At 39.1% G+C, this 219,817-nt stretch overlaps 1 protein-coding gene across 1 annotated transcript; it reads left to right on the plus strand.

Moving 5' to 3' along the window:
* The first annotated feature begins 92,423 nt into the window (after window positions 1–92,423).
* FREM2 (FRAS1 related extracellular matrix 2) lies at window positions 92,424–211,794 on the plus strand. The gene is made up of 24 exons (XM_032099647.1): window positions 92,424–97,697; window positions 101,354–101,443; window positions 154,119–154,265; window positions 156,434–156,664; window positions 159,361–159,486; window positions 160,355–160,606; window positions 174,452–174,601; window positions 176,516–176,725; window positions 176,916–177,113; window positions 179,091–179,255; window positions 179,337–179,519; window positions 183,272–183,402; window positions 184,315–184,473; window positions 185,379–185,682; window positions 188,235–188,366; window positions 188,987–189,318; window positions 198,811–199,003; window positions 201,286–201,390; window positions 202,564–202,691; window positions 202,781–202,915; window positions 207,323–207,449; window positions 207,645–207,832; window positions 208,770–208,916; window positions 210,543–211,794. The coding sequence occupies exons 1-24, from the start codon at window positions 92,549–92,551 to the stop codon at window positions 211,053–211,055; spliced, it is 9,495 nt and encodes a 3,164-aa protein (XP_031955538.1). The 5' UTR covers window positions 92,424–92,548; the 3' UTR covers window positions 211,056–211,794.
* Window positions 211,795–219,817: the final 8,023 nt, after the last annotated feature.

The raw sequence follows: 219,817 nt of genomic DNA on the forward strand, positions 1-219,817 counted from the left end.
GGAAGGCATCTGGTGGATGAGACATTACAAAACCAAAGAGGATTTGCTTTGAAAGTGAGCTAGGCCTGAGTTGCTAAGATAAGACAGTTCAGAACACACTTGCAGCCTCACAGGCACATTAAAGCAGAGCATGGATGCCTCTAGCGTTCAACTGTGACAAATATTTAAGATATAGATAAGGTATTAGTTGGGTCTGAGTATTTAAATTCATCTCCAAGTGCTCTCTGCCCATCTGGTTTTTGTTTATTTTCCTCTATTCAGTGCCAAGAATTTGCAGTGTTGCAGGTGGGTAAAATTTCCCAGGCTTGCCAGCTATAGATCAAGTCAGCTGGAGACAAAGCATTCTTCAAGAGATCTTCAAGCAACTCTGCTGACTCTGTTGCCTTCACTAACTTTGTGTTAACATAATTCATGTTAGTTTGTCTCATCTAGTCTAAGTCACTACAGTTTACAAAGGAAGGTACAGCTGTCTACGTCCAGCAGTGTAGTAATTTAGGCTGCCTGCTTTAAAAAGTATTTCTCTTCACTGCTTTACAGTGATCTTTAGCAAACAGCACACATTAGCAAGATAGGTACATCTTTAAATCTTACTGGCTCTGTTAGAACTGCTTGCAGCTCTGAACGAACACATTATTTTGCATGTGTGGTAGTGATGGTTTTGGCCCATCCTTCATACATGTCATGTAAAACATCACACTTGTAGGCTGGCTTTAGAAGAGTCCAGTGTAGCTACCGGGAATCAGTGTGTATACCCACACAAATTATTAACTGAATTTTGTTCAGGGGAGTGAGTACTTTCAATCAGAAAGTATTCTGAAGTACAATTCAGGATGCACTGGTATCCTGGATACAACAGGGGCTTAATTATGCCAATCACAGTTCGTATTGAATCCCTCCATATAAAACCCACACAAATACGAAATAAAAATCCTATATTTCCAGGCCCATTTATGACAGAAAATAGTGATATAATCGCACTCTGATAACATGTTCCAGAAAAAACAGCCAAAGGCATAATTTTTCAAATTAGTGGCATTCAACTTTGTTGCTTGTGGGGAGCTTTAGATTTTACTCTTAGATAAGTCATGGTACTAAAATTTCAGGTCATTGAGAAACGATTGCTTTTATATCTATTAGCTGCAGTCCCACACATGAACCCCATCAGTCTTAGTTTTTTGTTAGGTATAATTAATTTTGAAAATGTACCGTGCTGAACAAACCATGTGACGCATTTCGCACTTCACAGTTATTTGTATCCATCTTCCATTTACTCCTCTTTTTGAATAACAACGTGTTAATCCATACTGAGGAAAGAAGAAAAGGTCAAAAAACCCCCATGAGTGACTGCAAAATAAAATTACTTTATTGAAATATAAGTGAGCCACAAGCTTCTGGCAGTAATCTGAGATATTTGATAGTGGAGCCTGAAAGGCAGAGGTCCAGGCATTTGGGAATAGGCCAACAAACAGAGACGGAGTGAACAAAGGGAGTCTCGAGGGAGCAAGCTATTACTGATTGTATGCTGAGAGAGGTTGTGCCTAAGAATTCAGTATCCTGCTTTTATTAAAGATAGGATGAACTTGCTGAACAGTCCCTGTTTAATTTAAAAACAGTTTTAAGTATTTTTAAGCTTACCACCTTAAAATCCTTTGACAAATTTCTCATGTCAATGACCCAAATGGCATCAAATCCAGATCCTCACAAAAATCGAAAGGTCCACACAGTTGACATTCCAACTCACATTCAGACCAAATTTCTCTTCAACCAATAAAAATAGCTTTTGGGCATTTCTCTCAAATGAACGCCATATGAAAAGCTGCACTTCCATATCATTCTGGGTCAAGAAACAAATTATTTGCAATAACCCACACTGGTTTACCAGGTCAGCAAGCTATGAAAAGCATGTGACAGATCTGTAACGATCCAGCTGCTCTTCCGTTACATGACCAAACCCTGCAGTACGTGTTGTTAGCGAGGTAAGGGAAATAAAACCCCTGTATATCCCAAAGATAATTGAACCTGACTCTACATCCATAGTGGTAGTAATACTTCTACCTGTCCTTTACAGCTTCTCCTCCATATAGTCACACAAAACTATCCCTTCTTCTAAAAAGAGCTTCAAAAAATTTGTAACTCATAGCAATTATCTGTTTTACAGTCTTCTCACAAAGCTGAAATTTAAACAAGCCTCAAGAATGCAGATTTATGTGTATCTTTACACCACCACTGTGCATTCCACTGAAACTGAGATTAAATGCTGTGTGCATAGTTAAGCACATGTATAAAGTCATTTTTTATGCCAAAATCTTGTTTATTTTTTCAGAATACTCTCTTTTTAAAGAAGTACAAGGTGGAGATTTAAACAGGGGTTTTAAATGGGTTTGAAAGAGTTGTACATGATGCTGAGTTTTACTTTGAAATTTTGAAGGTTGTAAGATTCCTGTATACATATCCATACAGCTGGAAATATAAGGAAGTTTTCTTCTAAATCTATCCTGTGCATAGAAACTGCAGAGCTTTGTGGATCTTGGATGAGGTTTCTATTCCCTATTTTAAGTAGGGTAAAGTCGATCCTTTCACTATTTGTGTATAAAAGGATTAAAGAAGTGGTATCTATTTAGCTGGGGACAAGGATTGATAGACATTATAGGAAACACCGGTAAGAGAACCCTTAAAACCTCTCATAATCATAAGTGGCTTACAAAGAGTCCTGGAGACACAGACTGGATGAGGAAGAGAGGAATTTTGGAGGGAAGATCCCAGGTCATGCATGAAGGAAACTGCTATCATTCTAGATTACATAAATACAGGTTGTCTGACCATCTGTCAGACTTCACATTCTTCCTTAAAATTTCATATCCTCACAGGCAAAGGTCTCTAGCTGGCCTATAAATCCATTGAAATGTTTGACTTCCAGCCTCTAGGCAGCAATCACTGCAGCAGTAGAATTAGCTCCATGCAGTGTTGCTCTTAGCCTGGCTTTTCACCAATAGTCAGGACTGGAGCTGGTTTTCCCACTTCCTTTATCCCACGTTTCTCAGTGCAGAGCTTCGGACAAAGCCAAGCAGCCAGTGCCTACCAGTTGCACTCCTCTCCTCAGGTCCTCCTGAGCTTCCTGCCATGCTTGTGCTGGATGAGAATTCCTGCAAATAGCACAGCTTCACAGTGGTGAATCACTGCTCAGCCAGAACATTACAGGCTATTTACTGTCTGGGATTTTTCCCTTTCTGTGATTCTGTGTTCTTACAGTGTGTGATATGTATTTGCACAAAATTAACCCCTCTTTGTCTCCTCACAATGTTTATTTCTTTGTATTTAAACCCTCCGCTTCTGCAGAAGAGATCTGCTGACAGAAGAGGGCAGAGAACTGCTAATACCAAAAAATCTTCCTGCACTTGGAAGGGGACTTATTCAGAGTAAAAATGTCTGGATGCTAGTAGAAAAATGTGAAGCTTAATTGATTAATGTAGAATTGGTGTGGATGGATCTATACAGGACACTACCACTAGCTAAACAGAATGAGAAAGAAGCAGGATTGAGGGTCAAAGACTGCCTTGGGACATTTAGCAGCTGAGGTTTAATAGGATGTGACTTAGAAGCTACATTGGCCCCCCTCCACAGTGGCCCTTTTCTACATGTCAAAATGTGGCTCATATTCCAAGGCCTCTACTCTAACATGTTTTGATATCTGTGTGTTTTTTCCATTTATTTCCTTCTTTTAAAGTTCAGTTATTTGATTTCACTTCTAGAGGAAGAGATGAATGGCTGAACAAAACAGGTAAGAACATAGAACTGAAATTACTTTCCTTTACGATAATATTTTAAAACATCCAAAAAGACCTACTCTAGAAAATGGACAACTTTCCTCACATAAATGTTGGAATCATTTAATACATTTTCAGGATCATGATGCACTTTGTTAACGCCCCTATTGAATGTGAGAATATCTGCAAAGCAAGCTATACATAAGAACTGACCATACAGGGTCTAAAATGCATTGAAAAATAATAAAATTATTTAGGTTGCTGCTACTGGAGTTACAGCTACTAGTTTGGGCAGTGGTTTTGGGGGTGATTCTATTTTCACAACAAGCAATTTAAATTATCTGAAGAAGGTTTTGTGTTCCCACATAAGGATACGACATCAAAGGCAGAGGAAGAAGAATGGGCAGCACCTTCAAAGTATATTCTGGATGCAGGAGTAACAGAGAGGAAAAGAACTGGTTTGGGGAGATTTCTGTTGTCAGTAAAATGCTGCACAGATAAAAAATTCAAAAATTTGACAGCTGTGTTGAGGCAGTATCTCTGCTTGCATAGAAGTTTTCTCAAGGAAAAAAAAGCAAGCATTTGCTCATCTTATTAATCTGAATTAAATTCTTATGTTTAGAGGGAAATATGCAGTCTCTTCAGCCATTGCTGGTGTGAGTCAGTCACTGTCTCTAGAGATTCTTTCTGCCACATAATCCCACTGCAGCCCTGCTCAGGAACAGAGATCTTTTCATAAGAGCTGCAGCACAGTTATTCTTTTATACTTTTTGATCACTTCTGGAAAAGAAATGAAATATGGCCTTTATAGTTCCTATATGATCCATTCTGTTTCACCTCAACACAAAATCATATCTGATTTCCTTACATTTAAGGGTACTTTTTCTCAGAAGTAGGTATGGATACCTGACCTAAAATGGAATTATGGACTGATCTGTTACTATACTTCTGGTGTTCATAACATAAAGCTGAATGCATGTGTATGAAATAAGTGGATAGATTTTAATAAAAAATGATAATTTTCTCTTAAAGGGAAAAGTATGGCATCATGTTCCTGGCATTGCATAGACAAATCATGGAAGTTCCACAAATATGAGCTTAAAGGTAGTTTGTTCCTTTGTATTATAAAGATGATTTTTTGCAAGTGATCCTCAAAATATGACTTCTCTGTAAGGAGCCCATGTTCCCTATTTTTGTTTGTTTGTTTGTTTTTGTTATTCATACAGCTCTTAAGCATTTTCACATATCCCCCATTCAACATTCTGTACTCAGCTATGGCCTATGCTGGACAGTTGACTGGCCTGTCCCTGTCATATCATCTACCTACCAGGAAATTAGGTTTCCATAAGTGTTACCAGCCCTAACTCTTTGGGCACTACACAAAGTCCACTATTAGCTCTCCCATCTTCATCTCCCAAAGTATGATCCATTCATCTGATTGCGTCATTTGTCCCTCAACTTGGAAGACGTTCAACTGTCTTTCTTCTTTTGTCACAAATGCGTAGGTCACAGACTCATACTTCATCAGATTCAGGCCCAGACTTCATTTAGACACTGAACTCTGAGGTGTGGTGGGCGTCTGCAGAACAAAAGGCAATTCAGCATTGCTGAGGGCACTCACGATCATCAAGCACATTTGTTGCTTTTTTGGTCTCAGTGAAAGCACACAATAGCCAAGTGCAGTGCTGAATCAGAGCCACAGATTGTGATTCAACTAAATGAAAACTTAAATGCTTTATAACAAAGTATTTAATTCACATATTGCCCAAGGCATGTACGTCTTTGTCAGTCCACTCTTTCTTCTCACTATTTGCCTGCTGTCCTATTTTAAGTTCACTATTCTATCAGCTGGAGCTAGGGAAAGTATCAGGAAAACCTAACTCAAAGCAGTAGCCACAACCTGCCCTCTTTCTCAATAGCTGTTTCCCACATGCTATATGAAACAGTAACTCTAATTCTGGTATTGTTTTCTGAGATATTTCAAGTTTCTCTTGCTCTTTTCCTGGAAACAAGAATGCCATGGAGAGAGACATGACTTTGAAAGATTAAGAGTACTTCTGAGGTTTGAAAAAAATAAATTATTCTGAACATTTGATTTTTTTTCCCCTGGAAAATAAGTGGTTTGAAATTTTGATTTGTCAAAAAGATTTTTTATCTAGAACAGAAAATTCACTAATCCTCTACGTACTAATAAATCCTAACAATTCCATCAGCTAAAGATTCAGAATAACCATGCATCTTCTCAGCCTTTTTCAGAACTTGTATTTCCTTCAAACAACCCATACTCCATTGATCTGTGACTGTCATATTGCCCATGATGCTTCTTTCAGTTCACCTTTAGCTCTGACATGTCTGCTTTTCACTCTGCATCTTTGGTTTCTTGAGCAGTGTTGGTGGGGCCCATGACCATGCCCAGGGCTGTAGTTCCCCTGTACCTTGTACAGAGCAAACAGCAAAGTAACAGGTGATGGAAGTGTAAATTAGGGGCTCTATGGGAATTAACAACAGAAGAAGCACCAAATTTAAAACAATTGGAGAACTGATGTTGAGAAAGGAGTAAGAGCCATGAGGAATAATTTGGAAAGGGGATAAGACAAGGAAGCAGTTGAGCTGGCAGCTGAGCTGGGACTTGGAGGCTGGAGTCACACACCTTTTTATTCAGCTGCAAATCCAAATATTGATCCAAAGTCAAATGTCCATATCCACCGTGTTCACCAATGTGTAAAGGCTTTAGACACTACATCAACAGACTTCCAAGAAATCCTTAATAGAGAATGATATATAGGCTGGCTCAATTCTGTTCTCACTTTTGCACAAGACTGATCATGTATCCAGAGAGAAAATGTAATACCTATTTTGACATTATCTCTTCCCATGAAGTACATAACATACACTTAAGCACCAGGACAAAATGCTCTAAAGTATAGAAGCTATAGACACATAAAAAAGCTGGATTGCACTGTAGTTTAATTTAAAATGACCATGTTTTTATTGGATATGTATGGAGTACTCAAAAATGAAGTATCCCAAACCAGTGACATATTACTTTATTTCTTAGTTGCTATCTTCTCCCCCACTAATTCAAAAAATCATTCAAAAAGAGATATTTATCTTGAAATGTCAAATTTAAATGTTAAGGACGAATTTATGTCTACAGTACATGAAATATATTTGGGAATTCAGCTGAAATGCTCTTACAGTGCCATCTGCTGAAAAACAGCTGAGACTACAAAGTACTTGCAATTAATCCTTGCTAGGATATCTGCATACTCTTGGTACGTCCTGGGTACTTTTCAGCTGTTTATGCCCTGCAATATCACAGCAGAAAATCTGTAAACCCAGTACAGGGGAAACTATGAACACTGCATTTGCCCATATTGGTAAGTGTATGGTGCCACTGGAAGGTAAGATTCAACTGTCTCAAACAAGAGGATGCAAGCATGCTTAGGGTTTAAATTCGTTTATGTATACACACAGCTCAAGGGCTGCATGTCAGCATCAATTTTTTTACCCTCTGTCAGGCTGCCTCTCACAAAGCAGCCTAAATTTAGTAAGCTCTAACATGTTCAAGAAAAAAATATCTGGTATGCATAGGTTAATAAATTTTTAAACTGGCTTCAATTCTCATCCAGAAATGCTTGTCAAGCATGTGACTAATTCTTTTAAAATGAGGAAGACAGACTGCATGGATTAAGGTAAGCTTTTGTCACAGCCTAACTTGGGCCATGTGATAACAGCCCACTTGTCTGAACTCAAAGATTATTTTTCTTTTCTATTTTAATCAGCAACTGATCTGAGCTTAAAACTGGTTCTTAATTAGAGATGAATATTTTTGTCCTGCTTTCTGTGTTAAGCATACTCATCCTTCATTATTTTTATATCACTTTATAAATTCTTCTGGCTTCTCAGTCCACAGTGAGTCAAATTTTCAACAGGTCTCACGTTAGATCTGCTCAATAAGCTCAAGCTGTGTACATGTATCTCCACGGGAAATGCGGGGATTTTTTGGTGTACATACAGATGCAAGGCATCGTGTCAGTGAAAATCAAATTATTTCTTCCCTCCCATAGACTAAACTTCAAAAATACAGTTTGAAATGTAGGTTATTTGGCATTAGCCCCCTGCTTGAAAAGTTCTCAGTGGTCATTTCAAGAAGTAACAAAAGGTATTTCAGCAATTAATCACGAGCTGTGCCCTGTCAGAGGGGACATTTCATAAATGATCAAGTGTTGTGGTGGCTAAGTCCACTTTACACCCCTCAAGTTGCCCTAAAAGTGCTCTCTCCCTACAACACTGTGCTAGAAAGTTCTCCCTTTGTCTAGATTCTGCTGGTCACTGGCCCTCTCCCCCCTCCCATCCCTTCTCCCATTGGCCCCTGTTATGTCACTCAACCTTGCCTCTGCCCTCCAGCCCTCAGACTATTGGTTTTGGATGATATGCCCAGCTTTGGGAGTTTTCAGGATAAAACAGGCGCAGGCTTTTGTTCTTGGTTCTTTTGCCTCTGTTTCCCTTCAGGTGTGTTGGTTCCATTAAGCACCTCAGAACTGCATGCAGAGAGCCCCTCTCGCCTCTTCGTCTCTGGTTCATGCTTAGGCTGTGTGTGTGAGTGGCTACTCACGGCTACCTGCGAGGTGAGATTGTGTGCACGTGTGGGTGCTGGCAGAGTGCCGCCTGAGCATCTCCACGAGGGACCCTGTGGAAAAAACACAGCATCAATCCACTGAAGCCCTCATTCTATAACCAAGAGGCTGGAGTTCTTTTTCATACATTCTGTCATGAATAATTTAGACTTGTCAGAGCAAAGTCAATCAGTAACTCACTGAAAGAGAAAAAGACTGAATTTCAATTAACTCTTGTCAACCAGCATGACTAATTCTACCCACAGTTCAATGGATGTAGGACAGGCACAAGGTTGCTCATAAGTACTGAGCAGCATGTCAGTGTCTGTTAGGTGACAATGTTCAAAGGTGTTCGTATGATTTATTGCTGTTAAGTGATATTGGTGTGAATTGTCCAAGCTAAGCAAAAATGTGTTTAAGCTTGTGTCTTCCCTCTTTGGGGTTTAAATTTGTTTGTAACTGATTGAGAGACCTGAGCTAGTTTCCCTAAATTCCTCCTATGATTACTGCAGTAGGGTGTTCTTACTCCAGAGGGTAAATCTTAACAACGGTATTTCAACTCAGTTTCTGACCTGTGTTCTGGCAAGCCCCTTTCCCTCTTATCTCTTCTCTGTTTCTTCACTTTTGAAGAATTATAGGTAGATTAGCTTCTGGAGTCACTTTAAATGCACATTCAAGCTCCTCCTTTTTTTCCCTTTACCTTTCTTTGTTAAAAGCTCTTGTAAACAACATAATGATAAACCAGTACTTAATAAAGTGCAAAGAAGGTCTGGCGTAAATGATTCTGATTTATCTCATTACAGACTGTTTCTGTAGATAAGAATTTCCATATTGAAAAAAATTCTCAAAAAACCCCAAACCTTGGGGCAAAATATTCAAAATACATGCACAAGTATCTGAAAGGTTTTGTAAAATTTCATGGATGCCTGTGTCTGTAGATGCCCTCTTAGTCAGAAATTTTCATTCAATTTTCATAAAATTGTGTTTCAGTCAAGACAAAATACTGTGCAATTTCCTAAACACAAAACTTCCTTGGGTGACATGCATCTGTTTACTGGCAATGGTAGGTATACCAAGGGTTCTAGTTGTTAAAGTTTTTTAATCAGTCCACTCTGTTTATTAGCCATACCCTAAAAGAAGATTGACTTCTGTGAAAGAAGTCAATTGATAACTGCTGCATACTCTTGGAGCATTCTAAGGACTGTGAATTGTTTTCATGGTTGCAGCCAGCCTGATCCTGTTACCTTTTTCTGCTTGCAAAAATGGATTATTTCCAATGGACTTTGTTTTGAAAAATGCCCTAATTTTTGTATTGTTGTTACAATAATAGTAACAAGAATATTCTTAGCTGCTTATTTTGGCTCACAGAAACAACAGAATCATAAATGCAACTGATAGAGGAAATTGTGAAATCACCCAGCACATTGTGGTATTTAAAGAAAAGAATAAATAACAAATGCAAATACTTCCCAAGGGTAACCATTGCTCAGCACAGTGTCAGTGCCTCACCATTTGTTTTCATTTAGATTCAGTAACTTTCACACAATTTTAGGGCAAGATCTAATGACCACTAAAATTCATGGACCAGGTAATCAATACTGTACAATGATTAAAGAGATCAGTACTTGGCTGTGGCCTAGAAATCAATTGGAAGTTTTTATTTTGATACCACTTAAGGTTCTCTAAGGTCACAATGAGATCTCCTTGGAGCTTTCTCTTCTCCGTGCTGCAAAACCCCAACTCTCTCAGCCTGTCTTCACAGCAGAGGTGCTCCAGCCCTCTGACCACCTTTGTGTTCCTCCTCTGAACTTGCTTTATCAGGTCTTTCTCTTTCTTATGCTGGGGCCTCCAAGTTGGATGCAGCACTGCAGGTGGGATCTCAGAGTGGAGAGGAGGAGCAGAATCCCATCACTCGCCCTGCTGCCCACGCTGCTTGGGATGCAGCCCAGGATATGGTTGGCTTTCTGGGCTGTGAGCACACATTGCAGGGTCATGTTAAGCTCTTCATCCATCAGCAACCCCAAGTCCTTCTTGGCAGGGCTGCTCTCAATCCTGTTATTCCCCACTCTGTGCTGATACTAGGGCTTGCCCCAACCCAGGTGCAGGACCTTATACTTGGCAACATATACATGGGTTCCCATATGTGTGGAAACCTCATGAGGATCCCATTGGGCCCACTTAGGGCATAATTTGGCATCATTGGGACCCCCAGGCATCACTGGCCTCAAATGTTCTTAAACAGATAACAACTGTACTTCTACATATTGACACAACCTAATTTGCAAGTAGGTAGCAAAAAAGCCTTTCATTTTAAGTCACATTAGAATTTACTGCTTAATAAATAAATCATTATAGAGGCATTCTTTTAAAATGTGCCATGGAAATACTCTCTGTGCATTTTACAGGCCCTGACAGGTTTGCTTCTGGAGGGTTTAGGTTTCCTGAATAAAAAAGTGATTGCTTCATCATCTTTGCAGGTTTATGCCATGCTGCTGTGCATTGCACCAGAGCCAAAGCATTGTTTATGCACACTCTGCCAGCTATCTTCGAGATGCCTAATGTTCTTACACTCTTCTGCCAGCTCCTGTCCTAAATTACATATTTACAACACTAATGGCTTCAGGGAAATGAAAACTCAGGGTTGAAACCTCCCTGACACTTTTCAAGGAGGCTGCTTTAATCCCCACCTTGGAATTTCAGACACTTGCACTCCACCCAGCAGTTTTAGTAAAAACACTCAGCACATGTTTAACAAAACATCGTCTTCCTCTCAGCATTTTGGACTACAGGTTACAGAAGTTAGGGGAACAAATTGCTTAAAAAGAAAAAATCACTTGATCATTCCCCAGATTACGCTCCTCATTATATACTGAAGAAATTAGAACTCCACTACTCTTCTAAATATCACAGCCACTGAGATTTCCTAGGGCTGTGTAGAAGAATCAGAGCTAAAAGAAAGTGGGAGATAGTCCTCTGTATTGGGGTTTGTCAAGACATTGCCTGCTGGGCGACAGGCTATGCAGCAGTCCAGAGAGAGAAGAGAAGCAGAGACAAAATGCACTTGTAGTTTCTACTTGATATGGTGTATCCTCTTCTGAATAAGAAAAATATCCTGTTTTGAGTAAAACATATTCGGAAAACTACTAGCAGAAGCAAGGACATTGAGTACACATATAAGAAATGAACACCTGTAATCTGTAAGCATCCTTGCAAAGCGTTGTTGCACCATCCTTTCCTTTCCCATTCCTTGCCTTTGCTAATATTTGCCCTGGGTAAGGTGTAGCAGGAGCTGCAATCTCTTTTTAAAACTTAACGCAAAAGGAAGAAAAGACAAGCTCTCAGGCATGCAGGCCCTTCCTTGACTATGTTCCCCAAAATCTGTTTCTTCCTGCTGGTTGGAGGGGTTTGTTTAAAGATGTGTTTCTCCAGCTTGTTACAGAAAAGATTTGAATGCAGAAGCAGATGAAATGGAGATTTTTTTCAACCTGGTTTAGGGCTCATTTGCATTCTTTTTTATTAATGTGTATCATACTTGTTAAAATGCTTAGTCAATAGGGATTTATATCAAGCTGCTAAACAGGAGGCATCTGAGAACCTCAGGCCTTCATTCTGGCATTTTTTCTGGGGGTATTAATGACCTGTAATTCAGCTGAGCTTTGGGAAGTTCATGGCTCCTCATCACACCACGTGTGACTTTACTACGGATCCATGACTGGAAAGGCTAAGAGGAACACTAAGTCTATGGTTTTGTTTGTGAATTTTCATAAACCTAAATCCCTCCACTTACTGACATGTCCCAAGTCCTCTTGTTACAGTAAAATTTAATGGTATTCCATTGCTAACCAAACACTTAAATATTCTGCAGAAGCAAGATCTTGACTTCTATTGCTGAATCAGCATTTAGTGACAGCAGAGGCAGAATCCATCCCAAGTTACAGGATATCTAGGCTCAATTTAGCAACCAGTAAAATGTTTTAGCAGTAAAAAAGAAAGGGGGTTTGGGAGTGGAAGGGAACGTGTTTGTTAAAATAGCACAGATACAGTCTAATTCCAGTCCCTAAACAGGGAATATGTGTTTGACTGACAAATTTGAAGGTAGAACATGTTTAGCAGGAATGGTGCTCCCCATCCTTCGTGGGCATATAAGACAACTTCTGCATTTTACACTGTGCTTTACTCTGTATTGACCTGAAGAGATGGATATTGATAAGAGGGAAAAGGTCATTATTAGCCTGTGAGATTGAGTTGGAACGATGGGTCTATATAGCAAGCTTTAAGAACTTGTTGCCAAACATCTGTTTTGCTGAAATTCATAGGAAAAAACCCGTAATGTATATGTTTCTAAATCTTTTGAAAATGGTGAATTTTCCAGTTTGTTTTTCAGAATTCTATTTCAGTTTCTTGTCCAGATCCTCATACGTTTTCAAAATAGCAATACTTAGCACTGCCATAACAGCTTAGATGTTCCTGGCTGCATGCAAACAATTACTGATGTGCATCCACATTGGCACAAATTAAGCCCACATGTAGCTTTGTCACGCACATACAATTTCTCTGTCATTTAATCTCAGTTATAAATGACAACTTTGGAATTCTCTGCCTCTCTAAATCTGCATCTGTCATTGAATCTAAATGGGTCTCCAATATATAAATAACTGCACCAACCCTGATTATCGCCTTCAATTACTTTGAGTTTTCTGCTGCTCACAGGGTATTCATGCTGGTTTTTCATGCTTGTTTGCATTAGGAAACCTCTTCTTTCTAAAACAACCTCCTGCATTCAGAATTAACAACTCAATCCAAGGCTGAATTTTTTAAGCTTCTTCTCTGACTTTTTAAAAATGTACAACTGGTGGCCTGTGGAAAAATTCACCTATTGTTCTTTTAAACAAGACTTCATTTGGAGTGACAAAGGTTAGAACTGGTTTTGAACAAAAGTAGTGGGTCTGTTTCACAGAATGAAAACTGAAATTCAGTGCAGAATTAGAGTGGCAATAATAACATCTCATTAAAAACAGACCATGCATTTTGGAGGTGCCCAGTAAGAAAGGGTCAGGCCATGGAAGGATCATTTCAGACAGCTGCTGCACCTCAGGGGTAGCAAAACCAGATTCACTGATTTTGCCTACAATGCTATCATGGAGTGGCCCTGTCCAGGGACCAGGGATGAATTTTCTGTTTTATTTTATTTCTGGCTGTAGGTAGCAACAGCTTTAGGGCTGACGCTGGGGAAACTGCAAGGAAACCTCCAGTGCTGATTGTGCCCCAATACACAGGGAAAGGGGCATCTCATCACCGTGGGCTACATGCTACACCCTGCTGCTGGGCAAGGAGCCTCTGTCTAGACCCTCTGGGCTAAAAAAGTGTTCTGGAGAATTAACAGCCGTGATTATGGGAGCAGAGTGCTGCCTAACAGCTCCTCACTGTTAATTGATGTCTCAGTTGATGGGGTTTAGGCTTGCAGTAAGTTCAGCCTGCTCATGGGGCAGGGTAAATGGCCAGACCCTAATCTTCCCTGTGGCCTGCATTTCAGGCCTTTAGGGACAGCCTGAGCATCCTTCTTGGGCAAAAAATGAAGTGCACATTAATACTGATATTAAATTCACAATTCAGATCTTAATAGGTAATGGAGGAAGATAAGAGCAAGATCAGACAAACTCAGAAGCCAATGTCAGTTTACATGAGCACAGACAGTTCTAAGGAACATAGACATGCTGGAAAGGACTATGAAGACCTGTCTAGATGTCTAGATATCTGTCTATTATCTGATAAAGGCCTACAAAGTTCATTTAGAGCTGACCAACTCTATGGAACAAGAGCCTCTGTACAATATAGGAATTAATAACAAGTGGCTTGCCCAGACACTCAACATATTGCAACAGCTACCTGCAAAAAAAATGGGCATTTTACTTCAAAACCAGGGAATTATTTCAAAATCATAACAAAATGACAAAGAATGAGATTCTTGCACTCACTGGAAGGCATTACAGAAAGCAAAGCTGCAGCTAGAGTGAAACACAGAGACTTCAAAAGGTTCTCCAAGGTTTATTTGCTTTATTGTTTTGCTCACTCATGCCTCATTTGTGCACAGATTTCCTTCTTGCTAGAGGTGTACGTGTCCATGGTGATCCATGGTGGTTAAGGAAAACAAAGACAGTTCTACTTTAGAGTAGAAAAATAATAAATAAAACCCTCTTTTGACTGAAAGACAGTGCTAAAGAGACCTTTGAGCTCTGTTCACTTTTCACTTCCTGGTTTGTCTGGGTAAGGATTTCACAGTTGCTGCTAAAAGGCATACCTCGGCTTATCAATGGGGAGAGATATGCACAGATCCATGTAGTAACCATGTTCCACTTCAGGCATTTTCCACCAGCATCAGTGAGTCCCAGACCTGCCACTGGCTCTCCTTCATTTCAGCAAAATTCTGTGCAAAGATGGGCAAGCAATACCCAACCTAAAAAATTTCCTTTTACTCTAAACTGAAAACAAAAACAAATAAATGTACTATGAGGAGAATGTTTCTCAAGGTGCCGTTCCTATAATAATTGATAAACAACCATCCAATTTAAGCCAAGTGTGCTATGTGTCTACTAAAAATATTTAAAAGATACCCTTGCTGTTATGATAATTAAACAAGCATGAGATGGAAAGTAACAAACACACAAAAATAGCCCAAGATGACTTATAAGTACAATAACAGAAAAGCTAAATTTAATAAATAAAGCAGAATAGTGTGGTGACAGTGAGGCAAGAACATAAAATCCACAGAAAATAATGTACTGCACTAAGGAGTAAAAAAAGCCTTGTCTGAAGGGCAGAAAATTATGATGAATGATATACTGAAGGAGAAAATAAAATATTGGTGAGCAAGAGACTTGAAATGCTCAAGGCTGCATGAACAGCGTGATTACTCACAGTGATTACTGAATGTTCCTATGAGTCTTCTCAATGCCAGCAGCATTTCATTTCTTCCTAAGACCAGCAGAGCATTGTGCAGGAAGTGAAATCAGCCAACTCTTCAGCTAGACTAAAGGGAAGCAAGGTTCTGTACCACTTTCAGACACTTTCCCTGCAGGAATTACATCATACACATAATTAAGCTGAATGGGAATTTGTCTCCACTACTACCTTTAAGAAATAATAGGAAGGAACCTTAAAAGACTCTAAAAAATGTCTTTCCCTCAATATCAGATTTTTTTTTAAACATAGTTTTCTTTATTTATATTTGAAGTGCTTTTTCTTTTCCTGCTAAATGTGACTTTTTCACTAGAGAGAAAAAAACACTCTTTATTCCTAAGTACAGTGTAATTCTTCCCTTCCTCCAAGGTTTTAACTTTCATATATTTCAAATCCTGTACTGTTTAGTGTGTAACTCTGAAGTTTCTTGTAGCTGTTTACTTCTGCTCTCTTGTGCTGGGTAGACATAACAGAGCCTCTCCAGGCCTGCTCTCCAAGGACACTCAGACCATCCTAGGCCCAAAAGTATAAACCAAAAGCCTCTGAGAGGGGGGCAGGCTGAGGGGAATTACATCATTAACTGAAGCTTTAATTGGAGAATTAACCCTGCTATGCCAATGAACCAAACCTATAAAAGTGTGAAGAACTCGTGACCTGTCGTCCATCTTGGGGTCCATCTTGGCAATAGCCTCTGGCTCCCCAGGGGGTATCTTTGAAGGCCTTTCAAATAAATATCTACTTTTATTGCCTTATTCCCGTCTACTCTCTGTGTCTAGGTGGCCACTTCAGGCATCACAAGCAGCACTAAAAAATGGGGAAGTTTTTAAATGCAGATTACTTTGGTGTGATGCCTGGATCAGCCGGCCAGACTTTTAATGGCCAATATATTCTTAGATACTGAGTAAAAGTAAACTTGATAAGGTCTCATAGAGTTTTCCATTTATACTATGTAAATATTGTAAATGTAATTACAATTACATTTACAATATTTACATAGCATAAATATTACATACAATATGTAATATTGTAAATATTACTACATATTCTTCTTATACTGATAGCAGAGTTCCGACCTGCCCATTCAAAATCTTTAAAATTATCTGGGCAAGGGTCATTTACACCTCGCAATGATTTCCAGGTGCTTTGTTTTCCTTTTGTAGCTTTCCCTTTAACAAATATATGTAAGAACTTTTAGTTCAGAGATTTAGCATCAGAGGAGAGCCAAACAGGTGGTTCTCATATGGTCTTACCTTCCCACCTTGAACTTTGTGAGTGTTTCCACTGACACACTATTTAATTGCTATTGTTGTGGGGAAAGATCTACCTAGGTTGAATGTAAGCTGTTGTAACATTCTGGATATGACCAGACAATATTCTTTTACATCATGTGAGAACTTGTTTTCCCATATTTAAAGCCTTCGGTTCCTTAATTTCACCAATTCTTGTCCGAATAGATTAATTAGGACCAGGATCCATTCAGCTTTCAAGTCGGAAGCATGAAAAAATTCTGAATTTTCTTGGCTTCCAGACTTGTAATAACCTTTTATTTTTGCCTTTGTGTGTGTGTGATTAATAGTAGTACTATGTTTTGGGTTAGCAAAAGTGAATACCTGTCCTGACACCCTTTTAAAAAATACATGGTAAAAATTTTATGAAAAAGCCTGTTGAAGATGTGGAGGCTTTGGTTCTTCAGAGATTGATGCCATGGATTGTCTGGAATCAGATGTGTCAGATCTGTATTTCACTGTCAATTAAAACGAACCCAGAATTAAACGGAGTTCAGTCCTCTCATCTTCCTCCAGACATCACCCCAGACAGTTTTGAAATTTGCTTGCACTTCAAATAGAGATAAGAAATACTTTTGATGTGCTGCTGGTTAGAGCACTGCTTTCTAACATGTGGGCCACACTCTGCTAAGGAGTCACACTAAGCCTGAGTTTGTAACCGGTGTTTCAAAGAGGGAAAAACAGGAATCAAAGGGAGATTCCACTCTACTTCTCAAAATATGAAAGACAAATACTGAGCTGGAAAAAGAAAACAAATCCCTTTATAAACCTGGAAGGGGAAAAGGAGGGCCATATTAGAGGTCACTGTATCTCAGCACTCACAAACTACATCTGGTCTGCAATACAAAGGCTGTAGTGTAAACCCTCTTATCCTTGAGAAAACAGTAATAGATGCAAGTATTACTTTTGCAAAGTCTTGCATTTTATGTGATGTCAGCAAAGGTCCGACATAGGGAACTTTACAGGCTCCTTTTCAAAGGTGAGAGAAATTATGTCACTTTGGCTCAAGACTTCTCTACGGACATCTATTCCATTTATGCTGAGACATTTTAGCTCCAGTCCTGTATCTGGTATTTACCTACAGTTCAGGCTGTGAGCTCATCTGAGTAATTCACTTTTTCTGCCCATATGATTACTGCTGGTGATTTAAACAAAACTAGTATATCACAAGAATAATTTCTACAATACATGTAATAGTTCTAATATCTACTTGTCCTGAGCTCTGTTCTCCCTGTTAAGGGATGATTCTGAAAAAAGAATGTGTCTTTTCTCATTTCTTGGATAATATAAAATCTTTTTTTCTTTCTCTCTTCACTTGGATTTTATACTCATTGGTACCTACTGGATTAGGCATGGTATAAAATGTAGAATATTTCAGAGGTCTCACTGAAAAAAACTCAGAAAACTATGAACTCCATAAAGTATTTTTTCAATGTTTTTAAATTTTAAAACTATACAGAGTAAATATTACAAAAAGAAGGAAAATTTGTACATTTATATCAAGTTCAGTACTTCTGACTAACTACAGATGTCAATCAAATGTAGTAAAAAAATTGTCTCTGACAGAGGAGTCCTTCAAAGCAGCTTTGGCTGAGGATGAAACAAGTCTCAAATTTGCACATAAAGTGTTCAGAGCCTCACACAAGAGGCTTCAATAAATTCTTTTATTCTCAGTATTGTAATTTTCCCCTGCTTTATAGCAGGTTAGATTCTCATTCTTGTTGCATTGCTCATCTGGCTTCAGCCCAACTTGATATTTTGCTGCCCTTATCATCTTTTCTCTGCAGCTTCTGATTCACTGCAATTTTTTTCTTCTTTCTCTGTCATGCTTGTGTCATCCTTTCCTCTTTCCACTATAGGGCATTTATTGTTGCCCTTTCTCTCAGGAGCAATCACTGCTGAATACGTATTAGAGGTTTTTTGATCCTCGCATTTTCTTTTTCCTGAAAGATGGCTGTCTCTTCTGTCACTTGCCATTGTCAGACAGATCCCTAGCAACATAAATCTGCAGAACTCCACTGCCTTCACTGGAATAACTCTGCTTTGTATTAGCAGAGGAGCTGGCTTAAAATTCGAAGATGCTTTTTTTGCTACACCTCAAGAACAGCATCATTACTTTCTCTCTTCTCTCAGTTTAAAGTCTTGTATTTAAAGAGAAGGACACATCACCCTCTTGTAGTAGTATAATATCTTTTAATAAGGTTTATTTACTTTTAAATGTAAAGTAGATTTTATAAAATCTTTTTGGTTCCACTCATTTAGGTGGTCACATTTATTTGGGGGAAGATCTGTAGAGACTTTTGGTAGGAGATAATACGATATTGGCACTGAAACAATCCTTAGGGCTGTGAAATCAACAAATTGAAACATCTGTCAGATCACAGGACTAGAGCTCAGAAGACAGACATTTCTGCTGCTCTGTACCTTGTTACTGTTTAAATTACTGTAGGGGCACAAAACTCAGCCCAGAACCAGCAGCAAAGGCTCATCACGAGTGAGGTGGAACATACTTTTGAACCTTGATGAAAGGGTGACATTTGCGACTATTCCTGTAATTCAGGCCGGGGTTTCAATGACTGCACTAGCACTTCCTAACTTATCTTTGGGGTGGAAAACCAACTATCAAACAGCATTCATTGTTATCCCAACAAAAATGCCCCTTTAGTGAACGTCATAACTCTCCAAAGCACAAAGAGATCTGTGTAGCTTTGTACCATGGCATTACTGGACTAAGGTTCCCATTTGCCATTGTTCAGGGGACATAAGCATTAATTGGATAAAAAAAATCTGTGAAAACCTGTCTAACCTTTCCCAATTAAAAGAGAGAGGAAGGAAAATGTTAGATGAGTTCTGAACTAGACTGCCAGAGAAACTGCAGTTTTCTGCTGATCAAGGAGGAGACACATGTCATCCCTGCTGAGGAAGGTGCCTGTGCCTGGCCTTCTCTAAGATGAGGTGAACCTTTGCCATCTCATGTTTCTGTGCCCCAAGAGAGAACCAGGGCTATGTTCCTTTTTGGACCTTGACCCAGTAATACTCCCACTGATCAAAGTAGCTTTAGGTAAGCCCTTAGCCACTATTGTTGGAAGTCATACCCCCCAAGGTACTCCCCTGTATATCACTGCTTGTGTTTCTAGAGGACTGGACAATGGAGTGCCAATTTCCCTGGCAAGTCAGGTAACATTCCTATGGAAACCACAGAGGATTCCCTCACTCTTCATCATGCCATCAAGTTTTAAATAATTCATACTTATACATTTCTTCTGATGAGGGAATATTATGTAATTCCAAACTAATTATTTTTCTGCAAATCTGATTTTTTTCCCCTTTTGTCCTAGAGCCAATAAAATGCTAGTAAATAATACAGGACCCTTCCTATTTTGCACAAAGCTGAAATAAGGGGTATTATTGCTCCCCTTGTCTATTTTGAGTATATTATCTGTCACCTGTGCAAACTGTGTTTGCCTGTGTTCTTCTATCAGCACAGCATAACTGCAAAAGCCACCTCAAAAGTTCTGGTTTTATCAGCACACAAGGTCTTTACTTTTAGTTTTTGCCTGTACTGCTAAGAAGCCTACTCTTTGGCCCTTCAGGAGAGTCATGGGACACACTATAACCATAAGAAGAAACTCTATTTTCTGAAAAGTTGGCTAGTTGTTACATTTGCACTGAATAGCATTTTTACATTGTAGCATCTACGACGCTAGTAACAGATTTTAATACCCTTCTGAGTTAGGTGAACTTCTAGTAATCAGATTTTCTGTTGCTCTTACTAAGTTCTACTGGGAGTGATTTGCAATTGTCTTCATCTTAACAACCTCAATTTTTTTTTTTTTTTTGACATTTATTAGTAGTACTTCTTTTAATAATAGGTTGATACCTTGTGCTGGTGGTATAGCAGTGCTCTTGGAAAGCATGTGAGGCACACTTCTTATGCCGCAGAGCAGAGGATGGATGAGATACTCAGGTCAGCAGTATCACCTCAGATAACAGTAAAAAGGTGGGTGAATGCTGCAATACAGATAGAATTTATCCCGGATGGGCTGTGAACAAAGGAGGACTTTCAGTTCCATCTGTTTGGCATTCTCTGTGGTTTCCATAAAGGTTTAAAAACCCTTTTATTACTTAAGTCAAACAACTATAGGCTTTTGCCCAAACTGAAATACATCATGACTGGTCTGTGGACATATGTTTGGGCATATATTATGCATTACATAATCTTACACCAATGAAATTTCTTTCATGCTAAAGTGCTTTAATAACTGCTAGCCATAATTGGTTTTGGCCTATCTGGGTGGTATTTGCTGTGAATGAGCTCTTCACAGATTTTGCAGCTGTACTCCTCTGGTGCCAGATTGGAGACTGGCTGGGTAGTAATCAGAAAAGTGCTTTGTCAGCTAAAGGGCCATGGCCAGATAAATTCAAGAAAGGCAAAGCCTTACCTGCCGTCGCCTCATGCAGTCAGTGTCAAGTCTGATGCTTGCTTTTTCATTTTGGAAGCAAAAGTATTACACTATCCTTCCATCCTGCATAGGCAAATTTGTCTGTATCTTGGCCCTTCCTTCCTTCCTTCCTTCCTTCCTTCCTTCCTTCCTTCCGAATTCCTTCCTTCCTTCCTTCCTTCCTTCCTTCCTTCCTTCCTTCCTTCCTTCCTCCCTCCCTCCCTCCCTCCCTTCCGAATTCCTTCCTCCCTTCCGAATTCCTCCCTTCCGAATTCCTTCCTTCCTTCCGAATTCCTTCCTTCCTTCCTTCCTTCCTTCCTCCCTCCCTCCCTCCCTCCCTTCCTTCCTTCCTTCCGAATTCCTTCCTTCCGAATTCCTTCCTCCTTTCCTTCCTCCCTTCCTTCCTTCCTCCCTCCCTCCCTCCCTCCCTTCCTCCCTTCCTCCCTTCCTCCCTTCCTCCCTTCCTCCCTTCCTTCCTTCCTTCCTTCCTTCCTTCCTTCCTTCCTTCCTTCCTTCCTTCCTTCCTTCCTTCCTTCCTTCCTTCCTCCCTCCCAGGACAAATCAAACAAAGGAATAAATTAGGGTGTGCTTCACAGACTCCTGGTCTCCGTGAGCAACATAAATATTCAGTGTTTTCTCTGCTGTTCTGTTTAGCTGGGAGGACTACAGCAAATAAACCTACCCTAACCTGCTCCGTCTTCTGAGGAAAACCAGCAAAATTTACTATGGCATAGAGTCCATGAAAGCAGAAGCTAAAATTTGGGGCTTTATCTTTTTGGGGAGAAGATAAGAGCCCATAGGCTCAAGGATAATGCTGGGAAAAGATGCCTATTCTCAGAACCTTCCCTAGCATGCAAGAAAGATACGAGGTAGTGTCTATCCATCTTCTGTCACCCATGCCTTGGGGAAACCCCACTGACCTTTCTCTCACCATTTACAGTGCTGAGGTGGTTGCACCCCAGCACAACCACAACCCCATCACCAGGTGGCTGCCTGACACTGAGACAGCTTGACACAAAAGCAAAATACTCTGGAATTCAAGAAACAGTCTGAGCTTTATCACAGTGTTATGCCAGTACTATCCATAAACCTAGTGGGTTTTTTCAGTTTCTCCTCCATATATGTGGAGAGCCAAAGAAACCATATATGGAATATGTATCTATATGCATTTGATAAAGCCAATCACATTTAGTTGAAATCTGTTTTAAGGTAAGTCCTAAGTATTGGCCCATATAGGCTGAATCACCTAGAAATACATCTGCTAAACTACACTAATGAACCTTTCGTAAAAAAAGGTGTTACAAGCATGTGTATGTGTTTACATGTAAAAGGACATTAAAATAAAATATGAGGTTTCAATCAGGACAGTTTTCATGGATACAAAGGGATTTAGACATTTGTCTATATCATGCTAAAAGGTTTCAGAAGCAGGTTTTCTTTCTAACAGCTCTGCAGATGAGTGTTTCAAACATTACGGATATGGGGTGCATTCTTGTCCTTGGGAGGTGGTTTGCTCTTGACGTCAAAGGAGATGGAACGTCCTTCACACACTCAGGAAGGACAAAGAATCTCTAAAGTCAAAAAATGTGCCTTATAGTCCCAATACTTTCTTAAAATACACTTTCTAATATCACTGTTTATCAAACTATATTCAAAACCATGAGGTGAAAAGATAGGTATTGACTGTGTTCCATATTCTTCAAGATCTGGCAGGTTATTTTCCCTACTTTTTTTTTTAACTGTATTTTCTGACTTTTTCTTTTTGCTCTTTGTTCCAGCACTGTGTGAAGAAGATACTTCCTTTCCATGACTGCACTTCAAATATTTATCCTGTAGTTACTGTTTATCCTAGCTACCTGTACCTGGTACTTCATTTTCCCCTTCACTGTCTGAAATCCCAGTACCTTGTCAATGCTAAGAATGAAAAAGCTGTGCAGAACATCAGCTGACATTAATTAACCTTGATTGCAGGGAAACTGCTTTTTTATGCTGGTGAATCATAAGGCCTCCGGTTTCACAAAAGATCAAAATCACATCCTAATAGGGATGTGATAAATTAGGGGCAAAATCTGCCAATTTTCACTTAAAATTACATTGAGGAATAGGGAATTTTTCAAAGTAAAACCTTATACGGAAATTCAAAATGTTAACTGACAAAATATTTGGAAATATCTATAATTTGTGATTATATTACATGTTAAGTCATGCCTGGTCTGCTGGGCCTCCTGATCCTTTTTCTAATTGCAGATAATTACAATATGTTTTGTGGTTTTTGTTTCAATAAAATGATGTCTTGTTTAATTTAAAACTGTAGGATTATAATATTGAATAGCAACTACAGTAGGATTGTACTATTTTATTTACAAAATACTGCACATTTAGAAAATCAGTTACCCAGTCTCTCTTGGCAAATATTTAATATCTTCTGATTAGACATTTCATTCTGAAATTAGACATTACGTATGATTCCAGTGAAAATCACCATGGGAATGTTTCATTATTTAAGTCTGTGAGAGGAAGGGGCTTAGCCATCAAAGTTTAACAATGTTTTACTAAATTTAAGCACTGTAAATTTCTCTTTAATTATGTTAGAATATAAAGGTCAAATCTGACTTTAAAATAAATGGTAAATTTAATCTCTCTTATAACTCTATGGAACTTCTGAGAGAAAGAAGAAATGTGGTATGGGGAAGACAAGAGAAAGAAAATTGAACCAAATTGAGGCAAAGAAAAGTACTTCTAATGTGTAAAAACTACTGGAGCATATTTTATAGAAGTTCCACACATGGATTAAATTTTTATTATCCTCTTTAAATTGCTAGACTCCTTTTCTGGCAACATGCTGAAAATCTGTAACATCTAAAGATATGAAATACAATCTAATATTTATACATTCAGTATATATAGTCTGTTAAATTATTGTATACAGCAAGTGATAATATTGCAAGCTGTTATGATGATACCAAAAGTAAATACATTATTTCTGCCAGACACCTTCTTATAGATGTACCATCTATCACACATATGGAGACAATTTCTACTTTAAAAGATATAAAAAGGCCCCATGGCTACAGTGAAGTTACAGGAATGTAACAGTCAATCTGACTCTTGAGATATTTTATTTATAAAACAGAATTTCGGCCTGTTCCTTTTTACCTTGCAGCTTGAGTACTCATTTATATGTGTTTGAAGTGGCTGTAAAATATTAAAATTGAGATCATTATTTCCAGTTCCTCACATTGGAGTGAATGGTTTACATGTAGGTAAGAGACAGCCTGTGTTACTAGACAGTGATGAAGCTGGCATACCTACGAACAGCTGCCTTCTAGCAGGTATTGTTTCCTAATGCCATCAAGAATCTTTAAACAGACTGGTTCAGCATTACATTTCCTGGGTCTCTGAAAATACTTTTTTTTAACTGCATTTTTTATGTAACCATGGCTGGAAGCATTTAGAAAAATGTCTTTACCGTATTCATGTTCTGAATGGATGGTAACAGATTATATCTGAAAATCAGTTGCTGACTACAGTTCACACTTGCATCACTCCGTGTTATCTATCTGTCCTTGTATCTGTCTAACTGCTAAGAATTTGTTCATGGCAAAGATACGTAACTGTCACCTCATTATATAAAATATTTATATATTCTTCCTACAAACATTACAGTGAAAACTCTAAGGTTTCCAAAACATGTCAGAAATTTGTTTCTTTTTCCTGTCTATTGTAGCACTCCAGTGCAACCCATTCTGGTTCTTCATTACAATTCCTGTTAGTTAAACATAAATGTTCTTGGAGATTTTCATCTGCAGAGAATGCAGTCCTGGCAGACTGCCGTGTACCCATAGAATCCCTGCATCCCAGAAGAGCTTGGGCAGGAAAGATCATCTACTACAACCACCCCTGCAATACACAGGGACATCTTCAACTAGATCATGTTGCTCAGAGCCCCATCCAGCCTGACCTGGAATATTTCCAGGGATGGGGCATCTGCCACTGCTCTGGGCAATCTGTCCATGTTTCATCACCTCATTGTGAAACATGGCTTCATTAAATCTAGTCTAAATCAAACCTCTGTTAGTTTGCAACAGACCCTACTGAAATTTTTTTCTCTATCTTTCTTAGAAGTCCCTGTTAAGTACTGAAAGGCCACAATAACCTCTGCCCAGACCCTTCTCTTCTCCAGGCAGCACAGCCCCAGCTCTCTCAGTTTTTCATCACAGGAGAGGTGTTCCATCCCTCTGATCATTTTCATGGTCCCACCATAGCAGAATCAACTCCCTTGACCTTCTGGCCAAACTTTTGATGCAGCCCAGGACATGATTGGCTTTCTGACATGTGAGAGAACCCTGCTGGCTCACACTGAGCTTTTCATCCACCAGTACCCCCAAGTCCATCTCAGCAAGGCTGCTCTCAGTCCATTCATCCCCCAGCCTGTGTAGATGCTGGAGGTTGCCCCAACCCAGGTGCAGCATCTTGCACTTGGCCTTGTTGAACATCATGAGGTTCCCATGGGGCCACTTTTTGAGCTTGTCCAGATCCCTCTGGACGGCATCCTGTCCTTCAGTGTGTCAGCTTTACCAGTCAGCTTGGTGTCACCTGCAAATGTGTGAGGGTGCACTTGATTCCACTATGTTATTGTCTAAGACATTAAACAATACTGGTCCCAATATGGACCCTGAGGGACTGGTGTATTCTAATTCCTCAAAAATCACTGAATTTAAGACTCCCACATTGTGCATCCTTCTGTAGGATGGCAAAGAGCCTGATTCTGAGTGAGAACTTCAGGAGTCAGAATAACACCAAGACAATGTTGCACAAAGTGCAGTTTTACTATTTTTTTAATGTAATTGGTTGGTTGTTTGGTTAGTTCCTTATTGAATTTTTAATATAATTACTTTTTTTCCCTCATTTCTCTGAAATAATTGGTTTTAAATTAGGCTTATATTACCCCATTTATTTTGATATTCACCACCAAAATACTCACCCAATATACCATGCATATAGGAACATGTTCCTCCCATAAGTTAATTGGTTTCTCTGGTCTTGTGTTATGTTATTCTAAATGCTTTACAACATGAACCAGCCTTGGTCTTGACCACCTATATTTCATCTGTCCTCTGTGTCAGTAATGATTCACAGTCTCAGGAAACAGGACTCTCTGCCTACTTAAGGAAAAAAAGGCTCTCTTTTTTTCTCATGAAAGCATAGTGTTAGTGTAAAATGTATATTCTTTAAAGACATAAGGTTTGAGCACAGTAAAGGCCTTTTTATGGATTGAAAAAACCAGTGGGCTCTATTATCTAATAGTGTTAAATGGTTGGAGTGCTCATCTGCTGCCTGTTAGACCCATCAGTTTTCCAGAGTGTCCAGCTGTGCATATAAATGGTCTTTGATGTTGTTATTGATGAGACTGTGGGCAGAGCATTGCTGCTAAACAAAAGGAAAGCCTTGAATGCAGTGTTGATGTGCAGAGTTTCTTTTCAAAGAGCAGCAGGATTTAATGTGATTAGAGGCTTGTGGTTGGCATTGAGCCTGAACACAAAACCAGAGGCATTTGCTCTGCCCCAGCAAACACTGGTTCAGAGGTCAGAAACCATTAGCACCTGGGAGGGTAGAAAATAGATACCAGGACCTGGGCTGCAGAACCAGATAAAGGCAGAACAAACAACACAGCTGTTTTGGACTGTTGCTTGTGCACTGCTCAGGCAGAGCTCATTAGTGACCAGATGAAGAATTGTGCCTGTCTACCAAACACAGAGCACAGCTCCTAAGAAATACTTAAATCTGAATTGTTCTATTTTTCCTTGTCTGGCATAGTGCAGCTTGGGCTTTGTATATCCATCTCACATGTTTCCTCCTGCTGCAGGGAGGGAGGCTCTTGCAGGCCCTGGAAATGAAAGAGCACCTGCAAGTTTACTTCCTCTTGTCAAACACTTACAGGGGCCGGAGACAAGGATCTCAGGGTGTCTGATGTGGCTTATCCACATGTGTTTGGGAGGCAAAGACACTCAGTCACTTCTTACTCTGGACCAAACCAGGCATCATGGCCAACGGGACCGTGGAACATATATCAGACTGGGGCAGGGCACTCAGAATCCAGGGGTATCTAGGTTGTGTTATCTCACAGGACTTCTTGGTTGTTTTCCTGCTGCTAAAATATATTTATACTGTTGAAATTGTTGCTATGCTGTTGGCCAGGCTGTTTTCGCTTATGGTCTTCAGAGGGACCTGCTGGCTGTACTGACAGGTTCATAGGTCTCAGTGGGGTTTTATACTTTTCCGTAGCATTCAGAGGCCCTTACCAGCCAAGGGTGGGAGACAAGGTCTTACCCAAGGTACAGCAGAGCCATATGACTGTGACTGAAAGGCTGGCATCTATCCAAGGCTCTAATGTTAATATTTTTCAAGGTCTGGCTATGAAGAAAGAATCCATATCTGGTGTGGGCAGTGATGATACATACATTTTTGTATGTATCATCACAAATAAATACATGTCTGAGTAACCCTGCTGGATCTTGCAACTCTGACAGAAAGTTTGGTCCAGGACTCTGGCAAGACTGGTTCTTAGCTACCTCCTCAAATACTTAACTTTACAGTCAGAGATACTAATGAGGACAGCAGCAGCAGCTTGTGGTATTTATGAATTCTGAGCCCTAGATATCGAAAAAGTGTGAAATAAGAGGCTATTTTTCTACTTCGTCTCTCTTCTATTTATATGGGCCTACATGTGCATAATTCAGTCACGGGGAAAATATGAGCAACTACACTGGGAAAGACTGTCATACATATGCTCTTCTAAGGTGTTTACCCATTCTGAACATGTGGGATCTTCTGCACCTTAGAGAATTAACTTTCCCCACCCTGCCTCCCACAGAAATAGGAAAGATTTAAAACTAGATGAGGAAACAGCTGGCACAAAGATCCTTTCCATAGAAGGTGAAAGAGTCTGGAACAAATTGCCCACCAACGACTGAGCAATGGTGAGAAGAGCTTTTTGGCAACCAGCCTTTGCAAGAGGAAATTGAAATTAAAAACGTTTTCAGTTTATGCCATTTTAAGTAGAAATTATCTGTGCAACTTGTGCCAATTGAGAACACTTCCGCAGTGCTCACACAATGGCATCTAATATTTTTTAGTATAATTAGATAAAAGAAGATACTGTTTTATGTTTTCCAAAGTCTTACTGATTAGTAAGACTGATATTCTTAATCAATAATTACAAGTTCAGACTGTCCATCCCTCTCAGGGAGTCACTGTTGCCCTGTGATATATTTTGCATCATATTACAGGCACAAAGTTGCCAATCTCTCTGCAGACCTCATTTCTCTTAGTTCTGTTCAGTTTTATTTGATGTTCAGTGAGAGTATAAGTCCCTCTGGCATTTTTCTATATCCTGTGTCTTTGAAAAACCCATTCCTTTTAGCTCTAATGTCTTGTAATAATTTTCAGCTTCATGTCATATATTTCTTTAGGTTTGCCTGAAAATGAATTCTAAAATTCTTTTTGGCAGTAATAGTTTTGGAACATTGTAATGAAATCGAATTTTCTCACAATTTAAACTAAGAATATCAGAAATACTCCCAGTATTGAATTAAATATTGAAGAATGAGCTGATTTTAGACAAACAAGTGCTATTTTGAGTCTCTTAATTTTGGAAACAATTGCCCCAGATGTCTAAATATGAGCTGTCATTTGTGAGACCAATGAAAGCAAATTATCTCTCTTTTCCTCACATCATTATCATTTCTGGTGAGAAGCTGGAGAGTTTCATAATTCACTGTGGGTCTAAAGGGCATAATCTACTTTTTGTCTCACAGGTGTGGCCAGACTAATGTGTCTGACAGGATCTTCTCCTGAAGATAGCAGCTGCTTCATAAATCAGGCAGGTTTGTAGTCTGCATTACAAATTGATCCTTAAGACATAACCTGTTGCAGCAGAAACTGTTCAGCTATTATTTGGTACCAGTGACAGCAATGCTAACACCTCAACTCTCTCGCTGTCTGGTTATAGAAGTAAAGATGCTTCCATGTACAAAGAGCTTATGACTCACTGATTGTTACTGTTACACAGTCGTTTTTCCTGTTTGTTCAATCTGCACAAGCTTAAATGCAGAAGTCATAAAGGAGAAAAAGGACAACTGGGGAAATGAAACACCAGACTGCATGAATGTGACATTTTGCTGGCTCCTGTTTTTAGGGAAGCCAGACAGCAATATTGGCTAATTATGTGAACCCAAGAAATTTGTGCTTCATGGGATTTGCTTCTTTTTGTTTCATCCCTAAATATGTGCGTAGGTACAGGAGACTGGTAATTCTGCTATCAAATCAACTCCCATACACTTTTGAAACCTTAGTTCAAAATATGAATTTCCTTATCACAGAGAATGAGACTCAAATGAAATTCAACACTGAAAAAAACTACATCCTCACACATCATGGGCCTCTTGCAATGTATTTTCATTTTTTGAGGTGTTTTTCCTATGGGAGGCAATAGGCAGTTTCTAGGTAGCCTGCTTTTTGAAAACATCTTAAACTAGGCAAAAACCAAGACATATAAAATCACTGTTCATTTTAAGAATATAAGCTGAATTGGAAGCTGTGCTGAAAAAGAATTGAAGACTAATAAACTCAGTAATGTATCTTATCCACTACATTCTTATAATCATACTAATGGAAATGATGGGGGATTTTCAAATAAAGCTTGATGAAATCTTTCCATTGTTCACAGACTTTGGGGTTGGCTTTTTTCAAATATACTGATACCAGTACTGTACCAGACATGTCTTCTCTGATTTATAGCAAGGAATTTCTAAAAGTATATGATTATAATTGATGCATAGTGGCAACATTTTTAGCAGGAATATGTTCTTAATGCTGATGGATTCAAAAATTAACCACGTCAGGTAGTAAGATATTACCAAGTCTCTAGTTCTTGCACTAGAAGGCCTTTCTAAACTCTTGAGTATCAAGCTCTCTGTTTTACCAAATTGAAATGCAGCAAAGTGGCCTAAAGCCTAGAGCAAGGAAGAAAGACTCTGACTGTGGAAAAGAAGAGAAAGGCAAGGCAGGCTAATCTTCAGAGTTGAGTTTTACACGGTATGTGGATGAGAGAGGTCCCAGAACGCTGCAAGCATTTTTCCAAAGAGAAGGACCTCACCTGTAGAGAGGTGTCCCAGTGTAATTATGTTGCAAGGGAACATCAGTGGGAGCTTGGCACACAGAATGCTTCTGCAAGAACACATAGACTTAGGTGTCTGGGAATTCCTCAAGTGAAACAGAGTGTGTCTGTCTATGTGTTATGTGGAATCATGCAGCTGCAGCTGTGGAGATTTTGGGATTACCTTTTCAGATCACGTTATCCACTTTCTCTAAAATGCAATTTTATTAAACAGTAGTGCGGTGGCACTATGAAGGAGATAGCAATAATCTATATAACTAGGTATCGTTGCAACATTAATGATGGCAATGAAATGACTGCTAATTTTAATCAGTAATGAACTTTATCTTTTGATGACCTTCAGAGCAACAACAGTATTCTTATTTGAGTCTGGGTTTTGAGGCACAGAATAAATTACTTCCCTGAGGGAGTAACTGTGCAGCAGCCCTTCACGAAATCAGCTCTCTCAGCTGTTTCATGCACTTCAGATTTCTCTAAGCCTCTTGAATTTGCTGTGGGCTAAGGCATCAGACTATGAAAATGTACATTAACTTCCCATCCAGTGGTAACCTGTTTGTTGGTCTGAGCTATTTCACAGCTGATAATTGACAATTGAGGTAGCAAACGAAGTCCAAATTTTGTGACTTTAACAGTACAGCATCCTCTTCCCTGCTGTGTAGCACTGCCTTTCAAATGGCCATGTCTGCCTTTTTCAAAATATTCAGCCCTCGTGGATCCAGATGTGTGCTGGATCGCATCAAACATACCCTATTCCTTCCCATATTGAGCAGATCTTGATTTTATTATTTTTATTCAGAGAACAGATTTCAGTATCAAGTGTTTGAAGTGTTTCTATAAACAGATTGGGAAAGAACTCCAACTTTGTCAGAAGATTGATTATGAGGAAGGTTATGCATTTGCACCTAGTTCTTGTGCTGTCTCCAATGCTGAATACTAGCTGTGGTCTTTGGGGATCCATCCTACACAAATAGAGTTTTTATTGGTAAAAAATTATTTGAGCTGCAACAACTTCTGCATATCTTAACATCACAACATTTATCCAGCAGAACCTTCTGCAAGCATCCCCCAGCAGAAGAACCCATTTCAGCTCTGCCATTCCCCAAGACTCCACTCTCAGTTCCTCCAGCCTCACGGCAGATCACCTCTCTAAAAGTGCACTGCCGTGCTCAGTCTGGCCATGGGATTAATCATCAGGGCACAGCTCAATACTTTACCCTGTTCTATTGCTGTTAAATACTGACTTTCTGTAAAAAAGCGTTACTCCCACTGTTCTCATCTAGAATTCCCTCTCTTCCTCCATTTAATTATGTAAGACGATGCTTGTTTCTTCTGGAGATGTTATATGTCATTGAAAAACTTGACAGGGAATGCAGCTTTTGCAGTTAATTTTTTTTAAGGAGGAAGAACAGGAGATAGAAAAACCATCTTTTAACTATAAGCAGCTTCAGCTCTCACAGTACGTGAGCACACTCTGTTGGATTGCTCTGATAATGACTGTGAAGAGGAAATGGTCATTTTGTTTGAAAGACTTGAAACTTCTGTTCACAAAAAGAATAAAGTAGTTTTCTTCATACCAGTCTAATACTCAAATTAAATATATTCCAACTATAAGTTTCTGAATCCAAATCCCTAAAATATTAAATGCAGAGATTATATGTTGATTATTTGTAGCAAATAAATAAGAAAGGAACATTTTCAAGTCTAGTCTAAAGTCATATTGTCATAAATTGAAAAAAAAAAAACCAACAAAACCAAAAAATGGAGTATGGATGAGTTGTTCCATTTCATATTCTCTATTCGTTTCTATATAATGACAAAGGTTTTCACAAACAGATGCTCTAAACTGATCTAATTCATCCTAGTCCCTTCTGTATCTCCCCCAACAGAGGGAACTGGAAACAGGGAATATTCAGATACAAAAAGGCAGATTATGAAATTGTCCTGCTAAAGTTATATGTGGTGCCAGTGAGATCATGCCCAGCTATCAGGTTTTACACAAATCATAGAATCATAAAAAGGCTTGAGTTGGAAGGGGCTTTAAAGATCATCTGGTTCCAAACCCCATGCCATGGGCAAGGATGTGGGTCCATTCCTTTGAATGAAATTCAAAATTACTTCTGGGGAACCATTCAGGCATCAGAGAACTGCCCCTCTCAGTTAGAGAACACTGCACAGGCAGATGTTTTGCTGATTATGATAAGGTTAATGTTTGTCGTGAGCTTACATGCTTTCGGGGCCTTGAGATAGTGAAATGGCAGAACTGTACTCAATTAGACATTGTTATTCCAATACATGTAGTTTGAATGTGCTTTGCATGCTCTAATTGCAGTGTCTTTGATGATCACTATGATTACTTGAATCAAGTGTAACCCAGTTTGGGAAAGATTGCTAACATGCATTTTTCTTAAGCACTTTAGCCCCAGTAATGAAGTCAGAAAAAAGTGAGAGACCCACAGTTTTAATTTTTTTATCATTAAATATTTAATATTTATCATTAAATATTTAGGACTACTTAATCAATTTAAAGTCAAATCCAATTTATCCCCTCAAACTTGAATGCTCCATTGCATATGATATATTACTGTCACAGCCAGGACTGTAACCAATGTAACCCAGCATAACCTTGCTGAGATACAGCTATGCTCATTTGGATCTCTGCTGTGATAATTCATAAATATTCTCTGTATTAGTGCTTAGCTTATATATTTTTGTGGACCTGGAGTGAGAGAATCACATCCAGTCTGTGTGGGCCAGACAGGACCTGAGTATCACCCAGCTACTTCCTGATCTTATTACATCTGGTAAGAATAAATGTTTACTGGCAGTTCTTTTCAAACTTTGTTTATTGCCTTCTGTTCAATTTGAACTCTTAAATAATATTTTATTTCATGCAGTTGGCTGGTCTACTCCCTATCATAAAGGAAGGGTTTCACCAGCTTCAAGTACCCTGACCTTGTCCAGCCTACAGAGGATAAACAGTTAATGGAGTACACAAAGACAAAGCGCGCTGTGAGATTTGACCCGTAATGAGGGATGGCGTGAGACCCGGCATCTCAGGCGAGTGCATACTTGTGCTCAGGTCAGGGCGCTAGGGAGGAGCCAGGCCCCCTTCAGGCATCCAAACCTCTTTGTTTTCCAGGAAAGGCAAAAACCTCAGCTCAGACTCCTGAGGGGAAGTACAGAAACCAAACTCTCAAAGGGGCATTTTTATCTTTTAATGCCATAGATATTGAGGTCAACATACTTCTCAGCAGAGGTGGCACATAGCAGGGGAACTCTCCCTTTTCTCCCCAAGGTTTAGGCACGACTGCCTTTGCAGAAGACAGCTTGTAGCTTCAAAACTGTTTAAAACAAGAAACATAAAAAGGTGGGGCAAACAGTGCAATATGATGACTGATTGGAGTGTTACACACTTCTGGGTTGGAGAACAATTGAAGATAAACCGGAGGAACCAGTGCTCAGTAACATTTATTTTGGTTTAGTCTAGAGGTTCTTACTCCTTTTGTGTAAGATGTTTAATGGGATCATTACTATGGTCACCACAGCACATTTAAGAGCATAAGGCTTCTTACATGTTTGACACCAGTACAAAATGTAATTTAAAACTAGCTTATCGTCTGTCACATATGAAGCCCCAACTCTTTTACAATCCTCTCCCTCAGACAGAGAGACTAAAGCTGTCTCTGTGAACTATAGCTGTGCCTTGACAGAGACTAACTATCCCATTTCTACAAACAGGGATTTTTACAAGTGGGAAATTAGTCTTGCATTAGATTCTCCCTGCTTTTTCTGAGATTGAGACTCTTGTTACACAGACAGGCTGGTCAAGTTTTGTAATAGGCTCCCTCCATTTTTAAATGTTTGCGGAGTCTGGCTCCCTGTGGTGTTGAGTCAAACTCAAAAAGATGGCGTGTGCTGATCTCTGTCTCCTGCCATGGACAAGTCTTAATCTATAAATCAAATAGTTTTTCCTGAAAATAAGCAGTTCTGGGGAGAAAACACAGCCTGCTCTGCATACCTGTGGTGATTGATGTTCTCTAATCTCCCCAGGAAGTTCACAAAGTGCTTCACTATGGTGTTCTTTTTGATGGCCTAACCTGAGCCTTTCTTACAGTGCCTGAAGGTCATGGCTCTGTTTTATCCACCACAGGTGAAGCAAACCTTATTTTCATCTGTTTCAAAGCGTGTCTGATCATTAAATTCAAAACTGATAAATGTTCCCCTTCCTCATCTCATTAGTCATTACTCAATAAGAGTAGCTCAAAAAGCTATAGCCTGATCCAAACCAGTCTTGTACCTGGGCACTTCGAAGCTAAGAGGTGAAATGAGCAGCTCATAACTACCTCTCATTTATAAGCAATTTTTGAGTTTTCTGTATTCATTCATTCAATCTTTCAAGACTAAAAATTGTGTTTTTATTGAATCACAATAAGAAAAAGCCTACTAAACTTGCATTTCTCAGAAATTATGCAGCCTCATATATACATAGTGATTTCTTATTTGCATATTGACTTACACTGTTGTATATCTCCATGAAAAGACATCAAATTGGTAAAACGATCAGAGAGCCTTACAGAGTTTAAAGGGCATTAATTTCTCTCCAGTGGCAGGATTCTCACTTTAAGCTTTGTAAAAATTATTTAATGCTGAAGTAAAATAAAATTAATCTAAGACATCAACTTGTTCTGGTGATCTGGAGTAAGATGGTAAAAGACCATCAAACAAAGACATGGTACAGAAAGAGATGGTTGAAAGGTGACATAACTTACAGCAGTGTTCTAAAAAAAGGTCTAATATTCAGCTGTAGCACAATCCAGAGTTTCAGTATTTTGTGGATGAGAAGATTTAAGCCTTGTAGGGGAAGGGGCTGTAGGGATATATGCAGAGAGCAAACAATAATATAGGTCTTGAGTAGAAGAATAAACAGAATGATTCTGGGAGACATTTTAAAAGTCAGAGTAAAACTGGGTTGCAGAAGAGGCTGAGTATGCCTGAGTATTAATGAAACTGATAGAAATAGAAAGCACAGCTGGGACCCACAAAAGATAATGTGAGAAAATATGTGCAGCAGTCAATAATGCTGAAAATCCTGAACTCTGTGGGACTAGTGTTTAAAGGTATATTGTTAATCTGGAAAGTACACAGATTTGTCAATGGTCCCTTTTCATGCTTTTACCTTTCAGGATTTCTCAAACTATGTTTAAATGAAAATGAATTTTTTTATTATTATTTGTAGAAAGCTGTTTTTAAAACATGTTCATACAGCAATATACATCTAATAGTAAACACATTATTCTGTTAATATTTAGACTCATTTTCGTGTGATTCTGTTTTAAATTTACTGTGCCAGGAGAAGCAGTTGTAAGGATGAATGAAGGTATTGACTGCTGATAGACTTCTGTGTGAAGATTTAACATCTTTCCTTTTACTTCTCATGTTTACAAGTCTTTCTTCAGGGACTTCTTTCAAGAGGACTTAGTCAGTCTTCCTTGTTCCCCTTTGAAAATCAAGACCCTTTGTATAAACCTTCTATAAAGCATCTAAAAAGTAGACCATAAAACTATGGTTCATGCACAAAAATCTTGGCCCTTATACTTATTTCCTTAATGAAACTGTTCCCATACCTTACTATGGCAAAATGTCATCACTCAGCCTATATCCACAGATTAGGATTCTGCATCTGCAAATAACAAAAAATTGAACTTCAAGCACAAATTTTAATATGAGAAAAGATGCTACTGGAATGAAAACATGGCTGCTATCATTGCCCAAAGCATTATTGCTCGTTTATAGGCCATGGGAGCACACAGGCTCAACCAGTAAAGCTGTGAAATTGCCACTGCATGGGGAATATCTATGCCCAGATACAATTAGCAGGGTCTGCAAACAGAATGAAGCCTCAGAAGATCAAACATTTCAATTCTGAAAGATACTGCCTATAGATAACAAAGGTTTAGGGATTCATGCTTGCCTTTATTAATGTTTGAAAAATTATGTTGATACTCAACAAGAAGATATTTCCTGAAATCAAATGATATTAAATCAGTGGAAGATAGAGATTACCCTCCAAATGCTATTACAATTTCATACTAATTTTCTATGAACTCATACACTGGAAGGTGAATCCACAAATCCAGCATTGCAACACCTACTTCTGATAGAGCAGCTACAGATGAATGCAGACACCTCTCCCCCAGCCTTTGATGCTGAACATCTTCTGCCTGCGCTGGTGCCAAGTCACATACAATTCAGCCACCACAGGCAAATTTATTGCCCTTATATTCTATATTTTACTCTTTTCTCAGGAGAGCTGATCATAGGGGAAATAAAATTGTTTCAAAGCTGTCATCATTCACCCACAAATATTACTCAGTAGTATTTAAGAAGACTTAAATTCCAAGTTAATATAGACATGCTTTAATAATTTATATATTCAATACCCATTCAATTACTGTCAAGAGCTTAAACCAGAAGAAAGACAAGTAAGATTTGGTTTTTATTTGGACTAGTTTAAACCTCTACTTCGACCTCTATGATATTTTCATAGCTCAAATGTTTCTGTAACAAAAGAGAATCCATGTGGAAATGTGCAAATGCTAATCAGTTCTAACATGAAGAGATGATAATTAAATCTGATCTCCACTTTCTTTTTATATTCTTCCCAAGACATAAAAAGAACACAGGCAGAGAGTGGTCTTGATATGCTTTAGTGAAGTGTCATAGAATGTGCTAATTACCTTGCAAATTCAGTTTCCAGAGTTGTTCTTGTCATGTACAACCTTTATTTGAATACTGCCTTGACTTGTTCTGTGATGCCTTTTTGTTTTCACTAACCAAAAAAGATCCTGAAACTTAAATTTTAGTATATTTTTTTAAAATATGAATCTACAAATCTCCATACTGTGTTTTTAAAAGAAATACAAGTAAAGGTACATTCTAGCAAATTTAAGACTTGGACCCTTACCCAAAAGATTACAAACAACATGTAAAGCAGGAACCTGAACCTCAACACTAAAATTTTATGTGTGTTAGGAATTGACATAACCTTTAATAGCAGGTAGTGAATTACTTCCATATGCATTCTGCTGACAAACACTTCTACTGAGAGCAAATCAGTCTTCTCAGGTGGAATCAAGTATTATTTTTAAAAATTGAACAATTATTCAGTGTGTAAAAGCAATCAATAGATATCTGTCTGCTGGAGTATTTCATTTGTTTTCAGGCAAAGATATTTTTCTTTTCCTGTGTCAGAGTTGGAGGTTTCTTCAGCACAACAAAATACCTCAGAATGATTGACTCAGTAGTAATAGGAAAGAATCAAGATCATTTAGCCACAAGCTTGCTGAATCTGGCAACTACACTGGTAAATGTCCAAATCTCCACAGTTAATACTGACAGAGTTGCAATAATTTCAGTTGTGACACCACAGGACTTCCTTTAGGTTTATGTTCTTGGGTTTCTACATCAGTCAATAAGATGACTCCACATCACACAGTTCCATAAATCTCAGCCTTTTAAAAGAGCTCTAAAGTATTTTGAGACTTAAAAGTCCCTCCAGAGCACACCACAAAGCAGAGAGCTCAGCTTTGAAGTGACGATGACACCTGATGGTCCATCTTCGGTACGCCTGGCACGAGGAGGAGTATGTGTCTGTGTGGATGCACTTGTGGTTTGCAGGGGATCTGCAGTCTCTCCCAAATCCTGCAGACTGCTGTCAACAGTAACAGGAGGTTGAACAGGAAAGTGTGGAAAGTTCTCCATGTTTGCTGTCATGTTTGCAAAATGGTCTAATCACATCAAGGTGTGATAGGCAGGGTTTGGCTGCGTGCAGTGGGTTAGGTCAGCTCTTTGGTGCTATCCTGAGCCTGTGTAGACTGGGTCAACAATCTTCAAGTTCAGAGCTAGGGCTTTTCATCAGGAAACAAAATTTCATTGGGTATTAAGGTGTTTAAACCAACAATCTTTCCTACTTTTTCCCATCTGGGACTTCATTACTTGGAAATCTCTCATTTATATCTTTATTTATATTTAAAATAACTTTCCTTTTCTTAAATACTGACAGGTTTGTTTAAATAGTCTAGTGCTGTTATTCATTAGACAGTAAAAATTAGTCTGGCTGAGCTGAGCTAATGTTGCTGAACAAGCAACAAATCTGAACAAGCCTCCCTATCTGCATTGCAACCATGTATTTTTAACTGCATACATGCATCTTTTAAATATATTATTTCAAGTACTGTTTCAGTGCCTTTCTGGCTAATTAATTCAGATGGAATTTATGATGTGATTTTTTTAAAGTCCCTGCTCCTGTTTAACATGTTTACCACTGTGAAACTGGTTTGTACCTTTGGAGAGGACCAGCATGTACATTGTATGTTGGCATGAGACATACAAGAAAACCCTGTGAAGGAACTGAAATCTGCTTAATGCAGCTCTCCACATTGCAAGGTAGGGTGCTGGCACCTAAATTCTAATCTAATCTTGTGTAATTACATACTCAAGGAATGCAACCAAAACTTTGCTTTCCTAGGAAAGATCTGCCAGACACAGAAGGAGTTAATCAGTGAAATAAAACACAGGAATTTTATCATGCTACCAATAAATTAATCTGAAAAAATTCACAGATATGACTTTCTACAAGCCTTGGAATTTTTTTTACAGAGTTCTAAAGCATTGATTTAATTCATTATTTGTGTAAAATATTTTCAACTTATCTTTTCTCTATTAAGGTCTTGATATGTTCTCTATAGAATGACATAGAATATACCTGAACTCTCAAGACTAACTCAGGTAATTCTTTTCACTGCTTTGTATTTATTCCTGGGTACTTATGTTGTACTTTACCTAAATAATTGTGCTTTTAAATAGTTTAGAAATTGAAGGTATGCAGTTTATCTAATTTGCTAAACTTGTCAGAGCAGAGAGAAATTACTGCTATTTGGCAAGAGAGGGAATCTGCCTCTTTTGCAGTGTGTGATGGTAGGTAATTTCTGATCTGTATTTGCTGCAGTTTGGAACTACTGCTGAAATGAAAAGTACAATACTTTGGGGTACCTTTCAGTAATGCTTCATGCTTCGTTTTTTTATCTTTTATAGGCTGCTCAGTCTCAATTCAGCATACTAAGAGAGAATATCTTTAAAAAGTTTATGATGAGATTCTATTAAGTTCAAGGATATTGGGAAGAAGAGGAGGATTTAAAAGAGATGCTTTCCTGTGTTTGTTTCCAGAATGCTGAGAAGAGTGTATTCAGAATCAAATGCCCCCACTGGGACTCACTTGAGAACAGTGAAAGCTGAAAAGTGGAAGACTGAAACTAAGTGAAAGTACCTTAAAAGCACAAGGCAAACTGTTTATAATTAATGCAAAATCCAATGTTTCTTGCTAATAAAAGTCAAAGGATGTGTTAGAGTATTGAAAATAACAAGTCAAGCATTAGCAGGTGGAGCTTATTTTACTCTGGTGTTCATTTGTATATAGTGCTGTAGTCTTGCAGCCAGGTACCCCATGACAGAGGTGACAGGAACAAAATTCTTAGCTGGAGGAGTGGGGATTCCTAAGAGATTGGTTGGTTACAAAGTGAGAGAGAATTAATAGCAACTTGTACTTAAAATTCCTTATCTGCAGCACTTCTTCTTCTAAAGCTAAAATTACCCCATGAGCACCTTTCACTTGCTGTGAAAATATTTTGTGACAATCAGTCTCCTGTTCTGTACAATCATGTGCTCCACAGATACCCTTGTCTCCAATAGTTAAGGTGACATAGATCCTAACTCTTCTGATATTCACAGAGCTTATGTCAAGACCACACAAGAGCTACTGGGCAAGCCAACCTGACTGTGTACATCATTACTCACTCTGCTTAAGTGGCGTTTCTAGTTGCTATCTGATGTTATCATACAATTACATGAGTAAATAAAAATTCCTAATTGTCTATAAATTGAGATAAATTTATAAATTTGTCTCAATTTCACTGTGATTATAGAAAGTCAAAGATGGGAAATACTACAGCTGTCAATAAACAGACACAAAAGGACCAGATCCATGTATTAGCGTCTAAGATAAAGAGGGAACCTGATTTTTGATGTGATTACATTAAATAATTGTGGCTTGTGGACTGAAGCAATCTGTGGGGAAGGAAACCAACAACAATATAGAAGAACTGCAGTTCAATATTTTTAGGAAAATGAGAACTTGTGGGTGATACTGAAATGACAAATAGCTTCCTGAAACCAGTGGGGGTAATGTTTTTTCTGGGTATAGCATAATGAAACAAAGCCTGAACTGCAAGTGCAGCTCAATAAAACAGAAGAACTCTTTTCCTTGTCAGATGATATTGCAATAAAGGCAAAATGAATAGAGGTGGTAAAAATTTATGCTATTTTAGGGTATTGCTTTAATTTGTGAAGCAATGATCATAAATTAATCAATCTGGATTGCAGAATGTTGTTGGAACATAGGACTAGCTGAACAATCAACATAAAATGAAGAGTCAGATTCATTTCTATTGCCTGCATATTTCTTCAATCTGTGGACCATAATATAAATTGCTGAAGCATACTCAACTTCTCTACAAAATGTTCAGCAATAAAATTTCTTGAGCACTCATAAAAATGTAAATCCTTTTACTATATCAAAATCCCTAGTCAGTCTGGAAAATATGACCTTTACAGAATAAACTGAAAACATGAAAAAAAAAAAAAATTTCATTGAGTATGGAGAAATGCAGTGAATCCCAGCTGCTTAACAGCTCTGTCATCTAAACTCTTCTTACATGAACAGCAATGTGAATTATTCTACTGAAAAAACATGCCAAAATTATACAGTGGTCTGAAAAACCTTTCAGTCTTTAACCAGTTGTTTGCTTGCAAACACTTTTTGACTCTCTTAACTGTTTTTCTTCAGCACAAGAATAACTGCCATTCCAGAAAATATCCATACCTAACATCTGACTAATATTCTGAACTACCCCATCCTAATATACATATGAATCAATTGCCTACTAAATAAACTGGAGGTCCAGAGAGAACAGTTTGCTAGTTTCCCAACAGTGATTTGTAAATAGTCCAAAATCCAGCCTTGTAGCACTTCTTTCTCACAGCCTGTGACATGTCCTACAAACCATGGCCCAGCTTTCCAGCGTTCCCCTCAATATAGTAACCTTGAGCACAGAACTCTATGTTTCTGAGACAAACTCAGTGTCCACCCTGGTTTTGCAAATAATCATGTAAACCAGTAAAATTTTTCAGTGATTTTTGTATGGGCTTGGAATTTCTGATGATGCTGACCTCCAGCTGAAGTATTTGGGAGCAATAGGATGGTGCTTGCTACCTACATGAGGTGTCCAACTAGAGTAGATTATGTTAGTGAGCTTGATTCCTTATCCAGCCAATGGAGAAAGGCAGGTACCTCTAGAGGCATGTGCACAAAGCTAAACGCTGAGATTATTTATCTGGACCTTCCAGGGTCAAACACAGAAGGAGACCACTCGTTTATTTTTTTTTATTCTGCACCGGTGTATAAACATGCCCAGCAGAGGGAAGCATCTCTCTGTATTTTGAGCTCCTGACTGAGTAGGGGCAGCCTGAGCTGATACCCCTGAGCTGACATCCGGAGCAGGAGTAGCCCTTGAGCTGATGAAAAGAGGTATTGCACCACTGAAGTGAAATTATTATAAGAAAACAAGCTGAAAGAGCTTCCATAGTGTTTCCCCATGCTCTGCAACGGGGCACTATAGAGACAAGACATCAGCTATGTTATTTGAGGTTCACATGTGCCATATTCAAAATGTCACAAAATAGCACAATGAAAACACTTTATAGAGGGGAAAAAAAAAAAAAGATTATAGGTTGAATAATAAATATGATGGCTACATCATGTTTTGAGATTATAAAGTCAAATAATAAATCTGATGGTTACACCATGTTTTAAGCAGCTAACCTAAAGAGCTGCATGAGAGGATGAGAAACAAAACTAAAATGCATCTGGCTTGTTGCCCAAGACAGCTTTCTGTCTTGGGTATAAGAGGGAGACAGCTCCTTGATGGGGATCTACAAATCAGTGCTGATGACAGGAGGTGAGAGAGGCAATCCCTCAGCCTGCTCTCCACATTTCCAGGAGGATCAGAGAAATGACAAATTTCAGCAACTGAGATAAAGGAGGGCATTGAAGTAGTACTGCAGATACGAGGAGCACATCACACTGCACGTTTGTCAGGCCAGCATTTGTAGGGCCTTAAGAAAGAGGTATGTTGGTTTCAATTGAAGATTTTTTCTACCTCTTCTCCTAGCACCCCCCCCCAAAAAAAACCACCCAACATTTAAAAAAAAAAAAAAAAAAACCAACAGCAAACACACCAAAAAATCCACGAAAAAACTCTCCTCGTTTAGATTTATTAGGAACTCAGAAGGGAAAGTACTGCTTATTGGACAGTCAAGTTTTGTTTCAGCTGCAGCTTAGCAGGAAACCTGCTGTGAAGGTTGAACTATGCTTTCTCTGGCTTAGTTCCAGCATTGTACGTGATTTTAGACTAGAAAAAAAGTTGAATGGCTGGAGTTTACAGGGGAATACTCCTTGTTTCCACACATACAGCAATATCCTATGATTGGAAATCAGCTGCCCAAAGCAGTTCCTAAACACTGTGAGTGAATGGCAGAGAATTACAGATTCTTCCTGCAGTTTGACTGGTCATAAATGAATCCTTTTTCTGGTCTTGGGGGGAAAAAAAGGGCAATAATATACTGCCACATTTGCTACCCATAGTCTACCTTTTATTCAAGATCAAAATGTTTATTTTTTTGTAAGAATTCCTACACATTATATGGATTCTGCACTGGTGACCTTTTCTTATTGCCATGTAAGAGCAACACTATCTTTCTCTATTAGTGTATTAGTGACACACTTCCTTGCATCAAAGCAATGGAGACTTTTTTGCACTTAACTTGAAGGGGGGGGTGTGGTATTTTAAAATCCCATGCCTATATGAACAATTATTTAACAGCTCTTAGGATATGGTCAAGTTATGAATTATGTTTTTGGAGCCTCAGCTCTTCAAAAGAGAGCAGCGGCAAACTGAGGCTTAAATTGTCACTCATCAAATAGATAATGACACTTTTTAAAGACTCTGTCATTTGATCACTGGTCCCTGTATTAGTTCTGTTAAGTACTTCTTTGGCCAAGTGTCAGGTTTAGCAAACACTGTGTAATTTGAATCTTCCAAGTAGATTGTACAGGAATGCACACCAACTTATCAGTGCTGGGAGAAACAAGGAGGGAAAAACCTTGACAGTGTTGGATTTCAGGCACATATTGCTATCACTAACACTGTCTCTTTTCTGTGGATGAAGGGTATTTACACAGACTGTGTCTGAAAACTGGGTTTTGATGGCTTATCAACAGCTAAATCTCACTGTTCCATTTCTTTTGATTGAATGGGTGCTTTTCCATCTGAAGAGCTGGATTCCATAAATTTCAAATGTTTTGCTGCAGTTCTATTTATGGAGACTTTTACTAGGTCTCAAAGGAGGTCATGTCTCAGGGAAAAGGACCATCAGAGAAGATGAGATCCATAGATAGGAGATTAATAGAGAAGAGCTTCCAAAATGGTCCTATTTGTGTTTCAGACAGAAATCAGAGTATCTACCTTGGAGTAACTCAGCTCTTCTGTTTGTGATTTAAACAAACCCTTTTCACAAAGCTACACCTAAGGTGGCATAAACAGACCAGACCTACAGGATGTGGCAAAATTAGTGTGTGTATCTGCATAAGAGGAATACATTAAACAGCCACAATTCAGGATACCACAGGAAAACACAGACCATTTAATAGTTAGGAATAATTTGCAGCAAGGGTCACTGATACTTATTTGCCTCTGTAGAGTCATGATCCAAAATTTTACTGCCAGTGCAAACCAGAACATTACACAAAATGATCTCTCCCTGCTGTGTTCCTGCACAGCATAACCTTTGTCACAGACAATTATTTTAATTATCTTACCAGAGACTTGGAAGAGCCTGCAGGTGTTCTTGCCCTAAAGAAATCTCCCTCCTAGGAAGAGAGAGCCATCACCTCTGGGTACTTTGATTATTTTTCCCTACCAAATTCCTATAGCAATATAGAGCAGATTTCTCCAATATTTGTAACAAAAAAAAATATTTTGCAACTGAAAAATTTTATTTTTAAATTTGCCTAAAGCTCTAATGGCAGATGCAAATCTTCCATTCATATTTGAGACTCTACTCAACATACTCTCTTTTCTGGAGTATTTTCAGTAAAGCAAAATACAGAGTGTGGACCATAGCTTTTGGGTTTTTTCAATCCATGCCAAACATGAAGCCATAAGTCTGAAACTGGCTGCTACAGTGGTGAAATGTCAGAAATTTTCTTCTTGAGAAGCCATGTGACAGAATGCAGCTGGTGTGTGCGACCACCAGGAAGCTTAACTTCATACAAGTGCCCTTATCAGAACACAAAAGAAACAGCTTTCACCTGAAGCAAATTTTTTTCTTGGAAAAAGATTATTGATTCTGAAGACACAGTATCAAACACAGTATTATTTTCTCTTGAATTCTTCTTTAAAAATTTCCTTGCTCACAAACTCTATGATTAAATATATCCCCAAAAGATTGTTCATCTCTATTTTAAGTGCTATTACTGTTCCTGAGAGTCATACTTGTCTTTCAGTGAGCTAGTTTGGAGAAGCATATTGTCCCAAAGTTGCATTTCAGCTTGAATTGGAAGTAGTGAAGCTGCCCTTCTGGGGGAGAAGTGAGTCATTTGTGTGCAGGAAGAAATAGGAGGCTTAGTTGGTCTGCAGCCCTAGGCACTGTGTTACCCAGGACACAGATTGCCACAGCAGCCTAATCAGGTCCTGGAAGCCGAATATGGCACCAGTATCACCAGGGGAAAGCACTGTGTCACCCTCCCCACTGCAGTAGTTAGATACTGCTGCAAGGTGGGATGGCTTGGTGTTTTCTGCATCTTACACATTCTGGGCAGAAAAAGTTTAACAGGAGAGTGCGAGAAGCCATATTTCAGAGGTCTTCCAAGGTCTGGGAATAAGTCCAGGTACATAAGCCTTGAAATCTTTCTAGACTTTCATTCAGTAATCCAGAAGTTTTCAACTGTGTGTATCTGTGCTGTAAATAATTGCTCATCTATGAAACAAAAGATAAACTCAGCGCTTTGCTTTTGTTACAAGGTGTCTCCATGTAACTTCCTTTCATCTACACTTGCATCAGAAGGGGACAAAGGCTTTTGCAGACCTCTATTTAGTTCTACCTTTGCAAACAGTGTACTGGAGATGAAATCATATGGTTTGGCTAGGCCACTGGAAGCAGATACAGTATTTTTCTGTCTCAGTTACCCCGGAACACTTGTGTCAGTGACAGGCATTGACAGCCAGCAGTGTGGAGGAAGTTCATACTAAATTGGAGTTTATGCCATTTCTCTGACATGCAACACTCCTCTCTTTTGTACGCACATATTCATTGCTACCCGTTTCCCCTGTTCTTTTCTAATCCTAGACCTTAAGAATAAAGCCCTCCCAAGTTTGAAAATGTCAGACTGCATCAGTTCCTTTTTATGTCTGAAGGTGGAAACCATGTAGTTGCTGCAAGAAGGTGTCCTGCCCTAGACCACACAACCCTGTTGACTCCTTTCTGTTAAAATTAATGATGCTGCTGCCGTGCAGTGAACTGGACCGCATCACTGATCTGGTTAAAAAAGACCTGGAGAGGAAAGCAACACTAAGACACCCAGTAATCCAAATGTGACATGGCGTTAGAAGTAAGGTCACAATTTTATCACCAAGATTATCAAGTTATTGCTGAATACCTGGGTGCAACAACGCTCCTTAATCATGTGTATGCTCCCGATACTCATTTGCCTTCAGGACGTGTAGCAAACCATGGTCTTTTTCAAAAGCACCTTGTTTAAATAAGGATGGCAATACCAGCTTCTCTGAAAGTGTTGAGGTGAGACCTTGAATCTGTTCAGCATAATAACATGTATTGAATTGCTACAAAAAGCCACTTTCAGAATTTAATGCTTTTCCTTTAATCTAAATTCACTTTTTTTTTAAAGGTAGAATTTTATAAATATAGGCATGGCAAAGATTTCATTGTAAAATGAACTAAACTGTAAAATAAATGCTTTGCAGAACTTTATGTCTCACTTATATTAATGTCTTGCCGAGGTGCCAAGTTTGTATTTTGGTTTCAGCCTACATATATTTCAAGATATGTGTCATATTACACTAGATATGTGACTTTGGAGTAATTATTCATACTTTACATACACAGTAGTGTCCAAGTTATTTATTGTTTTAGAGGTATTGTCAAAATGAGTTACTTTTTGATTATTGATGTTTCTAGTGGAATTATTCAGTCACCACATTAAATTGACAAGAATGTTCATTATTTGACAGAAAATAGGTGAGATCCCGTATCACTGCTGTAGTTATCTAGCACTGCCATAACCTTTCATGTAACCCATTCTATTTTTGGTCAAAACCTACTAGGAGAGAAGGATGCTAGTTGCAAGTTTTCCCAGTTTTTTATAATCAATTTTCCATATGTTTAAATTCCTTTTTCTGTCAAAGCACATACCATTTTTTTTACTTATTGCTTCCCTCAAAAGAAGGCTATAATTTATGCAACATCATCCTGTGTTCCTCAGATTTATTGGATGCAGAGGAATAGGGAAAGGCGTATTTCCTTTATGACCATGGGATTTGCAGACTGAAACAGGCCTCAGCATGACTCATTGTTTCTCTCCTAATGCCATATTCGAGTGCAATGTAAAGCCAGTTTGATCCCTGGTTAAACCCAGCTTTGAAAGGTTTGTTCCTCTGGATCAAGACTTGTTTCATTCGTTGTTACCTTCCACTTGATGTTTTATGTTTTGGAAATGTGAGAGCACTTTAGATTGGGATCTGAGGCTGGGTTTAGGCTTTTGTGATGGAAGTGACCTGTTCCATCTGACTTGTATAACTAACAATTGCTCTTGAGATGCTGCCCTACCCTATGCTACCAATATCCACCCTTAGGTGTTTTTTCCTCACTAGTCCATAAGTATAATTAACATTTTTTCATGGGTTTCAAGGCATGCTCTCATCCATTTGCAAAGCCGTAATATCTAGAGATGTGTTAAATCAGCTTGCAAACCTTGGATTATAGCAAAATAGCACATTAAACGCATAAGATCAGAGGCAGAGATATTTAGGTACCTAAATTGAACTCATGGGAATTCAGGTGTATAAAGCCTAAATATGTTAGATAATTAGGTTAAAAAAATTCTAAATTGATCATGGTACACTGAAATATGACCCTTTTTCTAGGCTATATGAGAAGCAACACTCTCCCAGTTCTCTTTCCACAAGAGATTTTTCTCCCAGTCTTCTTGTATGTCCTCTTTCTTCTATTCCCTTGTTCCTTCTTCAACAGTGCCTGCCTTAGATGCAACTCAAATTTCAAATGTCTATTATCTTTGAGATCCGATTTTGTCTTTAAATCTCTGAAAAGATATCTCCTGATTTCTCCTATGTCTTATTTCTTCTTCTATCTCTTCCAAAATAATTCCTCATCTGGCCTCATTGAACTCCTTCACCTTTCTTTCTTCCCTTCTACCTCCACCTTACCCTTCATTTGAGTATCTCTTTCCATCAGAGGGGTAGAATTTGGGGTTGTCTACAAAGTTGAGCAGAGACAGAAGCCTGTTCTGCCCACGCTCTCAGCTGACTGAATAAAACGCAGCTCCTGAAAGCTGTACATCATGTTCGTTCATCACTGAGCCTGCACTAGTAATCTCAGCAGCTCTATGAGGTTCACTGGCTGAGAACAGCTGAGGCCATCTCAAAGCTTCCAGTAGGAGAGGGAAAATCAAATTTTGCTTCCTCAAGTATAAAAGGCGGGGGCCATCAATGGAAAGGAAGAATTATGGAAAAGAGGAAAGAGGACTTTCAGAAAGATGCAAGATAGACTAGAGAAAGTTGAGTTTTCTGCTTCCTGGAAGGGTAAAAAATGTGGTAACAGCAGTAGCTGAGAGATACCATTCCTCACTGAACAGTATCTGTTGCACATGTACCAAGTCACCTGTGTGACACGCTATAGCTTACACTCTTAGCAGCATCCAGCCCCAATCCCCAGGGCTCTGACAATTCAGATTAGTCTGTAAAGATGGCAAAACATTACAATCCATTGTCTCAAATGGCTTGCTTACCATGCTTTGCTTGGATACTTCACAAACACAAGGCAAACTGCAGTTTATGTGCTACAGTGACAGGAGAGCAATTAGACCATGCTCAAGCTGTGTTTTTGCCATAATCTGGTACAAACCCTGTGCTGAGACATGATTCTGCAGCAGAGCAGAGGTAGCTACAGCAGACAAATAAACCAATGCTGGCAGCAGCATATTCCCTCTTTTGGCATTGCTGCTTCTTTAACAAACCTAACATATTGCCCTGCCTGACTAGAGGAAAGGTGCCCAGTTATTGCTGGTCTAAGTTGGCCCAACTCTTCTAGTTCCAGGGTTATTTCTGACCCTTCAACAACACAGAAATTGTTCAAATTTTGGCTCATAGATTTTTGTCACATTATTATCTCTCCCACTAAATCCTAAAGGAAGTTGGTAGAGGTAGTGAAGGTGTTTTTATAGTAAAGCGATATGAAATAAATCAATTAAAAGACAGACAGCTTTTGCAGCAGTTTCACTGAAGGAAGGTATACATTTCATGGTATCCCTGATTTAAAAAATCAGAAAAAAATATAAACAATACATTTCAGCTAATGACATTGCTGTGAGATAAAATATAATAACTTCTTTTCATGAGTTAATGTTTTTTTGAAGTAATATGTTAACTCCCTCTGTTAACGGTTAGATTTTTTAATCTCAAATTAATTTGGCTGAATAAAAGTATACTATCTTTTATCTCTAGATTTTAAATCCCTTAAACTTTGTTGGTGAAAAGCAATGAAAAACTCATACTAATACTAACAAATTACATTTCTGTTATCCCAGTCTGATCTCTCTTCAGCCACATTCAGCCAAGAATTCAGCCTCCTGGAAGTACTCCCACAGCATGCCTGGGGAAATCAAAGGAACTGAGAGCCACTAAGTGAAACATTTGGCAATTTGATGTGTAACTGGTGACTCCCACAACACCACAACTTCTTTCATACTTTGTTATTAAGCAGGTGTTTCTGAAGAAGGACTTCGGACCAACAGTTTATCTTTCTTACAGTTCATTCCGCTTCTGTGTCCGATGCTCACGAATGCCAGAAAATATTTTCTCAGGCACCTTTGTGCAATGTCACAGGATTCAAAAGCAGAAAAAGCCTCACAGGAAAACAACATTTCCTATTAGTCTGCACACTTCCGTATGATATATAACACTAAATGCTTTGCACATTTCATTTTGTGCAAAGAAGTGCACTCTGTGTGTCTGGTTTTTAGGAAAATCTTTCCAGAAGTCACTTCTCTGGCCACCCAGTTCTTCTATTTTTTTTCTAAAAGACTATCTGAATCTGAGTAGCCTTTTATACTCACTCTGCAGGGATGGCTTCACAAGGTGAAAAACCCACTAGAATTATACCTTTAAGGATATATATTTTCCAAAAAGCATGTGGCATTGCTTTGTTCCTTTTGAACAAGTTAGAAAGTGATGCATTTAGGGATGTTATGGAGGGATGGATAAGCAATTAGTTTAAATTGGGGTAATTACTTGATTATAAAGTTGGAGCCAAAGTTATGGTTAAAAGTTTTCTTTTCAAATAGGGAAATGTTTTTACAGCTTTCACTTCAACTTTATAATCCTCAAATAATGGTTATATGCATGCCTTGCAAACAAAATTTTAATATTAGCAAATAATTTCAATGTTTTTAGGCCACATTCCACTGCTGGTGTGGCAAGATTGCAAAAGCTCAATGCACCCTTCCTTTCCTTCAACCATAAGCATCTTCACTTACCTCCCTCTGTCCAAAAGACTGACATGGAGGCTTATCTGGCCCCCAAAGGAGAAGTTAAAAAATCTGTGGTAGAGACACTGTTCTGCAACCAAACCAGATTTTCAGCCTCTGTCTGTATTAATGAAACTGCTCCAGCTGTGGAAATTCTCCAGCTGGAATTTACTCTTGGTGGGTTTCACTTGTGTCCCAAGAACATGACTGAATAGTGGATATGGCTAGTGAAATAATGAGCCATCTTTCTCCTACCTACCAAGCCTATTTCTGACCTGCTTTTCTTTCCTTATTCGTGTCTTGACCCCAGAACTAGTTTTTTATACACTCTCCCTGTAGGTAGAGAGGCTCATATGGGCATTCATGGCCACTCACAACGAATTCCTTCCAGCTCAGTGTGTTCAGACATTAAGTTCCCAGACAAGAATTTCCTGAGACGCTGCTGTCTGGATTTTCATCTCTTGTTTCTCATGAGGGTATCGGCATCATCGTTCGTAACCTCAGTCATCTAACAATAGCACATACATAATGTATTATACTGCAAGATGGCTCTGTGGGGCTGTTTTTTGACCCATGTTTTTAGGAAAAAAAGCAGGCTGTAATAGAGAAAGGTCAGCGTAAGCCCTAGACAGCTCTCAAAGCCCTCTCCTCTCAAGGGTTAGGCTGTGGTGTACAAAAAAAAGGGAAACTCAGTTTGACAGTTCTGGAAGAAGTATGCAGAAACAAACACAAGGAGGCCTATGTTACCCAAAGCTTCTTTGTAACATAAGAGGTACTCTTAACATGACATGACTCAACATAAGGACAGGCAATTTAAACACATTTACTTTACGTATTTCCCTGAGAGTTTTGGAAAGTTACAAAGTGCTTTTTTTGCTGAAACTGAAATATCTCCTTAGCTGCAGAGAGTGAATCAAATTAACTACAGCTTACCAACATTTAAGTTTTAGAAAGCCATAGAGTAAAAGCAACTTACACATCATCTGCAGCAGTAGTATTTTATAACTCTTTCATTCTTCTGTCTAGTCCTGCATTCTAATGAATACTACAAACCAAGTGGTATTTTTAGGACTCAGCACACGGCTTCTCCAGTGGCACTTTTTCTCCCCCATTTAGACGGTATTTCAGGACATTTTCTTAACCTTCCTGTCATTCAGGTCAAATTGCTCAGTCAGTCAGCTTGAGGTTCTGGACACATCTGCCATTCACACTCACGTCAGCTCCATTAGGATTGTGTGGTGGGAGCTAAACTTTCTGGAAGCAACACAGGAACGCTCTGCCCACAGTGAGAATCAGCTGAGATAAACCCAAGGGTGTTATGAAGATCCTTCAACCAATAGCCTGGCAAATGTAACTTAACACATCCCAACAACATCAACATTGCAGGTGCTGCTTGTACAGGCCATAGGAAAGCACAGTGACATTTGGGAGATGGGGGATATTGGATAGAAATATGGGAATATCAGTAATGAAGGAAGGGAATAAAACCTTCCTATAGGCCTGGAGTAAAAAAAGCAGAGTTCCCCATACTACTTTATAGTAATACTTCTTGGCAGTGAAGCTGTGGATGTGTTCTTACATTTTCTGTGACTGCCTCTCTCCATACTTGTGACTGATGAGCTGTATCTGAGCACAGCTTCTAAAATGAAAGTAATAGAGGAAATGAATGCCCTTAATTTTCATTTCTCAACTATGAATGCAAATTTCTATATGGAAACAGAACAGTATAAAATGTCTGATCTAATTCTCATGGTATTAGGAAGGAAGCTGTCTACCTTCACATGGAAGTCTCTGTACAAAGAGACTAAGGCACAGCTCAGTGAAAGCACCAAGGCCAAAGCAGAGGAAGACAAACATCTGATGGGTCTTAGGACTATGGCTTTATTCTGAATCTACACACATACATTCTCCTACCACATACGAGGAAACTTAAAGTGCAAAAAATTACACTAACCTGTAGCCACGTTACATAGAACCCTGACATAGAATGTGACATGCATTCTCCATTAAAAAAAAACCAAACCAAGTCTTTGTACAGTTTAAGGGCCCAAAGCAATCTTTATTTTTAAAGTAACATCAGTCCTTAAATGAAAAATTCAATAATTGTCAGTATAAGTCCGATATCCTCTTCCTCTATCCATATGAAATCTAGGTGCCTGTTGAAGGTTTGCTGTACAGGCTTTTGCACTATATTGTTGACATAAACAGGTGGGATATGTTGTTCTCTAGACATATATTTTAGGATGAAGTAAACTGCCCTCTGGAGATCTTTAGTTCAGCCACAAAGAACTAAAGAAGAGGTATTCAACTTTGACCAGATACCTAACTTCAAGATGTTTGGGGTTAGATGAGATAAACTCCTTTCTAAGTGTACACAAACTCTAACAAAGTACAATAATTTTTAAACTCTTATCTACCTTTGTTTATAGTTCTGTGCTTTGTACTGTGTTCCTTGAATCCCACACTCTTATCTCTAAGAAATCATTTCTTTTTGTTCATACTTATTGAGACATGGAGAATTCATTTGCTGTGCATAAGAGGTAATCCCCTAAAACCAGAAAAAATTAAACCATTTTTAACATAATATACTGCAGCATTAAAGCACTGAAGATTCCACATCACTTCTAAAAATTGAAAATATTAGCTGCATTTCTTGGAGAAGGCCCAGGTGGACAAGAGGAGCAACTTTGTTACCTGAATGGTGAATTCTATAGTAACTCTTGTCCAGACTGTGTAAGCACTCTAGTGAGTAGCTGGCAGAAGAGTAATAATCAACAGCAATGCACCATTGGGTGAATCAAGCTTGGGCCGTGTGGGGAGCTGAATCATGACTGTACTAAGTTTTCTCTTCAGTAGAAAAACAGGTTAGCAACTGATAGATTTGGCATAACTCCACGTCCACATGGAGCAGGGCAGGAAGTGGCACTCTGCTTCCAGTCCTCCAGATGCACAGCATAAGGTAGAGCATCAGGATCAGGAGTCCAGTGTTCAAGTGCTTTGGGTATGTACTGCTGCTCAGATCAGAGCCTTCATACAACAGGAAGAGGTGATTGCTTCTGGCAGTTACATTTGATTAAATACAATGTTTTTAGCTTATCTCCTTAAATATTGTCTTCAAAATAAACTCCATATTAAGAAAATCTTCTTTACATACAGACATGCAAAAATAGCATCATTATTTGCTTCTAGTACATGTAAATGCTTGTCTGGAAGAACAACTACAGATTTTTGTCACACAGGTGCATTTCAGAGCTTAGTTATTAAAGTTTAAACTCTTCATATATTCTGTTTTGAGTTGACAGATAAGATTTTAAGTAATGGATTTTTTCTCTCTGGTTGTCTGTGTTTGCTTTGTGAAAAGGACACTTTCTATCCTGGGGACAAGGGATGATTAAAGCAAAACCTACTGCTGCATTATATGTATGACAAACATGGAGATTTGATAAGATTTGGTAAGATGTCGACCTGACAGCTACAGTAGCTGGCTCAGCTGTTGTGGAGCTATACATATTTACTAAAACCAGAAGGTGGCAACAAAGGCCTGAAAACACATGATAGAAAACCTGTATTTTTGCTAACAGTTATTAAAATAATGTAAGCTTGGGGAGTCACTTTCCCTTTATTAGTCTTAGGAACTTGGGGTAGGCAGATTTTTGGTAATCTCTGCAGATAGCATCTAAAGTATTATTACTCCCTCAGCCCAGATAAATGATTTTTTAAGAATCATTATGAATAAATCAATTTGTCTGTGATTAGTAAATATATAATACTGTCCTAATATCAATAAATGCATTTATTATCCATAAGACTTTAGTTAGTCATCTTGACAAATACAACAACATATACATTATCTATGTGCATGGTTTAACTGGTGCTGTCCATCTTGGCTATCAGTCACCTAATCTAGGTTTTATCCCTCCTCACTTGGACTTTCTTCTCTCTCTGACTCCTGAACAGACCAGAAAGGCAAAGTGCCTTCTCTGTAGTAGTACCTAGTCAAACTAAGCCTAATCATGACAGGCTTCACTAGAAGTAAACTGAAAGGGTTGACAACCTAATTCATCTATGATAATCCTGAAGCACCATTCATCACATTATACCTTCTCTGAAAATCAAATCTTTGATTCTGCCCTACATTCAGTCTCATATCTCCATGCTATGTTCATCTGCTGCCTCATTTGCTATCTCTAATTTTTCAAATTTTACTTACATCACTTCATAAACTTAGAAAGCTGTGTGGGGTATAAGGTGTATGATACATATTTTTTTACAATTTCCAAATTAATTTTATTTTTCTTTTTAGGAAATTTTAGTAACTAAAGAATTTACAAACTAAATAAAATTTTTAAATGGTGCTTTTCCCTCTATTTTTGTGGCTTTTGAAGACTGAGGAAAGCCAGATCAAAACTTATTGACAAGAGTTCTGAAGCTGGCTGCCCACATGCTTCTTTACATAAATTCATCCTTTTACTTTCAGTTATCCTCTATTAACACTATACTAATCCTTCTACCTATAATATTAGTAACATTTAGATATTTTGAGTCACTTCACTTATCATGTCTTACTCCTAGTGATTCCTTAGCCAAACTATTCAAATTTCTCCTGGTGTTCCACCATAAACTGATTCTCTCTTTTCATAATTTTTATATTACTCTTCTGACCCACGTTCCGCTGCTCAATATCTTTCCAGCAATGTGGTGTTTAGAAACTGAGCCTCCCAATTCTAGGATTTTATGGTATTAACTGCATAGTTACTTAGGGCAGTGTACTTTGCCTGCTCTGTCTTGTGTGAATCCATGTAAAGAGCTGAAATGTAAGGATTAGAGAGCTGCAGACTGTCGAGGAGGAAGCAAAGAACCATCTACATTCCATTCTTTAGCAAGCACACAGAGAAATCTCATTTGGGCAAGTACCTGCTTACCCTGCATTAGGCACCGCACTTGCATGTCTGTTATTAAGTATATCATCAGATAATCTATATGGTAAAGTGTGCTTTTTGCAATTATTTCAGAACAAGCATGAAATGATGAGGTAGTGAAACATAATATTGGTTATGAAGTAATTACCTGGAAACTTTTCAAGAAAAAGTGAAGGAGTGGTATTGTCAATTTTAGTCCTAAAAGTCTGAGTTTGGTGACACGATCTAAACAAACATTCAGTTCAGCCAGTTCAGCTCTTGTATAACAGGTCTTCTTTGGGTTAACAACTTTCTCCAACTGTACTGTAGTTTTCTGAAATGACTTGACAGCAAAAATGCAACCCACTGACCTTACTGGGCACTTTTTGAATTCTCCTTAGATTTCACTAAGAAGTTAGAGATGGCCCACTAAAAGCATAGGAGCAGCATCAGCAAAAGAAAATAATTTCCCTCATCTTCAGAACTAAACTAGAAAATCTGAAAGAATATTTATTCTCTGCATACATCTGTGAGAGCAGATACCAGTGTGTGTGACTACCAGAGATTAATGCTGGCTTTAATGCTGGTTCACTTATGATGGCCACTATCAGAGGAAAAATATCAACTGAGTCAATGTGGAGTGTTGACCTTGGCTGGCTGCCAGGTGCCCACCAAGGTGCTCTATCAGTTCCTCTCCATCAATAGAATGGAATAGAAAATAAGATTAAAAACTTGTAGGCTGAGATAAGTACAGGAAGATTAGAGAGCAATTACTGTCACAGGCAAAACAGACTCAATTCAGGGAAAATAACTCAGTTTAATGACAATTAATGACAAGTTGATAGTGAGAAATATGAACAAACTTAAAACACACCTTTCCCCACCCCTCCATTCTTCCAGGCTCAGTTTCACTCCCAACTTGTCTACCTCTCCACCACAGCAGTACAGAGGGACAGGGAATGGGAGCTGCAGTCAGTTCATCACTTGTCTCTGGTGCTCCTTCCTCCTCACACTGTTCCCTGTTCCAGCAAGCAGTCCCACAGACTGGAAATAGTCCTTCATGAACTCCAGTGTGTGTCCCTCCCATGGGCTACAGTTCTTCCCAATCTGTTCCAGTATGGGTCCCTTCCACAGAGTGGAAGAGTCCTTCGGGAGCAGGCTGTTCCAGCTTGGGCTCTTCATGGGGTCACAAGTCTTGCCAGCAAATGTGCTCCAGCACAGGCTCCACTCTCCACAGAACCACAGGTTCTGCCAGGATCCTGCTCCAGCACAGCCTTCCCACTGGGTTACAGCCTCCTTTGGGGCATCCACCTGCTCGGAGTGGGGTCCTCCATGGGCTGCAGGTGGATCTCTGCTCCACCATGGACTCCCGTGGGCTGCAGGGGCACAGCTGCCTCACCATGGTCTGTACCACAGGCTGCTCCAGCACTGGGCACACCTCCTTCTCCTCTTTCTCACTGACCTTGGTGTCTGCAGGGCTGTTTCTCTCCCATTTTCTCACTCCTCTCTACTGCTGCTGTTTCGCAGCAGTTCTTTTCCCTTCATGGAAGCACTGCCCCTGTCACTGATGGGCTGGGCCTTGGCCAGTGGTGGGTCTGTCCTGGAGCTGGTTGGAGCTGGCTCTGTCTGACATGGGGGAGCTGCTGGTATCTTCTTACTGCAGCCATGCCTTCAGCACCCCTTCCCACTGCCAAAACCTTGCCATGTAAACCCAATACAGTCTCTAGAACTTTTTCTCTGAAAATGCCATAATGGATTTGAGTAAAGCCATCAAGTGTGCGAGAGGCAGGAGACAAAGAGACACAGAGGTAGATATTCTGTTATTTCTCTGAACTTCATCAACTGAAATAGCCATCTAGTCTAAACTGCTTGGTAAGTTAACCTCTGCAGTTAGAAGAGACTTAAATATCTATAGAGCCGTTTATCCTCTCTCAAGGTAAACATTGTAGATCAGTAGGACAACTCTTTTCAGCTGGTCTATCTCTCTGTTGGCTTTTGGAAAATCATTTTAGACTAAGAACTTGACCTCTAGACAAACAAACTTAAGTCATTTGAATACCACCTGTACGTATTTGAATATTTTTATTTTTAATGGAATACAGGTAGGAAATGTCCTTATTTCTAGCATAAAGAACAGAAAGAGAGCAAAGACAGTGGCTCTCAAATTATTGACAAGGGAATAACAGGACCACTTACATAATTTTTCAGACAGGTAGAATTACCTTTTTGGGCTTGATTAACCCATTTAAGTAGATTAACTTCATTAGTATTATTAAAACAAGTAGGAAGTACGGTTGTGTACTAGCAATTTGTACTGCTGGGACCTGTGCAACAAAAATCTGAGATCAATGCAAACAAACAGAGAGCTATAGGAAATAAGGAAAGGAAGGGAAAATCATCAGGGCAAGAAAGAAAGAAAGACAAGAAGATGACTAAAAAATGAATGTCGCCTTCTGAGTATGACATGTTATAAACCATTGTATATCAGATGCAGAAATATATCCACCTTTTGTTTTCAGTGGTTATGCTTTGAAACAGCCACTTCAGACAATACAGGAACCTTTTAGATGGTTCATTTCTGTCTGTTGTTTGTTGATGTGATCATTACCTCTACAAAGTAAAATGATGGCACCCCATTACAAGAAGAACTGAGACAAGAACCATGGACAGATGAGAAAGTTTGAAACATGGATCATACAGCACATTAATTACTAGCGGTGAAAGAATCTGATTTGCCTGATGTGCAAATAATTGATTATAACAAAGCTATTAACACACATCCACTTGCTTTTTTCCCCAAGGCCTTGGAATTCCTCTCCCTCAAATTTGAGCAGTCTGAGGGAAAAAGACATTCTTATGTTTTCAGAGATTTCAGGGATGCTGAGATGAACCTTCTTTGCATCTGCAAAGCATGTTGGTATTTTCCTGGGTTGTATATAAATGTTGTTGTCTAATTCTGTCTGACTGAGCAGTGATGAATGGCTGATACCATCTGGCAGTTTTAGGGCTGTTATGTCAGCAACTTTCCCTGCTGAGATGTACGAAATAATCCCTTATTTTTGGAAAGTCCTTTAAATAAAGTCCCAAAATCTAGAGTAACATCCAATTAACCTTTGCACTGGGTTGACAAATTCACTGGAATTTGGTGTGATTATGGCCATTATCCTGCACAATTTAATACTACAACAAATATTACAATTCTGCCTTCATCTGCCTTTCATGAAAGCAGGATTGATCAGAGTCATCCATGTGCCAGTCACCTGGCAAACATGCAGGACATTACTACAGAGTACAGAGTACAGAGCCCAGACAAATTATAGCACTGACGATTTTAGGAAAGATGCTTTTAAACAGGACTTTATAGTTGTTAGAAAGATTTAAGTTGGTATGATTTTTTCCCCTCTGGCAATCTACCACGACAAGCATTATTTTGGTTAAATAATGTCGTTCACATATCACCTTAGTGACTCAATACTTTGGTTAGCAAACATTCAGTAATTCCTTTAAGTTCACGTTACGGGAAACTGCACATACTTGCACACTCTGAGATTGCTTATCTGGAGTTCAGGTAAGGTCAAAATGTAAGCAGGTTCCATGGGATATTTTCCCCTGACCAAAAGAAAGGAGGTATCCCATTTGACACCTCTTGGCTCCAGAGATTAACTTTGTGATTGAAACCCATCATTTTTTTGAGTTAAGTAAGCAAAAAACCAACAAACATTTCTAAGTGTTTGTAAAAGATTTTACAGCCTGATCAGAGGCTACATAAGTCTCCTATTTTTTCATATACAAGGTTGAAGAAAATGATTCTTTGGAAGCTGTGGCATCCTTTTGCCTGATCGCATCCCAGAGGTGTTTTGGGATTTGAAAGAAGCATGGCAAACCTTTGTGGGGTCTTCATTTGTGTGTGAGCTGAAGAGAGTTCAGCTGTGCATTATCACAGTCCTGGTCTAGATCAGAGACCTGGACAAAACACATTGTCATTGGCCCAGTTTTGTTAGGATTTCTTCTGGGTTTTGTGTTTATGCATAGATTTACTCATATCTTTATTTGACCGAGTTACACGGTCAAACAAATAAATAAAAACAAAAGCCTTACAGAATTTACATAGTCAATTCTAGTATTTAAAAATAATTTTTTCTGTAGTGTTTACAAAATGGAGAAAAATTGTAAACAATCTGGAAAAATCCTAAACCACCATGAGTTAAATCTAGTTTCCCCTAAAAAGTTGCCAAGGTATAAAAAAAATTACAAAATTATGATAACATTACATTCCAGAAATTATTATTAAAGTGTAAATTGAACAATTTTTGACTGGAAAATAAAATCAATTATATGAAGTTTTGAACTGGTACATTGGTGTAATAAATGCACATTTTGTTGCACACTAATAATTTTAATTCCTTCTCAGCAGCTTCCTTCTTCCGACATCCCAGAAAATGTTAGCTGATGCTGTGTTTTACATGCATTATTTACATTTATGCTATGGCATAAAAATCTCTGCCCATGAAGCTCATCTGTCACCCATCTTTTTAGTGGCCACAGGCTTTGCCACAGGGCAATGGAGTTCTCTATTGCTTGGCTGTTTGAGACACTGAGACAGAGGAGACACAGTTCCTTCCTAGCTGTATGCATGGGAAAAAGGGAGAGCAATATGGATACACTTGGGCCTATGCTTTCTTACAAGACTGAACTTTTGGTACCTGATGAAAGAGACCATGTGAATTTTATTCTGTTACCTTATTCTGTTGCTCTACCAGAATTAAAAACTGCAGATTGAGTGTAGACAAAATGGAGTATATCAGGAAGGAAATTCTATATAATTCTGGTTTTCTCCTTTCCACTGTGTGTTAACTGTAATTAGCTCAGAACATGGTTCTTAGTTTGAAAGAATAATCCTGTTGTACCTTCATGTTCCATTAATTTTTGCTTTAGCTTCCACTATTACAAGGTGGTAGTTGTCACTGAGTGGCACCAGAAGGCTTGGATGAGTCTTTAAGCCAAAGGTGGCAGAACCTTTCATGTCGCATGAAATGTCCTCTTCTGGCATGTATACCAGATCTGACAAATGTGCCACCAGTTTGCCTTCCCTTTGCTCTCCGTGCTCTAAAACTGTGACAGGTTTAAATTAACTAGAAGAACAGAAAAAGGAAAGCTGAATTAGCTGATGAATGGAGGCAAGGCTTGTGTGTCAACTAGGAATATTTTACATGCATTCATACAGATTGGTTCCTGCTTCTCTGAATTTCTCCAATTATATAACACAAGCCAATGATTTTATTGTTTTAGAACCTTTCATTTTACAATCCAACAGCCAAGTAAAAAAAAAAAAGGTGATAAATTTCAACAGTGTGAGAGAGAATACCCTAAAGGCCTCATAAACAGTAAAAAGATAATACAAATTTTAAATGTTTTAATAAAAAGCTGTTGAGTATTACCTTTACTTTTCATTTGAGGGTCTCCTTGAAGCCTTTTTTACTGCTCAGAGTTGCCAGTACAGGGTAGGGTTACGCTCAGCCTGCTAATTAATTGCACAGCCACTACAAAATGGTGGAGGTCAGAATCTAGTTTGGTGTTGCAAAAGTGTCTGGATTGGCACAAGTTCCACTATCATCATATCCAAGTATCCACATATCATCTACCTTATGAATTTGTCTCTCTGTGTCTGATTCATAGGTAATTTAGGCAACCTAAGGCATTGTTGCGCTTTGGTTTCTAGAACTTCCATGTACATAGGAGGCTGAGCCCTGGGTTCTATGCTCTGCTGAAAACCATGGCGTTAGGGAACAGACTATGGGGAGTATCAGCACATGGAAACAGATAATATTTTTAGCCTTAAAGCATGGACACTCTTGGTCATGTCTCAAATGGAAAGGTGAAAGGGAAGAAAAGGGAAGGGAGAACAAATGTTGAATAGCTAAAGAATACAGCCACATTGACCCAATTGTCAGCTTTGAGAGAAAGCAGTGCCTTTGTCCTACCCTCAAATCCTGCCTAGGGAAGTCTGGCATACAAATGAAATGTTCTCTCTCTCTTCACACCCCATCATCAATGAGGCTTTAAGCCAAGGTCCATAAACCTACAATTGCCTTAAGCCAACAGGTTTTCCATAAATTCCCAGGAATCTGTATTTTTCTCTCTGTCTCAATTTCTGTTTCCTACTGTGTCTGCTTGAGGGAGGTAGAAGAGGATGCGGGCAGGACCTGTGTGAAAATACAGTGGTTTTCTGGGAGTTTTTTACCTTTTATGTAAAAGTATTACATTTAGTTTCCTCAAGTTCCACCAGTAATGACCAGCCAGTATGTAAGACACGTAGTTAGTACCTTATATATACAGTTCCTTACTGCTGTCCCTACAAGCATGGTCCCATATGCCATTCCACATCCCAGAGCTCAGTGCACATCCTATGTAGTTAAGAGCTTCTTTTCTTTTTTTTTTCAAATAGTATTTAACACAGTTCAGAGAGCTCTGTTCAAAACATATTCTAATAAATAGAAGTTTGGGGAGCAGAAAACCCATTTCTCTAAAATTTAATCTTTACATAAAGTGTCTGAAATAGACCTAATCAAGAGTGATTGTCACCTTCCTCACCTCTGTTTCTGTGTGAAGTCATAAACAAATATAAAATTTTACCAAAAGTAGCACTTGGTTGGACAAAGGAAAAGTTGTGCAAATGGTTTTCTGGAGCCAGGGAGATTTTTCTTGCTTTCTCTGTGGGCGCTGGAAAAGTAACATTTCTTAACTGTCCTTTTTCCCTGAAACACTTCCTTTTATGAAACACTTTCTGAAATATTTTATTTGAGGAAAAATCATGTAAAAAATGTAGCAATAAAGAAATTAATGAGAAAGCCTGCTTCAACACATGTCTTCTCATTTATTCTCTCCACTTTAAACATGCTCTTTCCTTGCAGAAGAATTTTTTCAGGAGATTTATCTGTAAAGCCCAGCTACACGAATTATGTGATTAAAACTACTGATAGGTTTTGTTTGTGACTTGTCTGTGATTCTGTGGAATGTAGGTATTTTACTGAATAATGATAATTATTACATTTACGTGCCAGCTCTCTGTAATGAATGCAAAGCAAAGCTTTTCAATGGCAAACTGTAACTGAGTTGTCAGATGATAATAAAAACATTAAAGTATATTGAAAAACGGGGAGGAAAAGTCTCCTCTTTCTCACTTGACAAGTTCTGAAGTGCAGTTGTGGAAGTCATTCAGGTCTGAGCATTCATGCATGCACACTGAGCTCGAGATTCACAATTAATTCCCGTTTCCACCTCCCCCACAGCCTGGCCATCCCTTCTGTTTGTGCATTAGCTGAAAGCCCCCACACTGCCTGGTGCCCCAGGCTGCAGCAGCGGCTCTGTGGCAAGTCACCTGGCTTACCCACAGCCCTGCCTGACAGGGTGCGTACGGAGAAGGGGAACGGCTGTTCCGTGCTGTCCTGGAGCCAGCAGCTCTGAGGCATTGCTTAGCCCCGTGTCCAAAGGATCCCACCAGTTAAGGGCCTCCTGCTTTTCAAAACAGCACCCAGCCACAGCCCCTAAGGGCGACCACGTGTGCAGAATGAGTCTGACTGGAAGGCCTTTGTGAGAGATTTGTGTCTTCCTCTGGTCACATCTTGTTTCACAGCAACTCTCCAACTGACCTATTTTATCTTTATTTGCTGCTATATCTATTCAAATGAAGAAATGTGCCCTGTGTTTTCTGACCCACAACCGTGCTTGCCTACTCCTCAGGAAGAAGGAGCTCTGTGTCTCATTCACATGATCTGACTGCTCAGATCTTCGGGAACCCATAAATGTATGGAAACACATTAATACAATCAATACAATCCTAAAGAAAATCCAATTTTGCCAAACATCCTAAACCAGTTTAGAGACATAAAATACACATTTATTTTATCTCTTAGCAATTTTAGGGAGTTTACATTGACTTCAAATGATAACTTTTTTCCCAGTAAGAACATATCTTCTCCTGCGATAGTAGAATTTTTCTTGGGAAACAAACCAGGAAACAGAGAAGTGTGTGATTTGCAAAGAAGACATAACACAATTTTTTTCCACTCTGAGCTGAGGAAGGTGTTGGGAATTATGCTACACAGGCTGAGAGTCAAATGCCCGAAGACAGAGCTGAAAATAATGTAGTTACAGCCATACCCGACACTGCTGAGTTTTTCCTTCAAACTATTCACAAAAATGCCCCCACAGATAAACCCTGAGCTTTGTGGAAGATTGGAAACTGGCTAATCATGATAATTACAGACCACACACCTTGTCTTAGCTCCCATTCAAAGGAGAGATTTATTAACAAAGCCATCACGTTTCAATAAAGACAGAAAGAAATCCATTTCATGTTTAATGTCCTTCTTGTTGTTTTATGGCCAAAGGTCCTGTGGGTCAGGAATTTTTCATCCGGAAAAGTAAAGCTGATGCAAGATAATTTGTCCTTCAGACAGACATACTCCTTTGGCCCTCTCTTAGAAACTTATCTGAGTTGCTGAGGCAACAAACACTTTGGTTTGCCATAGGTCACACACACAAACTGGGAATCTCATCCACAGTTGTTTGAAGCTAATAGGATTTCTTTTCTGCTGGATGTTTACTTAGGCCGTGTTATAGAAGACACTGAGTCGCCATGAGGGAAATTTATTAGAGGCTGGGGGAACTTGACTGGCCTTGCCATTTCTCATTCTGAGAAGTAAGGACACCATCCGGTGACCAGACAAGCGTCCCTCACTCCCAAACACACAGTGACAGCACAACTTAAAAATTCATGGGTTCCACTCGAGTGAATCAGAGTAGCCTCACCCAAGTCAATGAACTCGCATGAGGAGATAGAGACTTGGTGCTTTTCTTCATATGTTTTTATTAGTGCCATACAAGTGTCTGAGATGGGATTCACGTGGATGACTTTGACCATCTGAAAGTGACAGCCTCTGTCATAGGATATGGAGGAGGAATCTGGAATAGGATATGTTAAGTGTCTGCAGAGGTTAATGTTTCCACACTCCTCTTATAGGTACAGGAGACATAGTGGTTATCATCAGTACAGCCTGGACAGAGATTCAGCTGAGCAGTCACTACTCCAGGGTGAATTTATATGTTCTCCTTGGCTTTTCATCTAGTAAATAGGTAAGTTCCTCTTGAGATTAATTCATTTTTTTCTTAATAGCAGGTCATTTAAAAACCAAACTAAACCAAACCAAACCAGGTGTACTCCATACACTGTACTTATAATCAGTAAAACTAGTGATTTAAAAGGAAACACAAGCATGCTTTAGCCTAGACAACAGATTTCTTAAAAGCAACAGTTGGTTGAACTGACTCCTAACCCCAAATATTTGTGGAACTACTTAAACTACATGCTGAGAAGCATGTAGAACTAAGAAAATGATGTCTTAATGACAACAACCCAGTAACTCAATGGGGCTGTTCTGTTACCAGCATGATTTCCACTGTCAGCTGTCACCTTGCCAGCTCATGTGAAGCCAAGTTTACTATGGCTCTGTCCCCTACAGTCAGTGAAGGCACAGGGCCATACAAAATGCTCTGGCATGAACCCAGCTGTTACGCAGGACAGCTGCTGAATTGACCCACCCAAAGCCCAGCATGGCACTTCTAATATTTTCTCACTTCGAAAGAGCCTGGTGTCCACTGCCTCCCTCTTGTACCCTGCCAGGCTTCTTCTTCCACACAGCTTTCAGAAGCAGCTGAGATTAGTGCTGTCAGCCAAGTACAGCACACACAAGCAGGGATCACCCAGGAAAAGCTGGCAGCCCTTGGGCATCCAGAAAACCAGTTACTGGCACACATTTTTTGTCACTGATTTATCTCTGGTATTTATCTGGACTCTTTATCATGTAAAAGAGAAAAAAAAATCCATGTTCTATAATAGTGGAGCTTTCTTCTCCTCTGCTGCATACTGTAAAATAATACAACTGATTCACTACATTGTTAATGCTATGATATTTCTGCCACTTCATACCAGTTTTGGAGATGTGATCTACAAGAAATAAAGGCAAGAAATATCTTTTGGGTTATATTTGACTTCATCAATAAATAATGTAACAAAGAGTTTATGGGACATATAAACCACACGGTAATATTTCTGATAGCAAAGAATTGCCTGGATGTAACTCACTGCCAGCAGTACAGAAATATCCAGCAGGTGAATCTTAGGCATGAGTGTTATGCTTGCTCTCAAGGTCTTCTTGAGGATTTTTAAAAACAGCAAGTGACTTTTAAAGCAAGTACAAAAGCCAGTCCTTATATTCATCTGCTCGATATCCCTCTCATTCCAACGCTGCTAAAAACATGGTGCTCTAACTCTCTCCATCAGAGTGGTGAAGCTAATGTTGCAAAAGCAAACACGACTTTGGCTTGCTAAATTTTACGCATATTGGAGAGGTTCTCAGTCTCTCTTATGTTAATACAAAAATCTATTGATTTCCTTTTATGACTAATATAAAATATGATATAATATATATATGATTTCTGACAAAAAACCTCAAAGAAATATACTTTCATAGCATAATGGGACCTTAGTAAACTTTCTTTTCATAGCTGCCTGTGAAAAGGCTGACGTTACACAAGTGACAATGAAAAATAAGGGCAAAGGAATTAAGACATTCGAATGTCTTAAAATTACTTGAGGAAGGGTTCATCTGTTTAAGTCAGTCCTTTTCATGAAATGTACAAATATTTCTTTTTGTCTTCTGAGCCATCCACAGGATTTAAGTTATCCATAGTTCTTTTGTATGGGTCTTGTTAGAGACAGCTTCGCTAAACATTAATAATAGGACAACTTAAACCAAGCAGCCAAAATCATCACATTCCTATTCTATACAGCCAGGTTTCATTTGGATACCTCTGTCTGTTTTGCACTTTTGCTTTCATGCCTTTCCCACCACAGCTGATAATAATAGTAGGAGAACAACCATAGGCTTGGCACAAGGGGGTCCTGCTGCTTTATATGTGGAAATTATTTTACAGTTGCTGCCATCTATGGAGTATGAAATGTTCTCTTGGGGCATCAGTCCCTATACCAAAACACAGAGTTAGCTGAACATGGAAGACTGGGTGGTTGGCAGGAGTGAGGATGGTTACCACACATTGCAGTGAATGTTGCCCTCCAACACACCAATACATACCAACGCACACAGAAGAACAGACAGATTATACACTGAACTGCTTTAGAAATGGTGGTTTGCAGGAGTCCAGCTGTCTAGTAAACTGAGTTTGTCCCTTTCCCCAGAACAGGCTTAGTGTTACACTTCCACACTCTCTGCCTCTCTGGGCAGAGGATGGGTGTCCAAATTTACCAGTATTTCTTCTGCCCTTCCTGTGATTTCCCATTTCTGCTTCTGTCTCAGTAATAGGAATAAAAAGTCCCACGACATCTTTCGCGATGTATGGCCAGGTCACGTTCTGTGGGTGAGCCCAAGGGCCCCCACCCTTCCTAGCCTGAATACACCCTTTCTCTCCTGCTACTTCCAAGAACACAAGTATGATCTAGCCCATTCTACCCTGAGTATAGAAAAGCCTGTGAAATACTACTTGGTGTTGTATTCCGGTTGGATACACTTCAGATGTGAATGAATGCCATCTCTCTGTGGTGTGAAAAGTATTCTTCACGGGCTTGACGGGAATTGGCCTTTTACTGCCAAGTTTTCATTTACACTTTTCAGGGGCAATGTGCATAAATGCTACTACCCTTCACTAGGCAACTTGCAGCTGTAAGAAGGAAGAAAACTTCAGCAAAAGCTTGTATTTTTATTCAGCTGTTTTAAGGGGCTTGAAGTCCTTGGAGCACAGGGAAAAGCAGTTTCCTATTGCAGATGGTAATGATAAGCCATTATTGCTGATGAGCTCAGTATGGAGCTGGAGCAAAAGGGTCTGGCTGCTCATCAGACTGAAGGTGCAAGGCATTAAAGGGGATTAAACCAGCACAGCCTCTGCCAGCCTAATCCACTTGGTACCAATGAACTGAAGGGAGGCCTGGAAGCTTTGTGCTTATGGCATGTACAAGGAGGCTTAAAAAGAAAAGACATAGTAAGTTTAGTTGCCATGGAGGCTTTTGCTGGTAATTGACTTTTCTGATCCTTCCTTTTCTCCCTTCCCTTTTTTGTAATTGTTGATTAGAAACTATGCAGCACTCCACTTTAATGCCCATGAAATAAAGGAAGTTGTTATTTCACAGTAAAAAATCAGAACTTAAGGGCAGTCCAAGGGCTTGTGAATATGTCACCTATGGTTAGAGCACTGCTGCAGCACTACCTTTGCTCTGACTCTGCTAAGGCAGGTCCAACTTCTTTTGAGGCAATGGAAACACTCTATGAAGTAATCAGAGAATGAGATTGGATCTCTATACCTTTTTTAAGTGTCCAGAACACAGTATACCATAAACCCAGGAAGGCAGCTTTCAGTGGTGGTACATGTCCTGTAAGAAGGTGGGAGCAGCAAGGGAAAATCAGATCTTCTGTAGTGAATTTGATACTTATGGAGGCAATTTCTGTTCTGAATGTGACTGATCCCCTTCAGATGGCTTCTGATCCCAGAAACACATTGGTGACAATAATGAAAGGCTGTTTATGTCTGCAAAGAAAAAGAAAACATTATCCTTTATATTCTCGGGACAGAGATAATCTCATCTCAGAAAAGGTCAGAGGAGGAGCATAATGCCAGGTATTTGCACTTACTCAGTAAAGAACTATCCCTGTCCTTTGACTCTGAAACAAGTGTGGAGAGTTTGTTTCAGCCACCAGTAAAGATTAATCTAGCAGCATCTCCAAAGAGAAATCAAAAAGCAGACTTTTTCATCTGCAGTCAGCAGTGAGGAATACATAATGTTGTAGCTATCTGCAAAGAAAAAGGATTTTTTCTTTTTTGAGCACTAGGTGTTTGGTTGTCATTTTGTTCTCTCTTTATTACTTCAATGCATAAATTCAAAGGGTAACATAGTTCAGAGTGACTCCAGCAGGTACAACATGTGTGTTATTCCTTTAATTAAGCTGTTGGAAAGAACTGAAATTGCAGTGTAGGGACAGGTCTGGAGTAGTGCAGTATTTGCTAAAAGGTAATTTTTAGGGATTAATGTAACAATGGTTCTGAAGATCTTTCCTCTTTTCACTTTTACTTCTGACCTTTTCTGTCTAACAGAGTTTTCTGATTAAGTTTTTGAAGGATGTAATATAAAACCAGTGAATTACTCCTTTGGAACAAGAAACCTGTTAAAATAAAGCACTGGGTATATTTATTTGTAAGATGAAGAGAAAGACAACACAAAAAAATCCACTAAACACACAAAAAAAACAGAGGCAGAAGTTTTTAGAGGAAAAGCTATTTGAAAGACTTTCATTTTCTTTGCTTTTGGAGTAACCACCATGGATGTGAAGATAAGAGATCATTAGACCTACATCAGTATGTGGCATAAGGGCTGCTCTTCTGTAGCCCATCAAGCATGCAATAACCCAACTGAAATTCCCACAGAGGTTAAACAATAGCCTCCTGTTTGTAGCTGCCTCTGGTTCATTTAGTAGAAAATGTATAACCCAAGTTTTATCAGATTCAGCTATAAAGACAAGGTGCTCAATATTTCCTGTGCTAAGTAGAGTTCTTTGATCCATTGTCCTGCTAATTACCAATGGGGTTGACCTCTTCCTGGATTTAACTGCTCTTGCCCATTTTTTTTGCTCCCTGTATTTGCTTAATTAGACACAGCCATGAATGCTCCCACAGTTCAAGCCATCTTGAAGCACTTTGACTTGTCTGTGTGGATCTGGCATGTTATGAGTTAAGAGTCAGTCTTGCTCAAGGACTTGATGCAAAGTCCAGGGAAGTCAAGGGGAGATTCTGAGTCAAACAGCCAGACTCTGGTACAGTAAATAAAACCCAGTATGAGTCCATGAGTGTAACTGGAACCAGGCCAATTTGTACAAGCAGAGGATTTGGTCCACAAGTTTACTTTCTAATTTTAAATTCACAGTAACATTGTTTACACGTTGGACATAAGACTGAATTAGGTGCTGTGGGAACTCTCTATGCACACCTCACCAAGAAAAATTTTTCACTGTCTTTAAAAATGTTCCATTGTCTTTGCGTGATTCAGATGTGAAATGTGGTAAGGGAGCTTATTTTCCAGACTATTTATTGCTTATTTTTAGTTATTTGTAGACTTGTAGAAAGCTGATTTGGAAGACATGCTGAAATGTGTTGCAGTCCCAGCCCCAAGGAACGTGCCTGTGTCATTTCTGACATAAATTTATCTACTGTACTTTTAAAGCCATGATAGGAACTCCCTCCTTTAGTAATCTATTTTTGTGCTTCCAATATTGTGATAGCATTTTGATTTTTTCCCCTTTATATCTATTTCTCCACAGCTGCAATATAGGCCCATTTGCTGTTCTCCCATTGGATAGGAAACATTATTTACTCCTTTATTTTTGGTGATAGCCTGTTATATATTTGAAAATGGTTCCTATAGTCTTCTCTTCACAGACTAAACAAACTTCTCTAAGTCATCTTTGTTTCTATCTATCCTCGCAGTGCGGAGGACAAATTTGTAGGATCTTAGTTGAGCAGAGCTTGGGTTAGACCTTAATTTAATGTGAAGGCCCCATCATCTGTGGGAAGCACGCTCCTCTTCCTAAGTGTTGAATGTCGGCTAAAACCTATAGCCAGCCTCAAGAGAATGCCTGGACAGATGATTAGTTTGTGGAGGAGCCATACGTCTTTCTCCCACTATTTTCATTAGGAGCCTGGGCATCCTGAGGGGTGTAGGAATGCAGAATCCCTTGTAAAAATGTTATCAGTTTGCACACTCTATCACAAGATGCATTAATGGGGATAAGCCATATAGACAGTGACTATTTCAGTAATAATCCATGCTAATGGAGCAGACAGAGTTAGAATCAGGGTCTTTCTTCCATGAGGGATGAACCCACGCAGGTCACTCCTGTGAACAGGAATTGGATGCATTGGGTCATGTTTCACTTTCAAGATAGATCATGAGAAATTATTCTCAAATTACATTCTGGAAACAAAGATCTGATATAGACCTGGTTTGGCTGAATCTAAATTTTACAGGTATAGAGGAGGGAAGCAGAAGGGAGTGGAAAAGGAGAGTAGAAAAAGTTTTATTTTCTGTGTAGTTGTGTGCTAGATATGTTTAAATAAGTTTGAATATTTTCCTTTGAGAATGAGGCACAGATTACATATCATAGAATAGGTGGTCTTCCTTTAATTAAAGATGTTATTTTTTTCATTATCAGATTTTTTGGTGCCTGCAAAATTAGGTGTGAACATTCAGTTCATCTATAGTTTTGTGTGTGAGTTTATGCTAGAGAAGGACTTTTCTCAAAACTTAGGATATATCAAAGGCATTGCTTGAGATAGCCACATTGATGAAGGCTAAAAATGAAGTGTTTTAACAGCTTCAAAGTACTCCACTGGTTAATGCTGTCTCAGCAATATCTCAAACCAGAAGCACAGAAAGTTAATAGCTGGTCTCAGTTAGGATCTGGGGGTTTTTTCTCTGACTACAGTGCACAGATGATTTCAAATATGTATTATTCAATTTGTTTACATTTTAGGGAATCCGTGTGGTTTCTCATATAGAGAAAACTACATGTCCTTTTGTAAGCCTTCCAAAATCTGTAAAGAATTCTTGGAAAACAAAAAGCATGTGTATGATTTCTTGGTGTGACAATCAAATGCCTCAAAAGTCTCATTAAGATGTGGGATTCAGAGGATGACTCACTTCTACAAGCAGTTCCTACACATATCATACAGGTTTCCTACACATATACATATAGGTTTCATCCCTAGATCCCAGTGCTTAAGATATTCCTTATAGTTCTTCCTGTTAATTTTTTTCCTTGATTTCCACTTCAGAAATGGAGTGTGTGTCATCATCCATGTGATACCAACAGACAGTCAAATACTAGGCAAATTCCAAAGCTACACAGCACAAATGTAGGCATGACCTCTGTGTTCTCCTGTCTCCAGAAATATTCCAGTTCTAGGGAATTGTGAATCTCAGACACTGACAACCTTCAGAAGATTTCAGAGAGTGTAGCATATGCTTATCATCAAACTCCTAATTAAAGTGTGCTATGGCTCACAGAACAGCTACAGACATCCTCTGCGGGTCACAGGCACCCCATGAAAACACTGAGCCAGACAACATTTTCCTCTGCTACTCATGAGTTGTTGAAAACTAGTTGCCTTTACTTCTTTTTCTTTTTTTTTTTCCTTCCTTTAAAAAAAAGCTATTTTGCACTTTCAAAGCACAGTTCAACTGAGTGTATCATTAATGCTACAGCCAGCTTGGGGAAGAGGTGAGTTTCTTACATTTTCATGGTTAAGGAAATCAATATGGAGAATTGAAAGGGATGATAACTGGATTGTTTACTATTACTGTGGACAATCTATACATAAAACATGCTGCAATTAAATTCTGCTCCTCCTAGGAGCATTATGAAGGTGTTAAAGCACACCAAATTCTAGAGCAACAGTTTCCAGTGAGAGAAAAACATCTTTTGACTGTAAAATTTATTTTCCATGTCTTCTGTCTGGCACACTTGTTTAAATGATGTCTAAATGTTTCAATGTTTACCTGCTGAGCCTTTCTTTGGCAGAGCACCTGTACAGTCAGCACATTAAGTGCTCACACTCTCAGCAGCAGAATGGCAGGAGGAACAGCATAACCCTTCCCTTCCCGATCCTGTGTGCTTTGCAGAGAGCCATACTGTTCCTAATCAGGGAAAATCAAAAATTTCAACTGACCATTCTTGAAGTGTTCATCCTCACAGATTAAGCTTTGCATTAGTTTTGGCTGAAGGATCTTAACATCTCTAAAACAAAATTAATGTTAGCAACTGGTAAACATCTGAATGGGATTTTTTCCCAGTTGATAGAAATTTCTTTTGAAAATGGTAAATTATAGTTTTACTGCTACTGAGCTTCACAGAGATTGATAACAATACTGACAGACCTTAGGGACACATCTCATCAGGACTGACATTCCTGGCAGCACTGTCACACTTCTTGTATTTATCTTTTCATTTACTCTAGATTGTAATTCTCAAAATAGCATATGACAAAAACCACTCATCAGCTTCTCTATTTAGCTGAGACCATTTGGGCAGCTGGCTCACTATTCCTTTCCCAAACAGCATCTTCACTCTTCTGCAGAGTTCAGTGGGGGCATAACATGAAAACATATCCAAGGTAAGAGCTGGCATGCAGAGGGAGAATTTAAATTTAGGCCTAACTATTCTTGCCCTAAGCAAGCAAATGCCTAGAAACTAGCTATATTCAGATGCTAGAGAGCGCTGTACTTACACAGAGAACCCCATTGCTTCAATAAAGGTATACAAGCAAAAAGGTGGTTAAGTGTTCTGACAGGTCTCACTGGCGAAGGGGTGGCATAGGCAGATGTCATTGTGCTGTTGTGACAGCAGAGCCCACAGAACCTTGCCAAGATTCAGAAGGCAACTATTTTTTTTCCTCAGAAGATATACTGATAGTTTCTAATACTGGAAGAATTATTAAGATAAAACAACAATAAATTTAAAAAGTAATAATTAAAAAAAAAAAGGATTCCCGTTTCCTGCTTGCTGGGGAATCTTGATGATGAAAAAGAAAAATTGAAGCAGCCAAGTTTTTTTTAAAAAATAATCTTTTTAGTAATACTAGAACATGATGAGCCTTTCTGTTAAATAGAAGGTTACATTCAGTGTCCAAGATCTGTTTAGGAAAAGATCCAGTGATTAAAATGTGGGAACAGAGGTAGCACATCCTGAAAAAAAGTAGAACCACCTTTCCTGAGGTAAAGATAACTGAGAACAAAGATATACCACATCTTTACAGACCACAGCTCTAACAAATGTGCAAATGTCTGTAGTCCCATCATGTGCATGCAAGTCAGACAGAACAATCCAACCAAATTTTTTGTTGTTTGTTTCTTGTGTGTTGTGGTTTTTTGCTCTCTTATTTTGTTGGGTGGTTTTAGCATCTATCTATCATGGCACTGTGAGGGACCTCAAACAGCAAGGAAACATTTGAAGGTCCTTATGCTGCTAATATTAAATCAGCCTTGGAATTTTCAAACTGTTGAGACAACACTCTCCTAATTCTAAAGTCCTATACCTGAGAAGGGCAAACACTGAATGAGAGCTCTTCACAAATGATAAGAGGTCACTGAGTTAACAGTCAGACAGCGAGAGTGAGCACTGCTGGGTTATTTTCAGCTCTGAAAACAAGAAAGTCACAATGATTAATTACTACTCACAAAGCTAAGAATGATTGTGAAGTGAATGAATGAGGGGCGCAGGCATGGGAAAAATACTACTTGATAAAAAAAGGCTTACCTTTTACTATTTATTTGGTATTCTTAAAATAAGATTTGGAAAAACAAAAAAACCACAATCCTGTTCTAAAGATTAAAAAGCCCTCACACAACAAACAGCCCCCCTGCACAACTGCCCTCCTCATGGAGAAAATGGAACACAGCTAAGAAAAAAAAAAGCAAATATAAAAGGAGGGGGAAAGAAAGTTGATAGGCATGACCATAAATTAGAATCTAGTCATTGTGGGACTGCACCAATAGAAGCATAAACAGGTGAGTATAGAGAGTTAGTCAGTGTACCTTTGAACAACAAGAAGGCTTGGAATTATTTCTAATTTTTTCTAGAATAAAAGGAACCCCAGGGAGGGGAGGTTCCTGCATTGAAAAGGGTGAATTTATCAGTAAGAAAGAAACAGCAGTTGTGCTCGGAATGCATGTTTATGTCATCTAAATAGATGTATTCCTGGACAGGATTTCTTAGATCTTTCCTTGGCCCTGAGATGAAAGAGTATTAATACTGATAGACTCTAATTCATCTAGCTAGTATGAATTGCATTAGTTTTTAAATTTTTAAATCTGAAAAGTGGTTTTTAGGACAGATAAATTACTCTACAAGACAAGCCAGCTTATCTACGTTTGCATTGTCAAACTATTTAAGGATGTCAACATTATTCCCAGATCAAATAGAGGTCTACAGTTAATACAAAAATAGTTTAAACAAAATAAAGCCTGAAAATGAGATAAGGGGGTTTTTTATTTCTTTACCAAAATTAGAATTTTCCATTTCATTTTAAGACTTGCATAAAGCAGTGTCATTTTTCTTGATTTGTACAGTCAATTGAAAAGACCTTTCTAGCTTTGAAGACTAACAACTGAGCATTTAGGAGGGAGGAAATAAAAGCAGTAATGTAATGATACAAGTTTACATCAAAAAAATTGAAGGAAAATATTTGTGCTCTAAATTCCTTCTGCAGGACTGCAGAACTACTTTATTCATTCTATTACACAAAAATAAGAAGGGAAAGCCCTGGGATCCCACTGCTTTTGCAGACAATGATTTAAGTGCAATCAATTTAATCGATTATTGGTACCTCTATGTGACATATTTAAGTTTCTAACACAATCAGTGAACCTCTAACCATTGAAATGAGGTTCATTTCACCAAATGTAGGCTTCTGCTTTAAGACAAGATAAACCTCATGCTCAGCTTCACAAACTGGTTTAATGTGTGGCCACCAAAGGAACTCGCATAACTGGTTTGGATGTGCCTATTTGAGTCGCAGAAATCCACATTTGAACAGGACAAATCAAACCCTTCATGTGTTAATGCATTCTCTTTTGCTACTTATAAGAATGTATGCAATTGAGAACAGCATTTGCTATATCATAAAAACATGTCATTTCTAACTACTGATTAGCTTTTTTTCAGATTTCCAGGTAATTTAATAATTTGTTGGTGAGAACGAGGAAAAAACGTCTGGGAGCAGATGGTCTCATTTTGGGATTAAAATAAGGAAATCCACAAAAGTAGTCAGTAAAAATAATTTATATCTTTATAGAAAAATAAAGATCCCTCAAAATGTTAATTCCCACTTCTAAGGAGCTCATCACTTCCCACTCTCTTCAGTGAGGACTGCACGTGCTGAATGTTTCCCAGAAGACATTTAGCTTAAAAGCTTGTAGTCTGGACTGAAAGCATGAAGCTGCCCACACAGCAGTTATACCAAACTGCTAAATCAAATATGCTTCAATGATTTGGAAACTTTAGATAGGAGCAATGTCCTTCTGCCCAGGTAACAGGGCCCCACAATTTATGTCTTTGTGACTAAATATTTAGTCATGAATTAACAACACATAGTGCTACACTAAAACATTCCATTTGAGATCAGAGACCAGAAAGTTTATTTGAGCCTGCAGTCCCGCTTGACAAGATTTGTAGCACACACTTATAAAGCCAGTTGGTATATTCACAAAGGTACAAAAATGTTCCCCCTCACACATAGCTATGGATGCCATCCATCTTACGATGCATTTTAATTCTGATCTTTTCAGAAATACATAACCAGATGCCAAAACATGCTTAACATAATCTACTAGAAATCAGACATAAAGAAATTAAAAGAGAAGGGGTTTTGTTTGCCATCACTTTCAGAAAGTGACTTGGGAGGGTTTGACCAGTATATTTTAAGTATTGAAACACATCTCTCAAAGAGCATAGCAGTACCCTTTGGAGTTACTGGATTCATCCACGGATAATTCTGAGGTAAATGGAAAGAAAGAAGAAAAGGAGCTGAAGCTGAGAGATCACTGGAGCTGTAAATATTTTATTTATTTGCCCTTGTTTTCTTGAATGAATTGATGGATTACACAAGGATGTCATCTGGGAGTAAGGGCAGATGTTCGACAAGGATCACACAGGGCTGGCCACAAGTCTTTTGCAATGATTAGGGGGAAAAAACAACCTATCTGCCTTTGAGTACATGGGCAGGTGGCAACACCAGCAGAGGTTTCTTCTCCTGAAAAAGTAACATTCATCTTGGCATTTACATATTTGTGAATGTTTGACTTTGCAGATTTATTCATCTATTAATCTAGCAGGAGAAGGAGTAAAGGGAGGAGAGAGGGAATGTTAATGGAAAATCTTGGGATTTTTAAAAAAAGAAACTCACCCCCTCAGAAAATCCATTATGTAGCATTACAGTGACCCATGAGGTTCATCATCAGAATTTTGCTCTTTGGATCCTTTTTATTTAATAGTTGTACATTTGTCAACTTCTGCATAAATCAAGGAGAAGAGACACATTTTGCCAGCAGTGTTTAAAGCTGACAATAAAGGAGGCTCAGGAATCCTGAATCACTTCCAGGCTCCATTTACTAGAGATGCTTCTGACCATATCCAAATTTTGCTGCATTTCCTCCCTTGTTCAAACAGGAGTAATTCCCTTCTCTTTCCGCATTACCATTTTATTTTATCACCTTCAGGCAATACTCACTCACCTCTCAGTCCCTGCTGCTTTCTGCTTTAGTCACTTCAATGCTTCCTTTTCAACTAAGAACAAAACAGAAACAATCTCTTCATGTGTCTGGTGCCACAGGGGCCATTAGCAGCCAGATGATGATTTGTAGAGCAAGCCTGGCTCACCTGATGGCCTTCCAGACAAATTCCTCCACCTCTTACCATCATGCCTCACATTGGACAATACAAGTTCAATGCTTTTTCAGGCAAACTTTAGAAAAGTTCTCTGTCAGCTTCTGTCAGGGGCTTGAGGGCACCAAAAGGTCTGACTCTCTGTCCAGCCTCATGTGGGACCTGCATCCCTGAACCTGCTGCTGTAGGAGCTCCACAGCAGTGTTGTTGGTGTGCCTGTCTCGTGCCTTCTCCCATGGATGTACCTTGTACTTGTCTCCTGAATGGACCCATCACAAGTATGTCTCACGTTAAATGAATGCGTGTAAATCACACTGCTCCAGGGTTAATACTTCTGAGTCTTATAATATAACTGACATGCAAAGAAGTTACAAACACATTACCAACATGAAAAGATGTGGAAGTTACAAAAGATTAATATATTTATCTAAAATAACAAGCTTCTCAAGTACTGAAGCTGTATTTCCTGAGATTATTAACTGAAGTATTTTAGAGTTTACAAAAAGGCTTGTAATGTCTACCCGGATCACAATTAGATGGCTTTCTGAAGGTCATCCCCTCTCCACATGGAAAAACTCTGAAAGTCTATCTTGGTTCACTGCTGTTACCGTCACTGGATACTTATGTGCATGCACATGAAAACATCAATATATTTATGGCTGGCTGATGGGTGTGTGCATATGAGAAAGAACAGAGCTCCACTCTACTATAAGGGCACTGCCAAGGTTATCAGGCCTTCCACTTGTTCTTGTACCTATAAATAGACCATAAATTTTAGTTACTGTAGATTCCTGACAATTTAAGAATTTCTGAGAAGAAAAGTCAGGAATAGCTGTGGGCAGGAACAGCAAAACCCTTTTGCTGAATTAGTATAAAGCACTAAACCATGCTACTAATGCTCACTCTGTCAAATTGCCTGTCAAAGTTAAGCTCTGTTATCTTTGCTTGGCCTGCACATAATAAAAGCAAGCACAAGCTTTCAGTTTTAATGACAAACTGTTTAATGACAGCTGTAGTCATCCTTGCATTTAAAACCACAAACAAAAGATCCCACTCAAAACAGGCACAATGTAATTTTTCATTGCAACTGCTACTTTTGAGACCTCTGCTAGCAAAATAGACGTTTTTAATTTAACACCAGAAAGTATGGTAGAAACAACAAGAGTATACAAATGGTCAATAATGATTCAAATTGTTATCTCATGCTGCCTTATCTTCTATAAGCTTCCTTGCTCATTCTTAGCCACTTTTGGGGTTTTTTTCCCCACCTCTCTCTCCTTTCCAGCCCAATTCAAAGAACTTCCAATATTTCACAAACAAGAATAAGAGTACCGTGAGTTGTAAACATCTGCAGTGCCCAGCCCTGACTTTCCTTCATCCACCTGTCCTGCTGTTTATCCCTCGCCCTCCTTCCATCAGCTCTGCTCATGCAGACCTGAGGCCCTTGTTCCTTGAGAGCAGCAGCAGGAGGTAGGACATGCTCATCCCTACTGTGTAGCTTCTCCTCGCCTCACACTTGCCTTGCTGCAGCTCTGAAGAGATTACTTTGTTCAGACAATGCTCAGATCCATGTTTTACAGTCCTTGTTTGGCAGCCTACATAATCCCCATACATCTCCACTGATCATGCAACTGTGTGATTTATCAAGAGATCATGATCCAGTCAAATCTAAACGAGTTTTTTCAACTCTCTCCAGCTGCTTCTAATAAAGTGTCAGGCATATTTAGTCTTTCCTGGTATTACTAAATCATAGATTCTACTGAAAATACCTACAATGCTTTTGTACTATTTCTCTGATTTTCATCAGGCTCAAGCTGTCTTGTCCTGAAAATGCAGAATGAACTCCACATGATACCCTCAGGACTGCTTCCCATGAGGGGAGGACTCCTTTGTGTCCTCCTGGCATGAGCTCAGGTGTCTAATCCCAAGGAACATGCTCAACTGGACCAAGGGTGGGAATGCTGTGCTGCTCCCTTCTCTGCTTCTCTCAGCTGACAATGCCTGCAGCTCTCATTTCGCACAGCAGAGTAGCTGCAGCCCATCATGGTGTTAGAGTGAAGGACAGGTTAAGACTGTGTGAGCAGCAAGTACTTGTCGCAAGTCAGGGAAAGAAGAAGGAGCTGCAGGGTGAGGTGACAACTGAGCTGTGTTTTTGCTTTAACAGCGAAGAGGGGAGTCCATAGAGTGTTTCTTGGGTGTTTTTTAACAAACTGAGGCAGGAGGGATCAGGTAAACAGCAGGTGATGTTGCTGACTCCTGAATCTGACAGTAGCGAAGAAGCAGAGTTGAGTCCCTGGCCTGAGCTTTGCTAATGACTGTTCCCCACCTGAGAATTCTGACCTGTGTGTGTTTAGGAGGGAGCTGCTAACAGGTAACTTGACACAGGAAATGAGGATCTGAGTCATATGAAGGGTGGGATTCAGGTCCCTAATCACACCTAGCAGCATTTTTTTTAGATGCCTTTGTGGTTTTTTTCTTTCCTCTGTACTTCATAAGACTGTAGCTGCTCTTCCATAGGTCCTATAACATATTTACTAGCCCAGTTTGATGTCTCAGGTACCATGTGGCACCTAAGAGAGCACTAGACACCTATGCTTAGGCATTTGAATACCTCTCAAGGCATCTAACCAAGAAATCTGGAGGAGAGTGGACATGGAGTGAAGACATGAAGACCTAAGAAGTCAAATTTCCCAGCATTATTACTTTATTGTTATTATTTTTTAAAGTAAACTAGATTTTATATCAACATTTATAGAGAGATCATATACTATCAGCATGGCTACACAAGTACTGCAAACATCTAACAGATAGACTACTCCCTGAGAGATTTCTGAGGGTGGACTGATCAGCCTTGGGTATCAGCAATTTTGTCTGTCTGACTGCTTGTTAGGGCAGTTTTAATTGTTTTAAATAAAAGTAGATCAAATTGATGGAGCAGGGGATGTTTCTATGTGGGTGCTTTTAGGTGGAAGGGAGTTCAATCCATTCTCTCCTGAGCCCTGTAGTCTCTTGATCATGCTGGCTCTGGCTTATGAGAATCTTCTAGGAACATATATGGCATTTTGGACACATACTGGGCACATTTCAGATGCTTTAAAGGAAACTCAAGCATTACAGCCCTGGAAGGACTACAGGACAAGTCTATGACTCCTCCAGCCAGAAAATGGGATGACATTGTTTAGGTGGCCTTTAGTTTAGCATGAGTGCTAAGATATGCATCTAAGAGCCTTAGACAGCACTTCTGGAACACACCTTGAATCACATACTTGCACTGAATCTTAGCAAGATTAGGAAATCTTTGTTTACTCTTCCATCTCTAGGGTTGTTTTTTTAGTGGGAGACACTGATGCAGATAAATGTATTTAAAATCTGAAGGAAAAAATACAAAAACTCTGCTTGCCGATGAATCCAACTCCATATGTGTAGTGGGTCCTGTACCTCTACTGCTTAAAAAAGTAATGTTTCATCTAAAGCAGGCTTCATTTCTTGTGCATTATATTCCTTTTTCATTTTAGATTCGATATTTTACTACTGGTTTGGTTTTTTTTCCTGTGAAAAAGCCCTTTTCTAATACAAAAGACCTGCTTAGAACCATGCCAGGAGTACACTTCTCAACAGCAACACAGATTCCTGTTAGTCCTGTTTGGAAAGCAGTGGGAGTAGGTATGAAATGTAGCAACTGGGAAACTGTACCAATAACTAGAAGCAGCAATTAAATAAAGACAGCAAAAAAGTTGAGCTACTGGTGACACAGAGATATTCTCATTATTCCAATTAGAGACCCTTGAGCACTGGTGCCAAAATACTTAAAAGAGAGGCAAAGTAAGACACCTTCGAGCAGAGTGTCGTCATTTCTGCAAAATACAGTAATAAAATTGCATTCTCTTTAAACAAGTCATAACAGAGCTACTAACACAAAGTGTTAGAGAGCAACATTGATCCCTCATGGATGCATACAAAGCCAGAACATTACAGAAGAAGCCACTCCCAAAGCAGCACATGTTCCATTAACACTCTTATTTTCAGATGGATTGACTATTTTAAAAGTGAGTGATGGAAAAGCACATTATTTTTGGTCTTTGTTTTGTTTCTTTTATGTAAATAAATGTTCTTTAAGACTATGTTTAAATGTTCTTTAGGACATGTATTAACTATTAATACATGTTTTGGCACAGGCAACCTTCTGAATTGCTGCAGCCTCTCCTATGCCATGGCAGGTGGATCTGTTCCCATCAAAGAGTTTAACTGACATCTCAGCCTTTAGACTGTATCATTAAAGATCTTCTGGGATTTAGCTTGTCCTTCCTTGAGTGCACCATGTGTGCATGGTTGCTCCAAGGCAGAGCAAGAGGTTTTGATCTGCACTGTCTCTATTTATGATTGACTAGCAGAGATTGCATGGCCTCCCCGGGCAATCTGCTTTGTTGGATTAGACAAATAGGTATTTGGTCTAGGTTGAGTTAATCCCACCCTAGGGGAGGAAGGTAGACTACTTGACCACCTGACATCCTATTTAGTCCTACTTTTTCCTACAAATTTCTGATTCTTTCCTGATAAGTAGGCTGCTGGGCTCTTCACAAGGTCAGACACTGGAAAAATATGGGGACAAAAGGCTGAATCCATGAATGTATATACAAGCTTAAACTTCATTTATTTCTATGGGAACTGAGATCCTAAAGACTGCTGTAGATCACAGACCAAAACTATCACTGCATCCTGAATAAAAAAATAATAAATTATAAAAAAAGAGGTGTCATAACTTGCAAATGGATGCAGAAAACTCAATTATCTGAGGTAAGGCTGATCCATAAATTGTGCAGAGATAGACAAGCTTTCCTGAACAGAACCTGCAGTCTTTGACCTCTGAATACTACAGCTTCATTTTCAGGTGTACATGATAATCTACCCAGCAGAGTTATGTCTGACAGCAAGCTCCCTGTATGATGATATTCTTACAGAATACTATCAAAGGAGTTACAACCCACTGGGTTTCCTTAGCTGTTGATTAATAAATAGGGAAAGTTCCCTGAAGGACTGATGTCAGATTGAACACCATTATAACAATGAACTAAGCATACTTTGGACTGCTGCCAGACCTTGAACTGGGTGTTCCCAAGGTCACCTCACATCCACAGTCACCTTCCATGGGAAGAGACATACATCATAGGTTCTAAGCTTCAATGCTTTGTAAATAAAATCCTTACCAAATAAACTATAATATTGAAAAAAAAAAAAGGGATTTTTTTTTTTAATATTAAGATTTGACCCTTTAGAGAGATTCATGTAAATGTTCTACATAATATTTAAACTATTGAAATTCTCTAAGTTAGAAGCTGTATTTCAAGTATTCAGAAAAGGTACAGTGCAATTTTATTGCATATTTACAAATAAATAAAACATTTTAAATGTCCATAGCTGTCCAATGTTGACAACTTTGAGCATATTATTCATGCAGAATATAACAAGGCTTCCACTTAATTAAAAGTGTATATACACACAATATCCATATGTATAAATGTCTTGGAAAAGTATTTATTACAAGATCTGTGTTGGTGCAGTAGACTACCCCATTCCATACTGAACATAGTTTATAGGTGGCTGTGCTGTTGTGGTGCGTAATGGGCAAAAATTCAGATACGGTGGAGCACCTAATCATGAGTGCTGCAAGATACCCCAAAATTAGGAACAACATGAAATGCATTTTCACTGTATTTCATCAGTTACTGAAAAAAAAAATTTGCTTCTCTTTAGAAATATACACTACCGTAATTTCAGGGCATTTCAGAATTTCTAACATATTGTCCTCTTCAAATATTAAGTGCTATTATTGCCACTTTGTAGCATATAGGAGAAAATATTAATAACCACAGACATGTAAACATTAAGCCTCTGATATAAGTGATGTTTTCAGGTTCCCTGTTGTATATTGCTCAGTACTGACAAAGGGCAATTCAGCCTCATGTCTCCAATGTTCCCGTTTTCAGGATAGAAAGGATGCTCTTTTAGAAGTGTCTATTTTCATCCCTGTACTGCACCCGACCTATTCACCCAGGCTTTTCTTGTAGCAAATGGAGACAGAGATGCTTTCAGAGCATTATTCATCTTATTCTAAAGTAGATACCCAAGGTAGGTCAGATGAATTGCAAATTAAAGCAGCTTTTCTTTCCACTGATAACAAAAGGAGCCTGGAGTGATGAGTACAGAAGTACCTTCACTGTAGGCATCTGCAGGCAGGTATAATGAGATGTTTCCATTCATCTGAATTCCCAGCTATCCTGGGGGAGTGCACTCACTTCAAGGGGATTGATGGTTTTTGTGAAGTACACAGTAAGAAAAGCTCCAAAGAATATTTCTTCTTTCTTTCCTGTGTCTTGTCTAATTTTCAGGGCTGAGCTGAAGTGAGTGGAGTCTTCAGTCATTAGATTGGACAGTAACCAGCCCTTCCTTTCTTTCCTCTGCTAGTCTAGCTTTACTGGGAAGGACAGAAGGCATCTCAAAACTGTTCTGTAGTGGGCAGTTCGGGTAAGTAGGAGGAACATTTTAAGTTCTCTTTGATAGTCAAAACTCTAAAATTGGCCTCCAGTACTTCCTGAGAAGGTGCTCTAATCACTAGTTTATTTGTACATACCCACTGGTTTACCTCTTCCTTAAAACAAACAGACAATAAAAACTCAAAATCTTCATGGCAAATCACTCACTATCTTATTCAGACATTTTACCTAAACCCAGTAACAACAATGAAATCTATCATCACTACCACTTTATTTTGTAAAGAGATCTGTAGGGATTCAGTTGTTTGTGTATACGTTTTGGATGATTTTTTTTTTAGTAGATATCATACACATATGCTTTTTCTTTATTTGCTTTCAGACCATTCATTAGAGTTATTGCTTTACAATATTCTCGGCTGCCTGGTTTCAGATCAAAGAAAGAAACATTTGCTTCTCATCAAAGTTTCTGAAAACTTCATCACTGAGAAGTCCTGTTGTAGTTACAGAAAAACAGATATATAAGAAAATTCTCAGTTACAGACTTGAGAAACTTAAGTGAAAGTGACAGAAGAAATTTAACTTCCACAAGTCCAAATTATTTTATTAAACAAAACAATGTAAACTTTCTGGGGCATTTAAATGGGTTCTCAACTAGGAATGACTTCTCAGGGCAACATTGTATTGTATTCATTACCGACCTCTTACCAGTCTACAGTAAGGGGAAGAAAAGCAAATCTAAATCTAGACATACTATGAAGGGTGTAACATTACAGTTATAAAGTTTTTTATATAAATGAATAGCCTGGACTATTGCACAGAGAAGTGGGGACTTGCTCTGTGAGAATTTTGGTTAATTCAAATGCTTTCATAGATGAGAAACCCCAGGGAGGGAGAATTCTCCTATGGACACATATGATGTGCTTAGTGCTGATTTGGACCTTCAGTGTGGGATTTAATCCATAATGGGCACAGAACAGACAGGAAAAAAAAGTAGTTTCTTAAAGCCTATGTGCATAACACTAAAGACCTGGGCATTAAACAGTAATGGGGAAAACTTCCATGTCTGGAAATGGTGCAAAGATCCAAAGGTGCTTGTTTGGGTGCAGGACAATCACAGGCTGTATGTCAAGCACAAATCTCCCATAAAGTCCCAGCACTGTTTATAAAGATATAGTGAGCATAGAAGGCCTGATGGTGATGCAGCTCAAAAAATTCTGTGAACACTGGATCTAGAATGTACACCAACCACATACATCTCATCTTCTGGCTGAGAATTTTTCAAATAAAGTTGCCAATTTTACTTCCCTGAAAATAGTTGGAAATAGTCCAAACACTGCAAATACTAAGGTTATCTGACTGAAAATACTTATTTAGCTAAGGCAATTGGCAATGCTGTGGCGTAGCACCCGATGGAGATCTTGGTTCACCTGCTTAGCTGCAGGTTTACATGCTACAGCAAGAGTAAAGTTTATGGTGGGTCAGATGCTGCTGGCCTCTGACCCTCATTATTTGGTGAGTGTATATTTGGTAACTGAGCTTTTTTTAAAGAAAAGAAGTTTTATAACTAACTGCTTTTAAAACTAGTGAAGGTAGCTGCACATGTTGTATGCTCAGTCATTAAGCACATCCAGAAACTCTAACTGCAAAATACTACTTGTTCTCCCTATTTTGTGCCATTTGGCTAAATATGTTCCCATTGAACTTGTCAGGGATTAATTTGGTTTACCAAGTTCTGTTATACAGAGACATCAGAATGGTGGGCAATGTTTTGAAACTGTTAACTATTTTTGCTTTCTTGTAAACAAACCACTAAGAAATCTCAAAGGTCAGAGCATTAGCCTTTGAACATGCTAAAACACCTGGGCTTTGGATTCCGTTCCATATCAGAGCACTAAAGAGAGCTGCATCACAGGCAAGCCTGTGGATACTTCAGATTTGGCTTGTCCAGGAATATGAGTACATGTGAAGTGGCAGAACTTCTGGAAGTGCATCCAAAAAAAATTTTTTTTTAAATAATTTTAAAATAGAAGTCCTGGAGGCAACAGGCTTTGAGCTTTTGAATTTCTCATAATGTGGAGTGGCATTTATCACATTTAATTTTGCAAGTTTAGGATTTAAGCACCTAGTCTAAGCCAGAAATATAAGCTTTTCCACAGAAGGGATGGAAAGATATGAACGCTTTTCAAGTGTCTTTCACAGGATGAGATGCCTCTAACCCTGACCTCCCTTCACTTATGATAGGAGGAGCAGTGTCTGTCTGACAGCTGTCAAAATTTCTTAATTTCTAATATCAAGGCAGCAATATGTGATTCAAATCTCTTCCTATCAGGGCTGATAGATCCTGGTTTAACACACTATCAGTGGAGGAAGTAAGGTGCAAGGTCTAAGTCAGACACCAAAAATGGCCTGAATGTGGTCTTTCTATGTCCAAAGGGGTGAGGAATGGCACATCTCATATACGCTTATTGAATGTATATTTGAAAGACTGTCTTACTAAAATGCTATAAACTCATTTAACTATAAAATTTAAGTTTAAAAAGGGGAATGGACCAAAGGATCATTCAGTTTAGGCAGCCATATTCTGCCTCTCACACTCAACACATACGTAATTGAGATGGGAAATTTGAAACTGCCATGCCCAAGTTTTTGGGCTTTTAGGGTTCTGTTTAAGGGCAGCCAGCTGCATGTTCCCAGCTCTGTGGTGTGCACTTTCACTGAGAGATCTGTACTTCGGTGCTGCTGCAAATATCTTTCTCCATACACAAATCCCAGCTGTTCTTTGGCTTCCAGTTAATGTCTATGTTGCTTGAAAGATGAAGTTAGGCATTAAGTACTTATTGATGCCTACAAAAATCTTTCATCTAAAATGCAATGTAAGCTAAAATTAGGATTCTCACTTGCTAACCACAGTCTTTTGTCTGTGATGAACACCTGCAATCCTAGCAAGGCAAAATCAGTTTGATCTAATGGTTCAATAGCTGTTGCTCCAGAATAGTTCCTATTTTATAGTATATATTGACACTAATTGATGGTTCATTTGAAAGTTCTGGAGAACTGGTTTGAAACTATTTTACAGAAAAGTCTGGAAATCGACTTGCAACATTACAAAAATGCCTAATTTTAATAGGTATCCAGGCGAACAGACACCTACATCCATATGACTTGCACATTAATAAAATTATCATCTATCATATTTTAAACTGATTGTGATTCTTACCTTGGAAAAACTCACTGAAGACAATATGAGGTTTATCTGAATGGAAGTCACAGTATCAGACCCAAAAGGTTAAGATGTCTTTGTGTTTATTCCAGTTGTGTGTAAAATGGGAGTAAAGTTAACATCGGCTAACTTAGGGGAATCTCTATGGAGAAAGGAAGCATAGTAAGGGGTTGATATCACTACCTGGATATGAAGAGGGAGGGGGGAATGCTGGTTCTTGTCCCCTTCACAATCTTAAGGCTTAGTTCTCATTTACTTTCCAGCCTGTGGCTGTCTAACATAAAGGGCAGTAGTTTATAGTCACAGGAAAATGTATGTATGGCAGTAATACTGTTTGAATTTTAATACAACGAAACTGCCTGTGTGGGGTGGTTTTGTTATGACAACCAAAGCTACAAAGATTAGGTAAAATTTCTGTTATAAAGCGGGACAGAAAAAATTACAGTGAAGGGAATCTTAAGTGATTAAACTGCAATTTCTTCAGCCTTTGATATACTATTTTAATAGTTATCCACGGTCAATGCAGAGATGGCAGGATCATTCTTCAAAAGAGAGTTTTGTTACATTTTATAACAAATACCACAGCATCCTGAATTATTAAAAGCATTCAGTTTGGGGATACCTGACAGTTTGTTTGACTGAAGTTCTGGTCCTAGTTTAACAGTCTTTGTGGTGGAACATGACTGCATACTATATAAAATGTGCAGTATGTCATGTTTATAGTATAGGTGTGCATAAAAAATATTTAGTTGATTGAAAAGAGTTCTATTAATAGGCAAAAATCAACATCTTGGCTTAGATAAATTAAAATAATTCTAAATATTTTTACTAAATATAATCCTCTGTCAGCTGCAGAATTACTGCACTATTTTCATCAATTAACTCGCTCACAGACAAATATACCTCCGTCCATAAAAACAGCAGACATCCAAAATATATGTGAAAGATAATAACATTCATCTAGATATTGCTGCAATTGTTTTGATAACATATCATGCTTATGTTATAAAAGCCTCACAACCACTGAGATCACTCCTCTAAAGAAAAAGACTGACTCTTCGAATGAACCACCTTAACATGATGTGAATACTTAGTACAATACAGTCTCTCCTCACCACTGATCTTTCAGCTAAACATGAAACATACAGAAAATTAACCACAGTAACCCATGACGGAGGAAGATCATCTCCTGAGTTAAATTTCAGCATGCACAGCTTCATTCTACAGGAACTGCCAAACTTCTCTCTCAAGCTACCTCATAGACTTATCGCAAGAAAGTTAATTTGGGGCAAATATTCTTAATGCTCTAAGGCAGGCCAGAAGATAAGTCAGGCTTGTGTGGACAAAGGCTTTTCTATTTCTTGCACAGCAACTTCTACTAAATCTATTAAAAGGTATTACTTTTTGTACAAGTCCTCCATTGCTTATTATAAGGGGGTAACCCTAAAATAATAAACTGAACACTAAACTGAATACTGCTATTAGATAGATATTGCCACAACAAAGACATTAAACTGTAGTCAGTTTGTACTCTAAAAAGTTTCACCTCAACTTCCTTTAACACCTGTGCTAGAGTGAAATGTTTTGCCAATAATTCCTTGTTGATACACAATTTCAGTTATAATTATAATTTATATAAATATATGTAACACCATACATAACCACAAAAAAGTACCTATTCTGGATTGTACATTGAGACTAAATTATCATTGTCACTCGTGACAGTACTTGGCCACTTCCTGTCAACAAAATTTCCAATCCCTCACCAATTTTATCCAAGAGCAACTTGAGAGAGACTCTAGGTCTTAAGGTCTTTAAATATTTTTTGGAAACAGCTATGCTGCTTATAGTGTTTTTTTTTGTTGCCTTCATTACACATCGAAGAATGTGCATATGTGTGTCAGTATACATTTAAAAATAATGTTATAAATTCCATAATCACAGTAAAGAAACTTCAGAGTCCAAACAGAAGACATAAACCACAGGTAAAAAAGCTTGATGGAACAACTTGTTTAGTCTAGTAAATTACCAAGTCTTTTCCCTGTGTTAATAGATCAAGAAGCTGTATTTTGGCTTTGAAACAAAAAGAGTGAGAGCGATCAAAAGGCAGAGGAAAAAAAAAACCATAAAGGAAATCACATTGCTTCTGATGAGATCTAAAGTTGGAAAGAGCTTGAAGAAAGCTGATTTGAAAAGAAGGTTTTCAAAAAGGCAAGGTTGAAGTAAAACTAGGAATATGGAGGGTGGGCAGAGTACCAGTGCCAGACAGGTGAAAACAATTACTGGGACAGCAGCAGAATAAACCTCATAAGCTAATACGACAAAAATCTCAGAATAACTTTAGAAAGATGGAGGGTGACTTTGGATTGAGTTTTGGAGTGAATGTTGGTTAGGACATGTAGTCACAGTTACTGTAGGTACATGCAATGTACAAACCAGCACTATATTCATCCCAGCAGCAACCCAAAACAATTTTGAGAACAGACTGTGTAAGTTTCACCAATCAAGGAATGCAACTTTATTCTAACAGAAACCAGTTACATTTCTTCACACTACAAAACAATGGGAAATAAACTATGGATGCCAGATTTAATGGTGTTGGACTTTTCACAAACATCTCTGCCTGCATGGCAACAGATATTTGGACTGAAACAGAAGTCATGAAAGAAATGGAGGACAGGTTCCAGACAATGACCCATTTACAGAGTGTGATGGTAAAGAAGACATTTCAGGGACAACTCGTGAGGCAGCTATCTGCCTCTAGAGATACCTGGCAGAAAAGGATGACTGAAAGTTACAGCTCAGCAATACTCTTGCATATACCCAGGCAAAAACCTATGCCTAAGTTAATAAACCTATGATAATTTATAAATAGCCACTTGTGTAATAATTCATTAATGAAATAATGAACAAAAAGAGCATGGAAGCAACAGAAAGGTTGTTGGTTAAGTACAGCAACACACAGGCAACGGAAACACTCTCAGCTGGCTGACCTAAAATTTTCAAATTCTAACTTTGTTTCAGCAGACTATTTCTACAGGATTGTTCTTTGGTTTTTGAACACCAAATGACTTGACATACTGTGAATGATGGACATTCACTCTGAGGCACAGGAGATACTGTAGAGCTTGCTTCTACATGGCCTTCAAAGTTGAACTGTAATAGCAAAATTACCTACACAACCAATTAAGTATCCAAGTACTCCCATGAATCCCACTTGCCATTTCCATCCTCTTCCCCTGCTCTCCTAATTTCCTGGGCAAGATAGTAAATACACATTAGCAAGAGATGGCAAATCTTTTTGCCCTTGCAAGTTATGAAATACACTGTTGGAAAAGGTTAAAAACCCTCGACATTTGTATGTCATATTTAGCCCCCTTTACCGGATTTAAACAACCAAAATTATTTCATTTTTACTAACTTGTTTGAAGAGCATATCTGGAATTATTTACATAATTTAGTATAAAACAGCAACGAAATGTAATAGCAAAAATCAGACATTGCTACTATTTAGAAGTTAAGATTATGCCATATCAACAGAGGGCAGTCTTTGATAACTATACATTTGAATGAAGACTTGGAGAGCAGTAAACTTCTGTTTGTTTTATACAGGACTGTGAGTTGTGTAGGTTTCAATAAGGAAAATACATCTGTGATTCATCATCAAAAGCAGAAGCCAAATGTCTCCAGGAAGAGTTGCATTTAAAACAAGAATATATTTGCACTCTTTTTTAAGTAAACCAATGCCTTAAAATATAGATTTACCCTGCTGAACCTCACAGGTAATTTATTTCAGAGGAAATATTCATCACTAGATTTCCAGACACATTTATTTATTAATGTTCTGTTAAATGAGGAGGTCTTCTGTGTCCTAAATCTTTCTGTTTCTATTTAGACTTGGAAATAAAGTTTAGTAGTATAGCAAAACCGCAAGCTTTCATGCAAAGATATGTATGTTTTTTTCCCTCGTCAAATATTAGTTCCTTTATTCACTAAAAAACTTATTTTAAAAGATCAATGGATTTGTTATTGGGCCTAGTTCTGATCTGTCACACTAACTCGAAGGACAATTGGTAGAAAAACAGTTTCGATTTACATCTATGTCATTAGATCAGAACTTAGCCAAGATGAATTTTCTTCAAGTGCAATTTGAACACAAGTGTTGGCACAAGCCAAGGAAAGTACTTTCAAAATCCTCATCAATTCTATAATCTGGAGCATTTTTGTTTATGTTGTCCTGTGAAAAGAAGAAGAAATAAAGCAAGTCATGCACTTTGTACTTGGACTGTGGCACAAGAGCTGACTGACTTGTTTGACAAGACAGCAACTCTTAAAAATAAAGAGGACTTCTGCTGTTTGTACATTGAGATTTACTACTTGGTGAGGGAGATAACAGAGGTCAAAGAACCAGACCCTGCATCCACTGAAAATAAGAAATTTCCATATGAGACATAGGGCAGCTCTATCCCTTTACTAATTTTTTATTTCTTTTTTCTCCAAAGCAGTGTAATATCTCAAAAAATTTAATAGTTTGTATGCCTTTATCATTGATGCCTGGGACTCAACAGAAGCATCTTCCTTTGAATCTTACAAATAAGACATTCACTGTTGAAATCCCAGGTGAATGTCTCATAAGGCTAGACAAATGGTAACAGTGTTGCTTAACTTGCTAGATATCTAACTACTAGAATTACTACCCCCTGCAGCAGCATCCACGTCCATAAGTCTATTACATAGGCTTATTTAATTAAATAGCTTTCAGCAGTATTCCACAGGTATGTCAGTAACAGAATATAAAAATATCTCACAAATTACGGTGATAATATCTCACAAAATCCAGTGTCGTAGAACTGGATGTAGATGTCTACTGACGTCCCCCCCACCCCAAACCAAGCTGAATTATTCGTTAGAAAGAGTACTTAAATGTGAGTGTAGCTGACTGTGCCCACACTTGCAAAATTCAAATTCCAAACTCGAGTTTTGCCATACAGAAACAAGATCACGTGCCATAATGCTGCTCCACCACGGAAGGATAGGGTAAAAGATCATTTTAAAAAAAAAGGAATAAAAAAATTACACAAATGTCAAAACAGCCTCCCGCTGTCTTTGAATCTTTCGCTTTGTCGCATTTTTCGCTTTCGCTAAGAAAGCTTTCTTAAACCAGAGTGTGGATCACATTTCATAAACAACAAAGAATGTTAGCAACGGTGAGACACGCCGACTCAAAACTCAAGAGCCTGCTATCAGGAGCTTGAAAAGGCAAGGAACCCCAAGTTCGGGCTCTCATTGATGTGCTTTTAACTGCAGGCACAAGGTGGCAGAAACACCGTGAGGCTTTCATCCACCCGCTGCTGTGACTCGCCGCCTCCGAGGAGCGACACGGGACACTAACTGGTACCGACCGATGTGTTTTGCGCCAGAGATATTTATACAATATTCTTTGTGGCGCACAGAACCGCGGTGCCGGCAGACAGCTCCGCCGCAGCCCCGGGCCGCTTCCCATCGTGTGACCCATCCCGTTCCTCCTTGGGCACTTTTGTCGCCGCCCCCTTCCCAGACTCGGCTCTCGGGCAGCTCCGCTCCTGCCGCCGCCCCGCGCTCACCTGGCGCCCCGCACCCCGAGGGGGGCGGAAACCCCGAGCACTGCCCGGCGGCGAGCCGGGAACAGCCCAGCTTTAGTTCTGCTCCCGGGAGCCAGGCGGGAGCGGAGAAGCTCAGTGCAGGGGCGGAGGTGCGCTCCCGTTGCTCCCGCAGCTGGCGGAGGTGCGCTCTTGCGCTGCGGGAAAGCAGCGCCGCCCTCCCCCCGATACAAGGGCTCCCTTCCCGCGGCGGCTGTCGCCAGCAGAGCGATCCGTGCCCACCAGCCCCCCGCTCTCGCACCGCTAAGGCTCATCCCACCGCTCTCCCAACACCTTCTCCATCGCAACCTGTTGGGCAGCCGCGGGAAGGAGGCACGGACGGAGGGAGAAAGGGGGAGCTCCGCCCCTCCCCGTCGCTTGCAGGATTGGCATGCAGTTCTGCCCAATCGCGTGTGGCGGCTTCTCCCCCCGCGGGTGCCCATTGGCCGCTCGGGGGCGCGGGGCGGGGCTTGCCGGGTGCGGGGCTCCCCTCCGGAGCGGAGCGCGGCGCGCTCAGAGCGCAGCGTGTGCGCGGGGTGAGCGGCGCCGCGCCGGCGGCACAAGTGGGGCCGCGATTCGGCCGCTGCCGGGGGCTCTCAACGCTTTGCTCCGCCAGCAAGGACGATGCAGCCTCTCCACGCCAGACCGCGACGGCTGCTGGTCGGCTTGCTGCTGCTGCTGGTCGGCTGCGCCTGGGTTGGGGCGGCAGAGCCGCCGCCAGGCAGCAGCGCCGCGGTCTCCTCGCCGTGGTCGCCGGAGGCGGCCCCCGTGGTGGTGGCCAACCGCGGGCTGCGGGTGCCCCTGGGCCGCTCCGCCTGGCTGGACCCCGCGCGGGACCTGGTGCTGCAGGTGCAGCCGGGTGACCGGTGCCACCTCACCGTGCTGGACGAGGACCCGCTGTGGCAGCGCCCGGGCCGCCTGAGCCCCCGGCGCTTCCCCTGTGACTTTGGAGCCCGCGAAGTGCAGTACTCGCACCTGGGCGGCCGCAGCCCCGCCCGGGACCGCGTCCGCCTGCAGCTGCGCTACGACTCGCCGAGCCGTGCCCTGGTGCTGCCCCTGGTGCTGGAGGTGGAGGTGCTCTTCACCCAGCTGGAGATCGTCATCCGCAACCTGCCCCTCACCGTGGAGCGCCTGCGGGGCACCAGCAACCCGCTGGACGCTCGCAGCCTGGAGTTCGCCTTCGAGCCGGGCCGGCAGCGCTGCCGGGTGGGGCTGCTGCCGCTGCTGGCCGGGCTGCCCCGCTACGGAGAGATCCTCAACTACCCGCCGGCGGCGGCGGGCGGGGGCGGGGAAGCGGCGGGGGGCGGCCCCATGCCTTCCTCGATGTGGGACTGCGAGGAGTTCCTGCGCCTGGGGCTGCGCTACCGGCACACGGCCGCCGGCGGCTCCCCGAACCGCGACCTGGTGCCGCTGGTGGCCGAGCTGCGGGAGGCGGCGGGCGGCGGGGCACTGCTGAAGCGCGAGTACTTCCAGGTGCTGGTGCGGATCCGCGCCGGGACTGAGAACGTGGCCCCCAAACCCAGCTTCTTGGCCATGCTGATGATGGAGGTGGACCAGTTTGTGCTCACCGCTCTCACGCCTGACATGCTGTCAGCTGAGGATGCAGAGTCACCGCCCGATCTGCTGCTCTTCAACATCACCTCTCCCTTTGGCCCTGGCCAAGGCCACATGGTCAGCACAGACGACCGGAGCTTGCCTGTCACCTCTTTCAGCCAGCGGGATGTGCGGGAGCTGCGCATTGCCTATCAGCCACCCATGGAGGACTCTGATCGGGAGCGGCTCTTTGAGCTTGAACTGGAGGTGTTGGACCCAGAAGGTGCTGCCTCAGAGCCCTTCGCCTTCGTGATTGTGGTGAAGCCCATGAACACCCTTGCACCTGTGGTGACCCGCAACACTGGTCTCGTGCTCTATGAGGGGCAGTCAAGGCCTCTCTCGGGCCCGGGTCCCAGCCCCAACCTGGTGGTCAGTGATGAGGATGACCTTGAGCAGGTGCGGGTGAGTGTGGTGGCAGGGCTGAAGCATGGCCACCTCACTCTCCTGGAGGACACCCCAGGATCTGGTGCCCCTCGTAAACACTTCACAGTGGCTGAGCTGGCAGCCGGCCGGGTCATTTACCAGCACGATGGCAGCGAGTCTCCACTCAGTGACAACCTGGTGCTGCGGCTGGAAGATGGTGGCTCTCGCCACCGCGTTGAGTTCCTTTTCCCCATTACCCTGGTGCCCACTGATGACCAGCCACCCCTACTTAATGCTAACACAGGGCTTGCCATGGCTGAGGGTGAAACAGTGCCCATCACCACCCGTGCTCTTAGTGCCACTGACATTGACTCGCAGGATGCCGTCCTACTCTTCACAGTGGAGTCTGGCCCCACAGCTGGGCAGCTCCTGATCCGTCAAGCACAACCACCTCCTGGCTGGGAAGAGGAGGAAGAAGAGGAGGGCTTTTCTTGGAGGAGGGTGCCAGGTGTAGCAGGGAGCTCCATCATCTATGAAAAGCCAGTGAGAGAGTGGCTGCAACAGGACATTGTGGAAGGGCGTCTCTTTTACCACCACTTTGGGGCTCATAGCCCTGGCCCTGGGGTTGTGTTGGACCAGTTCATCTTTAGAGTCCAGGATGACAATGACCCACCCAACCGCTCTGGACCACAGACTTTTGTGATCAGGGTACATCCTGTAGACAGATTAGCCCCAGAGCTCCATAGTAGCAGCAGCCTGCACTTAATAGTTGCAGAGCAGCAGGTGACCCCCCTGCGGCGGAAGCACTTGTGTTACACAGATCAGGACTCAGGAGACCGTGAACTTCGCTACACAGTAATTCAGCCCCCCATTGACACCGACTCCAACCACCCTCCCGAGGCATATGGAGCGCGCCTTGGATCCCTTGTGCTGACTGAGGATCACTCTGTGGAAGTTACACATTTCACCCAAGCCCAGATCAATCATCACAAGATCTCGTACCGCCCCCCACAGGAAGAGCTGGGGGTGGCTCCTCATTTGATTCAGTTTCAGTATCAAGTGCAAGATGCGGCTGGCAATGCAGCCAAAGGGACTTTCACCATCTACCTGCAGCCTGTGGATAACCAGCCTCCCGAAATCACTAATACTGGCTTCACTTTGCCTGAGGGAGGCAGCCATGTCCTTAGTCCAACTGAGCTGGATGCCAGTGACACGGACACTGAACTTGCCCATCTCAGATTTATCCTGACCCAGGCTCCTCGATATGGCCAGTTGCAGCTTTCTGGGTACAGTCTGGTTCCAGGAGGTATCTTTGGCCTAGAGGATATCCGGCAAGGGAGGGTGGTGTATGTGCACAGTGGAGCTGAGAGCAGCAGTGATACCTGCAGGCTTGATGTAAGTGATGGGGTTCATTTTGTGCCCATCACACTGAAAATGAATGTGCACCCAGTTGATGATGAGGTTCCTACACTACGATTGCCCCCAGGCACTCTTGGTTCCTACCTAGATGTGCTGGAGAATGGTGCTGCTGAAATCACTGCTAATGTCATTCAGGGCACAGATGAGGATACAGATGACTTAATGTTGACCTTTATTGTAGAGGATCCTCCTCAGCATGGGAGCATCCTGGTTCAAGGGGTGCCTGCAGAGAGATTTTCCCAGAGAGATCTGCTTGATGGTGCTGTGGTATATGCTCACACTGGTGGTGAAATAGGCCTTCTGCCCAAGGAGGATGCCTTCAACCTTACCTTGTCTGACCTCTCTGAGAAGTGGCGTGTCAGGGGCAGTGTTATCCAAGGAGTTTCAGTTTTGGTGACCATTCTTCCTGTTGACAGTCAAGCTCCAGAGATTTTTGTGGGGGAGCAGTTCGTGGTGACAGAAGGTGACAAACGAGTCATTACTCTTGCTCACCTCAGGGCTGAAGATGTGGATACTCCTAGTGATGATATACTATGTACAATTGTTGCTCAGCCCACATCTGGGTATGTAGAGAACATCTCTCCTGCCCCAGGATCTGAAAAATCCAGGGCAGGTGTAGCTATAAGTGCTTTTACCTTGAAGGACCTCCGTCAAGGGCATATTTTTTATGTCCAAAGTATACATAAGGGTGTAGAGCCTGTTGAAGACAGGTTTGCTTTGCGCTGTTCTGATGGCATTAACTTTTCCCAGAGGCACTTCTTCCCCATTGTTATTGTGCCGATCAATGACGAAGAGCCTGAAATCTTCATGCGAGAGTTTGTTGTGATGGAAGGCATGAGCCTGGTTATTGATACCCCTATCCTCAATGCAGTTGATGCGGATGTCCCTGCTGATGACTTAGTGTTCACAATCACCAGGCTTCCCAGGCACGGCCACATTGTAAACCAGCTGGTCAATGGAACTGTCCTAGTGGAGAGCTTCACCTTGGATCAGATAACAGAGAGCTCCAACATTCTCTATGAACACGATGACTCTGAGACAAGGGCAGACAGTTTTGAGGTGCAACTCACAGATGGTAAACACACCATTAGGAAAACGGTACCCATCATGGTTATTCCTGTAGATGATGAGACACCCAGAATGGCCATCAATGATGGTTTGGAGATTGAAATAGGGGAAACTAGAACTATTAATAACAGGATATTGAAGGCTACTGATCTCGACTCTGAAGACAAAACCTTGACATACATTATAAATTACGGGCCAGGACAAGGCCTCTTGCAGAGAATAAAGGCTTCAGGTGGAGTTGAAAATATCACCCTGGGAATGAACTTTACCCAAGATGAAGTGGATAGAAATTTGATTCGATATGTGCATTTTGGCCAACAAGGAGTTCGTGATCTTATCAAGTTTGATGTGACAGATGGAATAAATCCTTTAATTGACCGCTACTTTTATGTGACAATAGGCAGCATTGATATTGTCTTCCCAGATGTCATCAGCAAAGGAGTTTCTCTGAAGGAAGGAGGGAAGGTAACCCTTACTACTGATTTGCTTAGTACCAGTGACCTGAATAGTCCAGATGAGAACTTAGTTTTCACTATTACCAGACCACCCGTTCGTGGTCATCTTGAATGCACAGATCAGCCTGGGGTACCCATCTCCACTTTCACTCAACTCCTGTTAGCAGGCAATAAAGTCTATTATATTCATACTTCAGAAGACGAGGTGAAAATGGACAGCTTTGAGTTTGAGGTGACTGATGGCTATAACCCTGTGTTTCGTACTTTCAGAATTTCCATCAGTGATGTGGACAATAAGAAACCTGTTGTCACAATCCATAACCTCGTGGTGAGTGAAAATGAATACAAACTGATAACCCCATTTGAACTGACTGCAGAAGACAGAGATACACCTGATGCACTGCTAAAATTTATCATCACTCAAATACCAGTTCATGGCCAGATCATGTTCAATAACTCCAAACCAGTCACTACCTTCACTAAACAAGATCTGAATGAAAATCTAATCAGCTACAAACATGATGGCACAGAATCAGTTGAGGATAGTTTCTCTTTCACTGTTACAGATGGCACTCATACTGATTTCTATGTCTTCCCCAACACTGTGTTTGAAACAAGGAAACCTCAGACTATGAAGATTCGAATAATGGCTGTGGACAACAGTGTACCTCAAGTGGTAATAAATAAAGGTGCTCAGACTCTCCGTGTTCTGGCCACAGGTCACATCGGGTTCCTGATTACCAACAAAGTCCTCAAAGTGGAAGACAGGGACAGTTTACATGTTACTCTTAAGATCAGAATCACAGAGGGTCCACGCCATGGCTTCCTGATTCACCTGGGGAAAGGCAACCATAGCATCAGCCAGTTCACCCAAGGTACTACAATACTTCATATGCTTTCTTTAGATCACTGGAGACATTATTTTTCATGCTAAACTCGATAATAATTGATGGGAGAAACTTTCCAACTATGAGCTTATTTATAATGGCTTCATAATTTTTTACATCTGTTTATTTTTTATTGCATCCATGACCACTTTAAACAGGAAATGTGGTCTGCTGGATAAACAGCGAATAAAGGAGCTTTTTTTCTTTGGAGAGCTTAGTCCAAATAAGTGATGTGATTTGCACTTTCTATCAGTCATAGTGATAAAAGTTCGGATAACAGAATTGGGCTGTACATCTTAAGAGACAGTGCTTTCTTTAACCAGTTTTATTTAGAAAATGGTATGGGAGTGGCCAAGCTATTGTTAGCTACTGGTCATACCATGGCTAGGGTATCAGTTGCTGTACAGTCTGAGCACACCTAACTGTAAAAGCAAAATCATTTCCCCACCAGTGGGAAATAATATATTATGAGTGCATTTGTTGCCTTAATTACACAAATCTTTACCACAAAGCGTTTGTGGTAAATTAAAAGGTAATGTAAACATTTTAAAATTATGTCAGTGGTACTTACTTTTTACGTGGAACTAAAATATTTGGTAGTATAAATAGGGCAAAAACCACATGGGTCATATATTCTGAAAGAAAGCCTCAACCCAAGGCTGTGAAGTAACTTCAATCGAAATGGGAGCATTAGCTATCTGGAGAATTTTCCATGTTACTTTGCAATTACTTAATGGCTAGTTAATTAACAATGAAATCAGGGTTTTTTTTTGCAGCCTTCTGCAGCTGTGGAATGAGCAGACATCACCAACAGTATGGAGACTCAAAGTTAAAGGGGACCAGCCAGGCTGGGCTGTGTAGGTGGAAAGGCTTGAGGTGAACACTTGCAGTTGGCTGTGTTTATTTCACAAAGCCCACACTGGTACATACCTATGTTACAATATCTTGGCTGTAGCAATGTTCTTGTCAGATATACCAAATCTTTCAAACAGGCCTGATGGACTTTCCAATGGTTGGAGTGTCTTAAGTTTTGCAGCACTAGTGCAAAAAAGAGGATGAGAAGAGACCAAACTGTGTCCAAGCTTTGGGAACCACCACAGCTCCTTAAATGTAAGGCTTCAGTAGTGAACTGCGAGTAATATGGAGAGTGTTGTCAGAATAAGTGAGAAACAAAAGAGAAAGGGAGTGAGCAAATAAACAGATTATCACTTATTTTAGTGGGTTTTCTCATACACTGAAGAATGTAGAATTATTGAACAGGTGTTCCTCGAAAGCCGACCACTGCATAGCACAGTGATACCTCATTTGTTCTGAGGATGGGGAGCCCTTGGGAGAGGAATGTATTTCATTCTCTCTTGTGCTGTGTGGCCAGGCATACATTTGTCTGATGACCAAAATGAAGTTGTTGCTTAGCTTTGAATTGGCAGTCCAACCATGTGGCATGAAGGCTATCTTAATATCCTGGGGTTGCCCAATCTGGGTAAGAAGCATGCAATGCTTAGGAAAGATTGGTTTTAAAGCTAGTGAGGATCCCCAGAAAGTCGTGTAACTTCACAAGTTTTCTGACAGTACTAGCACAAGCACTCTTAATTTGTGTTGGATTGAAGAGTGTTTTTAAGAAAAACACATTTCTTCAATAGTATTGGCCTTTGAGAAGGTGATGCTTATGCTATACTGAGACAAATAATTTTCTAATGTTCAGGGCAGTAATAAACAAGGCCCTTTTTTGTCATACTCATTATGACCCCAGTGTAAGTGCAGATTTTGCAATGGACTTTGGGAAGCCTCTGTATTGACTATGGGACCTGCTGTTACACACTTTCTTTTTATGTTTTGATCTTCCCCTCCTTTTAGGTCTCTTATCCTGCCATGTGCCACCTCTTTCAAAATGCTGAATAGTTCCAGTTTCATCAACATGTATGGATTCTTACAGGGCTTGTAAAACTTGGTTAGAGTCTTCCAGTTTATGTTGGAAAGGACCCCTTGCGGTCATTTGGTCCTATCCCTACTCAAAACTGGGACAACTTTGAAGTCAAATGAGACTCTTTAGGGTGGCATGCAAAAATGTTTTGTAAGCTGCTTTCTAGTTAGTGAAGTCCATCCTCAAACTCCCATTTCTTGGATTTGTGCCTGTGGTTGTAGAACAGGGAGCCGGACCACTTTGAGTAGGGTAACAGGATTTATTGTGTGCAAGCAGCGTGAGCAGTCTGGTTTTTCAGATTGCCTGTAACTGAAAGAGAGGGTGGAGCAATTGTTTAGAACACAGCTTTCTGCCTTATGCTAGTGGAGATAATTATATTTTTTTAAGTAGAAAATTATATTGGATGTATTTCAAAATTATGTTGGAGAATTCCAACATAAAATTAATTTTAGCAGGCACTGTAGTTACATGGTTATGAATTGTGCTTACAACTAGGCAAGTTTTGATATAACTAGCACAACCTAATCAGCTGTGTAAGGAAAGCATAAACTTGCTCAAGTGACTCTGAACATGTTCTTAAGGAGCAGAAAAGAGGTCATTCTTTGCAGTTATTTTTACAAAATTAAGGTCTTTGGATGACAAGTGCCCTTTTTTCTTATAAGGTGGTCCTGGTCCTGCAAATACTGGTTCAAGTGCTTATCTCTGTGTATGCTGGAACCATGGATTTTGATAAGGCTACCCACACGAGAAGAGCTGGGTACTTGTGTGTTTGCAGGATGAAAGATTTATTTGCTGCACTGGGATGAAAAAGTATTTGTTTGCATCCTCTTTACAGCCCCATGAATTTTTGATCTTTAACTTTCAAACATTTATGGAAGTGATTCTGCACTAGTTATTTGCTAATGATGCTCTTATCTTGTTTGCGCTCAAAGATGTCTGGTTACTTTTGGAACTGAAGATTTTGTGAAGCTCTAACAGAAGTGCTTTTGACTTCTTTTTACTCATGCATCCACCCTAACATCAGAGGAGAACCTGAGTGATACTTGAGCCCCACTTTAATGCTATTAATGTCTAACACTTTTTTGGAAAAAGATATCAGACCTGGTCCTTCAAAGAAAGTGACAAAAATTAGTTTTTATGTATTACATGTTTCTCATCACTACTCAAGGAAACCAGAAAAAAAATATTAAATTTTTTTTTAATCTTTTACATACTTTATGGCAACTGATGGTTCAAAATTTTACATCAGGGTTTTTTTTTTTTCTACTGAAGTCTTGTCTGTTTACTTTGGTTGCATCTATTTGGGTTCTTAAAATAGTCAATCACTGTAACTGTCCTCTACAGTACTTTGCAGGTTAAAGAATGACAGAATCAATATCACAATCCTTGTGGAGATTCTCCTCTGTTTAAGAAAATGGACCACTAAAAATATGAAATAGTTCTGACTGTCAAGCCCATGTTTTTAAATTTCATTTCAGTTCTTTTGGTAAATACAGCTTAAAAGAAAAAGAGCTCTGGGGAGGGGGAAGTAAAGGGAGGGAGAATGAATGATATCTGTAAAACTTCAACACTGTTAATACTGAAATTCCTCAGTTTTGCTGTAGAACCTTGACCTCTCTCTTGTTGAAGTTAAGCTATTTAATGTATGCCAAGTTTTTCTGTAAAAATAGTTTCCTACCTTCATCATTTAAAATAAAATCTGTTTTTCCTGAACTCTTTCCAGCTGATATTGATGATATGAAGATATGCTATGTTTTACGAGGGGGTGACAATGCCACCAGTGACATTTTTCATTTTTTGGTTGAAGACGGTGGTGAGTACTCCTAAAATCTCAGTTTTTCTTGTTATTTAAAGACAAAGAATTTAAGTATGCTTTGGGAGTTGAAGAACATTGAATTTAATTGAGGGAAGGAAGTCTGTGTGATCTCCTGGAATGTGATTTTTTTATGGCTTTCCTATAGTGTGAGATATTTCTGATGATTACAAAGAGAGGTGTCAATGAAATGGTAATAGCATCTAATGAAAAAACCTCAACCTAATCTAGCAAGAAAGTGAAATTCTGTAAACCTACTCAGATACCTGGACTTTCTGTAGTTTTACCTTTGTACTCCCTGTGCAGGCTCTTTACACATAAATTCTCTTAAGTCTTTCTCTTGAGAAAATTTTCATTTATGGTTATTCTTGTCTACCTTTTTAAAGCTTCCAGTTCTAAGGCTGTTCATATCAAAACATTATCTCTGATGTACCTGTTATGTAGAGTTTAAGTTTTGATTCTACCTACTTAACAGAATCCTCAATGTCTTGTCAAAGATCTTTGTCAGGTGACTGGTGTGAATTCTCCTGGCTAATATTATTTTCTGGGATTGTGGTGGACGCAGAAGAAAATTATAAAAACAGATTGAGAATACTGGCATGTACTCATTTGAGGAAAAAATATGTAGGGGTTTTCTGTTTGTTTTAAAAGCACAAAGAAAGAACAGTTGAAAGGGTAAACAAAATGCATCAACAGGCTTTTTTTTTCCATCCAAAGTCTGACTTGATATGGATATTCCTAAATCTGGGTATTCCTCTGTGTGGTAACAGGTGGCTAGATTATGTTACTTTAATGCCTTTTTAAATATGTGATACATAGTTCCATGAGTAATTGGCAATGAATTTTATTAGTTGATTTAATAATATACTTCTTAGAAAGAATGCTTCAAGTTAGCTGATTGTCAGCTCATGTACTCAGCTTGTGTTACAAGAAGCATAGCCAATTAAGGGTATTAAGATCAGTGGACAGGGATTTGTCCTGTCTGTCACAGACTGGACAGTTTTGTCATCATCTACCATTGCTGGAGTGGGATATTAAAGCATGTTGTACTGTTTATTGTGCTGGAAAAGCACAGAGGAAGCACTACCTTTCGAGACTTTTGGAAATGTCTTTGCGAATCTTTGTGACATTAGAAACCAGGTAGTGAGATAAGAGTTTGCAACACTTGACTTACTTTCCATAAATGTGTTTTTTCACTGAGCTATAGGTTAGAGATGCTTAAAGGTATCTAGAATGGAACATGGGATGCTGTCTTTTCATAGTAATACTTTTTTATGACAGGTGTCACCATAAGGTGACATCATTATGATTTTTGAGTTATTCTTTTAGTAGGTGAACAAATATTGAGTCTTGAGATAGTTTCAAGGTTTTGTGTGATGGGAGTAATTAAAGCTGATGAAAGTTTCCTCTCAGTGAGCTGTTTTAACATCAGTTCTTAAAACTGAGTTGCCCCTTGAGAGCCCAACATTTGTGGGACTTGTCTCCATGCTATTTAACACTTCATAGTGGCAAATATGTAGTTAAAGCGAATTGCACTTAATATATTCCAACTCTATACCAAGAATTTTTCTTTCATTGGAAAGCTTACCTGCCACATCTGCTTCTATTTGGCAGAGTTGTAACAGCCTGTCAATTGTAACAGCATGCAATTTTCATAATACAAAGAATCATGATGATAACAAGGTGCTTGTTGATTTTTAGAGCCTTTGGAAGTTGTGGAATTATTGTCTTAGAGATTACTTAGCTAGATGGTAAGACGGTCTTTGCTTTCCTGAGGCTATTTGTTGACAGAAAAATGAGCTGTGTTGCATTTCTGAGTATTTCTGATTTTGAAGATGGTAAAGATGCATTTAAAATTGATGAAGTTGTGATCAAAAAATTAGTAGTTGTCTGTCTCAAATATCTCAAATTTATTGGCAATGTCTTTAGAATCTGTAATGGATGAAAAATCCAGCAATTTAACCTACTTCTATTTACACCCTCCTCAGAAAGACTTCAAAGCCAGTGTTTTGCAACTCAGATGTATTTTGGCAGACTTTCAGTGGTGGCAAGGCTATTGTTTAGGTTTTTTTTGATTTTAAGCCAAATCATATTAAGAGACTCCACGCAAGAGCTGAGTGAAAGATGGAGCACAGGTGATCAACATCCTTTGTAGAAAGGCACACTTCAGAGTTCCATCTTCTGTATCAGGATTTTTGCAGTAGTAACAGGTTCGTGCTACCCTACAGTGCCCAATGCTATAAATTAAATAAGTGGGACTTCACTTAAACTGAATTGTGTGGTAGTCCATAAGTGATCTGGTTCAAATCAAGAAGCATTTCAAAACATGATTCAATGAATGAATATGCGTTCATATAATTCAGCTAATGTTATTTCAAATAACTTAAAAACCCTAAAATAAGTCACATCTTGCAACCCAAGTATTTTATGTCTTCTAGGCTTTCATGCCTCAGCAATGGGAACATGCAACAGCAGTTCCTGCTCTTTTCATGTGATGTGAATTAGAAAGTTATTTTTGCCCCAGACCTGTAAAATACTTTTCTGCGTGTCCTGTGATATTTGTTCATAGTCTCTGAACTGCAAATAGGAGAAGAGCATGACTTCCTCTAGGTCTGTTTTTTGGTGGCTGATCTGCCATACTCATTATACCATGTCTTAGGAGAATAAATGCAGAAGCTCTTTTGTTGGCCTCTTAAATGACAGTAGTCTGACTGGGGCCTGAGGCTGTTATTTCATGCAATTGCCTGGAGGCCAAGTACAACGAGTCATCAAACTGCTCTGGTGTGAACTTTTTTTGTGAATTTGGAATTTTGTTTATCTTCTCACATGTAGTAGTATTTATGGTAAGCAAGTTAGGGCAACAGCAAACTAGGTGGGTAGGTGAGGGGAAGAGAGCCAAGTCAGCCCTCTGCCAGCTCTTGGCCCCTTGCCTGCTCCATTTCTCGCAGTGGGAGTAAGGTGAGTGCCATGCTGCATACCAAATCATGACCTGGGATCTGAAAGCATGAAATATGGTACTGGAACAAGGTTGTTTGCCTTGTGGCCAGGGGAGAAAACTGGAGTACAGAGAAATGAAGAGTAGCTTGGGGATTATGGCTATCTCATAATAAACTTTGCGATTATAACTAAAGAGAAGAGAAATGAGCTCAATATGAAGAGAAAGGAGGGCCATTTAAAAGGAAAGCAAGCCCTTAGGACTATAATTAACAAGCAAGAGCATAGGCCTGCTTTATTCAAACCAAAATTAGAGGTTACATCAGGAAGAACTAGTTTAAAGCTCTGAAAGAGTCTTATTGTCAGCACCAATTACCTACAAATGTATGGCTCTAGAGATCTTCTGGCTTTAAATGGAATTTTTAATAAGAGTAATTAAAAAGTAAAATATATTGAACACAATTCACCTATTTATCAACACTAGTGTTTTTTAAAGGTAGAAAGTGGTTTTATTCTTCCTATATAGGGATTTAGCCTCAAGATGATCTGTTACTAGGTGGGTGAGCCCATGCATTTCTGTTGTACTTACACTACAGAGTCTTCTTTTCTATCAGATGCTGCTGAGTTAGCATTTGAAAGAGTTGACATTTTGAAAGAAACTACAGTGGTTCATATTGAGAATTTACTTTCCATTTTGTTTTGAATTCTAATCTTAAAATAATCATGTGGAGATCTTTTGAAACTGAAAAAGTGTTATGAGTCCATTTTCGCAAAACCTTGAAGAAAGTGTGGAATTTTCTTTTTCGTAAAGGTTGCAAAATAGTCTCAGTTGAATCACATTCCTCTAGAGTGGCCTCTACATTCCATTAATAAGGTGGAGACAAAACTCTTCTTAGCAAGTGCAAGCATGTGACAGTGGTGAATCCTGATGTTTACATTATTAAGTTCTTAATTCAGTGATTAATAAAGGAATGAATGCTACCAGAAGGCAGGGAAAGCAGGATTTTTTTCTCATGGGGAGGTAAAATGCAAATATAGACTGATAGTTGAACTCTTGGATGTATTTCTGGTATGTAAGTTTGAACACTATTGAAAGACTCACTAGATGAAAAAAAAAGATCCAGTTGAAAATGCTTGAGCCTTTTAATAAGTGAAAAACACACTTGCAGGCTAACTTGTATCTGATAATTTTAATGAGAAGCAGCAGTTTCTGCAGCAAGTTCATATTACTGCAAGCTTGAGAAAATTATGTATGTACAGCACTGCATAGAGTAGGTGCTTCAGCTGTGCCAAATGGCACTAATCTGCATGGAATGAAAGTTGACAGAGAAATTAGCTCCAGTGTGTTGAGCTCTTGTGCCTGTTTCGGAAAACTGCACACTACAATTTTACGCTGCATCCCTTATGAGTTGTCTGAGGCATTTTTGCTCCTTACGTGAACTGGGCACGGAAAATGCAGTTAAAACTGAAGTCTGTTTACCTTCTCTTTATTCTTTGCTTGTCTGAGATTCCTTAATGTCACTGCAGTAAATCATAATAATTGACTAAGAATATGGATTTAATGCCCACCTATCCATTCTGTAGAATAGAAGATATTTTCTCCTGAAATGTGCTGTTTCAAATAATCTGAAACTGGTTGAACTGGTTTAAGGCAATTTTTTTTGCCAGATTCTGCTGATTGTGTAGAGTAAAACAAACATACCCCAAAACTGGAACTAAACTCAAACCCCAGCACAACCTCCATGCCTCCAGAGGCAGTATCAAAGTGAAATACATTCCCCTGCCCAGCAATGGGTGTCTGGGCTAGCAGTACTACTGCAGCAGTGTGCAGGTGCCTGTTAGAGAGCAGCTATTGTATTCTTTTTTGATTCACATAAGAAAAATTCTTTATTCTCTTTAGGTTTTGTAGATAAATCTGAAATGTTCAGGATCAGGTCATGTAAAGTCAACGAAGGAATGTTCATCTCTTTTAAACAGTAGTCTGCTCCCAGATATTTTTAAAAGAAGACCTTGTTCTTGGTCTGCTTGTTACTTGACTAGTGCTCTCAATCATAGTAGTTTGCCATGTTTGTTCTCCCTCCTCCCCTGTCTGTTTTCTGGAGCTTGGGAAACTGTCAACCAGGATTGCAGCACCCATGGAAGAAATTCCTGTGTTGAGCCTCTAGTATTTTTTGTTGCAAGAGGCTAGAGCCACAGTAATAATATTTTGCATTACAGTCAGTCCCGTTACATTTTCCTGTTTTGAGTAACAAAATGAGATAACCCTGATTTGGGCCTTTTAGGTCTGGAGCATTGTGAAGAAAAACCCCAGATCGTGTGAGGGGAAAACCCATTTCCTATTCAGCTTTAATCTGAACCATAATCTGCTTGTCCCTTACCTAACTTCTTTCTCTGCTCAATGCTTAAGTGGAGTCCTCCGAAGTGCTTCTTTATGACTGCTGTGATATCTTGCAACACCTTGCCTCAAGGGTAGAATGGTTTCAAAGGGGAAGTAATGACAGATTCTCATAGCTGTTTTAGGAATGTGAGGATCACTGGGGAAACAAGAATTGTTTTATTTCAGGCTCTTTGGGCAGCTATTCTGACTTAAAGCCAAAGCATTGCAAAGCCAAGGCTCACTAAAACTGGTGATTTACATCATTAGCTAAATCTTACTTAAACTTTTCATTACAGATGCTTAAATGCCTTAACACAGCACTGCATTTTGCTGTACTAACATTTGGCTAAATCCCCACTGAAGCAAGAATCTTTCAAAAACAATTCCCTGAAGTTAGCCTTTAAGCCCAGTTTATGGGAAAACTTCATAGACTTTTCCCAAATACGTTTATGCAAGAAATTCAGCTGAAGAATCACTGTTCCACTGCCTAGAGAAAGCTGTCCATTAAGTTTGTGAAATACAATTATTTCATCTGTCATCCTTTGTATTGATAAACAAACAGTATTTTTTTAGGAACTTCACCATTCTGGTATGCTTTATTAATTTGTGAGAGAATAATACTACACCCTTGACTTTAATTATTAAGCTATAACAGTTGTCAGTGCTGTTCTTCAAAGCCAAAATGCTGATGTGTTTTGCTGGGCGAGCTGTAATAATAATGTTGGATCAGACCTTTTGGATTGAATATCTGATAGTTCTTAAAGTGGCAAACTGGTAAAATATGATTGGGAATTATTTGCAGCATCCTTGCTTGACCTTACTTGTAACATTTGGGCACACCAGTCTTGGCAAGACACATCAACTACATTTATCTTTGGCTTAAAAATGAGTGCATCACATGTTGGTGGTTTGCTTGCCATCATTTGTCAAGTACTGTATTGGATTCTGGTCCATTGCCAGGTTTGTTGCTGCTGTTTTAATATACTCTAGGATGGTGCCCAAACAATTTTCCACGTCACACTTCTTACTGTAAGTATTACCAGGGGATTTAAATAGTTAGTTTGACACTACAGTTTATATTAAAAAAATATGATCAAAATAAACTTTACTGTAAATAAAAAATGAGTTCATGGGGTCGTTATTGTGAATGTGGCAGCAAGGTCTCAGCAAAATGAAGTATCTGTGAAAATATACAGGAGTAAGAGATGCTTACATGGGGCATATAGAAAGACTGGCACAAACCTTACTAACCTCAGTGGAAAGACTTTCATTGTCTTCTATACTAGTTGTTATATTGGTCTTCTTGTCCTGGCATTTTAGATGGAATCATGGAACTTATTAAATTTTCCATTTCTAACTTGAATATCGCCTTATCCTCCCAATAGATACATAGAAAAAGTCAGCTTTGTCTAGTTGAAAAAAGATTTTTTTGAGAGGAATAAAGGTAGCTCTGTGATTTGGCAAGAGAATTTTTGTTTGTCTTTAATTATTTGGGTTCAATGGTGATTTTGTCCAAAAACAAAGCTTTCCCTCTGCTCCCCATCCTGGAGTTTTAATCATTTTTTTTAAAAAAGCAAAGCAGTGTAATGGAAGGAGTGGGTTTAGATATTGCCTTGTATTAGTAAAGGAGAGTCAATTGTGGTTTTAATTGTCTTTTATACAGAACTTAGGGGCACTTTGTCCAAACATGGAAGTCTCAGATGCAATTCCTTCCTTCATTTGAGCAGCTTTTTAACCCGTACTCCCACTAATGTGCCTTCACTTACATTCTGAGCTGTTTTGTATTAATTTTCTGTTTGCTGCCCAAGTATATGATCTCTGAATTACTCTTTGGAACATTGCCTGCACTTGGATGTTCCACTTTCAACTAAGTATTGTTACAATGGGGCCAAAAAATTCTGTCTCATTTTTTTGCATTTGTTCCTCCTCTCTTTCCTCCCTGTATTTCTACTTTGCTGCTAATACCTCCTGTGTTCCACAGAATAAAATGGCTTAAACAGGCCAGTTAGGAGCAGTGCCTCTCCGAATAACCCTAAGTCTGGTTGTTTAGATCAGGGTTTAGAGCAGACAGATACTGAATCTGTTCCAGTTCTCCTTGAATCAGGGCCAATGGTCTTGTCTTCCATATAGAATGAGCACCTGGACTGTTGGGCTGGTTGAATAGAAAGGAAATGTCTCAAACACCAATACCTGTTGACAGTATTTTTCTAGTTTCCAGCTGAGATCACTTGCTGAGTAGTCACACTTTCAAAGAAGATATAGTTGCAACAAAGTACCAGTTTAGCACTTGGATGGAGCTCAATCACCCTTGTTTTGCTGAGCTGAATAGTGCCATTGATTTCATTTGACCTGGTCAGATGAGAGACAAGGAAGGTATAAGGTAGCTGTATAAGTACCTAACAGGCTTTTTACTTAAAAATAATCCACAATTTAGCTTTTATATTCTTGTGATATAGAATAAGGCCTAGATAGCAGCAAAAGAAGCATGACAATGAGCAGTAAAATTAGGTCAAAATGCAAGAATTAAAGGGATTAAGGAGACACACTAGGCTTAAGTAGAAGAATTGAGAACTCTCAGCAGTAACACTGATTGCCAGTGACATGAGAACCTGCAGAAAGACGCTAATTCCTAAAGTGAACTATAATAAGCTTGTAAAATTATCTTGGTAGTCAGTTGGAAATATTTTTGATTTGGATGTTCTGAAGAGCTCTAGAGAAGGGACACTGGCTGCTGTCAAGAAACCCTGCTCACAGCAGCACAGCTTGTTTAATTTCCCAACTCGTTTTAATCAAGGGACTCTAAACAGCCCTCAGGATAAGTTAGCTTTTATCACTTCACTGGCCACTTAACTGTGTAGAGTCCCCTAGAGTTCCTGTAAAGGTTCATTTGAGTAGTAAAAAAAAAGTATGCAGGAAGTTTCTGGATTTCTTTAAAAATTACGTTGATATTTATACAGAGAGTGATAAATATCTCTGAAACAAACAACAGATGCATGAAAAACAGTATTCCAACAAGAAAAGTTAGTATTAATCTATGGAAATATGCTAAGACTCAAGTTAAATTAAAAATTGAGAAAATATAATGATGGCATACGTTGTTATCAAAGTTTTGCAATTTGTGCATCTTAATTTACAGCGTTCTTACTGTTGCAAGTCTCTGTTTGCCTTGCTAGATATTTAGGAACAATTCTTGCCTCAACCACCTCTGTGCTTTTTCTGGAAAAATGAAGACAATTATTTTTGTTTCATAAGCCCAAATTTTGCTTGGATACGGTTCAAATTTTCCCTGAAATTACATTACCTGTTCCTTATAATTGGCATTGAAGTATGTTAGGGAGCGTTTTGGTTGACTAGAGCTTAATGGTGGTGGCAGTAAGGTGGAGTGTTTAGGGGTGAGAATCAAGGCCAACAAGATAGATATGCTGGTGAGAGTCTGTTACAGAGCGCCCAGCCAGGATGAAAAGGCAGATGAAATATTCTATAAGCAGCTGCGAGAAGTCTCACCCTCACCAGCACTTGTTCTCCTGGGGGACTTCAGCTTGCAGCATGTCTGCTGTAGATCCAGTACAGCACAGAGGAGGAAGTCGAAGGAGGTTCCTGGAAGGTATGGAAGACAACTTCCTGACACAGCTGGTCAGTGAGTCAGCCAGGGGAGGTGCCCAGCTGGACCTGCTGTTTGTGAACAGGGAGGAACTGATGGGAGATGTGGTGGTTGGAGGCTGTTTTGGGCACAGCTATCACAAAATTAATGAGTTTTAGATTCTCAGAGGGACAAGAAACAGAATCAGCAGAACTGCCACCTTGGACTTCTGAAGGGCCAGCCTTGGCCTGTTTAGGAGCTTGGTTGACAGTCTCTTGGGAGACAGTGCACAGAGGCGGAGGGGGCCAGGAAAGCCTCACATTCTACAAGAAGGAAATCTTAAAAGTGCAGAATCAGGATGTCCCCATGTGCCAAAAGATGAGTTGGCAGGGAAGAAGACCAGCCTGCCTGAACAGAGAGCTTTGGCTGGAACTTGGGGAACAAAAGAGTTTATCAGCTTTGGAAGAAGGGGCAGGCAACTCAGGAGGACTACAAGGATAGCATGAAGTTATGCAGGGAGAAAATTAGAAGGGCCAAAGCCCAAGTAGAGCTTAATCTAACTACTGCCGTGAAAGACAATAGGAAAAGTTTCTATAAATACATTAGCAAGAAAAAAAGGACTAAGGAGAATCTCTATCCTGCATTGGATGTGGGGAGAAAAATAATGACAAAGGATGAGGGAGCAAGTTCACCCTCAGTAAATTTGCTGATGACATCAAGTTGGGTGGGAGTATTGATCTTCTTGAGTGCAGGTAGGCTCTGTGGATGGATCTGGACAGGCTGGATCGATGGGCCAAGGCTAACTGGAAGAAGTTGAACAAGGCAAAGTGCTGGCTCCCATTCTTGGGTCAAAACAATCCCATGCAGCACTACAGGCTAACAGAAAAGGACCTGGGGGTTGACAGCAGCTGGACATGAGCCAGCAGTGTGCCCAGGTGGCCAAGAAGGCCAATGGCATCCTGGCCTGTATCACCAATAGTGTGGCCAACAGGACCAGGGCAGTGACTGTCCCTCTGTACTTGGCACTGGTGAGGCCACACCTCAAATCCTGTGGTCAGTTTTTGGGCCCTTCATTACAAGAAGGACATGGAGGTGTTGGAGCGTGTCCAGAGAAGGGCAGCGGAGCTGGGGAAGTGTCTGGAGCACAAGTCCTATATGAGGAGCCTCTGAGGGAGTTGGGGGTTTTTATCCTGGAGAAAGGAGGCTCAGGGGAGACTCCGCTGCTCTCCACAACTGCCTGAAAGGAGCATGTAGTGAGGTGGGGGTCAGCCTCTTCTCCCAGGTGACAAGTGACAGGACAAGGGGAAATGGACTCAAGTTGCACTAGGGAGGATTTAGATCAGATATTAGAAAAAGTTTCTTCGTGGAAAATCTCATCAGGCATTGGAACAGGCTGCCTGGGAAAGTGGCTGAATACCCATCCCTGGAGGTATTTAAAAGACATGTGGATGTCATGATATAGTGGTGATTTGGCAGTGCTGGGTTAGTGGTTGGGCTCAATGATCTTAAAGGTCTTTCCCAACCTAGATGATTATATGATTCTATGAAATTAAAAGCCAGGAGTGATACAAGCAGAGTGAAAATCCTGTTAGAGTAAATTAATTAATTTGATGAGTGTTGATTATTGTTTGGGTTTGGTCTAGATCAGGATATATTAGATTGGTATAGTGTGGTTCTCTAGGGTTCCCTTCAGTTAATTTTTCTTTTAACAGATTTAACTAAATAGATTTTGGTTTTATTACTAGAAAGGATTTCATTTAGCAGTAGGCCTTTAGGAAGCTCTTTGAAAAGACAAAAAAAAATTTTCCCCTCCCTGAAGAAGGATTTTGGCTTGTTAAAGTTCAAGTCATTAGTAAAACATTAATTCAGTCAGCTTGATACACCATTGCCCTGAATGTTTGCCAGGATTCCAATCTCAGTAACTCTTAAGTACCAGCATAGCACTTCTGTCACTGCTGTGTAATGCACATTTTCTTCAAGACTGTAGGAATGCTGTTACCACACACCTTGTTGCCTCTCTAAAGCTTTGTAGTTAGGGACTAACATAATAATTAGAGAGGGAATTGTAAGGACACCTTTAAAGAAATATTTGAGGCCTAATTCAAAGCCCAGTGCCTCCAGTGAGGCTCTTTGTGCCTCGAGGTTTGTGATTTGATCCTCCATTACTGAAATCTGTGAGAATACTTTTTTCACTCACTACTGTGGTGTTCAAGAGCAGGTTGTGCAAGATAAGATTCTCATAACTAAAAGTGTGCTGTTATTCAGTGTCCCTAAAACTATTTTGCCCTAGAAGTTTTTTTTTAGGGCCTTGGAAATATTTTATTTCTTATTCTGATGTCTGCTTTTTTAGGCAGAACTTTTGAGCTCAGGAGCCTGAGACATGTAGCCAGTTAAAAAAACCCACGGAAGTACTCTGTATATTATTTCAAGACTTTCCTGGGCTTTGTGCTGAATTCAGTCAATGTCTACACTGTTTAATCTCAGTAATGCCCTTCAAACTGGCTCATCGTGACCTTGGAGGATTTGTAGTAGTGTGTGCTCAAATACATTCCTCCTGAGAGAATTGCACTGAGAGTGTTTTGCACAGAGATATAAGATCCTGGTGAAAAGGAAGCTAGTCAATACCTTTTTTTTTTTTCTGACAGATGCAAAGTGCATCACACTCAGCTTCTTCTTTAGGAATAGATGATGCAGTGTTCTACATTTAAGATCCAAATTACAGAACTTCTCTAGTGGGCATTTTGGGTGGGATTTTGTCCTGGATTCATCCTAATCAAGTGGAACATTAAAGTGCTGGATTAATAGCCATAATAAATTTAGGTTTTGTTCATAACCTTGAGGATGAGCAGATTTAGATGTGGCATACTAACAATTGCCCTGAATTCTAATCCAATTTTGCCCGTAGTTTCCTTTTCATGTGTACTTAAAATTACATAAATCATGTTAAGTATTAAACAGAGCAGTGTTCTGCACTGGCAAGGTGTGCATTTTAGTTGTGAAGCGGACATTTTCAAGCTTGTTGGCTGATTTGGGCATTACACTAAACGTAGGAAAGGACATGAGATTGCCAGTGTCTCTCTTTTGCTTATTAGATCGTTGTGTATTGGATTTGTTGCAGATACTTGAGACCTGGGCTCAATTTTCTGTGCTGCCTGAGGAATCTTAGATAGATATTTCCTACAAAACTGCTGTTACCTTTAGGCTGTAGGAAATGTGAGTTAGCCTGTGCTCCTGCAGAATCCTGTTGTTTGTACACCAGTGGCAAGTGGGAATGAGACAAAGTAAAGCATTGCTTTTGTTACTGTTTTGCCACCACTGAATAAACACAGGCAAAAAGAGGAAAGAGTAGCTGGAATAGGCAGACTTTATGCATTAAACTGAAGCTTTATGACTGCAGTGGTTGAAGGAACCTAAAAATGAGGGATTGCATTGGGATTGATCAGCCAGTCCATGAACTCAAATATTTTCATATAGCTCTCCTTTCCCCTCCCCCCGCCCCCCCCCTTAAAGATAGGCAGAAGGTAATTTAGTAGTATGTCCTGCAGGTATGGTAGCAATAGCATAGCAGAGTCCTGTGTGTCATTTTAAGCTGCACAGTTACTATGTGCTTGGTTCTTATTTTAAAATGTACTACTTCATATACCTGCTGAAGGATCACAACTGAGGTAGATTCAAATAAGCAGGACAATTTTCACCAGCGTTGTTCTGCCCTGAATCATATAATGTATAATTCTTGGGTTTCAGATTATGAAGGATGGAGGAACGGATCACAACAGAGAAATGTTTTATTCAGTCATTTGTTTGTTTAAGGGAAAATAACTCTTAAAAAAAAAAAATTACTAATGCCCTTTCAACATGTAAAGTATCTTATTTTATGTGTACCTGTTCCCCATGCAGCACACACATCTCTACACCAAGGTAGTGAGCTTGCAGTGACTCCTGTGTCATGTCTCCACCACCCTGAATTATGCTGCTATTTGAACTCTTTTTCTGAGTTGTTAGGTTCATAGCACAAGTAAATTCGAGATGATATGATTTATTTTGATCAGCTCATGAAAATATGTTTGCACCATGTTCCACTTAATGACCTGCAAATGTTTACTAAAGCTTTAGGAAAGAGGATGAGAAAGGAAGGAGAAATATTTTTTTATGAGGTCAGTTTTTTTTCTTTTTATTGAGTCTCCGCACTATAACCCCCAAAATAACCTGGATTTAACTAATTCCCTTCTTCTGTCATCCAAGAGAGCTGTTTCTGAGAAAATGCTCTTCGATACTCTTAGTGTGCTTGAAAATTGAAAGAAGCCTCAAAAGAATCTACAGTTGAGAAATAAAAACATATTGATCCAAATGTTAGTCTTAAAGTTGTAGTAACTTCAACATATTGAGTAATAAGCAAATGTAGTTTTAGACTTATAGTCTCTATGTAGTTACTGCTATTATTTAAAGTAGTTTGATAATCATCAGTCAGAGGAATTCTGCTTGACATCATATGATAAAATTATTTCCTTCCCTTGATTGCTACTCTTCCCACCTATTAAAGCAAATAACTCTGAAGGTTTGCAGCTTCTAATTTTTCATGGTTCTTTACACTTCCCTTAATTACATATGTAAACCAGGCCTTATTCATTGTTCTGAGGTCCCAGATTCATCTAAACCTGTGAGGAGGAGCCAGCCCTGTATCAATATCTGGTTACTGAATTATTGAGATGTCAAGTGACTGCCTTTCCATCTGAAGCTGTCTGCTTCTGGGGAAACTTCACTCAACTGGGGACCCTCAGAGATCGCTCTTGTGTGTGATGAATTTTCTCATTGTTGAACAGCCTTCCCTTGGCTTCCACAATTGAAAGAGAATAAATCTAGATCCTCTGTGGAGTTGACTTGCATTTTTAGTAAGACTGTCTGCAAAGTCTTTAGGATGAAGCTGCTTTTCCTAGCCAGGACATACTTTTACAAATGCAGATGTACCTTGATTTGACCACTCATGGTTTTGCTTGATTAGCCACTCATCAATAGGCAATGTATTATTTAGGTAAAAAAATAGTGTCTATACTGTTTTATCCCACAGTTCTTCAGTTTTGTTCTTGGCATGGAATATATGCACATTGGTGCAAAAATATGTTGTAAAACATCTATATACTGTTTGTTTAAATCTCATATTTTCATACCTTTTGAGTACTTTTGAAACATAATAATTTTAGTGTACTTTTTCCTTCAAAGTATTAATTTTGACTTGTGATGATTTTACATGATGTTGTCCATGTGGCTTAGTTCATCAGATTCATTCAGTGATATAAGTTGCAAATACTTCCATTTTAATTCCACCTCTCCTTTTCTTTTTTTTTTTTTTTTTTTTTTTTTGTCCTGTTTGATGACTCCAGAAAGAGTATAGATATGGTAGGATTGAGTATTAGGTATGAAGATAACTATAAAGAGTTCATATAGGCTCTTTTTCCACAGCATTTGAAATAGCAATGCATTACAAAATTATCTTGAACATTTAGCAAACTCTGAGTTTCATAAAATTGACAGTTTGGACAGTTAATAATGTTTTGTTTGAAGGATTGTGGAACTTGACAAGTTTGCAAATGCTGGGAAGTGTAATTTCCTGAGAGGCCTTGTTTCAATGAAACTTAACAGTAATGGTGATTTTTGCTAAACAAAGACTCTAAGATGCTTCTGATCTGCTGGCAATTTTTGGATGCTTAGTTTCTATGTTTCACCCATGTTAGGAAGTGGCGTGACAAGGATCAGTGGTTGGAATTTGAATGCAGAACAACTCACCTTGGAGATGGGAATGTAGTTTTTAAGAGAGGGTGGTCTTAACTGGTAACAGATTTTCAAGGCAAGTGGTGAATTCTGATGTCTTCAAGAACAGATATTTTACTAACCCCCTCCCCCCCAGTGAAACTACATCCAACACAAAGTTACTGAATGGAATCCTATGCTCTCTTAATACAGAAGATAAAGCTAAATCATTACAAATGCCTCTTTTGGCTTTGAAATCTATAGAGCAGGAATTTGTAGAAACTCTTAACTATTACTTACTTTGCATACAACTAGAGACAGCAGCAAAGCTCTCCTGGAAACTTAGTAAGAAAAAACTGAAAAGAGAATGTATCATTTGCAGAAAATTCTTATTAGTGCTGTTCTTCCAAATTGTATATTTAAGAAACAATCCTTACTCCTCCCTGACCCTCCTCCAAGATCCTTAAGGAAATTAAGAAGTGCTATTGTGAAAGTCATAGAAGGACCTTTAAATCACATAGCTGAGTAGCCAAGAATTCAAAGAAGACAAAATGAAACCTGAATGGTACAGAACTCAAAACCTGTGGATTGTTATAGCTTTTCATATAGTCACTAGTTATTATTTGTTTAGTATTTCAACATACAATCTTATCCCTCTCCCCCCTATGCACAATCTTGTAAAGTATATCTTTCTAATCTTAATGTTATCTTAACATTTTTCACCTCAGGGAAGTTTTTACAAAGAATTCTATAAGTAAGCAGCACTTGGAAAAAAACAACCAAAAAGAACACAGAAACCTAACAAATTTGACAAATTGATTTTTAAAACCTTTTGTATTTAACAGTTTAAAAACCCTTAAATTTGCCAAATTTTATTTATTTTTTATTATCAAAACCTCGTAATACACCAAATACTCTTTAAAATAATATGTCACCTACCTAAATGTAGGTGACAATATTTTTATAGAATTCCATTGTTTATCCTGTTGTTCTTAGCTAGATCAGGGTTATTCTGACATAATCAAGTGAAATAACTCCATCCTTATGTAAGTGAAAGTAGAACCAGACTAGCCAGATTTCTACCCCCTTCTCAACAAAGTTATTCCCACAGAGGTTATCCAACATGTCCTGCCTGATTAGTGTCTTGCTTGGAAAAGTTCAGCAGATCAGAGAGAGATGTCATGTTCATCACACTGCTGGCTTCTCTCAGGATGTGCTGTCACATGATACCAAATGTGGGGATATGGGTGACTTTCTGCTCCGATTATGGGTTGTCTTTCTTTCCTGCCTCACTCCTGGCTTTTTTCCCATATAATGCTGAGGTTGCTTTGGTGAGTAGCACGGCTCACGGTTAAGTTTTGACTTTTGGATTCTTGACATGCCTGAACTGGCTTTCCACCTGAAAAAAAGCAGGTATTCCTCCTTCAGTGCTTAGCTTTGCATAAATAGTTCTTTACTCTGACCATTGCTTATAGACACTGTTATCCTGTCAGCTACACTGAGGGGAGACAGGGCATACTGTTTCAAGCAGCAGTCAGTTTTAAAATATATAAAAAAGACATATTTCTTCTGCATCAGAAAGACTCCAATGTTTGATGAAAAATAATCATTTGGAAGGGAAAGATGATGAGATATTTTCACACTTCTACAGAACGTTTTTTATGTCAACTTTTAGTTCTCACTGGTCACAGCATCTGAAACTGCAGCTCTCGGGCCCAACCCACCTTTCCAGTGTAGAACTGATAAGAGATTGTCAAGAAGGTGATAAACACAACATTAAGGATTAAGTGTAAAATAAAGTATGTGGGGTGGGCTTTCAGTGCAAAGTGGTATCCATGAGTAAATGCAGATTTCCCTCCCTTTTTTTTTTTTTAAAGTATCTCTTTCTCTGGGCTTCTTTTAAAATCATTCACTTGCTTACACAGTTGAGTAGTCCTTGCCTTATTTCTTCCTAAGATAAGAAAAAAAAATTTCTTTTCCCCTCCATAAATACATTACCTCCGAGAATTTCCCTTTGGGCAGTGTTGTTCAGCTTCATTCCAAAATACAAGGTCGTGTGCTAAGTGGCATAGAATAGGATACACAGGAGGAACAAAGGCATGATTAATTGCCTGTGCTAGCATATTTGTTTTACTTCAAGCTAGCTGCATATCTTAGAGTAGCAGAAGACACGGCATGAATTCTAACATATGTTCATCCAGGAACAAACTTTCTGTGCATGCTGGCTATACATGCTAAATAAATAACAAGCACTGCTAAAACCCACATTTCAATCCCTTAATTGCTAATGTTTGGGTGCTAGCTAGATCAAACTAGTACAGATACACTGTCCTGTACTCTTACGAGTTTCTGAATTTTTCTCAAGATTTAACCAAATTTGGAGGGAACTTACAGCATACTTCCCGGGGCACTTTTAGGTTTTGGGGTTTTAGATGCAAGAGCTAAAGAGCCGTATGTTTTTGTCGTCTGCTTATTTGTTACGTTTTAACAAAAAAAAAAAATTCTCAACGTACATACAAATGTTGCTCTTACAAATTCAGAAGGAAAATAAAAAGGACAGGAGTCATATGTTTTAACAAAGATGTCCAAATGTGTGGTTGCAAATCTAATGGTAATTTTGGGATCCCTTTATAGTTAATGGAGTTGTTAAGCTGGTTAAGTAAGGGTGATTCATCTCAATATAAGAAACAAGCTAATAGATTAGTTGATTTGTTCTCCTAAGGTGCTTGTTTCTCCATTTATGTCATGGTACATCGTGGCTATTAGTGGAAATTGGAAAAAAATATTGCATCTACGTACATAGTTCTGTAACTCCCACATATAGTTTTTATTTGCTGAAATTAATGTTGTGGAAAAATGTAATTGTGAATCATATTAAAAAATGTTTATGCAGTAATGTCAGTGCATTTGTTTAATGTTTACCTATGTATTGCTCAGGAAATCTAAATTCAAGTTCTGTATTTCACCTTTACTGGAGCCTGGAGATGGTTCACGGTTTTACTTTATTTCTTTACAAACTTAATTACTGCAAAATATGCAGTAGATACTGAGAACAGTTTTAATGAGTTGAGGAAATTAATAAAAGTAAGATTGTGTTATCTTTTTCTTCACTGTAAATTTGGCAAGGCCGTTTCATTTTGCAGTGGCCATTCCTTTTATCTAAATAGTTGGGAAAGAATACAGAGATAATTTTTGATGAAATGAAATACCAAGAAGTTGTGATTCAGATAAAAAAAATGCTTAGAAGTGCAAGGAAAATTTTTATCTTACATATATATATAATCCTTTAATGCATGAAATTATGAGAGCAAATAGGGAGTTGAGACTACAAAATCGAAAGCAAAATACTGCAAATGCTTCTTTATGAATGTTTATCTACATTTTTCTAAATACTTATGTGAGTATAGAGTGTCCTGATCATGTATGTTTATATGCATATGCATAAAAAAATGCAATGAATATATAAGCTGTGAAGTTAAAGAAAGATATATTTTAATAGAAAAGAATCTGGTACTTTCCAGTTCTGTTTATGTCTCTAAGTGGAGAAAGGATGGCTTTGAAATGAATTTGCTGAAATAGATTTTATTCCTAATTTTTCACACTTGGTGTGTGACTTCATGCAAGCCATAGAATCATGGGATAACAAAGATTTGGACCCATCTCTGGATATCGTTTAGTCTGATATCCCTGTGCAGAGCAGAATCAATTAGAGCAGATTGTCCAGGAATGAGTCCAGTCAGGTTGCAAGTATCTCCAGGGCTGGAGACTTCCACACCCTCTCTGATCAATGTGATACAAAGCTTGGACACCCTTACAATAAAGAAGTGGTGGTGTCATGTTTGAATGCATCTTGGAATTCGATTTGTCCCCATTGTTTCTTGTCCTGTCTCTGGGCACCTTCAAGAAGAGCCCAACTCCCTCTCATCACACCCTCCCGTCAGGTACTTACATGCATTGTTAAGTTTCCCACCTGAGCCTTCTCTTCCCCAGGCTGAACAGTAACAATTCTCTCAATCTCTCCTTTCAAGTTAGGTGCTCCAGGTCCTTAATCACCCTTGTGGCCTTTCTTGCTCTCATATATTGGTCTCAATACTGGGCCAAACACTGCATGTGTGTCTCTTCATGAGTAGAAAGGAAGGATCACATACTTCAACCTGCTGGAAAGTCACCCTAATGCAGCCCAGAATGCTGATTACATTCATACTATCATGTATCACACTAGATAAGTCCAGGGCTTGTATTGTGGCAGTAAGAAAAAAAATCTATTCCCTGTTACTTCATTCATCTGTGGGGAAGCAAAATTCTAGTGTTCAAGTGTACAAACTACAACAAATGTGAGTGGCTTACAAATTTTATATGCAAGGAGCATTCTCAGTTTGAATCACTGATAGCTGAGATAGGTCTAGAGACCATTTGCCATGTTCCACGTGAAAATGAAGCATAGTTAGAAACAACCAGCTGTAAGTAGAATTGTAAGTCCATCTCACAGTAGGATTCTGGGGAAATCACATAAAAGGCTGTGTCAGCAGCTCACAAGATCTATTACTGTTTATTACCTTGGCTCATGGCAAAACAGCTGCAAGCTGTTGTTTTCTCTCATCCTTCTCTGCGTGAGTATTATAGGCTGGAGTATAGACATTCACATCCACAATGGCTGGCAAAATTAGAAGAGTCAGAGTTGGGAAGCAAACTCAAAAGTGTTAATTTTTCTTTCAATTTAACTATCTAAAATTGGGGGACTTTAAAAAAATCGTGTAAGAAGGAGGTCTGAAAGGATATTCTGAAAGTGCCTGAACTATGATAAAAGTGTACTGCTTTATAGCTGGAATTAATTCCATCCCTAATTTTTAATTTAGATTAATGAATGAGATGCTGTTTGGGTGAGAGGAGTAGGAGGGGAGAGGGAATCCAAAATCCTTGCCACCTGCTTCTTAACATTAAACGTGATGCCTCCAGAGCTTTCTTGAGGAAATGTAGGTGCCTCTAGAGGACATTTTAGGTCTTATGCAGGCCAAGTAGCCCTCTGGAGTTACTTAATTCTCTCCATCTGTTTACACAGTTTACAGTGGTTGGGTTCCTCCCTTAAAATGTTCAATGGTACAGTCAAATTTGACTTGATGACTTGCTGCTGCCAAGCAGCAAGATCCCCTTCTCCCTCCCTCATCCTTTGCTATCTCATCTTACACCAGTTTATAGCATGCTAGGTTGATTCAGCTAACTGTTCTGGCAGGAAGCCAGTGGGGTTTTAGACTAAGTGAGTGGTATGGTGCTGAATTGGTTTACCAGGCAGGCAGGGATGAGCAGCAGGGAGAGCGCACATCTAGGAATGCAGGGACTGGAGGAGGCGAGAGAGAAATGGAGTCTCCCCAGTTGGGGGCTTGAGGTGCTGTATTGGTTCAGCTCAGTTGTCCAGCTATGCTGCTTCCCAGTCAGTTCAGATGGGGCTTCTCAGGCTGCTTGAGGCAACAGGAAACTGTGCTGCCTACCACAGGGGAAGTCCCACCTCCTCGTTTCATCTGGCTGTACCTGTTCTCTCTGTGCAAGCAGAATTGATGGTGCAGCCACATGCAAAAGCATGGATTCCCCCTATCTACAGCATCCCATAATTAATCACCCTAAAACCATTTTAGAATCACCTTCTTGGGCTCCTCAGGCTAAGAAGATTTAATCAATGAATGAACAAGCCACTATTTTAAAACTATTAACACATATTTTGCTGACTAGTGGCATAACAATAGAGAAAAGACAGTTTATAAAAGGAGTCCATTTAATTTGTACAATGACATTCCAGCATGACATCTCCATTGGGAGCTTAGGCAAATTCTTCTTGGAGGCTTGAATATGCTGAAAGAGACTGTATATTTTGTAATAATAATCTAAACATTAAAAATAAGAAAATAATAAAAAAATAAGGTGAAACATGCATACATATCTGTGCTATTTAGGAGAAAAAATCTAAATCTGTACATGAGAAACAGGTATAGCATTACACACATAAAATAGAGAAAGTTTTATGTCTTCTAATCAACAATATTCTAATAATTTTTGTTAAATGTTTAAATAATTTTAATTGTTCAATAAGGGAAGCTCTCCTATTTCATTTAGAATGTTGCACCAATGTTGGTGATGGATTTTGCTTGAAATTGAGGTAACAAGTGATGAAAACATATCTTAATTGCTCTTATGGAAGGCACATTGTGCTGCAAGTTGATTATCTCTAGATCAAAAGTGTGTTAAACATTTTAAGTAAATTACACAAAATGGTGGTTTGCGTGTTGTAGGAGATGTGCAGTTAGGTCATTGAAATCATGGGTTGTGCACCTATATATATTGGGATTATAATTCTATAAAATTTGTGCAGTAGAAAAATCCAGCTGGCTGCGTTCCATTTTCTACCATAATGAGTGGCATCCTTTCCATCAAATATTTGATTAACGAGCTAAATGTGGCATTCATACTATGAGTACATCATCAAAACAATCTTCTTTTAAGATGGCAAAGCATGCAAGGAATGGTGAACAAAGTCATTAGGCAAGTGCTTTACAGTGTTTCACAGAATCATAGAACCATCAAGGTTGGAAGAGAATTTTAAGATCATTAAGTATGTCCATCAACCCAGCAGTACCACTGAAACCCCTAAACCACTAAAACCTGTCACCCAGAATTGAGTAAAGGCTAATGGAGAACCACAGCATCACAGGATTTTTCAAAAGTAGGTTGGATTTGTTTCTTTTTAAAAAAGAAATTTTAATTTTAAGGGAAAAGGCCATGTGATTTCCAGAATTCCTACATGTTCTCTATTGCTTTGTGTCAGTAGTTATTGGTGGTTTGCACGTCAAGACAAGGTAATCTCCCACTTTGTACTGAGTCAGTGGCTTTGCAGTGCTGGGGATGAAGGCAGGAGCCCTTGCTTGCAGGCCTGTAGCCAGGAGAGAAGGGCTTCTTCAGAAATCAGCTGAGAGTACTCAGCTTCTGCCTTGAGTTTGCACTGAAGAGGCCTTTCTCTCCTTGCAAGGGTTTCAGGGGGAGTTAGGGAGGCAGGTCCAGACAATAGCCAGAGATATTGCTATAATAAAACAAGAAATTGTGGCGTGTTTGTTCAGACATGCAGTGTCTGTAGAGATGCCAGCTATCGCCTTTGCGTAACAAAGGCAGTGTTGCCTCCGGAGATCTCTTTCTGGAGACGTCTCTGTTTAGAGACAGTGCGTGCACGTGCATGCCAAATTTCGTTTTTGCGTTTGTGCTTGGTGTTGCACTTTTTTAAATCTAACATAATGTCATACTGAATCAAAAATCACTGTACTTTATATTTTCCTATGCAACTGTGATGAGGTGTTTCAAATTTTCCATGTCCTGTAATAATAAGCTATTTTATGGCTTAATAGAGATTATTTTGTTGAACAGAGTATCTGAAAATATTCAGTCAGTGTTGCAGATAACCAGGCTTGTTTTGCATGAAAATAAAATGTAATCTTTTTGTACTTCTAGAGAAGGTGATCTGGTAAGCTGACTTCTAAAACTATTTTGAATATTCGTAATGATTCTGGTCTGCATCAAAGCACATCAAAATCCTCTATTCTTGATGGATGCTGTGTGTCAATCACAGCAGACTAATTCTATGACAGAATAATGGCTGTAGAGAGGTACCTGAGCTGACTTTACCTTTTGGACAAGGTACCAATAACACTGTAGCCGCAACAGCTTGGGATTCAGCTTGATCTGCAAAACCACTCTACAGATGTTCGTACTGAGTTCTGTATTGCCACTGCCAGACAAGTTTTTTTAACTAACTAGTTTAAAGCTAGGTGCCTTGTATCTGTATGTGCTGCAATTGATTATTTGGGTGCACAGTGCCAATGTGCGGTACCAAAAATTGGGAACTGTTGATGGTTAGAGCTACCCTCACTTTCTCTGTGCTGAGGGTAAGGTATAATGTAGAAACTGCTATTCCTCCACAGCATGGGAGCATTCTGCTCCAGTGTAGTGACTGGGACATTGGCAAGGCAAAGGAGCCTGTGTGAGGACAAGGATCTGAACATACCCTCTTTTCTGGTGAGAAAGCATGACATTTTTTTCTTTAAACAAACGTATCTGAGCTTGCTGACTCTGCTTGTCACAAGTTTTGTCCCTAAGCTCTTCTTGTAGATAGTAGTAATGTAGTAATGACCACATTTTAAAAAACAAGTTCTGACTGTCATTTACTGAGGAAACAGGTGTGGTGGTTTAATATGTTACTAAATCCCCTTTTGCCAGAGGTAGCTGCCTTTTTACAGAGTCAGCAGAGTGGTATGCATATGTTAGTAGCTCCAGAGTTAGTCCAGCTCTGTAGCAGCGCAAGATTAAGCTGCTGAACTATGAGTGTTTTGGGGCAGGGATACACACTGTGCTTCATTAATGCTACTAGATATCTGCCAGTAATATAGGAGGGGGTGAACAGTTGTGGAGGGTAATGTCTTAGAGGTGCTATGGCAAAATTTGCCAGGGCTTTCCTGTCCAATATGGTCACGAGATCAAGATTTGCATCAGAATGTACAGTATCATGCAGTTCATTAATAGCTTTTATTTACCACACATTTGAAGTATATGTTGGTTTGTCTGGCCTGTCCAAGTTAGTAGAAGCTGCCTAGAAACCTTTCCTGACTGCGCACAGATTTAAAACACCACAGTCGAGTTATCACTGAATCCACCACCCTCTTAATTATACTGTTCTGCATTTTTCATTGCAGTTATGGACATTTGCATGTTGGTATGATACAGGACATAAAAAACATGCTATGAAAAGCAGTCCTGTCTTTTAATGATCATAGACAACTTCAATTTTTAAATTTGATTTAATAATATGTAGTTTTAGCAATGTAAAATAAGCTCAGGTTCACCTATGAAGGGATAGTTTTCAAGTCAGCTTTCTTTGGTCTCTGGGCTTAACATAGATGCAGTCAGGTCAGATTTTCACATTTTAAAGAAATATTGATTATAAATAGTGCTTAATATTTAAAGAAATAGGATAATATTGTGAGCATTACAGTGCCAGCAGTTCTTTTTACTACAGAAATATTTGTATTACCTGTATCTGTCATATCAAATGAAGGCTATATTAAAATGTATTTATGTTTCATATGCTAACATGTACTTAATGGTAGAATGCTTTGTTGAGAGGGAATTGAAGTTTGGACATAGTGGCTGCCAAGTGGAATTGTGAATATGAAGGGCAAGTAAAATAGGGGAGTAACATGATGCATAAAACAAGAATAAAAGTAAAAAAACTGTGGTTTGGAGGAGATGGGCAGATGTGTTGGTGTAGATGCAACTACATGAGAAAATGTTTGACTTTGAGATTTAAAAAGCTGTTGAAAAAGAACAAAGACAAGGATATTAACAGAGAAATACAGAGCGTCTGAAAACAAGTGCTATACATCCAGAAAGAATGTAGGAAAAAATGGAGGTTTAATTTGTTACAAAATTAATTTAAGTAATAGAAGGAATTTTCCCTTGAGTAATATGAAATTGCAGTGCTTTCTGTGGTACTGCAGGAGAAAAAGGTAATGATTTATGGAGCCTACAGAATTACAGTAATCAAAATGTGATTTCTATGTAATTTTTCTTTTTGTGCTGCCCATTCTTTGCCAGCTGGAGCTTTAAGCTATGCATACACATATCTCTTCCATAACTTAAAATGTAAGCTAAACTGGGCATCTCTTTTTTTAAAAAATAGGCGCTTAGTTTGGAATATCAAGGTTAAATGTCACTCTTTACGATTTGGTTACTTTTTATATGTCTTTTTATTTCTCCTTTATATGTTTTAATGAGAGACCTATCATCCCAGGCAGTGTGTTCTTCACCCACCCATGTGTTCTTGACAGTTTTACTTTAAAAGGAAGAAGGTCTTTCTTTGGGATCTTTGAAGCAGATCTATCTAATGAGTGACTGAGAATATTCTTTGCCTTCTACTTTCGTCATCAGAAATATTTCACACTTTGTAAGACATATTACAAGAATCTAGGATTATGTGTGTGTTTGATTGTCAAGTCCTTTATTAGATGAAACTGGTGGGGTTTCCATGAAGTAGATTGGAAGATTTACCTGAGTGCAGACTGGCCATTAGAACTCCCTGAAGATGTGTTTCTCTGCACTGTGACCTGGGTCCTAGAGGAGATCTTGGCCTGCAAGTGATCCAGCTCCACTTGTGAGTGTTCATGTTGCAGGGCTGGAGTCAACTCACAGCATGTAGCCATGCTTGCCAAGACTTCCAGTGCTGAGCTTGCTGAAGCACAAGAATGGGTTCTTACGGCCTCACTGAACTGAGCTGCTCTGGCATGGTTTTTTTTCCTAAGTTCTGAGAGTCTCTGAACAAACTGGTGTTGAAGTGGTGCTCTTGGCTTACACAGAAGTGTATTACTCTGTCTGTCCATTCCTTCTATACCAGTATCCAGTGCACTCCAATGACTGCTTTAGCCAGAAAGACCTAGAAATTCAGTGGTACAGGAGCCTCAGACGGTGGGATAAGTTTTATCAAGATGATCGCATAGTTTGGGTGCAGATGCGGCAAAGGGGAGACAGACACTGGATGAAGCAATGGCTGCAGGTTCTCTACATGGGGAGCTGAGCTTCTAATGCAAATTGCAATATTAGTGTTCTGACCAATCTCACACTGCATCTGTTCATGACTATTCTTGTTCAGTCACATGCCTCTTTCTGAAGAGATTTAACCTTTATAAATAATCAGATGGATGACTACTTAACCAGAGCAGTTCCCCCAGACTGTCCTTTTGTTTGTGTTCTACCAAGTGATTACAGTTTTAGGCATCCCAGGAACAAATGAAGCGTGATAATTAGAAATTGTACATATGAATGTAAAGCTCACTGAAGCTTTTTGAGAATCTGATGAATGGTAGTTTGTATTAGGCTGCCAAGAGCTGTGTCTGAGGCTGATCAGATTGTTATCATCAAGTAAAACAGAGATGTTCTGTGTGGAGTTGGAGGCTTGGAAGGTGTTTTCTCTTTTGGCTGCCATGTTCTTTGGCATATGCTGCAGGCACTGAGCATGAGGCCTAGAGCTTTTGTTAGGCAATTGCAAGGCGATTTCATACTGTTTTCTATGGCCATTACAGAGGGTTAGGAAAGTACTGTTATCATCACAGAGACTGCTTCCAAGCAAGCAACCAAAATAAGGCATGGTTTGTGCTTTCACATGCCTGCATGGCAGGAGGAAGGGAAGCCATTGCAGTGGAAATTTGTGATGCTGTTAAACACTTGGTCATTTAGGTGCTTTTGGTTTTATGAGAAAAAATATGATAATTCATGAAAATGTAGAATTAAATCTTCCTGTTTCCTTTCCCATGTTCATATGGAGAACAATTCAAGGAAAAAAGTCACTCAACAAGTTTTGCTAGCAAATAAAGTGTTAAAATTAGAAATTATTAAATCAAGCAGGGGGAAAGTTAAATGAAAAAAAAAAAAAAAAAACACCTGAAAGCAGACCTAAAGCCTGAGAATAGTGCAACCCCTTGCAAGACATGTAGAGTTCTTCATTATCCTAGAAAGATAAATTATTTTATTGTCTTCATGCCACTTTAATTCTGCAACTGAAGCAGTCAAATATGCTGGGCTTTTCACCTCTGAGCCTCATGAAGTGGAATTGACACCTTACTATACAACTGGAGATCTTGGTGCTGTTTTACTAGTCCCTTTGTACTGGAGATGAATGTGAAGTTTCACCAAAAGTTCGTGGCTCCTGAGTTACTCAGATGTTTTTGAAAATTTTATCTGGTAGTGTAGGACTTCAGAGAGGAATTCAGGATTAATTATATAAGCAAACTCACAGTTATTTGTGAGCTCAACTAATTGCTTCCACCCTGGGCTAAACTTGACCTGATGCCCTACAGAGTTGCTTGTCTATCTGCACATCATCCTCCCCAGCATGTCTCATAATTCCCTTGTTATTATTTTTTCCATTTTCTGGGTTTTCCCAGGCCCCTTAACCTTAACCTTGAATAATACAGAGTTAAGTGTAATTCTGTATTACTGGAACAGCAATTGAAAATTTACAAGAAAGAATAGAATGTTGGTTATACCCAGTTCTAAGTCTTAAAACTTTACACCATCTGATTTTTCTTGTGGTGAGAGAAATATCAGCAGACTGGTCTTTTGTCACAAGAGCGTATACAGTTACATGTGTCCTTTGTGTGATAGGATTTTTTCAGTGACCTGATTAAGGAGGCTTTTAAAAATGCATTTTTCATTTTAATAGAAAACTTACCTACTTTAAATAATTGAAACAAAAATAACTCAAACTGAGTCCCTTCAATGTGATCACAGAGACACATATACAAATATTTTTTTCTACACCTACCTTCCCATCTCCCTCTGTCTTCACTTCAGATGATCTTTATCTGTTGTGTTTGAGGAGAAAATTAGGGGTTGGAGAAAGACACCAGACCTGAGTTTCAGGCTGAGACTGAAATCTCTGTTCAGTTTTTCAGTCGTGTGTTACCTGGCTGGTAACGTTGCATAGAACCCTTAGTCCCTCTGTTGCAGTTCCCATTGGTAGGAAATCTCCTTTTCATTGTCCTTGTTTAGCCTACAACATCTTTAAACTGTTTGTTGATGAGGGGATTTATTTCATCTAACAGATTTAGTTTAGATATATGTTCTGAGATGAGATGATTCCCTCCTTTTCTCTCTGTTGACACCTTGAAGGAACTGAAGTGTGATGTTTGTACTGACTGAACTGCTGTACTATATCTTCAGTGTCATGGAATTTTGTTAAAAATTTGTATACATAAAAGCCATGGAGTTGCAAATACGGATATGGGCTATAGAAATAAAAACAGATGAGATCTGTTATGATGGGCTGCAGGCTGCAAAGCCTCAATTCGTTAGCTAGCAGGAGAAACAGCAGTGGCCACTGCAAAGAGATGAGCTACACAGAGGGGTGCAGAGAAGATAGCCTGAATGGGGTGAGCAGTGGGCAGGAAATCTGCAGAACAGTGGTTTTACTAGAGTACACATGGTAGAGAGCCAGGGAAACCTCACCTTTGTACTCCTGCACAGGACTGTCCCAAGGAATTGTGTCGGAAATACGCTTTTGATGTGTTTAGTGGAACTCTTGAGAGCTGTGATGAACACGTTTGTGCTGTTTATTATTGGCAGGGCTTGCTAAGGAATTCCCATTTTATTTGGAATCCAGGAGTGGTTTGGGGAACTGGCAGAGGGTTAGTATCTGCAAAGCTCCAAGGTATGTGAAGTGCTCAAGGTGCCTGCTCACAGGCTAATACACTGTTTGCAAATGGCTGTGTCATGTCACTTGATGGGATATGCCCAGCCCTATGATAAAAGCTGGGCTGTGACACTAAGCTGTTGCTGGAGAACATATATTTTAGCAGGACTCTGTTGATCATGGATCACTTGTACATTGTATCCTTGTGGCTATGAAGCATAACAACCTCTCTTTCTCTGACAAAATAAACCAAGTTCTGGAACATGGGTGTTGTGAAGCAGGAAAAGAGCAAGTGTATGGTTCTGCAGGTGTTTAAGGTACAGGCTCAGCCGTGGGCATCGTGGAATGGGATGTATCTGTGTTTTATTTCTTGTTCACTTGATGAGTTCTGTGCTCACAATTAACCAACCCCTCCATAAGTAGCTAAGAAGCTCCTAACAGCCTCCTGAAGTGAGGCTACATTATGAGACATTGCGTTCATTTTGCCCCAGATCTGGCACATTAACAATACACTTTTTTATTTTCTCTCCCTCTCCCCGTATTTTATTTTGTTTGGTGTGTTTATCTATGGCCACTGGAAAACGGAACTTCCAGACAGACTGGGCTCTCTTCAGAATCAAGTATGGGATTATTAGTGTATTTGGGGCAGATTTTTAGGCAACTGTGTAAAATGAAGGAGATAATCACCTGATTTTAAAAAAACTGAGCATTGCCACCGTTTTTATTTCTGAGAGTTAAAAATGTCTAATAAATTTTGTAAAGTATTGAAACAGAAATAGCTTGAAAGCTTTTGCCTTTTTAGAAAAAGTTATGCTTAAATCCTCTTATGAGCTATGTTAACATTAATAGTCTTTTTTTCCTAGGTGGTGGCATTAGCATGCACATCAGAAATATTTGTTAGCAAACTGACGGATATTTTGTGATTACTCCCATCTCATTTCACACACGTAGGTTACACATACAACAAGCAGGGGTTCAATTCACTCTTTTTTTTTTTTTCCCCTGCCCTTTCTAGCATAAAGTACATAAACCTTGGAAGATAATTTTTAACCTAGGAGTTACCCATTCATTAGAAGAGTTGAAAGCAGGATACATTAAGTAGTTGTTTCCTGACCTCGGCGAGAGCTGCCTGTGTGCTCTCAGATCTCTGTCCAATAATTGGTCCTACCTAGGGGGAAGAAAGAAAAAAGAAACTACACAAACCGATTGAATGACCACTGAAGGGTGCTTCCAGAGTAATAGCTGGCTTCTGGCAATGCTCCTGTTCATGTGACATAGTTTGAAATACCTTTCATGTTACCCAGGGGTATCTTCTACCTTAAGCTTTTAAAAGGTCATTCTTGAAAATCAGGAATATTGATTAGTTAGTGGGCTGAATTTTTAATCTTAGTGTTTATGTTGTGATCCAAAAATGTTACAGGACTTTCAATAAATGAAAATGTGTGTGTGTGAGATTTAGTTTTCTGAACTTTATTATCTACAGGTGTACCAGACTGCTAATAGCAAACTTTGCTCTTTACCTAAATTACTTAACTATTTTTTCTGCAAGTCAGGATTATAGATTTGTCTTTAGATTGTGTCATGCCTAAGTACAAAATGTGCTAAATCTGTCAGGTTAATGCTTTTGCCTTGAACTGGCTGCCATGGCCAGGCAGTCCATTTTAACTCTCCTTAGTGTATCTCCTCAAATACTTGCACAATGCCTTTTGTCCTGGAGAATCATTCTGGAGTGCCTTCAGTTTTGCCCATTTTCACTTAGCCTAAACTGACTTTAATAGAATGAATGCAATTATAATGTGAATGCTATGTCAAAGGAGAAAATAATCTTACAACTGTAAGGAATTAAGCTTTTTGGAAGGTTTAGTATATATTTTAGAAAGGAAGTTTGAGTCTTTGACATTTTTCTTCTGCTCTTCTGAAGTTAATAAACTCTAGGATAAGTAGAAATGAGAGCATTTGAAAAATCTTACTTTTTTCTTTTAGTTAATTTGTTTGCATTTGCACATACCTTTGCTCGTTGTACTGGTTTTGGCTGGAGTGGGGGTAATTTTCTTCACCGTGGCTGGTATGGGACCATGCTGAACACAGGGTTGATAATATGGAGTTGTTTTTGTTACTGCTGAGCAGGGCTTACAGAGAGCCAAGGCCTTTTCTGCCTTTTGGCTGCCACACTGGCAAGGAAATTGAGGGCTGGGAGGAGACATAGCCAGGACAGGTGACCCAAATTGATCACAGGGATATTCTATGTGAAGTCATACTCAATATATGAAGAGGGAGAAGAAAGAGGAAGGGGGTATTTGTCTTCCCAAATCACTGTTACGTGATGGGGTCCTGCTCTCCTGGAGATGGCTGAGCACCTGCCTGCCCATGAGAAGCAGTCAATTAATTCCTTGTTTTCCTTGTGTGCATGGCTTTTCCTTTCCCTATTAAACAGTCTTTATCTCAACGCATGAATTCTCCAGATTTTACCTTTCTGATTTTCTCTCTGATCCCACTGGTGGGGGAGTGAGGGAGCAGCTGTGAGGGGCTTGGCTGCTGGAGTTAAACCACAACAGTCCTTTTTGCACCTAAAAAAGGGTCAAACCACAGAAACTTCAGGAAGTTCATGCTTACAGAAGGGAAAGAGGTAGGGCTTAAAAAAAGCAAAGCTGAAAAACTGCTACAGTAAGGGAAAATTTGTATGTACAAGACATTCCAAATGCATATCATTACATGTCTATTTTGCATTTCTCTTCTATGGGAGCAGGTAAGATATGCAGTCACGATAGGGATCAACAGCAGAGTTAGAGTTTCTCAATGGGCCCTTATTTTCCTTTCAGTTTTAACCTGCCCTTTCTGAGGTTAGGTCATTTATCTAAAATGTTCAGGAATGGAAAATGTTGGAATGAGCTTCCCTACAGGTGGGTTAGTGCCTTTGAGGTTAGCCAGTAGATGTCATCACAAGACTGAGCATCTTTGTCCGGGAGCTGTGCAGCACCCTTCCCTAATCCTGGACACACTTGCCAGCTCATGACTGGCAGAAACCTCATTGCAGCACTTGAGTGCATATTTTCTGGCTGGCAGCACATGTTGGCTAACAAAGTGGTTCAAAGTATAAGTCATCTACAGAGGAAATGCCCCTTGCTGAGATGCCTTTCCAACAAACTGATTCTCCTTGAGCTCTGCTGCTGATTTGTGAAAAGTATAAAAGACATTTTTCAGCAGAGGCAGGTAACAGTGATGCCTGTGGGAATTAGGAAATAGCACTGATGGTAAACTCACTAACATAAGGGCTCACTGGTGTCTTACAGATAAGACCGTGATATATTTACACCTACAGCTGCAGAATCTCGCCTGTATACTGTGTTCCAGAATGGAAGGGTATGATCTGAAAAAGTGTCCAACATTAATCTTATTCTGTCCTTGCTGAATAATAATAGGAAATTTACCATTGATTTTGTGGGAGAAAAAGAAGGGTATTAAAAAAAAATCCTTTCCTGAATTTTAATTTTAAAAATGCGTTCCCAGTCCTTATAATCAAGCAAATTGTTTTAAGAATGAATTGCCTAAATATACATGTCTTGCAATAACCCAATTAGAGTAGAACCAAGAGGTAGCTTTCTGGTCTCTAGATGTCCCTTCACAACAAGCCAGGTTTTCCATAGGTCCCAAAGCCAGCCTGCAGTTTGGTTTCCATAACCATATTAAATTGCACTAGTTGTCAGCACTTTGGCATCTAAATCACATCAATACAGTATTCTTTTTCTTCTGAAATCTGTAAGCGTGCTGTAGCATTTAGCATATATATGACCTGCCCTGTGTATGCATGTCAGTAAGTTAACTCTGAGGCCCTCAGACAATCATCACAGAAGCAGCTGTGGTGGTTTAAGATGTCCTTGTCCTTCAGCTGTTCAGTACTAAACCTCTGCTGAAGGCTGCATCCTTACACAGGATGAGAGAAGACAACAACTCTGTCTTTCTCCATTTCAGCATAATGCAGTCAATTAATTCCTTTTAACTGTTAATGCAGTCAATTAATTCCAATTAATTGTTAAATGGAAACGTGTGACACAGTAAAGCATCCATCTAATGCTACCTGAGTTACCTTAACTTGTTGGTGAAGGGGCTTTAAGTTAAGCTGGTTAATTTGCTCTGGAGTAGATGAGAGAGGTTCACAAAATCTGTTTATTTATATTGCTAGAGGAAGCCTTCAGCAAAGGAGCAGAAACAAGTAGCCAAGGTATATCAGCTTCTAATACCATCTCATTCATTTCTTTAATGAATGTCTGGCTGCAGCCTAAAACTAAATATAACAATTTAAACAGCTGCAGTGATATAGCTAATCTTCTTCATATGCTCACTCACTGCAGTGTTTTACAGTATTGCCCCTATCCAAGACTAACTGGACACCAAAATCTCTGGCTTTCCATTTGCTCATCTCTCAGGATTCCCAGCTGCCCCTGTCCAATAAATACATGTATACTGAAGTGTGACTTTAGTGCCCTGAAACCAGAAATGAAGACGCAACATTAAATGCTCTGCATTTTGCATCATAGCCTTACAAAACAGGAATTGTATTGATTCTCACGAGAGTTTACTTGAATCAAGAATCCTTTTTGACTTTGCGTAGCTGCATCCACTGTGGAATTTCCACCTGTCTGTAGTCATTCATGGTCTGCCTATAGCATCTAAGTTCAGTTTTCCTTGGAGTGTGCAGCATTTTGTTTACCGCAATTTCTCCATGACAAGTCTCACAGAAAGCAGCAGAGCCCATGGAGAGCTTCCAGGGAGATTCTGGCTCAGAGAAAGAGAGAAGCCCCTCTGAGGTTTTTCTGGCATGAATGCCTGTCTGGCCAGCTTTGCCGGTACTGGGGAGGACAGGTGGGAAGCACCTTCTCCCCATCTTCATTTTGTATTCCTCTATTCCGTAGTGCCAGTCCTTCCCTTCATGAGAAGACAAGGTCTTTAAGGGTATCCAGTCCACAATAGTGAGATCACTTGTGTGATCTTGTGTACTGTATTTGTGTGAGCTTGTGTACTGCTTTTGTTATCTGAGGCAATCTGAGAACAGGCTAATGCTAGTGTTGCACTAAGGATGACTTAGCAAAAAGAAGCAAAGTATCCTGGTGGGAGGAAAGCTCCAAAGGGGAACTCATTATAGTAGTAGAGAGTACTGCTTGTACAAATGCTGCAATAAAACAAACTTACTGGTTACTTGCCATAAATTGCTTTCATGGTACTCCTTCTTTCAAGTCTTTTTGCCTGATAATAACCGTCTCATGATAATTCTTGTATAAAATGAAATATCTTGTGTTATGGTGTCTCTGTTATTTTTTGCAGGAACTTCATTTTTATTACTAGAGACCAATTTTGACATTTTTAAGTTTTGCAAATTTCACATTTATTTCAGTGCCTGAATTGATTATTTGGTGAAGACTTTAGTCCCAAATGGACAAATAACACCAACAAATCTCTTTAAAATGCAGGTTATTGCTATTGAAACTGTCACTTCAAGAATTATGATAAGATTACAAGGTCAATCATGACAGAGGCTTTGTTAAATGAAAACATGTGTGACACAATAAAGCATCCAGCACAAAGTTTTATTGTCGGTTTGTTCAATTTGTAAAACTGCTTCATGACCATTTTGCAAGATACACTCTATTTGCATGCTGTCTTTAGTTTCACTTACCAATCAAATAAAGTCAACTGGTCTCTTTCCTTCCCCTGTGTTATGCCTGCAGTTGGATAAGGAGTACACAGATGTTGCTTGTGGTAAAATCATGCAACTGTCAGCACAAGGCAAGTTGGAATGGATAATGGATTCTGCATTTTAGCAGAAGCTTTCTGGCAGAGGATTAATAATCTACTATTAAACAGAAATGGGTATCTGAAAGTTTTACAAATTACATGGTTTTGAAAACCCATCAAAAGGGCATTAAAAGGATTTACATATGAACAGATGTCCAATATGATATTCAGCTGTCTTGAAATAAGATTGGATAAACTAAAAAACTTCAGAAATGTTTTGGGAACTGGGAAATAGAGCTTGAAAACCATATTGGCTTAATAGCATATGCAGAAATTTATGGAACTTCCTGTTAGTGACTGAGTTTATTGATAGCTCTCTGTGCTGTCAGTATTACTTTATATTCCACTTTTTTGTTTGTTGATAATCACAGTTAACATTTACAGGATTCACTGTAATGTTTTTAGGTTTAGTAATCTGGCTTGATGGATAAACTGTCAGTTTCATTTAAGAGTTGAGCCAAAGAGAATTTGTTCCTGAAAAAGCACCGAGCATTGCACTGGGGCAGGGAAGCAGCCCTACAGAACACGTCGGGACATGACCGATGGTGTGGCTGTTCTCTTCTGTGTTGGTTCTTACTGCACTCTCCCCACCCCCTTCCCACAGTACCCAAACACCTTCAGTAGTACATGAGCAAACAGGATTAGCATCTGTCACAAAATGTTCTTTCTTTCATCCTTTCCTTGGGGCAGAAATGTGTGTGCAGTGTAACCTAGCACTTTTTTTTTTTTTTTTAATGTATTTGTTACATTATTTGTTACATTATGTTTGTTAAAGAGAAGTCAAAGGTGTATACTCTGAGTCAAATTAGAAGATTTGTGATGGTTCTTTATTCCTGGGGGAGTTCATTTCACAAACTCAGACCAGCTCCCAAGTAAGCTGCATTTCCTGCACAGACAGGCTTTACCTTCAGGAGAAAAAAAAGAATACATAATATGCCTGAAGAGTATTGACTAGCCAGTTGAACTGGAGCTTTAAGCAGTGTTTTAAATATGCTCAGCCCAGAATAATGAACCCCTTGAAAGAATGTTTTTTTTTGTTTATACATAAGTCAAAGTTCACTGTGAAATCATCAAAAACTGTTTAACAAGAAGACTGGACACACCCTTTAAAGTCTCTGTTGGTCAGATAAATGGGAGTGTTTGGTTATCATTTAGCATTCTCTGTTGACTGAAGGACACATGTTAAAGATATATCACATCACTGTGACCATGAGAAGAGTGATAAAAACAAGTATAGTCCTTTTTTTCTGTAATTAATAATAAAAGCAAAGCCTTGCCCTGTGACATAATTCTTCTTTTTGCCTTCAAACATAGAACAATCTGAGTCATTTCTGAAGAAACCTATTCTTGATACATTATTACAACAACATTAAGCCTAAGTTACCATCATCAAAATCATAAATAGGCCAAATACACATTAATTTTTCAAAGTTAGTATCTTGGACACGATGAAATTTAATTTCAGTCCTTGCCTACCACAAGACCTGATTTAAAGCTTTCAGGCACAATACAGCTCTATGGTAAAAACACTTGCCCTCAAATGTTCAATCCAGTACGTGCTTCCTCACACTTTCTTTAGAGATACCACCTCCCATGCAATGATATCTACAAACAGCGCTTCCTTCCATCGGCTTGCTTGTAAGTTTGCTCTCTTCCATTCCTTCAGCATAATAAACTATCACCCAATTAAGAGGAAGGTTCAAGACTGGTATGTTGTATCATAAACTAGATACACCTGTCTCCAAAGGGAAGTTGGTTAGTGTGGAGATTTTTTAACTCTGAATCAGGTGAGGAGAGTCCTATTTATGGTTTCACAGTTATAATATCAACTTTCATTTATTATTGCAAAGGGCCAAATTTTCAGGCTTGACTGATGTTGAAGAAGAAGACATGAGATTTCCTTCTACTCATTGATCATGGCTTTGAACGAGATACTAAATTCTTTTCATACTCTCCATGATCATTGTGCTAGAGAATATGGTGATTCTCTTGCATGCACTCTCAGGTACTGTTAAAACATCTCTGCATTTAAGACTAACTTGAACAAACATGAAATTATGAGAGAGTTTAATTGGTGCCAGAGGTTAATGTGAAATTTATTTTGTGTGTGTGTGTCTTAGTTACCTTTACTGTAACACGATCAAGAAGAACAAAGAAAACTAAAGAACACATTGTTCAGGTTCATCTTACTCTCAGTGCATTTTCTTTCCTGCATTTGCCCTAGTGTCTGTCACAGTCAGGAAGATCTGTTTATTCTCTGATATAAAAGTAAATAATGAAAAAAGGATTTAACAGCAAATATCTGTTTCGGGGTCAATCATTCACATAACTTGTCTATATGAATACTTCAATATGCATAGGAGTACTGTACTGAAAAAGCTCCCTTGTGTGTTTGCAGGGGTGGTGTCATAGAATCACAGAGTTGTAGAATGGTTTGGGTTGGAAGGGACCTTAAAGATCACCTAGTTCCAACCCCCCTGCCACGGGCAGGGACACCTTCCACTAGACTAGGTTGTTTAGAGCTCCATGCAACCTGGCCTTGAAAACTTCCAGGGATGGGGCATCCACAGCTTCTCTGGGAAACCTGTGCCAGTCTCACCACCCTCACAGTAGAGAATTTCTTCCTGATTTTTTATATTTTAAAGCCATTCCCCCTTGTCTATCACTACATGCCCTTGTGAAAACTCCCTCTCCAGTTTTCATGTACGTATAGTAGGTATGGAAGGGGCACTCAACCGAAGCATTGCAGAAAGGAGAAATAATACACAGATCTTGATTTTCAGATGAGACCCATATTCTTTGTCCTTTATTCTTTTGTGAGTTCAAGATGTTAAATGGTTTAGTTAATATTGGATTAATTAATTAATTAATAATTATGGATACATTCAGAAGTGACTCCCTTAACACATCTCTCAAGACAAGGAAGTCTGTGAAAACAAAGTATGTTTTTAATTTCCTAATACTTATCTAGATTTTCATGTTTAACATATTGATACAAGTGAAATCAAACAAAGCAGGCTTCTGTCCATTTAGTTCCTTTTTTAAAATTATACATTCACTCTAGAATTCATTCTTCTGGGTGCTTTATAAGCTACGTGTTTGTGTATTTTTAGGTAGGTAGCTGTCAGTGTGTATATAAAGCACAAGTTTAAGAGAATTAATTTTTGTAGAGGGTTAGATTTTTTTATGTGTGCTTTTCCTGTTAGGACATCAAATCTTCATTTTGTGGAGTGACTGCTTACCTTTAAAGAGGGTAGCTGGTGGGCAGTTAGATGCAAGGTTGTGCCTCAAAACTGATCAAAATGAGCAAGTTGCAGTGTTTCAGGAAGCTCTGTCCTTCAGTCACATTAGTGTCCTGGCCTGTGGGCCTGATGGAAATGGGCCTTAACAGAAAGCCTGGTTACATGTAGGAATAACCTTGGGAAGCATTGTAAGGCAGGAACCTTTATGACCTCTTTAAATGGTTGCCACAACAACTCCTGGCTTGTATCAGGAATCATTTTCATTGTTGTTAAAAGGGATGTGATTTGTGTCACCATCAAAGTGTGTGTTTCTTGATTTCACCGTACATTAGGTATCACACATAGGGATGAAGTTGCTTCTTAGTGGAAATAACATGGAAAACTCACTTTTCAGGTTAAGGGCCAGATTTGCATTCTAGCACACTGATTTATGTCAGCATGAGGGCTTGCTTTTAGCATCAAGAGACAGCATTGCTGCCAAGCACAGCAGTCCCACTTTCTCTCCACCCCGGGTATTTATCACTCTGCTGATGCCTCCCTTACACTGGCACAAGCACTGTTACTGCTGTGCCATGAACTCTGGGTCAGGGAAAACACCCAGATTAAAATTAAACTGTTTCTCTCCGCATTTAGTTCTACGAGAGATCGTTTCCCTAGAGCGGTTCCTTAAATGGCCATACAACCACTCATGCCAGCTCCAGGGAGGGGAGACCGAGCAGGAGCTGGGACTGAGAGCCTGTGGGGGAACAGGGAGTCCTTGATTTCTTTGGTAGCACTTCATCTCTATGTGGATGTCCTGGATGCATACAGGAAGCTGTGGCTCAGGGAGGCGTTTTCAGTCAGTTTAATCCAATCTGAGACCAACACTTAAATGAGTACTGCCTCCTTCATAACATGTCCTGCTCTGAGAGGTGTTCCTGTCCCACCCTGTTTGCCTATTGCTTCAGGCTGCCTGTTTGATGCAGGCAAACATCCACACATTCATCTCAAAGATATGGTGCCAAGAGGTAGGGTTTGCAAATTTCCCTTTTAGCAACAGAGTCAGATGCCATGTAACATGTTTGTTTTTCAATCTGCGTACTCCCTTCTCTGAGGAAAGTTTTACATGTAGTTTGTGCTAGATTGAAGACAGGTGAAGTTAGATGACTAAATGCAGGTTTCTGAATGTGTCTAGTTGTCAAAGGTCCCATTGTGGTCCATGAAAAACTAGATGGTACAGTTTGGAATTACAAAACTATTCAGCCAGTGCAAGTGACTTCTTTGTGATGAGTTGAATAGCTCTCCAGACACTGTTGGGCATGTTTCAGTTCCCTCAGCATAGGCCCAAGTGTACTGTGAGGGCTCCAGCCAACCTGCCTGACCTCTGTCCAACCCCGCCGAAGGGCATGGGTTTCCTGTTAATCATGTGTTATACTTGCCAGCTGTCTGCAGATGTCTCAGATACCTTAAAGGATCTCAAATGACCCTGAATACCTATCTTTAGACATTAGGATACAAATCCACTGACTAGTCCTCCCTGGATATAATGGATGCTTAGCATAACTATCTTAGGGTGTAGACATCTACCTCATCCAAAGTTAGGTGAAACAAATCTCAATAAACGCTTTTCAGAAAAACCTGTCTAACATAGCTGGTGTGTAATTTAATGCAGTAATGTCTCCCAACATAAAGAGTTCTGGAGAGAAAGTGGATGAAGGCTTCCAGCTGCTGCTGGCAAGAACAGTGAAGGAACCGAATTTACTAGAACCAGCAGGTCTGCAGCCTGGATCACTCCTAAAACAGCAAGGATTTAGGTTGTGATTATAACTATGAGCTACATATAGCTCAGAGTTATAACCCTACTAAGACAGGGCGATGTAAGTGTTGTTATTCTGGTAAAGGGTAGCACGAGTATCGAAGTTCAGTGGAGAGAATAGATAAATGAATTCCACAGACATCAAAAAGAGTTTTCTGCTCAGGATAGCCATCACTTTTTTTTTGCCAGAACATTGCTCTCCAGTCTCTTTAGTTACTGGAATATTTGTAGTGAGTCAGGCTGTGTGGAACCAGCAGTGCCCACATTCACTGTAGTGTCGAGGCCAAAGGCTTGATGGACTGCTCGATGGTAAAAGTCTGGCTAATGGGAGAGGAAAGGTCAGTGAGTTAAACCAACTTACACTGCAGTATTGAAGGTAGGAGAAAATGCCTGTATTGTTTTCACAGAACATATTTTTCACTCCAGAGCAGGCTGCTTAGTCTTGGTTTACTGACAGAATGTGAAGTTTTAATTATGTGTCCTGGGAAAATGTATGAACTGATTTCTCTTTTCTGTGCTGTGGGAGCCTGCTGCACTCCTGGACAAGGTTCATGAAGAATTGCTCTTGGAATTGCTTCTTACAGGGATTGGAGTGTGATTCAGGTAGAATGGAACCATTAATACATGAAAAATACTCTGGAGATCTGCAGTATATTTCACCTTGATTCATCTAGCAAAATACTATTACTGTCCACAATTGTAATATTATTGTTCATGTTACTGATTTATTTTAAGCAGCCAAAGAGAATTAATCCTGAGCCTGTTACACAGGTTCTTCCAGCCCTGAATGAAGATTGAATTCTCTGTAAGATGAAAAATAAATCCCAATGCATAACTTCAGCATTTAAAAAAAGGTAAATTTGTCTGGGTATGGTGCTGTGAGCACATTAATTCCCATTTATTTTGGTGATATGAAGTGAATATCACTGGTAAGCAGCTACTCCGGATTCTGTGATGGCAGAGAAGCACAAAAACTGTGGACTGGGTCTTTATCTTAATGAGCAGTTGTTGCTTCATTTGCTTTGGGTGAGCTGCAGAATGAGACTGATTTTGCACACAGAGTGAAGGCACTGTACTCAATGAAGTTCAACTGAGCGCTCGGGCTGGGTGCCTTCTTACATAAGTCTATGTGTATGTACCTATAGGGACTTATGTATACATATATAATTCTTTTGCTTGAGATACATACAGAAAGAGAAGGAAAGAGACTTGCAGTGTAGGAACATATTAAAGAGTATTCCGTGAAAGCAGTGTGTGTCAGTTGTCTTTGTTAGTCTGTACAAAGAAAGCTGGCTTAAGTGCCTCAGGTGAAATACACATGGCTTCTTAAAAATATAGGATATATAGCTGCCAGGAAGAAATTCGGATTCTTCCTCAAACTTATATGAAAAATGTAAATCTCCATTGTCAAAAAATGTGGTGTCAATCATTTGAGCATATCAGGTGTAAAATTCTTTAGCTTTAACTATATTCTTCATATTCCACACCAGCTGCCCGTAATACATTGGTGTTAGCTCGTACTGTTAACTCATGTTAACTAAAAATTAATATTCATACTGCATTGTTTGCTGATGATTGCACTTCACACTGGCTATTGGGCAGTTTCAAACCACAGAAATGAATGCTGGCCTTGAGTTCACTGCTGGTGTTTGCAGTATAGTGCTGAAATGCTAGGAATGGAGGGAATTATGGAAATAATATTCTCTAAAACATGCATGTTTATCATTTTTCTTCTCCTGTATTAATAATAATATTCTGGCATAGGTTAGAACATATAAATATTATACTTACTACAGTCAAGAGATTTATACCTTGTTGAGTATGTCTCAGAAGAATTCTAAGCACTCTAAGCTATTTGCTTGACACACTATTTAGTTTTCATAGGAAAATAATGGAAGTTTTCACTGTTCTATTACTGACCCAAATAATGCAGATTTCTTGACTATTAAGTGTCAGAACATTTTGTGTATTGACTCAAATATAGAATTGTACAATCATAGAATCATTAAGATTGGAAAAGACCTCCAAGATTATAGAATCCAACTTTCGACTGAACATCACCATGTCAACTAAGTGCCATATCCAGTCATTTCTTGAACACTTCCAGGGATGGTGACTCCACTAGACTGCAACACACTAGCACCTCAGGCAACCTATACCTGATACCCTTTCACTGAAAAAAATTTTCTGATGTCATACCTGAACCTCCCTTGGTACAGTTTTAGGTGATTTCCCCTTGTCCTGTCACTACTGCTTGAAAGAGGAGGCCAACCCTCACCTTGCTACAACCTCCTTTCAGGCAGTTGTAGAGAGTGATAAGGTCACCCCCAAGCCTCTTCCTCTTCAGACTAAGCACCCCCAGCTCTCTCAACCACTCCTTAGATGATTTACTCTCTAGACCCTTCACCAGCTCTGTTGCCCTTCTCTGGACTCGTTCCAACACCTCAACGTCCTTCCTGCAGCAAGTGGCCCAGAACTGCACATGGGATTTGAGGTGTGGCCTTTCCAGTGCTGAGTACAGGTGGACAGTCTGTCCCTGGTCCTGCTGGCCACACTATTCCTGATACAGGCCAGGATGCCATTGCCCTTCTCGGCCACCTGGGCACACTCTGGCTCACGTTCAGCTGCTGTTGACCAGCACCCCCAGGTCCTTTTCTGCTGGGTCACTTTGCAGCCACTCTTACCCCAGCCTGTAGCACTGCAGGGGTTGTTGTGACCCAAGTGCAAAACCTGTAACTTGACCTTGTTGAAGCTCACAAAGTTGGCCTCAGCCCATCAATTCAGCCGATCCAAATCCCTCTGCAGAGCCTTCCTGTCTCAAGAAGATCTGCAGCAATCTGCTGCATCATATCAGACTTTATCAGTTCTCTTTCCATCATGCTACATTATGATTCTTTGAAACATTTTACAAAATTCCACAGAATACTTGGTTACTGCTGACTTTATATATATTTATAGGGGTTCACTTGTGCGTCAACCATAGACAAAAAAATTGTACAAAATATTAAATAGTAGATTGCAGAGAATGTTCAGGAATTCACAGGAATAATTTGCAATAAGTTTTGCACTATTTGTATTAATATGGATTTGTGGGGATTTTTGGTTTTTTTATTTTGCAACCAGTGGGTGTGCAAGAACACTAAGTGACAAGGGCATATTTTATCATCAAATTTGATTTGGTGTAAGGAGAATTTTAGATGTTGTAAAGCCAGCTTCACTCAGCACTGTACGATACAAGAAGAGACCGCATGTTTACTTTAAAGTTGAAATATACTATAGCTATAATGGGATATGGTCAAATTTCAGCTGTTAATCTGGAATGTTTTCATCATTATATATATATGTGAGTAAGTATACTTACATGTAGTACAAATCAATATACTTTTATGTCGAACTTCCGTGTGCTTCTGCATAACATTTGTTTTATTCAGATCTTGTTGCATACTTGGTAAGGGAGCAAAGAGTTAACCTAAAAGGTTATAGCTTTCCCATAGAGTGTACTGTCCAAATCTCATTCTCAAGATCTCTTAGGAAGAAAAAGTTTAACCATAGTCAGAATGAAAATCCAGGCCCACTTTCGTGCTATGAGTTTTGCCAGCCTGTTCTCTGGTAGATTTAAGTAACTCTTCTGCTTATCAAAATGTGACTCAGAGAAAGCAGTGCCCTTTAAGGACACTGGTGTGAAAACTGGCTATGAAATTTGTCTGATACACATGGCTGGCACGTCTCTAGTTGTTGAATAATGTTAAAGGAAACCTCAAAAAAAAAAAGGTTGGAAGACTTGGCCTCTATTGTATGTCTGTGTAAGCAGCTACTGTATTTACGTCGAAAAGGGCATGTGTTGACAGACTGGGGAGAAAATGGTTTCTGTGGCCACACATGAGTAGGAAAGAGAGAGACAAGTGTGTCCAACAACCTGTAGAGTGCACTGTCAAAAAACACTGAGAGAATCCGAGATCAAATGTACCCTTGTTTATTTCCCTATAGCCAAAACTAAACCTTTTCTGTCTATAGAGCAACATAGGCCCTTACTGAGCTACTTGAGACAGAGCTTAATCTCAGAAATCAGCAGGGTTGAGGAGGCTCAGCAGAGCATCAAGCTGGTAAAGCTTTGCCTCTGGCAGGGCTGAGTCATGTGGCATTATCCTTTGTGCCATGAAGAGGTACCGGCTCAACTGGAGCTTGTTTGTGTGGCTCTAACAGGATGCACATACTGTGTCTTTCCCCCCTGTTCATGTGCAAAAGCACATTAAGATATCTTGGTGATTGTAGATTGAAATACCTGTTCAATAAAAGAACTACAATGTAGGCCTCTTAATGTAAGCACATACTAGAGCAAATGTGTCTGCATTGAACAGGTAGCTTTTGAGACAGTACACACACATTTCATTTCACTTTTCATTCCAATGTTCTTTAACATAAGGACCTTTATCAAACTTCTCCTTAAAGTTGCTCATTAACTAGGAAGTGAAAAGAAAGTGCTTTCCCATGGTTATGTTAGACTGTATTAGCCTCATTATCCTCCCAAGAACTTCTCAGTCGGTATGTGAAGAGGTGAAGAACAGAGGTATTGCTTATATCTCAGCAGCTAAGAAATCGAAAAGATATATTAATTTATTAACATGAGGTAAGAATCATGTCCCAAGGATTAGAAATATGTTTGGACAAAGACATTTCAAGGTCACAATATGTTCTCTTGAGATATTTGAGATAAAGTGTGTAAAAAAACAACTTGTTGTGAGACCTCCTCTGGACTACAGCACCCAGCTTTAAAATCATAGAATGGTTTTGGGTGTGAAAGGACCTTAAAGTTCATCTAGTTTCAAACAGTTTGTTCCACTTAGTCAAAAACCATCTGGTTTCATCTGTTCAACAATTTTTGGAGTGTTCCACTGTAGGAGGTGGAGACAAGGGCAAGAAGGCTCTGCTTTTGTAGGTGAAGATTAGTGAGAATATCCCTTTGGTCACTTTGGATTAGCTGTCCTATTTGTGTCCCCTGCCAAGATCTTGCCACCCACAGCCTACTGAAGGACGGCAGAATGTTGGAGAGACAGTGCTGATGCTGAGCCAGCGCTGCTCAGCAGGAGCCAAAACACTGGTGTGTTATCAGCAGCAGTGCAAACCCAGCGCTGTGAGGGCTGCTGTAGGGCAAATGAACTCCATCTCAGCCACAACCTTACAAATAACATTAGTAGTATTTTCCCTTCTTGAAAAGTCAGGAGACAGTGTCCTACTGTGTGATTTTTTTTAAATAGGCTGTGTAGTAGTCACTTCTTTGGAAAGCTTAAGTCTAGAGTCCACCCTTCCAAGTGACAAGATAGGACTGATCAGTAAAGTTAAAGCAGGAAAGTTTCTCTAGCACAGAGAAACCTACAGCAGGTGGGAAGTCAAGGATCTGATTTAGCAAGAGCATGGACCCCTGTATGAGTAAAGTTACATGTGCATATGTTAGAATGATTGAAACTTTATTATGTATCACGTAACTTTTCAGATCTATGTCTAAATAAGGAGTCACTGCCATATTTTTCTTTAGAATGTGTACATCTTTCCAGAGGTGTCTAACAGAGGTCCAGCAATCAGTTACATTTTATATATTGTACAGTTGTCTGTATGAAGATTAATACCTTTGCCATCCCATTTTCTGATGTTAACTCCATTCATATCCACACCTGTTTGATCCTATAAAACTGAGAAAGAAATCCTGTGAATGTAATTTATGCATCTCTTATGCACCTCTCATTAATTGATCCTGCTAATTAAGACACTGATTTTCTTCTAGAATTAGGGTAAGAAGAGAAAGAAGTATCCTTAAAAGACATCCAGGGCAGAGGCTTTCACAGGTAGCTCTGTGGCAATCAGGAACTAGAAAGGTTTCTGTAACCATCTATACTTACACAGCCAGAGGGCTGCCCAGGCTGATTCCATCTGAGATGTTCTGTGAATCTCACTGAGCAGCCAGTGAGCTTTGTCATCTTCTCACCTCTGCCCTGTGCTCCAGCCTCTGTCATATCCTCTATTCTTCATGGCCCTATGGTCTGTGGGGCTTCTGTGGCATTCCTGGAATGGGCTTCCTGAGCCCATGGGCCTCAGTCTCCAGCATGTTGTTGCATCCTACAAGAAGCAGAAATCCTAACAGGTAGCAAGGGCACTGTCAGATTTAGTGGGGGAAAGAAAATAAATATTTTGAACAGCCGTGAAATCAGTTTAAAGTAACAAGTTTAACACCTCCAGCCAAAAGGAGGAGGTAGGTGATGACAGCTCGGCACTGTGTCATCAACATCATTCAGATTACTGCAGGCAAGAGTTTTCCCAGTGACTTTGCAAGTGCCCCCCATGGCACTGCAGCCCGGGGAACTGCCCTGGTTTGTGTCTCAGCAACCTCAGAGGCTACAGCAGGTGACATGTGGGAGGCTGAGGTCATGTCCCAACAGGTGAGTGCTATGCAGCTCCCTTTCAAGAAAGGGTGGGAGACAGCTTTCTCTAAAACCTGATAAGCATTTGTGCTGGCTGGCAAGTTCAAACTGCTGTGGTCACACCTCTGCACATTTCTGTATGAACACTAAGGCAAAAAATGTAAACTTGAGACCATAGATACCCAGGCCTTCACCTGCCCGTATTTGATAGCCCGCAGATTTGGTGGGAAATGGACTTGACTTAAAAAAAACATTGCCTCCTTGGCCCTTGGGAAAAAGCTGAATGATTTTAATTTCTCAATACATGTGGGAGAGCAGTGGTGGGAATCTTCATCAGGGATATTTCAGAAGCTTGAGAGATGCCATATCAACTTAAATAGCTAAAACAGTAATCTCTTTTCAAGGTGAGTAAAATGAGAACCATACATAAATAAGTTGTTAAAATCTGTTGTATAATAAAAACAAATTTGATTTTAAAGATGCAATTATTCTACTGCTGATTTTAATTTAATTGCTACTTATCTCAAAGCATAAGTGAAGATCTTATACAGAGAGGAAGAGGGAGAAAGAAATTATGTGTTGGAAGCAACATACTATCAAGATTGAGTTGTCATAATTTCATGGTCACTTCTGTCCCCTGTCACTCTGCTTCATGTCTGTTGAGTCTTTATGTCTCTTGGAAAACTCACAATGTTCATACTATTCTGGACTCTCAACTCTACTCTTCATTTCTGAAGTAATTTTGTGCACTTATTTTTAATATTTACACAGTTTTCTGACATCTTGGCTTGAATCTTTTAAGGAATCTTTGGTTTCTTCTAGGTTTTTTTTTTCCCTCTTGCAACATACATTGTGACTGCAACATGGTAATTTCAGATAAAATAATACAGGAATGTGTTATAATTACTGCCTTAGGAATATACAGTTCTGCTCCTAAGGATAGACCTCAAGTAACACTAAAAAATTGGTCATGATATAAAAAAAAATTAAATATTAATGCAAAAATGTTTCTTTCCTCAGCAGAACTAATATCTTTGACTACTTTACAAGGCTTGTCTTAAGTAAAGTTAGTGACTTCAAAAGGAATCCCTTTCTGTTCTTGTTTATATCAATAATTTTGTATGTTTTCTGTTTTTTAATCTGCCCTTGCTGAGCAGGACTAAATCACCTGCAAAAGGTTGTAGGTTTGACATAGCTTAAAAAGGATGAAAGGCACCACAGAGGAGTTTCTCTGGTCAAATAATATTAAAAGTTAAATATTTGAGATTTCCTGGTACTTCAGAGAATTACTCTGAAGTGAATTAAAAATAAATGTTAAATTAACCTGCCTGACATTTGTTCTGCGTCAGTCAATCGGGCATTTTATTTGTAGTATTGCCAGAACAGAAAAGAAACCAAAATTCAAGTCTCTGGAAGTAAATTCTTATTAACAAAAACCAGTTCAATCACTTTGACACAGAGTTAAAAGAATGCTTTTTTTTTATCAGTGCTTAGTGAGTTATAGCAAGTCGAGATGATAAAATGGAAACACTATTCCAACTTGTTTAGAGTAGGTTTTGCAAATAACAACAACCTCTTTAATCCCTCTCGCATACATTTTCCTCTTAAGTCTGTAAAATTTAAGATTTATGAGTTTGGACTGGGATCTGAAATGGAGAGGAATTTTCTGCAAAGACCGTGTTCAACAGCTAGAGTTGAAAAGTTCAATTACTTCTTCTTCAAAGAAAATTTGCCAATTTGGAACAAAAAACCAGTTTAAAATTCATTGTGAAAAATTAGAGGCCTCAGTTTCAGATGATACCCACTCATGCACCCTGGTTTTAAGCATGAGAATGATTTTGCAAGCACTGAAATATTAGGCTTGTATGTAGGAGTTTGCAGTAGGGGATTCTAAATGAAAATGTAATTTAGTGAAAGGGAAATTGGTCTATTCTTTTCCCAGAATAGAGGAATTTCTTAAAATAGTACAATATGAAGTGAGATAGTATTTTGGTTGTAATTATATTTCTCCTGGCTCCTGTTCTATTGTAATGCCTTTCATTTGTGAGGTTGCAGTACACTTTTCTGTTACTACTCCTAAGTTGACCGGGGCTTAGGATGTGTCATGACCCTCAGATTTAACACTTTGTCTGAGTAGGCTTTAAATGAAAGTAGTTTTCCTATGGGCTGATACATGTGAAGCACTACTGTAAAGGTATAAACCAGAAGAAAAGTCCCCCATGTGACAGTAACGAAGCTGGTTGAGCTAAGCCCGTTATTCTGTGAGCTGAAGAAATGAACCTTGCTTCAATCCAGCCGGAGCCTCTTGGGAGAAGTTGTCTGGCGCCACAAAACAAATTAGTAAGGAGAGACCTGAAAACTATTAATTTTATTTTAAGAATGTGTTGTCAGAGATCTAATAAATTTACTTGTTGCTGCAGGCCATGCATGTATGAAGCCTTAACTAATCCAGGTGGTGTTTGTTTCCTTCAGAGGGAGGTGCAGGGTGTGGATCTTTAGGAAAAAGGTGTTGTGCTTTAGGTAATGTGGGCATTGTTTAATGATAGACGCGACAGCTTGAGTGGTATGTTTGGGTTTTCTCTGTTAATACTCCCAAGGCAATTTAAATTAATTTTCTCATGCAAAGTTAGTTAGTGACTACACAAAGTGCTAATTCATTTAATGACAGCATGGAAATAACTTTATAGTAAAAGAATAGTTCTTCTAAACTGAATAGATTTCTTTCATTGCTATGTTTGAATATTACAAAGATTACTTTTAAAGTGATTAAATTTACAAGTTTACCATATTGCAGTTCAGGACCAGTTGTGTCTTTGAGTTTTCTCAGGAGCCTCCTTTATCAAGAAGACAACTCAACTGGGTTTTAGTTAGCCATACAGACTGGTGGGTTGAACACACTCCCGTTACATTCAATGGAGTGGGTCAGATCATTCCAGAGGGTGATCCAGCTGTTCATATCAGATGTACCTGCAGTTCCTGAAGGTGTAGTTCTTTCCATTCATTATGCCTAGACAGCTAGTTTAAATGAAACATACACTTTTATAGAATAACATTACATTATATGAATCCTGCCTTTAAAGGAGGATCTCTTGGAGGATCTCTATGGCAGATCACTTGTCTTCATCTGTTGTGGAACAGGAGCCAGTTGGTTATGTTCCCGTGCTCTGGGACCCAAGCAAAAACATACTGTGTTTTGCCAGGAGTGGTTATTCACTGGAAATATTGAACTTGTCGACTCAGAGTTCTTTTCTGCTCAGAAGCAGTGGTCATACAGCACAGTATCCAAAACCAGCAAGTGGATCTTTTGGATTCCCTAGAAGTCGGTTACAAACTAAGTACTTAGTAGTACCATAAAGGCTTAGTAGTACCATAAAGGCTTTCAAACATACACAGTGCTCCAGCATCTTTTTTGGTGATTCAGATTGGGTTGCTCTTTATCCACTTTGCTCTTTCCTTTGAAAACTCATAGTCTCTTGGTGCAGCCAATAGAGTAACAGTATCCTGACTCTTGGTGAACTAATTTGTACAGAGCTGATTTCTACTGAAATTATTTTAAGGCTATGAAATGAAGTGGCTGAAGAGCCGGTGCATATTTGCTTCCACAGTTTTTGTTAATGAAAATCAGGTTAATCTCTTAATCAGAATCCGGTTAATCTCCTGCGGGAGAACTGGGCGTGAACTTGAATTGGGAATTCCTTAAATTGACCCAGCATGAATCTGCAGACTGCACTTGGAGGCATCCTTAGGGACGCTTAGTTGAATTTTATGAGGATCCAGATTTAATACACACTAGCTAACCTTGACATTCATGTCTAGTCTCTCACTTCCCCTTCCTTTTTGTAACAAAGCAGCTACATGGTATTCCTCAGATACTTCTTCTGCTACGTGACTTCAGGAATTTGCTTATTCCGAGCCCTGGCAAATGTGGCCCTTCCAACTTGTTTCTTGGGGGTAGACATAAAACAGAAGAAAAAAAGAGTTACAGAAACTACTGAAAGATGGAAATTGTCTGCAGTTCACTGGATACCAGCAATTATACTCCAGGCAAGCTAAGTCCACAATGTTGGGAAATGTGTGTTTTCTCATGAGAAGTCAGAGAAAGCATTGTTTTAGTCCCTAATCACTAGGGGCTAGTTTAGGGGGTTCTTTTTGGCTGTTCTGCAAATATATTGAGTTACAGTGGCAGATAGAGTGCAAGAGGGTGCAGAGTTCAGCAACCTATTTTAGTGATTGGGTCTGTTTTAGTATACTTGAAAGACACTTACAAAGGTGAAGCATTTTAAAGATTTTCTAATGGAGTAAAATCATTAGGTTATCTTATGCATTGTTAAAGTCAATTCAAAACTTTCTAGTGGCATATGTTTTATGCTGGGTTTACTTAGGCATTTCACTTCTGCTATTTTCATATGAAGTTATGGCAGTTTTGCAGGATATTCGCTTTCTGATGGTCAAGCAGTTGACTGACCAGGTCCTCTTCCCCCTCCTCTTTTATTCATGTTGTGTAACCGAAACTGGTTTTCCCAGATGACTTGATCTTTTTAGGAATTTCTTGTTTGATGACCTCTGTAAAAATAATATATCACTGTTTTCTAACAGGCAAACAGTTTCCAGGACTTCTATAAAGACCAGTTCCAGGTTACATCTATCTTTGACTTGTCATATGCAGGCAAACCTTTTCAGAGGGTTTTGTCCTCAAAAGTCTCAGTCAGTCATGAAGTCACTTTGTGATTCACCTTACTCTAGATCCTTACCTTCAGCTCCTTACAAAGTTTTTAAATGTGTCTCACAACTCTTGCCATCTCATTTCTCATTAATATCTCACTGCATCACATCCTTCCTAGCATCTTCTGATTTAGCACTGCTGCACTCAGATCTGTGGCAAGATTCAGGAAACAAGTTTTCATGCCTCACTTTAGCAGCATCTTGCCAACCACATCTCATTGACGCAAAGTTACTTTGGATCTACCTTGTTCTAACACTGCCCTCCTTTTTGTGTAGTTTTAAAAGTAATGGCTTCCCTCTCCGGACTTCTGATGTATTTGTATTGCCAGTACTTATTTGGGAGAGGAATAAAAGCAAAACTGTCATTGGAGTATAGTAGCTTAATGATTTGCCTAGCAGCTAAATGTCTGACTGTGCCTGAGGGCAGTGCTTGGGAGCAGTGCACAGTCCATCTGCTGATAGAAATATTATTTTAAGGCAGATACTTATTTTAATAGTGAACCAAATTAAAGTGGCGTGTACAATTTTATTTCTGCGATTTTATAATTTCTAAAAGCTATATTTTTAATATTCTTTACAGACATTATGTTGTGTGGTGCTTGGCTCTACTATGTTGTAGCAGTTTCACCCAGATCAGGCATGGGGGAATTCATCTTACCCAGCATTAGATGGCTGTCAAAAATGTGTACAATGTAAAGCATCACAACAGGAGTTTTTAAAAGCTGATGAGGAAAAATGCACATATTTTTGCATATTTTGGGGCAAAGCTAATCTCATTCAAAAATAGATGCCTAAATTAAGTCATAGCCTTACAAAATGCCTCTTTCCTGGGTTTGGCTATAAAGAAAGTTTAGGATTTCTATCCCCAGAATAAATTTCTGAAATTAGGCAAGGTGTATCATATGCCTCCTGCTCTGTTTTCTCAGAGGTCTGTAATAATAATAATAATAATAATAATAATAACAACAATAATAGTAGTAGTAGTGGTAGTAGCTAATAATAAGAAGAACAGCGGTTTTATTCTTTGGGACAGTGGACTGTGAAATGGCTTGTATAAATAAGAAAACATGTCTTCTGAACATGAAAAAAAAGCACAAAGTGAAGACAGATATTCTGAAATACCTGTATTCTTTTCTTAAAATTTTAAATCTGATGGGTTTGGTATTGCGCATTCTAAAAGGTGAACATTATATATTTCAGGGACAGAAGTAATTCTGTAAAAATGGAGGCTTACTGTAACCCCCCTCTAATACTTTTTTGTTTGGTTGTTGGGGTTTTTTTATTCTAAGAAAAAAAAATAGAAAGAAACAGCTGAAAGCAAGAAAAATAGGTGAAATGAAGACAATACAAATCTTTTGTATTGTCTTTCTTGTGCTTTATTTCTTCCTAAATTTCATTCATAAGATACCTGTATGTAAGATGTAGACTGTGTGCCTTTGCCCACAGCACATTTAACTTTTAAGTTCTTTGGATAAAAGAACAAATTATGCCAGATTTTCTTTTGCTTTCTATCCTCTAGTTAGAATACTTTTGTCTAAAAGGATGCAAACTCTGCTAGAAAATTTTCCTTTACCTGGGCAGTTTCAAATATCTGACATTGTCATTTCTTTTAAGCTCATGCAGCAGTATTTCTTCTCACTAGTGGTACCAATAGGTTCTCTCTCGTCTAATAGACAGTAAATTTCCATTCTTTTTATATCTCAGAAACTTTTATCCTTCTGTTAAATTACGGTCAAATTGGGCAGTGTGTTCAAAATGGCACATAAATGACTTTTCTCACTGGATTAGAGAACAAGATGTATTCTGCTATGTTTGTCCCCAGAACTAATGGGAAGACATAACATATGGCTTACCTAATGTGAGTGCTGTTGTAGTTACTGCTGTAACACTATAACTGCTGGCTCTCTGCGGTGCTCATTAGTTTTTGATATGTGTGTTTGTAGCCTTCCCCTTTGTCAGTAACAATAGAGATCAAAAGAGCAGAAAGGAGCAGGGTGAGGAGTGCAGGGAGATACTCCAGTAACCATTTCCCTCCTTTCGTTTACACAGTACCTTTGCCTCCATGTGAGATTGCACAACTACAGTTCCTGGATTTTTCTAGTAGGCAGGTCAATAAAGAAACACAGAGGCTTATCTCTGAAGCAGAGTGAAAGCATATGGAGTGGCTGCCTCATTTTTCAAGAATGGAAGAAACTGGAAGGGATAAACCAGCCTTCATTTGTCTCTTCCTCTAGTAATTAAGCCATGAATTAATTTAAATACTTAGATATGTCTCTCTGCTGTTCAGAGGAATTACTTTATTCACTGACTTGTGTGCAGAAGTGTTGATTTCTAAAGGAAATTTCTTGCACCTTTAAGATAACTGTTACCTGAACAAACCTTGTTCTGTAGCAGCACCTTGTGGGAAGGAAATCAGACTACAGTCTCTCACACAGGCCAGCATTCCCAGAAGACAGTCGCTGACATTGCCATCAATGAGCTGAACAGCTTATTTTATTGTTGCTATAGAACTTAGAGGAGTCCAGAGTAATAAAAAACACCTCCATTAGGATGATACACAGAAGGCATCCCAAATACATTCTTATTAATTCTTGATCTTCTTCTCTTGAGAAATAAGAAAATTAGGGTACTATGTCTGTATGCATCTAAGATAAAATTTGCTCCTATGTACAGCAAATGTATTATGGCTGAGTTCTTCACCTGTTATTTCTTAGTTTTAAATCTTTAAAATCTTTGGATTGTGATGTCCAGATAGATACACATCTTACCCAGGATACAAGATTGTATTAAGCTCAAAAGACAAAGTAATCTTTAACAAAAAAGAAAGGTTATAATTATGTCTTTATAACTTTGTTTTGCAGGAGGCAATAAGCTGAAGAATCAACATTTTCGCCTAAACTGGGCATGGATCTCCTTAGAAAAGGAGTATTACTTAGTAAATGAAGACTCCAAGTATCTTGATGTTGTTCTTAAACGGAGAGGTTTCCTGGGAGAAACCTCTTTTATAAGTAAGTTCACTTCTAACCTTACAGTTGCTTCTATAAATCACTGCCCCACCAGTTGATATAATGTATCAATAGAACGGGATCGTATTATAGTTGTTTCATGCTAAGCAAACTATATTCAAAGGCATATGTTTATTTATTAAAGAGTGTCTCTTTTATTATGCTATGCGTATGATTTCTTCAGTTATATAGAGAAATCTTCCCTTTTGCGGTTCTTTTTTGTCCTCTGCAATTAATTTTTGAACAAGCAACCCAAGACACCGTCCTTCTTTCTTTGATTTGATTGATACCACTGTTTATTTGTTTCACAGAATACAGTTCCTGCCCAGATCTTCTTTTCCCTGAATTGAAAAAATACAGTTGTAGCAACCAGAAGGACAACAATAAACATATATCATTTTCCAGGAAGGCTATTGTGAGCTGGTCTGACCAGCAGCTACAAGCATTAGGCTCGTTTTCTTCACTCAGTGTTGGCAGTCAACTGAGGCTGATACAGGAGGTGTTGAAAACTGTTTGCAGTGTCTGGGGAGTGAAACAGTGAAAAAAAGGTTGTGTTATCACATTCTGCAACCTCACACCTGTTTCTAGCTTCTGGATCTGTTCCCATCTTCTGATGCATTTGCACCAAGGAACATTATCCTTGTGCAATTTCACATTGAAACCCATGGTGAGCTTATACTGCTTAGATGAAACACTCAATTTAAAGCTGTTTTTGCAGAGATATGTAAGCATTTGCCTGTCAAGTTTCTGGTTAGAGCTTTTTCTGATTAAAAGTCTGAGTTTCAGGTAGTGAGATGCAGTTGGGACACCTATTTTGGCATGAGATTTAGGGGATATAGACCTTAACTAACAGGATGTAACTGAAAAGACTGTTTTGAACAGTGAACTAACTTTGATAATATATTCCTTTTAAAGAAAGAAAACTAATGGAAGAGATAAATTAAATACATAGTTAAGGATGTATGGTTTAAATTAATTACTATACTGAATTACAGATACTGATGTGGCTTCTGATGCTTCAGATAGAGTGTTTACAAAATCTTCCACCTATGGATTCAAGGTCAGTTTCAGAATTGAGCTGACTGAAAATTCAGCAAAACCAGATTAACTTGCCTCCGATTACCTTAATCCTGCAAATGGAATTGCAGAATTGGAAAGAGCATAAAAGATACTGGTCAAGATGATTACTGGCCTTTCTGGTCCATATGCAGTGCCAAAGTGGCTGAAGGTTTATAGGTTATATAAAATATTGGCTTTGACTTAGGATGAGGCAGAAAGACAGAAAAGCAAGGTCTGTAGGGAAAGGTGATGTGTTTCAATACATTAAATAGTGCAGCTGGAAGAAACAATCAGAGAAGGGAGAAGTTTTAAGTTTTTTTTCTGAAAACCTGAGAAAAGACTTTAAGACTTCAGTGGTACTGTGGGATTTAAAGAAGGCCAAATGCATGAGTTGGAGACAGTTCTGGAATACTGTCTCATTTCCATGAGGGTTTGTCAGACAGCCTTAAACTGTGAGTGAAATGCCTGTGAAAACCTGTTTTAGAGCAGTCTGAATCTGAGAGTGGAAGGCCTGTGCCACCTCTGTGGATTGAGTTGTTTGAATTTTATCCCATGGACTTGCAGCTTCAACTTCACCTGAACTTAATGATTGTCATTATGCAAACACTGAAATAAGAAGTAATAGCTTTTTAAAATGCTTACAGTGATGGCAATGAGAGCAATGGTTCAGGTTTTGCATCTTCTTTCATTTTTATTCAGTACATTTTCCTTTGTGTCATTGTGTTTTCCTTAGCTTTCTCTTTAAAGACTGAACTTTCCAGGGGTGTTTTTATTTTTTCTAAGAAAAATAAGTATTTTCTAGGGTTTTGAGCAGGAGGTTATTTAGATGTTCTGGAAAAGAAGATAACCCAGAGGGCTAAAAGGAGAGAGAAAAGTCTGTTGTCCCTTTTGGACATCCGTAATTGAATTATCGGGAAATGGAAACTTGATTGTAACTTAGGAGAATGTAGTGTTTTTCCACCTCTGTGTATGATACCCAATATAAAACTGATTTAGCTTGAATGTTCCCAGGCTGTGAAAAGTATATTTTTCTACATGTTTTTTAAAGATAACACAATGAGAGAAATATTACCAGTGATGTTTTTAATGACCTGAATTTCTGATTTTAACAGGTATTAGCACCAAAGATGGAACTGCCAAGAAAGATAAAGACTTCAGAGGAAAAGCCCAGAAGCAAGTGCAGTTTAATCCTGGTCAAACCTTAGCCACATGGCGAGTACGGATTTTGAGTGATGGTGAACATGAACATTCTGAGTCCTTTCAAATTGTTCTTTCTGAGCCAGTCATGGCAATTCTGGAATTTCCTGCTGCATCCACAGTGGAAATTATTGACCCAGGAGATGGTGAGAACCTTTCCAGAACTGTACTGGCAATATATGCTATATCAAAAGATAAACTGAAGGACAAATACTGTGAGTAACACTGGATACTAAAGGTTACCTGTCCTCAGAATATTTCTGAAGACAGATTTTGGCATCAGGTAGCCATTTTTCCTCTATCATTTTAAGTGCTTGATGAATAGCTAACTCAGGTAGCATGTTTTTATGAAATACCTGCATTTTTTTGTGATATGTTATTTCTAGGGGGGTTGTTTGTTTTCATTTTAGGCATAACGTGTTATGTGTTTGCAAACAGGACGTAGCTGCAGAGTTGGCTGGAGGCTGACTTGATTTACTCTGCCATGAAAATTCATGTGGGAGAGGATGGTACAGGAAAATCTAGGCTGCTTGCTCCCAACAAGTTTGGGTCTTGGAGCAAACTATTTGCATCAGTCAGGCCTTAATATCAAGCTGAGAAGCTCAGTAAGTGTAATGGTCATTAGACCAAGTGTAGTTCACGCTGTGTCAAGAGCAAATAAAATTATGGGTGAATATAAACAAAGAAATAAACTGATTTTAAAAAGATTTTAAAAAGAAGAGCTAGAGCATGCTCTGGTTGCTTTGTATCTTTTCAGCTGCATCCAGACACTTGAACCCATGGGCTGTGGTCACACAGAACTGTCCTTAAGAAATCTTTTAAGTCCTGGATGACCGTAACAGCTTGAATTATATAGTCTTCCCTAATGAACTTTTGAAGAGTGTTGAGCATGGAAATTCTCAGAGGTGTCTTAGTTCCTAGTTACAAATACAAGTTAAACCAGAGCTTATCTCACATCCATATTTAGTCACTAAGAAAAATAGTGCTTAACTTTAAAAGCAGCATGTATGAGACACAGAAATAACTTGAAAATGTGTTAATTCCTTTATCTTTTCTATGATCAGTAAGATAGCAGAATTCAAGGTAATTAGCAAAGTCTTCTTTTTGCCAACAACAGTATTTTATATTTCTTACACTAAGATAAAATTTTTACAGTCCCAGAGAATTCATAATAATTATACATAAAGTGACATTGCATAGGAGAAAATCAAATGCACGGCTGCAAATCAAAGGATATCTACAGGAAAACTAGAGAGAGAACTTTGAGGGGGAGGACTGTGTTTCCTAGCAGTGTTTTGAAGCTGAGGGTTTACCAAGCTCACTGAATAGGAACCATCAAAAGTTTTATTCTGCTTCCAGTGAAAAATTCATTGATTTGAATGGTGTCGTTCTAGGATCAAAATAGTGAGCTTGTTCAGAAGGCTGTACCAGCCTCTTGGTGTATGGGACATTAGTTAATGTTTTATTCCAAATATAGATTGCATGGGGATGTGGGTTTTTTATACTAGCTGTGATGGTGTAGCTCATTCTCCTCCAAGCTTTTATGTTGTTCATAAGGTCTGTTAAACTTTTATAGTGCCATTTTACTCGTAGTTGAATAATTATGAGAAAGAAAGAGAGAGAGAGAGGAAACCAAATAAATCAGATTCCTGCATGTTTTGGAACGTTAGAGTTTCTCATTTTGCCAACTAAATTCTAAAGGGAGAAATAGAAGGAAAGAAATGTTGGGGGGTTTTTTTAGGGCTGCCTTTTGCTTTACTTTAAAATGAAAAAGTAGGGATCTGATATTTTTCACATTGAATTTTTGTCTTGCCAGAATAGTGAGTAGTCTAGATCTTATCAAACCTGAATTACAGCATTTTTAAGGCAGGCTTTTGACCTTAAGTCATGCTAGTAGTAGTTGGAGAAATAAAACCTGGAACATGTTTTCAAAGAAGCCACCTGACAGTTTTCAGAACACTGTTTGCCCAAGTACTGTGAAGTGATGAAAAATTTGCTTTGTGCAGTCAGCTGATACCACTTAATTTGATATTACACAGAATTATATTCTGTTTAGGTTGCAGTCACACTAATGAAACTGTAAAGGTGGTTTATAATTATGTGCACAGCCGCCTTTTGTTCTTGAGTTTTTGAGAGAACAAGAACAAAATTGATCCTGAATCCCAGTAACAGCATAAAACCCATCAATCTGATTGTATGAGTATAAAATAATGAAAGAGTTCAGAATATATCTTGGTCAGTTTTTTTCCCAGAAAAATGGTCTGATATTCCTTGGTATGATACATTTTAGTGTGAGATTGCTCCTCAGACTTCACTGGCTGTATTGGCTGGGTCTTCTTTGAGTAAAACAGGAGTGTAACCAACTCAAATCAAATGTTCAAGTCAGAGGAAGATGTCAAGAGCTCAGCCTTGCTCCTCAGTGCCAAATGATTTTCATGGTTATCTTGATGCAGTAAGTTAAAGAATGGCCTTGGTGAACCACAACCTGTGTGTGAGCTATGCTATTGATACTTCTGTAGTTAATAATTAAATACCATGGAAATAATAAAAAGATAGACTTTGTGAACAAATTCTCCAAACACTGTCTTGCACCATTAACCCTAGATAAACAAATCAGTCACGTTAGAGACCACTTAATAAGGACTTCCGAATACAGACCTAATGATCTGATTTTCTTTTCCATTTCTGAAATACTAAGAAACTCTACTTCTCTCACCCTCCAGGTTTTACTTAAAATTTAGTGGCATTGCCAATAAATGCAAGTTACTTGTTGCACTTTAGAATATTCAAAAATGCTCTTAGCTAATGTACAGGTGACTTTATGAGCTTCTTTTCTTTTCAGAATCAACAGTCTTTATTCCTCAGTCCACCTATAGTATTGAAGAAGATGTTGGTGAGTTATTTATACCAGTCAGAAGAAGTGGAGATGTGAGTCAGGAACTGATGGTCATCTGCTACACACAACAAGGTAGTAGAATCTACTATAGAATAAAAAAATAGCAAGAGTAGAAAAGAGACAGAAATTTTAAAATACTTATTCCATCTATTTTATAATAAAATTGTTTATAACTCTGTTAATTACCTTTTCATCTAAATATCTTCAGTCTCAACTGGAAATGTATACATCTCTGCAATCTGTCTAAGAGTATTACTGAACAGTTTAAAAATCATCATGGAGAGGTGAAGAGGATCTGTGTTCTTTATATGCAGCCCCATATATCTGAAAGTGATGAGAACTGAAAGCACTGCAGTGATTGCCCAGGCTATCCTTCACTTGTTTGTATCTTGAAAAAAATTATACAAAATAATATTGCTTAATTGCCATACTTCTCCTTCATCTGCCTTTCAGTCTCTTACTAATTATATGTGTGCAGGGCATGGGGTTTCTACACCTGTGGTTTTATTGTTATTTTTCATCTGGAGGGCTGAAGCAATACTTTATGTAAAGTGATCTGGAATCCAAATAGTTTGTTCTCATGAAATTCCGTCTGTTCTTTCACTGGTATCTTCCATACGGGTAAAATATACTAAGGGAGTTAACTGGTAATCCTCACAGGGGCTATTTTGTCAGTCTGTCTCTTGTGGTAGACAGTATTCCTTCTGACTGAAAAGGTGCAAATTATTTGAAGAACCACACTCTTCCATTGTATCATATACAGAAGTAGCTTGTCCATGGATCTCAGAAGCGTGTCCATGGACCTCTGACCTTGTCCACAGCCCATCTTATCACCAAAAAGTAAATAGAAATTAAAAGACAATGAAAATAAAATCCGCCTCTGTGAGGAGATCCTTGTAACCATGGTATGTATAGTGGCTGTTCTTCTTTTTTGGCACAGGAACAGCATCTGGCACTGCCCCAACCTCTGTACTTTCCTACTCTGACTACATATCCAGGCCAGAGGATCACAACAGCGTTCTACGTTTTGACAAAGACGAACGTGAAAAAATGTGTCGGATCGTCATCATAGATGATTCCTTGTATGAAGAGGCTGAGACCTTTGATGTGTTTCTGAGCATGCCCATGGGTGGAAGAATTGGTGCAGAATTCCCAAGCACTCGCATTACCATTGTGCCTGACAAGGATGATGGTAAGGTATCATATAATTGAAATGATATTCCCAGTTCAGGGCAGAAACTACAAATAACATCACATTCAAACCCACATGTAGAAAATGGGGTTTGTTTTCCTTCCTGGTGGTTAAAACACATGCTACTTCCATCTTGAGATTAGAAAATACTATTGGAAGGCTATGTAGGTTTTTGAAAGTGGTTAGTATTGCTATTTTGTTGTTTGAGGAAATCACATGAGCAGTGATTCAGAGCAAGGAGCTGCAACTTTCCCTTCTGTCACATTAACAGACATAATCCAAGATGTCGCCTTGCATGGGCAGCCTTGTTTCTGTGATTCTGAGGCGGTGTCCACAAAGCCTTTGGGCCCACTCAATCATGCTGCAGAGGGCCCCATTGGAAGCCCTCATGGAACAGCAGCCATCTAGCAGCTCCTAAGAGGCAAGGCCTTGATTTGATGCTGCATTTAAATTTCTGCCTAGATGTGCCCATGTATGCTTCCTATGTCTTTTTAATAAAGTAAATATTCAAATGACTGTAATGTTGCTTTCAAAATAGTCTCAGTAAGGAAACGCTGACAGAATTATGGCATTTGTTCAACTGGTTAATAGCTCTGAGATACTGCTTTGAAAGGGACATGTCTGGTGGTGATTAGAAAAAGATGTGTGACTAAGGCTGAGTAGAATCAGCACACTGTATCACCAACTGCTTTCAAAACTACATGTATTGTTGCTGCCTCAAGCCTCTCCTTTAATGCTTCAAGCATTGGTGTGACAGCTCTTTTTCTAGGAGAAGTAGCATAAAAGCTTCCTGGTACAATTGCCCTCATTTATGCATGGAGTTAGGAACTGACATCTCAACTGTGAATTCTGTGATAGGACTACTGATAAGCTATTTTAGTCTTCTCTGTGAGGCCATAAACCATCTATTGTGACACTGTCATATTTCCGAAAGACTAATGGGAGGAATTACATGGTACAGTATTCTTTGAAAGTCTGATGCCAAAACAGACCATTATTATCAGCACAGTGATTTCTCTCTAGGTAAGGATACAAAAGGCAGCTCTTAAAGGCAGGAAGTCCACACCTATCTAATTGCCTCATAAATACTCAGACTGCCTGAAACTTCTCACCTGTAATCCTGTGACAGAGGTGACTTTGTTTTCTCTGTGGAGCATTTGGGTGATCATATAGTGTTAATGACTACAACAGGTTGAAAAAACATGTCATGTAAGGTAAGAGAACATATATTGAATGCAAGCCAGAATAGAAATCTTTATCTGACTTTGCTATTATAGCAAATACAAATTTATTCATTTAGGGGCTTCTACAACAGTTTGATTTGTATTAATAATTTTGGTGAATTCATGAACTTCAAAGTTTGTACGTAGCAGAGTATAGAATATTTGGAGAGTAGCTATTAAAAATATATATTCACTAAGAAGCTGATTACCCAAATTTTGAAGGTGTTCTGACTGCTTAAAATATATATGAAGAGTTTGGGATGGAGAGAATGATTCTCCAAGACATTATTAGTTAATATCAGAGATGAGCTGAAATTAGACCATCTAACTTCAATGGGGATCTCAGTGACTCTCAGTCACAACACAGTATAAAACTTAGTATTTTATGAAACTTACACAAAATATTAGGGAAGTTAGTGAGAAATCTCCTTTAACACTGCCATTAGAAAGCAGAAGAAGTAATTTCGTTTGTGTACCACTGTTCAGTTTTAAGTTTCTGCATTTATGAGCACAAATTGCCTCAGTGCTATGAACTTTTATACACAAATTATATTTAACGAAGACTAATCTTATGGGATTTAGTAAAAAGCTGGGGAAGTGTTTGGGAAATTAGAACAGAATATTTTCATTATGTAGCAGCTGAAATAATCTATGTTGGTAGGAGTAAACAATATTTGGGATATTGAAAGATAAGAGGTCTTTAAAGGATAGATTTAGAATAATTTTGCAAACATTCACTTGTCTTTCTACATCCAAAATGTTGCATATGGGTATTTGAAATGATGTAACAGAACTCCTTTTTAGCTTTCTGTATCAGTGGAAGAACTCCCACAACGAATTCCAGAACATGCAAAAACTTACCAACAATTCACTTACCAGTAAAATTTCCTACCACATTCTTTTTAGTCTGCGTAAAAATATAAAGCATGGCAACAGAAAAGTCTTACGTGTTTTGTTTCATCTGAGATCTGTTGCACTGTCTGTTCTATAAAAAGCAGAGTACAGACTACCAAGTAGATAAATTGTAAGTTACACCTTGCATGTTTATTTATGCATTCACACACACATACGAATAAATATATACATGCACATGTTTATGTAACGTGTGAACAATTTAGCACCCTGGCAGTCATGATTGAAATTCTGCATAAATAAGCAAAGGATTTTAAGCAGCATTGGTTATTGTTGTTTGCAGTGTACAAAATTAATTTTAATAAGTTCAAACAGTGTGGTATGTGAAAGAAAAAGAATATTCTTTAGCTTTTAACAGTAAAATTTAATTAATAAAATGTTTAAGATAAGAGGTTGGTAGAAGCTTTAGCACAGATAAATAATAGCCTATCAGCTGTAGTAATGCTATAATGCTAAATTCTCTGGTCCACTTTATTCTCTACTTCACATCAACTGATATATTTTTTTCATTGTTTGTTTAAATTCATCTTCTATTTAACAGAGTTTCTTTGGACAAATGTCACAGTATGTCATTAAATGATGTCTCCAAGTACTGTGACTGGATTAACATTATGCTTTGACTTCTTCAGGTCAAACAATAGAAAGAGCAAAGGTCAAAGTTTAATAATACTACGTGAGACCTTTCCTATGGAACTCAAGTCAGCACTAGCAACATCACCTTATCTCCTCTGGCATTCAATGCAAGTTAATTAGGAAACACTCACCTTCTGTACCTACCATCTAACTCTTTTATTTCTAGAGAATGCCCTTAGGGTCTAACTAAAATGTCATAGTTGCTGTATAATCATGACAATAAAAAAAAGTAAGAGGCATGCTCAACTTTCTAGTGAGCTACAGTGTATTCACTAAATTCCAGGCAACTGAAAAGTTTAATTGGGGATTATACAGATTTTGCTGCCAAAGCAAAATCTGGGAAAAAAATTGTAGTGTGCAGAACATGCACTGGTATATATTTATATCTTGTGAATGGTGATTTTCAAATTGGTGCTGCTATTGGGACATTTCCTAATTTGAAAGGTACTTTTCCTGATAGGTACTGAAGTTAGATAGAAAAGAAGAAAAGGATTAGGTTAATGAAGTAAGCAGCAGAATAAGCTTCACATGGAAATCTTGTATTTGAAGTTACACATGCCACTACAGTTAAGGCACTAAAAAGTAAAAACATGATTTGTTTGAGTCAGATGTGATAGTTACTAATGGCAAACCATGGAAGAAAAGCATGCTGGGGAAAGACCTATGCAAATCATCCACTTCTGGGGTGGCACTAATCTCACTTGGTATTAGCCTCTATAACTTTAGACATCTGATTCAAAGAGGCTACACCAGGATTCTTCTATGGTTAATGAAAAGAGAGGTGTACTCCCAGGAAACATCCCATCCTAGGACAAGTATCTAAACTCTTGAGGTCAATCACCAAGGGTACCTGGTGCATCTGAATACACTGATTTATGAAAGTAGATATAAACCCTACTTCGGAAATTTAATTTGCCAGTCAATACAAAGTTGTAAGCACTACTGGGCATGAAGGAAGGACTTTTTTTCCAATTTTGTTTTAAAACCATATATACTATGAAATGCCATAAAACAACAAATGGATATATAGCTATCCTGCTTCATAAAACAATTATGGTTTCTACAGAAAAATCTGAAATAATCTGTTTGAAATCAAAAAAAAAAATGCTGAAGAGTATATGTATTCTAAATAGGTATTTAGAAACTCAAGCATTTTCCATACTGATGTGAACTTAAGCTACCAAATCTAGCCAGAACTGATGGCGTGAACTACTTTATGCATCCTAGGGATTTCGAGGATGAAGAGAAAGGCCTGAAGAATTTGAGGTCAGTTGGTTGGTTCAGGACATATCTGCCCTGCATAGAGAGCACAGAGCTCAGCATAAAGCTCATTTGAAGGCGGCACTGTATATAATAGATAAATATTATTCACCTAGGAAAAGGAAGATGAGGTTAATGTGCACTTTTCATTCCCCTTGGAGAGAGGAATCCTGGAATTTAGTTTAAGACTCATGAAAACACTCAGACCCTAGTCTTCCATGGAAATGCCTTAATCCTCAGGCACTTAGCAACTGAGCTAGATCAGCCTGGAAGTGCCTTCTGTTTTTCCAACTGAAGTGGTGACTCTGAAATCATTTCATAGAGAGAGAGAAAAAATGAGATCTAAGTCTTTTGTTAGTATTCATCTGGGAATGAAGAGCCTGTAATTTGGTTCCATCACTAACAGTGTTGCTGTGTTGTGTGCAACAAGTCTGATACAAAATGCTTTAACAAGGTTTGAGTCAAAGCTCTGCTTTTTCGTAATCCCAATATTTTGACTGCTGCCCTAATTTAGATTCTTTTTTAGTTACTTGGGTTTTTTTGTTGTGGGCAAATTTAAAACTCTTGGTTTGTAATCACATTTGGAAATCTGAAGAGAAGAGGTGTGGTGAATGCAGAGCTGGAAGTTTGCACCTTTGTTTGCTGCACATTTTTTGTAAGAGGCTGTCTCCCCATGTGATTTTAATTCCATGCTACTGTATTTAGTGTTGCCATGAGAGCACACAGCCTTACATCCAGGCTGACAAACAGTCATCCTGCCTTAGTGGAATTGTTGAAGCCTCATGCTGATCACAGCAGGAAGTAAATTAAATACATTTGTTCCACTTCGTTCGCATTAGATGGGCAAGAAGCTGCTCAAACTTCTTCTTGACATTTTTACATCAAGGCTGGGAAAGCAAAGGACTCAGGTTTATCTCAGAGGTTTGCTGACCATTATCTTTACACCTGCTCAACAGAATCACTCATACCAGCCACGTGATAGAGGGTAGCACTATCTGGGAATATTTTACAGACAAGTAAACTGGATGATGGTATCCTAATGCACAAAGGCAATGTTAGAGGTCAAACAAAACAGATTAATTATTTAGTCTTCTGGAGATTTCTTAAAACACTTGCTGTCACTTTTCTTACACTTAATTAAATTTTGAAAATCCTTAGACCGTGTTCTGGAAATTGGTAGCCACTAACACTTGTCCAGCTACCTCGGAGTAGCAAAGTACATATTAATATTTTCTATCAATAGCCTGAAAAATCAATGCTGCAATGTTACATTATAAATACACGCTTTGCATTGGCTCCTAGCAGGCAGACAGTTTGAACTAACTCTCAGTATGTGTACTGAGCCAAATTTACAGCTTATGATAAATAATTATTTTATTAGTAACAGAGTTTATCAGAGGAACATCCTTATCTCACAAGGCTAGTTGGAATCTCCTTATTTCCATTGGTCTCCAAGGCAGACAGTCAGATGTGCCGTTCTCTCTTTGCCAGACCTTAAACTGAATGGGTGGTTGATTGATCTTGGTTGTCAACATCTGCTACTCTATTTGTCCAATTTTAATTACAATCTGAGCACTACAAGCAGAGCATGCGCACTGTTATGTTATGGACTGGAGTCATGGTTTGGCCAACTATCCATCACCACTCTCTGGAGATGGCTAAAATAGCGAACTAGTTCTTTTTTCTCTGTACATCCATCTCTGATTACTTTCTCCCTTTTATGTTTTACATTGCTTGTGAGTCTGATGCCTCTGGCACTTCTGTGTAGCTTCTAACTTCTTTTGTCCTCTCATTAAGTAAAATCTCTCTATATGACCCCTCCCCTTTCCCCAGTCTGTGGCAGGTGGCCAGGTTGGCAACTAATCAAGGGAAAGAGTGGATGACAGCCAGCTTATGATACATATTATACTCCCAGTTTTCTTTACTAATAGCTTCTTATTATCACCAGTTCAACAGAGTGAAAAATGTTCAATTTATGATGATAGCCTTAAAGATATGGGAAAGTGCCTGTTTGCTGCCTATCACAGAAATAAATTAATGTCATACCTTGCAGTAGGACATTCTATAGGGTAACCAGGCACATTTATTACTTGCTCTCTTAGCATTATTTGTTCCTTCCAGTTTATTATGTGTGTGTGTCCCATTTTATAAGTCTGTGTGTATATATATGTGTGTGTGAACTACAGATGTTGGATTAATCTCATCTCTATTTAATAACTAGATATATATAGTCCTACCTTATGATCTAGGCTCCTTTGATAGGTGAGGAGGCCTGAACATGACCTCCAGATCATACTTTGTTGCATCTATTTCAGATGGCTCTGTTACAGTAGGGGATGCAGCTGGTGGAGCACAAAGCTCTTCGGCCTTCACTGCTGCATGTGTTTAAATGGGTTGCTTACACATGCATTATTACACTTGTATGTGAATTGCAGTAATATTTCAAGGAGAGTGTTGAAATAGAGAAAACATTCAGTTTTATACTCAATGCACACAAAATAGCCGACAAGCAGGAGGCACAAGATTACATGAACTGTAGAAAACATTATACCTTCTGTTAAATTTAGAATGAGTTTAATGAAGTGGTGTTCTTATGTGAACTGGTATTGCATCCCAGAGCCTAATGTATTATTGGTTTATGATGGTTCACTAAAGACTACATTGAACTGCTTTCTCTCTCCATACAATAGCATATTGTATTTTTATGGCATTGGTCTTTGCACTGTAGATCTTGCATTTGTTATACACTGCTTAGAAATGTAATGAATGCCTAGCAAACCATTCTAAATTAATCATTTGTTCATTGTTGGATATGGCTGTAGGAGTGACCTAGTGAGTGCTTTGTATGTTTTAAGATTTGGATAATCAAGTTGAGTAGAATGTCTTGGTGCATTCAGTTTTCCCAAGGCTTCTTCAATCCTCTTCCTTCCTCTGAATCTCCTCATACTGAGACTTTGCCATTTTGCTCATAGTCTTTAGAGACCCAAGAGATACTGAACACTGTAACCACTGTAGCCCATTGGGCTTTAATGCCATTGATTCTTCTTTTGAACGTGTAAATGCTCAAAAGACTAACTCAGTTACTATCTCACTTCACTGTCAGGACACTCTTTTCTCTCTCACACAAATGGCATCAAAAGTCCAAGAGACAGAATTCAAGAAGTTTTAATGTACAGCAGAGCATATTTTCTTTTGTTTGAGCTCTGCTTTTGTGGTCTGACAAGTCTGGCTGTTGCTCTGTTTTCACTTCTGCTCTGTCTTCTCTGCCAACTCCTATCCTCAACAGTAGCTCTGGTAAAGGGTCTCTTGCATACTTTTCTTCTACAGCCTTGGTAAGCTAAATATATTCTGATTGTATGTGGGCAGAAAAGCCTGTAAGAAATTGTTTCCATTGGTTAAGCACACTCAACATAACTAGCATTGTCACTGAATAGTAAAAGTGCAAAAATCAAAAGTTGGATCAGCCAGAAATGGCTACATACTGTATCTTTACCTAGCCTGATTTCTGAAATCTTGCTGAACTTCTCATACCATTTCTGTTTGTAGCCCTCATTTTTTATCTGATGTGTGTGAATCACTGACTGTAAGCTCCTTCAAGCTTGGTCTCCTTGTGAAAAACCTTGTGTGTGGTATATTTAAATGCTACTGCCAAGCCTTCCCATTTATCTGTCTGCCTGTGTTTCATCAGTTTGTTGAGAATTTGTTACTGATCCCATTTCCCAGGCCTGTTATATAAAAATAATCTAATTCATTTTAAAAATAGAGCATGTAGAAGATTCTGAGTTGGTTTCATGCTCTGTGGGAGGTATAGGCAGTAGGAAAAAGGTATGTGAAATTCAGATGGTTGCTGCAGGCAATACAATGATGTTTGGGTGTGTCCCCAAATTCCAGTGTTTGTTTCTTCATCTGTTAGTCTTTATATTTTTATTTCCATTGGTAAATGAGGCAATTACTTGATTATGGAATGGTTTAGGCAGATGATTGGAGCTTGATGTACTTACAGCAGAAAAAATATTTTGGCCCTGTCCTCAGACTTCACACAGGAAAAACTCCTCCAACACCCGTAATAGTTCCAGCGATATCAAGGTCTGTAGGTTATATCCTGAGGGTGCGTGGAAGAATCACAAAAATACTACTCTACTAATAAATGTTTTCATGTATGTGTTAGTTCACCAATACATGAATTTGATGTTTTGGAAAGGCAGCAATGTTTCTTAGCAAACCAACAAAGGTAAATTAATTGCTTCAGGGGAAGGCCACTTAGGAGAATCAAACTCATAGATTAGCCTTTTTGCTAACATGCTATTTGTAGCTGGGAAACAATTTAAGACTGCTCATTACTATCTTATACATAATAATTAACTAATTGTTGAAAAATTCACTTTGATTTTAAAGGCACACATCTTCAATGAGTTGAGCTACAGCTTGGCCTCGTACACTCAGATCTCTTTATTCTCCATTGTTCAGGAATACTCTGTAGCTCATCGAACTGCTACAGGACCATTTATGATCGGCAGCCTGACATTAGGCAGAATCAGAATTAGCTCTGTTCTCCAGGCTACAAAGAACACTGCAGGCTGTCAAGAAGGAAAGAACAAGTGACCAGAGATGGGGTGTCACTGTAGCCATCTCACTGCCATCCTCAGTCTTGCAGCTAGAGCTGTAGTCTGCTTCCTTTAGTGTGCTACTTTGCTCACATTTGAGTTTTGCTTACTGATGTAGCAGGGAGTGTAGATATGGACTCCAAGCCTGCCAGGCAGGTGCTGCTTGTGATGGTACTGTGTCTAGAGGAACTGAAGAAAGGGTGAGTTAAAATGTAAAGTGTTATGCTAAATTAGTGTGTATCATAAATTAATTAAACGTGAATCATATATAATGTTGTTCATAGCAGTTGCTGCTTCACACCATACTACACCATACTCTACTGAAATTACTGGGTTAAGTTGCATAAAATGAGAGTAATTAAGTGATGAGCCAGTCTAATCAATGTATGGCACTGCCATTGTGGATTTAAAAAGAAACTGCGATTTCCTTACAAAATCGAATTGTGTTTGGTGAAGATTGCATTAATTTGAATCTGTCCTATTACCTGTTATAGTGTTTGCAGTATTGTTTAAAAAACCTTTTTAAGTCAATAGACAGAAGTGGGCTGTTGAGACAAATGGAAAAGCAGACGTTATTTGCTTAAGATAATGTCTGTGGCAATTTGGCTGAAACTAGCCATTTTGATTCTGAGGGGAATTTCCTTTTTGATTGCAAAAGTTATGACAACACTGCTAAGAAGATGAAAGCTGTTAAGATTGCAACATATGAATTTGTAAAGTAATCTGTTTTGACCACATCAAATAAAAAGCTATTGGCATGTGCACAGTAGGTATCTGCTACAGAACTGAGCTTTGACTGTAATCTTGACCCCTGCTTCTACAGCATTCAGTGAAAATAAATTACTTGGCAAATTAAATTCATTGTGCTAAATGCAAGCTCAGTTGCTTGCAAAGTTTCAAGTGTGTGCAAGTAGCTGCAGGATGGTGCTATCTAGTTTCAGATTTTAAAGTCCTCTTTGATATTGTCTTAATATAAAGTTTTTGTAATGGAAGGTTTCTCTGAGCTTTTCTTTTGCTGCTATTAACATGTATATATGAGAGAGAGATTTCAGAAGTTCACCTTTACTGCTGTTAAACAGTAAATGCTCATGCCTTCTTACATTTAATGGAACTCTCATTCTTAATTGATCTACCTACAACACACACAATTCATGTTTGTAACATTGGAATCTGTTATGTTACAGACTCAGCAGACCAGTCCTTTGACACCAGCTGTGATCCTGAAATGCAAGTAGGCATTGTGTAGGGATGTATATGTTGTCTGAGTATGAGCCAGATCAGGTCCAGCCAAATCTGGCTGTGTTTGTCTGGTTTTATGTCCAAGTTAATGAGCTGTGCCAGCCATCAGGGCTCATTACTTCGGACTCAGCATGGCCCTAGCATGTCCAGACTGTACCAGAACAGGCTTGTAGGCTTGCAAAGAACTGGTTTGCACCCTCTGCATTACCACAACAGACTTCTGCTACTGGCAGCAGTAGCAGTAGCTCTGGCAACTCATAATGTTCACATCATAGCCTTTTTTGTGCTGTTTGTGGAAAGAAGGAAGGCAAAAGCTTTTAGGAATAGACAGTTTAACACTAGAAAAGATGAGCCATAAGTTCATTTGTAAAGACTCCTTCTCCTGCTTCCAGTGTCTGAATTCTTGTTTTCTTCTATTATTTGTTTCCTCCTGAGAATATATATGTGTGTGTGTGCTTCACTGGCAGCATATATCACTGAAATTCACTTAAATTTTAAGCCTTATCAAGGTGCCAGCACGGAAGAGTCTGTTCTTTTGTGTTTGTCCTAAATATTCTGCCAACAGGATTTTTTAAAAACAATCTACTCTTTTGCAATGTCTCCTTAAAGCAGTTTATAAGGATATAATTTTAAAATATAAAGCTTCTTTGGAAATAAACATTTTTGTGCTATCCCACTGATTTGACGATGTACCTTCAAAGTTAGACATGTTCCTAACAACATGAGAAGTGTGTTTGTTTTCCTGATTGATGACTGACTAGTGCTGTAGTTGAGACACGGCTCTGACTCTCTAAGTACAAGGACAAGGCAAAGTTTTCATTTCTGTGCCAAGAAACCTGGGACTAAAGCTCCTAATGTTTCTCCTCTGATTATTGTAACTTCATGCCAGTGAAACCTGTGGGTCTGAACAAAAAAAACCCTTAGAAAACTTCCTCTTATTTCTCTAAGAGGAACCATTAAATTTGCAGTAGTCTCTCTTCAGAGTGATTACTAGATTAAAGGTCTGCTGTAAGTGAGCCTGCAGTCATTGAGCAGTGTTTTCCAGACATGACCTGAAACAGACAATGCTTCCCCTGTTAGGAGCTTGGCTTTGCTACTGCCCCTGGGGAGCTACTAACACAGCTTACAGGAAATGAATTTAGAAAACATTTGTAAGGATTTGTTTCCTAGGATGGGTAACCATGCAGAATGTGTCTTTCATTGAATATACATACCTCAAAAAGTGTGAAAAACTCACTGTGAAGAACAAGACATGCTAGCTGAGGGTTTAGATATTTTTTTGTTTGGCTGTGAAAACAGGAATGAACACTGTGTGAGGATTCTTCTTCAGCAGCAGTAAAGCAAGCATTAGGATAATGCTATAAGAAATAAACAATATTTTATTTTATGCCTTCCATCTAGTTTAAGGCAGATCATCTAAGTTCCCTGTGTAGCCAGTAAGTAGAAGGGAATGCTTCCACACCTCCTCAGATTTTCCTGATTGCAGTGAGTGAGCCATTCCACCTGTCATCCTGTATGCTCATTGTGCTGGGAAACCTGGAATGGCCTATCTTTGTCCTTGAAAACTGAGAGCAGGCAGGGTCCATGTGAGTATCTCTCACTTAAGTGTTTAAAACGAGGTGCAGCCAAGTCCAGATCAAGTTCTGGAACCATTGGGACATATGAACAAGGTTAGATTTGCGAAAGTGTGCTGAACTCTAAGCGTACTTGTTTAAGAAATGACATGTGTTAGAATTGATAATTTTTTTAACTGCCATTATCTAACTATTGGCACATTAGTAACCATTTGGTCTTAGTAGGCATTCTATATTTTTATTGTCTAGAGGCTGGGAAAGTCTTTGTCCATCTTAAGACTTTAGAAGAACATTGTATGTCTGAAATGGTACATTGCTTTGCAGAGCTAATATCCAATGCTTCAGTATCCCTGTAAGTGGAACTCTCATCAAAGTTAATAGTAGTTACACAAAAGGTACAGAGGGTGTATCCTGTTCACCTATTAAAAATCTTTCAGATAAGAGCTCCACAGTCCAAGTATAAAAACAACTACTGACAAGCCAGCCTCTATGGGCAAATAAAGTAACATCCATGTGTGTCTGTCTGTGCACATAAATACACACATGTTTAAATACACATACTCTTGAATTTAAAAAAAAAATTAAATTGGAACTGACAAGGTTTTCATCTACCAAAGTTAGACTTCTTCCAGGTTTGTCTTTCATCCTGCAAAGGCTGATGGCCTTAATAATGCTCAAACAGATCTATGAATCTGCACTATTTTTCAGTTCCATCAATTTTTTGCATGATTTCAGTTTTAGCAGAAAAGTAGAGAGGCAGCTGCAGTTGTTTCACTGATGAGGAATATAAAGGAGTACATTTGGGTTTTTTTATTTTATTAGTTGTGAAATACAGAAAAATCTTCAATGCAGAAGAGAAAATTCTTTTCTCCAAACTTGCAGTTTCACTCTTGAATACAGTTCCAAAATGCTTATTAACCACTGCTTTCTCAGATGAAGTTTTTGCTTAGTAATAACTAAGTAAAAATTTTATATTATTTCTGGTTAGTTTTAATTAAGTTGCTATTTTACATTGTTCAGCAATCTACCAGAGGAGATTGTTGCCATACACTGTGGTGGTTCTTCAATTCCAAAACATTTATTCCATTGTCATAGATGTCATAGCTTTTGCATCAGACATATAATCAATCTTGTAAAAATCTGACCTATGGAAATGATGGTCCCAACTTCCATTTACCATTAAAAAGGATTTAGGTCTCCTCCTTTGGGTAATTTGTACCTTTTCTGTGTGGAAGGCATAGCTCTGTAGAGCCATAAACTTTTCCAGTCATTTCCTTCGAATTTTTTGCTTTTTTCCATGCTTGGTGAAGGGGAGGTACCCATGGTGCTACTCAGAGCACTGAGCAATTGCCATGATCTTTTTCAACTGAATTCAAGTTGACCGTATGCTGCATGGTATTTCAAACACATTTGTGATACTGTAGCCTCATGATTAATAAATTTTCACAAGACAGCATAAGAAAATTGTGAGGAAGCTCAAGGAGAACTTGTGTAGGTCTTTTTACACTTGTGGGAGGTAGCTGTGCTTTGTGCTGTGCACTGGGAAATCTGAGGCACTGGCTGGGCATGATTAATCTTGCGTGTTTGAAACAGGAATGGAAAGGATAGAAAACGGGAGATGATATACATCCAGGATGAAGCTGGGATATGTTTTTAAGGCTGTTTACTTTGTGAAATTACTGTGGATAGGAAAACTGGAAAAGGGAGGAAAAACGAAGGTAAACAATGTGTCTGTTAAGTGGAATAGCTCTTAACCTACTTTGCTTTTTGCTCTTCATTCTTATGAACAGTGGAACTTCAGTATTAAGATAAAGACTGTTCACATTTCAGTTTAGATGAAATAAGATTGATTTTGTTTTAAATGCTAGATGTGAGGGAACTAAAATTAAGTATTCGCTCCTTTAGTTAGCTGGAAAACATTACCAAGAGTAGCTCCAGTTATATGTCATGTTCCAGTCTGGTTTTAGAAACAGGAATCTGTGAGAACATTCAAGTTAAAGTTTCATTATCTGTATTCACCTTTGTATGTTTGCACCAAAGTGAGAAATGCAAAGAATTTTCTGGCTTGTGCACAGGACTCAACTGAAACAAGTTTAATGAGATAACACATTTCATTTTGCACACAGCTTCACACATGCTGACACAAGTAGTTGAAAATGTAGGAGGCAAGAAAAAGAGCACAGTGCTGATATAACAATTGCTATCTAAAACCATACAAACTGATACTTGAAAAAAAGCCAAGTATAGCTAGAAGAATTCTAAATCTTAGGAAAAAAAGCTTTATTTCACTTACTGAGATGAGCAAAGTGCTCTCCATTGCTTAATGGGGATTTTATCGTCTCTTGTTAACTTCAGTGTAAGGTAGAGAAGCATTTATGGACGTTATTCCTCTTTCACCAGAACCAGCATTCTACTTTGGAAATGATGAATACTATGTTGATGAGAGTGCTGGCTACATTGAGGTGCGTGTCTGGAGGACTGGAACCGATCTGTCCAAAGCTGCCTCTGTTACAGTGAGGTCTCGCAAATCTGAGCCAGTAACTGCAGAGGGTGAGTTGCTGTTTTGCTCTAGTTTCAGACTGCTACTACACTGCACATGCTCGTACACATTGCTGGCATGTGCTGCTACTTTCACAAGTGCTAGTTCAGTGGGCCTTGGTACAGTTTCAACCACATAAGATGAAAATTGTATGTCTCTTGCTCTTAGCAGACCTTTTCTTCTGAGAAAACAAGCAGGTGGTTACAGAATTTCAAAGAAACAGGAGTAGGAGCAGCTATGAAGTACAGCACTAAGAGAAATGCCTTTAAATCCTCATACAAAGACTGCTGCAAAGACAGTTGATTGCTGCCTCAAGAGCATACTCTGGGCACAGTTAGGATGACTGGCAGCGTGCTGAGTTTGCTTCTCTCATTTTTACTGTAGGCAATGAGAAATTATTACCTAGTATCCTATTCAGGAACAGGATTGCTTCAGCTGTGTGGTTCTTGGATGCTTTGACAGAACCTTTGTCTGCAGAATCAAGTGTTAGCATACTCTCTTTTTTTTTTCACAAAACATATAATGTTTAAACTAAAATGTTGATATAGAGGCAGCATAAAAATTATCTTCTTTAGATGCTTATCCTGAGTGTAACTTTACTGTTATTTCAGGAATATCTAAACATAATATATATGTATCATATATACATAACATAATACAAATAACATATATGTATTTTTCTCATGAAAAAGAAAATTTTCAAGTCTGAAAAAATACATGATTGCTCCATTTCTGAACTTGCTTTTATGATCTGATGTATTTATCTAACCTTGAATATTTAAGTTATATTATTTCTGGTAAAAAATGTCTATCCTTACAGTAACAATCTTCATTCATTGTGCCAGGACCTCTAGGATTAAGAACAGGGAATGGCTCAGCTCTTGGGCTCTCTAGTCCATTGGTCACAGCATGAAAGCTCTGACATGGCTGGCTGCCTGTTAAACCATAAACCTGGTTCTTGGCCTTACACAGTGCAGCAATGGATCTGCTGCTCTGAGCTGTCAGTCCTGGAATCCTGCCTTAGAGGCTTAGCTCTAGGGGAGTACAGCAGTAGGGCCTTCAGGCAAATGCCCGTCTGATGATGGCCTTTAATCTGGCCAAATTTTGTCAAATTCACAGAATTCCAAACCTGATTTCAATTTCAATTGCAGTGTTTCCCTCAAAACTTTGTTTCAACACCTCTGCAGTTTATTCTCCCCAAAACTTAATGTTAAAACTTGAGTCCTTCCCTAAAGTCCTAGATACCCTTAATGCCTTGGTTCCAAGACGGTGTCATGTTGTAGTCAGTTTCTTGCTTTGTTTGCCTTCTTCTCATTGGCATGTTATGGATTGGTTTGCTTTGCTTAAAAGAAAACTAAACCAGATCAATCTTCCTTTAAGAGTAAGGTGCCAGACCTCACCTCATATGGTCTGAGCAGAATTTTATTTGTTTTCCATTCGTTCTGTCTGTCACCTCCTCTGAATAGCAGTTCTCCCTTATAATCAGCTCACTGGCCTTATCTCCTTTCCTTTTTACATTAATCTCAAAACTTCCATCTTTGTTACAGAATAATACGAAATTTCTTTCTAAAACACTTTGCTTTGTCTCCAGAGTGTCTCTCAAAGCTTTTTGCTTACTTTCATTTCTCATTTCAAGCAAATTTCATTAGTTTTTCTGGAATAGCTGTTGATTTACAACAGAACAGAATCAGCCTCATTTTGTGACTCAAATCATCATTAAACAAAAAATTAATTAATATTGACTTATTTTATTGTATAGTCCAACTTAAATGACCAAAAGATCATTTTGCTTTTCATGAATGCCAGAATTTGGCAAATACTAAATATATAAAGGAAAAATATTTACCTACAATTAACTGCCTAATGATAGATATTTTTATTTTTAATTACACGTAATGGTATTTTTCTCTCTTTTCCATTGGTAGCTGGAGTAGATTATGTAGGCATCAGTCGTAATTTGGATTTTTCCCCTGGAGTCAATATGCAGACATTTCGTGTGATAATTCTGGATGATCTTGGACAGCCAGTGTTAGAAGGAACTGAGAAGTTTGAGCTTGTGCTAAGGATGCCCATGAATGCTGCCCTTGGAGAACCCAGCAAGACCACCATCTTCATTAATGACTCAGTGTCTGATTGTGAGTGATTTTTTTTTTTTTTAAACTTTTTTCATGTTTTGGAGATGATGTGTTAAGTCATTTGCTGTCTGGCTGCTTATGTTCTGCATCTGGTGCAATGTAGCATAAATAAATGTGGAACTAGTGGAGAGAAGATATGATAACTTCTGCAGGTATACTTTACTTGTGCTTTCTATGTTTTTCTGCCCAGTGCCAAAGATGCAGTTTAAAGAACCTGTGTATGTAGCCAATGAAAATGATGGGCAGATTTCTGCCATGATATTCAGGAGCGGGGATATCCGATACACATCCACCGTGCGATGCTATACAAGGCAAGGTTCAGCTCAGGTAATGATGGACTTCGAAGAACGTCCTAATACTGACAGTTCCATCATCACATTCCTTCCTGGTAAGTTCTTGATCTTATTTTAGAAGCCTTTACTATACCATGTTTTCTTTTGTTTTGCTTTGCTTTCCTTTGCTTTGTTTTTTTTTGTTGTGTTTTAATTGTGTCTTCTCATAAAGTCATGCCAAAAAGATCCCTCTGGAAAATAAAGCTTTTGAGTGTTTTTTCATACACAAGGGGATGATGTTGCCTCTATTTTCTTCACTTCCTACTTAGAGGGATAATCAATAAGAACCAAAGGAGTATATCTTCATTTAGGTTCAGCCTGAGTGCCGGGATCTTTTTGATAGCAGAAACAAGTTCAGCATAACACAGTAGAAGCACAGATCTCCTGTACGAAAGGAAACTTCAGAAGTTCTGCTCTTTGATAAGCAGATTTCTGGTAAATACATTTGGCTTGCACTGAAATGAGTAATAGGTCTTTCAACAGGTATATAGCTCTCTAATTCCTGTTTGAATTTTTTCTCCCACCAAGGCTTTCCTAAGACCGCCCACCAATATCAGGTACTTAATTTCTCACATCAGAGATGAAATGCAAATAAATCAAATGTTACTATGTAGAAAGAATATTGCCTAATTATTTCTACTTGTGCAGAAGGCAGTTTGGTGTTCCAGTCTTTGAAGATTAAACACGTGGTATTTTTTACAAGCCTTAAACAAGTTCTGTCATCAGCATGAAATCCTTGGTATGCCCATATCACAGAAATTACAATCTTCGTATTTCTGTAGACACGTATCACAGTTCTCTTGAAAAAGTGAGTTGTTCACTCTTTCTTTATTTAGGGCTGGCCTCAGCTTTTAGTACTGTCATGTACACTACACCTTTGCTATTGCTTTTGTGCAATCAGGAAAGAGTCCAACTAGTAAGAATTAAGGGATCTGGGCCACTTAGGAAGTGACTTTTCTCTTATTTTGAGTGTTGCCCTACCATTTCTCTGCAAAGATAAGTAGCAAAGAAGTCTGCTAGAATTATATTTTGTCTCCATAAGCTTCTTAGGCATGTTTAATATGCAGCAGTTTCATTTCAGTTTTCACATTTCCCATGTAACAATAAGCAGGATGAGTGTTTTCTGTTTTTTTCTCCTCATAAGGGATAATTTATTTTCTATAGCGGGGGGAAAAGGCAACCTCAGAAAATGAATACAGCATTCTGGTCTGGTTCTTCATCTTGAAGAGTCTTGATCATATTTGCTTGTGTAATGATGAAATAATACAGTAAATTGACCTCATATCTCTGCTGCTGTGCTGTTCCTTCCATCTGGGGTGTAGGAGTCAGTCTCATGATGAAGGTCACGCTGGGTGCCAGACACTGCACACAACTCATAGGTCTTGCAGCTTGTGTAGAAGGCCTAAGACAAGGTGTTCAAGTTTCTGAACATCTAGTAAGTCAGGGCACATTCATTTGTGAGTGCAAAAATTGAGTTAGGTTTGCTACTCCAAAGTGGTTTTAAGGCAATATTCATTGCCAGTTGGAATCGGTGGGAGTTCAAAAGGCTTTAAAGTCAAATGGAATAATATAAGTGAAGGTCCACACAGTTGGACACTGTCCAATCAAAAGAGACTTGAAATGTAAAACTTCAGGACAAAATTACCATTAGTATTAGTGAAAGGTTTTATTGCTCTGCTTCCTTGTGCAAGTATTTATTTTTTAAGTGCGCTCTGTAGAAGAGGTCACTGAGAAGGAGCATTTTCTTCTTAGGTAAAACAAAAGGAATGTACATGTAAAGTGGATATACCAAATAGAAACTTGTCTTACAGAAGTCCCAAAATTGGGGATTCCACTTTAACGAGTTTCCATAGAAAGGTAATGATTGCTAATTCTGCTTTCACTACTGTCGTTGCTCATTAACTTGTGTGGTGTCAAGGTGGATGTCTTGGCCCACAGGAGCAGCCTGTGGTGCCTTGGGCTTGGAGAGAAGTGCTGTATTAGAGCAAAGCACACCTAAGTTCTGCCTGATACTACCTTCAGAATGATTGCAGGTGAAACTGAGAAGCCTTGCACACTGGTGCTTATGGATGATACTTTCCATGAGGAGGAGGAAGAACTACGCCTGGTTCTTGGCACTCCAAGAAGTGATTCTTCCTTTGGTGCCTCTATTGGCGAGCAAAACGAGACGCTGATAAAGATTCGGGATGATGCAGACAGTAAGAGAGTATTTTGTTGTTACTGGCTTTTGGAAGCCCATTTGCATGCTCTAAAACCTTTTTTTTTTCTTCGATTTACAGAGGCTATTATTAAGTTTGGTGAGACCAAATTTAGTGTGAGTGAACCGAAGGACACAAGGCAAGTAGCAGTTGTGAAAATCCCAGTGCTTCGTCTGGGAGACACTTCCAAAGTTTCTGTTGTGAGAGTTCATACAAAGGATGGATCTGCTACTTCTGGAGAGGACTATCACCCTATATCAGAAGGTAGGATCATACTTATCACATCCAACTATTTATTTTCATTCATGACTGTAACATAATATTTGAAAAATGAAATAACTTTGTGATTAGAATACTTTGCAACCACATCCCAAAATGCATTTTGTAATTCAAATTCAATGTGGACAAATTCCCTGTGGTATACAACAGTCAATTGCTCCTGGAATACTAGTTATCAGTGAAGATATTTACAAAAGAATTGTGACTCCTTTGAAAACATCTTTAGCTCAAGTAATTGTGGAAGATGTGTGAGTTAAACCTTAGTTCTACTTGCAGAGTGTAATAATATTTCTCTGAAGAAACATCTACTTATAGGATATGATTGTGTGGTTGTTTCTTGAGCAGTTCATTAAGATAATGGCTTTTTCTCTATGTAAGAATTAATGTATATTTCTTTTTATTTTTCTATGTTCATAATAATAAAACTTTCCTTCTGTATTTCTGAATTCACTACTAATGAATGAGAAGTTGTGCAATAGAATGAGAAATTTCTTAGCCGATAAACTTCTTTCCATTAATAGCCCACCTACATGGCTTAGGCAATGACTAATGGAGTTTGTAGCATTAAATTTTTTTTTTTCCTTTAAAGTTTATGATAATACATGATACTACTCTGTGTTTTAAGATTAATCATTCATTGCTGGAGTGTTTTGGATAAACTATTTTAGCATACAGTCCAGCTGGAAGATATGACTTACTTTTGAACATCCAGCAACAACATTGGGTTATCTTCAAATTCCATAGGAGTGGTATTTGCTGCTAGTAATGTCTGAGGCAATTTGTTAGTCACAAGAAAATCACCAACCCAGAGCTTGCTAATTTCAGTCACTTTGCTCCTGCATTTTAGAGTTTCACTCTTTCCCCACAGGAACTTCAAGTGTCAGCTGGTACTTAGCCTATGCACATTACCTGTAGGCATTGTCGTGCTTACATTCTCCCTGCTGTGCACCAACAGCACATGGGAGCAAAGTTTTCAAGGGAAACATGCTACTACAGAACAAGAGGCTCTCAGCTTCTGCCCAGAAGCCTTTGAGAAAGGTCTGTGATGTGCAGAATTTCCCCACAGGTTTCAGAATACCTGTGAGTTTAGGGAACCTGCCTATTCAGCCATGGGTACAAAACTCGCATCCTTAATTGAGTTTTCTGAAGGAAGTGTGACAAACTGAAAATCAATAAAATTCTTAGCTATCACACAACTAAGAGTTTATATGTTTATTACCACAAAGAGTACTTCCCTGGCTTAATAACACTTAGGATTGGAAGGATCATTAGATCACTTAATCAGACTCACTGTGGATTGCAAGATTCTCCCAGTTTTCCCAAATTACTTCTGTATTGATCCAAAAAGGTTTGGTTAGAGAAAATATATCTTTAGAAAGAACATCCAGTCCTGGTTTGAAGGCATTGGAGACAAAGAGTGTTTCTTAGCATGTTGCTTCGCTGATCAGTGTCTATCACGTAACTGTGCCTTATTTCCCATATACACTTCAGCTTTAATGCACTACTGCTTTTTGTGTCTGTCCCTTTGGAGTGCATAGCTCTTTATCACCTGGTATGTATTGATTATGGTGGTGTTTCAATATACCAATGAGAACATCACTCTCTGCAAGTTCTTCCAGTCCTAAGTTTCTGTTGGTTATTTCTGTACCATCTTCAAAGTGAATTTGATGTTCTTTAAAAATAAAAATATTAGAAATGCATCTATTATTTTAGTTATTATCACTCTCACCCTTTCCAGACACGAAGTTTAAATCGTTTCTCTACTTTTTGTTTCTTTAGTAGTTAATTCAGTCAGGAATTGTAGTACTCTCTTACTCAGTCAGTGTAAGAGTTGGTCTTAGCTGGACAGCAAATGCCCACCAAAGCTGCTCTATGACTCCCCCTCCTAAGCTACAGAGGAGAGAGAAAATATGATGGAAGAGTCATGGGTTGAGATAAGAACAGGGAGAGATCACTCACCAATTATCAGCACAGGGAAAACAGACTCAGCTTGGGAAAATTAGTTTAATTTATTACCAATCAAACCATAGCACAGTGATGGGAAATAAGACTAGATCTTAGAACACATTCCTCCCACCCCTCCCTTCTTCCTGGGTTTAGCTTTACTCCCAAATTCCTTACCTCTGACTGGCTCAAGGAAATGGGGGTTGCAATCTGTTTATCACACGTTATTTCTGATGCTTCTTCCTCCTCACACTCTTACCTGCTCCAGCATGAGATCCCACCCACAGGAAACAGTCCTTCCCTATGGGTTCTTCATTAACTGCTCTTGTATGGCTCCCTCATGGGGTCACAAGTCCTGCCAGCAAACCAGCTCCACTGTTGCCTCCTCTCTTCATGGGGTCACAGGTCCTCCCAGGAGCCTGCTCCAGTGCAGGCTTCCCCCAGAGTCACAGCCTCCTTTGAGCATCCACCTGCTTGATCATGAGTCCTCCCTGGCTGCAGGTGGATCTCTGCTCCACCATGGACCTCCATGGGCTGCAGGGGCTGCATCACCAGGGTCTGCACCAGGGGCTGCAGGGGAATCTCTGCTCTGGTGCCTGGAGCACCTCCTGCCCCTCCTTCTCCACTGGCCTTGGTGTCTGCAGAGGCCATGTTCTCACTCCTCTTTCCCAGCTGCTGTGGTGCGATGTGGCTTTTGTCGAGGTGGACATAACAGCACACTCTTGTAGTAATCCAAAATCGAGAGAGATTTTTTATTTTCTCTACTGCTATTCCTAGACCTTTTCGCTGTTGCTGTGGCCTATTAAGATTGGCTGCTTAGCAAACAATGACCACTCAAGGAGTAAAACAATTAGCTCTACAAGCAAAGGTATAGTTGCTACATATTATCCACAAGTTCTTCCTTGTACACTCTTAATGTCTCATAACAAGAACATCCTCTCCTTGTGTCCAGAACATCTTCTCTCATTGATTATCTTCTTGGCCTTCTCTGCGGGTTTCACTGAAGCTGCAAAATTTCCACTGTAAAATTCTCACGGGTAAATTCTGACCAATTTCAGGTCTGACTCTGTGAGGCCCCCAGACCAGCTGTCAGCCTCATCAGTGCAGCAGTTTTTTCCCTTCTTTAATCTGTTATCCCAGAGGCACAATCATTGTCACTCCTGGGCTTGGCCTTGACCAGCCATGGGTCCATCTTGGAGCCAGCTGGCATTGCCTCTGTCAGATATGGGGGAAGCTTCTGGCAGCTGCTCGCAGAATCCACCCCTGTATCCCCCCGCTACCAAAGCCTTGCCACGCAGACCAAATAGACTCCATTAAGATTGAACTTTTTATCACCATGACCTATGAGGTTTTTTCACAATGATTTTCAAAATACAGTACTCTTGTGTAGTACAGATTTGTTCCTTATTTTTTGTATATACCATTGTATTTATTACATTTTGTTGGAAAAAGACCTGACAATACTATTTATTTAGAATTCTTCAGTCTTTTGGTCATTCACATATGTTACTAACATTTACGTAATTAGTCACAGATAATTTTCAAAACATTAAGTTCCATTAGACTAAATCTTGATCTTTGCAAATCTCTTGATGTTAATGTCTTATTTTCAGTGATTTCCACGTGTATCCACTGCTATTCATTATTATTATTTGTAGCATCAAATAGGTTAAACTAAATTTCCAAACATCTCTAATTCAAAAAGGTTGAGTGTTAACTGCCATCTCTCATGTCTGGGCCTAGAATCACAGCTTTTTTTGAACAATAAATTTAAGTGTCTCATTATTTTTCAGAAATTGAGTTTAAGGAGGGTGAAACGCAGCACTTTGTGGAGATCGAAGTTCTCTTCGATGGAGTAAGGGAGATGAGAGAAGCCTTCACTGTTCACCTGAAGCCTGATGAGAACATGGTTGCAGAAATACAGGTAACAAGCTCATGCATAGTCCTGAACAACAAAATCTGATAAACAGACTTCTTATTTACTTTCTGGTTCATCGTTTTACTCTTCTGTTAAGATTTATTCACACCATCTCGGCTTGTATATTAGAAGACAGAAAGGGTCATCCCAGCTGTCACAGTAACACCTACACAAAACAGTTTGTCATTAAGGCAATAATGTTGATGGGGCCATAAGGTCAATGAAAGGCTGAAGCCTTCAGGATATCGTTCTAGACATATTCTCCTCATATAATCAGTCTTAGAAGCTGATGTCCTCTTGGAAACACTCTCTGGCAATACAATATAATCCGTATGCTGTAAAAAGAGTAATTTCGGGTGAGATACGACTTCTGCTGTCAAAACCATGTTAACATTATTCTTATTGTGTAAGATGAAATAGCCACACATTCTTGTTATTTAGCATTATATTTTAATTTAAACAGTATATTCCTCTCATTTGGCATAAAATGTTCTTGAAACTCCCTGTCTGCATCATCAGTGTCACACCATGTATCATCTGACTCCAGACAGCCAGACAGGAGACACAGCCTTTGCAGATGACAAACACCCCATTTCCACCAGACATTAAAGCATACAGTGCTCTTAGAGGGTTCTACCAGAATACTGAAGTGATAACAAAAAAGCCGGGAGACAAGGTTAAAGGTCTGGGATCTTCACTGTTCTGAAAAGAAAAATTTCATTTTAGCTCTTCCTTTTGCACTCTGCAGTGTACTTTTGGTGCCTCAACCCTTTCTCAATAGCTCATCCAGTTGAGGTTTTAGAACTTCTTTTGGAACGATGTTTCAAAGGCTAGACATATTCTGATCAAGGTCCAGCTTGAATCCCCTTGTTTATTTAAATTTTCACAGGGAGCTGTTTCTGTCCTTTTCATTGCCAGGCAGCCAAGGCCATTGTTTACATCGAAGAAATGAACAGCATGGCAGATGTCACCTTTCCCTCTGTCCCTCAAGTTGCATCTCTGTTAATATATGATGATACTTCTAAAGCCAAAGACAGAACCAGTCCCATTGCTGGTTATCCTGTCATCTGTATCACAGTGAGTATCTCTGTGGAAAAATGGAACAAAATCAGTATATGGGTTTTGTTCAGTGGATTTTAGGCACCCAGTATCAATCCATATGGTGGTGAGTCACACGTATTAGTCACACATATTAGTTCAAGCTAGAATTATCCTTAGAGCTAATCTAATTTGTCTGCATAATGAATCCATTTTCAGGAGGACAAAAAGCATAGAAAGATGTTTCACTTGTTCCTCACTAAGAACAGTTTGATATTGATACTCACACTGTGTTTGTGATTGCATGACCTTACTATTTCCTGCATTATCCTGCCTTAATTTGCAGAGTTTAAATCACTGGAGATAACAGATGAGCCATTGTTTTCAATGAGTACCGCAGACTGAAAAATGAGTGCTGAAGGAATACAGGCTTCTTTCTTTTTTTTTTCACTAGTAGTTTTGCAACTGAAAAGTTTACATAAATATTCATATACCTTGAAGAATGTTTTTGTCCATCTTCAATTTGTTTTTCACACATTCCTTTTTCACAGGAATGTCACAAGTTGAATGGTTCTTCTAAATCAAAAAAAAAGATCAAAGAAAATAAATCTTGAAACGCAGAGTATATTTGCAGAATTAGATCAAAGGGAGAAGTTCAAATTAAAGTAGTACATGGGAGTGTAGTTTGTGTCTTCATAACTATGCCATGCTTTCACCTATAAATCAATTTAAAATAATTTTTTTTTATTTCAATAAGCGTAATTAGATACACCTTTTAATCCACCCTAACAGTGCTAAAAACATCACTGTCAAAATAGGGTGATTTCTTATGAGATTTACTGGGATTGTCAGTTCCATGTTGTTGAGTTTTGTGACTCTTGATGACTTAGAATTCCTTTGCCGTGAATCAAATAAATCCTTAACACATCTGCCTTGTTCTGCAGGCTTGTAATCCTAAGTATGAAGACTTTGACAAGACTGGCTCTATATGTGCCAGTGAGAACATCAATAATACTCTGACACAGTACAGGTGGCTTGTGAGTGCCCCCACTGGCCCCGATGGTGTGACCAGCCCCATGAAGGAGGTTGACTTTGACACCTTCTTCACTTCCTCTAAGATGATTACACTCGACTCCATTTACTTTCAAGCCGGTTCTCGTGTCCAGTGTGCAGCTCGTGCTGTGAATTCAGATGGGAATGAGGGTCTTGAGCTTATGAGCCCTATTGTCACTATAAGCACGTCAGAAGGTAAGACATCATCACCTGTTGCGAAATTCACAGGTCTCTTTTGGATCCCAAATTCAGTCCTAACAAAAGCTGGTTACATGGTCAGGCATTTTAACATTACAGTCTCAGCTTTTCTTCTGTTGTTCGTAGAGGTGATGCAAAACTTAACACAGCAAAGCATTGTATAAAGAAAATGTTTTTCCTCTCTCCTGCTTCTCCACATCTTTAAATAATCCACATGGCAAACTTGTATGTTCATGAGAACAATATATAACATGCAATGGAATTAGTGAAACCTGGTTTCTGCTGGCTTTTGAATTTAACTGTAGAAATGATGCAGTACAGTCTCAGCTCTACTAGACATTGAAGAATCCACATGGGAGTGACATATGAAAGCCTAGCCAGAAGAAAAACCTCATTTGGAATTCAGGCCTCACTGAATGCCTTAGAATTGTTGTCCTTCTTGACTAAAGACTAAAGCAACTGGTGTCCAATAACAGAGCATGGACAAAATTTTTCCCTGGTCAAAGCAGTTATAATTACTCATCCTTCTTCTGTCTCTGATACTTCCTTTGTATCCCCTCTGATCCTTTGGCACCTAACCAATGCTGAACTGGTGCTGCATTCTCTCAGCCAGCAGAGTTAATGTAGTCTACCTCCTTTGCCCAGCCAGCTCCTGAAACTTACACTGAATATCATTATGAAGCAGAGGTGAAGCACTGACATGCACACGAGTGCAGTCTGACAGCACAGGCTATTTTGTTAGAGAAATCACAGATACTTTTGTTTATTGTATAATATGGAGAATGTGTAATTATCAGCAAACAAGGTCAATTGCAAAACACTGTCTTTTATTACCCTTCTGCAGCCTTTTGGCTCTTTGTGTCATTTTTGCTGCTTTTGTAGCTACACTAACTCTTGAAGTTTGTGTGAGATAAATGCCATGATTTTTCATTTGCAATATTGTTTTCATTTTCTAGGCCTTTTCAAATAAATATTTTGGTTAAAACATATTTTCGACTAATTTGGGCTTTAAGAACTTTGAGGAATGGAATTTCTCTTTACCCCTGTCCTTTATTCCACATTTTGACTGTAGACTCAAGTCATCTTTGCACTAATCAGGAATCCTACACCCTAAAGAGGACTCTGCCTAAGGGTGTTGTCTATGAGGTGCTCTGTAGTGTGTGTTAAAGACAGACAAACTTGTGCTGTGTGAGCTGGTTTTGTTATATGAAACAGACTGGCTTTGTTCGTGTTGTAATGAATTATTTGGATTACACTTGACAAATTAGCAGAGCTAATTAGCTCAGGCTCAGGACTGAGTTATCATGCATAAATTACTTCCAGTACCTGAGCTAACTTCTGATGTGGAAGGAAAAAAGTGCAATGAGCAAAGCAACCTGCCAAAATCCTGATTATTTTCCACTTTGAGGATGCCTGACCTCCAGTGCATAGACCAAATTCTCCAAAGGAAGACAGATTGTGAAAAAAATTGCATTTAGTCTCTTTAGCAATGTTATTTGCATTTGAGAAAAAAAACCTGAAATCACCAACCAAACCAACCAACCAACCAACCAAAAAAAAGCTATCATGTGCAGAAAAGACATTTTGTTCCCTCTTGACAGAAGTTTCCCACTTGGAGATACTGAGCAAGATGAGGTCCACCAGAGCCAATAAGCACTCCAAGAGGAAGGCCCTGTGTCCTGTTTTCTTGAAATCCCTCAGGAATGGGCAAAGAGAATAGTTTTGATTTTCCATAGCTGCTTGTTTCTTACTTAGACTACCTTGTGATCCTTTGGCCATCACATGACAAAGTGGCCAGAATGCACACACTTCTGCATTGAACTATGCAACTAGAATTTGATCATATGATTACAAACCTAATTTTCTGGTCCTACAAACTGGGACTAATACTGGAACACATTGAACTAACACTGGAAAGGATTACCAAAATAAGTTGCGCATTCTCCTTGGAGAAACTCAAAATTCAAATTAACAAGGCCTTAAGCAACTCGATCCAGCTTTGAAGCTGGCTCTATTCTAAGCATAGTATTTCTACATTTCCTTTGACACAATTTTTCTAATTACATTTTTGTTACTAATGGATCAGGAGGCTCATAAAGTTCTGTGAAGGCATATCACAGAATGCCAATCCAGTGCCAAAACCAACTGAACACTGGCCAGGTATCTTCCGTAAAACTTAGGGTGGTGGAAGGAGTTAAAACATATGCCTCTGAAGACCTCTGTAAGAACGTATGGAACTTGGCACTGACTTTGCAAGTAAGGTTGACACATACAACTGGAAAGGCACAGATGCAATATCATCACCATGTTCTGAAAATGTGATCCTGTTGATCAAGGAATGATTTTTGTTTGAATCCTCTTTTGCATAAACTCCTGTCGAAACCTCTGGAAAATGCTTCTCAAAGTGTTTACTATTCATTCAAGAAAATTCTCGTTGTTCTGGATACCTGTACAGTGGAAGAAAAGTACATCTAAAGTAGTGCAAGGAAAAAAGTACAGATTGTTTCCTATGGACTTAAAGTAAGGTTGCTTTCTCTTTTTTCCATTAGGTCTTTGTCAGCCTCGTATATCAGGAGTAGTTGGAGCAGAACCATTCTCTGCCAAACTGCGCTACACTGGCCCAGAAGATCCTGACTATGCCAATCTCATCAAACTGACAGTCACAATGCCACATATTGATGGTATGAGAAAATCAGCTGTGGAGTTAAGAAAACTTATACAGTATGCTGTTATTTGAGCTACTTTATTGGTCATATTATTTTAAATAGACAAAATAATAATATAATCTTTTAATGGTGGGACCAAAGAAAAGTGTTATGAATGAAAAAGTGCAGTTTGCAACAAGGTGCATGAGTTACTGTACTGATACAGAGTCTCTGATGTGAAGAAAAGCGCTTTCAGATTAATTGCATAAATTACATAAGTTGGGTTAGACCTAAGCTTTGTAAAACTCCTTTGAAGTGCTTAGAAATACACCATTTAATTACTAGGTGCTTGTGAAAAAATCACACAATTTTTTCATTTAATAATATTTTGTAATATTAATATGCTGTATATTAATATATTAATATGTTTGGAAATATTTTATTTGTCTTTTCATAGTATACAGACAATTATTGTGGGTAAAATTCTCATACGTACTTAACATATCAACTTTCTTTGAATTCTAAAGTACAGTAACTGTTGTAAGTACAAAATACAAAAGCATTGTATAACAGGCTTAATGTCTGACAAATTTTGGCTAAATTAAGCAGTTCTGACAACTGACATTTAGTGATAGTGCTATAAATTAATGTTTTAGGCATGCTGCCTGTTATTTCTACAAGAGAGCTCTCCAACTTTGAGCTGACACTTAGCCCTGATGGAACTAGAGTTGGAAACCATAAATGCTCCAACCTGTTGGATTACACAGAAGTGAAGACCCACCATGGTTTTTTAACTGATGCTACCAAGAATCTAGATGTGATTGGAGAGACCGTTCCCTACCAGTACAGCCCAACAATTAGAGGCTTCAATACCTTGCGCTTCTACCGCAACCTGAATCTGGAAGCCTGTTTGTGGGAGTTTATTAGCTACTATGACATGTCTGAGCTCCTCACAGATTGTGGAGGCACCATTGGGACAGATGGACAGGTATGAAACTGGTTCTTGGTTTTGTAGTGTGTTCTTATACTATTTCCCTTATAATTAATCTGTGGTAGTAGAAATAAGAGAATAATTTGGTTTGAATTAAATTTGCTATGATTTTCTCCCACTACAGGGGTATTTTGGGACAAACCAATCCCACTTTTACTGTATAGTGAACCAGCTTAGTCTTTTCTTAAAATGAAAGCCTTCTGAAGAATTGCTTTTAGCACATAGGTAGCCCTGGGTTCTTTAATATTAGTTGTGGTATGTCTTAAAAAGCAGTTTTAAAACATTGTGAAAAGACTTCTTACTAATAGCAGTGGACTGCAGTCCTACCAGCAGCTTGGCTTTGCTGATCTCTTGTTCACTGGGTAACGTGACCCATCAGTGCAGACAGCACAGTGGTCTTGCATTACCCAGCAGAAAATAACTTGTTCAGAAAGCAAAAGAAGCTGCCAGTATGGAATGGCTAAAGAACAGAGCTGTGAAACTGGTTGGGGAGTTAAAAGCAAGAGATTGGAGAGACCTTCAGGTGTAGTTTGGAAAATGATTTCTAGAAATCCATTGTAATGTGGAAGCAAAAGGGTACAGCATTTCTTCTGGAGCAGTGACAGTGAAATTAATCCCTGTCTCTTCCCTGTATAATTACTGTATAAACCTGTCTGATCCCACTCAGGCTCTGGAGTACAGTGGCTGTAACTATGAAGTTTATGTACATAAAAATATATTTGGGGAACAATGCTGCAGGCTGGAAGAAGGACTCAGAGAAGTCTATCCACAGCTAACTCACTTTCCTACACTAGGAACACACAAGCATTCCTTGTTGAACCACTGTGAAAAGAATGAGCCTGCTTTGTGAAATGGCCTTAATTTCTCTGCTCTTTTGACATTTTGCCAGGGATCCATCTTCTGTGAGACCTCAGTAGACTTATTTGCACAAATTCTTATTTTGTTAGTCCCAAATGGCATAAAGGTGATGTGGTAAGTGCGTCGTTGCCCACAGAAACATATAGGCATGTGCAATGAAAGACCTAATTTACTACTAAAAGTGTAGTCACCAATGGACGCAGATATCTAATCAGCTAAACTGGTTTTTTTTGTTGTTTTGATTTTGTTATAATTACATGCCTAAAGTCCACCTTACTCTGTGAGTGTTCACAGGTAATCACACAGTCAGTTTGCTTGACAGGAAATTGTACCAGGAGCTCTTCAGCACTTGGCTAACTTCCCAACATTCTGCCCCTCTTAACTAGAGATCACATGCTCTAAATCAGAAGATGAGAACAAAACGAAGCTACTGCCCTTCTCAGATACAGAGGCCTTGATGGATATGTCATTTCAGTGCTTCGTTATCAGTTCTGGTTCCTTGTCTGTTCCAGAGACCAGTTCAAGCTCTCTGCCTTGATGTTGGAAGCTCACTGTCCAGGATCTGCTTAGGCTTGGCCTCTTCTGAAAGCAGATCCTCCTACAGGTGCATTCCACTAGATCTATGAACCTGTCAGAGGGAAAGGGCCGGCATCCAAGCGTGGGATGTAAACCTTACACATTCCCACAAGATAAAACTGACAGCAGTCTTCACTGTTCTTAGAATGATTTAATTTCTTCATTTCTTTGACTCATCATTCCTTTGACTATCTCCTTATGCCCAGGCAATATGCTTATTGCATATATTCTTATTTCCCTTGCAACACAGCCATAAGCACATAAGCACACAGAAATTGAAGCATCTGTAACTATGCAAGCCACTTCTCCCTCGGTGAAAAGGAAGGAAGACCTGGTATGCATCTTTTCTATTTTAAATACTTCTGTGTCCTTTAGAGAAAAGGCTGAATAGCTGCACTAGACAAATGTGTATCTAAATAAAAACTATTTATGTCTGTGTGAATATAAACAGAGGAGGAAATAAGTACCATTCCAATATTTCAGTAAATTGGAAGAAGCTGTATATTCAGTTTTGGAGGACATGCATAAGTGGCAATGTGGCCAGAGAAGAGAGCTGTACTTTCCTTAGGCTTCAGAAGTATTATGTACTTTTTGTTAGCTCTCTCGTTTACAAGGAGAGAGGGATGAACATGAGCTGTGAGAGCCATGAAACTGCAGCTGAAGTCATCCTTTAGTGCCTTCTGGGTTATGGATAAAAGGTTACAGTGTGTTCAGTGAAATATCAAGCTGAATTACTTCTAGCGGTGAAGCATTGCCCCACAGCTGGTATGCGCTTCACTGCCCTCCCTGTTTTCCCCACCTCCATTTAATTCTTCTCCAGGTTTGGTCTTTATCTTCACATGACCCCCTCCAGCTGAGAGGGGAGGCAGTCAGTGCCCTATCTCTGTGGTTGTCACCATTGTTGTTTTTTTCTCCTTCAGTGAACAATTAATAATCCTCTTCTGTGAGAGGAAAGCTGGCAGCTATGGTTTTCACCATTTTTTTTAGCAGACAAAGGAAGCTTAAATTCTATTATACAGACAGAACAGATAAATAACAAAAACACTCTTACCACATCCTGCTACCACTGCAAATTTAATATCTTGAATTTACCAGGTACTTTGGCTAGATCTTTAGGTTCACACTTTTGTTTCTTGATTCTAGTTCTCCAGTACCTGTATGGTCAAACAAAGACAGCCATGTTGATTCAGACAGAGAGATTTCACAAAAAGAACTGGCAATGTCTTAAATTATGTGGACCTTCACTTTATGAGAGCTCCTGCTATGGTAGGGGAAGAAGATGAACTTTAGTAAGCAAGAAGTGAGGTGGGAGACCTCCAGCTGGTGTAGTTCTTCTGGCACAGCTCCTAGTGTTTGCTGAAGGCTGCAGCTGTCTTAGCCAGTTCCCATGAACTCATGAACTGTCATAATACATACAGAGAAGGTCTTCGTTTTCTTTTTTTTTTTTTTTTCCCTTTGAGGCCTTTTGATTGTGACCCACTCTCTTTCTCAATTATTCTGTGCATGAGCAAACCCTGTGTGAGCTAGATGCAGCCTTCCTTTCAGTGTACAGCTTGACGGTTTGTTCCTGGGGTCTGCCCATAGCTGAGAAACCAGGCATTTATGTATCTAAACATGGACTAGATGTGCAGTTTAAAGAACTTCTATTTAAAAATAAAGACCTGTTCCTCTCTAAATTTAGCTAATTAGTTTGGATTAGAGATCTGTCCTTGTTAAAGTTAAGGTCAGCTTTGATGATTAGCAGTTTTCTTCAGGTCAACCTGCAGTCAAAGTCTGAAATTCAGTGTCTGCATTTGGATATGTATAGGCCTTAAAAAGGGGGAACTCACCTACTTGAGGGCAGTCTTCCAGTATTTTCAAGTAGCTAATAAAGGCTGGACTTTACTTCATGGGGACATTGTGAGAGTCAAGTACTACAGACATCTCACATTCTCGAAACACAGGTTCTAAAACAATGACAAATATTCATGAAAGGAAGTGCAAAAAATGAGACAGTGAAAACCGAGACAGTGAAAACCAAACCAGTGACCATACTTCAATAAAGTGTATATTGAAGTGTTGGCCTACACTTATTTGATAGAGTGTGAAGTATCATTTCATCTCATTTCCTACTGTTATAACAGTTTGCTATATCCAGGCCGTTTGGCATATGAAGGCTTCTGTGTGGTTCTGGCCAAGTATTTTTATATGGATGTTGCTTTCCGTAGTTACAGTCCATTTCCAGACTTGGAATAGGGAAGCAAGGAAATTACCATTCATGCTAATTTTATTAACAACAGCTTGTTAATCAAGTCTTTTACAGGAATAAGAAGTTGAAGAACATATATTAAAATACTTGAATGTGTAGATTTATACCTTGAAACTATGGTAATTGAGTATAGCTGAGCAGTTCACTTTTTTCTCTTCAAAAACTAGTTATTTTTGGCCCAAACTGAAAATGTCTTTCTTCCAAAATGTTCAGTTCACATTTATGCTACACATGTTATGGCACTGAGCATTTCAAAATCCCATCTGCAGATTTTAAAATCACTAATGTACTGCTGCACCTTATACGAGGCAGCTTGCAGAAGGTTTTTATTACACAGAAACAGTATATTTCCAGCTTTACTGGATCTAGTTTTACCAAAATCATACTTTAAGATGAAAACTCACCTATTCTGAAAATCTCACTGGATATTGTAAAATGCAAACAGACAGAAATGTCTGTTTTCAGATTTTTGTATTCACTTTAGCCACCCAGTCAAGTTTAAGAAAACTCTACAACACATGTTCCCTTGATATGGAACCTCACTAAAAGACAAACATTTTTTCTCTAGCTGCAAACATGCGCTTTTAGTAAGCTGTGAAGAAAAAAAATACTATAAAGTGAATGCACCAGCTGCGTAATAAGGTCAGAGGTTAAATTTTTTCAAGGGACTGGCGTTTCAAGGCTGTATTGCATTCTCTTCTCCATTCAGACTTCTTTAAACAAACCTGCTTTGCATTTCACCTGTGACCTACCTGTCTGGGTGTCTTCTTGGGGCCAAATCTTAGTTTTGCCATACTGACATTGTGTAAACAGTTAATTGATAACATTGTTAAGCTCATGTGACTCAAATTCACAGACATAGCAAGTAAATGAAATAGAAAATGAGACAGGGTAATTTGGAAAATAAAAAGACAATTTTGACATAAAGTCTGTTTCATTGAGATACATAAAATAAAACATGAACATGTGTTATTTCTAATGTCTGATTCTGATTTTATCAGTACTATCACTGTACACACACACTCTGACTAGTTCTGCCCTCTGGAAATGTAAGGCAGCTAAATAAAGCACACTATAAATGTAGAACAGAGTCCATGCCCCAAACCCTTTACTGAAAATATTTTTTATTGTAGATATTCTAAATTGTTATGTGATGGATGCTCAAAATAATTGTGTTTTTTACTTAATGAAGTTTGACAGATTGCATCTGAAAGGGGAAGAAAAGAAAAACACTTACAGAAAGTCCCTTTAATACTTTCTAAGTCTTAAATGGGAATTGTCAGTATTCTAAAACAGACCTTATGCTCTGTGATAATTTATCTTACCAAAAAAAAAAAGTATGAAGCTCTACTTCTTAGACCAAGGTCCAGTATAAATCATGTTCTTCTCTCACACACGTGAATTTTGAGGTACACTGATGATTTTTTTTCTAAATTTTTCCATATGTTATCTGTAAGAGTCTGTTCACTGCTTGGAACAATTTCTGTCTTCTGTCTTCTCAGGTTCTCCAGACCTGGCATTGTTATGGAGTATTAGACACAATTTCCCCAGTTCATCTGGGGTGTAGCTGTAGTCTGTATTTCTCTCCTGGTATCAGAAGACTAAAATTCACACCCACTTATTATTGTTTAAAATCAGTGTTACCAAATGTAATTTTGTCAGTGCAATTGGTAAAATCTCCTGTGCATAGGATGCATGGATACATAATGCACCTGTCCTGTCCCTCCACAGCAGCTAAGCTGATCCTACACTTACACAGCTCTAAGTTACCCTTTTGGTTTCATCAGTGTCACATTGAGATATAAAATGAACAGCTGGCTACTCTCAATAGGCTTTGCATGCAGTGCTGGAAAAGAAAGATAACTCAATGGAAAGAATGTTTTCTGGTGTTTGTCTAAACAGCATTATTAGGAGGGCTGGAGAAGTCAGACTCCTCCATCTGTGTAACACATTCCATCTATTCATTTGGGGGGCGGGGAGGTGTCTGCTCACTTTGCTTTCCTCTGCAGTTGACTTCCTCTTTATTTTATTTTCACTCTATCAAAAAGATCCTTTCATACAGCATGTCTTCAGATTTTTCTCTTCTGCCTACAGAAGACTAGATTCCCCCTTGTAGGAATGAGAGGCTCTTAAGAGTTTTCATTTACTGTTAGAGAGAATTATTTATTCAGTAATTCTCTGACTATCAGTGTTGTAGGTTTACCTCCACACCTGCAAATCCATGAGTGCCTGGAGAAGGGTTTGTGTGCATAAAAACTCAATGAGCTTTTAGAAAGAACTCCTGCCTCCCCCTCCATGCCATGAATCACATGTAAGGGCAGCAATACTGATGGAAGCACATGAGTACACAAATAAATTCCCAGGCTGAGGCAAGCAGCCCTGCTGCCCAGACACCTCTTGCAGGTTTTACTAAAAGGGAAGAATCTTTAAATTCTACAGTCCTAGAAACTGAGAGTTTCGGATTTCCACACAGAGCAGTGGTAATCTCAAAGGAGCAGTGTTTCTGGCAGATTTGCCCCAGAAGGGATCTTGCTACTAGATTTCCACCAGTACAAAGAAGCTGAGCTCTCTAACACTATGGTCCCATTGAATGGTGGCAAGAAAACCCTAAAATGTGGCTTACAAACCTCATTAATGGATTGTTTTTTATACAGTATACCTGAAGAGCCAATGATACATTGAAAGTCAAGAAAAGCCTTGGAAGGAGGAGTGGTTTTTTAGCTTGATATGTCATAAGGTACTGAGCTAGAAGGAGTTTTGTGCATCACTCTATCCAGGCCACTGTCTTAAGTCTATATGGTATCACTCCAACACTAGTAAATTTAATCTAAAACTTAACAGGATTTCATGGCCTCACTAATCTTGTCATATGCCACCACACTGAGGGCTGGAAACTCTTCTGATTTCTAGGCTGTGTTTGACATGGCCATCTTAGGCCCGTTTGTTCCCTTGTCAGCATTATCTTTCACCATCAGTGGCCCTTCTCTGCACTCAGTCCTCTGATGTGTATAGACAGCATTCTCAGTCCCTCTCAGCCTTTGTCCTACTGGGCTCAACAACACGGCTATTTTAGACTCTTCTCATCAGATAGTTTTGCTATTCCTCTGATTATGTTGATTTCTTTTTCTGCAGTCTACAGTGCAAATAAGACTTTTTCAAGCATGGATGATCAAAGCTGTTCCAGATAAGCTCTCACTAGTGCTCTGTATAATGGCATGCATGCTTCTAATTTCCACCCCATTCCTCTGTTTATCTTAGGATCATAGCACATGGAGAGGGGTAGGAAGGTCATAGTTATGATGTGATCAACTCACCTAACAAAATTTCTTTCCCCTCAATTGTGTCTAATGAATGTCTTTCATTTCTACCAGAAATCCCTGTGACTGGTTTCTATTACCTTATACTTCAAGCTATGAGATTTCATCTCACTACTATTATTCTAATTCTCAAGGTCATTAAATTCTCACTTTGATATTCTAGTCTCTATCATTAAGCATTATGTGTGCTTCTATTTAAGAAAATAATGGATATATATTAAATCCTCTTCCACATACTTCTGTCTCTTCCTTGTAAGCAAACTAAATTTCAGATCTCTGACTTCAGTGTCTCATTCTTACTGTACAGCATGCCGATGTAGAACAAAAAGGCAGAGAGAAAAGCCAACACAGTTTGTCTGGTATGACCTTACAATAGTAATGCATTTTTTATACAATTGAATGTATTCATTCAGTTCTTGATACTGCTCCAGGAAATGACAAATTTTGGAGGTTACCTCTGAATCAAAGGAAAATCATAAGACACTCGACAGCTGCATCATTGCTATGTATTTTTTTATAGACGTGAGACTATCATGTTGTTATTTGGAACAATTTAGTAAATCTGTGTCCAAAATAACAGCTCAGATACTCATGCAGGTGTCCCAAAGATAAACTTGCAAATTAAATGGTACTAAATAATAATATTTTTGTCTAATTTCAATTGGTCATCCAATATATAGAGAGAACCAAACTCTTTTTTTTTTCTGTTCCAAATAGAAGCTATTGATTGTTTTTATGTAAAACCATCAAGGAAGCATTAATATAATTGACAACTGCAGCATCTGCAGTTGACAACTGCAGTGATAGTGTTTTACTTTTCAATGGTGCCAGACTGTTTTCAGTGGTTCCCAGTGACAACACGGTGAGGAGCAATGGCTGTAAACTAAAACACAGAAAGTTCCACCACAACATGAGAAAGAACACAGAGGGTGGCAGAGCACTGGAACAGGCTACCCAGTGAGATCATGGAGTCTCCCTTTCTGGAGACATTCAAAACCCACCTGGACATGTTCCTGTGTAACCTGCTCTAGGTGACCCTGCCTTGGCAGGGGCGTTGGACTGGGTGATCGCTGGGTGGTTCCTTCCACCTGTAACAATTCTTTGATTCTGTGATACTGTGTGTTTCCAAATGACTACTGTCTAAATGCTAGCGCATATTATGGAATGAGTCAAACTATACAAGCTGAGAGGGGTTTGGTAGCGTAGTGTGTAGATCAAGGAGTGTCACATGTGAAAGTGAGTTGTGGCAACTATGAACATTTGCCTTAATGAAGTCCTTAATTAGGTCAGAGTTTTTAGTCAGTGCAAGCAGTAAATTTGTAGTTACATTATATTAGTAAAAGTTCTGTCAGTCATTTCAAATTGTAAAGCAGCTGTAAGGTGATGGGCATTCAGCCCCTTGACATGCTGCTGGTTGAACCCAGAAACAGTTTGACTTTTACACAGCTTGTAAACTTCTCTGAATGCTGGGGATTTTTGATAGTGCAAAACACTCTTTTGAAGCATGTGAGGTAATCAGGGAAATGTTCAGATGTGCGAATTTATATATGGAATTTCTATTGGAACTAAATGAAAATTAAACCACTTTTATGACTTTGAAAAGTTTCCCACTGGGAGATGATCTTAATGCCTTCTTCACGCGTATTTCTAAGAAAACCCAGAATGGTCTAAAAGGATCTGGGATTGCACATTTTGAGTCAGAGATATGAGAGTGACAAAGTATTTGTAACCAAACATAAATGCGAAGTCTCTTCAGAGAAGTTTAGATCGGTGTATCCATGTAAGACCTATCTTAAGAGGTGACAGCTTACAGAAACTATTATTCTTGCCCTTTTTTCATGAAAATATACATGAAAAATATTTAATTCTTTGATAATTCCAGCGCAATTGTTTGGTACAATATATACAGAAAGGCTCTATTTTTATATCCATATCAACTTGCTTATTATTTTTAGTTCTTCCAGACAGTGAGGAACTGTATGATTTGTGTATTTGCATGCAGTGTTTGCATGCACAAAGGAACAAAGAGTTCCAGAGATGACTTAGTAGAGTCCAAGGACTCAGTCTTGCAATGACATCTGAGCAATTTCAGCATCTTGCAGAAGTGTTTCTTAGTTGATAGTAACAAGAATGTAAGCAAAAGAGTTGGTTAAGGCGTAACCATAGAGCAAATGAAAAAGGATATTTGAAAAATTTCTAGTGCCTTCATTAGTAGCTATGTTGTATATTGACTAAAAAACCTGAGCAAAAATGGTGAGTCAAAATTGATGGAATTATGTTTTATCAGTTTGAAGTACAAAGATGAAGCTTGAAGGGATGTAAGCTCTGAAACGTGGTTTTGCACTTCATCTATAATTTGCAAAAAGAGAGAATTAGATTCAGTCACAGTATTTATTTCCAGTTGTCTTCCCTTTCTCTTGCATTCAGCTTACCTGTGCGATGCTGCCATTCACGATCGTTAACCTTAATATACAATCCTGGTTTTTGTAGGTTCTCAACCTAGTGCAGTCCTATGTCACGCTGAGAGTCCCTTTGTACGTCTCTTACGTTTTCCACTCTCCTGTGGGCGTCGGAGGCTGGCAGCATTTCGACCTGCAGTCAGAGCTCCGGCTGACTTTCGTGTATGACACTGCCATCCTGTGGAAGGATGGGATCGGCAGCCCACCTGAAGCAGAGCTCCAAGGTCGGTGTTGGGCTTCTTGGCATAGAACTCATGCTCTGTTACTAAGATTATAATTTGCACACAGTAGGATGGTTTTTCAATCATTCCAATACTAACAAAAACGTAAAATTATCGGTTATTATCAGTTGCAGTCTGTCATTTCCTTGCACTCACAGGTCTCTGCTGGAGTTTTTATGAAAATCATGTAATGTTGACATCAGCTCTTTTACTGCAAAGAAAGACAATTGTATTGTTATATTTGAAGTACACATGCAAAAATTAAAACATTTCTATCTACTCAGAACTTCAGGGTACATTATGTAACCAAATTCTGTTAGCACACAAGATGTTTGCTCTTTAATGAAAATAATTGAAGTTTTTCTGTGATACATTTTTTTCTTACTTTGAATGGCCAGTTTCAGAAACTAGTGATATTTTGAAAATGTTGTTGAACATTCAAAAGAATTCAACAGAACTACATAATGGAGGCCTGTCCTCTATGTGAGAGTAGTAAACTGTGAGACATTCTGTAAATGTGTTAGATAATGTCAGTAAATGTTTGTGAGTATAACTAGTCAACAAGTCCAACTCTATCATTGCAGAATTTATCTTTTAAAAAAGTTAATTTATTTTTTTAAAATAGTGACATACAGATTTATGTGCAGGATTAAAATATATACATATATATACATGTATATTAAAATATACACCTCTGTGCTTCATTGGTCTTTTTAAGCAAATTTACTTAATATTTCCCAGCATTAAGCTTCAGGTGTTTCCTATCTCTCTCAACCTAAAGTAGAATACAGGCATCAGCTGTAATTATGTACATAGACTTACACAATTTCAGGACTCCTAGGAACCTAAAATCACTTTTTGTTTCTACTAACTGTATATGAACTACAGAAATCATTGCTATGCCATTTCTGTCCTTATGTTAAGAGCAGGAAATGAGGAGCAGCAAGGGGAATCTACAGTGCATGAAGAATGAAGCACATGTCATGCCATCCCTAAAGAATAAGCCACATGCCACAAATCATGTGGTGTGCTAGTCACCAAATAACAACCAGATCTAATCCTCTGTCTCAGCAGTTATGTGGTGTATCTATGCATTTTCCGTCTTTGATGCTTTAATTTTTTTATTTCTGTTTAAGAAGCTGATGGCCACATCTTTGGAGGTGCTGAACATTGTCAGTTCCCTCTGAAAACAACCAGAGCAAAACAACCCCCAACATATCCCAGTCTCATTTGGGTAGTATTTTTTGAGAAGTTGTTTTTCTGGGCAGGGAGGGGTTAACTAATTTCCATATTTTTTCCATAACTGTCAGTTCATATAGTAGTCCTACATAAATTCTAAGTAACATGTAAAGCAGTCAAGGTCTTCTAAAGCCCTAATTCATGCATGGAGATACAGATATTTCTATAAATATGATTGGTACAGATGATTTTGTACAGGTGTTATACATTCACATTGGTGTGTTAGGTTTCCAGCAAATTCATGGGGGAACATTCTTCTTCCCTTCTTTTTCCTGGCAAGCAGAATGGTGGTACATCACTGGCTGTTTGTAAGGGAGCACTGAAGGAAATACCTGAGCTCTAAAGCTTTGCAGAACTCCAGAGAGAAAGGGTCTTGTCTTCAAGCTACAGCAGTAAACCATTTCTGACATGTAAACAAGATCTTGTAATCTGAAATTAGAATACCTAAGGCCTGTGTTTTGTGCCAAATTCATGCCAAAAATTGCCAACATGACATACAAAGCCTGTCAGAAGGAGTTTCACAGATTGCAGCACCCTAGAGTAGATTACTGTGGAAGTCACAACCAGCTGCTGCAACTAATGCTGGTGGTTGCTGCCTTGGCACAGTAGGCAGGGAGGCACTGATAAAGGGTGTCTCTGAAGCAGATTTCATTGGTAGAATTCAGCTTGAATACTTGGTGAAAACAAAAGTCTTCCTTCTGCAGACCTCCTCTGGTAGCTGACCATGCTGTTGCCTGAACCCAAGCCCAGACTGTGATGTGTGGATTTTCCTCAGTCTACTACATCAGCTGTGGGGGTCCATGGTAACATGTGGAAGCATGACTTTGGAGGGAAGTTCCCTATATGCTTTGGAAGCTGTGTCATGTCGTGAAAAGTAAAGGCCTTGCTGTGTAAATTCTTGTTTGAGGAGAATCTGGAGTCAACCCAAAAAGTACCAGTGGGCCCCCCCCAAACATGTGACATGGCAAGGTCTGGTGTTTCACAGGAGTGTGATTCCTCTGTCCCCTGCAAGTGGATCACTCTTGTTAATTGGTTTGTGGTGGCAGGTTCCCTGTTCCCAACCAGCATGCGCATCAGTGAAGAGGGGCGCTTGGTTGTCAACTTCAAGACCGAAGCCCGGTTTCATGGTGTGTTTGTTATGTCCCATCCTGGTAAGTGTAACCTACCCTTTAGCAGTACTACAGAAATACACACCTTTCCCAAGTTTGTTACTATTCATTTTTTGTCTATTTCTGGTTCTGATAGCTGATTTTTTTTTTTTTTAATATACTATGCTCTTCAGATACAGATTTTTCCTCTGCTTGAGATTCCTTACTTGTCATTGATGACTGTACTCAGGTTGTCAAACTTGTTGAAATATGCATGAACCTGATGGAAGGCAAATAGTTGCACTTGATCAAGAGCCTGAGTTATGAAGGATGAAGATCTAGGCCATTGTGTGCATTAGGGATTTATAGATACATGTTTTTAACCCCATTGTTATAATTACTATTTACATGTATTGCCCTAAGAACTTGGATAACATTAAAATTTCTTTTCTAACTTGAAGCTTTTCTAGGATATTTAGACCTTTTTCAGAGAGCAAGAAAAAGTCTTGTATGGACACTGTATGACTCTGTTAATATAACACGCTCACTGACTTTCAATTAGTCATTGCTGAAGACCTGTTCCTGCAATTTAATCTGTTTAAACCCCACTGCCTTTATTCAGAATAATTGCAGGTGTAAGACTCTGTCTACAGACATAAATCTGAGCATGAATGCCAGCCATGGAAAAGATTATCTAACTAAATTAAATCTGCTGAAGAACAGTGAGAAGAGAAAAAAAAAATAGGAAATCTCTTTTAGTTTAACTCAGGTGTTTTTAACCCATAAAACTCCTTCATGGTGCTTCTACTTTTTTTCAGCTGTCCTCTAGTGTGTTTGGTTTTCCTATCAGGCAGAGACAAAAGTGTTAAATTACTAAGAGAAATTATGTTGTGTTTCCCTGGGTTGACATTCCAAGTTTAAAACAGGAGGGATTATAGATCTCTGCCATTCCACTCTCACTGTTTTGACTGTCTGTTAAATTTCTTCTTCATACAGTTCTCGTTGTGTAGCCCAAAAGCAGCTGCTTAATAGACACCTGAATGAGAATCAAGGAGGCCCAGCTGAGCTGACTCTTAATTGATTTTAATTTCAGTTAATAAAACCCAGTGCCCTGTGAAGGTATTAACATCGGCTGTGGCATTATGGTTTATGAATTATTGGGAATGTTTTTCAGGCTCTGAGAGTTTGCAATGAAACACTAAAGGTGAGAAATCTGTCTCTTTGGCATGTTTCTAGCTTCATCTCTAACTTCCATGGTTCTGTCAGCTGATCACCCGGGCCTCACGTTCAGCCTCAGCCTCATCCGAAGTGAGCCAACCTACAACCAGCCAGTCCAGCAGTGGAGCTTTGTTTCAGACTTCGCGGTAAAACCTCAGCCGTCACTACGGCTTCTTCTGTCCCGGCTTGTTAGCTGGGATGGTGGTGGTACAGGTTCCTCTCTCTCTGTGTCCAGGTTCGAGACTATTCTGGAATGTACACAGTGAAGCTGATAGCCTGTACCACTGCCCCACATCAGGAGTACAGCCTGCCAGTGATCTGCAATCCTAGAGAGCCCATCACTTTTGATCTGGACATCCGATTCCAGCAGGTACCATTCCAATGACTTCTTTATCATGTTTTCTTTCTAATTTGATTCCCATTTGTTGGTCTTGTAATAATAGTACTAGAAACTGAATTTACTTGCTTATCAACAAAGCATTCCTAAATTGGTGGGACAACACATACTCCTCTCCTGCTAAATAACCAGTTTTACCCAACTGGGAAAGACTGAAGTAGGAGCACAAATGGTTTTTTGTCCTCAATTCATGTCCAGTCTTTGATAGCCAAGAGGAAGCTCATTGACATTGGTTTAGGGGAGAGTTACTGTGATGTGATGGTAACATCTGGGAATTCTTTTTTTGTCTTTTAGCTTTGGTAGTAAATAGTTTTATCAGGTAATTAGGAAAATATAAAACTATTATCAGAAGGGTTTAATCTGACACAAAATCAGAGTTAGGTCTCTGGTATTAAGAGGGAACATCCAGAGGAAAATTCATTCAGTCCTAAAGTAGAACTTCCTTCACTGACTGTAGAGGGAAGTGTAGATAGGCAACACTGGTAAAATGCTTAGCTTTAAAACTCACAAAAGTGACTGAAACAAATCCAGTCCATAGCAATATGGATCATTTGGGAACATATGGGAACAGGCAAACAGCATACCTTTCACAAAGCCCAGCTGCGAAGCTCTGTAGCTGGGAACAAACTGTGGAGAAATTTCTTCTGTAGAAAACATTGGTTTAAAATAAAACTGGGGGTCACGTTGGATGGCTAAGAGAACTTAGACTGCCAGTGTTCCAGGTTATCAAAAGGGCTAGTGTGACTTTGGCATGTGTAAGGAGGAAGTTGTATCATTTCTGTTATTTGGAGCCAATACAGTTAATACTGGAACAGTGTGGCTGTGGTTTCATGCTCATTAATAGCATAGATTATGCTATTAAATCATCTTACAGAATAAATCCATATCAGTCAGGGGTACACAATCACTTTTCTGTTGACTTAGCCAGAGTACACAAGGGAATGTATGCAGTCTTTATGCTTTATTTTGGCATTATGCCACCTGTGGGAGAACAGATAATTCCCGATAGGGCATTAAGTCCTGGCAAAGAAGAGAGATGATACATGATCTGATGTGAAACCTGCCTTCTCAGAGTTAACCACATTTCAACATTTTGAAGAAGTTTGAATGGAATGGGTGAGGGGAATTTATACTAGTTCAGCACTTCAGCCTTTGTCAGGCATTTCTAATCTACTTCTAGGGACTCCTAAGCAACTCATAGCAATGCTAAACCACAACTTGTTCCTGATACTAGTATAAACAATAAGATGTTGATATTTCAAAGAAAGGTCAAAAAACCTGCAAAAATCATTGCAAAATGGTCAAAGTAGCTTAGGAAGAAACCTAAATCTTATCCAGAAGTAGCCTACAAGTAAAAGATATGGCTAAGAATTATAAATAAATAAATGGATACTGTAGGAGTTATTGTATCAGATAAGGCTTCAATAATACAATATATGGAAGTTTCATGTACATCAGTTCAAAATAGGCATAAGGTGCAAAATTGCAAAAGTGTCATAGACTGTGGCTAGCTAAACCCCCATCAACAACAATTTTCAAACCAAGACCAGCTCTTTTTCTTGAGATGCTCATAGTAAAAGGGACTTGGGAAGTTCTGTGGCCTATGATAATTTTTAAATCTGATCACATCAAAATACTATGTGGACTTTAAGAAGGTCCCAAAATAGCAGCAGTACAAAAGCACAAATTCAGTAGGCAGTATCTAGCACTTTACCTCTAAGATTTCCTAGTCATTCCGCAAAACCGAATAAGCATTGGTGTCCACTCTTTACAAGTAAGAAACAGAAGACTGAAGGATCAGACTGAAGGATGCAGGGAACACCTGATACCTTGCACAGGCCCACTGCATCCAGCCCTCTGGTGCACAAGTGCTAGAAAGACATGGACCTGTTAGAGGGGGTCAGAGGAGGACCAGAAAAAAGGTCAAAGGGCTGCAACACCTCCCCTGTGAAGAAAGGCTGAGAGATTTGGGGTTGTTCAGCCTGAAGAAGAGAATGAGCTAAGGAGGCCTTATTGTGGCCTTCCAATATATAAATGGGACTTAGAAGAAAGACAGAGACTTTTTACCAAGGGGCTGCAGTGACAGGAAGAGGGGTAGGTTTAGCAATCCTGAAAGAGGGTAGGTTTAGATTGGATATAAAGTAACTTTTTACAATGAGAGTGGTGAGGCACTGACACAGGCTGCCTGGAGAAGTTGTGGATCCTCCATCCCTGAAAATGCTCAAAGCCAGCTTGGATGGGGCTCTGAGCAACCTGGTCTAATGGAAGATGTCCTTGCCCATGGCAGAGAGGTTGGGTGAGATGATCTTTAAATGTGCTCTCCACCCCAAATCACTCTGTGACTCTCTGAAATAAGTGAGTGTAGGTGTCACAACTGGACCAAAATTGCTTTTGACTGTAAAGTCTGATGATAAAATGATGAGGCAGGACAAGAGTTGTTTCCCCCAGTTCTTAGTCTAATGCTCCAGCTCCCATACTGAATTACCTTCTTGGCCTTTTTAGTATGAGGCTTTTCATTTCCTTGGAAACTTTTTCTTCTGATTTCCTTCACAATTGTTTTCACTGGTCACAGGTGAGGAACCATTTCAAGAATCAAGAAGAAAGTGTATTTGTTATTTCCGTACTGGAGATTTTGGTTCAACATTTCCTTTCTTAACATTTATCATCTGCATATCTCCTTTTTCCTCTCTCTATGGCACCTGATTGAAGCAGGTAACCTGGAACACTGTTGAGGATTGTATTACCACTGTCTCACTCTGGAATTCCCTGAATATGAACAGCATTCCATCTCCAAGCTTTGCTTTATCCCAATCCTTTCAGCATCTCCTTTCTTTCAATGTGTATGACTATTTCCTGAACGAAGTCCTTCCATAGTCAGGATACTTGTTGCCCTGGGATGGACCAGTCTCAGGAGTGCTCTGTTCCTTGAGGTACCAAGTATCACATGGGCTTTGATCCCCTGGGTGATCTGCATTGTCCCCACATCATCTATATGCACAGTTTGATGGACATGGCAGATAGGCAGAATAAATTGACAGTTACTCTTCTCACCCAGCAGATCCTCACAGATTAGGTTTTTTATGAGCTCTTATATAAAATGTCTCAAATGCCCATGAAAATAATTACACTTAAAGTACTGTCATAAATAACACAGCTGGAAACCAGTTGTGCTCATCAAGTATTTGTGGAACTACAACCCAACAGCCTGTTTTCCAGGCATTTAGAAAGAAGCATTCCAAGAGAATGGAATTATTTTTTTCTGTGAACAGGCTCCGGTGGTATGGTTCCTTTTTCTGAAGAGTAGCACTCCATTTATAAAAAGGTTTGAGCTGTACATTCTTCTTGCCAGATCCTGTTGCTTTGATAGTTTTGGGACTCTGTTGTGAAATCAACCCTTGCCTGTGAGCCAGCAAGAATGTTTTCTTTGTTGATTTCTTTCCTTCCTGTCCGCACACTCATACATGTATATACATAAATAGACATATATATGTTAGCATTTTTTTATTTGTTTAGTGGCCTCTTGTTATTCTTCCTTTTTTTGGGGGGGTTTTTTGAGATATGTGTGTTTTCCACATTGTTTCCTCAGGTACTTGCATCCTTTTGAACTTTAGGCTCCCCCCAGTTCTTCTATTCACTGTATTATTTCCCTTTTATTATGCTGTGTCCCTTTATAGTTTGCCTTCTATGTTATGTTTTATGATCCCATGAGAAACCACTGCTGATAGTATTGATTTATTTTATTCTTTTCATGTAATCAAGGAAGAACCACAGATAGCTGTGTCAAATATATAAAGATAAATACTAGCATAAAAAGATAAAAATACTAGCATAAAAAGATGTTCAAACGGTTTGGCACATTTTCACATGCATGATCTGAGATATCCTGCAGCACATTAGAAGAAATGATACTTGCAAATAAATCCTCAGCAATAATTTAAATTTAAATATTGACAGAGGATCAGAAGCAGGGGTGGGACTTGTGTGTGAGAATGAAAATGGGATCAAGAAACAGGCTGTGATGAGTCAGAGACAAGTTTTGAGGGAAACATTTTCCTCATGTTACCCCCACACATAAGTTTCCTTTGACACCTCCTTAGCTAGGATTTGGGAAAATGTGGTGGGAAGAAACTAACGTAGAATACTATCAAATATCACAGATGCAGATATTCCAAAGGTTGTTTGCATATAAAATACATAGGAATATATGTCTAGTACCAAGAAATCTTTTTGTTAAACTGTATTATTGCATGTGGATATGCAGAGCTGATCAGTAATGTACACTGAGAGAAGATCTTGCTATGCTTTAAGAGTTTAAGATCATGCTATGTTTTTTTCATTAAAAAGTACTTGTTGAAGAGCCTTATGCTTTTGTGGTTTTAGGTCAGTGACCCAGTGGCTGCTGAGTTCAGCTTGAACACCCAGATGTTCCTCCTCTCCAAAAAGACACTGTGGCTGTCTGATGGATCGATGGGCTTTGGGCAAGAAAGTGATGTTGCTTTCTCAGAAGGTATAACTGTGCATAGATCATGCACATTTAATTTGTGTTCCACACCATCAGGATCCTGTTGCTGTCAAAACAAGATAGGCCTAAGTGTTTGTGCTTGTTGCATTAAGCTTCTTGACAAGGCTTTAATAGCTTCGCCTCAGAGCTGTGCTAAATGTTCCAGTCTAACAGGATGTGAACTGTGTGCACTGTTCACAGGTGATGTCATATATGGTCGGGTGATGGTGGATCCAGTGCAGAATTTGGGTGATTCCTTCTACTGTAGCATCGAGAAGGTTTTCCTGTGCACAGGAGCTGATGGATATGTACCCAAATATAATCCATCCAACACTGAATATGGGTGCCTTGCTGATTCTCCATCCCTTCTGTACAGGTTTAAGATTGTGGTAAGTGTTCTAATTCTGGGAGGATGCATAAATATATTTTATTTTTTTTTCCAACTCGTCTTTTATACAAAACCCAACTGTTCTTTAAAATGTTCTCCACAGCACCAAATTTTTGACTCAAGCTCCAGGCTAACATGAACTGATGGAGGCAGTATCTTGCCATTTTCCCTCCTGGTTCTATTCGTTACCTTTTTGGGAACTGCCTTCACTAAGAGTTTGACCTAAGTTAGAATCTCAAGATGGGCTTTTTCTCTGCATTGTCTATATCCACGGACCATAGAGAAGTCTTAGGTGACATGCAAGTGAAGGACTGGAATTTGTTTCATATTTAGCCATCCAAAATTTAGTGTATAGTGTGAAGTTAGTCATACAGGTTGCCTCTGTAGTCCATAGGGAAAGAGAGATACTTCTAAAGTTGGCTTAGATGATCTGATTTCCTTTCTGAAAATAACTATAGAATAATCCCAGGTAACTACAGACCTGATGCCCAACTTTTAGAGTTAACTTTAAGTAAGATGGTTATATCATTGGCTAAACCCTAGCCCTAACCCTAAACAAATTTATGTGATTGTCTGTTATGAAATGAAATGAAATGAAATGAAATGAAATGTAGCTTCTTTAGACTGGGAAATAGACTTCTTACTTTAATTTCAGACTACATTTATGTATCTTTCTTATTTAAGAAGTATAGGTGTTGTTGTTCTCTAGTGTCTCCTCCTCTTATTCCAGAAAGACAAGAGATTAAATAGAAGTTAATACAAGTCAGATGGGACCACAACTGCTTCTCATGTCTTTTCTCTTGTAGTAGTATTTCCCAAGATTGCATAAAATAGCATGTGTAAACTACACAATTTATACATTGCAAGTAAATACTGAAACAGTTTTTCCAAGAATAAATAAATAAATATTTTACAAACTTTTTTCCCCCTCCATGCAGGACAAAGCTCAGCCAGAGACACAAGCCACAAGCTTTGGAAATGTACTTTTTAATGCAAAACTTGCAATAGATGATCCTGAAGCAATTCCATTAGTTAAACAGCCAGGCTCTGATGGATTTAAAGTAGACTCGACTCCTCTATTTCAGGTATGATTTCTGTAGCTTTTTAGTAAGAGTACTGAACCAAGAAAGAAAGACTTGTACAAGTACTGTTGTTAACTGTAAGTCAAATTAATGTCAATAGAAAGATTTATTCTGAGTCCAGTGACAGTCAAACACAATTATAAATGCTTAGAAACTTCTAGATATAAAATCTGGAACAGTTATTAAAGTGTTTCTGTAGGGATACTCTTGCTTTTCTCTTGTATAATTCCACAGGTTAATCAGAAATTATGCAAATTGTTCTTAGACAGTTCTTTTAAGAATAAGATTCTTGTTACACAGCATTGTTTTACTGCTTCCCATCTCACTTCTCAAAGTCAAAAACTTAAAAATCATAAGCATTTATTGTGTACTTCATCAAAATCAAGTTGATACTCAGTATTTTCTGTACAATTCTTTCCTTGCAAACTTGCACAGTGTGAAGCACTGGAAAGCCTAAAAACTGACAACTAAAAGGTGCAACTACTAATTAATTATATATAATCCTTCAGCTGTGTGCATTCAGCCCTTTGATCTATATAACCCAGCCAAGAGTTGTCTCTTCACTACTTGTCTCTAGTATTTGCAAAACTGCATGCACAACTCAGGTGTATAAATTAGTAGGAAAAAGATGGAGGAGACTTTGATCCTACCTCTGGCCATGTCAATATTAAAGATCCCATTGTAAGCACTAGAGTATTTAACAAAACTTAAAACTATAACATAACTTAAAACTATAAAAAGAGTTTCAAAATCTGCCCCCAGGAAAATGAAATCTCATTTTTTATAGGAAGAATCCATTCCCATGGTCCTCTTTCTGTCAAAAAAATGAGAATATGTAGAAACAAAAATATATCCTGAAAAATACTTGGAAAAACAAGAGTAAAAGAGAGCATGTGTTATTTCTCAAAATAACAAAACTGGGCTGCAGCCATTCAAATTATCAGGCAGTAGCTTTAAGACAGTATTCAGACAAGCCTATTGGACCTTGTAGAGGCCAAGTGTGGTATGTATCCAGGAAAGATGAGAGAAATTCAAGGAAGGTAGTATCATCTCACACAGACTGAAGGGACCCATGCAACCACTGAGTGGATGAAGTTTTCAGGGACCTGTGGAAAGTGACTGTTCCCACCTAGAGCAGGTTACCCCGGACCATGACCAGTTGTCTTTTGAACATCTCTGAGGAAGGAGACTCTGCAGGCTCCCTGTTCCAATGTTCAACCATCCTTGCAATGAAAAATTGCTTTCTTATGTTTAGACAGAATTAGGGCCATGGCCTAATCACTTGGTAGGTTGGGCCTGGAAGGTCCTTTTCTGTGGCCCGTCCACAGCTAAAGATACTTTGTATGGTCTTTGGTACTAATAGTACCAAAACCATGCTAAGGCCACAGCTTTCTTCATCTGCACCTGGTAGCCACAGAGTCTGACCATGGAGAGGAATGGAGACTAACCCCTCTGAAAATTTTGGCAGAAAACACGACTCTTCTGGTGCACGTTGGCACGTAGTCAGGAGTTATCTGTGCATGATTTTGAAAGTACTTGTCGAGAAAAGAGACTGATTTCCTCTGCATTTAGCACTGCCCAGATTGTGTATGTGTGTGTTTAAATAATACAAAAAATGTTTCTTCCCAGGTATCTTTGGGTAGGGAGTGGTACGTCCATACAATCTACACTGTGCGCTCCAAGGAGAACTCTAACCGCGGAATTGGCAAAAGAAGCGTGGAGCACCAGTACCACTCGCTCCTCAGCGCTGGGAGCCCAGGAGGCTCTGCACAGAGACGGCAGAAGAGGGGAGTTGAGCAGGCACCAGAACTTGCGAGAGACATTGGAGTAGAGAACAACCGAGGAACGAACATACAGCACATAGCCCTGGATCGCACCAGCAGGAAACAGGTGCCTCAAAGGGAGGTTGCGGTCAGTGGTGTTCTCCCCAGGGAACTGAGTAACCAAAGTGCGGGAATCAGCATAGTCACAATCATAGGTGGAGCTGCTGCTGTTTTCCTTGCCATCTGCTTAATTGCAATTATCGTTTTGCTGCTAAAATGGAAACAAAATTCTGACAAGAAGGAAAGCACAAATGAGTCGGGCAGCAACGAGCCAATGATGCTACCACATAATTACAGCAACGACAGCTCTGAGGTTTGATTCCAAGACACAGGATTCAAGCCAGACCCTGCAGAGTGCCTCAAAAAAACCCTTGAACTGCACATTTCTAGCAGCAGATAATGGTGACTCATGAGGAGTTCATGTATTTCTAGGTGTACTTGAAATTTATTATCCTGAGCTCTTATTGCCATTATCAACATTAGAAGAAGCTGAACCGAACCTCCCACTTTGCACGAAAGGAAATGCTGATATCCCTATATCATGAACTAATCTTCAGCAGCTAATCAAGGGACTGCATTGTAAGGGAGAGATTATTGTTGTGGTTTTGTATTTTCTGACATTTCAAAATAAAAGAAGCTAATACAGAGGTGCTATATATCCTGTCTGCAATAAGAGAGGACGTCTGTTTCTTCAGAAACACATAATACTTGAGAGGAGCAATCCTTACACTCTTCTGTTAGATTTTGTACTGTTTCTCACAAAAAACTCAATGTCTACAAATAGTTTGAAAGGTGATGGAATGCCTTCAGCATGGATCCTCCATCCTATAAGTTTTTGACTTCACTTAATCTGTACCAGTGATTTATTTTTATTTCTTTTTACTTATATGTAACTGAACTTTTTCAAAAGACAGCTAGATTATACAGCATAGCATTATAAACAGTTGCATGTCACAGGATCCAATACATACTCCTCCCTGCAAATTCCTATTCATCTATTTAATCTGAGACATTTTTTTTCTTATTTATGTTTATATAGAGCCAAAGAATGCAACAAATCCAGAAAAAAATTTTGGTTTTCACTGGCACTGGATGCTTATGTCCTCTTAAGTTTATAATGGATCATGGAAGTGTTGTAAGGTAAATTTTATTTCTTAGTGCATGTCCACTGCTGAGAAATGCAAGCATTAGTATTTCAGTACCTAGAGAAAATGATAGTTAGATTCAAAATGCAGAGGACAAGGTTCTGCTGAACTGGGCCTAGGAATCATGATATTGAATCCAGCATAGATAGTTGCCATACTAAATAGCAAAAAGTGAAGAAAAAATTAACGTTTTATTGAATCAAGTAGTATTTATTGCTGTATAATCATAGCACATTTTGACAAACATGCTGGGTCATTGTTGGGCATTTTTTAACAAGTGATTACTTCTGCAAGAGTAATTCTAATTTTCTCTCAGCATTCTTGATTTAGGTAACATGACAAGTTTGGATCAGCAGTGTCCTGTGTCAGTTTTTATCCAGACGGGACCTGTTCTGTCCCAAAGATGTTTTTATCCAGACAGGACCTGTTCTGCCCCTGTCAAATCCTTGGCTATGAAAGCTATGTAACCTTCAGGGAATGTCCCTTTTGTCACACTAGCATTTTGTGTAAGCCCTTTAAGTCATACAATCCAAGAATGGCCTGGGTTGGAAGGACCTTCAAGATCATCATGGTTCAACCCCACAGCCATGGGCAGGGACACCTTCCACCACACCAGGTTACTCAAAACCCCATCCAGCCTGCCCTTGAACACTTCTAGGGATGAGGCATCCAGAACTTCCCTGGGCAACCTGTGCCAGTGTCTCACCACCCTCATAATAAATTTCTTCCTAATATGTAAACCTACCTTCTTTCAGCATGAAGTCATTACTTCTTGTCCTGTTGCTACATCCCCTTGTGAAAAGTCCCTCCACAGCTCTCTTGTAGGCCCCCTTCAGGTACTGGAAGGTGCCCTAAGCTCTCCCCAGAGTCTTCTCTTGGCCAGACTAAACAATCCCAACCCTCAGCCTGTCTTCATAGGGGAGGTGCCGCAGTCCTCTGACCATTTTTGTGGCACTCCTTGGGACTCGCCTCCTCAGGCTGACGTCCTTCCTATGTTGGAGGCCCCAGAGCTGTATGCAGCAGTTCAGGTGGGGTCTCACAAGAGTGGAGGAGAGGGGCACAACCATCTCCCTTGCCCTGCTGGCCACACTGCTTTGGATGCAGCCCAGGATATGTTTGACTTTTGGGCCTGGAAGTGCACATTGCCGTGTCATGTCCAGCCTCTCCTCCACCAGCACTCCCAAGTCCTTCTCAGCAGGGCTGTTCCTAATCCATTCTCCACTCAGCCTGTATTTGTGCTTGGGATTACCCTCACCCAGGTGCAGGACCTTGCACGTGGCCTTGTTGAACTTCATGAGGTCTGCACGGGCCCACCTCTCAAGTGTGCCCAGGTCCCTCTGGATGGCTTCCCTTCCCTCCAGCATGTCAAACACACCACACCACAGCTGGGTGTCACCTACAAACTTGTCGAAGGTGCACTTGATCCCACTGTCCATGAGATTGTCAAACAGCACTGGAGTCAGTGGAGTTCTCAATAGGGTAGAACTATATAAACTGTATAAAATCTGAATTAGGATGTTGAGACTTTGCTAAAATGCCTCTTCCACCATCTTGTGGTTGTGTGTACAGGCAGTCCCCAATACACTTGGCATTTGGTGTTCTGGGGATCATGCTGCAGAGATCTGAGTTAGCTGAGCAGGATTCTATTTGAAAGCAGCCTGTAAGCACATAATGCTGCCTCTGAGCTCAAAAAAAAAAAAAAAAAAAATTCATCCAGAAGGCTTCCTGGCCTGGCTATGGGGGTCAGTCAACAAAGATAGACCTGACCTAGTAATTCCTAGTTGTCCTCTGAGCCATAAAGACTCAGGAACATGGAGTTCTACTAGGTTAGGAATATCTGTGCTGTGATTCATGGTAGAGTGTGAATATGCCCACAGAGAGACTCATGCTAATATCTCTTGCTCTGGATTTGTGTTGTTATGACTTCACTTATTTAATAGGATTTCATCAGCTTTTCACAAAATGAATCAGGTCAGATTCTGTCCTACATTTTCTAGGTTTCCTGAAGATGGTGATTAGACAGGTTAATTGAAGGATGTTTGCAGCACCCAAAGGGTCAACTCCATTACTAAACTCTTGCAGTCATCTTTTATTTTAATTAATCCGAGTTCTAGCCTGAAACAATTATCCATAAGCCATGCCCAGTGCTTTAGACCTTTCCCCCAGTCACCTGACATCAATTTGCTGTTGTAATGAAGTTCCTGGTTTTGTGATCCGTGTATTATGTGTGCAAGATTGATCAAAGACTTAACCCACAGATGCTTTTCATATTTAGTAAGTTCACCACTAAGTTGCAAATGTACACTAAGATCAAATTTGCCTTTGTGCCTATGTGTGACATCACTATGAGAAAAGCAGAATTTCTCTCCTAGAACCTACATGTTTGGATCATAACAGCCAGTGATTCTACAGTAGAATGGGACACATGTAAATAATAGAACATTTTAATATTTATGAAATGCCTGTTTTGTATAAGCAGAGAACTCTTTAAAAATATATATATAAAATACAGAAATTAGGTGTTTATCAGTAGAGCTATTTTTCTGCTTTTGAATTTTACCAGGCCAAAATATCATTAAAGGTGCTTGCAGGCAAAATCGTTTTATAATTATTATTTGTTTTTATAAAATCACATCAAAACCCATGTGTTCTACAAGCCAAATATTTAGCCCGGTAAACAACCTGATCACTGCTTTGAATAGCGTCTGATTACAACTTTGTGAAATATTTAGGTTGATGGCGATAATCAGACTAATGTTTTTCTAAGAACATATAAAATAATAGTGCAAACTGGTGATAACAAGAAAAGGACAAAGCAAACACTGAAAAATTGGACAAGCATGAGTGAGATTTATGAGTCAGATACCAAAGTCCTCTTCCTGGGAAAAAATCCCAATGTTTTCAGTAAGGCGTGCTGGATTTGTCCCATTCTTAAGAAATTGGATTTTTTACAATTCAGTGAACTATAAATACATCTGTAACAGCATGCTTTTTTTTTTTTTTTTTTTTTTTTTTTTCTTTTTTTGGCTTCAAGGTTTCAGATTTCAGCAAGATGTTTTGGAGGCTTATTAACATTTTTCCTTTTACTTAACAAGTGGCCTTGCTTATACTAACCTGAATAAGTGCCTCGTTCCCAGTGATGTGCACAAATATTTTAATATTTATCTATCCAAGCAATAAACTGAGTATATTATATATATATATTTAATCTATTTCCAGATTATGTATTCAATCCTCTTTTCCCTGGAGATGCTTATTCTGCTAGCAATAATACCATTTGTTAAACCATTTATACAATAATTACTGTGTTTTAATTTGTTACCAAGCTGTCATATTTATTTGGAACAATTTTTTGCTTATGTCTATGGCTGTGATATTTGGCATTTGTATCAGGAAAAAATAAAACTACTGTTTGGTTACTGATCTAAAGTTTGTGTATGATTATCATGCTCTGGAGAGAGGTCAGTAATGCAGTGTTAAGAAAAAGTTAATTTGTCACATCAATGGAAGAACACAAAGTTCCTGTGTTTGCAGCAAATCTCGCTGCTCTGTTCCCAAATTGATTGTTTTCTGGTCATGAAGAGTTCAGCACAGGGGTTGTTTTTTAATCTTTGTGGTTGCACTCATGGCTCAGCGAGGGATTTCTCTTTCAATTCCAGAACATCAGAAATCTTTAGACACCTGCAAGTCCTTTGTAGGCTGGATTGCCGTGTTCCTGTGTGCTGCTGCCAGGCTTTGTTTTACTCATCTCACAGACAAGTGAAAGTGACTCTGCAGGAGGAGTTCCCTTGTTCCTGCAGGGCTGATGTTGCTTCTTGTGCCAGGTCATCAGCTTTTTGTTTTTCCTAGTGGCAAATGTATTACTGGTAGATGTAGACACTTAAAAGGAACTATGATGCAGAAAGAAAAAGCTGCTCTGAACTTTTCCCTTCTCACCCCACCCTTTGTAAACCAGCCAGCAGCGACCTCTGACTTCCGTGTGAATTTAAGAAATCACTTACCTCCTTCACCGTGAAAGGCCGTATTTCATGGCTAGTTACACGAGGGACACAATGTACTTACCAACTTACCTTGCAATGAGGAAGGATAAGCTAGCAGGCAGTGATTCCTGATTTGCTATGTCTATTCCCTTCTGCTACCTAAACTTGCTCATGTGGATCATGCTCAGCAGTTACTTAGTCTGAGCTGAGAAGCCCCGTGTCATATCTCTGTGTTGTGATATCTGCCAGGGCAAATCAGACTGAAAGAGTTTCTGTCCTGCTCCAATATAAATAGTTATATATGATGTAAATGAGTAATGAGTCTGCTCCCAGAAGTATGGCATTATCAATAAATCAAAGGGCAGTAATTTCCCACTCCAAGATCATCCACAGCAATCAAGTCATGTCCATACACATTCATGTCCACACTCATTTTGGCACTTAGTGGAATTTTGGTACTCCTAAGGTGTTCAAGCGTGTCTCAACAGGTCCTGGATGACTTTCATTTCAAAGCCCAAGTGTAGTCCCATGTCAGCATCTCTGTGTGAGTCAGGGGCTTTTAATGCATCATCACTGTCTTTTGAAAGAATGACTCAACTCCTACCCTGAAGGAATTCAGCTCATCCCATTGACTGCTTTAGCTTTGAATGCTGTTCAGTAAGTTACTGTTGTAAGTCAGGAGGTTGGCTGTTTGAGTTTGGGGAGGTTTATTATTTACATCAAGAGGTAATTCATTCAGAATTTACCTTGCACTACTTTGCTTTGGTAAGTGACCACTGACTTCCATGAAAAATGAAGCAAACTGGAAGATTCTTAAATGATACATCTTAGTTCATTTCCTGGCCAATACTAGAGCATGTGCTGGATTCCTCCTTTTGCCTGTTACCTGCAGTTTCATGATACAAGTTTTCCTGAGTGTAAGTTTGTATTTAGAGCATAAATCTGTAGTTGTCCAAGTTAAAGTGCTCAGATTAAACCAGTACAACCAGAAGATCATGTGTAACAATTGTCATCTCAAGTGTCTTTTTGACCATTTTTGTAGCAAAAGTTCAGACTCAGGATGGAAGGCAAGAGGAGGCAGTCTGGGTAAGTGTGTGTTGTGCCCCCCTCTTTGATAATATATTACTTTCTGCTTCTGTCCCATTTGCATTCCCTTTGCCCCCCATGAAACCATACAATGGAACTAAATGACACAACGAATGACAAACAGGATGATAAAAGGTAAGGAATGTCTTCACCATGAGGAGAGATTAAATAGATAAAACTCTCTTCCACTCTTCAGCCTTGGAGAGAATTACCCAAGGAAGAGTATGATAGAGGTACATTAAATCCTGAATGTTACAGAGACAGTGAGTAGGGAACAATAATTCACTGTTTCTTGTAATAGTCAATATTGAACCATACAGACTAAAATTGAACTTGCAAGACTCATTTCTGAAGGATGAGGTGCATGCCAAACTAAAAAGAAGAAAAAATAAAGTAGGGAAAATCATGAAAGAAAGGTCAACTGCAATCAGCTCTTTGTATCAACAGCTAGTTCAGAAAGCCTGGACTAGGAAAAGCCAGTAGGATTCAGGAGAAGGATCAAGCTATTCATCTTCTCTGTCCTTTCTGTTCCCTACAGCTCCACTCCTGGGCACTGTCAGAGGCAGATGAACAGACCCAGAAGAGCCACTCTTAGGCCCTAACAGTTGTACAAAGCCACCAGCTCCAGACTTGGAATTGGTAATTTAAATACCATAATGTGCCTTACTGGATTTTGTTTTTCTTAGAGTAAAAGAGGAATGAAAGTTGTCATTTTTCAGCACCCTAGGCCTCTAGCAGCTGATTTACCTGCACCTCACATCTGCCTAAACCTCCTGCTGAGGACTGCTTGAAATGGTAGCAGGATCCAATAGCCTTTTCCTGGTCCATATCCTGTGAAGGCATATGATCTGAGCAGAATGAGGTAAAGCATCTGGAGCAAGGAACTTGGGGGCCCAAGTAAAAGATACTGTTGATGATTTTATTTACCTTATAAACATTTTCCATTTACTCTCTGCTGTTTGTACCAAAAGGTTAAAATAGTATTTCTTGGGCTCTCAAGTGTCTCTTTCACTGATGTGTTTTTTTATTATGTTTCTAATGGCACCAAAATGATTGTGTCAAGGAAGAAACATAAATACAAAATTCTTTATAAGTAATAGCTCATGGGAATGTGGCTGTGCCTCTCTTCTGTTTCTTGGTAAGACACCTGGATTTCAGCACAGCAAGCTGCATTATGCCCCACAGGGACTGGTCCCCTGTATTGTCAAGTCTGTGAAACCAAGGGAGGAATACACTCTGGCTAATTGTTCAGAATGACAAAAGCCTCTGTGGACAAAATTATGTTGCTATATCAGGAGGTTGGCTTCCTAGGTGTGCTCCTATGCCCACATCTCACGACACAGCTGTGCCACAGACCACCTCATCAGTGGTGTGCCTTCCGCAGTCTTCTGGAGACAGGATTCCTGGCCTCCTGTTGTCAGGGTTTTGAAACACTCTCTCCCAGCAGGAGGAAAGATTTGGATCCACCCTCAAAGAGCATCAGCTGGAGAGACTTGTAATGGCTTTATGGACATCAGCAGCTGCCCATGCATCACACAATCAGTAACTTTCATCTGCCCAGGATTTAGCAGAGGTGCCACATGATGCCCTTAATACCCCAGGCAACCCTAATGCATCAGGGTGTGCAATACAGCACAGGGACTCTCAGGGCTCCTTTGCACCCCGGGAGACTTCTTCCATCAGAGGTTGTAATGTCAAACACAAAATTGCCATGCTGCACAGGAGACGTGCTCGTGTATATCACATCTTCCAGGACACCAGCAAGAAAAGGCTTAGCAGATCACGTTCACTTCACCTAAACTCCTCTCAGATCCTAACTCAGGTGAACTTCAGTTGCAAGGTCCCAAAAAAGCCCCTTTATGGACAGTATCATGTTGGTCACAGATACCTAAGATTTGCTGAACACAAGTGCAACAGAGAAGTGCAATTCTTGCTGCTGATTAAGGGTCTACATGCTGTGCTTGGTTATAGGAAAAGCTTGGTTTGTCAGCAGTGATTCTCAACACAGCAGGCTAAGACCTAACCCAGCTGCAGGAAGTACCCCAGAGGGGTGCATGCCTCAAGCTGTTTTGTTGCCAACTTAATTGTTTTTAACCAGGCTGGCACCTCATGAGTCTCAGAGGCACCCACTACTTGCTTTTATGTAGCCAGGCTACATGGGAGCAGTTCAATACCTGCTTTCTCTCGCTGAGGGCTTTTTCTTGAGCTAGTTGTGCAGTTGGACAGCTTTTCTGAGCAGCTCATATTCTGTTCTCAGACATTAGACTGAAAAGGTTTGTGTGCACACCACCTGCAACTGTTGGGGCACACATTTATTACTCTTTCCTTAGCTGTGGTGATTTCTCTACCCTGCAACACTACCCTCAGAAAAGGACCATCCATAATGGCTTCTGTCCAAGCTATTTGACTTGGTAAACTGCTGCTTGGATTTTCCTTTCCAATTTGGCTCTCAAAATGAAGGTGCCAGGGAAATATTTCTCCCCCAGGAAACTTCAGTTTCCTCTGGAACTGCATTTGACATCTGTAACATCACTCTGAATGGTAAATGTGAGGCCAACAACTCAAAAAAATTCTTGCACCATTTTGGCATTGCCTGTAGTTCCCATCTGGGACTGTCAGCTGTGGTAGTGTGCATTTTCCCAGCCTTCTCAAGAAGTGCTGGGGAGTTCTGTTCTCTAGCAAAATGTTTGTTTTCAAAGAGTGGTTGTAACAACTGTACATGTGCACACAAACACACAAAGACACACAATATGTTTTTACTAATATATAAATTTTATATAGATTTTATCATGTATTTTAAAGATACCTGTATAACATAGAGGTGTATCTGTGCATTTTATACAGTATGTAATAGATATGGATAGGTGTAA

Source organism: Corvus moneduloides, chromosome 2 (assembly GCF_009650955.1).
Source record: "Corvus moneduloides isolate bCorMon1 chromosome 2, bCorMon1.pri, whole genome shotgun sequence".
Taxonomy (NCBI): Eukaryota; Metazoa; Chordata; class Aves; order Passeriformes; family Corvidae; genus Corvus; species Corvus moneduloides.

Bases quoted from the DNA above. Each gene is read 5' to 3' on its own strand.
- FREM2 (XM_032099647.1), top strand. From the start codon at position 92,549: ATGCAGCCTCTCCACGCCAGACCGCGACGGCTGCTGGTCGGCTTGCTG. The intron at 159,487-160,354 runs GTAGTAGAATCT...TTTTTGGCACAG, and splicing joins CATCTGCTACACACAACAAG to GAACAGCATCTGGCACTGCC. The intron at 199,004-201,285 runs GTCGGTGTTGGG...TTGTGGTGGCAG, and splicing joins ACCTGAAGCAGAGCTCCAAG to GTTCCCTGTTCCCAACCAGC.